The 284248-nt window shown below is 49.5% G+C and overlaps 4 protein-coding genes across 5 annotated transcripts; 2 read left to right on the forward strand and 2 right to left on the reverse strand.

The window, feature by feature from the left end:
- Positions 1-11152: 11152 nt before the first annotated feature.
- MYH10 (myosin heavy chain 10) lies at positions 11153-123730 on the forward strand. The gene is made up of 43 exons (XM_074160314.1): positions 11153-11213; positions 13855-14231; positions 28065-28221; positions 51083-51110; positions 64880-64982; positions 71927-71956; positions 75786-75878; positions 80462-80525; positions 82173-82271; positions 83196-83339; positions 83657-83752; positions 85822-85940; positions 86373-86525; positions 86924-87097; positions 89765-89938; positions 92168-92282; positions 93335-93397; positions 96368-96561; positions 97157-97278; positions 97599-97668; positions 97767-97927; positions 98522-98630; positions 98706-98837; positions 100728-100934; positions 101954-102091; positions 102627-102750; positions 105002-105173; positions 105971-106183; positions 106280-106424; positions 107845-108051; positions 109597-109701; positions 110730-110882; positions 111532-111780; positions 112336-112548; positions 113032-113244; positions 115146-115307; positions 116483-116611; positions 117813-117901; positions 118625-118748; positions 118856-119064; positions 119930-120038; positions 120394-120566; positions 121873-123730. Exons 2-43 carry the CDS (start codon positions 13887-13889, stop codon positions 122015-122017), a joined length of 6024 nt encoding a protein of 2007 aa, XP_074016415.1. The 5' UTR covers positions 11153-11213; positions 13855-13886; the 3' UTR covers positions 122018-123730.
- Positions 123731-125139: 1409 nt separating this feature from the next.
- On the reverse strand, positions 125140-156763 carry NDEL1 (nudE neurodevelopment protein 1 like 1). Of its 2 annotated transcripts, XM_074160015.1 has the most exons (10): positions 156695-156748; positions 147379-147476; positions 145770-145923; positions 144373-144521; positions 143176-143312; positions 139634-139807; positions 138721-138812; positions 136274-136425; positions 133033-133067; positions 125140-126857 (listed from the first exon to the last, which is right to left on the reverse strand). In XM_074160015.1, the coding sequence occupies exons 2-10, from the start codon at positions 147462-147464 to the stop codon at positions 126850-126852; spliced, it is 987 nt and encodes a 328-aa protein (XP_074016116.1). In that variant the 5' UTR covers positions 147465-147476; positions 156695-156748; the 3' UTR covers positions 125140-126849. The 2 variants fall into 2 exon arrangements, with proteins under 2 accessions (XP_074016116.1, XP_074016115.1); XM_074160014.1 differs by lacking the exon at positions 133033-133067 and having other exon boundaries at positions 125146-126857; positions 156695-156763.
- Positions 156764-182983: 26220 nt separating this feature from the next.
- Positions 182984-183649, forward strand: RNF222 (ring finger protein 222). The gene has a single exon (XM_074160312.1). It carries the CDS (start codon positions 182984-182986, stop codon positions 183647-183649), a length of 666 nt encoding a protein of 221 aa, XP_074016413.1.
- A 27952-nt stretch (positions 183650-211601) lies between these two features.
- PIRT (phosphoinositide interacting regulator of transient receptor potential channels) lies at positions 211602-212018 on the reverse strand. The gene has a single exon (XM_074160333.1). It carries the CDS (start codon positions 211998-212000, stop codon positions 211602-211604), a length of 399 nt encoding a protein of 132 aa, XP_074016434.1. The 5' UTR covers positions 212001-212018.
- Positions 212019-284248: the final 72230 nt, after the last annotated feature.

The following is a 284248-nucleotide window of genomic DNA, read 5'->3' on the forward strand; positions in this document are numbered from 1 at the left end:
AGGTTAACATCCAGGATAATTAACACCCTGTTTGTTTGTTTTACAAACAACCTTTTCAGATGCTCAGACCAATCTCATTCATCTTAAACAGATGAGAAAAGTCAGAAGTCCAATTAAAACCAAAATCATTGAATCATTTGCAAATCACCTTTATCATAACACTCTACCAATCATCATCGCTATGGTGCTTGGCCTCCTCTGTGTCTGGGAGCTGGAAACAACTCTTGAGGAACATGTGTTAGTCCCTGTTTTCTCCATGTCCCTGACATAGGCTGCACCCACGCCAAGGTGGGAAATGAGAATCTTGTCTGTATGGGAGCAGGGCGATGGTCATGGGAATGAGGCAATGAATGGGAATGGGGAGATGACCATAGAATCATAGAATGGTTTGGGTTGGAAGGGACCTTAAAGATCATCCAGTGCCACCCCCTGCCCTGGGCAGGGACACCTCCCACCACACCAGGTTGCTCAAAGCCCCCTCCAACCTGGCCTTGAACCCCTCCAGGGATGGGGCAGCCACAGCTTCTCTGGGCAACCTGGGCCAGGGTCTCACCACCCTCACAGCAAAGAAGTTCTTCCCCAGATCTCAGCTCAATCTCCCCTCTTTCTTTTTGAAACCGTTCCATCTTGTCCTGTGGCTCCCCTCCCTGATCCAGAGTCCCTCCCCAGCTTTCCTGGAGCCCCTTTAGGGACTGGAAGGGGCTCTAAGGTCTCCCTGGAGCCTTCTCTTCTCCAGGCTGAACCCCCCCAACTCTCTCAGCCTGTCCTCACAGCAGAGGGGCTCCAGCCATTGGAGCATCTCCGTGGGAATAGGGGTGACTATCACAGGAATGCAGAGATGACCACAGAAATAGGGCGATGGTCAGAGGAACGGGGAGATAACCATGGGAACAGGGTGATGCTCATGGGAATGGAGCGTTGACCATAACCACAGGATCACACAATCTCATGGGGTTGGAAGGGACCTCTGGAGATCATCTAGTCCAACCCCCTGCCAAAGCAGGTCCACCCAGAGCAGGTTACCTTGCTTACCACGATGCTCTGCCCTTTCAACTCCCGATGTCATGAGGTAGAAAAGGTATTTTTTTACCTCTGGGAGCCATTTCTGTGGCACCCAAGAGCTTCAAGCTCTTCGCTGTGGTTGTCTCCCACACTTCCCATGCAGTGCCCACACTTTCTGCCTGCAGAGCTCAAAGAAGTGCCATTCACAGGGTGTGACAAGTGATGGAGGTATGTTAAAAGTCACCCCATGGCTGAGTTGTCCCTGCTGGGATTGGTGATTGCCTTCAGCACCCTGCTCTAGCCCTTCACCAACACTGAGATTGCCCATGGTGTGTAGGAGAGACTGAAGCCTTCCCCACCCAGCCCAGGCACACTGCTGGGGACACCTTCACCACATCGTCACTCTGCCCCATCATCTCTGACCTGGGGACAAGCGATGCCAGCACAGCGCCTGGAGGGGACTAGACGCTGCTGGTGGGATCCCAGTGCTCAGGCCAGCACCAGTGCCACAAACGGGTGAGCAGCCTGACCCTAATGGGGATGGGCAAGCTCATTTTCTCTTTGGCATCACGGGAAGCACTGGTGCCCATCTGCCAATGGAGCTGGGCTCCGTGCTAATGTGCCGTGTGGGCTGTGCCAGGGGTTAACTGCTCCTCACCCTGCTCATCCTCACCCGCCCCAGGGAGTCGTTCACTGGGACTGAGCAGAGATCGATCCCCCCTGTCCCCCCTCCCCGGCCCAGGGAAGGGGTTGGCACATGAGTTACAAACTCAACGACCAGCTGATAGCTGAGTATTGGCTTGCTAATTAAACGAGCAGGGTTCAGTCAATCATTAAATTGGATTGAATTAAATTGAATTAGATGGTGGCTGTGGGCTAACATCCCAGGGCAAGCCTGGCAGCCAGGGCTGTGATGGGAACTCCCTGCGCAGCGTATCCTAACAGAGCCGGCATGCGGCGATACGGATGTGACAGGAGGATCACTGCTTCCCTTTGGAGGAACAGCCCCCAGGAATAATTTATCTCCCAGCCTGTATACACTGGGCTCAGCTGCTGGGTTTCCAGGGCAGAAGGTTTCTCCAGCTGGCCCTTAACCAGCATCAGGAAGTTGGTGTCCGTGAGGCCTGACCCTCCTGCTTTGAAGTCAAAGATAAATAGCCGTGGAGGAGGCTCGCAAAGACCAACTGGATCCTTTGAATGTAACATGATAAAACAAACTGCGTGTGATAATTGATAGCAGGAGGAGACCACCCTCCTCCCTTTTAGACATACTATCATGCCTCTTGCATGGAGATGAACTGGACCAGGACAGAGATCCTTCATGCCTGTGAGACCAAGAAGTGACGTATCAGCGTGGATGGAAAGGGCGAGCTGCAGCACAAGGGACATGTCCTACAGCCACCGGATCACTCGCAGCCTCTGCTGGACGCAGGAGGGTGAGAGTGGCTGGGACATGGTCCTCTGCCCCTGCCTCTGTGCTGTCCTGAGCTGGGGAGTGACCAGGACATGCCTGAGGCAGGCAGCAGGTCCAGCCTGGACCATATCTCCTGTTCCAGAAGCTGTGCTTTGCACCCTGGCAGAAACACTTGCATGTCCGTGACGAAAACCTCCAGGCAAAAAGCTCAGGGCCAACTTTACGGGACAGAAAAGCCACCAACGAGCCCCAGAGCAGTGGCTGAAACGTGGCCGTGCTGCCGGAGCTGCTGAGAGGGACAAGTGGCTCCCTGACCTGCTGGGTCACGCTCGTGCCCCGGTGTTTGGGCCCATTGATGGGCGGCCGGACAGGCTCCTGCCGGCCCCGCTGGCGAGAGCTATTTATTCAAAGACCAGAGCGGGGCTGCGGTGCCAGGCTGCTCGTGAGCAGGCGGCAGCTATAAAAAGCCCCGCAATTGCCTTCCAAGCTGGTGATTCAATAACAAAATGCAAAAGTAATATTAAAGCTGCCTGCTGTGCCAACTGCTGGCTGTCTGCAGCAATAAAAATGCCGTAAATCAGCTCCAATTAAAGACTGCACAGAGTCTAACAGGAGGCTCCTGCTGAAGCCAGGAAAATCCCCAGTACGCTGAAATTGCTGGGGCAAACGCTGCGTGCCTTTGCTTGCCGCTTGCCGGGGACTGGAGAAGGTCAGAAGGTGCAGTACAAGGGGGTTTTACAGGGCTAGGAGAGCTGGCAGTATCTGTGCCTCATGTCCAAAGACAAGTCAGGGCTCGGGAATACTTTTCCATGGTTTTCCAAGCAGGAACGAGCTCTTGGGGTCAGCTCTGAAGAAGCTGAAGTTGCTGCTAGCCCTGGAAACCACTGGCAGTCTTGGTGGAACCTGCCAGCACGCTTGGGCACATCCATGCCTGCCCCGGGTGGACCTCGAGGAGCTCACACCTCCTCACAAGGCAAGGAGACTTCCCAAATGCATTATTCATCTTTAAAAATGGGCCCTCTGCTCTTGAGGCGCCCCAGCAGCTCTCTGCTCTTGGTGGAAGGTTTCTCCCCTGTGGTCTGTTGGATGTCATCCTCAGCTCAGTTTTTGGTCATTTTCTCCTCATAGCAGGCCCTGAAGGGTTTTTCTCCTCTGTGGCATGTCAAGGTGTTCGAAAAGCCCACAAGAGTGGGTGGGAGGCAGGTGCGTGGAGCTGGCATGCAGGAGGACAGGCCTGGTTTCCAGTGCAGGTCCCATCTCCTTTCAGCAGTGCATCCTGTTGGCCTAAGCATCCCCTCAATTCCCAGCATCCCACCCACCCTGGCATGGTCCCAGCATCGCTCCCAGCCCTGCAGAGAACGGCCAGATCTGCAATGCCTTTGCTCCTTGGCCAACGGGCACAGCCAGGGCTTCCACCAAGGGTGCCAGCTATGCCCAGATGGGCACTTTTCAGCACTGTTTCTTCTTTGCTCATCCTTTAATTGCATTAAAAAATGGATGGTTTTAGTTAAATCTCTCCCAGAAAGGAATGATTGGTCCCAGATGGAGGTTCTGGCCCACGAGGGAGGATTTGGTCCCTTCGGCCTGGCCAACAACCACCGTGGGGCGGTGAGAAATGGGCCCTGGGCAGCTTCCCCCTGCCCGCTCCCCCAGCCACGACGAGAGCTCAGCTCTCCCCCCTGGGGCTTCGGTACAGTGAGCTCTGCCAGGGGCAGCCCCTCGAGGTCTGCCCAGTCTTTCCAGCGTGTGGCCAGTCCAAACCCTGGACCGTGCAGGTGCTCGTGTTCCTCAGCATCACATTTGTATATGACAAATCTCAAAAAAAAAAAAAAAATACCCTGGTGGATTTGCCCAGCTCGTTCTAGTTTAGTTCAAATTAGAAAATGTTCTGTGAGCTCCAGAGTGTGGGCAGAGGGACAGGGGAAGGACAGTGAGGGCATAAATAGGGTTTCCAGCCGGAGTAGCCAGAGCGGGTACTCTACTGTTACCGATACACAAGCCTCGCCTATGGGCAATGAAGATGAAGCGGTTGATGCACTGGAGGGCAGGGATGCCATCCAGAGGGACCTGGACAGGCTGGAGAAGTGGGCCCATGTGAACCTCATGAAGTTCAACCAGGCCAAGTGCAGGGTCCTGCACCTGGGTCAGGGCAATCCCAGGCACAAATACAGGCTGGGCGGAGAATGGACCGAGATCAGCCCTGAGGAGAAGGACTTAGGGGTGTTGGTGGATGAGAAGCTCAACATGAGCCGGCAATGCGCGCTGGCAGCCCAGAAACCACCCACATCCTGGGCTGCATCCCCAGAAGCGTGGCCAGCAGGGAAAGGGGGCGGATTCTGTCCCTCTGCTCCGCTCTGGGGAGACCCCCCCAATGCTGCCTCCAGCTCTGGGGCCACCAACATCAGAAGGACATGGACCTGTTGGAGTGGGGCCAAAGGAGGCCACGGAGATGCTGGGAGGGCTGGAGCCCCTCTGCTGTGAGGACAGGCTGAGAGAGTTGGGGGGGTTCAGCCTGGAGAAGAGAAGGCTCCGGGGAGACCTTAGAGCCCCTTCCAGTCCCTAAAGGGGCTCCAGGAGAGATGGGGAGGGACTCTGGATCAGGGAGGGGAGCCACAGGACAAGAGGGAACGGTTTCAAACTGAAAGAGGGGAGATTGAGATGAGATCTGGGGAAGAAATTCTTTGCTGTGAGGGTGGTGAGACCCTGGCCCAGGTTGCCCAGAGAAGCTGTGGCTGCCCCATCCCTGGAGGGGTTCAAGGCCAGGTTGGAGGGGGCTTTGAGCAACCTGGTCTGGTGGGAGGTGTCCCTGCCCAGGGCAGGGGGTGGCACTGGATGATCTTTAAGGTCCCTTCCAACCCAAACCATTCTGTGATTCTGAGATTCTATGAGAGAGCAGGCTACAAATAAACCCTACATCCAAAATCCGAGGAGGGGAATCTTTCCCATGGGCAGAGGTATGTGTGATGTGCTCATTCTGCTGGCATCCAACCACCTAATCTTGCAGTTGTGCTGAGTAAAGGCCAGTTCTGGACGAGGCAGAGATGCCCAGGGAAATGTGTCCTTCGCAAGTGCCTCCATGGGAATCCTCCACCATTCTCTTTATTTTTTTTTTTAAATCTACAATATCCCAGCTAGGTTGAACTAGATGATCTGAGGCCCATTCCAGCTTGAATTACCTTCTGATCCTAATATGACTGTGAAATGTTTCATCTGGCCTTTCTGCTACCTAATGGCTAAATCCTTTTCCCTTATAAAAAGTGAGAAGTGCTTCTGCAACGCGAACTGGTGTAACTGGGATGCGAAGCCGGCCCGGTGAATCGCAAGCTCCCAGATAGCCAGAAGTAAAAGGGCAGATCCCCAAAACCTGCCGCACGTGCTTTTCCCGGGGACAATTTCCGATCTCAGGGTGTGGTGAGCAAGGCGGGGGAGGACAGATCTTGCAGACAAGTTCCTGCTTCAAGGGGAAAAGGGAGGCTCAGATTTCTGTTTTTTAGCAGAGGCTTGTGAATGAGCCCTCCTTTTCCTTGAGGGAACAGAAAGGCATGCCAAGCCCTTGCGCGGAGGGTGGAAGGCACGGTTGCGAAAATCCTGCTCTGCCTTCCCGGCCTCCGCTCCTTCCCAACGGGAGGGATGGAGGAAAAGGGGAGGCAGAGAGAAAGCAAGGAGCGGGTGAGCGCCGGTCCCTGTGCGCGCCTGGGTCTCGCTGCCAGCGTGATTGCAGCAGGATGATCCGAGATAGGTCTCATCCTGGGTCCTCTGCTTCAGCCCTTCACGTTTGAAGAGGATTGAGATTTTCTGTGGAGTTTCTCAGCTTCCAGCACGTGTTCGCGAACGGCCGCGCGCTGTCGGAGGGAATGCAGATCTTCCGCTCTGTTGCTTGGATCTTGACTCACTTGCTGCAGAGGTGGCTATTTTTGCTGATCTGACATCAGGTTCGCAGCAGCCTGTCCGACCAACTATTGTGCAATCCCCTTTTGTGAGTAAGGAGCAGACTTTCCATTCCTGATTTAGCTAACTTTTTAAACTATCCAGGACTAAAATATATGGTGGGTGAGACAATGAAGCTCATATTTGGTGCTGATCCCTGCAGGGCGCCCTGGAGAACACCTCCTGTTTCAGAACGTTTCCTACTGACATATGAGATAAAATAAAGGGAGCAGTCCTGGAGGAGAGCGTGCTTCGAGAAATAAGTGTAACCTCATCTTACTGTCATTTATTACATCTCGGAAAGCTTTGAAACTCAAGCATTAAGCATGAGGCTTGAATTTCCAATTCCTTTCAAGCTTCCCCCATAGAAATGTTTACTATAAAGTAATTTTACTGTGGAATAATTTTTCTTTTATTCCTACACTTCTCTGTGTTTTGATCCCATGCAACAAAGCAGCCAGTTTTTTACATGAGCAATTCTGCTTTTTCCTCGCACCTTCCTTCTGAAGGTGTCAGAGCACATCATACATTAAACCCGATCTCACCTCTGAAATGGCAAACGGGATAATGAAGTCTCTTCCCTTCGCAAGGCGAGCGAGGGCAGGGGAGGTACCATGGCTGCCCAAAGCCACAGCCAGCCAGGATTTGAGCTGGAAACCAAATCCCCGTGGGTTTTATTCACGTGTCCCCTCCTCGCCACTAAGCACAGACCGTGTCTGTGCACATGCAACTCCTGCATTAAAACATTGAATTCTAAACCCGGGCTCGGTGTTGTTCAGTACTTGAACTTCTGGAGAAAAAAAAATTGAGCCAGAAAGATGCTGAGCCGTCCTGCTCTGCAGAGATGTGGGGCTCCTGAGGGAGGCCAGACCTGGGCCTGTAAATCCTGGAGATGCGCCCAAAACCTGCCGCAGTCAGAAAGCAGGGCAGGGAGGGAGGACACCAGTCTCGGCAGGAAGCAAAGGTGTCAAATAATCCAGGAAGGAGGATTGTTTGGTTTATTTGTGGATGCTGGTAAGGACACGGGGTAGAACAAACAGCTGTTGGATGTCGGTTGTGTCCTCCCCTTCCAGAAGTTCGTTCTGCCCAGCAATGTCCAAAGCAGACTGGGGATGGAGGCGCACATCACCCAGGATGGAAATTAGGTTTCCAGTACATGCCACCAGTAGCAAGACCTCTAAGTTACAAAAGAATGGAGCATTTTTTTGCCTAAGTTCTCCGCATTGTTTTAAGAATCTCAAGCAGTACTTTGAGCTCAAGTGGTTCTTATTTACCCGCTCGGGTTCCAGCTCTGGAAACACCCACGGGGATATGCTTCGCCTTAAGCACACGCATGCCCTCGTAGCAACGGTATCATTAGCCTTCTGTTTAAACGTAGGGAAACAACTTTAGGATTAGGGACTAGCCGAGTTTCTATTTCAAATAAAAATCCTCTATGAAAGATGGTTCTTTCTGCTCTTTCCAGTCTCCCAAGGAAGTTAAAAATATCATCTTTCCTTCCATGGGTTAAAAGCATTCAGTGGATTTGGGGAATTCCTTCCTATCACTGGCCTGGATAAAAATAATTGTGTGATAAAAATAATAACTCAGTGCTATAACCCTGACACACTCCACCTGGCATCTACGGGATCCTCAAAGATTTTCCATGGAAATCATTTTCTAAATGAAACTAAAGTCTTCAACCAGCTTGTCTCTAGAATAATGTTTTCTGTGTGATGTTTCTATTTTTCTTTTAAAAGATGCTGTACGCCTAAAAATGGAAGTTTTGTGACTGAAGCCCGAAGCAGCAGACGTGGAGGTGCTGACCTGGAGCGTGAGGGTGTCGGGGTGCAGGTGCTGCACCTTCCCGATGCCTGAGCCACCCAGAGGGGTGACCGCAGCCAGTGCCCAATGCTGCTCCTTGGGTGCGTGGTTTTTCCAAAGGAAGCAAAATACTCCTTAGGCTGCTCTGTTGCAAAGCCCTGGAGCTGCTGAGGGGCTGGCATCGCTCCGTGAACACCGCCCAAGCATCTCGTGGAGACCTGTTGGAATCATAGAATTTTCTGGGTTGGAAAGGACCTTTCAGATCATCCGAGTCCAACCATCAACCCAACACTGACAAAAACCATCACCAATCCATATGTCTAAGCACCACGTCTGCCCGGCTTTTAAATCCCTCCAGGGATGCTGACCCCACCACTTCCCTGGGCAGCCTCTTCCAATGCTTAATAACCCTTTCAGTGTAAAAATTGTTCCTAATTTCCAATCTGAACCTCCCCTGGTGCAACTTGAGGCTGTTTCCTCTTGTCCCATTGCCTGTTCCTTGGGAGAAAAGACCGACCCCCCCTGGCTACACCCTCCTTTCAGGGAGTTGGAGAGAGCGAGAAGGTCTCCCCTCAGCCTCCTTTTCTCCAGGCTGAACACCCCCAGCTCCCTCAGCCGCTCCTCACAAGACTTGTGCTCCAGACCCCTCACCAGCTCCGTTGCCCTTCTCAGGACACGCTCCAGCCCCTCAATGTCTTTTTTGTGGTGATGGGTCCAAAACTGGACCCATCCCTCGAGGTGGGGCCTCACCAGTGCCCAGTACAGGGGGACCATCACTTCCTTAGTCCTACTCACAAACAGACCTGCTGGCTGAGCAAGGAAAAATTGTAAATCCCGGGGGATGTGGCATGCTGGATGCCTGTATTTAAGCAACCCAAAGTCCACACGGTGTTGGCCTCGCTCTGCTGCCTCCGGCAGCTTGCCACGCAGCTCAGCCATCCCGGCCCCGGGAGTGGCAGTCCTTGCAAAGCAAAAAACAGCTGGGGAGTAACCAGTTCAGCCTTTCGCCTTTCATCTACCTGCGTTTGCGAGTCAACACCCTTATTTTTCGGTGAAACAGGATGTACGAGACCTCCCACTGAAATGGTAATTAAGAGGGAGACTTTCATATAAATCCAAGCGCCAGGAGTTGCGCATGAACTGATTTGTGTGCAGAGATGAGCAGAGATGACCGAATGATTTCCAGCTCCATGCCAGGAGCCTCCTTCCCCCTGGTTTGCCCTATTGCCTCCCTTTTTGAACCGAGCAACCCATCCAAAAAAGCTAAGTTGTACTGAAATGGCAGGTGCTCCTTTGAAACATTTTCATTCCTGTATGTACTCCATAGAACGTTCTGCTTCCTCAGCACAGGGGAAGTGGGAGACACCCTTAGTCCTGTCCCCAGGTGCTGTCTGACACCCCCAGCCCTTCCTGGGATCCCCTGCTGCAGCTTTGCCCCGTTCCAGGCTCGATGCTCCTTCCTGCCACTTCTCTCTGCTCCTCACCCCGCTCATCCACTTCTTCAGAAGGATCTGCTGCAAATTCCTTCCAGCCAAATAGCTCTAATTCCCGAGCCGCTCGCATTTGCATCTGGTCTGGGCGGAGGAACGAAACCCGCAGCTCCAGCGCTGGGAACCCTGGACGGTGGGAGCTCCCCGCTCGCGTGCGGGGCTGGAGCGAGCCGTGCTCGTGGCGAAGGGTTGCTCCCGTTCCCCAGAGGCTGAACGCCCCACGTGTGATCCCTGAGCGGCTCTGAGCCAGGGAGCGAAATATAGGAAAGATTTGGCAAAAAAAAACCAACCCCAGGGAAAGCCACCACGGTGTTGAAGCTCTCCATCCTGAAATGCCAGGCAGCGGCAGAGCCGGAGTGCATGGCCCAGCAGCCCCCCAACACCTTCCACCCCAAACCCACCCCACACCCACGTTCAAAGCCCCCACGAAGCCACCAGGCCCCCGGAGACGCTGCGAACGGCTGTTTTCCTCATGCTCCAGCCTCCTGCCTGATCCAGAAAAGGCGCTGGCGAACGGGCGAGGGCTCCAAAAAGCCTCAGGATTATGTTTATGGAAGGGGAAACCCAGGGATGCGAGCAGGAGCTCGGCGGGCCCGGGGCGGGGGGGGGCCGGGGCTGCTCGGAGCAGGCTTTGCTGAGGGGGGGGCGCTGCCCGGCCAGCACCGAGACACCGGCCCGGAGCCGGGGGCTGGGAGTCCACGTCAGACTCGCAGCGAGGGCTGGGTTTTTATTTTTAATAGTCGGGGTAATTACCCCCGGGAGCAATTACTGAGGGCTGCGGCGGAGTTTCTAGAACGGGAAGTTTGGAAATCGGGACGGGGACCGCCAGCCCGCCCAGGGCCTGGAGACCAGCGGCCGCCCCCTCAGGCGGGCCCCGCTGAGGGGAGCGTGAGGCGGCCCCCAGCCCCCAGCACGGCCCCGCCCGCTTCCAGCGCCCGGCGACGGGTTTCCCCGTTATCTCTCACGCCTGTGGAAGCCGGTCCGGCGGCCGGGGCTTTAAAACACCTTTTATTGACCCAAAATACCGGGACACCGCCGGTGGGGGAGCGGGGGCGGGGGGGGGGAGCGGGATGTGGGTGGGTGAGGGGCACGCGCGCGCCCGCCCCGCGCTGCAGCACCGCGCGCACCGCCCGCTGCAGCGCCGGGGCCGCGCCGCGCCCCCCGCCGGGCGTGCTGCGGCAGCGGGGCGGAGCCAGCCCCGACGGGCGTGGCGGGCGCCCAGTGAGAGGAGCGCTGTGGGCCGAGGAGCGCCAATCAGCGCGGAGGGGGCGGGGCGAAGCGGGGAGGCGGGGTTTGGAGGGTAGCGTGTGGAGGTTGCTATGGCCATGGCTGGAGAGCGGCCGTGGCGCGGACCAATGGGCGAGCGCGTCGCTGCGGACGGACGTGGCCGTCGCCCAATGGGCGGTCGGCGGTTGGCGGCGGCGGGGGCGGGGCCTGCGGCGGCGGCGAGCGGGGGGCGGAGGGCTCGGTGTGGCGCTAAAGGAGCGCGGCGGGCGGGGGGCGGAGCGGCGCGGGTGCTGAGGAGCCGGGCGGGCGGCGCGAGCTCCGGGGCACGGCGGCGGCCGGGCGCTACGCAGGTGAGGCGGCGGCGGCGGGGCCCGGCGGCGGCGGCGCCGGTATCCCCGGGGCGGGAGGGGGGGCTTCGTCGGGGGCGCGTGGCTTGGCCTGCCCGCCGTGGGGGTGGGGCGGGGGCGGCGGGCCCGGCACACAAAGACCCCCTTGTGTGGGCCGCGCCGCCCGGCCCACCCGCCCGCGCCGCCGCATCCCCCCGCCCCTCCCTCCGCCGCATCGCCGCCGCTCCCGGCTCCCTCGGTGAGGAGAAGGTGGCCATTTTCTCCCTTTCCCGCAGCCTCCGCGCGGGCGGGGCGGGGGGCGCGGGGCCGCCGGCGGGCCGAGCGGCCCCGGCTGCCTCCTTTGTCCTTCGGGGCGGTGGCGGGGCCTGCGGGCCTGCCAGGGGGGCTCCGCTCCCGCAGAGCATCAGCCCTCGGCGCCCGGGGGCGGTGCGGCTCCTCGGGCTGCCCCTGTCCTTGAAAACGCCCGGGCTGCGCTGAGGGATGTGCCGCTCCCGGTGCCCCCCGGCCCCCCTTTTGTTTGGAGCAGCAGAACGTGTGTAGGGCTTTTCTCTTTTTCTCTCTTCTCTTCTTTTTTTTTTTTTTTTTTTTGTGCTAGTCTTTTGGGAGTGCTGGATTCCTGCATGATAAATGTGCTCATTTGTGTATTTCATTTGAATGCCATTGTTAACGGAGGAGCCCTGGGTAGGCTGAGCCGCAACTTGCTTTGCTTCTGCAGAGGGGCTTTTGTGGTGGGTTCTGTGGAATTAAAAGCCAAAGTGGAAATAATGACCCTGAAACTGGCTGTGATGCCCCGACGTTATGTGCATTCCTCAGGAGCTGGTGTGAAATCAGTCCATGCATTCGTTTCAGTCTTCAGCCTTTAATTCCCCCGAGGGACGATACCGATGAATTTTGTCGTACGAGTTCTATCTGACCTCCAGGTTTCATTCCATCTCAGTGTGCAGAGCTGAGACCCAGCTCACCGTAAAGGCGTTTGTCTGTCTCGTACCTGGCCAGGGAGCTCTCAGAACCTTGACACCGAGAGGCGTTTGCACGCAAAGGCAGCAATGGTTTTCCAGGTCTTTGTTGGAACTTCAGCTGTAGGTCTAGCACGGTGTAGACAACCAGCTTTCAGAATTGGGGTTGGAGGTTTGGATATTAAATTTGTAGGCTTCTTGAGCCAAAGCTAGCATTCTTTGACTAATATCATCATTTTCCTGGCCGAGGAGTCCAGCTGTCACCTAAGGTGTCCCCTCAATGACTTCCTCTTTCTTCATTGAATTTTTCTCTTGGAGGTTCTTCTGAAATACTTCAAATGTTGAGTCATCACCTCTTGATTTGAATTAAGCCGTCTGTAGTAAACGGTCTGCTCCTCAAACCTCTGAAGGGTTCAATGACTTCATGCTTACTTTACATTAAAGTTGGACAACGTAACAAATGTCCGTGCTGTAGATGGAGACACAACTATTGTGTTTAATTACATGTTGTTCTGAGGATGGGTGTGTTGCAGAACTTCTTCCATCAGGGTGCATACCATCGGATGAAAGATGACAAATGCAGTTTGCGAAACCTTGCTTGCTTTTGAAGCTAACCTTTGGGTTACCTGCTGGAAGAGCCTACCATTAGCTAATGGTAGCTTCAGCAGAAAAAAGACCTAATGTGTGAAAAAAAACCCCAAGATATTTAATGACCTAACTACTAGGTGTCAGCCTTGACCTTGTTGCTCCTCGGGCAATTACAAATGAAACTGCGAGCTCCAGGAATCCTGCGTCTGACAGTGTTATTAACTAAAGATAGAGCGGCCTCGCTTAGATACAGGCAACCAGGTAAAATGAGTGTGCGGGAGCTCTTGTCAGCAGTTTTTTCTTTCCCTTTCATATTAGCCGTGAAGCTGTTGGAAAATCTAACATCAGTCCTTGCTGCGCCTTGAGCCTCAAGGTAAACTTGAGATCGGGAGACATTTTTTTGGAATATGGTAATGTCAGCGCTCGTGACTGAGAACAGAAGCCGGCTGTAGAAATGCAGTGTCTTCTGTTTTCGGGAAGAATATGGGCAAGGTTTAGCCAGCTTAATGGCTTGCAGAAACCCCAAGTGGCTCAAGTTCTTGTCTGTAGTTGAAAATCCACATTTTTAAAGTGTATTATCGCCGCCTTCTCGTTACTGTAGTTAGTTAGCTATCCACTGAAAATTTTTTATACTTTAATATATGTACTTATTTTTTTTTCTGTTCAGTTGATGCTGAGTTTACTGGCAAGCTTTTGTTAAATTGGCTCTTTCTCCTTATTTAAGGACAGAAGATAGATGCGTGGTTTTCCTGCTTGTAGCTCTTGCAGTTGTTGCAATGTCTCTCCATTGTTGGTGCACAATTAGAACCAGTTTATACCGAGTTTCCTGTACTGGGTCTGGGACTCTACTTGATAGATCATTTTAACTTTTGTGTGGCAGTTGGCTTATTTGGAGAGCTGCTACGTGAATAGGGGCTCTCGGTTGTATAGCAACATTTTTAGACTATGGAAGAAAATAATGATGCTCCTTCATTAAGAGAAGATACAGATTTCAGTGACAGATCATTTAATGGATGTACCAAAGCTCTATTCATTTTTATTGATAAGAATATGGTGTGTAACATGCTGTTTGCTTTTTTTTGTTCCTCTCCAATTCACAGGGAACTGATAGTGGACACCTTCACTTCCTACAATGGCACAGAGGTCCGGACTGGAAGATCCGGAGAGATACCTCTTCGTGGATAGGGCTGTAATCTACAACCCTGCCACCCAGGCTGATTGGACTGCTAAAAAGTTGGTGTGGATTCCTTCAGAGCGCCATGGGTTTGAGGCAGCCAGCATCAAGGAAGAAAAAGGGGATGAAGTTTTGGTCGAACTGGCAGAGAATGGAAAGAAAGCACTAGTCAATAAAGATGATATTCAGAAGATGAATCCTCCCAAGTTCTCTAAAGTGGAAGACATGGCAGAATTAACCTGTTTAAATGAAGCCTCTGTATTGCATAATTTAAAGGATCGGTATTACTCTGGGCTCATCTATGTAAGTACTAATTATTAGATTCATTATGGGTGCTAATTCAGCTGAACTTATCTGATTCCCATTCCTTTACTTACCTGACATGTAGCAAGCAGGTTTTGGCTCTGATTTCTATAGCCTAAATACTTTGTGTCCCCGCCATTTAGATTAGTCCAGGGTCTTTTTCCGTGCTGTGTACAGGTCAAGAACTCTGTTGTCATAAAACATAGAATAAAAAATTCTCCTACGGAAATAATTCTGCGAGCATCTTTCAAAAATAGAATGCTAAATGGCAACTCTGGGTGCTTAGCTCATGCCACTCGTTAGAGCGCTTGCCTCAGACATGCTTAACTGATACAGGGAATAGTATCAAATGGCTTGTTTGAGCTGACAAGAGATTACAAAACCTAACTTTGCTGAATTACTGTAGTTTAATTGCTCACATGAATAAGCATGTATCTTGTTTTAACTTGCATATTAAAAATGATAATAAGAGACTACGCTATTATTTAAAAGCTGAAGTTGGAGAGTGCTAGGAATGCAAAATGTCTTTTTGGAATCTAATATCAACTTAGTGGGCCAGGAAAGAATGTGTTCAAGTGCTTAAAATAAACCAATAAGATAAAGCTTTCTTTTTTCAGTGGTTTTGAAGCACTGGTTGGAACATCTGGCTTATCACTATCTTTCTATAGAGTTAGGAATCACAATGCTATTGATGCTGCTTTTGAGCCAGTTCCTTCCTTGAGCCCTGTTAAATGATGTCTGTGGCGTACGGTTGAGAGGAGCTCCTTGTCTCTTGGCAAACTGACTGCATAGTGACTCGTTGAGTCAGAGTATCGTTAAGAGCTACAAGGAGACTTTCTATCTTAAAAGAAACTGCAACATCTGCTTAAAAGCTTGGCTCATTTTAGTAAACACTTGTTCTGAAGCTTAAATCCACTTCATTTAGTTCCGCTAGTTAGTTGGCTCACATTCCCTTCCGTCTAGGTATTAATGGGCTACCTTTTTTGCTTGGCCCTTGGTAATATTTGGACTTATTAAAATTGCATACAACTTCAAAATATTCTTCGTATTTGTGCTTCTTTATCTGTTTCCTATGTGGGTTTTTGGTTTTTACCCTTCCAAGGCCTTACACCAAGATCCTTACAGCGGAGCTCAGCGAAAAACACTTCTGGAATGATTCCTGCAAGCTTATAAGTAAACTAATTGGATAATTAGTAAGGACAGGATTGAAAATTAAAAGTAAACAAGTTGATAGGTCAAAAGTTTTCAGTATATGTATCAATCATATTGCTAGTTGTTATGAAACTCATTACAACTATTATAACCATATTTCATTATGAAGGTTAAAAGCTGAAGGCCTTAAATGTCAAAGCCAGCTCTAGTCCGAGGGCTCCGTACAGTCAATGTGGCCACAAATGCTTCTGGAGGATGGCATCACATCAGAAAATTCCGCTTTGTGGCAGGCTGGCTTATCGTATACGCGGAGTTTAAGTGATATCCTATAGGTGACTTACCTTTTTTAACTCCCCCTCTCCGCTTCCCAAAAAAGCACTTTGTGTTTTCATTCCGCCTGCTGAGGCAGACTCTCAAGCCTGGTTCCTTGGCTTTGTTGGGATCCTGTTGTTGCACGGGAGGATTACTGCATCCCTGTGTTAGTGGTGACCTCCCCGCCCCCGAGCTGAGAGAATTTGGTTGGGATCAAGAAGCTAATGGATTTGTTGGCCTTAACTGGAGGTGTGAGCAACAGGAACGTTTCTGGAGGATTTACTCTTATCAAGAATAATGTTTCTATGCAGCTGTAATAATGGCTTCTTGTTTGAAATGAAAACTCGGCCCATTTTTTTGAAGGGGGAGAAAAAGCAGTTGTGACTACTAATAGAGGCTGAATGCTGGCCGGGATCAATAGGTCGTAGAGAGAAACTTCATCAAGAGCTTGAGCTGGTGGGGGTTTTAGTGAGGTTCTGGTAGACATCCCTATCAGAGATCCATGAACTTCTTGAATGTGCCATCATCACTGCTGCTGAGGGCACAGCTGGGAGCCATTGCCATCGCCTGCATATTCTGCTGGCGTTCCCCGCATGTAAAAAGAGCCCGAATTAGCTGAGCTAATGAAGTGAATGATGGTGGTTTGGTCATGACAAGAGTCAGTTCAAGGTGTGTTTTGATTGCCAGATAGTACCCTTATAGTATCCAAACTGCAATCTTGTATTTTGGTGTTGGTCTCAAGAAGCTGAGATGGTGAATCTGGTTTGGTTTCCTTTAATTCACCGTAGGCAGCGTTGCCTTTCTAGGAAGCAGAAGATGCAAGACTGTCAACGGAAAGGGATACATGTTTCCTTTCAATCCCTAGAAAGGACACAGTCGAGCGGAGGGATTTGGTGAGTGGGTCTAGTCATCAGTCTATAATCTACCTCTCCCAGATGACACTGCTGGAAGAACAGAGAGGGCTGACTAAAGCCAGCTGGTGCCAGTTGGTGTGACCTGGGCAGTGACGCTCATTTCATCAAGAAGAGTTTCAAGTACTATCTAAGTAGGGATGGCAAGGAGTTTCTGGAACTCCTAGCGTTTCTCGATGTCTGCCAAGTGGCAGGATCTCAGCCTCTTGGCTGCATTATGACTGTGCTGTGGGAGAGGAACACAGATGGAGAATCTGGAGGACCAATGGGTTGTAGAAGCATGATGTCAATGCATGGTCCTGTTGTTATTTCTGGTCTGTTCATGACAGCATGGGAGATGAAAAGTAGCAGGACGTGTACAAGAACTGCTGGGAAGAATGATTTTAACTGTAGTGATCCCAGCTTTGCTTTGGAGATGAAATAACTTCATTTCTTGCTCCGCTTCTAACATCACCTACTCCATTTCCTGCCTCAAGGTTTATTTTGGTTGTAACTGAAGAATATGTTAAAAATGTTTCCTAGAGAAGCTGTACTATCTTTGCAAATTCTTCTGAAGTATACTGACTATTCATGCCTGAGGATGGGGCAAATCTATCATTATGACTTTTTGCGCTTTTCTCCTTAACCCATCAATGATGAAGCATGATCCTGCTGAATCTCAGAGTCCCTGCAATGATCTCTGCTCGTGTTTGAGGCTGGGTTTTCATCAAGTGCAACTGTCGGTTCTGTGAAGGTGCAGCCATCTACAGCAGGCTTTTTCTCTCATCGCTTCTACCTTTGGTAGGAGTTTTTGCTCTTCCTTGTGTTTCATAGCTGAATTTTTCCAGATTCTGTACTTTTCTAGGGGTATCAGCATTTCTTATAGCAGGGATGTATCGTTTGAGTCGCTAATACTCTAAATTGGTCTCTTGTGTCTTGCTGTATTGGCAGCTTCTCGTGGGTTTTGGATACCTTAAATGCTTGTTAACTATCAATTCTTCAGCTTCATGTAAAACTTTACTATTCTGCCTGCTCAGCTTTAGAGTGACCGCCTTTAACATGAGCTTTGGACTGTATTTAGTAATATCCTTCATAGCTGTAGGTCAGAGACTGGAGGTAGTTCATTGTAACGGTGCCCAGGAGGAACACCCAAAGCCTTAAGAGGTCCTTTGAAGATTTGGAATAAACGTGATTTTGCTTGGACTGGTTTTGTGGTGTCTCTTGAATCTCTTTATACCATGATGATCAGAGATCTTTTGGGGGGCAGTGCTTTAAGGAAGGAGTCTAGTTGTCACCTTGGTCTTAGATCACCAAGGTTTGTAGCCTGAGTGAAGAAACATCTTTATTTTTACAAGACCTGTGTGTGAAATGCAAATGTGAAGCCCTAGATTTTGGGTTCTGCTTAAGTCATGTCAGAAAAATGTGGTTCTCTTAAGGGTGCGTGTGGAAATAATCTTTGAATCAGGTAATGAAATGGAGACATCCACTGGGAAGAGCAGATGTTCAGGGTCCAGCTACTAAATTCAAGACCACTGTTGTCTTGAGGCTTTGTGACAAGCTGCGATAGCCAGGATTACAGCTCCATCAATTCTCCTTGTAACTGCTTGGTGAGGTTCAGGGTTTCTCATGAACCAGCTTTCAAACTTTTCATGATCCAATATGGTATTTGAATGCAGGAAATCACTGATTTCAAATTTTGAACTGCTGTGTGTAAGGTGTAGAGGTTCAGGAGCAGCGTTGCTCATGGCTCAGAGGTTTGTGGTGTCCGTTTGCTCTTGGGTGCGTGTGAAGCCCAGCTGAAGAAGTGACTTTGGCTGGGTAAGCTGTAGCTGTCTCCTTCTGCTGGAGTCCTGGGAAAAGGGAGATACTTGGAATGGGTCTCTGGTTCTGGTGGGAAGGAATGGGAGTGGCGGGGGAGATAAACAAGGAGGAGGATTTAGTCTGAAAATGGAGTGCTAGGAGAACAGATGCTGCACTTGGCAATACGGAGGGGAGAAATACTTGGGTGCGTTGATGGAGAGCTACAAATGAGGTCTGAAAGCTGCAAAGGAGTTGCTGGTGTAGGAAGAGGCATTTTCTCCATCTTGATCTCTCTGCACTTCAATATCAGCAGTGTATTAGCTCCAGCGTCAATTCAGAAAGCGTATATATGGGCATGTCAGTTATCTTCAAAATTAGGCTTCTACTCAAAGTTTACTACCCATTTTGACTTGCATGGCTGGTCTGAAGGAAAGAACTGTCAGTATTTTATTTTTAAGTATTTGAGTTGTTTTTGAGCATTTTGTTTTCTCTGCAGTTGGAAGAGAGTGGCTAGTTAGTGTGCAGCTTGAGAGTCCTTAACTAGCAACATGATTATTCTTAACAGGTTGCCCAGAGAAGCTGTGGCTGCCCCATCCCTGGAGGGGTTCAAGGCCAGGTTGGAGGGGGCTTGGAGCAACCTGGTGTGGTGGGAGGTGTCCCTGCCCAGGGCAGGGGGTGGCACTGGATGATCTTTAAGGTCCCTTCCCACCCAGACCATTCTGTGATTCTATATTATCTTTTTTGAACCCTGACTGTAAATTTTGGTCTATGCTATACCACTTCTAGAACTGCAAAAAGCAAAGTGGTCAGGAGTGTTCCTGTTCACTCTAAATAACGCTTTGTTAGGCAGCATTCTGGGTATAACTTTGTTAGTATTTTGAATTTTTAAGTTTATTAAAAGCATTTCAATTAATCAAAATGCAGCTGGTTGCATTGATCAGGAATGTAAATACCTCATTTCTACCAACATGGAAAGCAACTTGATATTGCAGACACTGGCTGGATTGGAATGAATAAGTTAATGACCTAATACTTTGAAGTCAGGGCTAGGTGATATTTTTTCCAGCAATTTCCAGCTCTGCTTTTGGATCAGTTCTTCTTTTGATGGCAAGAAAGACCCTTCCATTTCCATTTTAAATCTTTATATGTTCCTACGTACTCCATTAATGAATATAAAACCAGAACCTTATGCTCATGGTTTAACATAAATATTTTCTTAAAGCAAAATAGGTTTCTTGCTGAGTGCACTGGCAAACACTGGTAGGATGGATCCTGTAGAGGTTTGACACACTTTACTGATTTTTCTAGAAAAGTCTGACATCTGAGTTGCAGGTGGCTGTATTTTGATGGTCTGACTAGTCTGCACTTACTAATATCTGAAAAGTTCCTGGACAAATGGCACGTTGTCCATTCAGCGGGTCTATAAATGTTCCGGTCTGGTATCTTTAACTGAAAAAAGATATTACAGGACCAAAAGTCTGTCTTGTGCAGTCACAAGTTCCCATTCCTGTACCCAGTACGGTAAGATGGGATGAAGGAATTGCTCACTCAGACACAGGGTGTAAATAACCTACAGTAAAAACTAAGATATTCCAAATCCAATGGGCTTTATAAAATCTTTTTTAAAAAAATGTTGCTGTTGCCACATCTGTTCTAGTCCCAGCTCTCCTGGAGGAAGTCCATTGCCCACAGTTGACTGTATTGTAGCTTACGGATTCCCCCATAAATCATTGCAATTACTACTTAACTGCTTCCTGACCTCATTCAGTCAGAAGGATTAAAATTAATAGAATTTCTGAAATGCTTGACTTGTATTAACCCCTGTCAGTATCCAGAGGGCCCCTTGCCTTGGTGTGACTGTGTGTGGGATGTCCCCCTGATGTTGTCTGTTGTTGGTGAGCCCGTGACCTACGTTTGGGTGCTCCGTTAGAGAGTTCCAGGTGGGGACACATGGCATGAGGTGTGTGTTTGCTGTAGGGGAAGTCAAGTTAGAGATACCTGGTTTTGCTGTTCCTTGAGGAAGGACAAAAAGATGGTGAAGCACTCTCCAGGAAGGGGTTAGGTTCAACTTCAAAGTCCTCCAAACTCTAATGAACTATGCATTATCTTCCTGCCCACTCCTCCACTTTCTTTTTTAGCAAAGACTTTTTCAAAAGGGTTGGAAGCTGTTTCTGAAAGGCTGAGAGCTCCTGGAACCTCACTGCTAATTATTACTCGCCGTGTATGTACCTGCTGTGCTTTCTTTCTACTGGTAAAGAAGAAAGCATGCTTACTATTGTGCCATTAAAAATACTTCAGCAGATTTTTTTTTTTGATAATTACAAGTGTTACCTCTGTAATTGGTCTGCAGCCCTGTGCTAATTTTTTTTTTTTTTTTAATGTACTTTACATTTTATTGGGGCAGAAGAGGGAAAGAATGAGAAATATGCTGCAGTCCCCAGTTCCAGAGCCTGCTGTGGGTGGAAGCTCTTATAAAACTGCACTGGAGGAGCTGTCTATAAGCTGTTTCTTCTCTTAAGCTGCTGCCTCCTGTGAGGCCAGAGCACAACCTAGAACAATCTGTGGTATTATATAAGCTTCTGTGTTCTAATTGCTTTGATTTTCCTGCTGGAGATTGGGAATGTTTCACATTGCTGAGTATTGAAGACTAGTATTAAGAGAACCTGTAAGAAATGGAGTTTGTTACTCAACTTCATCTTTTTCTTAACACAAACTGGATCTAGTCACGAATACATGGCAGAAGAAGTGCTGGGGTTCAAACAGTAAGGGCTGCTTTGACACAAGAACTTGTTTTTAAATAAATTCTGGTTTTTTGAAGACTCATAAATATGATCAAGTTAAGAGTTTTGTGTAGGAACATCTGAAGGATTTATGGGAAGTGAATCCTTGCCCTCAGGCAAGCAGAGGTATGAGAAAGTGCATGTTCTTGTCAAATATTTGTTTTCTATTAAAAAAATAGTAGCTTAGCAGCCTAAAAGGGTGCAGTAATTTGAGTTACGGACTCTTGTTGAAGCGCTCGGTGGAATGCACTGTGTTGCAAGACACCCCTCAAGCCGCGTGCCTGCGTCAGGAGTCACAGGTAGGTCATCGTAGGCTGGCTGTAGAGCAGTCAGGCTCCGACACGCAGGAGCCTGTGAAGGGATAGAATACTCTCTGGCCCTGCTGCAACCCAAGATCATGTTTTATGTCCCAGCAGTTGCTGTGGCCGAGGTAGTGGTGCTGTCTGAGGGGCTGTGACACTGAGCCTGTCCGGCTCGGGGAGGCAGTGAGCTGAGCAGGAGAACAACATCAACTGCTCATCTGTTGTTGGGTTTTTCCTCTCTTTAAACACACAACCTGAAGGCTGTAAATGTAAAAATACACTGCTGGTGAACCTCCTCTCTTCAGTGCTAGCTGTAGAGAACATCCTGAGAGAAGTCTTCTCAAGTTTTGGACTCTGCTTTTTCTTGAATAGGTTGTGTATGTGTTGTGCTCCTTCCCTTTCACTCTCCTTGTGCAAGGATTTTACTCTTCAGTTACCCTGAGTAACAGTCAGTGGCTCTTGTCCCCCAGCCTCTGCCGCAGCCGAGGATCCCAGTATTCCCCCGGGAACCCTTGTTGGCACCTTTGACTCCAACTCCTTGGGTGTCAACAGGACTTGGTGGATTATTTTTTTTAATCTAGCAGTTTGGGCTTGTACAGAGATGTCTGGGCTAATCTCTGGGTTTCTTGGGGTGGTGGTGCCGGGGCTGCCGTGTGGCCCCTCTGCCCCTGCCTGGAGGGGAGGTGGGTGGTGTCTGGGGATTACCTGGTGTCCAAAGCAGAGAATGTGTGTCCCACCACAGCCCACGGCCCTGCTTCCCCCCCCCCCCCCCCGAGACTGAGGAGCTGCCTGCCCTTCTTTAAGGCTTGAATTTAGGATTGGATAACTGCCTCATTTAGGGGGGAAAACGTAGTATGTGAGAAAATCCCGTCAAGCTTGGAGGACTTACTAGGGCTTGGAGTGTGAAAGGTGGGTCCATAACCTCAGGAAGTGACACCAGACAAGAAAATGCTGTCATGGTGGCATTTATTACTCCGGAGAGTGTGCTCTACTCCATTAGTATATGGGTGCCGCTTAAAACATGTCTTGCTTTCTAGGCTACAAGCTGCTGGTTTATATTTCAGGTAATAACAGGAGATGTCTGGATGCTTACTTCAGCTTAATTATTTATGTAGTAATAGAGTCAATCTGTCACTTACTGTATTTGAAGAACTGGAGATAAGTGTTGAACCTGGGTACTCAGGTGATGCAAACTGATTGTTACTAATTCCAAAAATTTACCTGCGTCTTGCTAACGCGCTCTGAAGCGATGCTTTAAAGAGGCCTTTTGATGTTGTGGCAGGAGGAACCAACCTACCATTCACAACAGCGTGTTCCTCGGTGCCAGAACTGTAAAGCTGAGCCATTAATCTACAGAATTGTACGAGGCTTTTGACGCTAACACCACCGTCTGTGTACACACGGTGAAGGGTTGATATGGTTTTAAGGGAAGACAGAACATGAAAACCTTTCTTGCTGTGGAGCCCACACTGTGAATTTAGGGCCTAAATTCCCAAGTGCTCTCACCTGGAAATAATGCACTCTATTTGCAGGTAGTTCACTTCCATGTACCTCTTTCTTGGGCTGCTGACTGTTAAGAATATAGTGTAGTTTTCAAATAGGCCAGCGCCAGGAACCTGAACTCTGCAGGCTGGGATAGCTTACCAAAATCCAAATTACTAAATGATATACTACTGGATAAAGGCTTGTAAGCATCTGGAAACATTCAAACTCCACAATTAGTGTCCTGAAGGAGAGTTTGTATAACAAACCTCTGTCAGAGCACTGCTTTACTCTTGGTCTCTGGAGCCTTGCCTAGAGAGCGAGCGTTCCAACGCTTCTTATTGCTCTTGGTTGATATTGTCTATATCCTGTTGTAAGGCAGAAACGTGTGCTTCAAGCAACTGGTTTGTTTGCAGCTGATCCCATTCCCAAGGTGAATAAGCACCTTTACTTACCTTTGAGTTTGTAATAGATGTATCTACCTCTGTCAGCTGAAAAATTAATGAAGTCTGGTTCTTCATCCAGGGTGGCTTTTTACTGGAGCTCTTCCATGTTGGATCCTAACTGTAATTCGGGTCTGAGGGTTTCGACAGAGTCCATGCACTGTAGAATTGAGAAGCGGGACAGGGCATCACTCTGCCTCTTCGGCGTGTCTGAAAGCTCTGGGCATCTTTAATGGTTATGTGCAGTATTTACTACATAAGGTGTCCATTTGTAAGGGATGTGTAATTATTCCTGTTAATTCTTTCCATGGCTGGTCACCCAGAACCTTTTCAAGGTGTGTAAAAAAAAAAAAAATCTCAGCCTACTTCTCATGTCTTCAGTTTGCATGCAGGAAGCCCATACCTCCAATCTGCTCTCTTAGACATAGCAATACACTTGTCATGTGAGACTTGCAGCTATAAAACAGCTGTATAAAATTTTACCTCCCTCCCAATTAAATGTGACTCAATAAAAGCATCCCTTCTGCGTTTATATGCCCACCAAGCCGCGAAAACAACCCACCAATATGTTCATATGTTGCTTTTCGCACTAGATGATGGTCAGGAATTTTGGGAGCGTTGTGGGAAAACTTGATTCCATCTTCCTTTCAATAAATTAAGGCTTTACAGTGTGGTGATGTTTTGAAGAAAGTGTGGCTTTTAGATTCTGCGGGAAAACGGCAGGAGGGTGAACTGAGTGACAAATGTGCAGGAAATGGAGAGGCTGGAGTTCAAGGTGCTGTACGTGAGGAGCTACATCGTGACACAGACCTAATGGTCGGGGATAGAAGCCTGTCCTTTAGATTTAGTTTCAAATAAATGAACCCCAGCACTGGTGAAACTAGAATTTTGGGATATATTACTTGAAATTTGGTCCTGTTCAATATAGAGCCTTTTAAATACCCTTTTCACTTGCCCAGGACACTTACTGGTCATCCTCTTGGTTGGGTGAGTTACATTGGCCTCTAGCTGGGCTCTGCTTACCCTGATCATTCCAGGTTCACTGATCCATCCAGTTACTGCATTGGGAGATGGTCTAGAAGGGCTTCCAGGTTGGGTATCATCGGTAGAGGTGTGAAGGATTGAGTTTACTTTTATAAATTATTAATTCTTTATGTAGCTAAAGAGTGATAACACTTGTTCCATGTCTGTGTTGGGGACATAAACACAAGATGCCAAGTGACTGAGGGGAAGAAGGAAGGATAATTTTCAAATAGTTGTTCTTATTCTAGCACTTAATTTTGTGTTGCGTGTTGGATTGGTTTGTTTTTTTACTTACTAGGTCAGATTATTCATGTCTGGGGAAGGGTAGTGATAATGGGGGAAAAAAACGAACAACTTTTCTTTCTGAACATAAATGACCAAAACAACTGATAAAAGCTTTAGGTGAATTTGCGGAGCACTAGAGGTGTTGCTCCTGAAAGAGGATGACTCTGTAATGTAGCCGGTACGTACAGCAGTAGCCTTACAGCTCAACCATCCTGTGCTGCTTTGAGAGGTCCCATCCGCAGGAAGGTAGGGAACAGCAGCCCATGGAGGGAGACTGCAAGTCTTTGAAGGTGGGCAGGTAAAAATCGGAGCAGCGCTCAGAAGTGCTGGGTAAGAGTCCAGAATCATCCTTTTCCAAGGGCTGGAGCCCCTCTGCTGTGAGGACAGGCTGAGAGAGTTGGGGGGGTTCAGCCTGGAGAAGAGAAGGCTCCGGGGAGACCTCAGAGCCCCTTCCAGTCCCTAAAGGGGCTCCAGGAAAGCTGGGGAGGGACTCCTGATCAGGGAGGGGAGCCATAGGACAAGATGGAACGGTTTCAAACTGAAAGAGGGGAGATTGAGCTGAGATGTGGGGAAGAACTTCTTTGCTGTGAGGGTGGTGAGAGCCTGGCCCAGGTTGCCCAGAGAAGCTGTGGCTGCCCCATCCCTGGAGGGGTTCAAGGCCAGGTTGGATGGGGCTTTGAGCAACCTGGTGTGGTGGGAGGTGTCCCTGCCCAGGGCAGGGGGTGGCACTGGATGGTCTTTAAGGTCCCTTCTAACCCCAACCATTCTATGAAGGGGTCTGCTGGCTTAAGCAAATGTTTCTGCCTTTACGCTGGTCAGAGGGTGTGTTGGGACAGATCTGGAAATGGACTTTGCTTGTGTGAATTCTTCTGCTGGTGACCAGCTCTCATCTGCAACCACATCCAATGAAGAAGAGACATGTTTATTGCTGACTGTAGAAGAGAAACACAGCATTGGTGCTGCTCAGTGATTCGGAGCTGGTGATGGTACGATGGGCTGGGTGGATGTGTGCCTTTCTTCTGGTTATTCTGATTTGAAGACTTGAATGGAAATGGGGCTGATGGTAATTCTCAATGCCTTCCTGTCACCCGTAGTAATTGTAGGCAGAAGTGGGTGACCCAGTTGAGCACAACGGAGAAGATGGTTGGATGGGAACGTAGATCCAGTATTTATCAGTTAATTGGCCCTTTGGCCGGTTGCACCATTGCTATTAAAATAACTGTCCTGCCTTCCCTGTCCCCTGCAGTATCACTAGTGGCCATGAAGGCATTTGATCAGGGAACTGATTCTATTCCCAACCAGTTCCTTTTGTAATTTATCCCCAGTAGTATCCAGCTGGGTCAGTTACTGGAGGGGCACTGGTGCTGGCAGGAGGGACAGTGGTAGGAATGAGGGGAGGAACTGCCCACTTGCCAACAGAGCCACGCTTACGTTGGGTTAATGACTGATAAGTTGTTCTTTATGCTTGGGTCAGTTGACCTGATAACATCTGTTTCCTTTCTCTTGAGAAATAAATACCTTATTACTTGGGGTGTTTGGCTGAGTGAGGCGCTGCAGGTGCTTATCATCCAGCAGATCTGACCTGACTATTTTCCTATGAGGACATAAGATGTCCTTATGGCAGGACATCTGGCATAAAACCAAGTTCTTTACTGATGGTGCTCCTGACTCAATTCAGAGATCACCTTTTGTCTGTCTTTCTGGAATCCCTTGTAGGTGTAGAAAGAACAGAACACTTTTTCCTCCAAATAACATCTTTTCTGTATTTAAAAAAGGCAGCTCAGGAATTTCGGCTACTTTGGTCATCAAAATGTAACAGAAATATTTTTTTAAATCGACAAATGTTCTAAGAATCCTGAGTTATCTGCTCAATACTGTAGGCCCTCAGCAGCTGTTAATGCTGCCTGCTCGCTCTCTCCGTTCTCTCTCTCCCCTCAGCCTGCAAAGGTAGGAAACAGAGTTTTCCTGACATTCAGAAAGATGCTCCCTGTTTCCATCAAAACGTTTCTCTCTTGCTCATGTTCCTGTGCTAGTAAAGATGTGAGTGATATCAACGACCAAAATGAATGCGCTTTCAAAGCATGCGATGAAACAAAGGTGAATAGAGAGATGTTTGCTTTTTAAAAACCCATCGATTCGGGTTGATTTGAAAAGGCAAGAGCCGTCCGGGTGCCTGGGTTCAGGGAACACCCTGGGTTAGCTCTGGTTTTTGTACGGTGCGAACCTGCCTGCTCTGCTCCCTCCCTGTCATCCGTCCCTCCCCGAGAACACGGTGTGAGTGCTGACTGGATACAGCTTGCTTTCGTTTATATTTCTATGACAACTTCCTTATAAACAGTTTCTATGGAGCAGGGATTGAACTGTTCGGAAGTACTGGTTGATACTTCGTTGTGGGAAACGTGGACCTGTGCGTATTGTTTGCATTGTTTGCTTTATTTTGTAAAACTCAAGGCATTTTTTTGCCTAAACAGAAATGCCTCAATGAGAGTCAATGAAATAAGCGGTGTAACATTTGTTGTTGAGTTTCTTGCTGTTGCAGCAGTGCTGGGAACGTGTGTTCGGTGTCAGCTCTAACAGCAGAGTACGGAACGTCACCTGCAGTCCATCAGCTGAGCAGGGAACGACCCCTCCAGGGGGAGACTGTTCTGGGATTGAGAAGGGCTGATGAGCGGGAAAGACGTACAAATATGAAAAAATAGTAGGATGGCAGAAATAGTGGTTTTTGGAAATGGGCTTTTTCCTTTTTCAAATTATTCACTAGAGTAATCGAGATGATCAGTTCCTTCAGAAATGAGGAAATAACTTTGGATGCACATTTTACTGAAGGAGTGAACATCAAAGATGTCCATAAATCCTGTAACTTGGCAAATGGAAGAGAGATTTAAATCATAGAATTGTCCAGGTTGGAAGGGACCTTTCAGATTGAGTCCAACCATCAACCCAACACTGCCCAAACCACCACTGACCCATGTCCCTCAGCACCACGTCTGCCCGGCTTTTAAATCCCTCCAGGGATGGGGACTCCACCACTGCCCTGGGCAGCCTCTTCCAAGGCTTGATGACCCTTTCAGGGAAGAAAATATCTGTGGGGAAAAAGATCAGATGCTCCACTTCATATTTACTCACATTTATTATCTTTAAATTCCTTTTTGTGCAGGTAATTAAAGAGCCTTTTAAGAGAACTAGGCACCGATAATTGGAACATAGCATGTACTTTGAGTTGCTCAATAAAAAGGACCTCACTTTTGTTCTAAGATAAATACTACAGAACCTGTGGAAAAAGTCTTCTGCTCTTTATGGCTCTATTTCAATACTGTTTACTAAAAGAAATGTTTCTTTTTTTTTGTGGTTTTTTTTTTTTTAGACCTATTCAGGCCTGTTCTGTGTAGTTATAAATCCTTACAAGAACCTCCCGATTTATTCAGAAAACATTATCGAGATGTACAGAGGGAAGAAGCGCCATGAGATGCCACCGCACATTTACGCAATATCGGAATCAGCCTACAGATGCATGCTGCAAGGTAAGCATGGGTTCAGTGGGACTTAAATGGACCTAAAACTCAGGAGCTTCATTATCCAGCCGATGTAGTCATTTCTGACACAACCAGAATCTTCTCTCTTACTTAAAGGGGGGAAGGAAAAAAAAAAAAAAAACGCTTTCTTATCTAGAACCGTAAACTTTGAGAAGTAGAAATAACTTGGAGATTGACTCCTGTTGGATGTCCGTGTGACTTACTGGGGCACCCAAGCAAACTAACACCCATAGGGAGTGTTCTGTGCCAGCTGGTGGCACCGAAAGTTGTGCTAGAAATACTTTCTTCTTAAAGAGATAAAATTAATGTCAGGAGACGTTAGTGCGCTGGCTTGGAATGAGGTAAGAATGAAAAAGTGTGATTGAAAAGGGAAAGCTACAGTGTGTTAATGACTCGTCTCTCTGATTTGCTGAAAATGTTGGTGTTTTGGCAGCTGACAAATAATCTGAAGTGACACTGAAACAATAGAATGTGGGAGCTCAGAAAGGGGTCAGGGAAATGCTTAACCTTGAAGGATTTTTTTTTTTTTAGATATATCTTTTTTTCTCTCCAAACTGGTCTAGGTCCTGTGTGTCGTAGAGCAGAGAGTAAGTTTATGGGGGGCACTTCCGAATTTTGGCTTTAAGGCTCTGCTGGACAGATATGAAAGCTGTGAATCTGACACTATATAAATGCGTTGAAATAAAAGTATGGTGTTAAACTTGTGAAATTGCACATCTGACATAGTATGTTGGAAACACAGCTCGTACTAGCCAATAGCGGCCCATATTTAGGTGGCTGTTTTACAGATGTGGGCACACCAGCGCATTGTATCTAGCAAAGTGTGTGTATTAGGGGCAGGTCTGAAAAATATACTCTGTTTTCTGCTCTGGACCTGGTGGAGCTGTACTGGAAGGGGGTTAAAAGCTATTTGACCTAGTTCACACCAACGAGGAAAACACTTGTTTCTGCTACCAGCTTAACCAACCATTTAAATGTAAACCTTTTTTAAAAAAAAAGCATTTCCTGTTTTGAAATAAATCGCTGTAAGTCTTTTCTTCAGTTGTGCCTTTGTCCTTAGGGCTGCTTAATCATAAACCCCAGGTTGCTGGGTTGTGAGTGCTCTTCCACAGCGATGCTGTGCTCACAGAGCAGGGTGACGTGGGGGGCAAGGGATGGAAGAGCAGTAAAGTGGGGTCACTGGGCATTGTCACACTAATCGATGGATATTTGGGGCTCTGTTTTTATTGTTTATATATATATATATAAAAAATATTTTTTTTATGAAAGAAAAACTATGGCCTCTTGACCAGAACTTCTAACAGCTCAGATCAGAGGACCCCTGAATAATAAGTGTATGTAGAAGAACACAGGGAATGTTTAGATTATTTTAAGGAGTTTATTCCTAGTGGTCTCAAGTGGTTTGTGGATAAGGGCTTCCCACTCTAAAAGCACAATATCTTTTGAAATTGTTTCAAGAACTCTTCAAAAGTTCTTGAGCCAAATGTCCTCTATTAAAGTAAGTCAATGTCAGTGGTTATCACACTCCAGGTGCTCTATATATTTCTTCATGTACCATGCTGGTACTGACTGCTATCTCTGGGGATCTTGCTACATGCACAAGTTTTACTATTTTTGGAAGATGAAATGAAAAAAAACCCACATATTTAGTCTTGGTTTTTGTGGCTTTTTTTTCCATACTGATATATGGAGATTTGTATTTTGTATCAAATCTCTGTGTCCTTCTATGTTTGCTTCCTGTTTGAGTTGGATCGTTGGAATTTCTTTCATTTGAAAGAAGGAAGCCATGGATTGGAATCAGAATAGATGAAAACTATGCAACAGGATCAAATAATTAGGGAATAACATCTCCAAGGTTCACTAAATCTGTGTTTCTAGTGCCCTTCACCTGTATGGAGCTACTCCCTGTTTATTTTAGAGAGTAATTGCAATCAGCCTTTACATCGATGGCTTCCCTTCCCAACTGCATTGCCAAGGATAAGTACAAACTCTACAAGGGGCATTGGCAGTTTTGTGCTTAGCAAATATTTTGCTAAGCAAACTGTTGTTGCCTGATTGGGTTGGGTCAGAGGAAGGGACCTCTGGAGGAGGAGAAAACCAGTGCTGCTGTCTGAATTTATACTGGCCTTACGAAGCTGCTCACAGCCGTTGCCTCCTGTAGGAGGAAGGTGCTCTACACTGCTGTTTGTATTAGTGATTTTATACAATCGCCCTGGCTTTACAGAGCCTTGTGAAACAGCAGTCGGTCACAACAAGAATGATTAGTGTTTGTGTGGAGCGGGGCGAGGGGAGAAGCACTACCACCACCCAGCGCTGGTCCCTCTCTGCGTCCCCAGCCTCCGGACGGGACCTGATGCAGAGGCACAAAGAGGCACTTCAGGGAACTCCATTTAAGTCTCCATATAAACAAAACTTGCAATTACGACGACTAAGGTTTTCTAGTCATTAGAGCATCAAATAATACTTGTCTTAACAGTTGGAGATTGTTACAACATTCAACTTATTTCTGGTTATCGCTGGCAACTCAAGGTCAGCTGCTGAGCGTGCCTAGAAATTGGTGGGGAGAGCTGGGCTTTCCCTGCCAGCCAGGGATTGAACGTAATGCACAAAATGTCCTTCATCTTCTAACTATGCCTTATCTTTTGCCAAACTTTCCATCTTTAACTAAGGAAACAGAAAATGTGTATTGGGAACTTTTTTGGCTACTAGAAATAGGTGTCTAACCAAGAACTGGCCGTACTGATCACAGCGCTTCGGATTAACTCAGCAGAGGTCCCCGCTAGCGTTGATTTGCAGCATAATCTTTGCTGATAAGTTACTAACACAAAGTTATAACTATAAAACTGTTCTTTTCCAGTTCATGTCAGTGTTAGTGCATGTAGTTACGTGTAGAGTGTGGGGTGGGGGAGGTTGGTTTTTCCAGTATTACTGCAAGTCATGCTATTGCTATTACAACATATCCATATCCAGCAAAATCTATGAATGACTCTTGTGTTCCCAGTATTTGACAACCAGAGTTTAATTATTAGGATTTAAACCTGAAATTGAAGCCATAGGAATTCAATTCCTCTGGATAACATGACCATACCCTTATAGAAATATCTCTGTTGCTAATTTAGGCTAATGGAAGTGGTTGGCTGTATTTTTCTGGCCTTTTCAGTGGTATTTTGTTCAGTATATTCGTATCTTCTTTCCTTGTAGCTAATCACAAACTCCTAATTTTCTAGGTGTTTGTGAGATGTGGTTATGCCGATTAACAGGATACCTGGACCTGAGCTGTGACTCTCAACAACCTGATTTCTTTAAAACACAATTTTTTTTTCTGGGCTGGTAATTGGGCACAAGGAGTAAACTGTTACTCGGTATCTTAGAGCTTTCATGCTTTTAATTCAGAGCATGGATGGTTAGAGACCAGCTTCAAGTTTCTGCTAATCTGAAATTTTGTATGTTTAAAATAATATCTTAAATGTTGCTGGAAACACTCAATTTTGTTTAACTGGCGCTGTAAGGGGAGCACCACGCTCAGTGTGCTCTGTTGGGAACAGGCTGGATGGAGCATTGCTGACTGTCGGTCACCAAACTGCCACTCTCTTCTTCTCCCCTCGGAGACTGTCCCATTCCAGAGGTCCTACAGCCCCACAGCTCAGCTTCATTGCGCCCTTCGGTGGGGAGGAGAAGGGGCTGGGGATCTATTTCGGCGCTTGTTACGCGTGGAGGGCAAAGGGGCTGTAAACCGGTGTGTTCAAGGAGCCCAGTTTGCTGTTTTGGAGAGGGAATAGTATTCTCCAGAGGGATGCACTGAATTAACATGAGCTGTCATAAGAAAGAGGGAGGTGCAGGATTGTTTTTAACGGCCGAGTGTCGCAGCTGAAGGGTTCGGTGGCGGGGCAGCGGTGAGGCACTAGGGATTTGAGGCGAGTTTTGCAAGGAAAAGCAAACCTCATTGATCGCTGGAGCTCGTTAAGTGTTGCCTTTTCTGCAAGATGTAGTAAAGCCTGAGTGTGAACAGTCCTATTTAAAAACAAGCAAGACTTTGGGTGCGTTCCGGTCGTGACAGTCAGGAAAACACTCGTTACCTGGTGCCTTGACCTCAGGAGATAATAACCTGCATTATCTCCTTTACGTACTGCGCTTCCCCTCTCTCTCCCCTAGTAATTATTTTTCAAAGCAGTGTGGTAGCAGGGTGGGTGTTACTGCACAGGTGACACTGTGGATTTCTCCTGTGCTTTCTCTTTTTCCTACTGTTACGTTGAAGCAGTAAGTGCCCGTAACCCAGGGGCTTCTGCGGATATTGGGATTGTCTAGCCCCAGACAGGAATGAAACGCAGGAATGCGTAGGGTTGGAGTTTACCACCCGTTTGTGAAGCTGAAGCGTGTGGAGTGAGCTTCTCACCCTGCTGGCCGGTTGACATGGGCGTAAGGAATTGGTATCCTAATCCCCGTGACAACATTGACCTTAATTCTGTTTGGTAATACAATTTGCAAGACTTGCTCGTGGTGTTCTCTACCGCTAAAAGTTACAGGCAGTGAGAAGAAAATGCTTTGACAGGGAGTAGGATTTTCTCTTAAGTCTGATAGTTGCTGTGTGACTGTATTTCAGTAGCGAGGGAGACGATGGTGTGAAGGCAGCACTAACACAAATCTTTCTCTAGTGCTTTTACCGTACTTGGCTTTCTCTTCTCCCTCCTCCCTTCCCGTTCTCCCACTGCATTTCTCGAGGAAGTACATTGTTTTATTACTCCTCTTTATTCTTCGCCTCTTAAAAGTGCTTTGGAGGAAATATTAAGGAAAACTTGTTTACTTTTTGTTGGCAAAGACCAGCTTGCCTACTAATATTACTCTTGTATAATTATGCTTGGTCTCTCCCTTTTATCCTGTTTCCCTGAGGACATCTTGATGAGCACTAAATTAGCGCTGATATTTTGGGACTGCCTTTAATCCTGTTGCAGAGAAGGTTTATCGGAAACAGCGTAATACGCAAAGTGAACACTTGTTGGAGAGTCCGGTACTGCCTACAGAGGCAATACTTACCACTTGAAAACGTCATATTGATCTGTATTTTTAGTTAATCTTGATTTAAGTCCTCCCTTTGGAGATACGGGGGGGATGGGGTGGTGTGTGTGTGTTTTTTGTTTTCCACCCCAAAGGCACGGAAGAAGAATTGGAACTAAAATGTCACCCTTTTCTTTAAGGGTCTATTAAATCTTCAAATGGAAGAGGAAAAAAATAGCTCTGAGACTAAAAAAACCTGAGAATAGGGACCAGTCTCTTCTGTCACGTGAGGAGTGTGTAGAACTTAATAGTGCTTATAAGTATCTGAAGGGTGGGTTGAAGGAGGAGGGAGCCAGACTCTTTTCAGTGGTTGCCAGTGACAGGACGAGGGGCAACGGGCACAAGCTGGAACATAGGAGGTTCCACTCAAATATGAGGAAGAACTTCTTTCCGGTGAGGGCGCCAGAGCCCTGGAACAGGCTGCCCAGGGAGGTTGTGGAGTCCCCTTCTCTGGAGATTTTCAAGCCCCACCTGGATGCAGCCCTGAGTACCATGCTCTGACGTGCTCTGGGCAATCCTGCTTCGGCAGGGAGTTGGACTGGATGATCTTTATGGTCCCTTCCAACTCTAAAAATTCAGTGAAATTCAGTGAACCTGTTATACATGCAATTAATCCTCTCGATATTTTCATTACATCTTGACTTACCAAAGGATTTCCCAAAGCTTTTGAACTAGTTAGGAAGTTGAGGATGGTCAGTCTGAGCAGAACTAGCTGCTTGGTAACTGTCATGGGAAGGGTTTACAGGTCTCTTTATTGTTACACTGTGATTTCTGTGTTTTCACTTTGTCCCATCAGGCTGCTGTGGAAGATAAATATTTAGGTGACGATAACATTAACATCAGGATTGGTTTGTGTTACACCAACAGGAATGTGCTGTACAATGGTCTTAATGGCTGAGCGGAGGGAAAGATTCTTGAAGCAAGAAATGAAGTAGAAAAGACTGAAATCCATCGTGCTGAAAGGGTCTTCCACCTCATTATTTTTGAATTTGAAGTGAAATGAGAAATGCCTCTGTCAGCTGAACCTATGGCACAGGATTTCATCTCCTTCCCCTCGCTCTTCCCTTCTGTCTCTTGGCATTAAATCTGTGTGTTTCAGGGACTGTGAAGTTATTCTCATGATTTAAATCGTTGCGCCTCATTAGGCCATTTCTGAATGAGATCAGTAGCCATTACTTATTGAACAAACTCAGCTGAATTTAGTTTCTAGAACTAGATAATAGTTTACTACCAGGTTTTTTTTTCCCCTCAACTTTTTCGTTACTTTTGGAAAAGTTCTAGTGCTTGTGACAGCAGTTCCTGACCTTTGGCTTTCTCTGTGTAAAAATGGGCTTGGATCCCTGCTCCTTATTGGTGTTCAACCCCAAGGTTACAAACTTAATTAGGCATAATGATATTTACAGTAAACAACTTTTCTTAAGCCTCAGATGCTTAGAAGTGTTACTTGAAGTGGCTGACTTGAATTTTTGTGTGTAACTTCAAGAAGTAACTTTCTCCTATTTAAAAATGAGACGGGAGTGACACTCGTTACATCGAGAATTCCTTGCTGCTTTGGTGCCTCGACTGTTTTCCTCCCGCTTCTGCAGTGTTGGAGCAATTAGCCCATTCCACGGTCTTTTCAGTTGATAATTCTGACCAAATGACGATGACGATTTTAATTTTAAAACTTGCTGTGCAAGCTGACCTCATAACTGAATTGTGACTCTGGTAGCCTACAGACAGGAATTCAAGACGAAGTGCATCCAACTTATGAAATCATTCATGAGATGAATCATTTGTGCATATTACTCAGCCAGCACCTGTTTAAATTAAACTCCATTTATTCCTAGGCAGTTGTGAAATGGAGAATTCGCTTCTGCTTGGCTTTAGCCTTCAGATGACATACATGGAGACGTTATTGCTTGTGCAACAAAGACTTAAATGTAGGCTAATCTTGACAGCACGTAGGGCTGTAACAGCGCTGCTGGGTGCTGTGTGTTTTGCACAATAACTGGTTTTTGTCGGTCATGTCTGCATTCCTCCGGGGGGCTGAACTCGGAGTTCAGCTGTGCTGGAACTGCTAGTGATAGCAATTGCAGGAGCTCCTTTTTCCTTCCTCTTCACTGAAATTTCTTTGTTATACTCTGGCACGGAAGAGACAAGAAGTAGGAGCAGCTTTTATCGCTTAGCGAGTGGAGAGACGCGGTGAGGGGCTGGTGGTGTTGGGCTTGGGCCTCCCGTATAAAACTCTCTTTATTCTAGGTTTTCTTCTGAGTGATGGTAAAGCCATCAGATGTGTAGAAGGAAAACTCAGAAGAAAAAGCAGGAATAAAATAGGACTACCTCTTTCTATTTGCATCTGCTCTGAAGTTGCTCGGGAAAGTTTGAGGGGTGACAGGTACAGGTTACTCTTGGACACAGAAGGAATATTTTTCACAAGGAGAACAATCAACCCTTGGAATAATCTCCCTGGGGGAGTTGGGGATTCCCCATCACTGGACACTCCTAAGATTCACCTGGCCAGGGTCCTGGGCCATCTTGTCTAGACCATGCCTTTGCCAGGAAAGGCTGGACAAGATGTCCCCTGAGGTCCCTTCCGACCTGGGATTCTATGAATTTCTCAGGCTGGGAACATTCCTTGGAGGAAAACACCAGGGAATCTCAAACTAAAAGGCTAGTAGAATTGTCTAGGTTGGAAGGGAACTTTTAGGTTATAGAGTCTGTGGTAAAAAGTAATATAGTAAATAGAAAACTGACGGTAGCAAACTTCTGAAGCTCCGTGATGGAATAGCTGACCAGGTAACTGTGCTGCATGGGGACGTTTGGCACAAACCGCTTGGTACCAGAGCAGCAGCATCTTCTTGAGATTCCTTTTCAGATCTGGGAACATGAAGACCAGCATGCTCATGATCGGTGCCAAACACGTGGGTAGGAACTGTTCCAAAGTATAAAACTAGCCTTTGCAGGAACATACAAATGCATATAATGATATATAAAGACTCCACGTGGCTTTTTAAGAGAGGTCACGCCTCGCTGCTGCATTGATCTGGGAATGAATCTGTCTGCACGAGGGAGGGCCGTCTGATAGGATCTGTGTGGCTTTCCAGAAGTAATTTGATAACGATCCTAACCAGAGGCTCTTCAGTAACTGGAGTACAAGGAAAGGCCTTCAGATACATAAACAACTGGTTAAAGATTGACCAATCTTGTCCATTGTTTTCTACTTCTACGATTTGGCAGATTTACTGCTGAAAACCCTGAGGAAATTGTGCTCGTGTTCGTGCTTCTCGTTTATGAACTTGTCAGGAGAAGAGATGAGGTGGTGAGGGGATGCTTGGCTGATATTGTTATGCAGGGGAGCAGAAATGAGAGCCTGGTGTGAAGAGCTGCATCTCGGGGTGTACAGGAGGTTAAAACACCGAACCAGTCGTGTTGTGGGGTGGCTCCCATGGGCTGTACTGGGGGAATGAACTTCAGTCGTGTTGGAGCTGTTACTGCTTGAGTAGGAGCTGTAGGGGATGAGAGAGATCTGTGGAAATCTAAACTCGGTGTTCAGCAATGGTTATAAATCTGGCAGGGAATGGGAGGAGTAACTGGAAAAGGGATCAAACCAGGAAAGGTTTTTTGCCATAGGCTTATAATACATTTTTATCTTCAACAGTGTCGCTCTGGCCCTCTCCCTGCTTTGGGCGTAGAGGAAATAGGACAGGAAAACAGTCAAAGAGCAACTGGAATTATCAGGACTGTATTCAGCACAGAAATGATAATCCAGGTCAGAGAGAACAGACGGCTAAATCTGAAGAGGGAGAGGGAATGGTGATCCTCCTCCCGCCCCAGCTCTTCCTTTGCGGGAACAAAGGGTCATTACTTGGAATTCACAAGTGAGATGTTCAAAAAGACAAAAAGAAGCGATTTTTTTTTTTAACAGCGTAGTTAAACCCTGGTAGTCTGCGCCTCGGGATATATTGGGTGCTGAAAGCTTATGGTGGTCCAAAAAGCAATTTGAGGAATTAATGAACTTGAAATTTGAGGATGGTGGATCAGGAAATTGCAGGAGATTTTGCTGGCTACTGGGAAAGTGTTCTGGGAAGTCATCTTTACTTGCTAATTTTGTTCCTTATGTTTCTCCTGGTGGAGTGTGTGATACCGATTTTGACTTGTGTGACAGCAGTCATTGTTCATGGTGACGCTCAGCATATCAAATGAAATAGATTTAAAAGATGAAGCTAAGTGGGTTTTTTTTTTTTTTTCTCTCCACAAAACCACAGGCAAACACTGCCTGTAGTACAGGGATGAATACAGAGTAGTTACAGGGTCAAAAATTCCTACAATGATTATCCTCTTCTTTCTCATACCCTTGTTTTCCACATCCCTTTCTTATTGAAGACTAAAGTTGGAAGAAAAGGGGTGTTAAATGCTAAAAATGAGTGGAGAAATACTGTAGTTGGTGGGGAGATGCTCCTCCTCTTCCTCTCCTGGTCCCCATAGGGAGATATTACCCCCCCTAGGGTAATATACACCATATTTTCAGATGGAAACAGTATTAAACTACATAGAAAAAAACACCAAACAAAGCCATTTGTGTCAACGATTGTTCATGACCATTTTTAATAGGGAAGGATTACTTTTGTTATCAGCAGATACAGTGAAACTATCAGATGAATGTTAGTGCTTTATATTTCCAGAATGGGTATTTGTGTCGGATCTATGTGCTCCAGGGAGAGAGAGAGAAGAGGATTTCAAGGATATCGTAAGGAATAGATGATGCTAGTGTATAGAAAAATGGCAAAGGGGAGAAGAAAATGCTTGTGTGTACACAAGTGTGTGTGAGTGAAACCTCTTTTGACCTTAAAGAAATGAAGGTCACCATCTTTCCCCCAAAGGAAAGCAGATCTTGAATATACTTGTGAATTTTTCTGTAAAAGCTGAAGGATGGGTTTATATTGTGCGATTTCAAATTGTTCTGAAATAGTTTATTGAGAAGTTAGTGGTGGGGATTTAGGGACAAGAGGGTGGGGAAAGTGTGGTGTTTGTCCTCTGAATTGTTGAACTTCTTGAAAAAAATACTCAGAATCAAACCTAAATGAAATCTGTTTAAAATCTGAGTAGCATTAACTTGGGTCCTTTGAGGAAAGGATTTTCATGTTTTAACTGCCTCACTTACCTTGACATATCCACCCCCTCATCCCCCCCAAAAAGCATCTTAATTGTAGACAAATGCTTGTCTTGCATTGAACAGTGCGTGAAGCGGGTTGTGCTGTACCTTCCCGTACTCACAAGGGAGCCTCAACAGTCTGACATGTTAAAGTGGTGGAAGCTCATGAGCTTTTGTCTCCTGAAATGTCTCCTGAGATTGTAACAGCGGCTTTTACACATTCTCTTGGGAAAGCGTTTTAGAGCCCCATACGGTGTTCAGTGCTTGGAAAAAGTAATAACTTGACTCCGCTGCTGAACAGAGTCCCAGGCTGGCATCCTGGGTTCCCAACCTCACCCTGGGCTGCATCCCCGGCAGTGGGGCCAGTGGGGCGAGGGAGGGGATTCTGCCCCTCTGCTCCGCTCTGGGGAGACCCCCCTCCCAGTGCTGCCTCCAGCTCTGGGGCCACCAACACCAGAAGGACATGGACCTGTTGGAGTGGGGCCAGAGGACGCCATGGAGATGCTCCAAAGGCTGGAGCCCCTCTGCTGTGAGGACAGGCTGAGAGAGATGGGGGGGTTCAGCCTGGAGAAGAGAAGGCTCCAGGGAGACCTTAGAGCCCCTTCCAGTCCCTAAAGGGGCTCCAGGAGAGATGGGGAGGGACTCTGGATCAGGGAGGGGAGCCATAGGACGAGGGGGAACGATTTTAAACTGAAAGAGGGGAGATTGAGCTGAGATGTGGGGAAGAACTTCTTTGCTGTGAGGGTGGTGAGAGCCTGGCCCAGGTTGCCCAGAGAAGCTGTGGCTGCCCCATCCCTGGAGGGGTTCAAGGCCAGGTTAGATGGGAACTTGGAGCAACCTGGTGTGGTGGGAGGTGTCCCTGCCCAGGGCAGGGGGTGGCACTGGATGGTCTTTAAGTTCCCTTCCAACTCAAACCATTCTGTGATTCTAAGAAGTCTATACAGCAGATCTGGGCTTAAAGTACTTTCAGATGAACTCATCAAAAGGCTTGTTTCTAGGTCTTAGAAAATACCCATCAGAAAAATGCCTGCGACTCTTTGGCCTGGCTGTTGCTGGGTGATGTGTTGAAATCCCTGGTGTGTGCAGCGAGGCTGACCTGGCTGGTGGTGGGGTGATGTGATGGTCTGTGTCTGGCCTGTGTGGGACTGAGAACAAAAAGCTAAACCCCTGCTGGTGCTGGGTTGGGGTCAGAATGCCTGTCTGGGTGCTGGTGTCACACGGGTTGTCTTTCCAAACGTGTGGAGTTCAGGCATAATGAAACAACTCGGGAAGAGCCCACTAGAGCGCGAGCTGGTTCACAGCCAGTTCCGATAAGTGGCTTGTGCTTGTTTATTTGTTTGGGAAGGAGAAGAGCAGAAGTTAAATGAGTGAGCTTAAATGGCAGATATTGCAGTTAAAGGACCTCCTTGAATCGTTTTTTCTGGTTGACAATGTAATCTTTGTCTGGATAAAACTCTACTACATGGGAAGCGGAACAGCATCTGCTGATGGAGGATGGAAACCGCTGCTATGCTGAATAGTCCACAGTCTAAGTAGACCTTTTGCATCATGTCTTTCCAGCTACTACTAATTTTGGGTTACTTCTAAGCAGCATGCAAATAAAAACTGAAAAGTAAGTATAGGGGCAGCCCGTGTAGAAGATCTATGACCTACTCATTTCTACTGGGCAAGCTCTTTGGGAGCCACAAATCCAAAATGCTGAGAACTGCTTGTCTGTGCCATCTGAAGAGCAAGAAGCATAAGGAAGTCCTTGCAGCTCTACCTGGAGTGGTTTAACAAGTTGCTGCCTTGTGGACTGTTGCTGCCCTTCAGCTCAATTGTTAGACGCTTCCGAGAACCAGTTGTTGGCTTTGAGCGTAAATCAGTCCCAGGAGCTGCTGCTCTGGCCCGGCTGGGTGGCTGGGATGGTCCATCGGGAGCTGGTTCCCTCTTTGTGTATCGGCTGTTTGTACATCGCAACAGGTACGGATTTAGAACGGATTTATAACCACGCTCGTTAGAAATCCATACCTGTTTGAATTTGTTAGGGAAGGAACGTGTTACCTATTACCTTCTGCTCACAACTGTTTTAATTTCTACGTTAGACTTACTAAAGCTTCTTTCAATGCTAGTTAATAAAGGTAGTGAAAAACTGCCAGTGAAAGCATAAACCATGTTTGAGCTCCTTCAAATTTAATGAGGACTGAAAAAAATGCTTTGAATTCTATCTGGTATGTAATGGAGAAGCTACCCACGGTCTCATCAAGTGGGCAGGATGGAGTCTGACAGCTATTTGTTTTCTCCTTTTATGCTGACTCAGCCCTGGCTCGCCACTGGGAAAACAAATGTCACAATTTTTTCTTTAGGAATTTGGATAATTTCAAGCCAATGTTGCAAATGCCGAACTCATGACTTCTAAAATAGCCTCAATTCATAGCTGGGTTTATTCTGCCAGGGTTTGACGGTGCTGTGGTGGGTTGGCCGCTTGTGCTACGCCTGGGTGCTTGTGCAGCAGCTCGAGCTGTCTGGGGTGAGCGAGTGAATAACCAGTGTGGTCGTGAACGTGCCGTAGCCGTGCGAGAAACCCTTGCATTCACTGCTGTGGTTCACCCTAAAGGAGCTGCAGGGTAAACCCTGACTCGGGTTTGACTGACCTCTGCTATGCTTCAATTAATAATAATTAACTCAAGGTACTTAGCAGTCAGTCAGCAAGCACAGCTGAGATATGGCTGCTGTGATTGATAGGATCATAGAATGGTTAGAGTTGGAAGGGACCTTAAAGATCATCGAGTTCCAACCCCCCTGCCCTGGGCAGGGACACCTCCACTAGAGCAGGTTGCTCAAAGCCCCATCCAGCCTGGCCTTAAACACTTCCAGGGATGGGGCATCCATAGCTTCCCTGGGCAACCTGTTCCAGTGCTTCACCACCCTCATAGGAAAGAATTTCTTCCTAATATCTAATGTAAATCTCCCCTCTTCCAATGTAAAACCATTACCCCTTGTCCTGTCACTACATCTCCTGACAAAGAGTCCCTCTCCGGCTCTCCTGGAGGCTCCCTTCAGATATTGGAAGGCTGCTATGAGGTCTCCCCGGAGCCTTCTCTTCTCCAGGCTGAACAACCCCAGCTCTCTCAGCCTGTCTTCATAGGGGAGGTGCTCCATCCCTCTGATCATCTTTGTGGCCCTCCGCTGGACCCGTTCCAACAGGTCCATGTCCTTCCTGTGTTGAGGACTCCAGAGCTGGACACAGTATTCCAGGTGGGGTCTCACGAGTAGAGAGTAGAGGGGTAGAATCACCTTTCTTGACCTGCTGGCCACACTTCTCTTGATGCAGCCCGGGATGTGGGGGGTTTCTGGGCTGCCGGTGCACGTTGCCAGCTCATGTTGAGCTTCTCATCCACCAAATCGCACATTTGATCTCAAATCGCACATCTTGTAGAGTAAGGGGTAGAACCACATGTTATTTTTAAAAGCTTTTGTTATTTTTAACTTCACAAATAGCAGGAGCACCTGTAGAGTGTCTCCATCCGTACCATCAACCCTCAGGGAAGGGGTGCTCTCTCAGCCCTTCACTAAAAACTCGGAGGTGTCTCGGAGTGATCAAACAAAGTCCAGGAAAGAGCGAAATATTCGGTGTCAGAAGTGGCTTGTGGCCATTCACCCCCGTGACTCTCTCAGGCTGGTTTCTAGGCAGAGGAAATGCAGTAGACACTGGCTGCCTGTGTCTTGTACCATGCTCTATGGGAAAGACTGGGTAAACGGGCAAAACTGGGAATGGATAATTGATTTCAAACAGCGCTGTTGTATTTGTCTTTGAAGCGGACGGCGCTGGGCTGAAGGGAGAGGTCTGATGTAATTCTTCATGGAGCGGTGTCTGAGCCAGCACTGGGGGCTTCCAGTGCTTTTTGTGGAAAAAGTGTCTGAGCGCTGGTGAAGCAAAACTGATAAATATTATTATTCTAAATCTTAAAATCACTAGATAGCCATGAGGAGCGGAATGCAGCTGAATTTGATCTTTCTTCTAGTATAAATCAGGGTTACATAGTTTTAGGGCAAAGAATGAGAACTTCTGGAGGTTCATTGCTTGACAGGTTCAAAGAAATAAGACTTGGATGTAAAAACCCGACTGACAGTGGGATACGCTGATGATGACAAGGCAAGGAGAAAAAGATAAATGCAGTTTCAAGGTACATCAGGAGAGATGGTTTTTCCCCTAAAGAGTGACACTGTCCTTGATCGTTTCTGACATCCAGAGGTTCCTTCTAGCTTTTAGAATGAAAGTGCAAGGATCCTGCTCGCCTTTCTTGAAGATACCTGTGATGTCTCCCTCCTTTTAGTCACCTGAAACCTCCCAAAGAGAGTAACGGGACAGCAGTATTGTCCAGCTCAGCACTTGTGTGTGCATTGCGTCAGGGGCTCTGTGTGTGTGCAGGTTCAGCTTCCTTGATTAAATTTATTGATTAAAATCAATATTGATTAAATTGTATTGATTAAATTTAAGTATTTATGGAATTATAGAATGGTTACAGCTGGAAGGGACCTTACGGACCATCCAGTGCCACCCCCTGCCCTGGGCAGGGACACCTCCCACCACACCAGGTCACTCAAAGCCCCCTCCAGCCTGGTCTTGAACCCCTCCAGGGATGGGGCAGCCACAGCTTATCTGGGCAACCTGGGCCAGGCTCTCACCACCCTCACAGCAAAGAAGTTCTTCCCCACATCTCAGCTCAATCTCCCCTCTTTCAGTGTCAAACCCTTCCCCCTCGTCCTATGGCTCCCCTCCCTGATCCAGAGTCCCTCCCCATCTCTCCTGGAGCCCCTTTAGGGACTGGAAGGGGCTCTAAGGTCTCCCCGGAGCCTTCTCTTCTCCAGGCTGAACCCCCCCAACTCTCTCAGCCTGTCCTCACAGCAGAGGGGCTCCAGCCCTCCCACCATCTCCGTGGCCTCCTCTTGAAATAACTTGAAATGTCAGCTTTTAGTGTTAGAAAAATAGATGCTTTCTGAAAAGTTCCCTTGACTCTTTAATGGGTTACTGTTGGCAAAATACTGCCTGGATTCCTGTAACTGCCCTGGTCTCTGGAAGTTGCGGGATGGCCGTTGGGGAGTGACTGACCGAGCTGGATACAGCAAAGATTATTGCACAACTGAAGGCAGAGGTGAAATGTAGGATAAACAGAAATCTCCTGGTGAGCTCCAGCGCGTGAGGGGATATTCGGTGTGCGGGGAGGCGGGTACCCAGCAAACAAACTTGTGCCTGTCAGTCTCCCTGCTCCGCTCTTGGGGATGTTTGTTGCCAGTCACTTCATGGTGTTAAGTGTTTGATGACAGTTTATGGAGTAACCAGGCAACATTTTGAAGACAAACACAAAATATAAAGGCATACATCATCTCTGTAACCAGATCTTTCCATGCTTATCAGTCCAGTAGGACTTGGTTTAAAGAAAAGAAAGGGGGGGGGGGGGAAAGAAAGTAATTCAAGGTTGGAATTGAGGAATGGCAGATTGTCAGACCCCCTGCGTGCTTTAGGAGCGCTTGTGACCCAATCCTGCAAATACTCTGGCAGCAGCAAAACCTGCACCGATGGGGAGGTCTCTTTCCTCCAGGCAGTGACCCACTTTCGCAAAACTTGTCAGGAATTCAATTTTTAAATGTCCTTGGATAGATTGATATTTGAGCCTGCTCACCTACAGTAGAGGGCAAATATACACGGATCTTCCAAGCCTGACATCCACAACAAACAAGGCTATCGACCGGGGAACCAGGCTTTTCTTGGCTTATGGGCTATGTATGGCACCTGAGTATTAAATATTGTCTAAAAATAACCCCGAACCCCCCATTCCCCCTACACCACTGCCGCTTTTTGGAAAGATGATGGTTTCTCCCATTTGAGAAGAAGTTTTCCTGCTCCCAACCCCAACAAAAACATCATTTCTTTTTTTTCAGTCGTGCTGGCTGCAGCAAGGAGCCTAACATTTCATCCCTGCTCAATAGGTATCTCATGCTCTGGAGAAATAAAAAGATGTGGAATGATCCGTCAGACTCCTGTGCTTGAGTTTTAGGAAGGATGACCCTTGATGGATCCGTAGATAAGAACCATTTCCCTCTCCGTAATTTCCTGCTGGGTGTGCAGTAGCCCATGGCTCTTCCTTCAGCCTGAGCCAGGGAAGCAGGTTGATATATCCATCCATTCTCATTGCTTTCCTAGAATTAACCTTTTTATCTTGGGGCAAACTAATTTCATGTTCTTCCCTACATTAAGGCTGCATCCGAAAGGGAAGATGCTTATAGGAAGGGGGGTGGGATTGCGGGACAGTCAATGTTTGTATGCAAATTACTGTGTTTGATGGGAATTGTAGTTGCTGCTGAAGTAACCAGAGATGTGGCAAATCTGAGAGCAGGTGATACGGCGGTGGAATTTTCATAGGTTTACGTATTTGTATTAAGCTGAAAAAATGGCTTTCTAGCTGGGCAGTTCAGCTCCAAAGCGCTTCTCCCATTCATTCCCACTGAAATCCATGAGGGTAAAGCCAGAATTTGGGCATTTGCGCTACTTAAACTCTCGGTATAGTAAAGGGCAATCGGAGCAGAGACCCGCTGAGAGGGTGGGAATTTATTTCCTCGTGAGCTCTGCTCCGTGCTAACATTGCTGCGCTTGCCGTGCTGCTGCCTCGGAGTGTCAGCAGGAAACTTGAAGACAGTCTCTTCCTTTTCCCTTTAATTATCTTTTATCAATTTATGAATGACTATAGTGTGACCGAAGCAGAACTAAGTCCTGCTTTTAAGAAAAGCTGCTTTGTTAAAATACAGTCATTCTTTTATCGACAGACTTTTATAGCTTTGAGCTACGATTTTTCAGAACGTGCTGCCTGAACCAATTATCCAAGAAAAGTATTTAATGTCCATCTGGAACCTTCCCTGGAGTTAATGGGGGGGTGGGGGAGGTGGTGTTTAGGTCTGGTCTGTTAGCTGAGGGGAGGAAATCCTTCTGTAGTTTGATGAGAGAAGGGATGTGGAGTAAAATGGTTTATATTCTGCCGGTCAAAACTTTGTGCATTTTATTATCTACACATAGTAAGGTAAATATCAGGATCTGTTCTTACTGGATTTTCAAGCAAGAAAATACGGCAAGGGGTTGGTTTGAGGAGCTGCCAGTTGCTGTCCCCAGAGCGTATTCCTCTGGGGAGATGAGAGCAAAGTAAGTTTAAGGGAGCGTAGGGAAAAATGGCTTTCAGAGCTGGAATTTTCTTGTCCTTCTTGTGTTCTGGTAACTCTCCTCGGCCTCTCCTCAAAGCCTTTTCACCGCTCAGCGTTGCAGACTGGGTTTCCCCAATGGAGCTGCTGCTTCTTGCATCGGTGAGACTGATTCGGCTCCGTGACGGTGGGTGTCAAACAGCGGCTGATTCCTGCCTGGAGCTGGGAGAGCCAGTCTTTTGGGTGGAAGCAAAAGGAGGAGAGCAAGAGTGAAAGAAATGCTTCCATGTCTGATACTACCAGGGGCTAAATATATAACTTGATACAGCATAAGCCGATCTGACGATTAGTCATGGCCAAAAGAGTAAGACCCACTCTGGTTTTTCCTTGCTTCATCTGCCTTCTGCTGGCTGCTCGCTCTTTTGTTTTGGTTTTTTTTCCTTTTTATATGTTTTGAGAGATTTTGTGGTAGCTTTAGGGCACCCAGAGCGTGGGGAGCTGGTACCAGAGGTGGTTCTCTCACTTCCCGTACGCTCACTCCGGTGTTGGTGTGGCTGTGTTCTAAATTGGATCAGGGCTCTGATCTGGTTGAAAACTCAATTTTCTCAGTTCTATCAGCAACGTGAGGCAGCATCACACGCATCTGCACGACTGGCTGCTGGTTCCAAGGGAGGAGCGGGCTGGTGAAACTGGGCAGGGGAAGTGGAGACATCAGTGGCAGCTCAGGTTGAATTCCAGCAGCGAGGGAGCTTCAGCCCAAGGCCAGTGTCGGGTTGTGTTGCCTTTGGGCTTCCAAATTCTTCGGTTCAAAGGACACGCTAGGCTATAGAAAGCAGAAAACCAAATTTTGTTTTTATTCATAGGCTCTGCATAATTTTGGAACTTTGTTTTCAGATTAGAAATATTGCAGTAACCCATTTCGTTGCAACTCGAATGTTACAGTGTGAAGTTTGAAGACCTTGGGATATGTTTAAATCTGTGTGTCTCTAAAGCGAGGTGATAGATTCCAACGGGAGTTTTGCATTGGTTTGAAACCAAAGGGGATGATCTTATGGCATAAATTGAATTAAGAGCTTGGTCCTCTTATTTCATCGCCTCCTGGCACATACTTGTCCTCATGCTTATGTTCATCTGAGTGAGTTAAATTGACTTAGTATCTTTGATGAGGGAGCCGAGGGGCTTTAACCTCTGATGAGACGAGCACCAGCGTGTGCTCGGGGGACAGAAGCCGTTGGAATGGAAGTATAAATGGGATGGACCTTTCCCTGGGGGCCTGGAGATACTGAAGTTTGGCTCAGCCAAAAAAACCTGTGTTGGATTATATGGGAGGAACTTGAAAGATATTTATGCTGATAGCAAAACTTGTGTTATCTAAGTCATCTTATAGGTGATTGTTTCCCCCAAAAGAGTCTCTTTTTGTGCTCGAAATGTGACAAGCCTGTTGTGACTTTGTCCAGAGCATCGACCACTCCAGACCAGTACAATTCTTCACCCTTTGCATGGGCTGACGGAGGCAACTGATGTCAAACGTGCTAATGCTGCTCATAAGAGTAATTTATTTGTATTTCCTTTTGCAGTTGCTCTAAAGGCTTGTTCTGCTTCTCACTGCTGCCATGTGCTTATAAATCCCAAGGGACTTGTTGGATTGGTGTAGTATTTCTATATTCCTACAGCTCTGTTTGTGGGATGTTGGAGTGCTGTTGTCTCATGAAGACTTTGCTAGAGAGATGTGGTTTTGGCCTCTTCTTAAGAGTCACAAGACTTATGTAGAAACTTGAGTGTTTTCCAAATAGTTTTAGGTTTCCATGAACAACCACCTCAAAACTCTGTGGCTTTAATAAAAAAATTGCTATTAAAAGTTTTGCACAGGATGGCAGATTATTTTTAAGACTTAAGCACATTCTTGGTTGTAAAAACTGGGTCTTGTGGGCTGCTTTCAGGTTGAAGCTGGGTCACAGAGAGTCACACGTTTTTTTCAAAGTATTCCTGAGATGTATGTCCGAAGGTGTGGAGTTTAGTGCTTCTTCCCCACCCCAGACAACAAATCTGGCAAAAGTGGGCTCAAGTCTTTCTAAAGGATGGACTACCAGAGACGTAGGGTGTGCTCTGAGGAGCCTTTAAGAAGCGGAGCAGCTGCTTGCAATCAAGACTGCAGATAAATTGGGTTATTTGGGGGAGAAGAAAATCTAAACAAACAAATAAACAAGCCATAAATAACTCTTCCACGTTAGTCATTTTCTCAGAATCTTTTTCAGAATGAGTCCGGAGAGATCAGCTCTTCTGCTTGGGACGAGAGACCTCTGGCATGTGACAGTGTGTAGCAGTGTCCCGAGCCCTCAAGCTGGGATTTTTTTTGTTCCAGTTGGTTAAGTGTTAGATGCTGGCACTGGCAATTAGCGTGAGTGAGCGATCAGAAGGCAAAACTTGAAGATTGCTCTTGTCTTACTTCCACTTCCATAGCGTGTGAGGTTCAGAGTCCAGATGGATACAGAGGAATGGATGTGGAGTAACGGACTTGAGTACCTGGTCACTTCTTCACGAGCTTTGTGTCGGTTCAGGCTCCTGCACGAGGGAAATAAAAAAACCTGTGGCACTTGCCGGAGCTTTTGGCAATGACAAGTTGTATGTCTGGACTCGTAGACTGTCTCTAAGGCTAATTAGGTAAGAAAATTCATTTATACAGCATGTCTTGCATGTTGTGGAACCCTAGATTTGCGTGGTAAATTGACAGGTAAAATATGTCATGACACAAAGCACTGACAAAGGCACGTTGCCTTCAAGTAAACGACTTCCAGTTTCAAGGCAAACGTTACCTGTGCTGTGAAGTTTTTGGAGAAGGGATAAACTGAAGAGCTGTAGTTTAGAGCTGACTGTATTTTTTTTTTTTGACGAAGCGGCCTAAGTGCGGTGACAAAGTTACAGAGGGGAGTTATTCTTGGCGAGCGAGAAAGGGGGGGGAAATCAATTTGTCGCTTTAAAAAAATGTCTCAATAAATACTAAAGCTAGGAAATGCTCACCTTCCTCTCCACTCCTGGCACCGACTTGGCGTTCGTTCAGCAATTTCTTCCAAAAGAACAAATGATTTGTGCTGTCCCGTGTTATCTCGATTTTTTTTGCTGGCGTATGGTGTTGCCTGTGAAGCGCATGAGTCACCGTTCACCCCTGGAAATGGGTCAGGGTCAGAAAGTTGCACTTTTTTCCAGTTTATGCTGACAACTGGGCAAACAGTACGTCCGACTGCTGCTGGAGTTCTGGGGTTTGTCTCCTGCTGGTACCAAAAAAAAAAAAAAGTTACTTCTGGTAGGACTTGCAAGACCAGCTGCCGTATATCAAAACCAGAAGAACATAAACATTTTTAGTGTTCTCTCAATGTGTCTGTTGTCCTTCTCCCACTGCTTTTGCCCACTCTCTGCTTTTATTTCTTGCAGTCACAGGCTTCTCCCTTCCTTTTTTTTTTTCGGTGTGTCCATCCAGGAGCTGCTCTGTGTCATGCATATATATATACACATATATACACACCACAAATCCAGGCTGGGCAGAGAATGGACTGAGAGCAGCCCTGAGGAGAAAGACTTGGGGGTGTTTGTGGATGAGAAGCTCAACAGGAGCTGGCAATGTGCGCTGGCAGCCCAGAAACCCCCCGCAGCCTGGGCTGCATCCCCAGCAGCGTGGCCAGCAGGGTGACGGGGGGGGGATTCTGTCCCTCTGCACCGCTCTGGGGAGACCCCCCCCAGTGCTGCCTCCAGCTCTTGGGGCCGCCAACACCAGAAGGACATGGAGCTGTTGGAGCAGGGCCAGAGGAGGCCATAGAGATGCTCCAAAGGCTGGAGCCCCTCTGCTGTGAGGACAGGCTGAGAGAGTTGGGGGGGTTCAGCCTGGAGAAGAGAAGGCTCCAGGGAGACCTTAGAGCCCCTTCCAGTCCCTAAAGGGGCTCCAGGAGAGATGGGGAGGGACTCTGGATCAGGGAGGGGAGCCATAGGAAGAGGGGGAAGGGTTTGACACTGAAAGAGGGGAGACTGAGATGAGATGTGGGGAAGAACTTCTTTGCTGTGAGGGTGGTGAGAGCCTGGCCCAGGTTGCCCAGAGAAGCTGTGGCTGCCCCATCCCTGGAGGGGTTCAAGGCCAGGTTGGAGGGGGCTTGGAGCAACCTGGTGTGGTGGGAGGTGTCCCTGTCCAGGGCAGGGGGTGGGACTGGATGGTCTTTAATGTCCCTTCCAACCCCAACCATTCTGTGATTCTATGAGGCTGTATATATGCACATAGATCTGTTTCAGACCTCTCGAGCATGTGGGGAAGCTGCCCCTGTGTCCGTTCATCCTGGTGGTGCTGAGCTCTGTGTCCTGGGAGGAATAACGACCATCCCGTTACCGACTGTTCTCTTTGCCATCCATCAGAGCATCCTCCTCGAGGAGAAGGGGCAGGGAGTCTAGTGAAGACCTGAGCTTTAACACTTGAACAAAAGAAAGCTTGGCTTCATTTATTATCATGTAATCCACTACAAATTACCCATCCGAACGTCTGTTTGAAGTTCTGAGCTTGCGGGAGGCAATTGTGTTCCTTTGGAGTGAGTGAAAAAGGGTTGAAGTGTAAATCCTGCGTCTTTGATGCAGATTTATGAAAAAGCTTTTTAACTCGTTGAAAGCCCTTAAAGGTGTTCTCCACCCTCCGTTTAACTGAAATGTGGGTGGGTTTTTTTGGTTTTTTTTCAGGTATATTTGAATGTTTTGATTGTATTTTTTTAATGTAGAGTGTATGATGATGAAATATATTCTGTAAAGATCCTGTAATTATGAAATACCTCTTGCAGGGTATAACTGACCTTCAGGCTTTCTTTCCAAAGGTCACGAGCCTGGCGGTGGGGTGGCACGAAAGTGCTGAGTCTCACCGCGCTGCAGAGTTTGGCTCCCTTCAGTCTTTCCCCGCCTGTCCTCTTGACGAGTCTGTAATGAATAAGCTAAATTATGGAAGCACTTTAGGCTTGCGTGTTCATTATAAAATTAAAAAGAAGCTGTAGAAGAAAACACTTGTTTGCTGGAGATACTGGTGCTATTCCCACGTGTCCGGTCAATAGTGTTGTGTCCTTGAAACTGTGGGTGTTTCTGTTTTTCTTTGCTTAATACCTAAGATTATAAATAATTGGATTATCTAGGAAAAGGTGCATACAGAACAAAAGATGTTGGGCCAGCTTTGTCTGAAAATAGGCTTAAAAATACTACTGTGGATTATTATTGAATTTAACCAAAAATGTTGGGTTTGTTATATGAAATGGAGAATTTTTAGGAATGTCTAAGCTGTTGGTTGAGGATGCGTGAACTGGAACGTTTAAGGGATATTATTAAAATTGTCTGGAAGTATCCTTAAAATTGTTAAACTGGAAAACTGATTTTTTATTTTTATTTTTATTTTTTAAAAATACTCGTTTAAAAGAAATTCTCTCGCAAATCACAGGACAGTGTAAATGAACTCTAACCGTGTTTGTTCTTGTTTTGCAGACCGTGAGGACCAATCCATTCTCTGCACGTAAGTGAACGCTTTTGATTCGGGTGGTTTTGGAAGCCGTGTCGTGGAAGGGGGGGTCTCGGGTGCAGCTGGAGCAGACAAAAACTTGGTCGTTAATCTTGCCAGGCAGTGACTAATGGTTAAGGATGTAGCATGAAGTGATATTTCATGTGGGGATCTATTCTTTTAGTACTGTAATTCACCTTATTGGAAGCTTTATAGGCACGTGCCGCTTAAGAAAATCAGTTTAAAAGTGTCAGTCGAGAGACCTGAAACAAAAGGCTTTAAAAAGAGCACGTCTGTCTGAAATGCTGTGGTGTAACTTCTCGACGTGTAGCACCCGAGGGGGACAGGAATCCAAAGCTGGTGTAGGAACCCTCTGAGCACCAGCTTCGCTTTGTGGCTGCTTCCAACGGAAGGGCTCTGAACAAGTTGACACCAAGGTTTCCTTCTGCTTTCTCTCTGCACCCGAATTAGCCCCGTCCAGCAGCAGAATTCCAGCTTCAGCGTAAATGTCTCTGGGACGTGGAGATGCAGCGGCGGGGTGCTCAGAAGAGCACGAATGCGCTGTCATGAAGTTATTGAGCTGATCTGTCTCTGGGCTGCTGTTGAAACGGGTGATCCAGTTCCCTCTCCCACGCAGGCTGGGTGTTTCTGCAGCCTCTTGTGCCATCACTGGGGGTTGGTGCCCAACGTGATACCCCAGGTCAGGGAGTGAAGATGGCGAAAACTAACATTGCCACAAAACGATGCTTTTCATCAGTTCTCAGGGTCTGTGCTCAGTGGGCTCAGAGGAGCACTGGCCTGGAGCAGGAGCTGTGAAGATGCAGGAGGGGACCTGTCCCTGTTGGTAGCAGCCTGGGGGTTAGAGTGCCCCATCCCTGGAGGGGTTCAAGGCCAGGTTGGATGGGGCTTGGAGCTACCTGGTCTGGTGGGAGGTGTCCCTGCCCAGGGCAGGGGGTGGGACTGGTTGGTCTTTAAGGTCCCTTACAACCCAAACCATTCTCTGATTCTATACGGCTCATCTGCATTGTGAAACCTCACCTTGGCTCCATTCTGAAACTGCTCACAGCCAGCAGCCTTGGGGAGAACTTCACATATTCCATTATCTGAGGGAAAGAGGGAAGATCCAGTAGCTTGCGTGCCTCTGACAGGGTTACGGGATCAGTTGACCACGCTGTGTGCCAGCGCATTCCAGCTGCATTGAGGCCATAGTTTGAGAGGGTGCCTGCTTCCTGAAATAGCTCCACGGTTAGATTAATTGCTGGAAAGAGACCTGGGTTCAGTTTCCTTCTTGACATGAAGGGATTCAAGTCTTTTATCTCCTGCTTCCTACAAAAGTGCCTTAACTATCAGACTCCGCAAGACTGAAGGTGGATCCTTTCAAGCCACGCTTTTTTGAACTCTGGATGCTGTGATACAAGATTCACGGGGCCTGGGGCCAGAGAAGCAAGTAAAGTTCTGTAGCTACAATAAAAGTTGATCCAGTTAACACAGGTCTGTGCTCCCTGCTCTTAGTGGGACTTCTGTTTTCATGTGATGACTACTTCATAAGCAACGTACAACACGGGCCTCAAAGCAGGGCTGGGATCCCGGAGCGAAAGAAATGCTTTGTTCTTGTGTGTTTGTGGATGCTCTGACGGTATGTGCTTGCCTCAGGTGAATTTTTTTGAAATAGCTTCATGTTTTGTGCCTATGCATGAACCTTGTGCTCCTTTACGTGGTCAGCCGAGACCACAGAGGTTGGAATGGCAGCGCTATGGGATTTACTGAGTGTCTGATCTGTTCATTTGCAAATTGGAAAGCCTTTAAGCTCTCTCGCCTTCAATGTTGTTATTCCCTCACCTGTAAGGTAACCGTGAGCTTTTGATCCTTCTGTACTGACTAGGCAATTGAACCCTGGTTTATATCCGGCACGGCACACTCCAGCACGGAATATCTGGATCTTGTGAGAGGTTCCATGTCTTGGCCAGGCGGTTGATGAGCTGCTCGCTGTACGCCTGTTTGCAGAGAGGAGCTGGCTTCCAGGTGGTGAGGGTGGGGAACGGAGACACTTCGTGACAGTCAGACCCCAGGAGAGTGTGACCATATGCAGTACCGAAGCCTGGAGCTGCTGGGGACTGCTCCGAGTGCAGTCCTGATATTAAGACCCTCGGAGATGGTCCTGAGGACATCTCTTTTGTTGGACATGTGAAATGTTCGGTGACAAATGTAGTACTCAATGTAAGATTTCAGGAGGTGGTACTAAGAAGCAGCGGACAATACATCTCCAAAGGACTTCAACACTATCCTGGAATCGTATCACAAAACTAAGTATTGGAACTATTGGTAACGTCACACGGGGCAAGTTTTGCTACCTTGAATTTGAGGTCTAAAGGCTACACTCAACAGAAATGTGGCAGAGTCTTAAAGCTGAGCCTCTAAACAATGGATTCCAGGCTCTGTTGGCTGTCGTGCTGCTTTAACCTGTTTCTTACTGCAGTACCTAGCAGCATAAAGAGAAGAAAAACAAGGTTAAAAAAATCAATGCCACTGAACATAAATTACAAGGAAATACATATTTCCTCAGTAATGTGGCCTCAATTCAGAACCCTAAGATATCATATGTCCAAACTGGACGCACAGCACCAAAGAGCATCCAGTCTAGGTCATATTTTTTGAGAATATGAAGACACGTGATGTGATAGATGCCAGAATCCAAGGTATTTGTGGCCTCTTGAAGCTGAATCCCAAAGTTCCACCAGAGCCCAGGAGACCTTGCCAATGCTGTATAACCATCAGCATGTATCGTTTGAACAAATGGACCATGAAGATGGCTGTCTGCTGCGGTACCACCCCTGACGTGATTTCCCCGTGGGCTTTGAGGGAGAGCTGTATCCGTTTGTCAGGTTTGCATCACAAACTCAGGACTTGACATCTGGTTGACTGAGAGGTTAAATCATCTTCATGAATGAGACAAGGCCATGGTAAACTCCCTTGTGTAGCAGGCTAAAAGGAGGTCTTCTATGTTTTGATCAAGAGCGAGCCAGTGTCTGGAACTTCTATTGCATTCCTGATTCTGTGGTGAAAAGGTCAACTGTGGGTGTTTCCCGTCCAGGCCACTGGTTTTACAAGTCTTAGGACCTTAAGGTGGAAGGAGTGTGTCTCAACTGCACCAGAGGTGGTTTCAGAAACTCCTTTGGCAGTTCATAAAAGGCTTGAGACATTTTCTCACTCCAAACTTGTCATCTCAGGACCTGGATCACCTGATTGACCCTGATATTTAGTAGGGCTGAAACTCTGATTCACGGAATTGTCAGAGTTGGAAGAGACCTCTAGAGACCATCTAGTCCAACTCCCCTGCCGAAGCAGGATTGCCCAGAGCACATCACTCAGGACTGCATCAAGGCGGGTCTTGAAGATCTCCAGAGAAGGGGACTCCACGACCTCCCTGGGCAGCCTGTTCCAGGGCTCTGGCACCCTCACCGGAAAGAAGTTTCTCCTCGTATTTAAATGGAACTTCCTATGTTCCAGCTTGTGCCTGTTGTCCCTCGTCCTATCGCTGGAAACTACTGAAAAGAGTCCGGCTCCATCATCCTTCAACCCACCCTTTAGATACTTGTAACCATAGATAAGGTCTCCCCTCAGCCTTCTCTTCTCCAGGCTAAAGAGCCCCAGCTCTCTCAGCCTTTCCTCGTAAGGGAGATGCTCCAATCCCTTAATCGTCTTTGTTGCCCTACGTTGAACTCTCTCCAGTAGTTCCCTGTCTCTCTTGAACTGGGGAGCCCAGAACTGGACACGGTATTCCAGTTGTGTCCTCACCAGTGCAGAGTAGAGGGGGAGAATGACCTCCCTCGACCTACTGGCCACACTCTTCCCTAAGCAGCCCAGGATCCCATTGGCCCTCTTGGCATCAAGGGCACGTTGCTGGCTCATGGAAAGTTTGCTATCCACCAGGACACCCAGATCCTTCTCCTCAGTAGTGCTTTCTAGAAGATACACCCCTAACCTATATTGGTGCCTGGGGTTCTTCCTCCCCAGGTGCAGGACTGTACATTTGCCCCTGTTGAACCTCATTAAGTTCTTCTCTGCCCAGCTCTCCAGCCTGTCCAGGTCACACTGGATGGTGGCACAGCCCTCTGGAGTGTCGGCCAACCCTCCCAGTTTGGTATCATCGGTGAACTTGCTGAGGATACACTCTGTCCCCTCGTCCAGGTCATTGATGAATATGTTGAATGGGACTGGGCCGAGTATTGACCCCTGGGGGACACCGCTGGTTACAGGCCTCCAACTTGACCCTGCTCCATTAATTACAACCCTCTGAGTTCTGTCACACAACCAGCTCTCAATCCACCTCACTGCCCCCTCATCTAGCCCACACTTCCTTAATTTTCTAATGAGGATGTTATGGGAGACAGTGTCAAAAGCCTTGCTGAAGTCAAGGCAGATGACATCTGCTGCTCTCCCCTCATCCAGCCATCCAGTTATAACGTCATAGAAGGCTATCAGATTGGTCAAGCATGATCTACCCTTGGTAAATCTCCTCAGAATACTTTTTCTTTTCTCCAGTGGAAGAGGTTCAAGCAAGCTAGTGAGAAAGAAAACATTCCTTGACTTGTGCGCTTCAATGGGTGGACAGTTGTGGCGTGCCCATCATTCTCCTATCTCTGACCGCCTTGGCTGTAGTTGTCTTTATGTACATCCTGGAGATCAGTCTCTCCCAGTTGAGACAAGTGAAAAGTGGCATTCCTCAGGGGTCAGTATTGGGACCGATGCTGTTTAACATCTTTCGTGACATGGACAATGGGATTGAGAGCACGCTCAGCAAGTTTGCTGATGACACCAAGCTCTGTGGAGCAGTCGACACACTGGAGGGAAGGGCTGCCATCCAGAGGGACATGGACAGGCTGGAGAGGTGGGCCCGTGTGGACCTCATGAAGCTTAACCAGAAGAATAACCCGTATTCTATTGAAATGCTGCAGATACAGGAGTTACCTAAATGCCCTGTGCAGGGTGGGACAGCCTGAGGGGTGCTTCTCCAAGCATCCTCTCATCACATCTCAGCATTTTGAAGGTAATGGGATTATTTGGAGGCTTCCAGTCTCAACTTCCATCACCTGCTGATGTTCCCTGAGGAGTTTGGGGTCTGACATGCCCCACAAGAGGAGTTTTGCATAAACTGGTGATCTTAAAGTTAGTAATGTTTTCTCAAAGTCAAACTTAATAGCAGGAGGGGGGGGAAAAAAACAACAACCAAACCCTGCTGCTGCATTCGCTGGGTGCTTGTCTCAGCAGAACATCTTGTCCTTCACCTAATGTGGAAGCTGGTTCTTCAGGAGGTGTTACTGGGATACTGCCAGCTGATGGGACTGTCCTTCAGTTCTCCAGTCCAGACTCGATGCCAGAGATGCCTTCCTGCTCTTGCTGTAGAAATTAGAGTTGTCTCCAACCATAAAACGCTGTGCTTCCTTCCTCTCTTTTTCTTGATATTCCTTCTCTTTTTCTTGATATTCCTTCTCTTTTTCTTGATATTCCTTCTCTTTTTCTTGATATTCCTCGCTCCATTTTTAAGGAGCTGAATGCAGGCAATTGCATTGTTGAGTGGTGTTAACTTTGTAACGTGCACACGGAATCACAGAATGCTGTGGGGTTGGAAGGGACCTCTGGAGATCATCCAGTCCAACCCCCTGCCAGAGCAGGGTCACCCAGAGCAGGTCCCACAGGAACGTGTCCAGGTGGGCTTTGAACGTCTCCAGAGAAGGAGACTCCACCACCTCTCTGGGCAGCCTCTTCCAGGGCTCTGCCACCCTCACAGGGAAGAAGTTCCTCTTCAGGTTTAGATGGATCTTCCTCTCTTCATGTTTGTGCCTGTTCCCTCTTGTCCTGTTCCTGGGCACCACTGAAAAAAGACTGGCCCCATCCTCCTGACACCCACCCTTTAAGTATTTATAGGAAAAATACACATGGAAATGAAAAAGTGTGCAGTGAGGTGAGTGGCGTGGTTGCAATGAGCAGCTTTGCAGGCTTTTTTTCCTTTGAGAAGCTGCAGCTGCTGCTGTTTTGCTAAGTTTTGCTGTTTCTCTTGGATCACTGGTTTGGGTGTTGAGCGGGGCTGCTGGGGGCTGCCCACCACCACGGGGAGATTCCTGCTGGGGCGGAGCAGGAACCTGAGAAATACTCAAACCCTTCCCGGCTTTGCTGCCGTTTAGCAGAAAGGTGAATTTTGGGAAGTCAAATATGAAAATGCACTGCTTTTTTTTTTTTTTTTTTTTTTAAGCTAATATATTCTCAATTGGAGACTCTTACCCCAAGCTTACGGCGTTCTCAGAGCCGGGACTGGGCTTGATAAACAGCGGTTTAGGCGATGCCTGCAGCCGCAGGAGGATATCTAATCTGAACGGGCTTCCGTGGGAGCGGTGGGGTGTGCGGGGAATAGAGGCTGCTTATTAAAGGACAACAGCAGCAAATACCCAGCATTTTTGTATCCAGCCTCTGGCTGGAGGCCAGCTGGGAACGTTCCCTGGACAACTGAGGTTGAGATGATGGGAAGCATCTAGAGAGAAATGAAGGAGCTATAAAGCAGCCTTGTAAATTGTAAAGCCAATTAGTCCAAACTATGAGTTCTACCTCTCCGTTTCAGAAAATTAGCCAAGTGATTAAGAGATCCTTTTAATTACAGGTCTTGACTGCAAGTATCTGTTAATTTGTAACTGGCAGAAGATCTGCTCAGTCGCATCTGACAATAAGTGTCTCTTCTGTTCCTTCCAACTGCTGTTGTCAGAAGGACACATGGCTGTTGTTGGGGCTCTTACTTACGCGGTTACTTTCTCCTACAAACAATTGAAGTGCAGATTTTCATGGTTTGGTGCCTTATGGCTGCTGGGTGTGAAAGGAGGAATTGCTGGCCACGGGACCTGCCAGCAGGTCAGGCTTCCTGTGGCTTGTGAAACCAGGCACTGAGAAGAACTTGCCAAGGATGCTGATGCCGCTTCTCCTTTGTAGGATCTTCCGCTTCTAGATGAATTCCTGTCCCAGGGCTTGCTGCTGATCAGGAATGACAGAAACAGACTGAAACTCTGAGGGCAGGGGAAAGGTTTGAGTGGCCCGGGCTCCCAGCGTGGGAAATACTGCCTTGTTTGGTTAGTTTTTCAGTGATTTAAATCACAGAGATGATCTGTAACGGGATAGATGGCACTAACTGCATCTGAGCATCCTAAGATATTCCAGATGCTCATCTTCACAAATGCTAGTTCGCAGCAGGGACTCTGGGCACGGGTAGCACCATGAAGAAAAGTCTGCCTTTGGATTTCAGAGCTTTCTTTGTACACGTGGTTTTGTGTCCTTCCGTCTCACGTGGCTCACGGCACCCCACTTTGGATCTCCTACATGGCTCCCAACTTGCTGGTGGAATGAATGGTTAACTGGGGCCATGCTGGGAGGGTGCCAGGGACTTCAGTAAGTGACTTTAAATTAGTTTGACTTCCCTAAAATCCAGAAACTCATTTGGAAATTCGGGAACGGGTGGTGGTGTTGCCTCATCCTGCCATCCCGAGTGCTGTAACTATCACAAGAAGATGTGTAGATGCTTCAGACCTGCTTGACGATAAGAAAAGTGACTGTTTCACTGCTGTTTTCCTTTAAAAATAGATCTTTCTCCTTAGAACCTTTCCAGGACGGGAGTCCCTCCTGTTGGCAGAGCGATCGCTGCCGTTAGCAGTGGGCTGTGGGGCAGAGCACGCTGCTCTCCGGCCAGTCAGGGGACCAGATCCTCATCCCGGTTGGTGCCCGTTTGCTTTGTGACCCGCGAGTCATCTCCTGCTCTGGTGGTTTTGCCTGTTTTCTCAATGGCAATCTGCTCAGCAGAGGAAACGCCTCTTGCTTCTGTGCAAGATTTGGGTTCAAATTGCTCAGAGGAAAAAAAAAAAAACCTGCAGCTGGTTGAGAAATCAGTCACCAGTTTTTGGTAACCAAATTGTAGCTGAGATAAATCTGCCTGAAGATATTTCCTTTATTGAAAACGACACTATAGCTTTACATGCAATGAATTTAAAACCATGTAAAAATGTAAAGTGCTCATGCTGGCTAAGCTTTTCCTATTTGAAATGTGCTTGAAGCTGCTTCAAAGCAGATTTGCTGCTCTAGGGAAAAGCGCTTTAACTCTAGATACTGCATAAATTTACCAGTGACCCTCAGATTCTCTTTGACCTGTCTCTAACGTCGCTTGTGCGGGAGAGATCCTTCAGTTGATTAATGGAATAACCTTATCCCTCCAATTGGGGGCTGTTGCCAAGACGATTTGCTCACTTGGATGGACTAGATACGGTCTCCCACAGCATCCTCCTGGAGAAACTGGCTGCCCATGGCTTGGATGGGAGGAATCTCCGCTGGGTTAAAAACTGGCTGGAGGCTGGGCCCAGAGGGTGGTGGTGAATGGAGTTAAATCCAGTTGGCAGCCGGTCACGAGTGGTGTCCCCAGGGCTGGGTATTGGGGCCGGTTCTCTTTAACATCTTTATCAATGATCTGGACGAGGGGATCGAGTGCACCCTCAGTCAGTTCGCAGATGACACCAAGTTGGGTGGGAGTGTCGACCTGCTTGAGGGCAGAAAGGCTCTACAGAGGGATCCGGACAGGCTGGATCCATGGGCCAAGGCCAATGGGATGAGGTTCAATAATGCCAAGGGCCGGGTCCTGCACTTGGGTCACACCAACCCCATGGACGCTCCAGGCTTGGGGCAGAGTGGCTGGAGCTGCCCGGCAGAAAAGGACCTGGGGGTGTTGGTCGACTGTTGGCTGAACACGAGCCATCAGTGTGCCCAGGTGGCCAAGGAGGCCAACGGCATCCTGGCCTGTATCGGGAACAGTGTGGTGAGTAGGACTCGGGAGGTGATGGTCCCCCTGTACTGGGCACTGGTGAGGCCCCACCTCAAGTGTTGTGTCCAGTTTTGGGCCCCTCACCACAAAAAAGACATTGAGGGTCTGGAGTGTGTCCAGAGAAGGGCAACGGAGCTGGTGAGGGGTCTGGAGCACAAGTCTTGTGAGGAGCGGCTGAGGGAGCTGGGGGTGTTCAGCCTGGAGAAGAGGAGGCTGAGGGGAGACCTTCTCGCTCTCTCCAACTCCCTGAAAGGAGGGTGTAGCCAGGGGGGGTCGGTCTCTTCTCCCAAGGAACAGGCGATGGGACAAGAGGGAACGGCCTCAAGTTGTGCCAGGAGAGGTTTAGGATGAAAATTAGGAGAAATGTTTACACTGAAAGGGTTATTAATCATTGGAATGGGCTGCCCAGGGCAGTGGTTGAGGCCCCATCCCTGGAGGGATTTAAAAGCCGGGTTGACATAGAGCTTAGAGACACGGGTTAGTGATGGGTTTTTATCAGAGTTGGTGGTGGTTGGACTTGATCTGAAAGGTCCCTTCCAACCCTGACAATTCTATGATTCTATTTGATGGAGCCCGTGGCATGAGTTGATGCAATATTTCAATTCAGTCTCAGAAGGCTTTGTTTCTACTAATAGTGGAATTAACTGGCTGAAATAAAGGAGGTGAAAGGATGACCCTCCTGAAGCCGCTGGCGAAGCTGCCATGGACTGAAGTAAGGCCAGGATCTCGGCCAAGGGTTTTAGTTGTTTAATTTATGGTAACATATTAATTGAGTTGTATTAAAACAAGGTTTTGAAAAAGTTAATCTTTAGCTTCGTGATACCATCTCCCGTCCATAAATATTGCACTTCGTGTTGCTAAAAGTTTACCTTTTTTGGGCAGGTTTGATAGAGGTAAAAGATTTTAATTTATTTTTATAATTCGTGGGTTTGCAATCCCAGGAAAGAACTAAAGTATGCAGATGTCATCATTTCTAGAAATGAAAGGGACTTTATCCTAAATCTTCTAATTCTTTTATTGTATATGGCACAGAGCTATCTAACACCGTATCCTGCAGGAAATACTTGGCATACTTGTAAGCTCCGGGGAGAGGAGAACCGGGATGATAACATCCATTAGCGTTCTTTGCAATGAGAACTTGCCTGAAGACTTTCTCTAAAAAAAACAAAAAACCCACCCCGCTATTAGATTTAAGGGCTTTTTTAGCAAAAGGAATGTCTTGCCAGCTTTTGACCTTCCTGCTCCGTACGAAGCTTTAGTGGTGTCTATGCCAGAAAAGCCTGTTGATTAGAAGACTCTTCTAAAACTCTGTCCTGTCCTTTAGAAAGTCGACATCTGGACTATATTTATTGGACTATTTTCTTTTCACTGGATGGTGTCAGATTAGATTTTCCTCCTTTTAAAATGTAATAAACTTTGTTTTTCTGTAATCTGACAGGGAAGACTATTTATCTAGTTTTAAAGGCACAGCTAATAATGCGTTCCCGAGCTCGGATGACAATAAGAACAAATTGTAGTGTTTTAAAATGTAAATGTATATTTTTGCTGTACTACTTTTCTTACTTCTCGTCCCTGCTGGAATAGTTTAGCATTAAGAATATTTTAATACACACCTAGAAACAGGCAGGACTGCTTTTCTTATTGCTTATAGTTGTGAATCATGTTATGTAAACACTGCAGTAAAAGGGGAAACTAGAAATAAAGGCTAATTAGGAAGCAAGAATTGGGATCTAAGTTTTTTTTTCCTGATTATCGATCTTCACATTTGGCTTGTTTGTGGTGACTCTGGGCCAGGTACAAACGGTTGGGTGTTTTGTTTTTTTTTTTCATTAAAAGTGTGTTGCTCCACTTGTAGCAGTCCCAAAGTACACCCGGGTTTTGCGTTGCATATTGATGGTATCTCGGCAAAAAGGAAACCCAGTTACCCATTAGCTAATTCTCAGAGAAATCTGTGTAACCAGCTCTTCAGGTGATCCCTCCCAGGGCTTTCCAGGCAGCAGCAAAGCCAGCGCAGTCACCCCCTCTCACGGGAACTGCCTTCTCTGGCTCGCAAAATTTGGAGTAATCGAGCCCAGTGATCTCTAATCTCTGATATTCTGTATTATTTTCCAGAGGTGTTTGTCGTCTTGGGAGGAACAATGGAACAAAAATGCTTTTAGGCAGGTTGAGGTAAATGTTCTGAGAAGCAGATGCCGTCAGTAAACCGGGATGCCCTGGTTAGTGCTCGGGTATTGCAGGCTGAGGCTGTGGTGGGTAAATACCCCGCAGCTTCTCGGCAGAATCCTTCTGCTCAGTGTGTTCAGTTAAAAGTTTCCTCCTGCAGAACCAGGGGCTGATCCTGTTCTGTCGGGTCCGACGGGCTCGTCCCCAGCTCCTGCAGGTTACTCTTGGGGGCTTTGCTGAGCTGCTGTGGGTGAGGATTTTCAGTCCATCCCTGGAGGTATTTAAGATGGCCAGAGGTCCTTTCCAACCATGATGATTCTGTGATTCTGTCCCCATCACTTATCACTCGTGCCTGGGGAGCTGCACCCACTGCCATTCCTTGCCCAGAGCTCCCCCGACTAGTGCCCTCGTCCTGCCGAGCTTCCGTAATTTAGGAGGATTGGGAGGTAAGAAGAAACGAGATTGTTTTAGAGACCATTCCCTTTGAAAACCTGGGGGAGTATCCTTTTGTATCTGCAAAGTTAGTTTCCAGTTGTCCCCTTTTTGCAGATGTGAAGTGTGAGGTGAGGGCAGGGATGCTTCGAACTGTCTGATCAAGAAGTGCATGTCTGAAGGTACTAAATACCAAACTGCAGAGTAGCTACAAACCCGGGGTGTGCGCGTGGAGGAGGAAGGTATTTACGAAAATGGCAAAAGAATGGGCTTAAATTCTCCCCTGGTAAATGAACATTTCGTAGAATCATAGAATGGTTAGAGTTGGAAGGGACCGTAAAGATCATCGAGTTCCAACCCCCCTGCCATGGGCAGGGACACCTCCACTAGACCAGGTCACTCAAAGTCCCGTCCAGCCTGTCCTTGAACACTTCCAGGGATGGGGCATCCACAGCTTCTCTGGGCAACCTGTTCCAGTGCTTCACCATCCTCAGAGGAAAGAATTTCCTCCTAATATCTAATGTAAATCTCCCCTCTTCCAATTTAAAACCATTACCCCTTGTCCTGTCACTACATCTCCTGACAAAGAGTCCCTCTCCGGCTCTCCTGTGGGCTCCCTTCAGATATCAGAAGGCTGCTGTGAGGTTTCCCCGGAGCCTTCTCTTCTCCAGGCTGAACAACCCCAGCTCTCTCAGCCTGTCTTCATAGGGGAGGTGCTCCATCCCTCTGATCATCTTCGTGGCCCTCCGCTGGACCCATTCCAACAGGTCCATGTCCTTCCTGTGTTGAGGACTCCAAAGCTGGATGCAGTATTCCAGGTGTAGAGCGCAGAGTAGAGGGGTAGAATCACCTTTCTTGACCTGCTGGCCACACTTCTCTTGATGCAGCCCAGGATGTGGGGGGTTTCTGGGCTGCCAGTGCACGTTGCCAGCTCATGTTGAGCTTCTCATCCACCAACACCCCCAAGTCCTTCTCCTCAGGGCTGCTCTCCAGCCGTTCTCCGTCCAACCTGTATTTGTGCCTGGGATTGCCACGTCCCAGGTGCAGGACCCTGCACTTGGCCTGGTTGAACTTCATGCGGTTTGCATGAGCCCATCTCAAGCCTGTCCAGGTCCCTCTGGATGGCATCCCTTCCCTCCAGCGTGTCGACCGTGCCACCGAACTTGGTGTCGTCGGCAAACTTGCTGAGGGTGCAATTTCCATGATAGATACCTTTGCTGAGAAATACACAAGCACACAAGATGTGGGCTCCCCACCCTTACAAAGTAGTTGGTTCCAAACTTTTACTTTCCGAACAACTGTTGAATGACAGAAGTGCTCTCGCTCTTTCCATGCAAATCCCCACGATAAAATCCTGTTTCGTTTCCTGCACCTCGGAGTCGCTGGTGGCGGCCGCTGTCTCGCTTCTACGGGATCTTTCCGCAGGAGGTTATTGCCGCTTCGTCGGCGTAACTTCGCCTTGGGAATCCCTTTGATGTGGGGATTTATATGAAGACCAGACCTAGGTTTTAAAAACAAAAGAAAAAAACAAAAAAAAAAAGCAGTTGTAGGAACATCATTTGTGATTGCTGGGATGTCAACTCGCTCCCATTTCCTGCCTGGAGTATCCCATATGTAAACCTTGCGGTAAATTCTGTCTGAACACGTTCTGCTTTGAATCTGCCTCTGTCTTAAAAATGAAATGTGCATTTGCTGTCTTTATGGATCTGTGTGCCGTACCACTCTGCACGAATAGGTGCATTTCTTAAGGAATTCCTGTAGCCCTGTGGCCATAAATATTTTTTTTTTTAACTAGCTGAGAGCCTGAGATGAGTGTTTGTTTAAAATGTGTTTTACTGTACATTGAAACTGGCCTCTAAAGATGCTGAACGTTTCCATCAGCTTGGGGGTAATTCTCATAACCAGCTCCTGGGATGTAAAATATATTAAAAGTATGCTAAATATAAAAGTGTATGTGTGTGTGTATATATACATATATAATTTAAAAAAAAATATATACATATCTACAGTCTGAAAAATTCTGTGTCTGGCCTCGTGATCGAGGCAAAGGACAAGTTTGTTGATACTTAAGGTGATAAAGGAATTCAGGGATATAGTCAAGAGCTTTTAATCAATTTAATGTTACACTTTGTGTCAACATCTTAAGGCTAAGGAGATCTTTAGGATGAAGAAAGTATTTTAAACAAATACCTTGTAGTTCCCTGCCAGGTCGGTGCTTTTGGTTTTAGCGAAGGTCTGTTGCCTGGTCAAAGCCATAAATGGAATGAAAAGAGGTTGCTCTGAAGGAGGGATTGATCAATCGTTGCTAATTAATGTTGAGGAAAATGTCTGAAATGTTTTGCAGAGGTGAATCTGGTGCCGGGAAGACTGAAAACACTAAGAAGGTTATTCAGTACCTTGCTCATGTTGCTTCCTCCCATAAAGGAAGAAAGGACCATAATATTCCTGTAAGTTGGGATATTTTCTCATTTGTTTATTGCTCTTTTTGAAAACTACCATCTTTGCATTAAAAAAAACCACAACTTTTTTTATTAAAGATATAAGCTGTAACGTATCCACGTAATTTTGTCTCAACCGTTATTGTCTCTTTAGTAGTGGCTGAAATGAGCAGTTCCATCAAAATTTCCACTTAATGTCAGCTGTTTAACTTCTGTTGGGAAATTAAAGGCTTTATGCAAACACTGTAACTAGAAACAGTATCAAAGCTTTCTGATGCAGCAAACCCCAGTTGCCAAAAAATTAAATTCACTTGGGCGATTCGTTGTGAATTTACTTCCCGCTGGATGCAGTTTTCAGTTCTGTGTTTGTGAAACAAGATTTCTGTTCTTTCAAAAATACGCTTGTAGATGGGGAAAGTCACGGAGCTTTAAAAGCTGCTGGGGGTTTGCTGTAGCTAGAAGTCGGCGGCTGGTAAAAAGCTCAGATTTTATGACGTTGCAAACAAGAGCGTATCCGCTTTTACGTCGGAGAACCTCAGGTTTTTGGGAACTTGTCCCTAACTCTTGATTTATGTAAAACTTTCTTCAGTTTTACTGCCAGACTTCCAAATTTGCACTGGATTTTTAGCAGTTCTTTGCTTTATAAAAAAACTGCGAATGGGTTTGAATATCGTTGCTATGAGCTCTTTGTAACGAAGTATTAATTCAAGGCAGTGGTTTGCTACGATCAATCCGGGCGTTCGCCTGCTCCTCTCCGCTTGGAAGCTTTCAAAGGACATCGTCAGCCTTAGCAGCAACAATTTGGGTAATTTCTAGTGCATGGCACTTAACGGAAAGACGTTCTTGAATATATCAAGACTCCTGAAAAACCAGGAGATGACTTTTGACCAATCTGTGAAGGAAAAATAAAGCCAGGCTTTGAAGTGGGAGAGAAGGACAGATGCTCTGCAGGGAAATGTGGTGAAGTGTATGGGGAAACTCCAATCTTTGCTTTAATCAAAAGCAAATAATGTGACCCTGTGCATTGATAATTACTCAAACTGTTGCTGGTTTATCATATAGAAAAAAGCATTTTGATCTTTTCTGAGTATTTATCGTGCAGTCTGGGGGTGCTGCAGGTCGTGTCCACGTCAGTTACAGTTACAGGGAAGTTTTTATGGCTGGAGTGGCAGCGTTAGGCGTGTGCTCATGGCATTGTGTGTGTGTTGGGAGAACACGTGGCTCCAGGGAATGCTGTCCACAATGTCACCCGTCAGAACTGGCTTTCTCTGTAGGTTTGCATTTACTAATATTTTTGGCTTTACTGCTGCGCAGCCCTGAACGAAAGCAGCATTTTTTTTCAATTTCTGTGGGAATAAAATTGCCTACAGCTCTTTGGGGAGGAGGGAATTGTGCAGGGTTTGTACCAGGTACTGCTAAATATTTCACTGACAAGTTGGAGTACCTCAGGACGAAGGACACTTCTGGAAGCCTCTGGTCCAGCCTCCTTTCATTCACGCCTTCCTTCAAAGTTAGATTACGTTGCTCAAGACCTTGTTGAGTTTTGAAAATCTCAAGGGGTGGGGATGATGCAAACTTTCTGCGAACCTGTTCCACTGCGTAACCACTTGAAGACCTATTTTTGATCGTTTAAAAAGTACTCGAGGCTTGTTCAGCCTTTTTCCTGCTGCCTTTCCCCGAGTGCCCCGTGGCAGATAAAGCTCTGCTGATAAAGCTCCAACAAGGGTCCTTCTGCCATGGGAACAGTTCCCGTGGCCACTCACTGGGCTGGGAAATCGGTGCAGGCTCAGAATAGTGTTCTTTAAAAGACTATTTGGATTTAACCTAACCAAGTTGCCTTCGTTGTGTTTATTGCACGGCTGCCTGACTGGTGTGAAGTGATGGCAGAGAAGAGAAAGGGGAGGGGGGGGGCGGAAAAGCTCAGCGAGGGGAAGGATGAGTTGCCCTTTTTAATGCAGTGGGGGCTAATTCGATTTCAATCGCTGATTGAACTGCAATGGGATGGGGGTGTTCATCTCAAAGGAGTTTAAGATGGTTGTTGTAATCAGCTGCTTCATGAACCATTGATAAATGAGACTGGAAAACATCTTTTTTTTTTTTTTTTTTTTTTTTTTTCTTCTTTGTACGACGTAGTTTAAGCACCATAAAAAGAGCAGAGTAATGGCCTGAGGGAAAGTTCAGTGCTCTGATCCTGCGCTTCATCCACTGCGGTGCCAGAGCGAGCACTGAATTGAGCAAACACTTCTGGAAGGTGTAGAATGTTTGTGCAACCAAAACCATTTTGAAAATACAAAGGAGTCTTCCTTTTCTGTGACAATTCATTGTTGTTTATATATTGCAAACCAAGAGTGACTTAACTTAGACACCTAACAGCCAGCATTGGGAAGTGTCAGAGTTCATAGAATCATAGAATGGTTAGAGTTGGAAGGGACCTTAAAGATCATCGAGTTCCAACCCCCCTGCCCTGGGCAGGGACACCTCCACTAGAGCAGGTTGTTCCAAGCCCCATCCAGCCTGGCCTTAAACACTTCCAGGGATGGGGCATCCACAGCTTCCCTGGGCAACCTGTTCCAGTGTCTCACCACCCTCACAGGAAAGAATTTCCTCCTAATATCTAATGTAAATCTCCCCTCTTCCAATTTAAAACCATTACCCCTTGTCCTGTCACTACATCTCCTGACAAAGAGTCCCTCTCCGGCTCTCCTGTGGGCTCCCTTCAGATATCGGAAGGCTGCTGTGAGGTTTCCCCAGAGCCTTCTCTTCTCCAGGCTGAACAACCCCAGCTCTCTCAGCCTGTCTTCATAGGGAAGGTGCTCCAGCCCTCTGATCATCTTCGTGGCCCTCTGCTGGACCGATTCAAACAGGTCCATGTTCTTTCTAACCCCTGAGTTGAAGTTACAGGTGTGACCCTGGTTTGTTGCTGTTTTCATGTTGGTTAGAAAACTGTGGAGGGCTGGCGGTGAGCCCTGGTACCCACCTGTGCAACCTCTGCAGTATCCTGCCCACAGAGAAGATGCTCAATGAACTGCCGGTCAGGGATTATTTTTACTCCTCCTGTTACAAACGCTTATTGGTGACACACACGTTACTGAGGCTGCTCTGAAAGCTGCATGGGTTATTTTTTAATTAAACAATTTCTGTGCTGATAAATGAATAAGTATCTTCCCAGCACTGTTCAGAAGTCCAGGGTTAACTCTCTGTCTCGCCTGACAGTGCTGTAAAAGTATTAGAAACAAATGCCACCCCCGGTTTGACACCCCAGGCCATGGCCAGGGAGCACTGATGTTCTCTAAGGTCACCAAGGACCTCCTCCAGCAGCACTGGTTGTGAAATGCTCGGCTTATGCGAGGAGCATCACGTAGGAGCTCTGCCCATCCCTGGGACATCCTCAGCGCTTTTGGCATCCAGCTGTTTCTCCCTCGGACTTTTCTTTCCCAACAGCCCTTTTTCCTAAGAGCTGGTGACTGTCCGGCCCTTGGCACGTCCTCCTCAGCCGGGGCCCCGGGGAAAATGGGGTCCATAACGTGTTGAAACCACAGCGGGTGGAATTACAGCCCTCAACAGCCTCAATACTAGCACTCCCTACATTTTGAGGGTCTGAATCTGTAGCCACGCTGTCTCACTTCCAAATTAATTGCAAAGAACGTGAAAGGGATTGTCTTGGGCACAGCGTTAGGAAGCGTGGGAAGGTGGTGATGGGAAAAATGGAGAAGAGAAGCTTTAGTAATTGTGGGACTTGGCAGAGTTGGTGAGACTAAAGCAGTCCCTTAAATTAGGAATAGAGACTGGGCTTTGTAGAGCCAAGTAACGGAGGGAGGGAGAAGTGCTTGGCCATGAGTTATAAATGTAAACTCTTCTAAAGAGTGAAGGTGGGATGAGGGTGATCCTGGATCCTCATCTGTAGTGGGCTTGGTTGAGTGTCACAAATGACACATGGACAGTCCTTGTTGGCCTGTAGCGAGGGAGAGAAGGTGGAAGATACCTCTTGTAAATAACTAAAAGCTTTAGCTTCGCATCCAACAAACCTGAGCTCTAAAGAATCTGCGGGCAGAGGGGTGGTGGTGTCAAGAACTTCACCAGTGGATTTGAATGTTTTGCCTGCACCAAGGCTATTGTGGTACGTTCAGTTGTTAACTCTGCCACACGTGGGCCGGCTCTGTAAAGGCAACCAGTGTGCTTGAGTTGGGGCGTCTCAGCCCAAAGGAGACCCGCACAGAATCCCAGACTAGCAGGAGATGGAAGGGACCTCTGGAGATCATCTAGTCCAACCTTCTGCCAGAGCAGGGTCACCCAGAGCAGGTCCCACAGGAATGCGTCCAGGCGGGTTTTGAATGTCTCCAGAGAAGGAGACTCCACCACCTCTCTGGGCAGCCTCTTCCAGGGCTCTGCCACCCCTAAAGTAAAGAATTTCCTCCTCATGTTTAGATGGATCCTCCTCTGTTCAAGTTTGTGCCTGTTCCCTCTTGTCCTGTCCCTGGGCACCACTGAAAAAAGACTGGCCCCATCCCCCTGACACCCACCCTTTAAATATTTATGAGCATTGATCAGATCCCCCCTCAGTCTTCTTGGTGTTTCTTGGTCTGGTCAGATATCCCATGCTCCTGGGCCATATGTAGGAGCCGCTCTCACCTTCCCTCCGGATTGTTCTTCTGTAGGCTCCGGAGGTGCGGAGGAGAGGATGTGTAGAATATAGGACAGTTAGAATAAAGGGTATTTGGAATAAAAGGAGAGGAAGAGAACAAGGATGGGGAAGTGGTGAGCACGAGGAGGCAGCTGATGTGTCTAGAGAAGGTTTTGGGCAGATTAAACAAGAAGGGTAGGGAGGGAAAGGAGGCTTCTTCAGCTGCCTGGCTTTGTGGCTCATCGCTCCCGTGTGCACTAAGTGAGATGGGAAAGAGAGAAAAGCCCGGAGTTGTTAACGCACGTGTTGGAGCTGCTTTCATGTGGTTAATAGCGAGTCTTCATTCTGACTCTCGAGTTCTGCTTTAGTTTACAAACTTTGTGATTTTTGGATGGGGAGGGAAGTTAATGCAAAATATAGAAATAATTTTTAAAAATAATATGAAATTGCACACATGGTTTTCCAAAAGAAGGAAAAAAGTGCTGGTTGTCACTTGCTGCCCAAGGACTGCCATGAACTTGCCCGTTGTATGGGCTGGAAGGGGCAGGGGGGCTCTCGGCGCTACTGGGGGCCTGGACATACCCGTGTTAAAGGAGGAGCAGCTCCTGGACCCTGGTGATGGTCAAATACGTGAAATCAGCCGATGTTTTCAATTGTGGCAGTATGTGAAGTAGTTAGTTCTGTAAATAACCACATCCATCCACTCCTCCAGTTTCCCCTTCCAGCCTTCCCGGTTCCAGGTACGTCTGGTTCAGATGAAGGGAATTAGACTTTTCTTCCCTTCCCCTCTCCCCGAAACCTCCCCCCCCCCCTGCCCCCCCCAAACCCCCTTCACTGGCACTAAAATTCAGCTTTCACAGCGGTGCCATTTTAAGCTTCAGAAATAGAATCATAGAATTATGTAGGATGGAAAAGACCTTTTAAGTTCATTGAGTCCAACCATAACATAATTACTGGAACTTTCAGGTTAATGATGGCTTTCAAGTGACTGCCTTTGTAGATGAAATACTAAATTGTTTAATCTGTTTTATTAATTTCAAAAGGAACATAATTGGTTTTGAAGCACAGGATCCCGGGTAGGCTCGCTGAGGTTGAAGCTCTCCTTAGCGAGGATTTCCCGGAGGAGCTTTATTTAAGTGCCCTAATTTAAACACAGAAGTTCAACGTGTGGCTGATGAAGCTCAGTTTTGTTTCGAAGCGAGGACAGAAACGGACGCCCCGAGAGAGAGGTTCGTCTCGGCTGAAGATAAGCAAACGCAATGCCTCCTCATTCCCATGGCGTTCCTGTCCCCCGGCGGTTACAGGAGCCGGAGTTTCAGACTCAAACATCTGACCTTTTCTTTTTTTTTTTTAGGTGCCCGAGCTGTTTTCCGAGCAGGTTTGAGGCAGCTCTGCAAAATTCACATAATTTCCCTAAATAAACCAGACCTTTGCCAGCTGCTTTACAGACCCCTCTCAAAAACCTGCTGTTCTGCACGAAAACAGCGCTAGTTGTTTAAAATAATAGACGTAAACAGAGGAGGGGTGCATCTGGCTTGGGATGAACATTTCTTGGTGTGTGGGTTTCACCACAGTATTTCCCCCCCCCCCCGGGCTCTCTGGCGTGAAGCTCAGAATTACTGAACCTGCAGGCTGAGCCAAGGAAAGAAGAACGGAATTGAAAATTTCTGCAAATTTGAATGTTGAGGGGGTTTTATTTCACTTTATTACATTCATGTTCCATTTACCCTTCTTCCTGGCAAAATTTCAAGGTCTTCCAGTTCCTTAAGATTTTGGTTCTTCTCCCGTGGATGGTCATTCTTGAAGGAAAGACCCAAAGCTTTTGTCTCAGTTGTCGGGTTTTTTTCTTTTCTTAAATACTCGAAGAAACGAAACCAAACCCCCAGCCTCCTTAAGTGTTGCTTTCCTCTTGGTTCTTTCATAACCTTTTTGATTTTTAGAGGAATAATTATCATCTTATCCCTAGGAAACCACCTGGCGGTGACTAAGGCTGTGGAGAAAGTTACTTTGTGCTGTGGGTTTATTTTTTGTTGCTGTTTGGCAGCACTGGGGAGGAAGCGCTGCACGACTAATTAAACTCTTGCCCTTTTTCCTCGCTGCTCCAGGTCCGTCTGTGTCTTGTGTTTTATTTGGGAATAATCCTTTGCATAAAACACAGCTTTTGGTATTTTGCCGCATGCAATGACAAAGGAATAACTTCTAAAAATTGAATTTGAACCGTTTGTGCAGAGTGGGTGTATGGTTAAATTAAAGGAACTGGGAGGAATGGTTTGGGATGCCTTGCAGCTGGAATGCTCGCTAACATCTGCGTTTGTTTGTTTGCAATGAACAGCCCGAATCACCCAAACCCGTCAAACACCAGGCAAGTGTTTTTCTTTCTGCTTTTAAAGTTTGAAGGCTGACTGATGTATATTCTTCCATTTGCTGTCCGTTTGTGTTTATAACGGGTGGGGAATCTTGTGGAGGTATTCAAACTTGTAAACTCTGTAAATACTGAGCTGGCTTTGCGAGGGTGACAGTCACCACCTCACGGGTCCCTCGGCGTTGCGAAGCGCTTCTGGTCACGTTCGAGTGGTGTCACTCTGTCCTGGAGCAAAAGTGTCCCCCTCTCTCCAGCTGACCCTCTCCGGTACCCTGTGTGATGTGCTGTGAGAGAGCTCAGAACGCTTTTTCTTAAAACTAAACCAAATACTAAATAAAAGAGAGTGAGTAATGGAAGCTACAAAATCCTTCTGATTAACCTACTGTTTTGTCTGAATATTTTTATAGCTTCTCAGGTAACGTGATGGCTTTGATCCCAAGGGTTAGAGGCTTGGCATAACCAATCGTCTCCTGAAATCCAGTGTTTCCCCTGATCTCTAGGATAAGTGCTGGGAGCGACGTGGTGTCTCCTCAGTGTTGCTGCCTGGATTAATGTTTGAGCTTCGGCTGCTCCTGGTGCCCAGGTTGGCTGGAGCTGCCGGGTAGATAACACTACCTGATTCCTGCTCCCTCGATCCCTCCCTTTCCGTAGGGGTTGGCGGGAATAGTCAGGATGCTCTGGGCCATCTTCTGCTGGAGCAGGAGCCCCAGTCCCTGCCACGGGGGACCCTGCTTGTCAGGGAGCGTAAAGAGGAGGGTTAGGTAGATGAGGGTAAGACTGAGGAATGAGATTAAAACAATTGCTGCCATGTGTTAGGCAAGATAAACGCTCCCCTTTCTAACCTGAGATGGTAAGTGATGCCTTTTTGTCATGGACACAAGCTTTTAAATAAAGAAAAAGCTTTGCACCAGCTCCGTGTGGTGTAACCAGGGCTCGGTAACCGAAGAAGCGCCCCCGAGTGAGTTTAGCTGGTTGTATTCTTCCCCTTCCATCTCTCTGAAGGCCGACTGTAGGGTGACTCAAACTGTAGTAGAAAGGAAAATAATGAAAGAAACTTGAAGTTGGGTCTGGTGTATTGGAAGCAAAAAGAAGTGCCGTGGCCGGCTGTGATGCCTTTGCTGGTGTGTGGTAACTTGTTAAACCTCTGTAACCCAATCGTGCGTCTGAGCCCACGGTCTCATTTTCAGAAGTTACAGACATTCTTAGTATTTAACCTAATCCTCCCTCCTCGCAAACCTCAGCCCATTCTAAGGGTTTTTACTAAAATATTTCTCTGTTCCAAAAATAGACGGAGCGGTGTTTAGTTTAACCCTCCTGTTGCTCAGAGTTAACGTGTCAGGGTTGAAAGAAAGCGTTTGTTGGCCAACATTTTTAAATGTGTCCGTGGAAAGGTGCTAATCCAGGAGTGTTGATATTGCCTAAGCCATAATCATTAACATTTCTGTTTCGATGTCATTTTGAACTCCAGAGGGGATCCCTGTTGTATGTGAGTAGCACGTGGTTCTCCCTGCCTCTCCCAGGCCTCGCCGCCAACCCAAGCACTGGGATGCTGGTTTTTCTGAAACTGAGACGATAACCTGTCCTTACCTTCATGTCCCCCTGCATGAAATACCGCATGACTTCACTTTCCCCCTTCCCCCCCCCAGTCCTGCCATACTGCTTTTTCCAAGGTCCGTTTCGATGCCGGGCGGGAGATGTGCCCGTTTGGCCAAATTTACACCCTTTCCAAAACACTGAACAGCCTCTAAAAAAGAGGGTTGGTTTTTGGCTGTAAAGCAGTCCCTCTGAAAAGGAAAATTACTGATTCTGAAGCCGTTGAAGGTAGCGTGAGAGAGGTTTGCTGTTTCTCAGCGATGGCTAGGACAAGTCTACTCGTGAGGACAAGCCACGGAGCCTGTTGGGGCCATGGCTCCGTTCCCACGCCTTTCACCCCCGTCCGAGGTCCCGACTGAATGTTTCCCTCCAATCCTCAGAGGCGATCGTAAAAACGAGCTACGGAGAACTTCTTGCATTCAGTTGGAGAATCTGAGTAAGATTATTTTCGGGTGCATAGCGGAAGCTCCTCTGCACAAAACCAAATGAAGGCTGTGGGACACGGAAACGCTTTAAAGCACGGGTGAAGCGAGATGCTTCAGGCAGCACAGGGACGGTCTGCGGAGGGGGCAGAGCTGGAAGTCCGAGTGCTTTTCGTTTCCAGACTAGCTAGAATTGGAGATGTAAGCTGTGACCTGCTTGCTGCGTTTAATACACTTAATGTGGCTTATTTCAAGCTGGGTACAGCCTGGCGAGCAAACTTCTGGGTTTGATAGTTGGTGTCTCGGCGGGAGCTGACGGCGTGGAGGGGAGAGGAGAAGGGAGCAAATGCTTTCCCACTCTCTGATGCCTTTACATAGGAAGCTTTTAGAATATAATTCGCAGATGTGCGTATGGTGGTTATAACAGGGATCAAGTTTTTCTCCAATTGTGGATTTTTTGGGTCAATTTAAAAGTGCTCCTGGGAAATGTAACGCTGGCAGAGCTAAGGTATAGTGCAAACACTGGGGCCTGAGCCGCGTGTGGGGTGCTCTGGCCTGAGACCCACATCTATTGCTGCTTTAGTTACTCCCGGATTCACAGACTATGTAGTCCCAAAGGGAATATATCTGGAAGGAAACAAGTTTGGAGCAGATAACTTGAGGTCGCGTTAAAGAACGAGCAGCCTTTAGTTTCCAGAAGGACTTGAAATATAATTCAATATACAAATTAAAGCCTCTTTTAGGCGTTAACTAATGAATTTTAAAAATTGCTGTGTAAGAACTGACCTCACGTGGAAGCCTTGAGGGATTTACGTTTCCCATTCTTTGATGCTCAGTCTGAGCCCTTTATTCGTCTCTGCTATAAATAATTGGAAAAAGCAGGTTTATGAACTACATTCCAGACAGCTTCGGTTTTTTTTTTTTATTTTTTTTTTAAAACCATCCTTCAGGAATACAACATCATATTTTCCTATGTCCATACATACCTCCTGGGCTCATGGAAGCAGCACAGACTGGTTTTGTTACCAGACCCTCTTCGTGGACAGCAATTCTAAAAGCTGTTGTGCAATTTCCTTAAGATAAGTGCTTCGATTTCTACATCCATTGGCTTGAAATTCAAGAAACGTTTTTAAAAAAAAAAAAAATAAAAAAAATGCATTAAACATCCTGAGCAATGTCGGCCGAGTTGAGCAATTTGAAAATGATCTTTGGCTTTGGTGTTGCTGGGTTCCCGGGATGCCGTTCCGGCACGTTTCTCAGGTGCGTTCAGGTCAGAGATGGTGCAATGGTACCAAGGTCTGGCTGAAAATCAGTATTTCACTGGTTTGAAAGTAAGTTTGAAAACATGTTTTCCAAAGTAGCCGTATCGTCAGATCCCTAAACAGGAAGCTTAAGAAGAACTTTGCAGTAAAATCTTAAAACGGTTAAATTAGTTTTTCTTCTTAAATACTCAAAGTCTGTGCCTAATTTCATTAGCCCTAAATGTGAATTTTCTTTTCTGTGTTCGATGATTTGCAACATCCGTTAAGTCCTGTTCGGTCGCTGCTCTGTTGGTGTGTGTATGTGTGCCTGTTAAAAAAACAAAACACCAAAAAAAAAACCCCAACCAACCAACCCACCCACGTTCTTCACTGGCTGGAGGAGACTATCAGCGGCTTTAGAAGAGAGGGGAAAAATGCTGAGCCCCTTCTGAAGGTGGTGCCACTGCCACAGCCTGGGTCGGATGACTGTCAGGAGAAGCAGAATGTGGGAACCCTCACTGGTGTGTGCACGGTCCTTATGGCTGCCTGTTCTTCTCTTTGTCTGGTTTTTAGGGGGAGCTGGAGCGTCAGCTTCTTCAGGCGAATCCCATTCTGGAATCCTTCGGGAACGCAAAGACAGTGAAAAATGACAACTCCTCCCGCTTCGTGAGTTACTCCTTTTCTTTAGAGTCTGTAACTGGATAACTGTTCATGGAGAAATTCCCTTTTTAGGGATTTATCTAATAAGTATGAGAAGTTTTCTTTGTTCCCTTTCCCCCATGAATTCAGGTTCTCTTATGGTGCTTTCTCCATTGTGTTGGAGTCGCCAAACACGTGTCCTCACTGGCTCTTGGCAAAGCTTGCTTTAATTTTACCCACTTTCTGACTTCAACCATCCTTGAATCCACAGTAGTGTTCACAGGATAACAAATACAATGCAACAGCGTTCGAGGCCAGGCTGGACGGGGCTTGGAGCAACCTGGTCTGGCGGGAGGTGTCCCTGCCCAGGGCAGGGGGGTTGGATACAGATGATCTTTAAGGTCCCTTCCAACCCAAACCGTTCTATGGTTCTGTGATTCTATGAAATACAACTGTGCCGGAGAGCTGAACTGTGGTGTGTGTGCCCAAATCACTGCCGAGCTGATAAAGTGGGAAGGAATTTGACATCAACATGGGATTTGGCTAAATACGGAGCCTTCTCATCAATAGCCATGACTTTAGCAATTGATTGGTTTGTCAGCTGAGTTTCTAACCGTTTTTTAAAAAGCACAAAACTTGCATATAAAAACCTCTCAAAGCTTCTGTGCCCTTCTGGTTGGCTGCTTTACTGCAGGAAAGGCAAAAGCCAGTATGGCTTATTGAAGGTGTCAGGCGCTGATGTTTTTTTTGGGTCAGTGCCTTCTGTTTCACATAGTGTTTTGGTGGGAGATAACCACGTCTGATGTGTTCCGTTGTTTTAAAAATAGTGGTGGAACTCGGGGTGAGTAGCTGTTTACCACTCCTTAAGACTTCCTTTCCTTTGAAGGAGACAAAACCCCCCCCACCATCTCCTATTTCAAGAGAAAGATGGGTTTTAGTAGAGCTGTAAAACTGTATAGGAGGTATTAAATCTTATTTTTCTTGTGAGAACAAAACTAAAATTTACAGAACAAATGAAAGATTTCTTGGCTGCCTTGACGTTTCAACAGTTGCTTGAATTTATAGTCTATGAACTTCAGCTCCAGCGATAAGGACTCTGGAAAACTGCATGACTGAATCCCGCAGCCTTTTCAGTCAAGAAGGGAGAGCAGAGGGCTGCGGAAATTCAACCTTGATAATTTTATAGCCACATTATTTACAATATTACTCGAGGCATATATATGTTGGGTGTAGGATTTATAATATCAACAGGTTTCAGTGTGCAATAATTCTACTTTGTTACACGTCTTGAATCCATCAAAGATTGTACTAATTTAATGAAGATACTTCTTTTTTTTTTTTTTTTTTTCCCCCCTAAAAGATGTCAGCATCTGGTTTGTGTTAGATCGAAGTCTGCGTTGCCATCCTGAACATAATCACTCAGATGGCTCCAGCTCTATTTTTATAAAGGAGCAAGTATAATGCACTCCAGATGGTGTCATCTCATGCAGAAAAAAAAAAAAAAAAAAAAAAAAAAATCTTTAGTAACGACCGTTTTAAAACCTGACTTAAAAAAATTATATATCCTCCCACAAAGCGAGAAGTGCTGTTGTTCAGCCTCTACAGGCGCGACAGCCTTCACCGTGGGCACGAAGATGCCAGCCTGGCCATGCTGGTACCACCAGAAAGGATGGAAATAAGGCTCGTGGCAAATCCATTTTATTTTATTTTTTCTTCTCCCAAAGGCAACGTATTCTGATGTTTCAGGAAATACAGTCTCTAGTTCGCAGTGGATGGGGGAGTGGGCTTATTGGGTTCACGTTGCAGAACTAAATGCTTCCTTCTGATGTGGTTTCTGCAAAGCCACATACAGCGCTCTGTACTGAGAGTGTAACCAGAATTCGGTTGTTAGATGCCACCACTGCAGCCACTAACCAATAAATTAAAGATTTAATAGAAAGATTTGCCAGTGCTGGCTAAAAGGATGTATTAATTAATATCTCGCTGTTAAGAAGTTGAACTAGAGAAGTGACCCCTCTGGTACGGACTTCAGCGATGACTGACCTTGGAAGCAGGGAGTGTGGGGATCATAGAGTCACAGAATGGTTCAGGTTGGAAGGGACCTTAAAGATCATCGAGTTCCAACACCTCCCACCAGACCAGGTTGCTCCCCTCTTCTCGTGTCCCAGCTCCTTTAACGGCTGTGTTTCCTCTCAGTTATTTTATTCATGGAACTGATAACTTGACAGCAGAAATTAGATAACTTTTAAGAGTGACATAGAGTAAAGTGGCTCTAAATTCTACCAGAAAAAGCCACTGGCTGATCTTAGGTATGGCTTCATGTTTGTTTGCACATGTAACATGGCAAATCCAAGCCACATCGCCCTGAGAAGGATCCGTGGTACCTGTTCTGGGTAAAAAGTTCTCAGCTGCCATTTTTGACGTGCTAGTGCTGCCGCGTGCGTGCTGCAGCTAGCCTGTTGGCTGAACTTCAGTAAAATGACAGGTCATTCCTTGTGGCAGTTATAAATACAGCTTTCTGGAGTTGTTACCGAGCAAAAAGTATAAATGCTTCGGTTACGAGCTGAGCGTAGAGTGCTGTGTTTCTTCATACTCCGAGATCTGGTCCCTGACAGGACACGTGTGACAACAAGCCTTGGTCCTTGGCAGGGTCCTTCTAGCGCCACTGGCTTTCCAGCCACGCTCAGATCCAGCAGCAGGGAGTAAACATTGATGCGGATTTAAATTATTCCACCAGTTCTCTTATAAATTGGAGAAATCTCTCTGCTTTGAGGATGTTACAGCCGCAGTCACGGAGTGGTTGCTTTGCTCTCAGACTGAGTCAAGACCAGGCTGGTGGGAAGGTTGTGCCTTTCGCTGGGTTCACTGGTGTGACTGGGAGGAGAAGGTGGGGAGGTCTCGTGCACACGAGTCTTTTTTGCACGAACGGGCTTTATCTGGAGGGGTGAGAAGGGCAGGCTTCTGGGGAGAAGGTGCAATAGCTGAAATAATCGCAGCAACTGACAATGAGCAAGCAGTGTGCTCTTGTGGCCAGGAAGGCCAACGGGATCCTGGGCTGCGTAGGGAAGAGTGTGGCCAGTAGGTCAAGGGAAGTCATTCTCCCCCTCTACTCTGCACTGGTGAGGCCACAACTGGAATACTGCATCCAGTTCTGGGCTCCCCAGTTCAAGAGGGATAGGGAACTACTGGAAAGAGTCCAGCGAAGGGCAACGAGGATGATTCAAGGATTGGAGCATCTCCCTTATGAAGAAAGGCTGAGAGAGCTGGGACTCTTTAGCCTGGAGAAGAGAAGGCTGAAGGGAGAACTTATCAATGCTTATAAGTATCTAAAGGGTGGGTTGAAGGAGGATGGAGCCAGACTCTTTTCAGTGGTTCCCAGTGACAGGACGAGGGGCAACGGGCACAAGCTGGAACATGGGAGGTTCCACTCAAATATGAGAAGAAACTTCTTTCCGGTGAGGGTGCCAGAGCCCTGGAACAGGCTGCCCAGGGAGGTCGTGGAGTCCCCTTCTCTGGAGATTTTCAAGCCCCACCTGGATGCAGCCCTGAGTACCATGCTCTGACATGCTCTGGGCAATCCTGCTTCGGCAGGGGAGTTGGACTGGATGATCTTTATGGTGCCTTCCAACTCTAAAAATTCAGTGAAATTCAGTGAAACTGGTAAGTCTGGAGCGTGGCCGTAGTCCCCCAGTACACACCAGGGCGGGCCATTGCTAGGGTACAGAGACGTTCTACGGGCTTGTAGAGCAGAATATTTAATATGAAAATCAATAGTACAGTCCCTGAGCTGAATGGAGCTGCCAAAGAGGAATTCACATTAACATACTAAAAGCATTAATCAGTCAGACTTGAGCTGAGCGAGGGTTTAGGTACTGATTGTAAGAGAGCTTTCAGGAGGCCTCCGCAAAGGATATTAGTGGGTGGCTTTGTGTAGGTACCATCTAAAGAAGCATTTAGACAGTTGCTGTGATGCTCCAGAACCTGTTCGTGTGGGGATAGAGGACTAGACTTCGGGTGGAGTGGGAATGGAGAGCCCAGTGCAGTCACTGGGGGTTCCCACCGGTGCCTTCAGGTGTTTGCGGGCAGGGGAACACCCAGCGCTTCCGTGGGCACAAACCTGAAATACAGTGATGGGGCTGATAAAAGGGGTCCAGCTGCAGAGCCCGAGCCTGGTGGCCTGTTGGGAATGTCCGTAGCCGAGTGACAAATGTGATTCAGGAGCTGATGTGGCTTAAAACTGGTGTAATATATCCACTGGCAACCACTTTCTTCCCCAAGAGCTGCTCTATGCGTGGGAAGCGCGCTCTTTATGTGGTCCTTTGAGGAGAAAAGGAGATACATGTGGAAGAAATGGGTGTATTGTCTCTCTCTTAGCCCTTTCTTTACAAGCCATATCTAGAACGCTGGGTTTTTAACCCTCGGGAAGCGTCTGTGTGCAGCGTAACGTATTGCGTTGAAAGGATGGCTGAGGACATCGAAGGGAAAAGATTGAATTTGAACTTGCGTGAAATGCTTGTTAAATGAATGCAAATAGGGTTATGTTTTTATATAGACAGTATTGCTGCCTTAATTAAAAATAAATAATTAAAAAAATCCTCTTTTCTTTGCAGGGCAAGTTCATTAGGATTAACTTTGATGTTACTGGTTATATCGTTGGGGCCAACATTGAGACGTGTATCCTTCTTAACGCCGCATCGTTGTAAAATGCAAGTTTCCTGATGTGTTTTGCTTTTAACCCTAGAATCCGTTGGAACGCGCTGGAAGGTTACCCCCCTCCTGCGTTCCTCCGACAGCGTCCACCTCGCCCTTTGTTTCAAAATAGCCGATCACGTATCAGAAAGTCAGCGTGCTTCCTCGTGCCTGGAAATCATCGGATACCCCGAAATTTAGCGCTCTCAAATCTGCTGGATTTTCAGAGTAGGCTTAAAACCAGGGTTTGTTAAATAGATGAACTATTGAAAGGCTTGCTCTAGGAATGTTAATAGAAAAAAAAAACAAAAAAACCACCTTCCTGCTGAGCTGCCGTGTGGAGCCCGAGGCTTGGTTTGCTCTCGTCAGCGCTGGAAGGAGGTGGTGCCCGTCAGAAAGTGCTGGAGCTGGGAGTGCTGGGACACCGTCTGTCTCCTTAGGTCTTCTAGATACCACCTTAAGTTCGTTAATACAAAACCTACTAGCAATTAATACCGAAGCCTAACTCAGTTTTAGCTTTAGGGTTCATTTTTATTTATGATTGAGTAAGAGCAAGTGAAAATACTTGCACCGAAAGCCTTTCTCTAAAGTTGTTTTCTTTGTACTAAAAATAATGTGTATGTTGGGGTTTTTTTTTATTTTTTTAGCCTGTTTTCTGGGGGAATAGCAATAGGGTGGTCATAAAATTACGAAATTAGAAGTCTTGGTAAACAATATCATGTGAGTATGAAACATAAACAATGCTGCAGTCAAGCTTTCATTCTCCTGCTGGGAGTTAAAGTGCTTCATTTGAAGTGCAACAAATGTTTGGAAATGTCACAAAATGTAATTTCCCAATGAGGCTGGGAAAGATCTATAGTTATTCCAAATATGCTTTAAAGATAAATGATTTTTTTTTTTTTTTTTTCATTCAGCACAGCAGAGGAATGAAGGCAGTTTTTGCTTTCCTGAAAGTTCAGATGAATTGTTTTGCCTAAAGCAAAGCTTTGGGAAATCAGGAGGACTGAACTCTTAGGGAATTCTTTTTCTTCCTCGCAAGAACTCGTCCTTGCTCGTAGCCTGTGTCGCTTCAAATCTCTCTCCCCCATCTGTTTTACACTATGGAATATGAAGAAATCAAAACTTAAATGACATTAGGGTACTTTATTAGATGGTATCTGCTGCACAAATCAAATTTGGAAGCTGTTTAAAGGCAGGGAAGTTTGTATGTAAAAATACAGTGAGAAATGACAAATGCACTTCAGATAAAGCACTTTGGAGTTCAGCAGCTGCTGGGATTTTGGTACCGAGAGGCAGCCGTGACCTTAGAAGTGATGGAAAAGGAATGGCCAGTTCCCCCCTCACGTAGACCTCAGCTGGGCCATCGCAGACCATCGTCTGCTGCACGAGGCAGGGAAATGAGTCAACGGCCAAGAAATGAGGTCGCTGGAATTAAACGTGGGCTTCTATCAGCCTGAATTTGAAATCTCTCATTTAAAGTTACTGAATGTTCATCTTGGCCCTCGTCCTGTCATTACTATTAAAGTTCTAATTTTTCGTAAAGTAATTAGACAGCCTGCTTTGAAAGTTTTGTTTGCACTGGACGTTTTTAGCCAAAAAAATAGTAGAAGATCCTTGACTGGTTATAACCAGACTTGTTGGAGAAGTCTCGCGCTGTTCGTCAGGCTAAAGATGAGCGGACGTTTCATATCTTCTACCAACTTCTTGCTGGGGCGGGAGAACACCTGAAGTGTAAGTAGAGACTCTCGTTTTCTAAACCTGTTGCTTCTGCTGCCGCGGCTGTTATTTCAGTGTTAACGCCGTCGGGTTCGAGCTATTCTTTGCTCTTGAAATGGTGAGTGTTAAAAGAAGATGGAAGCGCCAGGTGGCTTCGTCTTGCAGCAAGTTCTGTGTTTTATCAAGCGCGCTGTCGGGCGACTGCTGCGGTTCAAGGGAACGGCTCCTACACGACAGAGTCCAGTTTGGGCAGTCTCCGACTGGGAATGGCTGGGTTGAAGCTGCAGCGCTCATTAATACCAAACCCGGCCGGCAGCGACAGCCCTGGCTCTTCTGGGCCGTGCCTTCAAACTGGGAAGAAAACCAGCCATTTTAACGAAACAGAATGGCCGTGGCCTTCTTCAGCCGTTGCAGTACTACGTTGATTATCTTCCCCTTTTCCCCGCTTGGTGAGTGGGAATTTGTTAGGTTGTGATAAGTGAAACTACATGAAGGTACAGACTTGAGAGAATTGATCCCCTTTTTCTCCTCCCGTCGTAGATAAACCTGGATTTGGTGTCCTTGATGTGGTTATCATCAGTTCCTAGCTCCGGTTCTGCCTGTCTCTCTTACTTTTCAATAGATTTCTTTTCAGATATTCCAGACAGGGATTTGAGATTACGCTGGTTAGATCTGAGTCAGGTAATGTTCTGTTGACAGGCTTAATGCATTAAAGAGCTCATGCAGGTTGCTACAGATAGAGATTCTGGGAATCTGGGTTCAGCTTTTGAGGTACAGTCGTATTTTTAGAGTCTGGGAAGCCCGGATAATGGCTTGTAGGTGAGGAACTGATTTTGTAACGCGTAGTTTGTGCATTTAGTGAGAACAGAGCACGGGTGGGTGTCAACAGCATTTTTTTAGCTTAATTTTTTCTCTCTTTTCCCCTTCCCCCCGACACAGCTGACTTGCTGCTCGAAGGATTTAACAATTACAGATTTTTATCTAATGGCTACATCCCCATTCCTGGGCAACAAGACAAGGATAACTTCCAGGAGACTATGGAAGCCATGCATATCATGGGATTTTCGCATGATGAGATCTTGTGTAAGTTACTGAGCCTTTTGGATTTTTAAAGTGTACTTTTTTTCCCTCTTGTGCACACGCACACACACGTGCTACTTTAATGCCACCAAATTTAATGTTGCTTCAGCATCTTGACCGCCTGCAGCGAATGTTTGCTTATCATGAACTAGGGTTGAATTAAAGCCATTTGCCTAAAAAGTGCAGTACGAACTTGTATTTCCTTTCTGAACTCTGAATACTCGGAATTCGGAGGAAAAATAACACAAGTAACGGAAGAAGAATTCGTTAAGCTGAGCCCTCTTCAATTAAACTGTTGCACGTGTCTTTTGTTAACACAGCGATGCTGAAAGTGGTGTCTTCAGTACTACAATTCGGAAATATTTCTTTTAAGAAGGAGAGAAATACTGATCAAGCTTCTATGCCGGAGAATACTGGTAAGTTGTTCACGTTTGTGTGGCTTCCTTTACCTTGAGCTGTAGTTTTCTTCCCTCCGTTGGTTCAGTGCTGTATCTTGAGAAATCCAGAGCGTCCTCTGATCTTCCCTGATAGTGTCCTGTGCCTAAAAGGGGCCAGGTAGGAGCCAACGGGCAATTATTAAAATTCTCCTCTCCCATTCTCCTAACGGAGACAAATTTAAGTATCCATCAACAGAATTTACACTGCTTGCATTGCTTCTAAACGCCGAGCAAGTGTTTCAGTTGTCCTGTTTATTGCTCTCTACAAAGACTTAAGCACTCCGAAAAAGCGCGTGCTTAAAGCAGTTTGTTTTCTTTGGGGCTGGACAGCAGTTCTCTTGCCAACGATAAGAGCCCTGGAGGCCAAGCACAACTTCCACAGAGAAATGGCTGAACAGAAGAATGCTGCTTTTAGAAGAATGTGATTTCTGAAGTGCCATGGTGGTGTGACTGAGATTAATTTATCAGTTAGTGCCTGCGATGCAGTCAGCGTTTTGAGGGGTGTATTTCTTCACAAAAAAAATAGCTGCTGAAGCAGAGCTCATGTCTTTGATTTAGTGCTTCGGTACCAGCCTTTTAAATGCTCTCATGGAATCATAGAATCGTCTGGGTTAGAAGGGACCTTTCAGATCATCGAGTCCAACCCAACACGGACAAAAACCACCACTAACCCACCTCCCTCAGCACCACGTCTGCCCGGCTTTTAAATCCCTCCAGGGATGGTGACTCCACCACTGCCCTGGGCAGCCCATTCCAATGTTTGATAATCCTTTCTGTGAAGGAATTTTTCCTAATCTCCAATCTGAACCTCCCCTGGTGCAACTTGAGGCCGTTTCCTCTTGTCCCGTCGCCTGTTCCTTGAGAGAAGAGACCGACCCCCCCCTGGCTACACCCTCCTTTCAGGGAGTTGTAGGGAGCGAGAAGGTCTCCCCTCAGCCTCCTTTTCTCCAGATTTCTTTTCTGGTTTGCTGATGTGTATTTTTATAGCGCAGAAACGCTCCTGCGTGTAGCTACACTGAAAGGAGTGCTCCATTTGTGATGCTTCCTTAGTTTCACTGATGAAGTTGTGTGTTGATTCATGAGCCCTTTTAATGACTATATGGCCAGAGATTCGCAACATTTGACTGGTTTTTAATACCAGCCAAAAAAAAAAAAATAAAAACGCAGAGGAAGCTCTTCGTTACTGGTATTAAAATCTATTTTCTGATGCAGGTTTGTAAAAATAGCTTTCTTTCATTTTGACAGTAAAACACGAGCTGTCAGGTTACAAAGATAAGGGGTTAAAGTACCTTCTGGATTGTGTGGAGGTTCCTGCTAAAGGGCAACGCTTACCCCGACCTAAAAATACCTTTAACGTCACTTTCATTTTTAGCCATATGGAATCATAAACACCCAACCTCCTGGGAAATGTATTTAGAAAAGGGGATTGATGCAGCAGGAATATGTAACGATGCTGGGGGGGGGGGGGTAACTCCTTATTTCCAGTAATGACTGCGACACCGGGAGAGTTCACGCTGTCTAAAGCAAGCGCGCTGCTGCTTGCGTTGTTCTTCTCTAGAAAATATTACAAACCCCTGGTTTAAACAGTTTAAACAACTTATTTTGACGTAGTCTGTAATAGACACTTTACACCGGCACGGCTGCCTAAATGGGAACAGGTTTTAAGCAACCTGTGGTGTGATGGAGTTGGTGGGTGATGGCCTTTTTTTTCAGGTGATGAGAAAATGAACGTTCCCCATTCAGGTACCAAAGCGAGTGCTTGTACGTGGGCAGTGGACTGTTACGTGACCTCCCTAATTACATGAAATTTCGTGTTTTCCATGCTCCCCTAAGGCCTTTCAGTGGTGGGGTTCTGTAGAGCCTCCATCAGCTCTGGAGATGGAGGTCCTGCGTGGTGGGGAGATCTGTCCACGGGACATCGCCCCAACTGCCTTTGCAAATGGCAGGTCAATTTTTAAGCTGGCACCCTGTTGTCGGCAGCTTGTTTCACCGCTGACACTACTGCTTGTGGAGGGTTTAAGTGTTCCATTTATGACTTTGCTCCCCAGTCGCACAGAAACTCTGCCACCTACTGGGAATGAACGTGATGGAGTTCACCCGGGCCATTCTGACACCGCGCATCAAAGTCGGCAGAGACTACGTTCAGAAAGCCCAGACCAAAGAACAAGTAAGTTTTGGTGCTTTAAAGATGAAGTGCTTCATCCTGATTAGCTCTTAATAAAGATAATTGGGATTGTGTACTGCCACTGACTTTGTTTAAGTTTACTGTCTTTATTAAATGTTCTTATATGGCAAAAACCAATGGTAGAATAGAAGAAACCTTTCCCTCTCCCTGACCTTCTGATTACATCCTTTAATATCATTGTTGTACGTATCAAACACGCAGAGGGCTTTTGGTTTTTTTTATGGAACAATATAAAAACAATTTTTTCATAACATTAATCAAACTACATACTGTTGCTACTGCTTGTTTTCATTCCTCAGTGGCATTAACTCCGTTAAACCTCTTCTGTTACTTATTTATTTGTGATAACATCCGTGTCTGTGTTCTTTTGATGACTTCTCCAGGATAAATAAATCTTCTTGTTGGGATTTTCAGGCAGACTTTGCGGTGGAAGCTTTGGCAAAGGCCACCTACGAACGCCTCTTCCGCTGGCTTGTTCACCGCATTAACAAAGCTTTGGACAGGACCAAACGACAGGGAGCATCTTTTATTGGAATTCTGGATATTGCTGGATTTGAAATCTTCGAGGTACTTCAAAACATTGCTAATCAGATTTCTCTTTTCCCGCTAAATGTGTGTTCAGGACTAACTGTGGAGTCACTAAATGCATGCGTGTTCCAAGGCTGCAGGAGAGTTTTGTTCTAATTGTGGTGGCTAAATTAATTACTAAATTACAGTGGCAAAAAGTCATACTTTAGACTAAACTGTTCTTTTACATGGGATGGGTTTTCCTATTATATGTTAGTTTAATTATAAGTAACAGGGAACATAAGAGATTTGAATAATGAGTCTTCCAATTTTCTTTATGTTTGAAAGTTGCAGAGTTTTGGTGAATTTCCTTGTTTGTAAGGTCAAGTTTTTGACCTCTAGGTATGTGACACGTCCTGTCACTGAGTTATTCTTTCTTGCTAATGTTATTCTTGTAGTTGAACTCCTTTGAGCAACTCTGCATTAACTACACCAATGAGAAGCTGCAGCAGTTATTCAACCACACCATGTTTATCCTGGAGCAAGAGGAATATCAACGGGAGGGCATAGAGTGGAATTTCATTGACTTTGGACTGGATCTGCAGCCCTGCATTGACTTAATCGAGAGACCCGTAAGTTTGTGCATTAATAATCATAGAATCACAGAATGGTTTGGGTTGGAAGGGACATTAAAGACCATCCAGTGCCACCCCCTGCCCTGGGCAGGGACACCTCCCACCAGAGCAGGTTGCTCCAAGCCCCGTCCAACCTGGCCTTGAACCCCTCCAGGGATGGGGCAGCCACAGCTTCTCGGGGCAACCTGGGCCAGGCTCTCACCACCCTCACAGCAAAGAATTTCCTCCTGAGATCTCCTCTCAATCTCCCCTCTGTCAGTGTAAAACCATTCCCCCTCTTCCTATGGCTCCCCTCCCTGATCAGGAGTGCCCCCCCCCCAGCCCCATCTCCTGGAGCCCCCTTCAGGTATTAGAAGGCTGCTATAAGGTCTCCCTGGAGTCTTCTCTTCTCCAATGCTTTAAGGAGAAAAGTTAGACTTCTGAGTTTGTCCTTTACCTCCTGCAGATTGTAGGACTGTGTAGACATTTCTTGCAGAGCCCTCACAAGAAGTGAATTCACTTGAATGCTGAAGTCTAAAGTCTAAAATACTGTGTATTAGTAAAAGGATTTATCCTTACGGGATCTTGCCCTGATGTTGGTGTAGAACACTGAACTAAGGATATGAAGCTACTATTTTTATACTATTTTCCTAGTGTTAATGAAGTCTTTACTGCTGTCACTCTCCTTTTAAGCCATACCTTTGCATCACAGGAGCTTTGGAATTGTGGCTCAGTTAAATAAGCTTTTCAAGGTTCACAGGAAACTTTGTCTCATTTGAAATCAACAGCAAAATTCCTCAAACTTGATTCAGGGTAGAGTTTTCCCCATAAATCTGCCTTGCAAATAGGAAAACAGTTATCTTAAAGGTGGCTTTACTCACTGTGCTTTTTAACATTTCTTTTAGTTGCTCGATATTTGGAAGCTGGAGAGGGCTCCAAAGAGCAGGAGGAGCAGTTGGGTTGGGGGAGACCAAAGGTTCCGGAACGTTACCGTTCTTCACCCCTTAGAACTCAGCTGTCAACGTTATTTTATGACCTTTTAAATTAAACCCAGGGCATTGTGGTTACGGCTGCCTCCGCAGAAGCTGCCAATGATGCTGTGCATCCTGAGGAGCAGAAAAGCCCATAAGCCACGTTCTTGGTTTTCTTTAGAGCAGGAAAAGGGAAATCCTGTTTCAGTGCAAAGATTTGCACTTTGAGTGTGGAGCTTCAGAACGTTCTGCCTCTTTGGAAGTTAAAATTACCCCCTTTGGGCTTTTTGGCAGAGAGTGTGGATGCTTTCAGTATGGAGATGTTTTGGTGAAGATCCTAAAAATGCATCGAATTACTTGATTTATTATTTTTTTTTTATTTTTTTTTTTTCTGAAAAGCAAATGTCAGTACCTTCGTGCTTGTTCTGTGAGCGAGGTGTGTGGTGCCGTGCAGTAGGCACACGGAAACATCTCTCTTCAAATGGATAAACTTTACATTCCCCTAGAAACTTTTGAAGTGTAAATTATTATGAACTCTTTTTTTTCCACCGCTTTCCTGTGTACATCAGGCTGTCTTCCCTGAGGAAAGCGATCCTGCCAAACAGTTCTGGAGCTGTTACATAAAGACATTGCTTGATCCGAACTTCATTTTAAGGATAAGCAACCCTTCAGATGCAGTTATTGTACTCCCTCTCTTTCCGTGTGATTTATAAACCCATGCTGGCTGCTCGAGTTGAGCCTCCTGAACCTCTTTGGGTATTAGCATGGGGCTTGGCCAGGGCAGGCTCGCTGGTGGCCACAGGAGTATTGGGTGGCTGGGAGGGATAATTTTCTTCAGTTTAGCCCACGTTAAAGCGTGAAATGAGCTACTGTGGGGATGCGGATGAGCCGCCGTGTATGGATATGGTGCAGAAATGTGTGGAAGGTAACTCTGGAGGTCATCTGTTCCGGGCTCTGCCCAGAACAAGGCTCTGGGCAGCACTAGGTCAGGTCATAGAATCATCCAGGTTGGAAGGGACCTTTCAGATCATCAAGTCCAACCATCAACCCAACACTGGCAAAACAACCACTAACCCATGTCCCTCAGCACCACGTCTGCCCGGCTTTTAAATCCCTCCAGGGATGGGGCCTCCACCACTGCCCTGGGCAGCCCATTCCAATGTTTGATAACCCTTTCTGTGAAGGAATTGTTCCTAGTTTCCAATCTGAACCTCCCCTGGTGCAACTTGAGGCCGTTTCCTCTTGTCCCATTGCCTGTTCCTTGGGAGAAGAGACCGACCCCCCCTGGCTACACCCTCCTTTCAGGGAGTTGGAGAGAGCAAGAAGGTCTCCCCTCAGCCTCCTCTTCTCCAGGCTGAACACCCCCAGCTCCCTCAGCCGCTCCTCACAAGACTTGTGCTCCAGACCCCTCACCAGCTCCGTTGCCCTTCTCTGGACACGTTCCAGCAGCTCAATGTCTTTCCTGGTGTGAGGGGCCCAAAACTGGACACAGCACCATGTCTGGGTCCGTACGTTGGAATGAATTTGTTTGAACTAGTCATAACGTCTTTTATTGAACTGAACTTCCCCACAATTTGTTTTCATTTCAGTCAAATTTTAATCAGTTTAGACCACTTCTTACTGTGGCATTCAATGACGTGTTTTAAATATTATTTAAAAAAACCCACACGTATATATTAAATGTTAACACAGCTTGAATCCAACTCCGTTTCAGGCGAACCCCCCAGGTGTGTTAGCGCTACTGGATGAAGAATGCTGGTTCCCTAAAGCTACTGACAAGACCTTTGTGGAAAAACTGGTCCAAGAGCAAGGAACCCACTCCAAGTTCCAAAAGCCAAGACAGCTAAAGGACAAAGCAGATTTCTGCATCATTCACTATGCAGGGAAGGTAAGGGTTAAAGATTAAATACTTGGTTAGAAATGTTGATTTGGGGCAAGCACTAAGTGGTAAAGCCACCAAGTTTAGAACTACTTGTGCAGGAGGGGGGGCCTGTTTCGTTTTTCTTGAACATATTCAGGAGAGCTCTGAGAGAGATCTTGTTACCAGATACACAGAACTGAAAAATATAAATTAGTATTAAATTAAGCAAATATTTCATTTTCCTTTAATTTTTATTGGCAGATCTTACAGATGAGTGTTTTTCAGGACTTGTATTGAAAGGAATCTCTTCTGAATATCTGTGTTTCCAAGCTGATAGCGAGGATTGAGGTTGGGCTGTGCCAGTACCCTCTTCACTTACCTCCTCATGTCACATAAGATTTTCTGTCTCTCCCCTTTTGTAGTTCAGCTGAGATCTTCTTGGTTTTCCTGTTAGTTCAATCTCTATTCTCCTGCTGAGGGATGGAGCTCAGCTGCAAAGTGAACAGTCCATGAAATAACTACACAGTTCTTGTCAGCATTTTGTGGAACCTTCATGATCACCAGGTCTAGCCCATAGGGCCGTGCTACGCAATTAGCTTCATAACTAGTCAAAACTTAATCCTAGTACCAGTTTTTGCCCTGAAATTTAAAAGAATCTGTGCAAACTATTAAGAACCATCCTTTAATTTTCATTTAAAGTACTTGTTGTTATTTATCCTTTGATGTAAGTGGTGCCAAGTAGATAATTGTAGTGAAAACTGAAATAATGTAATGACACCTTTTATTCTATCAATACTTAAAACAGTAACTTAGAAATCGTAGAATGTGTTGGGTTGGAAAGGACCTTTAAAGGTCATGTAGTCCAACCCCCCTGCCCTGGGCAGGGACATCTTTAACTTGACCGGGTTTCTCAGAGCCCCCTCCAACCTGGCCTTGAACCCCTCCAGGGATGGGGCAGCCACAGCTTCTCTGGGCAACCTGGGCCAGGCTCTCACCACCCTCACAGCAAAGAATTTCCTCCTGAGATCTCATCTCAATCTCCCCTCTGTCAGTGTAAAACCCTTCCCCTTCCTCCTATGGCTCCCCTCCCTGATCCAGAGTCCCTCCCCATCTCTCCTGGAGCCCCTTTAGGGACTGGAAGGGGCTCTAAGGTCTCCCTGGAGCCTTCTCTTCTCCAGGCTGAACCCCCCCATCTCTCTCAGCCTGTCCTCACAGCAGAGGGGCTCCAGCCCTCGGATCCAGCCCCTCTGTTCATCCATTTCATCATAGTGAGATCATTCCTGCAGTTAATAGGAGATGGGTTATGAAACAAAAGGTTACCTTCAGGTAATCAAAATGAAGTAAAAGAGCTTGGTGCCTTGACTACTGGAAAGTAATTGTTCTGAAGAATGGTTTACTCCTGCCAAACTGGGGGGGCATTTCTGGGATACTGGTCCTGCATCACATATCTTCCCCGGATAGAAGGCATTTTTCAGTTTTCTACCAGAACGTGTGTTTTCTTCAAAACTACAATCATTTGTAAAATAGCTTTTACTGCAAGAAGCACTAAGATGATGATCTGATTTGGTTTTGGATGCTGGAAACATTTAAATGTGACTTTCCTTTGAAAGCCCTTATTTAAAAATAGAAAACTCCCAGTTTGAGGCAAACCCGTGCCAGTCTGATTCCGGGATTTCAGGGCACTCTTTTGGGTCGGGATGAAACCCATGCTGGCTAGCACTGTGTTTTCAACTGCTGAGCTATAGTTTAATTGTAAACCACAGAATTGGTTCGTTCAAGATAAGAACTTTGTTTTCTTGGTAACACGAAGCGTTTAAGTGTAACTGCTGTAGTGAAATTTAAAAAGAAAAAAAAGTCCTGTTGCAGCACATTCCTTAATTTACTCTCTAGTAATTTAGATAAAGGAATGAGGATCTATACTGGAGGTTTTTTTTACATCTTCACAGTGAAGCCTTGTTTTGGCAATAACACTGGGCTGAAAGGGATTAGCTATTAGTAAGCAAAAAGTCAGATCGCTAAATTTTTAAGAAAACTCCCATTCATTTACTCTTTCAAAAGAACAGTAACTTTTCGTGGTACTTTGACCTGTTCTGAGGAGGCACAAACAAACTCACAGGAAGCAAACATCAAGAAGAGAATAGGAGGAAAACATCAGTATAGTTATTTTGAAATGTATATATAGTTTTTTTAATGCTGGTAAATAGAGAATCGAAGCCGGCAGTTTATCTGATCACGGGCCACTGGGCTGCTCTGCAGGTGGACTACAAGGCAGATGAGTGGCTGATGAAGAATATGGACCCCCTGAACGACAACGTGGCGACGCTCTTGCACCAGTCCTCTGACAAATTTGTTGCGGAGCTTTGGAAGGATGGTAAGAGATCGTGCTCCGAGCACACAGCTTGTTAGCAATTTTACCTCGCCGGATGAGCTGGTGGGGTTTTTTGTGTGCCTGTTCCCTCCTCACCTCTACATTGTAAATATCTACAGCATTTTCTCTATTGTTTAGCCCCAAAAGTACAAGGAGGAAGCTGGGTGCACCTCTGGTCCCTTGCACATGTACCATTTCTGAGTAGCTGCTTCTCATGTTCATTATTTGAACTGATGTTCACTTACGACTTGTTACCCTGTGTCAGATTTCATCTTGTCCAAAACTCTTAGTTTGAATTGCTGGAGTTAAGTCCTGACAGTAAATAGCTGTAGTGGTACTTGCTGTTAATAAAGTGGTGTCTTATGTGAGCACCAGCGCAGTGATTTCTTGTGCAGGGGTGAGTCACATCCTGGAAACCCACATCTCCTAAAATAAAATTCATTAACAGCCAGACTAGTGCTTAGATACTGCATATTAAAATCAACATATTCCTATTTTAACTGTACACTGCTGTTTAGCTTGTCTGCCTGCACATCAGCTTAAAGTATTTATCAACGTTTTTACCAAAATACCCCAAGAAGCAGAAATAGCCAAATAAATACTCACTAAGGACTTTTCTATTCTAGTTTTTGACATCACAGTATGTTACTCAGAGTATATTTGCATGCCACAGTGTATAAATCTTGAAGTTTCTTATTCCAGGAGGAAATGAAGCTTGTGATACAGATGATGCTGTAGGTTAATACTGAGTTTCCCTCTTATCCTCAGGAACACTTACTTGGCTCAGCTACAGAGAGCAGTTTTAATGACCATATAAAGAACTTTTTGGTTGAGCATCTGCTCCTTTCCTTTTGAGTACACACACAGAAGCGAAAGTGTTTTGGTCCAAATATGCAAAGCCTGCTTCCCGAGCTAATTGAAATGTGCATGGAATATTGCTTTTGTAGCAGAGTGAAGTCTGTTTGCCATTGATAACCCTGTTCTGTCTGTACTAACTGAAGTCTCTTGTGTATCTGCTCTTCTGTCTTTCTGTTTCTGCTGTTTCTCTGCCTTAGAGATTCAGAATATTCAGAGAGCCTGTTTCTATGACAATATTACTGGTCTTCATGATCCACCAGGTGAATGGCTATCAAACCAGTAGGCCTACCAAAGGCAGGGCTGTTGTATCTACAGGAAAACCATTTTTGCTCGTAGGCTTGCATGAACTCTTCATTTCATGCTACCCTTAGGTATAACTCCCCGAGGCAAACGGGCTCGGAGTGCGTACCTCTCCCTCGCTGCTGCATACATACAGCATCTCTATTTTATGCATTGCATTTAAGCATTGCAGATAAAAAGGTTTGTTGCTTCCTAGTTCCATGTTGAGATGCAGAATTGCTTCTTAAGTGATAATTCTGGTAGCTCCAAGCATTTGAGAGAATGCCTAAGCTTTGTAACACTATCAAGCTTCTTTCTGCAGTCCAACATTGACTAAACTCTGGAACGTTTTAGAACGTGGATGTATTTTTGGGGAGGAAAGCTGAAGAGTGTATTGAGGTGTCAGGAAGAGCTCTGCAGTTGTAGTAGGGGTAGTAAGTGAAATAAACTTCTTCCAGACTTGTTGAAATGGTTCTTCTACTTAAAAACATCTTAACTTTAATATTTCCCTCTGTAGAAGCTGCACACGTTTTTTGAGATATCAAGAAATCAATAAATCCATTTCTTTGGAATGTTTTTGAAGACGCTTTAGATATTTTATCCAACTTCTTCCTTGTCCTCCCTGTGCTCCTCTCCCCAAGAGTAGAAATATGTGTGTCTGAAGGTTGTGCCTCCAGCCTTTCGCTCTTTACTTGGGTTTATCCTCCACCGCTCCCGATGGATCACGCGCTGGAGGAGGCTGGTGGTGTCTCCTGAATTAATTACTGGAGACCTGGAGTTTGAGGCTTTTGCTCTTCAGTGACTGCTCTTAACCTAGAGGAAAAGCTTACATTTAACTTCAACAGTCCTCTTTGAAATGTAACCAACCATCTTATAGTTGGAGGACAGTGGGGAGCAAAACACATAATTAACAGATATATTATTATTTATAAAAAATTTTTAAAAGTATGTGGCCCAGCAAGAGCTGAATGGTGTCCAGCTGCTGGTGGTGTGTGGTGGGTCTCTGTTTCTACTGTTTACAAGCTGTTAACGCTCCTCCTCTGTAAGGCTGGTTCCCAGGAATCTCTATCCCATTACTGGTTTAGAAATGAATTCTGCTTCAAAATAAATATTTGGGATATGAATCTTCTGAGCAACTTACCACCTGCTTATTCTTCTGACTTTAATGAGTCGCTCAGATTCTTGTGGTCAAAACTGCGGGGAGGATCTGGGCTCTGCTCTGTTCTGCACCCAAGGGTTACAAGCGATTGTTCAAAATTGTTGCCCAGTATTTTCTTGCTTTTAATTTTCCTTTTTTTATAGAACTTTGCAAACCAGTTGAGTATGAAAGAAAATATTGTCACTTATTTCTCATATATAAAATTAATTCTGGTAGGAAAGCACAATTCCCTGTGCTTTGGTTTGAATGAATTTGAGGGTATCTCCACAAAATTTAAATTGTAGCCTACATAGAGATGCTTGTTCTTGTTGGCCAGCTTGGATTTCCCGAGGAACCAATATATGTTGTGTATTTGCTCACTACTAAGAAGAGTCAACTGTAATGGTTCAGGTGTTAAGCCACCTGTGTATTTTTTTAGCAAAATCTTTAAATAATTGTTGGAATCACATTGATGTTTTTGGCCTAAAGGTTTAGTGATGGCAGTCAGTGCTGTGTCCGGTTTTGGGCCCCTTACTCCAAGAAAGACATTGAGGGGCTGGAGCGTGTCCAGAGAAGGGCAACGGAGCTGGTGAGGGGTCTGGAGCACAAGTCTTGTGAGGAGCGGCTGAGGGAGCTGGGGGTGTTCAGCCTGGAGAAAAGGAGGCTGAGGGTAGACCTTCTCGCTCTCTACAACTCCCTGAAAGGAGGGTGTAGCCAGGGGGGGTCGGTCTCTTCTCCCAAGGAACAGGCGATGGGACAAGAGGAAACGGCCTCAAGTTGTGCCAGGGGAGGTTTAGGATGGAAATTAGGAGAAATGTTTACACTGAAAGGGTTATTAAGCCTTGGGATGGGCTGCCCAGGGCAGTGGTGGAGGCCCCATCCCTGGAGGGATTTAAAAGCTGGGTTGACATAGTGCTGAGGGACATGGGTTAGTGATGGGTTTTTATCAGAGTTAGGTTGATGGTTGGACTGGATGATCTGAAAGGTCCCTTCCAACTCAGACAATTCTATGATTCTATTTTATGATGGCAGTCAGCTTTCTAATTTGGGCTTCCGAAGAAGAAACCCTAGAGATCAGTACGCAAAATGTTTAGAAATCAAAGAAAAAAAAAAATCTCTATTCTGATGCTTTATGGCAGCCTCGAAGTGCTTTTGGTGTGCAGTTTTCCTGGTTTGAAACTCATCTCTTGGCCAGGGAGGTCTGTGCAGTTGTGTATAAAACTTAGAAGAATTCTTGAAAGCAGCAGACTAGCAGAAGTCTGGCAGATACTTTTCTTTTTTTCTCTCTTGTCATTGAAATTGCATTACTTTCAACTCTTCTGTAAATAGTTATCCTTTCAAAACCCTTTGGAATATTCAACGAAACTCAGATTTAATCTATATCATTACCACAAGTGACTCTTCATGTTAAGCAAATAAGCACAGACGTCTGATTCCAAATGTTCAGCCCAGAAATATTGCGCAATTGTAAGAATTCCAATAATTGCCACTTTCCAGGCAACTTTCTATCTCTTGAAAGTTGACTTCAAGAAAATGGCTTTTACTGGTCATGTAGAACTGCAAGTAAAGAGCTGGATGTTTTAGTGCGTCCCTACTAAAGCTACACGGTTCTGCTGTATGAATTTGTGGCTTCTGGTTCCACTGCTTCTGCACAGCGTCCCCAGTCCATGCTGGCCACCTCGCCTCCTGACGGCATCTCCTGTCATTTGTGCCACAAAGCTTCTGCTGCTGCACTATTGCTCCTCTTTCTGCTTCTCTTTACACCTGACAAATATTAAAGTCCGCTTATTTAATGTCTCTTTGTCCTTCCCAGTGGATCGTATCGTGGGTCTGGATCAGGTCACTGGAATAACGGAGACGGCTTTTGGCTCTGCGTACAAGACCAAGAAGGGCATGTTCCGTACTGTTGGGCAGCTCTACAAAGAGTCTCTCACCAAGCTCATGGCAACGCTCCGAAACACTAATCCCAATTTTGTTCGCTGCATCATTCCAAATCATGAAAAGAGGGTAAGAACTACAGCGCGCTCCTCTAATTCTCTCTCTTTATTGGGGTCTGTACGTGCGTTTTAAGCTGTGCGTGCTGTCTGTGTCTTCCTTTTGACGTCAGAAGCCAGGTTTTACAAAGTCTTCACACTGGTCAAATATCTTCTCAATAATCCCTGCACATAGAATCACAGAATGGTTTGGGTTGGAAGGGACCTTAAAGACCATCCAGTGCCACCCCCTGCCCTGGGCAGGGACACCTCCCACCAGACCAGGTCACTCAAAGCCCCCTCCAGCCTGGCCTCGAACCCCTCCAGGGATGGGGCAGCCACAGCTTCTCTGGGCAACCTGGGCCAGGGTCTCACCACCCTCACAGCAAAGAATTTCTTCCCAATATCTCATCTAAATCTCCCCTCTTTCAGTTTAAAACCCTTCCCCCTTGCCCTGTCGCTCCACTACCTCATAAAGAGTCCTCTCCATCTCTCCTGGAGCCCCTTTAGGTACTGAAAGGGGGCACATCCCCTTATTTAGACAGTTGACTTTGTAGAGAGTAGCCTGAAAAACTTCAACTGCAGTTTTTTCACGAATATAAACTAAAAATTATACTTGTTTTGTCCAGGCTGGAAAATTGGATCCACATCTGGTTCTAGATCAGCTTCGTTGCAACGGTGTTTTGGAAGGAATAAGGATTTGTCGACAAGGATTTCCAAACAGGATAGTGTTCCAGGAATTCAGACAGAGGTAACAGCAGGAACCGTAGTTTGAGTTTTTATGAGATAAAAATCCTTCTAAAATAATAGTAGACGCTCCCCCCCAGCCCAACTGGAAGAAAGTCCACAACAATTTGTGAGGTCTTGAAGTGGCTTGAGCTTGAAGCAGTTAAATACCACAGGTTTATTCTAAAGACAGCAGGGAAAAGGAAAACAACCAAAAATGGACATCTGGAAAAATTTTCTGGAGAAATCCCTTAACTGTGCACTTGGGGACTATAGTTTTACAGGTTTATAATAATGCAGCATATTGCTGAATGTAACAGTTGTTTTTTTTCATTTGACTTAAAGGTATGAGATCCTTACTCCCAATGCAATTCCGAAAGGTTTTATGGATGGTAAGCAAGCCTGTGAGCGTATGGTAAGTGTTTATATCTAAATAGCATTAAAACATTGAAAATTGAAACAAAAATTGTCCTTTTCTTGATGTAAAAACAATGTGTTTGCCTGTCCATTCAGATCAGAGCCTTGGAGCTGGACCCCAACTTATACAGAATTGGACAGAGCAAGATCTTTTTCCGAGCTGGTGTCCTGGCACACTTAGAAGAAGAACGAGATCTGAAGATCACAGACATTATCATCTTCTTCCAGGCAGTCTGTAGAGGATACCTGGCCAGGAAGTATGTGTGCTTTTATGATTTCATCTTCTCCTGGTCACCGTAAGCCTCTTCGATAGGGAGCTATGCATTAAAGCCTCCATTTCAGGAGGGAGATTTTTCAAGAAAGCATGTTGCCGGGTAAATAGGTAAATTTTTACCTAAAAATAGGAGTTCACACCTTCATTCCACAGTAATAGCTGCTTTCCTTAATCTTGCCTTTGTGACACATGCAGCTGTTTAGGGTATAGTTGGTGTCTGCGAAAAACTCTCCTTCTGCTCCACTGGGTGTTTAGAGATGCTTTGGAAAGCTGCTTTTTTGAAATAGAAGAACAATTCAGCATCTAATCCATCCTGACTTTCTTAAAAAAATAAAGTCTGTTAAGCATAAGAACAAATAACGTTTGTAATTATTGTTTTGAAAATAGTGAATCCAGCTCTTGCTCTGCCTCTTCATATAAGGAATGAGTACTCAGATATCCGTGTAGTCACTGAAACTTAAAAATAAGCCTATTTATGGTCTGCAAGTATTGCAGGGTTGGGTAACCTAAAAATTAAAAACATGGAGAGATGCTCAGCTCTATTTAACGTGAAACGTTTTGCTTTTTCTGTCTTCAGGGCCTTTGCAAAGAAACAGCAGCAGCTGAGTGCCCTGAAAATCCTGCAGAGGAATTGCGCTGCGTATCTAAAGCTTAGGCACTGGCAGTGGTGGAGAGTCTTCACCAAGGTTGGTTATGTTCCGTCACGGCCTTTGTAAATAGGGAGATGCAGTTTCTCACTGGTTCATCTCAAACCTTTGCAGGTGAAGCCTCTTCTCCAGGTCACTCGTCAAGAAGAAGAACTTCAAGCCAAGGACGAGGAGCTGATGAAGGTGAAAGAAAAACAGACGAAAGTGGAGGCAGAACTTGAGGAAATGGAAAGGAAACATCAACAGGTCTGTGCTCAAGATCGGCTTTTGATACGTGAAATGTGTATTGCACTGTATCCTGTGTAAGGGAGCCACGCTGGGGAAGCGCTTGTGAGCAAAAGCGCTGTGTATCGGGAGAGCTGACTCCTTCCACACTCGGCTAAAATCTGGAATAGGGAGATACAGCATGAGCTGTTCCTCCAGGAATGGAGAAACATCACGTTAACAAAACTAAACTTTGGTTTGGTCTTTCCTAATTTGCAGGAGAACTTCAGTTGCAGCATCATTTTCCTTTTCAGATGGGTTTTTGGGGTAGGATGCTTACATGTTCTGGTTAAGAAGCAGGAAGCAATTATGGCAATTATTGGACAAAACTGAAAATGAATTTATACTGACAAGTAACATTGATATAAATTTAAAAAAACAGTTGGAAGAGTGTCCATAAAGCTAGATGTGTCTCCCTGTGGTAGCTATGAGATGTGATAGAGCTGGCGCGGTATCTAGAATGGCAAAGCATCAGTTCCTGTTGATGAAAGGGCTGTGAGGAGCATCTAAGGACACTGGGTTTGTCTTAGTTTGGAGAAAAGGAGACTGAGGGGCAACCTCATAGGTCCCTTAGAGTTTCCTGAGGACGGGAAGGGGAGAGGGAGGTGTTCCATGTATCCATTGACCGAACACGTGGGAACGGTTCAGTGCTGTGTCAGGGGAGGTTCAGGCTGGATGTGGTCAAACACTGGGACAGGCTTCCTAAAGAGGTGGTTGACGCCCCAGTCCTGGCGGGGTTTGAGGCATTTGGACAATGCGCTTAATAATACAGTTTAGCTTCTGGTCAGGCAGTTGACTAGATGATTTTTGCCACACTCAAGAAGAGTGTGGCCAGCAGGTTGAGGGAGGTCATCCTCCCCCTCTACTCTGCCCTGGTGAGGCCGCATCTGGAGTTCTGTATCCAATTCTGGGCTCCCCAGTTCAAGAAGGACAGGGAACTGCTGGAGAGGGCTACAAAGATGATGAGGGGACTAGAACATCTCTCTGATGAGGAAAGGCTGAGGGACTTGGGTCTTTTTAGTCTGGAGAAGAGAAGACTGAGGGGGGGGATCTGATCAACACCTCTAAATACTTAAAGGGTGGGTGTCAGGAGGATGGGGCCAGTCTTTTTTCCGTGGTGCCCAGTGACAGGACAAGAGGGAACGGGCACAAACCTGAATGTAAGAAGTTCCATCTAAACGTGAGGAGGAACTTCTTTGCTGTGAGGGTGGCAGAGCCCTGGAACAGGCTGCCCAGAGAGGTGGTGGAGTCTCCTCCTCTGGAGACATTCAAACACCACCTGGACACGTTCCTGTGGGACCTGCTCTGGGTGACCCTGCTCTGGCAGGGGGTGGGACTGGATGATCTCCAGAGGTCCTTTCCAACCCCATACCATTCTGTGACTCTCTGATTTTTGTAGGTCCCTTCCAACTGGAACCATTCTGTTCTCTTCTTGCATTTACACAGCAGGAAGTAATGTGTTCCAGTTCTGTTCCAGTGACTCCCAAGTGTCTGCTTCAGCCTGGCCACCCATGGCGCTGGTGGGGGAAGCCACTGGGCAGGCATGAGTGTGAGGAACAGGCCAGGAAACAGGCACTTCCTTCATCTGCTGGTAGAACAGGACACATGGGGTAGGAGCAGTGGGATCTCTTCCTTAAACTGGAAGGACAAGTGGGTGAATATTCCTGTAGCCCTTTACGAAAGCTGGTGGCTTCTGGATGCTGGTAAAGGCCTCTGCTAAAAGTCTTCGGTGTTGGATGTTGACCAGGGAGCCTAGAATTGGAGCAGAACTTGGCCTTTAAGTAACTTTGTAGTTGTCATACGTCTAATCTCTCATGAGAGACTTTGGAATGTCGTTTTTGCTACTTTACTACCTTTTCTGTGTATTTGCAGCTTCTAGAAGAGAAGAACATTCTCGCAGAGCAGCTGCAGGCCGAGACGGAGCTCTTTGCAGAAGCTGAGGAGATGAGAGCTCGCTTGGCTGCCAAAAAACAGGAATTGGAAGAAATTCTTCATGATTTGGAGTCCAGGGTTGAGGAGGAAGAGGAAAGAAACCAAATATTGCAGAATGAGAAGAAGAAAATGCAGGGCCATATTCAGGTATGCCTCTTGGTAACTGGAAATGGGGGAGTACGCAAACAGGACAGTTAAGGGTGGGAAAGATCCCTCAACATCTGCACGGCATGGAGGGGTTAGCTCCTTAGCACCAATAAATTTGAATTTTTTTTCTCTTCTCTTCCTGTGTTCGGTGAGTTTAGCTTCTTGTGGCCTCCAGGCACACGAGGGTGAGGAAAGAAGTAGTCAGACTGCCCTGTTGGTAGCCGTAGCGTGCGCAGATAGAGTATTGAAGGTAGAAAGCACTTCTGAGTGGGCAGAAACCAGGAATGGCTGCCTGGGGCTTCCCTGCCTTCTTGTAGGAACAAAGCCTGATGGGATGATGTCACTTAAAAGAGAAATGTTCCATTTTGACTGAAATCCAGTGGATATAATGAAGAATATTCCTTCTTAGACTCTTACAAAACTGGGACAGCACCATCTCCTCTGAGTTACTTGGGGTTTTTGTGAAAATCAGAGGATTTAGATGCTTCCTTTGAATACACAGGGACTTTGAAAAAGAGAATACCTGAGAACTTACCTCTCTTTCCGGATATTCAAGGTTCTTAAAGGGGAAACAAACCCCACATCTCACAGCTCTTGATGCTGTTTAATTAGCGTCCATTAATGTGTGGCTGAGAGTCTGCAGTGTGCTAGGAAGTGTTTGACACAAAGCCTGGTCTGATTCGGTTGTCATTAAGTAGATTATTTTTTTATTTATTTTATGTTCAGAATTAGGAAGGTGAAAGGCTCTGAAGTGAGTGTTTCTAGACAGCATATTTCGGCCAAAGCTGAAGTATAAAAATTGAGTATAAAAATTTCCACGTATATCACATGGCCTTTAATTTCATTACCAGATCCTTGATACTATAAACGTATCTAACAAAGCGAATGCATTTTTAGTGTTAGTTAGGGCAGGTGGCTTTTCAAAATAATACATTTTTTCACCAAGTTAAAAATAAAATAAATAATTAACACCTAGGTAACCTGGGAAATGCACAGACGGAATTGTCTTTTCTTTCCAGGACCTAGAGGAACAGCTCGATGAGGAGGAGGGAGCTCGACAGAAGTTGCAGCTTGAAAAAGTGACAGCTGAAGCCAAGATCAAGAAGATGGAGGAAGAGATCCTGCTGTTGGAGGACCAAAATTCCAAATTTTTGAAGGTGAGACCAGTGTGCGTGGTGGAGATCCTGCACCTAAGTACTAGTAGGGTCAAGTGGGAGCTCTCAAAACATTTGTGACTGTTGTGATATTTATAAAGCTTGTGTCTGAAGACTTGTGGGGTTTGAAGAGGTTGAAGCTGAGACACTTGGAGCTTCTTTTGAACTGACCTTTTGCTGTGCATTCTTTCCAGTTTCATGAGTCTTCCAAATCTAAGAGCTGGAAACAGTGTTTATTATCGCTACTGTTGTTCTTTGCAAACAAATTTCCAAAAGGATGCAGCAAATGCTGTCCTAAACCCAGGCCTCCTGTGGCTTAAATTCCAAGTCTCACTTTCTTGGAAAACAAATGTTTGTGTTTCTATACTTTTCCAATTGATCCTTAATATTGAGAGGTCAGTCACTTGAAATAAAATCTGTGTTATATATCCTGTATGGAAACTCTGTATGGATTTTATATATTCAGTTATTTGTGCTGCTTAGAGACTCTTCAAATTGTATTTTAGAATTTATTCTTTCTCCCCTTTCTCCTAACTAGGAGAAGAAGCTGATGGAGGATCGAATTGCTGAATGTACTTCTCAGCTGGCTGAAGAAGAAGAAAAGGCCAAGAACTTGGCCAAACTCAAGAATAAGCAGGAAATGATGATCACTGATTTGGAAGGTTTGTTTCTTGCTACGTCTGCCTCTTGCCAGCTTGGAGATCGTGCTAGAAAGGGATGAGTCCCTTGTCTCAGTGTGTGCGGTGTCGGGTCCAGTCTGCCCAGTGTCACCTTAGATGTAGATACCTTAGCGGCTGTTATTTTTATCTAAATCTTAAAAGAAATTTGTGTTGCTTGCAAGGCTTGTTGCATCTGGCTGCTCGGTCTTTCTCCTGTTTAACCTGTTAGGTTTTCATTTTTGAGAATCCATTTGGTTTATAGACACGCTCAGAAATTGCTGCTGTTGTGTCCATCCCTGAGTAAGGAGATCAAACATCTGTCCCTCGGGAAGCTGCTGCATTTTCTATAATAACACATTAGAACAACGTGTTTCGGGAAGAATGTTAGTAGACATTCATTAGGCTTCTAATATTTTTCGAATAAGCAAATCTGAATTGTTTTGCTTTTCTTAACGCTTTGTTTATCTAAAACGGTTCCATTTCTTTGGCCATTTATTTCCGATTGTTTTGCCTGTGTTGTCACAGGCTCAGCTAACCCTATATGTAACCTTTCCTGGTTTTATGTTTTTTTTAATGACTTATGGCTGTAAATAGCTATTGTGCAACATTAATAAACTGCCAAGACAAAGTTGCAAAATATAAGGCAAAGTTGCTCTCTGTGCCCTAATTTGGAAATAGATTTTTTTCACTTGCTCTATTACGGCCTGTTTTGCTACATATTTTAAAACTGATGTACTTATGGAAGAATACCAAAATTTAATCTTATCTGTATAGGGAGGTATTGAACTAATAGGGATAGTGGGTGATTGATTTACTTATTCTTTAAAAAACATATTTATAGACCTTAAGAGAGGGATAAGTAAGCTTTACTTACTGAAAAACAATGAGTCGTTATGTGCTTAAATCAGGACTAGTGTTTCTGAAGAGAGTTGACAGCTGTGTTTGGTTACGGTACCCTTCCGAGACTGATGGCCTTAGAAATGGAAATTAAAGCTTATATTTAAGGCATGCAGTTTCTTGGCTAGGAAAGCACAGTAAAATGATATTTACTCTTGGAGATGATTCAAGGAGCCGTTAAGGTCTCTGCTAGGGGCTTGGCACTGCTAGGCACTGAAATTTGAAAGAAAAATCAATCTAATTCAGTTTCCTGTGAACTTTCTCAATTACAAAGTTGGGTCTTACGACACTGTTCTGTCACTCACCAGAAATACAATGTCAAAAGAGAGGAGAAAAGGGCTTTTTTTTTTTGTGTGTGTGAATGAGGAACTGTCTAGAGAAAAACAGTGTTACTTTAGATTGTCTGGAAAACACCGAATCACCCCAGGTGGCTCTAAGAGGTGATTCTTGAACAGGGCTCCCTTTTCCAGATGATGCTTAGGGTGGGTGTGAGAGAAATCTCTGCGCTGAGGAGCCACAAGTATTGAACAAGTCGAATAACGCGGGTTTATGCTAATGCATTTACAATTATGCTAATGCTATGCTAAGCACCGGTGGTTTGGCAAAACCTTCCTGTGCCTTAGATATATTACATACCCGGTCATTAGCGAACCCCAAACAATGCAGCCAGTAACTATCTTAATCGGACAACAGGCGGATGAGCTGAATGTGGTTCATTGCTGTGGCACTGATAACTGCCTGCTTTTCACAAAGTACCACCTCAGGGCAGGATTTGCTCGGTGACAGCGCTCGGGGAAGCCATCGGGGCTGCAAAGTCTTGCTAAATATCCATGGGATGTGAGTTAGTGGCAAAAAAGTTAGTCGCTTGCAAAAAACTGTTTATCCAAGTTTTCTTTAGGCTATATTATTTTCCAGTAGACCATTGGAGTCTGGCCTAGCCCTTCCAAAACTATGCGAGCCATCATTTTTTCCAGTCTGTAGTTGACACTCATTTTTGAATCATGATGTCTGTGATCATTTGGCTTAGAAGCTCAAACTCTTCTTCTCTTAGATCCCATGCCTTTTTTTTTTCTCTCAAGATGAGGTTATGTTTCTATTCCATTATTTCAAACTTTTTTCTCCAGTCATTGACTTTTTTTTTTTTTTACTTTCTATCTAAATGATACAGTTCTACTTTGCTATTTCATCTTTCCCAGTCAGCTTTCCAGCTGCAGACTGGAGAAAGAACTGACACAGTAGAAATTAAACTTCACACCTTTCCTACCACCCCGTGGCCGTACCCCTAAACCTTCTGAGGTTCACAAGAAAAAAAAAATATTCTTTTTTTTCATATAAATACCATTCTTTGCTTCCTTAGAGCGCTTAAAAAAGGAGGAGAAGACTCGTCAAGAACTAGAAAAAGCTAAAAGAAAACTTGATGGTGAAACAACAGACCTACAGGACCAAATAGCTGAGCTGCAAGCCCAGATTGAAGAGCTGAAGATCCAACTGGCCAAGAAAGAGGAAGAACTCCAGGCTGCTCTTGCCAGGTCAGAGCGCGATGAGGCGTACGGCTACAGAAGGGTGGTAGAAACCTGCCTTCCCAGATGGAATTTCACTTGGCTGCAAACATATCCCAACTGGGAATGCTGAAGCAGAAGCCAGTTAATTTCTTCAGTCCATGGTTCTCATGGCCCAGAGCATCTCTAGACACCTGTGCTGTGCGTAGACATGGCAAAACATGGAATTCAGTATTTTATCAGCATCCTTGCTTTACAAAGCTGTGAAAAGAAGTTTCACCGGGGTATAATAGTGTTTGTTTCACCGGGGTATAATAGTGTTTGGGCTCTGGAAGCTTTTTTTTTTTGTCTCCCAGAGTTCAGCCTCAGGAGGGAAAAAGCGTGTAATTCTCAGTGAGAGCTCTTACTGGAGTACTAGTGACTGGGTAGGACAGGCATTATCAAATTTGTGTGGTGTCTTGCAGTTGCATACAAGCTAAAAGCACTTTTATATTTTTTGAGTAATGATCTATAACTTTGCCAGAAGAGAAAATTCTAGAGATGGTGCATTTTTGAGACAGCATTGAGATCTACAAAATTGGAATATTTGAATGTAAACTTGAAAGCACGATCATTCTGATAGTGCATCTGTAGAACCTGGGGCTCTGCGCTTGTCAGGATCTTGAGAGTAACAGTGGTTTTCTATCTATGAAGCCGTAGGAGGTCTACTTTATTCTAGTGGAAAAGTTAAGATATCGTTTATGTATGTAATTTAAATAATGCTAGACTGTTATAGAATAGACCTGAAGCTATGGAATATCACTAACTGTTGTGCCCCTGTTTAATAGGGGTGATGAAGAAGCAGTTCAGAAAAACAATGCACTGAAAGTGATAAGAGAGCTGCAGGCTCAGATTGCAGAGCTCCAGGAGGATCTTGAGTCTGAGAAGGCATCACGCAACAAGGCAGAAAAGCAGAAAAGAGATTTAAGTGAAGAGTTGGAGGCTTTAAAAACCGAACTGGAAGATACCTTGGATACCACTGCAGCACAGCAGGAGCTGAGGTAGGATCATGTGTCTGTGTAAGAAGGCAGCATTAAAATTGACTTTTAATTTACAAAAAAAATGATGATGTTGATAACACTTGATGCTTCCTCCAGAACAAAGCGTGAGCAGGAGGTGGCTGAACTGAAGAAAGCAATTGAAGAGGAAACCAAAAACCATGAAGCGCAGATCCAGGAAATCAGGCAGAGACACGCTACGGCTCTGGAAGAGCTCTCCGAGCAGCTTGAACAGGCCAAAAGGGTGAGAAGAAAACGAATTACAGAAATACACTTTTCTGTTTCGGGACTTTTTATAAGTACCATAAGTGTTTTGGGCCCTTCTGCTGGTATCTGCAGAGCTAAATTGTCCTCTGTTCATGCATGACACTTGCTATTGAATCAAATATATCCTGCTGGTTTGAATATATATATATTTGAAAATATATATATATTTTCAGTCTTGGCATCTGTTGGAAAAGTGTTCATTAGGCTTGGAAATGTCACACCTGGAGATAAATCACATAGTACCTCTGCAGGAATTCTCCACGTGCTAATCTGGTGAGAAGCAGCTCTGTGCACGAGTGGACTGCAGAACGCTTCCGAGTAACGTATTTATAATGTCAGCACTCACAAATAACCAGCTGTGGGGGCAGGTAGTGTAAAAGTTCTTCCAGCCACTCTTAGCTTCCGGCTGGTGCTGTGACCCCCAGCGCCAGGTACCTGTGGAGTATCTCACCAGTTTGCACAGCTCTATGGTGTTCTCTGGCACCCACCACCAGAGCAGGCAGGAGGAGACACACCTGGATGGCGTTGGCTCCTGCCAGTGTGGCTTGAGTGTTGTCTTCAAAAGCAGAATTATTCCAACGCTGCCGGAAAACCCCCAGTATCTTTACTTTGTGAAATTATAGTCTTGATCATTCAGGAACGTGTGTGCACGATTCATACACTGTAGGAGTATTTTTATGTGGGGAATACGTCACAAGCTTCCTTAACTTAAAATACTAAGTGAGAAACTAACTCGGTGAATATTATAGTTTATTCGCCTGCAGATCTTACCCATGTCTTCTGCTCCTTATTCGTTAAATCTTCTCAATAAGAGTATGAAAAGATGGAAAAATACCCTGCAATCCTAAACAAAGGTTCTGTGGTGAGATGATGTCAGTTCTGGTGATACAGTAAAAATGAGACTGAAACACCCCCTATGCCAATTATGACTTTTTAAAAAGGTTTTTGACAAATGTCAGTGCAGTGGTGAGAAGTGCTTTGTTAGGCACTTCCAGGCAGCGATTCCGTTTAAAATCAGGGCAGCTTTAGTTGGTGCCTTTCCTTTTATTTCTGGGAAATAAGCCGTGCTGATCTGTTAATGGGCACATTCCTTCCCGCATGCACAGTCATCCTCCAGCGCTGACATCCCAGCTCTGGCTGAATTCATAGACCTGTCTTCTGGTGCTCACTGTTACCTGTGATACTTGAGAGTGGAATAACTTGAAAAATTCAGTCTTTGGCCAACGTACACAGAATGTTCCATGGCAGCTTTCTAAACACTCCCTACTTACAACTTGCTGAGCGCTTGTTGTGTCTTTGAACTTGTAAACTTGATTTTCTGGGCTGAAAATTTTTAGCAGAAAGTCTTCAATGCTGTATAACAAAGTTTTGAATTCCTTTTCTTTTGTTTTTCCTAGTTCAAAGCAAATCTTGAAAAAAACAAGCAAGGCCTAGAGTCTGACAACAAGGAGTTAGCCTGCGAAGTGAAGGTCCTGCAGCAGGTCAAGGCCGAGTCTGAACACAAGAGGAAGAAGCTGGATGCTCAGGTGCAGGAGCTGACGGCAAAGGTCACCGAAGGAGAAAGACTGAGGGTGGAACTGGCGGAGAAAGCTAACAAGCTGCAGGTGAGGCTGCGTGGAAGTCCTATATTGCTGAAAAATATGCAGGAAAGTAAAAGTCTTAACCATAACCTTAACCGTGAGCCAGCAATGTGCCCTTGTGGCCAAGAAGGCCAATGACATCCTGAGGTGCATCAAGAAGAGCGTGGCCAGGAGGTCAAGGGAGGTCATCCTCCCCCTCTGTTCTGCCCTGGTGAGGCCACATCTTGAGTCCTCTGTCCAGTTCTGGGCTCCCAAGTTCAAGAAGGACAGGGAACTGCTGGAGAGGGTACAGCAGAGGGCTACAAAGATGATGAGGGGCCTGGAGCATCTCTCTGATGAGGAAAGGTTGAGGGACTTGGGTCTTTTTAGTCTGGAGAAGAGAAAACTGAGGGGGCATCTGATCAACGCCCACAAATACTTAAAGGGTGGGTGTCAGGAGGATGGGGCCAGACCTTTTTCAGTGGTGCCCAGGGACTGGGTGACCCTGCTGTGGCAGGGGGTTGGACTGGATGATCTCCAGAGGTCCCTTCCAACCCCATATCATTCTGTGGTTCTGTAATTCTGTGATTCTGTGATATGCAGAAACAGCTAGGAGAAGTGACTTTCAAAGATGAAGTTACAGGAACTATAGGTTTAAAGGAACTGGGTCTGTAGTTGATGTGGGAGGTGATCTCAGTCACACACTCATATTCTTGAGGAGCCTTAAAGTGGTGACGTGCCTCAGGGGGAGCTGGCTGGACATTAATCTGGAAGTTTTTGGGCTGTGTGAGAATTATAGTGGCTTTTAAGTACGTGGCTTTCCATCCTGGAGAGCAAATCCTGCAGGAGGCTCTGCTGATGGCTGGTCTCCAGGCTTCTGGTTTGGGAATGGAATTGAGTAGATTGGGCTGAGCTCGTTTGTAGGTGTGAGAGAAAATGTACTGGTTGGTGATGGCCACAAGCTTCCTTTTGTGCTTCAAAGTTGGGAGCTTGACGGATGGTGATTGCAAGTAAAGGCCTGTTCTTTTGGAACATGGAGAAAATGGGCAAAATGCAGTCAGGGATGACTTTTAAACCGTTGCAACAAGTACTTTAGGTAAATCAATCTGAAGTGCTTCAAAAAGGGAATGGCCCAGTTCTTTTCAGGGGCAGCTTTCAGGCAGCTTCTCAGTGCATATACAAATAGCACAGCCTAAAATAGCAAGAGTTGGCCCCTGGCAGTAACCTTTGTCTCTTGCAGTGGTGCTTTAAACCCACCCTGATAATCCCTGAAAAGTCCTGTGAAATATTGGGTCCTGTGATTGAAGGTAGCATTTAAGTATGAGTGCGGACATCGGAATGACATCTCCGCTAAATAGCATGTCTGACTCGTATGTTATACCCTTAAGTTCAGGATTGACACCAACTCCAGGTTTCTAACCACACTTCAGCATTTTTAGCTTGTTTTGTCTCTGTCCTGGGATCTGTCTTTGTCTTGCTGTACCTGGAATTTGTTTGGGTGTTGCGTTGTGCGGTTCCCGCTCCCGGTGGGATGTCAGCTTTGCCGTGAGCCGGCTGCGCCCTGTTACCTTTCCACCGCTTGCTTTGCAGAACGAGTTGGATAACGTCTCGAGTCTCCTGGAGGAAGCCGAGAAGAAAGGCATTAAGTTTGCCAAGGATGCGGCTAGTTTGGAATCGCAGCTTCAGGATACACAGGTGTGTGTGCAGCGAAGCTTTGTTCCTCATTGAAATGCTACCTGCAGAACAAAAAAATACATTTTCATTCCTGGTTTGGAAAGTCCCGTGGGTAGAAGCTGTATTTCCTACTGACACCTGGTGAAACACGGTGCATAATGACTGCTCAGCTACGTGTGGAGCCAGTTTTTCATTATCTAAGATTCACTGCTCAACAGACTGTAGCCTTCCAGTTTCTCTTTTATTTCGTAGTCTCTGTAGGAGATAAGTATTAAGTCAAAAAAGCCTTTCCAAGTAGAATGTTAATGTAAGGAAGACCCTTGGGGTATACGAAAGGCACGAGGGACAATACCCTGTCTTTTACTGACAGCTTAAGTTCTTAAAACTGTCAGTGTTTGGGTTTGAGTTAAATAATGCGGCTTTATGCACGTATTCGTCACTTAAACTCTTTCCCCCCACCCCGTATAAAAATCATAATGTTGACTACTTGAGTAATGTTAATCACAACTTGGGGAGGTCTGTGAGGAACAGGACGGGGAAGGGGGATGGTCTTTCCACCTTTCCTTAGTTTCCGTTGCGACAGAAGTTTCCACTGCCAAATTACAGCTATCTTTAAACTGACCTTTATACTAAGCAATGCTGCAAAACTTGGAAGCGTGCTGCCATGGCAGGATTTGCTGCTATCTATTCTTTCCAGGTGGTTTAAAATAGGGACTCTATTTTCCTTCTTTCGGACAAGCATATGCATTTTGAAGGTGACTTCTGTGCTTGTCCCTTTAAAGGTGGAAAATTGTCGTCCGTGAACCTCTAGAACAGGCAGTGGCGTGGAATTCCCTGGTCAGGAATATCCAGCATAAAGGTTTAAATGTGCCCAAAATGAATGAGCAGAATTACAGATGGCTTCATAAGCATGTCCGTGTACAAAAATGCAGTGAGAAAAACAATCAAACCTGAAACTCGGTGTAGAGTAATGGAGGGTGTTAGCCCAAGGTCACAGCTACCCCACCATGAGCCAAACTCAACTTTGAATATGCCTGTTTGTGTTCCAGGAGCTGCTTCAGGAAGAGACCCGCCAGAAACTCAACCTCAGCAGCAGGATCAGGCAGCTGGAAGAGGAGAAGAACAACCTGCAAGAGCAGCAGGAAGAGGAAGAGGAGGCCAGAAAGAACTTGGAGAAGCAGATGCTGGCCTTGCAGTCCCAGGTAAGCTCTTGGAAATGGCAGGGCTGGTGTAAGGGCTACATATTCCAGGTGAGAAGAATTGGTGTCCCAGACCTCTTGGGAGGTTTGCAAACATGTTAGACCAGATTTGGGAATAAAATTTCCCATGGTCTTTTTAGTCTGGAGAAGATTAGACAGGGGGATCTGATCAATGCCTATAAATACTTAAAGGGTGGGTGTCAGGAGGATGGGGCCAGTCTTTTTTTCAGTGGTGCCCAGTGACAAGACAAGAGTCAACGGGTACAAACTTTAACATAAGAAGTTCCATCTAAACATGAGAAGGAACTTCTTTCCTTTGGGGGTGGCAGAGCCCTGGAAGAGGCTGCCCAGAGAAGTGGTGGAGTCTCCTTCTCTGGAGACATTCAAAATCCGCTCTGGGTGACCCGGCTCTGGCAGGGGGTTGGACTAGATGATCTCCAGAGGTCCCTTCCAACCCCTACAATTCTGGGATTCTGGGCCTAGTACAGCTCACTGCCATGGGCACCGCTTTCCCTGCTTACTGTCCTGCTCGCTCACAATCTTTGTGTTACTTCACCTGCAATAACATCTGTTTCTGGTTTTGTATTTTGGACCTGATGCCTTTCTTTCCTTCTCATGATGCACTAAAGAACATGATTTTATTAAATTTCAGTTGGCTGATGCTAAGAAAAAGGTAGATGATGACTTGGGAACCATTGAAGGCTTGGAGGAAAACAAGAAGAAATTATTGAAGGACATGGAGTCCTTAAGCCAACGCCTGGAGGAGAAGGCGTTGGCTTATGACAAACTGGAAAAGACAAAGAATCGCCTGCAGCAGGAGCTGGATGACTTGATGGTAGATCTCGATCATCAGCGCCAGATTGTCTCTAACTTGGAGAAAAAGCAGAAGAAGTTTGATCAGGTAGCTCTAGTTTCCTGTCATCTTACCGCTTTCTATGGTTTTTAAATGGCATTTTGTTAATATTACAGCACAAATGAGCCTTGTTTAAAGAAGGGTCTGACTAGAGAGAGTACTTTGATTTATTGATAAATGTTTTGGCAGCAGCTTGGCCTTTTGTCAGAGTAACTTGTCACTTAAAATTTCAGAGAGCCAAATGCCAGGTTTGAGTCTTGTTAGACCAAGTAATGAGCTCTTTAGATACAGGAAGGACATTATATTGGAACAAAAACTTGAGAGTATTATTGTAATCCTTCAAGACAGAGTAAGAAAGGATGTGAAGACTGAAAGGTGAAAAGAATATAAAACTTATTTAATCTTGATTAGTAGCTTGCTTTCCTCATCTCACCCCAGAGTAGCTGTAGCTGTTTCCTTATTAGCACTTTGATCAAGACTGAGAGGCAGCTTCTCAAGGCCAATTAAACTTGGAGCATTAACCCCTTCATTGACTAAACACCTGAGGCAGGAAGGACCTAATTATAGAACTGGTGAGGTGAATTAATTATTTCTTACATACAGATGCTGGCGGAGGAAAAGAACATTTCTGCCAGATATGCAGAGGAAAGAGATCGTGCTGAAGCGGAAGCGAGGGAGAAGGAAACCAAAGCCCTGTCACTGGCTCGGGCTTTGGAAGAAGCCCTGGAAGCTAAGGAAGAATTTGAAAGACAGAACAAACAGTTGCGTGCAGATATGGAAGACTTAATGAGCTCTAAAGATGATGTGGGCAAAAATGTAAGTATGTTTCCACACATTGTTTTGTTATACACTGCACAGAGGGTAACACAGGAAAACTGTCTGGGTGGAGAAGTATATTTGACTTCTTTGAAGGTGGTTTATAACACAAAATTCTGGAGGAATTAATGCTCAGAATAAGGGGGTGGTCTTTATTAATGTCTGGCCTCTTCAAAAGGTGCAAAGACAGGGAGAACAGCAGTTGCTGGCCAAATGACTAATGGCACCTGCGCTGGATTGAAGAGCTTGTCTCACTTTTTCTCTGTGACATTGCACAGCTCATCTCTCCAGTCACCTGCACAGATGGCGTTGGGTTCTCTAATACAGCCCTAAAGGTGCTGCTCTGCCCGTTCTGTTTCATTGTCAAGGCAGAGCATCGCTAAGTGTGCTGTACTGAGTCCATCTAATGCCTTATTTTTCTTTTAATAACTGCTGATGTTGAGATACCTGAAGGGGAGGGTCTGATTGGTGTTTGTGTCTCAGGTCCATGAACTGGAGAAGTCAAAGAGAACTTTAGAGCAACAGGTTGAAGAGATGAGGACTCAGCTTGAGGAACTGGAAGATGAACTGCAGGCCACAGAAGACGCTAAGCTTCGTTTGGAGGTGAACATGCAAGCTATGAAAGCCCAGTTTGAGAGAGATCTGCAAGCCAGAGATGAACAGAATGAAGAGAAGAAGAGGATGCTGGTCAAACAGGTATGTCCATTTTGCTGTGCGTCATAGTGGGAAAGGTGTGACGAGCTTTTGCCAAAGCTCTGTGGCTTCGGTGATAAGTTGCTACCAGACAAATAAAACTCTCTGCTTAAACATGCCATCCCATAGAATCCCAAGCACTAGAGGGGGTCATCCTCTCCCTCTGCTCTGCCCTGGTGAGGGCCCATCTGGAGCACTGGGTCCAGTTCTGGGCTCCCCAGTTCAAGAAGAACAGGCAACTGCTGGAGAGGGTACAGCAGAGGGCTACAAAGGTGATGAGGGGACTAGAACATCTCTCTTACTAGGGAAGGCTGAGGGACTTGGATCTTTTTAGTCTGGAGAAGAGAAGACTGAGGGGGGATCTGATCAATGTTCATTAAATACTTAAAGGGTGGGTGTCAGGAGGATGGGGCCAGTCACACAAACCTGAACGTAAAAAGTTCCATCTAAACCTGAGGAGGAACTTCTCTCCTGTGAGAGTGGCAGAGCCCTGGAACAGGCTGCCCAGAGAGGTGGTGGAGTCTCCTTCTCTGGAGACATTCAAACCCCGCCTGGACACGTTCCTGTGGGACCTGCTCTGGGTGACCCTGCTCTGGCAGGGGGTTGGACTGGATGATCTCCAGAGGTCCCTTCCAACCCCATAGCATTCTGTGATTCTGTAATCTTTACAAACGATAGAAGAGGTCTTGTTGAGGACTGGCCACTGTCAACTGATAATGTTACTCTGCTACTAGTGGTCCTCCAATTCCACCATATCTTGCCTGAAAAGCATTCCACGTGGCAGTAGGTTTGGCTGCTGCTGTGTGGGTGTATTTCAAGCCCATCCCGGTTGGGGTACGGGACCAAATCTGTGAATGCTGACACAGACTGGAATTCAGTGCTCAGTTTCCTAAAGGAAATTTGTGGCAAAGTATTCCAGGTGTGCTTTGTGTTACTAGAATTCTCTAGAAATGCCTTTAAAATGTCATGCTTGTAAGAGAAAGATGGTTCTAAATTAATGTTTCTTTAGAAAGAAAAAAAAAAAAACACCTAATATCTCAAGATTGTATAGTATTGATTAACCTAATAATATTTTAAGAAAACAAAAACTTAAGATTACCGAGAATCACCGATATAGAGATATCTTAGTAATAAACAATCATTGGCCCAAAGGGCTTTCGAAGTTCACTGCAGCGCGCAATTGCTGTTACATTGCCCTGGGCTGGCGTGAGGGGTGAGGCTGGATTCAAAACTGAGCGTATTCTGTCATGTTGGCATTTCTGGCTCAGTTTAATTTTTGTAGGAGTTTGTGTTGGCTTACTCTGCTTTTCTGTCTTGGTGTATAAATGCTGGTAGCACGGCTGTTTCAAAGACAACGATTTCATCTGTTTCTTGAGAAGATGAGGTGACTCTACGTCTTATTTTTTCTCTTAGCGGTTCAATCAGAATTAGTGGCATTTGTGGATTTGTTTTTGATAGAATCACAGAATGGTTTGGGTTGGAAGGGACCTTAAAGATCACCCAGTGCCACCCCCTGCCCTGGGCAGGGACACCTCCCACCAGACCAGGTTGCTCCAAGCCCCCTCCAACCTGGCCTTGAACCCCTCCAGGGATGGGGCAGCCACAGCTTCTCTGGGCAACCTGGGCCAGGCTCTCACCACCCTCACAGCAAAGAGTTTCTTCTTAATATCTTATGTAAATCTCCCCTCTTTCAGTGTCAAACCCTTCCCCCTCGTCCTATGGCTCCCCTCCCTGATCAAGAGTCCCTCCCCATCTCTCCTGTAGGCCCCATTTGCCGTCTGTGGTGGTGTCCCACATACCTTGCATTCTGTAGCCTCTTCCAATCAATTCATCAACCATTTTGCTTGGATTTGGTGTTTGCTCCATTCCTGGATCTGAGCCTGTTGAACGCCTTGGTTTCGCAGGTGCGAGAGCTGGAGGCGGAGCTGGAGGATGAGCGCAAACAGAGGGCTCTTGCTGTGGCGGCCAAGAAGAAAATGGAGATGGATCTCAAAGACCTGGAAGGTCAGATAGAAGCTGCAAACAAGGCTCGAGATGAAGCGATCAAGCAGCTACGGAAGCTCCAGGTAGGCACAGCTGATCTGAGCTGCTGGTGCTCCCGGTGACAGCCTGTTCAGGGTGTTCTCATTAAATACATCTGTAGCTCCAAGGCGAGAGGGGTGTCAGACCCAGCTCTGCTGACACGTGTCACAGAGGATCTGGCCTGAACTTATTCCCTGCTCAAAACTCATCCCATCCTTTGGTCCGTAAGGCATTTAGATTGTCCCCCATGTACTCAGTCGTCATCTTTTGCCTCATTTCAACACTTGCTTCCTAGGCTGCGTTCTTAAAATCTACGGTTGTTTGTAGCTTTGAATTTACTGATTTGAGCTCAGCTCTTGCTGACTTCTGCTTCAAGTGGTTGAACTTTTTAACGTGTTTTCAACCAAAAACGCTCCAGAGAAAAAAGAGGAGTAAATCCTAGTCGCTTTTAAAAAGCTCTAAGGTGCCCATTCGTTTTAAGTTTGGCAAGAAAAAAAAAAAACAAACAGTCCTTGTGTCAAGGATTTATTTTCCGTTCCCAGAAAAATATTCAACAATTGGTACAGTTTGGTTTTGCCAAAGATTTTGAGTGCCATGGCCCGGAGCTGCAGGAGCGTGAGACCGTGGGGAGAGCATGGCAAGGATACAGCAAATCAAATTGCCTTTTTGCCCTGCTGACTTCTCTTCCTTGGCCGTCCTGCTTCAGATCCTACTTCAGATCCTACTTCAAGGGAACGAGGGCATTTCTGGGACTGAGCCCTGGATGGAGGGTGCTTCTGGGTGCACAAAACGGTGCCTTGTGTGACTCTTACGCTGAGAGTAGTTTCTTACCTTTGCTTATTTGTAATAAGTTTTGGTGGTTTTAGTCAATTTAAGTAATTTTTTTATAAGTCATTCCAAGAGCTTTACCTCTCCGTAAGTTTCATGGTAAATATAATTGAGCAGCTCTTTATTAGAGTTTTTTCCTACAAGAAATACACCAGATAAATGAGGGGAAGTCTTATAAGGTGATATTTCTGACAAGGAACTGAGTGATGGAAAGATGAGACAAGGAAGCTTTACTGTGAAAATAAGAACTGAAAATGCGTTTACTTGGAATGAAGCCCCTTTGGGAGGAAGAACTTCCCTTTTAAGGGCCAAAATGCTTCAGAGCTACTAATAAATCTTGTGATTTTCCTAATGCAGCCTGGCTTTTTCTTTCCCCTGCTTCCAACTGCAGGCTCAAATGAAAGATTACCAGCGGGAGCTGGAGGAAGCCCGTGCATCCAGAGATGAGATCTTTGCCCAGTCCAAAGAGAGCGAAAAGAAGCTCAAAGGTCTCGAAGCAGAAATACTCCAGCTCCAAGAGGTGAGGCTGAAATCCATGAGATTTTTTTTCTCGCTAGAATAAAGCGAAGATCAGAGAGCAAAAAAGGTAAAAAGTCATCTAGTGAGTTGGAGAGAGGAATGGGAGTGTGGAGAAGGTTCTCCTGCCCCTGCCCCAGGTCATTAGTGAGGTCCTTGTGCCTTTGTATGAATTGTTCCTGTAGCTGGGACGGTGTTCCTCTGCCTGGGGAGCAGGAAAGCTTTGCTGCTGCTTAAACACATCTGAGGCCTTGCTAAAACTTGCCAGGTGGCTCAAGAGTCTGTGGAAGGTGCAGTGCACAGTGTCGGTACTAAAACTGGTTATTGGAACTCTGTAAAAACCTAGCAGTCTCTCCCGTATCTCCGTTGGAGTCTGTGGAGGTTTATCGCTGCCGACTGAGGTCCTCACCCCTTTCCCTTCCCTCGTTGTTGGCAGTTCATCCAAGAGCTCCAAATCTCGCCACGTGTCGCTTCCTCCCGTTATCCCCCTGCTCGGCCACGAGGTCAAACACCCGCAGAGTCGCCTTGTGCGAGAGGCTGCCTCCTTTGTGTCCTGTGTTAGCCGCAGGCTACAATTTGAAGCAATCGTTCAGATTTCACTACACTTCTTGAGCTGTTACAGATTATCTACAACTTATTAGAGCTTCTCCGTGTCGTTCTCTTTCAGACTTCAAACTTGCTGGTCTTGCACTTGCGGTGCCTTTAATTGTCCTCCTTAGCCGAATGCCTGGGTGTTTCTATCTCTTAATACAGTTTTATAACATGGGATTCAGCGCTGTTCATGCTATTGTGCTAAAGCTTTTATTTTCTGTACTTTGTGTTCATGCTACGTACTCTGTAAGAACCTAAAAATGTGCTAATCTAGTGCCCACTTTACGGTTAATGTTTATGAACGTGACAGGGTGGTTTTCTCCTGCTGTTACTGATCTTCACAGGTTTATTAATTTTTCTCCTTAACTTTGTGCAAGGGTCACTTCAGGGCCAGGGAGAAGTAAATCCACTGTAGCCATGAGGCAGTTAAGGGGGCAGATATCGAGGTGATGTGTCCCGCTGGCTCCTACAGCTGCTGCCTCTGCTTATCCGTGGAAAGCCCTCCGGGATATCACACTTCACAGCAGCTCCCAGGAGTTATTAGAAGGCTAAAATGTTTGCAGAAGTTTTGAGGCTCCTGATGCCTTAATGAATCTTTTCCTAAACCTTCGCAGGAGTTTGCTGCGTCCGAAAGGGCCCGTCGTCACGCGGAGCAGGAGCGGGATGAGTTGGCTGATGAGATCGCAAACAGCGCGTCGGGAAAGTGAGTCACCAAATGTGATAATTGTGCGGCTGAAGAACTTCGGGCACCAGCAGCTGCAGTTCTTGGTTGTCTGCTTGCTGATTCCATAGTGACCTGTCTTCATCATAAAAATTGTGGTGTTATGAAGAGAATTGCTTACAAAGAAGCTTCTCGTGCCAATTTGCAGTGCCTGAAGTATCAGAAGCAAACCTGGGGAGGGGGGTGTCCACAAAGATGATCAGAGGGCTGGAGCACCTCCCCTATGAAGACAGGCTGAGAGAGCTGGGGTTGTTCAGCCTGGAGAAGAGAAGGCTCCGGGGAGACCTCACAGCAGCCTTCTGATATCTGAAGGGAGCCTCCAGGAGAGCCGGAGAGGGACTCTTTGTCAGGAGATGTAGTGACAGGACAAGGGGTAATGGTTTTAAATTGGAAGAGGGGAGATTTAGATTAGATATTAGGAGGAAATTCTTTGCTGTGAGGGTGGTGAAGCACTGGAACAGGTTCCTGGTGGAACAGGTTGCCCAGGGAGGTTGTGGATGCCCCATCCCTGGAAGTGTTTAAGGCTGGGCTGGATGGGGCTTTGAGCAACGTGGTCTGGTGGGAGGTGTGCCCATGGCAGGGGGGTTGGAACTCGATGATCTTTACGGTCCCTTCCAACTCTAACCATTCAATGATTCTATGAAATCGGCCAGTAGCTTTGTATCAGACCTGAACGTGTCTTGACCCAAATACCTTCCTTTCTAGGTCAGCGCTGCTGGATGAGAAGCGCCGGCTGGAAGCTCGTATTGCCCAGTTGGAGGAAGAGCTGGAGGAAGAGCAGAGCAACATGGAGCTTCTCAACGAGCGGTTCCGAAAGACCACGCTGCAGGTGAACCGGCCGTTGGCAAGCCCTACGGGGCAGTTTGGGTTTCAGTGGGCCGTTAAGCGGAGGCTCTGAATAGCACCAAACCATCTCCTGTGCTCCTCCTCTGCCAGGTTGACACGCTGAATTCGGAGCTGGCTGGGGAGCGGAGCGCTGCCCAGAAGAGCGAGAACGCACGGCAGCAGCTGGAGAGGCAGAACAAAGAGCTGAAGGCCAAGCTGCAGGAGCTGGAGGGGTCTGTGAAGTCTAAGTTCAAGGCAACGATTTCAACTCTAGAAGCCAAGATCGTGCAGTTGGAGGAGCAGCTTGAGCAGGAAGCCAAGTAAGGAAACGATGTGTTTGCCTGGGTTTGCTCTGTCAGTTGAAGGTCTGGAACCTGCGAGCCTTGAGTTTGTGTAGGGCTGAGTTGTGAGCCCACGGCACAGGAACTGGGCTTTGTTATCGAGAAACCTGCTGTTCAGGGGACACACTGTAACAAAACAGCTGTAAAGTAACTGGGATGGAAAGTTTGGGAATCTGCTTGCTCTGTAACTGAAACAGCTGAACTAAAGCTTGAACTAAAGCTTCACCAGGTGAGTGTGGTCCCAGGATCCGCAGGTGCTGCACAAGCTTCTTGAGACAAGATAAAACACTCCCTTGAGACCCCTGGTCCCTTCGGTTGGAGGGAGCAAGTGGAACAGCTCGGGTGTGATCGCTTTAGTGACCTGAGATGAATCCTGTGCTCTGCAGAAATCTTCCTGTCTGTCCTTTCCATCTCGGTCCTCCACAATTTATTATTTTTGCTAGTTCCTTCCAGAATCTGAAGGTGTTTTATCACCGTCTCCCTCCTTCTTGTGCCTGTGGCTCTGCGGGAGGAGGGTGTTACTGGTCAGCACTAACTTTAAAGCTGCTTTGCTGAATCTCGTCGGGAAGAAGCCCCTTCTGATCCTGGTCCACAGGATTCCGATTCTGATCCTGGTCCACAGACCGTACCCGCGTTGCTGCAGCGCTGAGGCTTTACGCTCTCACAGCTACAGCCCAGCATCCACCAGCGCAGCAGAACAATGTGGGTTCTGTTGCTGGTGGCAGACGCGATAAGAGGACTCGAGTATCAGTGAGACAATGAGGCCAGAGCCTTTCGGAAAGGACAGATCTTGTGTTCCTCGCCTTCAGGTACTGAGAAAAACGATGGCTTTTGGTTATTCTAGGGAAAGAGCAGCTGCTAACAAACTGGTGCGTCGTACGGAGAAGAAGTTGAAAGAAGTCTTCATGCAGGTGGAGGACGAGCGTCGACATGCAGACCAGTACAAGGAGCAGGTGAGTGGGAGGGCTTTCCTTCTGAGGCCTGTTTCTGAGAAAAGGCAAATAAACCCATTCTTTGAGCAGAAAGGGCTTGTTAAAAAAGCATTTTAATGAAAACATTTGAGGGAACCCCCATCTTGATCACTGAACCACTAGAGTAGCTCCCAGCAGTCAAAGCCTCTGGTGGGATGGTTTGTGGTGCACCCTCTGGAGCTCTGCAGTGTCCTGGAGTCCCTGCTGGAGGCTGCAGAGGGGCTGGTGGTTCATCTCCAGCGGGGGAGGAGAAGGTGTTGCTGAACCTCTTGGACCTCCCAAATCGGGGGGTTGCAGCTGCCGAGTTGGATCCTGATGAGCTGCTTTTGTATTTTAGATGGAAAAGGCAAATGCCAGAATGAAGCAGCTCAAGCGCCAGCTGGAGGAGGCTGAAGAGGAGGCCACACGCGCAAATGCTTCCCGGCGTAAACTTCAGCGGGAGCTGGACGATGCCACGGAGGCCAACGAGGGCCTGAGCCGGGAGGTCAGCACCCTGAAAAACAGGCTACGGTAAGTGGTGCTGGTGGCAACGGACCAGGGTTTATCCGAGCCCTGGTGTGCCCACGGACTGTGGGGAGCATCCTTGGGGCGCGTCCAGCTGTGGCCCTGCAGAAACAGCTGCTGATGTCAGGGGATGGGCCTGGAGCTGCTGGGAAGTGCTGGCCCAGCCTGGTGATGGTAGGGAGGAAGCTGCCGGCCCACAGGGACGATCCTGACAACGCTTGAGCCCAAACTCCTTGGAGCTTAACATTGGCAGGTTCCCAGGGGTTCCCAGTTCAATCAGCCACGAGTAAATAGGACAGAGGAGACAGCGCAGTCGTGCTGTTCCAGTGGCTGGGGCTTTTTTCCTGACCCACCCTGGGGGTGTTTCAGCGCTTCCCTTGAGAGCGGGTCTGTGAGATCAAGGGCTGCATCACAATGGGAGTTGGTGACGGTGAGGGTGGTGCAGAACAGGAACCATCTGGAGGTACAGCATGGTGGAGCTGCTGCCGGTGGGAATGGCAGGAGGGTCACGGCGCAGCGCTTCCCAACGAGCAGTTGATACGTCTTTTTAGTACTTGGTCTGCACTTGGTGCTTGTAGAGAGAAAATATTCTAAATTATTTGGGACCAGCCAAGCTAAGGTGATGGTGTAAAGGAAGCAGGAATTACCAGGGTACCAGCACGTGCTTGTGCACAGCGTGTTGACCCCGTGGACAGAGAGAGTTTCAAAACCCCGACTGTGAAATCTGCCCCGTGGGTGTCCTGGGGTTGAGTTGCTGCATTCCCCCACAGTTCAGAGATGGGCCACGGAGATGCTGGGAGGGCTGGAGCCCCTCTGCTGTGAGGACAGGCTGAGAGAGTTGGGGGGGTTCAGCCTGGAGAAGAGAAGGCTCCAGGGAGACCTTAGATTCCCTTCCAGTCCCTAAAGGGGCTCCAGGAAAGCTGGGGAGGGACTCTGGATCAGGGAGGGGAGCCACAGGAAGAGGGGGAAGGGTTTGACACTGAAAGAGGGGAGATTGAGATGAGATCTCAGGAAGAACTTCTTTGCTGTGAGGGTGGTGAGAGCCTGGCCCAGGTTGCCCAGAGAAGCTGTGGCTGCCCCATCCCTGGAGGGGTTCAAGGCCAGGTTGGATGGGGCTCTGAGCAACCTGGTCTGGTGGGAGGTGTCCCTGCCCAGGGCAGGGGGTGGGACTGGGTGGTCTTTAAGGTCCCTTCCAACCCAAACCATTCTGTGATTCCATGATAGGAGAGGTCTTTCAGGGGTGGCCACCAGCATGGGGACTGTGGCTGCACGGTGGCCCGTCAGCAATCCGGTGTTTGCTTGTCCTTGGCAGGAGGGGGGGCCCCATCACCTTCTCCTCCAGCCGATCTGGGAGGCGCCAACTGCACATCGAAGGGGCCTCTCTGGAGCTCTCGGACGACGACGCGGAGAGCAAAGGCAGCGACGTGAACGAAGCGCAGCCGGCGCCTGCCGAGTAGAGCCCCGTCCCAGCGAGTGCATGCAGAGACCTCTGACACGGTCGCCGGCAGGAGGAGGAGGACTTTCCTGACCACCGAACTGCCTTGTGGCCCTCAACCTGCCTTACCCGACACCGGCACGCTACAAGGTTACTTATCATAGGTCAACTATGTCTTAAGGCTCTCCAGCCTCACCATTCTGTACCCTGCTTCAGATATAGGTACAACTGCTTTTTTTTTTTATATATAGTAAACGAAACTGGATCGTCTCTGTTCAGTGCATCTATTTTCCAGATACTCATTGTAAAGCCATTTTATAAACCATCATGTGAAGGATGAACCTTTTTTTTTTTTCTTTTTTTCTTTTTTTTTTTTTTTTCTTTTATATCAGTACAGAAACTTCATTCCCAGAGGGCAGGTGGTTGGGACAGCCCCGGTGTCAGGACTGTGCATGCTTTGTTGTACCGCCAACACCCTCCCATTTCTCCCGTGGGTAACGGCCCTCGGCTGTTACAGAGTCTGTTGGATCATTGAAGACCAAACTGCACCCCTCCCTCTCCCTCCCTCTCCCTCCCTCCCTCATCTCCCTCTCCCTCTCTCCCTCCCTCCCTCTCCCTCTCTCTCCATCTCTCTCTTTTCTCCTAATTGTCGTGATCCGCACACAATCAGCGAGCCAACTGTGAAAAGGCCTCGGGAAGTGTTAGAGGGAAGCGTTAGGGATGAATGAGTAGTGTCCATTTTTAACCCGCGGTATCATTTTGAAGTGTTCTCAGCACCCGCTTCCTCAGTTTTGGTGTTCCTGCAGTACAGGCACGGGGAACCGGCGTCACCGTTCCTCACCTGTACAGTCCTCCTGCCTCCGCCGAGACCCGCCATGGCCCCGCCCAACACACCTCTGTATATATTAAGGCTTAGAATAATGTGAACACCAGTGGAAAATAAAACATACAACACAGGCAAAATTAATTTATTAATTTATGGCTGAGCGAGTTTAAGGCTTCAGGAGGTGGAGCCGAGCGGCCGCGCTGCGGGAGGAGGCTCCGGTGCCACCGGAGCAGCCAAACTGGTTGTTCCCGAGGGAGCGGGGCCGGCGCGGAGCCTGTGGTGCCCGGGCTGAGCGCGGGGGGTTGCCTGCCGAGGAGTTAACATGCCAGTGGATGTGAATCCTTTATTTTTTTTTTGTTGTTGTTGTTGTTTTTTTTTTTTATTTTGAACAGTATTACAGGGAGTAGTTAGCATTTTTTGTTGAAATAGCTGAAAAACTGACATTACAGAAAGTGCCTTAGACACTACAGTACTAAGACAATGTTACATATATAATTTGCCTCTATAACGATGATTTAATGTATTAATTTTGACTGTGCTTCATATCATGTACCTCTCTAGTCCAAGTGGTATTATTGATATTAGTGACAATGAATCAGTGTTAATTAGGAAACTTCCTCTGCCACACGCTCAGAAAAACATGGATTTCCTTTTTTTTGGTTAAAAGCTTTAACATCTGTCGCAAAGGTTTTGTTGTGTGTGTTTGGATATTTTTAATCAAACTGGCTGTTGACCACCAGGCATCTGACTGCAAATATCTTGTTTTCTTGTATACCCATATTTCTAGACAATGATTTTTGTAAGACAATAAATTTATTCATTCTAGATGCAGCCGCCTGCTCTGTTTACTTACAGGAAGAGCTGTCTCCTGAGGCTGGCATAGACCTTAATAAACGAGAGTATGACTGGAAGCTGCCTTTTCCCTTCGTGCTGTTGTGTTTGCTGGGGGGTTCTTTTCTTGTATTTTGACCTAAATAGAACATAAATGGCCTGGCCCAGGGCTGAGCCTTTGGACTCTAATGGCCACACGGAGCTGGAGCACGGAGGGCGCTCTGCCCCAGCCCCGGTTCTGCCTTCAACAGGGTCTGGTGCAATGTCCTGTGCCGGGGGTCCTGCTCCATCTTGGAGTAGGGCTCCAGCAGCAGGAGGCGAGTGTCGGATGAGGCCGAGGGCAGGGGCAGCTGCAGGCACGGATGGCTGGGGCTGATCCCTGAAGGTGGGTGGCTGTGGCTGCAGCAGAAAGCGGGGACCTACGTCCCCCCGGGAGAGGAGTGAGGAAGATGAAGGGCAGCATCCAGACTCCACTGCATGGGGCAGCAGGGAAGGGGCGAGGTGGGAGCTGGGCTGGCGCTTACTGGAAGCCTCCCAGCACCGAGGGGCTGCTGGGGCCCCCGGCTGGTCCCAGCTCCTGGAGCCCTGGTGGTGTCCCAGGCATCTTTCCCCCAGGTGCCTCCTTCGAGGCTGTGGCTGCTGCTCCTCCTGGAGCTGGGAGAAGCGCAGGGGGTGAGGAGGGGCTTTTCCCACCCTCACAGGGCCTGCCCTGTCCCTGCAACCTGCAGGAGGGCCCAGGGTCTGGGCAAGAACAGCTTCCACTGACCTTAAAGGGGGTGGGGGGGAAGGAGGGTTGGCTGCGATGAGGGTGACCCTGCACCCCCAGGAGGGAGCTGGCAGCAGGTGGGGAGTGTGGCCTCCCCCTGCAGGGGACAGGGACACCAGAAGGAGCTGGGAGCGGGTGTATTCCCAGCAGGGAGAGGGCGTGCTGCCGGGTGTCCGTCCATCACGGGGCAGGGTCAGCAGCAGCACCCAGGGGTGGCCGTGGGGGGGACAGTGGGTGCTGGAGCCCCAGGGTGGGCTCCAGTGCGGTGTCTCAGCAGTGGCTGGGCAGTGGCCACGGACAGACTGCACCCCCTGTGGATCGGGCAAAGTGTCACTGGTGTCACAGCTGCGGGTGCTGCCACAGCCCCATCAGCCCAAGGGAGGCGGCACCCTGGGGAACAGCCCCAGCCCCGGGGTTCTGCAGAGGAAACACCTTCCAGCGGCGCTAAGGAGGCAAAATTCCCTGGCAGCCGGCGCTGCCAACCCTGCCCCAGGCTCTTCCCAAAAATCAAACCTCAGCCGAGCCGCCGGGACCCTCAGTGCCGGGAGTGGAGGCTGCAGCGAGGAAGGGGGTTTGCTCAGCCCCGGTTCCAGCAGCAAACGGAACTGTGGAGCAACGCTCCGAGGGCTGAGGAGCAGGAGCAGCGGTGCCCCCTCCCAGTGCTGGCGCTCGGCAGAAACCAACCCCCACCCCCAAGAAAATACAGCCACTGCCAACGTTTCTGCAAAATCCACTGATTCCACATTAAAAGAACTTTATTTTCGGAAGATCACTCTCAGTTGGTTTTTGTCATTTATAACCCACATCATGATGTGTGTCACCGCGGGGGGATGGGTCACTGTCCTATTGAAACATGCCATAGAGAGGCTGAATAAATAAAGCTACAAAGCCCAAGTTATGTACAAAGATCTTAGGCAAAGATATTATGTTTACAAACCTATGTACAATAAAACAAATGTAAACAGTCAAATGCAGCAGAGGATGCACAGGAAAGGAGGGCCACAGGAGCCCAAACAGCAAAAGGGGGGGGGGGGGTAGGGACACATCATCCGTCCCCCCCTCCCTCCTGCTGGGGCCAAGGTGATTTTTTTTTTTTTTCTCAGCGCTTGTAAATAAACCAACTGGGAGCTGCGGAGCCAAGTGAAGGTGATGGACCTGACCAGGAACGAAGGTTTCTAAACCCACAGATCAAACCCCAGCCGGGTTTGCTGGTTCACGTTTAAAAATCCACCGACTCTGAGGCACATAGACAGAGAAATCGCACAAATACGTTGCTTGAAAGACCCACAAGGTACACGGTCGCCCAAAACTGTCACAGAAGCCCGTAGTGACGCTGTAAAATCCAGTCCTACGTTACACAGATCGGAACACGGGTGTGATGGTTACAGGGTGCTGGGAGGGGGGTTCTACGGGCAGCGCGGGCGGTTGCATGAGTGGCTTCTTAACGCTTCCAGCGGGTCCCTGGGGTGGAGGCACAGGGGGGGGGGGGGCGGAGCTGGGCCGAGAAGCTGAGCTCCAGCCCCCAGGACCCCCTGAGCACACCCCAGCAGCTCCACGCGTCACTGCCCTGCAGCGGCGAGGGTGCAGGAGCACCGAGGGAGGACACGCCAGCCCCGCCAGCTCACGCTAAGGCATGTGATGTTGTGACTGAGGCGTGAGGGTCACCTCCAGCGTGCTGCCACCAGCAGCTCCAGCTCTCCCTGGTCCCCGAGGAGCTCAGCACCGATGTGCCACGGTCCCCTCTGCCCGCGGGAGCTGGGGCTGTAGAGGCAGGGCCGGGGGACACACGCATCCTCCCCTGCCCGCACCAGCAGCGACAGCCGGGCCTCTGCCCAGCAGCACCTTCTGAGGCTGCAGGAACAGAGTCACTCACCTGGACCCGATTCCAGGCACAAGCGTCCAAATGGCATCGCCCAGCCTCACCCAAGACCCCTTTCTGGAGGTCGGAGCCTTCTTGGGAGGAGAGCAGCCACACAGCCGCAGCAGCTGGAGCAGGCAGGGAGAAGAGGAGCAGCCAGTGTCTGTGTCATCCCAAACCCAAATGAGGGATAAAGGGGACGAGGCCCACCCGGCCAAGGTTTGGCAGGACTCCTGCATCCCCTGGCACAGAGCGCTGCGTCTCGGCCTGTGCCGCACAGGGCAGGGGGCCGAGTCAGAGAAGGTTGACTACAGCAAGAGGAGAAAACAAGCTGTATTAACAGGACATGAAGGGCCGTGAGCGCAGGGTCTCCTCGGGCAGCACAGTGCGGGTCGTGTTCCAGCGGGGTGGGAACCGGGAGGAATCGGGAGCAGTTCTTCTCTTGGTGGGCTGAGAAAAGCATCCGCAAGTCCGAACACGACCTCCTGCGGGCTCATATGCTGAGGGGGAGCATGCCAGGCGCTGAGGATGGTCGAGAGGCTCCCAGTCCAGGGGGACCTTGATCAAAGCCGTTTACTGCCCTGAGAAGAAACAAGAGACAGGCTGTTAAGTGACAAGCATCCCCAGGAGATGGCACCGCTCACCTGTCCCCACCACCAGCAGCTGGAAGATAGACCAGACCCCTCTCTCTCCTCGCTGCATCCCTCACCTTGACTGTACGGTGGCCAACCTACAACCCCGCCAGAGCTCCCCCCTCCAGCTGAGAGACTCAGGGCTCACCCCCAGCCAGGGACAGGCACAGGTGGGTGATCATCCCATTGCCCAGGGCAGGCATGTGCTGGCCGAGGTGACCAGCCTAGGAGGAAAAAAGGTTCCTGCGCAGACCCTGAGACCGTGGGGGCTACACAATGGGGTCTGTGCAGCTGAAGGTGCCAGGCACAGCAGCGCTGCCAGCCTGGTCCCCACCATCAGCTCCCTTCCTGCTAAACCACAGAACGGTTTGGGTTGGAAGGGACCTTAAAGACCATCCAGTGCCACCCCCTGCCCTGGGCAGGGACACCTCCCACCAGACCAGGTTGCTCCAAGCCCCCTCCAACCTGGCCTTGAACCCCTCCAGGGATGGGGCAGCCACAGCTTCTCTGGGCAACCTGGGCCAGGGTCTCACCACCCTCACAGCAAAGAAGTTCTTCCCAATATCTCATCTCAATCTCCCCTCTTTCAGTTTAAAACCCTTCCCCCTCATCCTATGGCTCCCCTCCCTGACCAAGAGTCCCTCCCTAGCTTTTCCTGGAGCTCCTTTAGGGACTGGAAGGCTGATGTAAGGTCTCCCCAAAGCCTTCTCTTCACCTGCATCTCCAGGTCCATTACAGCTGTCTCTACACAAGCTCTGCCCAGTAACTGGGATGGACACACACACAGAGCAGTGGCACACAGACTCTGTGACAGCAGGCGCATGGTAAAGCTCAGCAGAGCTGCTCGATGCTACACTACCCCCGGCTGAGGTGCAGCGGGGGCTCCGGGTGCCTCCACACCCCCAGCATCCATGGGTTCCCTTCTTCCCAAGGCTGTTGGGAGAGGTGAAGGCATGGAGAACCTGGCTTCCCAGTGGGTTGGGAGAGGAGCACGTGGGTCTAACAGCTTTTCCATCTCTGCTGTTTTATGGCTTTGACAGCTCTTCTGTAATTAGGCTCAACACAGAGCGTTTGCCCTGGCTCACCATCTGGTGGTCACCATCACCCTAGCCTTGACAACCAGAAGCAATAGCATCCCTGTATCAGCACAGCACATCCACCCCCACTGCTGTGCCAGCCCCCTGCCCTCACGGCTGGGTCTGTAATCCTGAAGGTGGGGGGAGACAAGCCCCCCAACCCCTGCAAGACAGGGCAGGTCCCCGCCTCCACATCTGCCTGATCCCAAGAAGTGCCACCAGCTCGTCCTGAACCACCAGCTCCCCAGGACCCGCCATTCACATCTCTCCTGGCAGAAGGGACACACCAGGAGATGGCCTTTGCTGCTCAGAGCAGAGAGGTGCAGGGAGCAAAGGCAAGAAGGGCGAGGGCTCTGCTGATGAGGAAAAAGCCACCCCAGGAGCTGGTAGCTCTGGGTGCCAGGCTGTGCTCGGAGGCGCACGTCCCACTCGCTGCCGTCACCGCCTGAGGGACCATGGTGCCAGCAGCTCAGGTGGGTGGTTGCCGGTGGCGTCCCCAGGACGGAGCGGTGCTGTCTCCGTGGCACATCGTTCCTGCCTACGTTCACTGCTGACCCTGCAGCTCCCGCATCAGGGATGCAAACACCCTTCCAGCAAACGCAGGTGGCTGCTGCCGTTGCTCCAGGCAGTCACAAAACACTCCAGAAGAGCGGATGAAGAGCTAAAACCTCAACGCTTACTCGCAAGGACGGATTCCCATGGTAAGGCAGCTCAATTCCATAGGGAGCCGGTTGTTTCCTCCCCCTCTGTGGCTGTTAAACATCCTCACTAGCACAGCCCGGGGCAGGGCAGGGAGAAACCACCTTTCCCACCTCCTCCCATTAAGCTGGAAACTTAAACTCCCATCTGAGCGTGCCCCCCCGGCTGCACGCAATAAAAAGCTGCTGGAAGGGGCTTAAAGGCAGATATATTTCGCTATTTGTGTTCAGAGGAAGGGGCACGAAGCCAACCTGATCCTGACATGACTCTGCACATGAGTTACCAGCTACAAAGCACCGCTGCCAAGTAGGACAGGGGGGAAAAAAAAAAAAACAACAACCAAACAAAAAGACCAAACAGGATTAAAACGTGGTGGTTTGCTCCCTTTTGAAAAGGTCAGAGAAAAGCGACACTCAACACCAGCCGCCTGGAAGCGCTCGTGTTTGATGAGTCACGTTAAAGCCAAGCTGTATGGATTCGTCACGTTTCCTGCACTACATTCAGAGCTGCTCTTTGTGACAGACACCGTGGGACAGCACCAGCCCCTGCGGGACGTGGCCTGGCTAACGGCAGTGTCACAGGCCAGCTCTGTGGCTCGGCTGAACCAGCACCGGTCCCCACTGGGACCTCCTGGCAGTGCCACCTCCGGCTCAGCACGGCAGGACGGGCAGGTTGGGGAGGACAACTGGTCCCTTTTGAGCCCGTAGCAAGTGCCATCGCTCCTCATGCAGCCCATCCTTACAAGCCCATGGCTCTAAATGAGGCTGGGCAGAAGCAGCCACCCTCAAACCTTGGCACATCATTCCCCTCTGAATCGAGCCACTGCTCCCCCCCCCGCCACCAGGCACCCCCGCGCCGCCCCCTCTCCATCCCCCTGACGTGAGGTATTTGAATCAAAACCCAACACGTGGCCTTCGCATACGGTGCTACACCAGGCACGGGCCAAATCGAGCAGTACAAAACTTCTCAAATATTGCTATTTCTGGGGCACCAACTGCTCGCAAACAGGGTTTTCAGCACCCAGTGGGGAGGACGCCCCCCCCTGCAGCCTCCACCATCCGACGGACCCGCCTCTGCTGGAGTTTCTTCTTTTAAATGAAGCACCACACGCTTAACCCTCCTCAGCTCCTGCTCAGAGGTGCATTTAGCACTTGAGTGCCCTTTTCCATCTCCCAGAGGTACAGGAAACGCGTCAGGAAGCCACACAGCTCAGCGCAGATGCCACAGGGACATGACAGGACTCTGCCTAAATTCCCCGGTGTTGGAAATCATCCAGCGAAGCCCAGGACAAGAAGGGAGACCGAGAAGATGAGTGCTCCAAGCGTGAAGGGTTATACGTGTTAACCAGCCCCAGCCGGGGAGCGCTGACAGCACTACAATGCACAAGGGAGACACCAGTCGGCTTTCTGCTGAAGATGGAAAAGATAAAAACCCCATTTAGAAGCTTTTTGAGGTTTCCCCATTGTTTGCTAATTAAAAAAAAAAAAAAAAAAAAGAAGAGAGCAGGAAGGCAGCGCAGAGCAGCTCCTCCCAGGATCTGCTCCTGCAGTCGGTTCCTTGCGACTGGGGGGATACCAAAAGCTGGCACCATGGCTGAGCTTACTGAGATCTTACCCAGCCATGGATTTCTGTTAGTAACAGGAAAATGCACAAAAAAAGGGTAAGAAATCAGCATTACTGCAGTTCGAGACAGAGCTAAAGGAAAATAAAATATGTTAAGCCAAGCAACTGTAAAAAAAACAACAAAGAAAATGTGCTGGACGACTCCTGCCTAACCTCCCAGGAGCCAGCTGGGAGAGAAGTCCTTGTGCCGAGTCCCCAAGGTCTCAGACGGTGCCGGGAGGAGCAGACACATCGCGCCGGCCGCGGCCCGCTCTGCCCAGGCCTGGCACAGGCACGGGGCCGCGGCAGGGAGCCCAACAGCCCGGAAACCTGCCCACAGGGATGAACCCTGGCCGGATCACTTGCCTCCTGCTTCTGCCTCGTTTTCCCATCCCTCGGACCCGATGTGCTCCGTGGGGCCTGCGCTGTGCCCTTGGCTCTGGGCTTCCTGAGAAACTGGGCTCCAAAGGGAGCCAAAAGCACCAGTCCCTGCTGGAAACGTCCCCTGCAGTGGTTTCTGATGGGTCTTTCTCCCTGCCTGTTCCTGTGGTGGCGTGGACTTCGTGCCCATTTCCAACTGCTCTCTCTGCCCTGTGATTGCTAAAGATAGGCTTTTTATTCTACTTTTACTCATTAATCTTTATTTCAAGCTGTATTTTGTACTTAACACCTTATCTCCAAGACTCTCTCAACTCTGTGTGTCCAACAGAACCTCAGAAGATTGTCCTGCAGCTGAACAGCCCAACCTGAAGATGTGGTTAAAGCCCCGCAAGAAAACAGGGGAAGTGAGTTTCCAGGCAGGTCAGTGCTTTAAAACACAGCACTTATCTCCCAAGCAGCAGCGATGGCACAAGGAGGTAGAGGAAGACCCAGCATGGAGATGTAGAGGAGAATGGGGACATGGCTGTGGCAGATCTGGCTGGTAGGGACCTGCACTTTTCGACAGTGTGGGGAAACCTCCCCGCTCCCTTGAGAGGCAGATCAACGAGAGGAGTCAGAGAGTCATAGAATTGTCTGGGTTGGAAGGGACCTTTCAGATCATCCAGTCCACCCATCAACCTAACTCTGATAAAAACCCATCACTAACCCATGTCCCTCAGCACTATGTCACCCATCCAGGGATGGTGCCTCCACCACTGCCCTGGGCAGCCCATGCCAAGGCTTAATAACCCTTTCAGTGTAAACATTTCTCCTAATTTCCATCCTAAACCTCCCCTGGCGCAACTTGAAGGACATTTCCTCTTGTCCCATCACTTGTTCCTTGGGAGAAGAGACCAACCCCCCCTGGCTACACCCTCCTTTCAGGGAGTTGGAGAGAGCGAGAAGGTCTCCCCTCAGCCTCCTTTTCTCCAGGCTGAACACCCCCAGCTCCCTCAGCCGCTCCTCACAAGACTTGTGCTCCAGACCCCTCACCAGCTCCGTCGCCCTTCTCTGGACCCGCTCCAGCCCCTCAATGTCTTTTTTTGTGGTGAGGGGCCCAAAACTGGACACAACACTTGAGGTGGGGCCTCACCAGTGCCCAGTACAGGGGAATGGTCACTGCCCCAGATCTGCTGGCCACACTGGTCCCGATACAGGCCAGGATGCTGTTGGCCTCCTTGGCCACCTGGGCACACTGATGGCTCATGTTCAGCCAACAGTCGACCAACACCCCCAGGTCCTTTTCTTCCAGGCAGCTCCAGCCACTCTGCCCCAAGCCTGGAGCGTCCATGGGGTTGGTGTGACCCAAGTGCAGGACCCAGCCCTTGGCATTATTGAACCTCATCCCATTGGCCTTGGCTCATCCATCCAGCCTGTCCGGATCCCTCTGTAGAGCCTTTCTGCCCTCAAGCAGGTTGACACTCCCACCCAACTTGGTGTTGTCTGTGAACTTACTGAGGGTGCACTTGCTCCCCTCATCCAGATCATTGATAAAGATGTTAAAGAGAACCGGCCTCAATACCGAGCCCTGGGGACACCACTCGTGACCAGCCTCCACCTGGATTTATCTCCATTCACCACCACCCTCTGGGCCCAGCCTCCAGCCAGTTTTTTAACCCAGTGAAGAGACCTCCTGTCCTCGCCATGGGCAGCCAGTTTCTCCAGGAGAACGTCTTGAGTCTGACCCTTAGTGACTGTGGGCTGTTGCCGGCACTGAGCCCCAGTGCCACAGGATCCCCTCCCGCAGAGCCCAAGGCTCCGGTGCCTGCGCAGCCCTGCTGGGACCACCGTGCCACCACCAGGGACGGTGACACCAAGCAGAAGGACCACTGCCTCCAGCCATGTGCTTCAGACCACCCCCTGCTCTGTCACCCTGGCCTGCCCCCAGCACATCTATGCCTTTGGTCGCTTTCCCATTAGCCAGAACCATGGCAACCAAGCACCAGCAAGGGATAGCCAAAAAAACACTGAGGGAAAAACACCACCAAAGGGCAAACCAACTTTCAAAATTAACTAAATTAACAGCAGCGATACTTCACCCCGTATCTCTGATGTGACAGATTCAATCAGAAACATGCATGTTTTTGAAGAACTACTAATTAGACCAAGAAAGGAAGCAGCTTATGGTTGCAACAGGTCACAGCACCAGAGAAGTTTATCTAAAGTAAGGAGGAAGAGAGAGATTACAGCCTCAGGCTTTGATCATGGACTATTAGTTTGTAAGGCTAAGAGAACTACCTCATGCAGTTAGCACAACCATCAGCTCTGCACCTCCAAGCACCACGTTAAAACACATGCAGCTTATCATTGCAAATGAATTCATTTACCCATGACCAAGGTGGGGAATATGACCTTTTCACGCCTAGTGGAGAAAAATTGAAACAGGTTACGCACACAATACAGACATCCTTGGGCATAACCCTGGATGCAAGAAATGGGGCAAAGCAAAGGCGTTAAACTAAACCTTGCCAGACCTCTGCATAACGAGCCCTCTGCATAACGAGCCCTCTGCATAACGAGCCCTCTGCCTGGCCGGGCCAGGGCAGGACTCCTGTTTCAGTGACAACCAGCGCTCCCAGCACACTCCACTGCTGCAAGCACACGACCCAGAGAGAAGCCCAGAGCGTTGCAAAGCACGTTGCAGGACATGGGATTACTCACCTGCATCTGAGTTACCCACAGTTCCCTCTTTTCCAGGGAAACTTTTTGATAAGTTGGATTAGGGGACAGAAAGCAGACCCTGATTTCCCAGGCATCAGCCTGGGTTCTGATCGGGGTTGTGGATAACGGTGTCCACGGTGTAAAAACACTACATGCTTCACAGGACTGCTACAAGTGTGCAAGCAGAGGCACTTCTCACATTTGAACTTTAGCTTTTTTTTATTAAAACAAAGCCCAACAGATCCACAAAAAAAATAATCTAAGAATAAACATCAACTACAAGGACTTTGACATTGAAGGGTGAAGGAAGGGGAGCAGTGAAGGCGTTAATGCCCCAAGAAGCAGACACCCAGCACTGGCTCCCAGTGCCAGGCCTCTGCAGAGCCCAGCAAGGTCAGAGCCATTTTGTTCCCCAACTGGATCGAAGTTAATAACCAATTAAGAACATTTACAACAGCAAGAGACAAGCATCCATCTGAGAACATCCTCAGGTGCTGTTCTGTCATGCCCTGGCATCTGGACAGAAACAGCATGTTCCTGAAGGAACAAGTCTGCAGGGAACTAATCTTATAGAGACTTTGTTGAGCTTTAAAAAGAGGAAAAAAAAAAAAAAAAAAAAAGAGAAGTAGCTAAGTCCTGCTCTTCCAATCCTCCAGCAAAGCTCCAGTGCAAGCCCAGCTGCCCCTAACGCGATGCTCCCCTGTGCCAGCTCCTGCCTGTCACTGCCTTCAGCTGCCTGCTCAGCTCCGCTCCGTGAGCAAGGAGCAGCTGTTTGAAGGGAGATGGAGATTCATCAAACATTTTAACAAAATGGCAGAGGAAGGAAAGTAAATGGAACTGTAAGGATGTGGCTGAGTTACCTCTGTCCCCGTCTCACCACCCAACAACCAGGCTGTTCTTTAGGCAGCAGCTACAGAGGGGATGGGATCTACAATCACATGGGGGTGTTTCAGGCTCCAGCAACAACCTGGGGCAGAGAGGAAAGTACAGGGGCTGGAGAGAGAGGAGGAGGAGGAGAAGGAGGAGAGGGAAGAAGAAAGGGCAAGCTTCAGCTCAGCCCCTCATGCCCAGTCTCTGGATCCGATGCCGGCCAATGTGTGCCAGCTCGGCTGGGAGCACAGCTGCTCACGATGGGGCTGACCTCGTTTTAGGTAACAGCTCAGTTTAGCTTCTGTGTGTGAACAAAATTATACAGGTTTTACACAGCAGCCGTGGAGACGTGTACACAACAGAGACCATGCCGTCACCCCCAGCGTCCACAGACCTCAACAGGGGCAGTGAGGCAGAGGGGGGGCCACATAAGGGGAGAGGTGAGCAGCATTTTTGGGTGCAGAGGAGAGGGACAGGACAGCAGGGCTATGCAGGGATCTCTAACAACTTGCAGATAAGCGCATCAGCCATTCCCACCCCCTTTTCTAGCCCACTAACATCCTCCAAGTCTGCTGCAGAAGTTATCTTTCAGGAGTCCGGGTTTCTGAGCCTTTTCCAGCTACAACCTGCTCCTAACTCCAGGCAGCCAGCCCAGATAACAAGTGTGATGACAATCTGGATAATTAAAAGTGACCCCCACATAGCAATCAGCTTACTTGTCACACCACAACTCAATATAGACCTGCTGCCTCCTAAGATCGGCTCTAATCCCTTCCTAGCAACTGCCCTGACAGCTTGTACCTGAAACACGGCCTGTGCCCTGCGAGTGTGACCACGCTGTGGTGCTGCACAGACCCCAGCCAGCCCCGCAGTGCAGAGACAACCCCACCTGCACATGGCACTGACTTCGTTAAGCCTCTCCCAACTCTTCCTTTCCAAAAGCAGCAAACAAGAACGGCTCTAAAAAACCCCGAATGCCAGTTTCTAAGATGCAACTTGCCCAGCTACCCACGCAGCAACACGATTCAGCTCAAACGAGGATGACTGTAGGAAGCTCAGTTTGTCTGCTCTCTGTATGGTGCTCTTTAGGTTGGTAACAGCTCATTTATTTCTCTAAAATAAATTCTGTAGAGGATACGCTGAATATTAGCATTAAATTCACTGGCTTGAGGTTTAGCACGGAAGACTACTGCCGTGCAGAGAGCACGGAGGGTGTTTTGCCCAGTGACACAAAGCATAGCTCATAATACCACTGCTGACACTGGCAGAGCGCTGTGCTCTACACCCTGCTCCTCAGGGCTTCTCGGACAACCACAGGGCCCTGCGCTTCCGGGGACTGCGGGGAAAATCCTCCTGCTGAACCACTTCCCAGTACCCGAGAGGAAGCTCTGACCATGGGCGAGTCACAGGAAACACATGGGGCAGTTTTTCCTGTGAAAGCAGTTTCTGGGTTCAGGGCTGACGCATGGCACAGCCAGCACGGAGGCAGCTGCCCCCTCAATCAGCCAGAATTACACCATTAATGATGTTTTCTCTTCCCCTTATAGAGGAGGAAGTAGAGCAAACAGGGCACCACCCTCCAAGTGAGCATTTGCTGCCTGCCCTCAGTTGTTCTCACCAAGGGAATCTCCAGATTTGCAGTTAATGCACTTCCCCACGCACGAGCGCACCGGTAGCCATGGCAACTCCATCACTACTCACTTGAGATCCTTTCAAAAGGGCACGTTCACTTCACTCCCGGGTTTGCTGCCTGGGGTTTGTGCATTCCCGAGCTGCAGCCACCGAGAGATCAGGCAGCAGAGAGCCAGAACGGGCACCGACACCCTACCGGCTAAGGGAGCAACACGCTCTCTTTTCTCTTTGCTTTACAGAAATCACTGTCAACTTTCCCCATCCCCTTGAGACTTTGCCTCCACAAACTATTTTTCCTATCGGATGAAAGCTGGGGTGGGCTAAAGACAAGCCAAGAAAGACTTCTCCTCCAAGTAGCATCCTGAAACGCATTCCCCTTTAGGGCAAAAATATATCCTTACTTACCCTTTGTCAAAGAAAGAAGTATGGGCCGGATGAGGGTACTTTGTGCCATTGCTGTTCATTATCCCGCTGTTAACGTTCCCTGAAATGTAGGATTTCCGTGATGCCTGGTCCTTTGCAAAATTTCTGCAAGCAGCTAATTTGGATTCTAAGGCCTGTGAAAGGGGGAATTAAAAAAAAAAAAAAGGTCAAAAAAGTAATACCATTAAGAGAAAGCATGCTCGAGTCAGGCTTTGTCATGACCGCAAGATTATGATCATGACTCCAGTGTGATCACCTTTGGCAAAAACGGAGCTAACTGGGAACAAAGCTGTCCATTTTCTCTGTTACCCAACCACAAAAGAAAGTCACACAACGACATGCTGATGCAGACTGTCAGGCGCGACTCGGTTCCATTAGCGCTTAAATTTTAGACCATATCAGCTCTCAACTAATTACCTAAAATAAGGAAGCCAACACCTAGCAGAAGTTATCAAAACTTCTTGCTTCAGCAGCTGCAGTAAGGCCATCAAAAGCTAATCAGAAGATTAAGACAGAGCCTAAAGCAGAATCCTCAAGTTTAGGGAGGGGCTGTGTATTTGGAAAGCTGATTAATTTTTTTTCCCCCAGGACAATGCCTTCCAGCATTTCTTTCTTAATCTTGGCCTGCAAAACAAAGCCAGTTTCTTAAGCCTCACTGATATGCTTCAGAACAAGAGGTGCTACAGCCACAGCATCAGGAGGAGGAATCAAAGGCAGTAGCTAAGCCCACCTCACCTCCACTACTGCCAAGCAAGCCTGGCGAGATCTTTTCCCCCTACACAAGGTGACAGTCTTTGCCTCATCCACTGACTGCTGGCAGGAGGGACACCAAAATCCCGATTCTCTCTTTCACTTCAGAACATCACCCCTGCCCTTTCTGCCATCGGTCACAAACCGAAGCGGAACTTGAATATTTGTCTCATCGAGCAGAAAGTCCCTGCAGCTATTTGTTGCATCCTTCCCATGCATGGGGGCACTTGTGAATGCATGCACTGGAGACAAAAACTCATCTCCCCAGACATGGAGTTTGGTCCCATTCCACGTAGAAAAATATTCCATTAATAAGGCACTGACACACTACCACAAGGAAGTGAACACTGTGCAGTCGTCTTCTGGAAATCCACGTAAGCTACGTACTGACTATACAGGCAGATACAGATAATTACCTCCCTCTTGGTCTCAAAGCACCATTCAGCTGGACACAGCCCGTGGGATCTGAGCCAAGTGACTCCGCAAGCAAGAAAGCTGAGGGGAAACTTCTTGCAGAGAAAGGGAGTCTAAAGCTTGGGATGAGGCATCCTACGAGTAGCCCAAGCCAAAGAAATCCTGAACATCCTATAATTGTTACTAAACAAAACCGTGAGCTGGAATTTTGTACCAGTGGCAGAGCGAGTGGCTAAGAGCAGGCTGGGAGGGAAGCACGCTTATTTGGCATTTCCTGTCCTTGCAGAGTAATCACACAGGATTGTGATTAAGCTCCCTAAATCCCCTGCAGACTCTTAATCACAATGATCCCATTTCAAACATGTCACTCCGTAACCCCGAGTCATCCTGCTGCCCTTTCAAACAAACTACGAGCTCACTGGCTCCAAATGCGACCAACGAGGTAATTTTGAATTTCAAACTTTGCTAAAACAACTGTCTCTACTGCAGCTCTCGCCAGTCTCAGTGTTAGCCACCAGAGATGGAGGAAAGCCAGCACCAGAGGCAAGACACCAAGGTTATCCATGCTTCCACTCAGAACACTAACCACTGAGGCATGTCAACAAGCTTCTCAGAACTCAAAAGTCTTGTCTTCATCCAGCTGGAAAGCCCGGCATCCCAAACAACACTGTGACAGATGCTTAAACCACTTCTTCCCTGCTTATGGTGGTAATCCCTTTAAAGACTCACGCATTTCACTTCCCCATTAACAACTACAGATGGGAACATTTGGCTTTCTCCCGCTTTATCTTCTCACTTTCTGATCAAAGGTTTCTAGACATATTTTCCACCCCCCCTCTCATTTTCAGCACCTGTTGCAGATCTCCTCAGGCAACACGAGGAGACGCTGGCAGTGTCCCCTCCCGTGACACACAGTAACTGTGCACACCCCGAGGCCCAGTTCTGCGTCTCGGTCTCATTCCAGAGGAGGCCACGGGCCCCATCCGAAGTCAGAACACGTGGCCGACGGTGTCTAACCCCAAATACCAAACTGCTTGAGAAACTTTTTCCTCCAAATATGAATTTCATCACCCAAAGCTGGCAGCAGAACCTTAGTGACATGCTTTACAAATCAAGATAATTAAACAAAAAGTACATCGTGGCACACTGAACACTGACTGTGCGCGCGCTCAGGACGGGCCGAGGCCTCGCTGTAACTGCCCACAGGGATGAAGGCTCGGTGAGAGCTGCACGGAGCAAGGAACATGTCAGCTCAGAGCACTCACCCCCACTTTCCGTAAGAGATCTCCCACGATGTTGAGCGCAGATATTCGGGCTGAAGGAGTAAGGGGGCTGGTACCGAATCCATTTGGTATAGCTGCAAACACAGACACTTGGTATTACACGCTCCACTCCTCCTCAGTCCTTTTTTTTTTTTTTTTTAATTTAAATATATCAGCTTCTACATAAAAAGGTAAATCTAAAATCCTGCTACAGACTATTCATACGATGACCCCACAATAACACACAGACTTAGACAATCACTAACCATAGGAAAATGAAAAAGCTTAATTCCTGCCCACTGCCCTCTTTCCCACCAGACCCACACGCAGAGTTCACGCACTCTCCATCTGCAAGGCTACTGCCTGCAATCCATCTAATCCAACCAGAGCCTCCTCTGGAATCTACTCTTCCTAATTTGAAAAATAATGTATTAATCCTTGTGATTGTCCAGAGCCTTCCAGATGGAGAAGGGGACCTCACTAACATTCTGCTGCCTCACAGAGAAAACAGGGCCCCTGGAAAGCACGTGTGGTAACAGAAATGGTCTAGATGGTTGGAATTACTGCCCACCCTTTACCCACCACTATTTTTCTCTCTATTTAAGCAGAAGTATCTGTCACTGCAATTCCAAATGTCTTCAGTGCAGGTATCTACCGCAGAGTGCAAATCCCCACTCCCCTAAAAGCAGTATCTAAGCTTCACTCTCCCTCTTTTCTATGCCATTTAAGTACTCATTATAGTACTTAAATGCACCTGATGCTGCCCCAGGATTTAGAGACACCTTAAGCAACGCATGTGGGATCCACAACTACCCACATTTACTTCAAGTTCACTAACGAGCACCTGGTCTGAAGTTGTTTGTGAAGAAGCTGAACACACTGCTAAAGAACCAGACACGGTTTCTCTGAATTGTACCTTTGGGGGAAGGAAAACTATTTTCTGATCCTTTTCCAACGGGCGTAGCTGGCAACGAGAGTGATGCCTGGACAGCCGAATCCATCTTCTCACAGTCCAGAGTTGGAGAACTGGGCGCCGACTTTCGGGTCACTTCTTGTTGCCTCTCCCGTACCGCTAGCTCTTGCCGTAAGTCTGAGGGTTGAAAGAAGAAAAAAACACACATATTGGTGACCATTTTCTCAAACAAACACACTATTTACAGAATCACAGAATGATATGGAGTTGGAAGGGACCTCTGGAGATCATCCAGTCCAACCCCCTGCCAGAGCAGGGTCACCCAGAGCAGGTCCCACAGGAATGTGTCCAGGTGGGGTGTGAATGTCTCCAGAGATGGAGACTCCACCACCTCTCTGGGCAGCCTCTTCCAGGGCTCTGCCACCCTCACAGCAAAGAAGTTCCTCCTCATGTTTAGATGGAGCTTCTTATGTACAAGTTCGTGCCCGTTTCCTCTTGTCCTGTCACCGGGCACCACTGAAAAAAAGACTGGGCCCATCCTCCTGACACCCACCCTTGAAGTATTTATAGGTGTTGATCAGATCCTCCCTCAGTCTTCTCTTCCCCAGACTAAAAAGACTCAGGTCCCTCAGCCTTTCCTTGTGAGAGAGATGCTCCAGGCCCCTCATCATCTTTGTGGTCCTCTGCTGTACCCTCTCCAGCAGTTCCCATTTATTTGGAAAGGAGCAGGAGGAGATGCTTTGGCACAACCCTATTAATTGCCCGCTGCTGGCTCTCTCCAGCAGCGAGGACCCCCACCTCAGAGCGGTCACAGTCCAACACCAGCACCTCCCGTTACAGCGGGGGGCAGAGAGGCAGCAAACAGAGCCCCCCCGGTCCAGAGCACTGCGTGGCCCCAGCGAGGACGATGACTTACAGCACAGATGGGGTAAAAATAGTGAGGCTGAGCCCCACAGAAAGCATGTTACAAAACCCACAGCTGGACACAAGGGCCTGCTAAACCACCTTCATGTCCTGTTCAAATAGAGGTTGGAAAAAGAGAGGAATAACCCATTCTCATCTTTCCAATTCCCCACATTATTCTTCCAGTTAATAATCTACAGGACTCCACGCCAGCCAAAGGCAGTTTCTTGATGTCTCCACAAGTGAAGAGCAGAGTGGAGAGGCCAGGGAGTCCCAGCCACAGGGAAAGAGACTTGAGATTAGGAAACTCGTGTTTTATTCCCACCTCCTCTCCAGACTGCATTTACCCCTCCCATTTCCACACACGCTTGCTAAAAAGGACATCCGGCACAGTTCAGCAATAAAGCTATAAAATCCTTAGAAAGAACTAGATGCAAAGAAACAATACATTACAAGCGGGTTGTTCTTTTTTGGCTAGAGCAACTTAATCTTTTACAGACCTCTTATTCCTTGTCTCAATCTGGTATAATGTGCAAGAGAAAATTACTTGTACATTATGGCTTTTAAGTTATCGTAAATATTTAGAACTGAACTCGCCAGGGGAGGTTCAGGTTGGCACCAGGGGAGGTTCAAACTGGATATTAGGAAGAATTTTTACACCGAAAGGGTTATTAAGCATTGGAATAGGCTGCCCAGGGAAGTGGTTGAGGCACCATCCCTGGAGGTGTTCAAAAGACGGGTTGACATGGTGCTGGGGGACATGGTTTAGTGATGGGGGGGGGGGGGCTGTTTTGTTTTGGTTTTTTTTGTCAGAGTTAGGTTGATGGTTGGACTAGATGATCATGAAGGTCCCCTCCAACCTAGATGATTTTATGATTTTAAGCGAAACAGCACAGCTGAAATGACAATCTATTCGGGCTCCTAGAAGAGGAATTGCGGCTGTTCAATCAGAAATGTTATATTTGAGTTGACACTCTATCAGTCCTTTTAGGGGCTAGTGTTCGTGCTTGCTGTCAGGGGGAGTAATATGAGCTTTGCTACCCTAACAAATGCTAAAAATTTCCAAGTGATTCATCCAAGAAACAAGATGTCTTTTTTACCGATTATTCCAGTGTTTTTAAGAACAGTCCCTAGGTTTTGCTGTTTTTTCCAGTATCATTGCCCTAACCCCAAATTACAATACATATATTTCCTCAGAAAATACTTAATCTCCCTTTCCACATTCATTATGAAAACTCCGTGCTTCCAATTGAGGCCTTCAATTTGTGGGGCAAAAACTTGGTTCAAAAGAGGTTCACAAGAACAACAGAAAATCTCAGCTTGCTGTCAAGTGTCTTACACTCAGATCTGGGCCTCAACTGAGGAATTATTTTAGAAAGCTTCACTTGGGAGACAAAGTTGACACCCACTAATCTCTAAACTACATTAATGGCAGGCATGGGCTTAGGAGCAGATCATCCCCCCTATTAGAGAAACCAGTTTCCACCAACCATTAAAAAAAAGCTTCCATGGCATCCTCAATGTGAAATACATTAGAGAACTCCCAACTTCTAATCATATCACAGAATGATATGGGGTTGGAAGGGACCTCTGGAGACCATTGAGTCCAACCCCCTGCCAGAGCAGGGTCACCCAGAGCAGGTCCCACAGAAACGTGTCCAGGCGGGGTCTGAATGTCTCCAGAGACTCCACCACCTCTCTGGGCAGCCTCTTCCAGGGCTCTGCCACCCTCACAGCAAAGAAGTTCCTCCTCATGTTTAGATGGAACTTCCTCTGTCCAAGTTTGTGCCCGTTCCCTCTTGTCCTGTCCCTGGGCACCACTGAGAAAAGACTGGCTCCATCCTCCTGACACCCTCCCTTTAAGTATTTATAGGTGTTGATCAGATCCCCCCCTCAGTCTTCTCTTCTCCAGACTAAAAAGACCCAAATCCCTCAGCCTTCCCTAGTAAGAGAGATGTTCCAATCCGCTCATCAACTTTGTAGCCCTCTGCTGTACCCTCTCCAGCAGTTGCCTGTCCTTCTTGAACTGGGGAGCCCAGAACTGGACACAGGACTCCAGATGCAGCCTCACCAGGGCAGAGCAGAGGGGAAGGATGATCTCCTCTGACCTGCTGGTCACTCTTCTTGATGCTCCCCAACACATCCCAGAACACTATCCCAGACTTCTCTGATCCCACAGGTCTAACCACAGACTTTATTGGAATATCTTCTAGGCAGTTTCCAAGAGGTTTAGAAGGAACACAGGAAACAGGATTTTTTGTTCTTTAACCATTTATCACCTAATCCCTTATCATTTCTTGTGCTTTCCCTTCCTATAAAGGGCACAAATCCAGAGCAAGTGGTAACTTTTGAATTTTCTTCAACTATATTATGTCTGCCAAAGACAGTATATTTTGCACTCACCTGGGTTAAATATCCTGAATTAACCTGACATTACTTTTGCCCTACATGAGGAAATTTTTCCTCTTAGCTACACTGGCCATACAAAGAATAGAGAACATACTGTTAGTAATACCTAACGCTTCCATTACACATCCAGTTCAAGTCTCATTGTGTGTATAAACATGAGCTTTGGTTGCTACACGTCTCTGTTAACAAGCCAACAACGTACCCAGACACAGAGCTAATCGAGCAAGCCTTACCTCTCGCTTCATCCTTTAATCTCTGTACAGAAACTAGCAATGACTCCTTGTCATCCAGTTCACTTTCTAAAAAGGCATTTCTCTCAATAGCCTGGTTCAGCCTTTGTTCAAAGTCTTCCAATGAAACTATTGTTGCCCTAGAAACAAAATCCAGAATATTAGGTTCTTCAGCTCAGCCAACATAAAAGCGCATTCAAAAACATAAGAGGAAAAATGTTAGCAAGGCCTATATTCATTTGAAAGCTATGGAAATGCATCTTAGAAACGACTAACAGACTCCAAAGAAACAGGGGACTAAGATGAAAAGAACATGATAGCATCTGGCTCTCGGAGATGTACCAAAGAGCTGGGAAAGGGCCAATCCAGCGCACCCATCTCCGTTCTTCCCAAGCTATGCTCCAAAGCCATGTATTTAACCACTGGGTTGGCTCAGGTGGTGCTGTACCCCCCAGAGAAGCCCAGTGAGGCAGAAAGCAGGGCACTGGGATATTACCTAAGACCCAATTTGTTCCATGATTTCACTGGGATAATTCATGTGTGTCAAAAGTTAGTCATGGGGTTAAGAGCCGTGTGGAAACAGGGCCTCAGCTCTCAGATCTCTCCGCCAGATAGCCAGGGGCTCATTCCTGCTCCCGCTGAATCAACGGCAGGATTCCCATTCAGCAAAACGGAAGCATGACCTACTCCTAAACCAGGCGTTTCTAACAGCAGCCTGTTCATTTTATGTACTTATACAGGACACATTCATTCCCTACAGTCATTAAGCTGTTATGCAAGGGAAGAAGAGACTCCTTTGGCCTGTTTTATTTAAAAGGAACTTTGTAAAGCATTAGCTTCTTACTTCAAAGGGGCTTTGAGCCACAAGGATCCCAAATACAAGAGTCACCGAGCTGGTAGTATCAGAAGCAGCGCTCTGGCCTAGCTCGCTCTGAGCCTGCCCGCACAGCTTCTCTCTCACAGGAACACGACGCCCTTCGTCCCCCTGCCTTTCTTGCTGTAACGTGTCACTAACAGCTAACGGAGGTGAACTCCAAGAGTAAACTGCGTGGTTTAAAGAACCAAGGGTCTTGGGGTTTGTTTGGGTTTCTTTCAGTAAGAATTATCTTCCCTTTTAAAGAACAATAAAATGACTGATCTGAGTAGCAAAGAAAAGATGAAGTGAAAACTTGAAGGAAAGAAGAGGTCTGCAGCCTTCACCTCTTTGCGCGTTCCAAGTCATCGTTGGCCTGCTCCAGCTCCCTCACGTACTTATGTAGCTGATCTTTAACGGCCCGTGTCTGGCTCAGGTCATCCTCTAACAGCGACACTTGCTTGTAACTTTGTGCATACTGGTGCTCCAGTTTCTCCTGAAAGAAAGAAGTAGTGAGATAAATATCAAGTCGTGTACACTGTCCAAGTCATCAGTGGTAAAACAGGACAAAGAAAGTAGTAAGATACTGGCTGCAGTCTGCTGTGGGATTGCTGGTACTAAAGAGCAAAAACTGGAGAAGTAGAAGCAACAGGCGCTGGACACAGTATAAAATCACAAACGTTGCATTGTGTGCAGACATCTCGCCATGGCACAGCTGGCTGCTCAGAGATGCATCCCTGCATCTGTTCCCGACAGCTGCTCTGAAGCCTCAAACACTGAGGAAGCCAGAGAGAAATCCTGCATAACCTCCCCATCAGTGCCTCTACCTCCACAATAGCCACGCTGTTCCCAGAACTCGTCCCACATCTCCATTAGCAAAAATGAGAGCCACCGAAGTCTGTTACAAAACCTCCGGGTTCACAAGCTCATCTTGGAAAGACTGGAAGAATTCACTCCCGAACACACTCTCAGCAGCTCTGAGGGTACAGACGGGGCTTATGGAAAAACCACTGACCTTATAAAACATGTCCTGAACTTACAGATACAGCTGGCACTGGATACATGAACAAGTAATTCCATAAACTCTATTTCCACTTGAGTAAGTTTCCAACCTTTGCCTTCACTAAAATAACCTAAAAGTACCAAAAATTACGCTTTTCCAAGATTCCAAAAGAGGCAAGAACTTATTAACACAGACTCATCAATTAAAAGCCACCTTCTGCACATGCAGAATGAATTGCATTCCTTATGCAATTCCTGTCTCCACAGATACAGCTGTTAAAGAAGAATCAAGAGATTCTCTCTGAAAGACGCGCACAAATCTTCAGCTTTAAGGTCTCGTAAAACCAAGGAGACCTTCTAAGCAAAAAAAGTGGTATGCAAAGAAAGATGGTAACAGAGTGTTCTGGAAAAACACACTGATGTTGTCCACCCTGTTGCTATGCTGGTGTTGCCTGCATAACTAATAAACCTACTACTTGGCAAAGCCCAGAGAATTCAGACAAACGAGCACAAACTCCATGACAAGAGCTTCATGATGTGAACAAGAAAAATTCTGCCAGAAATTTCCATGGGAAGTTGCTGGCCTTATTTGGAGCACATGCCATACTCAAGTCCGGATCTTAAACAGACAACTCCTTTACTTCGTTTGGATATTCAGTGACCAAGAACAGACCAGACAATGTAAAACGAGATCCAAGACACATCTGTAAGGACAGGCGATGCTATTACAGAAAAGACCTACCTTTAATGTCTCCACTTCATACTTCAGTCTTTGGTTATCTGCCTGCAAATCTCTGTTCCTCTGCTCAGCTTGCACTAGCTGTGCCTCCAACTCAGCTTCTAATTCCCTGCTTCCCTCCTGAAATTCAGCCAGCTCTTCACGAGCTTCCTGGAAGCTGTAAGGAAAAGATTTAATCAGTTGAAAATTCAGCATCTCCCAAGTTAAAAACAAAATCCACAGCTCTTTTAAAGTAATAAGCTGGAAAAACAAGAGTTTTGGAGTGCTTAAATTTCATCACAGACCTCTAAGGGGAAAAAAGAAAATGGGGAACTAGAGAAATTACATCATTAAGCTTAGCTATAAAAGGAAATGAATTCTCTTACATCAAACAGCTACACTAAACGCATGTGTGAATACAAACTTGTATCAAAGCTATTTACAGGATTCATGGGAGTCTGACAACCACTTTGTACTCCATTAGATTTCACTGCTAGGAGCAAAGAGTCAATGAATTAAATAAACATTTAACCTGGTTTTGGGCAAAAAACGGTAAGAGAGAACAACAGCGTCTGGATCTCTGCACTAGCTGGAAATTTAAGGTCTTCAAAAAGCGTGAACGTGTGAATGTTTGGGTTATTGAGCACTGCGGCAGGAAGCCAGCACATACCTACCTTATATTACTGCAAGTTATTAAATACCAGAAGCAGCCACTCCACATACTTTGTTTATTAAATTTGCATCTTTACCATAGGTAATAGCTCAGCTCTCAGCAAGCAGCAGAGAAAACTAACAAGGTTTTAGGAAACAATATATCCACTGGTGTTCAAGAATCAGAATCTTCTGACACCCCAAACCATCTTAGTTTTCTCCCTGTGAACAGGCCCCTCCACAAGCCCAATCCCCCCCCAAGAAAAACACCAAAACCAACTGAAGAAGCGACTTGCACCTTGGGCTCTTTTGTCTTGAAAGTGCTTTATATTTCTTCATTTCAATTGCATGTGATTAATACTGAATGCAAGGAAAGCTTTCCCAAGAAAATAAACTGTGACCCTTCACTACCCTCCACTCCAGAAAACCCCAAGCAAACCCCACCCCACGAAGCACAGCATTACTCAAGAAAACAAACTCTCTTGTCATTTTTGGTAACCAAAAGCCCTGTGCCCCATAAAAGATGCGAACCACTGGTACAGGCTGGACTATGAGGTACAACACACTTCAATAAATTGCAGCAGACATCAAATCAGCCACTTTTCATACCAGTAATTCAACTACAAGGAGCTCGAGGGAAGAGTACCGATACCAGGCAAGCCCAAAGGCGCCTTCTTATGATAAAACGTCAAGATACTACTTAAGGCAGCACTTTAATTATACAAAGATGCACATGATCGCAAAAGGGCTCTGCTCTTGCTCAGACATGCTTGAAACATAGCCTGGAGTTCGTGGCATGGTAACGCTGTGCAAGAAACACTCCGCTCCCACAAGGCTGGAAGTTTTAAAGCTCGATTTAAAGCTGGAAATGCAAAGATTCTAAAATATCTAATACCCATCTTGGCATAGCCTTGCAGAGAAACAGATTAAACAACAATTCTGGTCATTAAGAACAAAACACAGCCTGCAATCTACACTGTACCTTTGTTTGTATTTCAAGGAAAGCTCTTTCCAATACGCAGTTTCCTCCTTTGGACTGGAAAAAGTTGGGATTTCTTCACTGTCCATGATCAATACGACCTGCGGGATACAAACATAAGAATATACTCAGGATAAACAGACAGGTAGATGCCCCCGAAACTGCTGCCGAGTACTGGGCTTCACAGGCACAGCCTTCCTGACAGCAGCATCCAGACTTGGCACCCGCACGCAGGACGTTAACGATCCCTAACAAGCATCATTCAGCACGGAGACCTGCCGCAACAAGCAACGTAATTTTATCCAGCTTCTGGAAAGGCTCATGCAGCCGCCTGAAATGAGACAAGAAATGTTGCCTGTATTTTGTACCTGCCACTGAAACAGTAGTTAATGCCACAAAGCCCCGTTAGGATCATAGTTAGTATAAGATATTAAAATCTACAGCTATCACAGTTTCCACTTTCCTTTGTAAAAATGTTCTTAAAGAGATTTTGCCTCCTGTCACCAACACAGCGAGGTACAATACGACTCCTACTAGAGCTGCAAAGGCACGTAACGAACAAGGACAAACACTCCGAGGTCAACCACTAACACGCTGTGCTGCAGGGATTAAAATTCAATTTACTCTTCCTGTGTTGAATCCTAGCTAATTCCTGCATTCGTGTCAAACATGCAGGTACCAGAAGTTACCCATGTAGTTTTGCTCCCTCTGTCCTCTCAAAGAGGCACAAGATCAGCCTCTCATAAAATCGCATGGTCACGCCATACAGCAGTGCTTCCAGCCTGGAGGTGTTCAGAAGACTAGCTTCCAATGCCAAGCGGGACCATGCTCTCCGGATGAGGACCTCCTTTCTTCAGCCACATGGACCACTGGATGCCACCTGCATCGCTGCTTGGCTCGTAGCCAGTGCAAGGAACGCAACCCAACATGTACTTTTTATACTGCTGCTCAGTAATAGAGGAATACACAGTCCGGGGGACACGTGACATCTGAGGCCTCAACACACACCAGGTGTCTGAAGCTGATGAAGATGAAGGGGTGGTTGTGGTCCTGCAGGACCAAGAGCAGTGTTCAGATGGCCACAGTTCCCAACCACAGCCAGGGATGCACTGGGTACCATTTCCAAGCTCTCTCCAAGCAATGCCCCAATTCCCTTACTCACAGGCATTTTTTTTTTCCTTCTCAAAAGCCAAGACTCAAATTCTGTTATTAACATCCAGAAAAGAATAAGCTGAAACCACCCTCTTCTGTTTAAAGCAGAGGTTTTAAAAAATGCTTGCATCAAGCTCATCAATCAGTAATAGCTGACCTAGAAGTCCTGACTTTCACACTCTAACAGGCATCAACAGCCAACACTGTCCCTTCAGGCCTAAAATTGTCACGCTAATACGTCCTGCATCTCAGTGACCCACATTTTAGACACCTAAAAGTAGGACAAAACAATCCCATGCTTTCATCAGAGGGCAGACAGGCGCATTTCAGAGATTGGCACTTATCTCACAAATAAAGTGAGGCAGATCGGGCACATTTGTTCTTTCAGCTGAGACTTGCAGCTGCCACAGTCCAAGGGTACGAGATCAAATCTATCCAGAGGGTGCTCAAAACCACCCCAATTCTTGCATTGCGTTTATTTAACTTTACAGCTTTATTGGAGAAGCAAATTTATCCTGGATCAGGTCTCCACGCTGCCCAAGAGAACAGCTGGTGTTTCATTTTCTGCCTTACCCTGTACCGAGAAAATAAAACATACAAGCGGAGCCATTATAATTCCCCCAGCACATATTTTTTCGGTCCTGCTGTACCTCTCCAGATAAAAATTTCTTTGAGTGTACTTGCTTCAGTAGTTGCGCCTGTTACCAAGGCTGCTTAATCACAACTTGGGGACAAATCCTAAATCCTATGCAAAAGACTGTTTACAGCAGAGGTAGAGCCTATGAATCACCTCCCAAACTGCTGTGGTTTGGCAGGCGGGTGCCTGAAGGCGAGGAGACATCTGCTGTGGCTCGGGCACGCGTCAGCCAGCTCCTGAGCCACCAGCCAAATTGCCAGGAGGAGGAAGAGGTGACCAGCTTGGCTCGGCTGTCACTGTGTGCTGTTGGTAACATCAGTCCCACACTGACCTCACTGAAACCACTGCCGGAAAAGCCTTCCGACCTTTCCCTCTAAGGCACTCGGCTCTAAACCAACATGCTCCGAGAGGCTCCGATCAGCAAGAAGCACGTTTTTCCCCCAAATAAGTGAGGTGTAGCACAGAACAGGGTCAGGTCCCACAGCTCCAGAGGAGCTGACGGCAAAAGGTAAACAGCCAGGAAGCCTCCCGTCAGCAAAATTCAGGATGCATTTAGAGAAAGCTTTGTACAGGGAGGCACATTACATCATTTCCTAGAAGCAGCCGAGATAACGTCTGGGCCCACAACTCCTTCCTGTCTGCTCTCCCGGGGAACAGCCTGGGAAACCAACACCCCCGGAACCCCTGCACACACAGCAGTCCGTGTGAGGACTGCCTGGGACCACAAGTACTTACAGAGTCACCAACTGCCCACGCAGGACATTTTTTTCTTTTTTTCCCCCCAACTCCCTTGTCAAAAGACCCTTTCCTTCGAGGCACCAGCCTGAGGAGAAGCAGCCCTGTGGTACTTCAGGCCCCTCAGCAGCAACTCTCCCTTCCCAAAGCCGCCCTGCGGTACCAAACTGACCTTTCCCAGTCTACCATCCCTTTCCTGCCTTGGTTAAGCAGGTGATTATCCATCATGGATATCAGCATGGATTTTTGACCTGCTAACTGCACTGCATAAACAACTCCATCAGATATTGATACCAGCGTGCAATACTAAGCTCCAACATCCATATCCCAGTTCCTGTACACAGTTACATCACTTGTCTTCCCTCGCACACATGGGGGACAAGAGGAAGAGACAATAGCACATATACACACTCTGCAAACAAGGTGGTTCAGGGCCAAAATCCTGGTCCGAGAGCTGGGAGATGCAATCAGCTCCCAAACCTGCCACCAGCACAAACGTGGCCTCGACTAAATCACTCGACTTCTGCCAGCCTTTGCCCATTCCCTCTAGTTATGGCGTAGAAACAGAGACCTGTCTAAGCATGTGTATATGCCTGGAAGAAACCAACTCCTAGGCATTATCGGAACATAACTTGACAATTTTAAACATCTCACTTGTGGGAGAGTGGATGCCCACGGAATACCAAGAGTTTAATAAAAACTGCTTTTCTTCAGGCTGTTGTCCCGGCTCCGGGCATTACGTGAGGAGCTGAGAACCAGCACAGCGAGGCCTTCCTATTCACCGGCTTCTTTGCATACGTGGCACTTGGAGAATCAAGCCTTTGAGAAACAACACTGGGGCTTTCAGAATACAGACAAGACAATGCAGCAGCGTCTTCCAGGGAAAATGAGAGCAGGCTTATGCTGCTGCCCACTCGGAATTCATTACAACACAGCTTAGCATTCACACGGCGCCCTGGGAAAAACTCAGCTCCGCGGGCATAACTCCAGGATCCGAAGCAGCTGTCAAACAAGAACGACGTTCAAAACGCGGTGCCTCCTTTCAAGCCCCCCCTTACACAAGTCAGCGGGACAGAGTAACCCTCCACTGTTAAAATGGAACAGCTTTTCCACGCTTTGATCACTAAAAAAACTGCAGCTTGTAAGTTAAGAACTTCTCCAGATCCATGGGGTTTTGTACAGGTTTCCCACCTCCAAAAGCATCCTTACAAGTGAGATGCTCAGTATCCTCCAGAGATGACAAGAGCCAAGGGCTGAATCCACCATGCCGCAGAAGTAACTAAACTAACATGCAGACAGTATTTTTCCAGTACCTTAAAGAACCTTGCATTCAAGGCCAAACCAATATCTTTATGGAGCCTCCTTTCAGCTAAGTCACGAAAACACAAACACAGCTTGAAGCGTAACACAGTACCTTAAAAAAAGCTTCCTGGGCTTCCCATGTGACTGGAGGCTGCTGTGAGGGTTTAGATCAAATATCAGACCAAAACACTAAGCTTGAAATATAACACGGTGCTCCAGCTCCTTCCCACAGTCAGGAATCTGCTTCTCCCCACTCTCAAAGTCAACTCTATTCACTGACGCATCGCAGGAAGGATGAGCTACACACGTCCAAAATGATTCCGAGTCCTGCTCGGAGGCAGCTGCAATTCACCCAGGACGTACCTGCAGCATCTCAAGTAGCTGCATAAACCATTCTTCCTGATATTAATCAACCCGCATTCTCCCCATTTAAAACTAGCTTATAAATATTTGCCCTATGAAGCGAACAAATACAGTTTTGTGTTCATGAAGCAGGTCATTTTCCTGCACGCTGGCCACCGGCTTTCTTCCTCACGGTCCTGTTTGCCCAGTATTTTTAGGTAGCAAACATAAAGACTTAAGCAGAGGCAAAGCAAGGCCACTGGAGTGTGACAAGGCACAGAGCTAAGACTCCCCCATCCACACTCTGCTGCCCCCCCCCCCCGAAGGTAATGCAAACATCCACTGACCTTTAGAATTAAACAAGCAACCACCTAAAATAGGACTTGATAGAGAAATTCTGCCAACAAGCTGACATCTGGCCTGCAGTTCTCAAGATAACAAGCCATTCTGGCTATCAGAGGCCCCAAAACTGCCAAGTGCCACGTAATTGCCGCAGTCACCCCCTTCTCGCAGGGAATGACTCTGTCACTGAGTGCTGGCACCAGCCAGAGCTGCCACAAAGAGCAGGAAGGACCATCAGCAACCAGGTCTTCTTCCTCTTCCTGTTTTATGCTGATTCACAGACAGAAAAGCAGAAGGAACCTTGTTTCCACCATTCTTCATCTTCTCAAACCACAAGAACCAACAGGTAACCCCCCCCCAAGCCCCTGAAGCTCTGGATTTTTTCCCAAAACCCAATCAAGATTCAATGCAAAGGAACCCAAGTGCTCCAGTCAATAACCAAAGCAAATTTGCATTGTCTTTCACTTATTAGAATATGGAAAGCAAACAAACAAACAAAAGCCATGGATTAGATTTCACCAATCAATTTGTGCTTGTTTTTCTCATCCTGAAATAGGAGCTGGAGGCATTTTCATATGCGTTTTGGAAGGCTGCCTGCATCCATCGCTGCATCAGAAAGTGAACCTCTGTCTTTTCCTGCAATACTATTTTTGAACTGAATGTTCTCTGGCGAACCACAACAAATGACCCCTTGCCTCTTACAACAGCAGCATGTGAGCTTTCAGGAAAAAAAGAAAGTCACAGAGCACAGCGTCAGCACAACACGCCTTCCTCTGCCGTAATAATAAATCCTGCATTTCCAATTTGGAGAGGACAGGAGGCAGGACATAACCAAAGCAGGTTCAGACTAAAAGCCTTTAAGATAACCGAACACCATACAGTAAAACCTTGTTATCTCAACAGCCTCCTGTGCCTCGTGAGCCTTATTAATCAAATAAAACAGGTAGGCTTCACACCACACGGCCAAGACTTCCACACCTTATGAATACATGATATCCAGTGGGGCAAAAACCCCCTTGATGCCAGCGCTGGGATGCAAGCCGTGAAACAAGAAGGAAGGTACCGATGGCAAGAAGCTTCTTTTCAGAAATCAAACTACAACTTCCAAAGGCATCAGAATTTAGTATTAAAAAACATTTATCCCTTTACAGACACAGGAAGTTTAAGATATCTGGCCTCTATTTTGTTCCTAAGTAACACCACTGAAGCACCTTACAAAGGAAAATCTGAAGAGGTTGGTGCTCCTAATGCAGGTTCAGTATCTGCAGAGATGAAGGAGAGGCCCCTGAAGACGTGCATGTCCCAGAACAACCTGGGCCTGACCATGAGAACAATTTGCTCCCAGCTCCATACTCAGGAATCCCAGAGGGACGAATCCCCGCAGAGCAGAAGGGTGTGGAGGAAACAGCAAACCAAGAAGGAAACCAAGGCTGTGAAAACGATATGCTTCTCCCTGCCTCAGCCTCCGCTCTCTGCAAAGCCACCTCTGTGGTAAGTCAGTGAGAAATGACGAGCTCCAGGAACACCGATCCTGACTCTACCCCCAAGGGTGACAGCAGGCATCAGCCGCCGTGTGCCTGCAAACCCCCACCCACCTCAGAAGTTTTCCACCCAACTTGCACCTTCTCCAACTCCCAGTTGCCCGGTGTCTCTTTAAACCTTGAAAAATTACAGAGCATCCTACCCAGAAGCAACCACTTTACCTGAGAGTTTATGACACGCACAGCAAAAACCTTGCAACAAATGACAGCACACAGGTCCCTTGGGCCTCCCTATTAACTCAGCAATTTAAACCATCCCGATGATGACATTCCCTGGAAAGGCGGTGGCCAGAGGGCTAAGATGCTTCTGGACACTGCAGAATGACAAGCAACCAAGAAACTTAAAGGGAAAAGCACTTGGCCCAGGTTTCTTCCAAGAGGAGTGAATTCTGCTGCTTTTTGCATCTCTAAAGTTCTACCAGTGCCAGGGAGGGGAAATGTTTTTCAAAAACACTACCCAAAAGCTAGTCACAGTCCAGCCACTGACAGAGAGGGCCTGAGGACTCTTCAGTAAGCACTTAACAAGATGAGAGTTAAAAATAAATCCCCAAGCTCTACGTTGATCAGGAGAGCAAAGAAGCATAATCTGCTACTGAGCTGTATTGACAGAGGAGCCCTCCAGGGACACAAGAAAATCAAGGAAAATATGCTTTGATGGGTATGTCTCATTTTGCCCATGGAGGAGTGCAGGGCAGTAGTGAAAAGACAGTTAAGTTTCCTTGAACACACTTCACGGTTTATCTTGATTATGTTTGTGCTGTCACAGACATCAAGGGCTGTAAAAAGGCCATTTCCTTTCTGTACTCTGACTTCCCCTGCTTCTCAAACATAACTGGAATAGATGAGGAAATAAATAGTAGAGAGTCAGAGGAAAAAAAATGAGGGCTTTACCCCAAAGAGGGGGGAAGGAAATTAAATCACTCTGCCTTTTAACACATACCTTCACCTTTGTAGCTCCCCATGACATGCAGCATCAAATCTTTGCAAGTGCAAACGGAAAGGAGAATGCCTGAGCTCTGGCTCCACGTATACAACATAAATACACAGCCCAGCCAGGTCTAGGTCTGAAAGCAAGACAGAGGATCTCTGCCAGGGCAAACCTAACACTATTAATCCAAAAAATGCACTACTTACCCACACTTGCCACATCCCAAACAACCGCGGTTAACTGGCACCATCCCCCAGCACGCTTGTGCAGTCAAATTGCTGACACATCAAATTTAAATATTAAGTAAAAAAAAAATAAATCTAAAAGCCTCCTAGTCATTTTTCTGCCCCGGGACAGCTCCTTCCTCTTAGTTGCTAATACCTCTAACAAAAACTGACCTTGACAAGGCCACCTACCCTCTGCGGGGTCCAGGAATTGTTTCTGGGAGGGGAAAAAATACCACCAAAAAAACTCACACACAAACAAAATTTGCTTAAGTATCCAAAGAACTCTTCTTTTGTGATTTCACATATTTAACCACCTCTCAGGGTAATAAATGCCCCCCAAAGTGCCCTCTGCCTCTTCTCCGCACTCATGACCAAGTCAAGATCATTTCACAGGGAACAGAGCAGCCCTGAGTCATCGAATACTCCCAGCGTAAACTGGTTGAGAGCGGTGGAGCTGGGCTGCAGGTGGGTGAGGACGGCTCTCCTCACTAGGAAGAAGAGAGAGATGCGTTAATGGGAAGTCATTTAACTGGAAGTCTAACTCTAGCACTGTATTTCCTGGTCTGTTGGAAGTGTTCATCTTTTACAGTATGTCTGCTGCAATTTGGGTCAAACTCATCAAACTGGGAGTACGAGGCAGGGACTGTTCGAGTTTGGTCATGTTTATACGAAATACAACAGGATTTGCTAAGCTGAGGAAGGCAATAAAAAAAACCAGAGATAAAACCTCACAGAATTACTGAAAAATATTCAATAGAGATGTACACCAGGCATCTGATCTACCAAGGATTTCACGAGAATGGAGGCAAATCGTATGTCCAGCTTCCTGTCACTGCCTGGGGATGGATGACAGAAAAAATAAACATCTTCTGGGACAAAGCCACCTACAAAGGAGGCGCAGTGACTGGAAAGGGAGCAGCCGTGCTCCCCGGTGACAGCCCGGCAAGTCACCGAACTTACTCTGCCGCATGTTTCTGCACACGCACAGGGCTACGTCCCTTCGCGTCTGGGAATCGCTCTGAGGAAGGAGTGAAGTCAAAACCAATTTGCCATCACACCCATCCCGGCTGCCCTCCTCCCCGGGGCAGCGTGGGGACGGACAGGGAGCACAGCCCACCGCGTTTCAGCGGAAAGCAAGGAGGACACGCGTCCTCTCCGTCAGGCATCACATGAGGGAGGGATTGCCACAGCCCGGGGAAGGCGAGACCCGGGGGTGAGTCACCTCGTGGGCCTGCAGACCGGAGAGCGAGCCAGGAATAGCTGAGGAGCTGGATGGGCTCCACAGGCTGGGCAGTTTGGGCTTAACCCATCCGAATTCTGCAATTTCCCTCTGACCTTTACCCCAGGGGCGCACTGTTGGGCCCCCAGCCGCCTTCCCTCCCCGCCGGCCGCCCTGACCCGGGCTTCCCACAGCCCGCCGTGTTTGCAGGCCCCAGGTCCATCTCCGCAGCCAGGAGAAGCGAGACGCGATGGGGCCGTAACAAAACACATTCCCTTCCAACGGGCCCGGCAATGGCAGGCACCGCCAGCACCCAGGGGGGAGCGGGCAGCTCAGGGCACACACCCCGGGGTGCGAGGGCCGGGCCCACCGGCGGGAGGGCGGCCCCAGGCCGGACACGACTCCTTCCCTCACGCTCGACTGAAAATACCTTTGAAAACGGGGCTTTTCTCCCTCAGGCCGCGGCTTCGGGGCAGGCACGGCCGGCACCGGCGGGAAGGGCTTCCCGGACACCGCGGACCCCGGCCCGGGCTCCCGCCGGCCCCTCAGGAGGCGGCGGAGGATGGGGGGGGGGGAGGGGGCACACACACCGGCTCGCGCAGGGCGGCGGCCGGGCGGGCAGGGCCCAGCCGGGCCGGCCAGTGACAGCCACTGGCCTTGACCAATGGGAGGCGGCGGCGCTGCGCTGCCGGCCAACGGCGGGCGGGGGAGGGCGGGACCTGCCCCGTTGTCAGTTTGCAGCCAATCGGCGGAGGGGTGCGGGGCCCGCAGCCCCCGGCACGGCCAGGGGCGACCCCCCCCCTCAGCCCCGTTCCCCTCCCGTCCTCCCCACGGCCCCCCGCCAGCACCGGAGATCCCGGGCCGCCGCGGGGATCCCGGGCCGCCGCCACTCACCGGGGCGCATCCTCTGCCACAGCCGCAGCACCGCCCGCCGGCACCAGAGCTGCCTCATCCGGGTACGCCGGGGGGGCGGGGCCTCGCCGCTGATGCAACAGCAGGGTGGGGCGGGGCCATCGGGGCGGGGAGATGGGCGGGACGATGGGCGGGGCCATCGGCGGGGCCATCGGGGCGGGGCGGGTCCGTGGTCCGGTACCGTGGTACCGTGCCGGTGCCGGAGCCGGAGCCGGAGCCGGAGCAGGGGCCGGAGCCCGGGCCGGTGTGGGGCAGCCCCAGCCTCTCGTCCCCATCCCACCGCCGCTGCCCCAGTTGGGAGCTGCCCCCTTCCCTCTTCCCCGCAGCTCCGTCCCTCCGGTGCCCCCGAGAGGGGCCGATCCAGGCACCGGCACCGCGGACCGTCCCCAGGGGCGAGCGGTGGAGCGGGCCGGCACTGCATCCGTCCTTGCACCCGCTGCCTTGTCCCCTGCACGGCGTTTCTGTCCCAACGGAGCCCGTAGAGCGGGGACACTCACCGTGGGCCGGGGCTTTTGGACCCCCCCCCCCAAGGGACCCCGCTGGCCCTGAGCCAAGCTTGGGGACGGCCGGTGGCCTCCGAGACCGTCCCTATCCATCCCGCTCTCTCCGTTCTCTGCTTCTCCGGCGCAGCCTTTGCCCCCACTTGCCGCCCCGCGTTGCTGCTCATGGCGCCCTCCGCATGTGCCCCCACAGCCCTCCGGGGCCGCGGGACGGGCCCTGCCCCGCAGGCGACCTCCCGGCTGCCTCGCACCGACCTAATACTTCACCTTTGTTTGCATGCTTCATTTCCTGCCCTCTGTAATTAGCTGGCTGGCCTGTCATTAGCGGCAGGCGGTGCTGTTGGAGTGCCCCCGTGCTTGAGCCGGTGCTGCTGGCAGCGTGGCGAGGCGGTGGCCGAAACCGTGGCCGTGCCGGCTGCCCTCACTAGGACAGCCCACATGTCACCAAGGCCACCTCCGTCCCTGCATCCGTCCCCATGGCCTCTCCTCTGCCCACCCATACCTGGGATTACCCAAGGCTGATGCTCCGGGGCTTTTTCACCTTTTCCCGGGGCAGATGGAAGGGGTGGTTGTAGACAGACCTAAGGATGGAGAGCACACACCGCTCGCTGCTCAGCCAGGGGTCCTGCCAGCCCCATGGATGGCCCGATGCCTGCGCAGGACTTCCCGGGTCACCCTGCGTGACCTGGGTGTTGCACAAGGCCACGAATGCTGCTGGGCAGCATCAGCACCAAGCCCGGGACGTGCGGCAGAGCACAGCTCCCAGCTGCAGGCTTCACCTGAATTAGAGGCTGTGAGAGGTGGGGAAGCCACAGCGTCCTGTGAGAAGTCATCCCGGTGGCAGGTTACCCTTGGAGCTGTCTCATCCCTCCTGGAAACGGAGCCTTTTCCCAGTGTGTATTTGTGCACCTTCCACTGTATTCCCTGTGCCCAGCTGCACCCAGCTGATGCAGGTGATGTTCACACACCAGGTCCACCCCATCCATCTCTCACCTTCTTGCTTTAACTCACCCCCTTCTTGGCCCTCTCTGGAGGGCAGAGCTGGAGATCGAGGTGGCTGGGAAGAGGCTGGAGGCCTGGCTGGGAGAACATCTCCTTTCCCAGCATCCATCCCCATGCTGCTCTGAGCCAGCAGCAGCCAGAGCTGGTGGTGCAGCACAGGTGCACAGCCCAGCTCTCATCGGGTGCCCACCATCATGTTCTGGAGCAGACTGGGTGCCCATCACACTCTGAAGTGGGCTGGGTGATCACTCTTGTGCCCTGGAGCAGGTTGGGTGCCCATTCTTGTGCTCTGGAGCAGGTTGGGTGCCCATCATTAGGTTCTGGATCAGGTTGGGTGCCCATCCTTGTCCTCTGGAGCAGGTTGAGTGACCGTCACACTCTGAAGCAGGTCAGATGATCATCCTTGTGTTTTGGAGCAGGCTGGATGCCCACCATCATGGTCTGGAACAGGCTGGGTACCCATCACTCTCTGAAGCAGATCACATGCTCATCCTTGTGCTCTGGCGAAGGCTGTGTGTCCACCATCATGCTCTGGAGCACGCTGGGTGCCAACCATGCTCTGGAGTGGACTGGGTGCCCATTCTTGTGCTCTGGAGCAAGTTGGGTGCCCGGTTTCCTCACCAAACTTCAGAAGCCGTGAGGAAGAGCCATGCACGGTTCACATCGTGCATCACACGTGGTCTGGGTGCATTTTCTCCCCCAGCCTTCAACTACGGAGCGGCCCCGCGAAGGGGATGAAGGTGCAGTACCATCATCTGTACTGCAGATGGAGCAGGTGGAGATGGTGGAGGCTCTCCACCAGATCGGGCAGCTTGGCCACCTGAAGGAGGAGGTGGCCCGGACGGAAGCCACCAAGTCGGACCACAGCGAGCTGGAGAAACTGCGCCTGCTCTTGCTGGAGGGAGATGGGAGCCCGGGGGTGGCTGGCGGGGGGCTGTTTGGCGTGGGGACACCCAGGGTCTGGGGCTCATGCTCAGAGCCTGGACCTGAGGGTGAGACCACCTCTCTGACAGCGTGTCCCCTTGGACTGTGTCCCTCTAGATGAGGAGAGCATCAACCTCCAGGGTTGCGTGTCCTCCCTGTGAGGCCGGGCCGGGGACCTGCAGGCTGAGAAGGGGAAGGTGAGCCGGTGGCAGTCCCCGAGGGGGCTGCAGGGATGCCAGGGGGCTTTAGGCGGGGGGGGGGGGCATGCCAAGGACCCCCCTGCTGGGACGACACTGGGGGTTGTGCCCTGGCTCTGCCACCACTGCCGTTCCCAGACCAGGCAGCTGGAGGATGCCCTTGGAAAGCCGGGGGTGCCTGGAGGTGACCAGAAAGTGGATGGCAGCACCCAGATCCCCCTGCAGCCGGGGGAAAGGACAGGAGGGGGTTTCCCACCCCTGGGGGGCTGCAGCGGAGCCTGGGGGGCTGGGACCATCCCAGTCTGGGGGGCAAAGGACAACCCCACGTGGCGCTATGGGGGCTAATCCTGCCTGTGCCCCCGTCTCGCTGGCCAGGTCCGTGCTGCAGGAGGTAAAGCAGGAGCTGAAGGAGCTGGGGCTGCAGCAGAGGACTGAGGTGGCACTGGAGCAGTTGGTGACCCAACGTCCCTGTGGGGCAGCCAGGCATGGGGGGCTGGGGTTAGAAAATAGATATTTTTAAAAAAGCTTTTAAATTCATAGCACTAATTAATTACTTAAATTGATTATTCTTATTGATAAAAAAACCCCAAACCCTTCAAACTCCTTTTTGCTGGTTTTGTTTCATTTTTTAAGCAAGATTGGTTTGAAAACAGAACACCACCACCCCCTGCTCCCCCCTTCCCAGGGAGGGGTGGTCACAGGGCTGGGGGGGCATCACCTTGATAAATCACAGCCACCAGTTCCACACCCCCCCCAGCCCTGGGGAGGGCAGAGGGAAAGAGGATGGGAGGAGGGGGGGCTGAGGGGGTCTGTGCAAGAACCCGGGATGAGTTTGGGAAGCCAGAGGAGAGGGGCTCATTGCTCTGGGTACAAGTGTCTGGCAAATGCAGAGGCGGGGGGTCCCAGTGGCTCCGTGCCCCCGTGGCCGTGATCCGGGGTGCCGACAGCCCCCTCCATCCGTTAATTCGTCATTATTCCTCCCCTTCCCTCTCCTGCCCTGCTGCAGGGATGCTGACATGGCTGGGGAGGGCACAGGGAAAGCCCAGACCTGGCAGCATCTTTGTGATGCTGCTTCTTCCTGGATTTATAGACATTAGATATATTAATGTATTTTTACATTTATATTGTAGTTCTATATTAAAAAAAATAGAGAGAGAGACACACCAGCGAGAGGCGCTCACGGGCTGGTGCCCTCCCTGGCACCATGTGTCCCCCCCTTAAATTAACAATAAAAATTTCAATGTGTTTCTGGTTGAGCCCCTGCTCCCAATGCCATGGCCTGTGCCGCTCTCAAACCCCCAAACTACAACCACCCCTTACCCCCCCATTTCCTGCAGGATCTGGGTTTATTTGACGTCACTGTGACTTGTGGAACACACAAAAGTTGCAGAATTTGACACCAAGAGCTGTAACATCTCGCTCCTCTTCTGTCGGGGCAGATGTTCAACTTCCCACCCCCAAGAGCCCGAAGGCTTCCGCACGGCTCAGACGTAAATCTCGGAGGGGGGGAACAGTCTCCTGGGTTCATCCGGTTCTGGGGTGTTATTCTCTGAAGCCTCTCGACAGGCACAGAGAATATTGCCCGTCTGCAGCATTTCCAAGCAAATCATGAGCATTTTAAGAAGTCTGTCCACAGGTTTGGTGAGATTTCCCTTTCTTCTCTTGCCACACTTCTCCAGTCTTTGCAGGTGCAAAGGTTTTTAACCAATCCCTAAGGGAATCACCTGAAAACACCCGTGCCCCCAAGCCGGGGGTCGCCCGGCACCCCCCTGGAGGGGCGTTTTTAGAGTCTCTTGAGGGCTCCGTGTTTTCCAGGGCTCTGGGACAAGGCACGGACTCTGCCCCGTGGGGAGAAGGGACATCTCTCCTTTCTCAGTGCACACTCGGCAGGGCACGAACGGGCTTATTCCGGGTGGAGGAGATCCGAGAATTCCGTGACGGTGAGCGGGAAGCGGTTCGCTGCGCCATTACACGCTTCCCGGGCCGACAGAAGACGCTCTGCTCGGGCCCGTCGCGTTCTCTGGGACCGTTTGTGTGGAGAACAGGACCGGGAAGAAGACTCCTCCCCGCAGGGGAAGCGAGGTGCCCGAGGGCGGCGGCCCTGCCCCGTCCCGCGGCCGAGCGCCGCAGGGATGCCCGTCTCGGCCTCCTGCAGCTCCCGCCGGCCCGGCCCGGCCCCTGCCGACTCCCCGCTTCTCCCTCGGCCCCAGCACCCGAGTCCCCGCCGCTCGGAGCAGCCCCTCGGCGCCCGCGGGGAGCGGCTCCGGAGCCGGCCCGGCCCCGGCGCCGCGGGGGCCTCTCCTCCGGCGGGGAAAGGCCGGGGCCGCGCACAGACCGCCCGGGCGGCGCTGAGGGGGCAGGGGGGGCCCCGGCGCCGACACCCCCCGGGGCCAAGGGCGGCGCTGCCGAGGGCGGGAAACAGCACGCGCCTGACAGGGCGGGGCGGGGCGGGTCGCGCGGGGAGGGCGCGGTCCCCGCCCGTTCCCGGTCCGGATCCGTCGGTGCAGCCGCCGCGGGAGCAGCTCGGGCGGGGCCGCCCCGGCGGGAGCCCGGTGGGGCGCTCCCGGGCGGCGGGAGGGAGGCGGCGGCCCGGCCAGCGCTCCCGCCGCCCCCACCACCGCCCCGCGCCGCAACAAGCGTCCGGGAAATACGGAGGCGGGGGGGACCCCAGCGGCTCCGTGCCCCCGTGGCCGTGATCCGGGGTGCCGACAGCCCCCTCCATCCATTTGTTTGTCGTTATTTCCCCCTTTCCCTCTCCCGCTCCCCGGCCTCCCCAGAACAAGATGTTCAATGAGTTTCCTCGGCGGCCAGTGTCCCTGCCCTCGTCGGTCGCACCCCCCTGGAGTCGGGGGCGCCCTGTTCCCGGTGGGGGGTGAAGGGGCCGGAGCCGAGATCCTGCAAAACCGCCCGAGGGCCGAGTGTCTGAGGGGCGCTGCTCCACACGCCCGGCTGAAAACCCGAGTTCCCAAGAAGCACGAGCTTTCTCAGGAAGACGGTGCCATTCCAGAATGAACTGGGGAAAAAAAAAAAAAAAAAAAAAAAAGAAAAGTTTAATGTGAATAAAGCCTGTGGGATTCCACTAGCCCCCATCCGCCCTGCTCCCTCCTCACCCGGCCCGGCCTGCTGGGGGCCGTGGGGCCGCCATCCCCCCGGTCGTTGTGTCCCAGCAGGGTCTGAGGCCAGCGGGTCCCCAAGCCCCGCTGTGTCCCACAGGCTCTCCCCAGCCCATCCCACCACCCGCTGCAGGGCCCAGTCTCCCTTCGGCCTCCCCGAGGGGCTGCATGGCGCCGGGCTGCCGGGCCGGGCCTGCGGGGCCTTGTGGGCAGCAATGGAGGTGGTACATACGCTGGTGTCCGGTGCCATCACCGCCTGATTGCATTGCTTGTTAGGGGAGGAATAGTCACAACGACAATAGAACATCTCTCTGATGAGGAAAGGCTGAGGGACTTGGGTCTTTTTAGTCTGGAGAAGAGAAGACTGAGGGGGGATCTGATCAACGCCTATAAATACTTCAAGGGTCGGTGTCAGGAGGATGGACCCAGTCTTTTTTCAGTGGTGCCCAGGGACAGGACAAGAGGGAATGGACACAGACTTGTACATAAGAAGTTCCATCTAAACCTGAGGAGGAACTTCTTTGCTGTGAGGGTGGCAGAGCCCTGGAACAGGCTGCCCAGAGAGGTGGTGGGGTCTCCATCTCTGGAGACGTTCACATCCCGCCTGGACACGTTCCTGTGGGACCTGCTCTGAATGACCCTGCTCTGGCAGGGGGTTTCACTGAATTTCACTGAATTTCACTGAATTTTTAGAGTTGGAAGGCACCATAAAGATCATCTAGTCCAACTCCCTGCCGAAGCAGGATTGCCCAGAGCACGTCAGAGCATGTTACTCAGGACTGCATCCAGGCGGGTCTTGAAAATCTCCAAAGAAGGGGACTCCACGACCTCCCTGGGCAGCCTGTTCCAGGGCTCTGGCACCCTCACCGTAAAGAAGTTTCTTCTCATATTTGAGTGGAACCTCCTATGTTCCAGCTTGTGCCCGTTGCCCCTCGTCCTATCCCTGGAAACCACTGAAAAGAGTCTGGCTCCCTCCTCCTTCAACCCACCCTTTAGATACTTATAAGCATTGATAAGTTCTCCCTTCAGCCTTCTCTTCTCCAGGCTAAAGAGTCCCAGCTCTCTCAGCCTTTCTTCATAAGGGAGATGCTCCAATCCTTGAATCATCCTCGTTGCCCTTCGCTGGACTCTTTCCAGTAGTTCCCTGTCTCTCTTGAACTGGGGAGCCCAGAACTGGATGCAGTATTCCAGTTGTGGCCTCACCAGTGCAGAGTAGAGGGGGAGAATGACTTCCCTCGACCTACTAGCCACACTCTTCCCTACGCAGCCCAGGATCCCGTTGGCCTTCCTGGCCACAAGAGCACATTGCTTGCTCATTGTCATTTTGCTGTCTACCAGGACCCCCAGATCTTTCTCTTCAGAACTTATCTCCAGCAGGTCCACACCTAACCTGTATTGGTGCCTAACATTGTTCTTCCCCAGGTGCAGGACCCTACACTTTTCCCTGTTGAACCTCATGAGGTTCTTCCTTGCCCAGCTCTCCAGCCTGTCCAGGTCTCGCTGGATGGCAGCACGGCCCTCCAGGGTGTCAGCCACCCCTCCCAGTTTGGTATCATCAGCAAACTTGCTGAGGATACACTCTGTCCCCTCGTCCAGGTCACTGATGAATACGTTGAACAGGACTGGACCAAGTATTGACCCCTGGGGGACACCACTGGTTACAGGCCTCCAGCTTAAACCTGCTCCATTAATCATTACCCTTTGGGTCCTGTCACACAGCCAGTTCTCAATCCACCTCACTGTCCCCTCATCTAGCCCACACTTCCTTAGTTTCCCAATGAGGATGTTATGGGAGACTGTGTCAAAAGCCTTGCTGAAGTCAAGGTAGATGACATCTGCTGCCCTGTCCAACCTGCTGTTGGACTGGATGATCTCCAGAGGTCCCTTCCAAACCCATATCATTCTGTGATTCTGTGATCCTTGTCTGCCTGGCCCTGCTGTGTCCCTCAGACCATCAGAGTTGGCCCTCCTGAAATCCAGAGTTTTAGTCGTGGAGTTCTGTGGTTTAGTTCCTCTTAATTCAATGATATCCCCAGCAGCGTGGCCAGCAGGGTGAGGGGGGGGGATCCTGCTCCTCTGGGGCCACCAACATCAGAAGGACGTGGACCCGTTGGAGTGTGGCCAGAGGAGTCCACGGAGATGCTGCAAGGGCTGGAGCCCCTCTGCTGTGAGGACAGGCTGAGAGAGTTGGGGGGGTTCAGCCTGGAGAAGAGAAGGCTCCAGGGAGACCTTACTGCGGCCTTTTAGTACTTAAAGGGGGCCTACATGAAAGGTGGAGATAAACTTTTTAGTAGGGCTTGTTGCGAAAGGACAAGGGGGGAATGGTTTTAAACTAAAGGAGGGTAGATTGAGACTAGACAGAAGGAAGACATTTTTTACTCTGAGAGTGGTGAGACCCTGGCCCAGGTTGCCCAGAGAAGTGGAAGATGCCCCAATCCTGGAAACATTCCAGGCCAGGGTGGACAGGGCTCTGAGCAACGTGCTCTCATTGAAGATGTCCCTGCCCAGGGCAGGGTGTTGGTCTAGATGGCCTTTAAAGGTCCCTTCCCACCCAAACCAGGCTGTGGTTCTATGATTCAGCCAAATGGGGCTCTCAAAGTGGCTCTCAAAGTCATTGACAGAACTGCTGGTAACCCCCAAGGTTCTGCTGTCACTGAACGCTCTCAGAGCGCTTTGGACTGAATGCCCATTGGTAAGGTCCCCGCGGTGCCTGTGTCAGCTTCTACCAGACCAGAGGTAGCACTCTCTCAGCAGTGTAACGCACAGCTAATGCCGCTGCCTCTCATCGGGACTGAAGTGTCTCTCCCTGCTCCATCTGGAAAAAGAACAGGGCCAGCATGACGGATTCACGGGGCACCCCCGATTTGCCACACAGGGGTTGTGCCCAGGAGCAGCAGTTTGCTGGGGTTTGATCATAAAGCACCACACAATTTAAACGTGATCCCACCCGACACGTTGCCGATGTCGGTGGCGCTGGCGGGCACAGCACTGCATGTGACATCGTTACAGTGATGTGACATCTGCGTCACGGCTCCTAATGGCAGAAACATCGTCACCGTCCCAGGGAAGCCCAGGGCAGAACCCCCCCGCAGATGGGGACAGGCACCCACTGCCCAGTGCCTGCTGTATTCCCCACTGGGCTCTTGAGGGGGGAGGCGGGGCGGGGAAGCGGAACTGGGAGCTGGGATTTATGAAGGTGATGACCCTCCCATGCCACTGACCACCGTTCATGGCCCTTCCCCAGGAAAGCAGGGGAGCTGGAGGGGCTTTTTAGTTTTCGAATCAACCTTGCTTAAAAAAAAGCCCCCCCAAAAGGGAAAAAAAACCCAGCAAAACCAGCTTGAAGTGGGTTTTTTTTTCTTTATTAAATAGTAATAATTAATATAAGTAATTAAATAAAAACAATAAATTTAACAATAACTGCCCAGCTGCCCGGGTGCTGGATCCATCCCGCGGCCACCCTTACAGCTCCTCCAGCTCCTGCTTTATCTCCTGCAGGACCAGGTCCTTCAGCTCCATTAGCTCCTGTTTTACCCTTTGCAGCGTGGATCTGGCCATGGGGCAGGGGCTGGGGTGGCGATGGGGAGAGGGGCAGGAGGGGGCGAGGGCCCAGCACCCTCCCCGGGCACCGGCGGCAGCTCACCAAGCCCAGCGCCTCCTGCGCTATGTGGATTCCCTCTGCCATGTGGGACTGCGCCACCTTCATTGCCCTGATCTCCTCGAGGAGCTCCTGGGAGAGAGCCATGTCCTGCAAAACGGGGGTGCTGGGGTGAGCCTCAGGGCAGTGTGACTGAGGACCAGGACCTTTACCCCTGCTGGGGTCTTTCCTTGAACCCGAGCTCGTTTCTCCCCACGGGGGATGCTCGGGCAAAGCACGGCCACCAGCGGCTCAGCCCCGTGCAGGATGAGGCCCCTCTCGGTCCTTACCAGGGCTGGCTTTAGCCCCTGGGCCAGCCAAGGGGATTTGCGGTGGGAGATGAGGCCCATGAGGTGCTGATGGAGCCTCTCAGCTGTCCCGGGAGTGGAGCCAGTACCAGCTGTAGGTCAGGAGTGGGGAAGGGAGGAATGGAGAAGGTGGTGGGGCCGGACCTCCAAGGTGCTGAGCCTCCAGCTGGTGGAGCTAAGGGTACCGGGGGCTGTATCGGACCCACCAGGACACACCGATGGCACCATGGGGAGGATCCAGAGCAGCCAGAGCAGCATTTCAGCCCCAGCTTTCCTCCCCAAAACTCCAGCCCTTTCCGGCACCAAAGCCACTCGTGCTGCCATGAGCTCAGAGTTAAACCAGACCCTGGTGTAAGGGGACACAACAGCGGCGTGGACGCCGGAGGAGGGGGTGTCTCACGGGGCAGCACCCAGGGGATGGCAAAAGCCTTGACCTGGCAGATGCTGCTCTTGATTTCTTTGATTTTCTCCCTCATCCACCTCATGTCGAAGGCCTCGGGGGCAAGCTGGGGGCTGCTGGTGGTCTCCTGAGCGGCTCCCCCAGCTCCTGGGGCTTCTGCCCCGTGCCCTGGACCCTGTCCCCCTTCTTCTACAGGACAGGGGGTGCCTTGGCAGGCTGCTCCCTCTCCAGGAGGGGGGCCAGGCTGTGCTCCCCATTCTGGAGAGGAAGGTCCTGCAGGCCCAGCATGGCCTGCACCAGGCTGCGCAGCGCCGTGAGGCCGATGGCCCCGGCCTCGTTCATCCCGATGGCGACATCCAGCAGCTGGGACAGGCTGAGCTGGGCCATCGCTGCTGCCCTGCCCGAAACCACGGGGGGACCTGGGAGGGACAGGAGCCTTTCTGCCTGGGGGGCGCTGGGATGGGTGGGAGGAGCGGGCAGTCGAAGCCTTCCTCTTCCTTCTCCTCCTCCTCCTCTGTTGCCTCCTCGCAGCAGAGTGGTCACACCGGCGGTGGGACGTGTGACAAGGGACAAGGCAGCATCCCCCGTTGCTCGGTGACACCCTGCCCCACTGCCGGCCCGTCCTTGGGATGCCGTTATCCTCAGGGATGGGAAAGGCCGAGGGTCCCGGCTGCCTTTCCCACCTCCATCCCTAAAGCGCAGCTGATCTCTGGCCACAGCCCGGGCAGAGGCAGCTCCTCGCAGGGCCCTGTCCCTGCCCCGGGGGAGAGACGGAGACACAGCTCGCTCCAGTGGCGTGTCCCGCAGGGGACCAGGCCCCGATCAGAACCACTGTGATTATTATGGGTTTTTTTGAGGCCACAAAGGGCTGGTGAAGGGGGGGAATCAGAGGTGTCCAGGCCAGGGTGTTGGGAGCAGGGGCTCCTCCAGAAACCCACTGGAATCATTGTCTAGGTTTTGTTATTATTTTTGAGGTGGAGACACTCTTCTGGGGAGGGCACCAGCCCATGACAAACTCTGGCTGTTCTTTTCTCCCCCGATTTTATTTTTTTAAATATATAGCTATAATATAGGATTATGTCTAATATGTGCCCTTGTGGCCAAGAAGGCCAATGGCATCCTGGGGTGCATCAGGAATAGTGTGACCAGCAGGTCAAGGGAGGTCATCCTCCCCCTCTGCTCTGCCCTGGGGAGGCCACATGTGGAGCACTGGGTCCTGTTCTGGGCTCCCCCGTTGAAGGACAGGGAACTGCTGGAGAGGGTACAGCAGAGGGCTGCAAAGATGATGAGGGGCCTAGAACATATCTCTGATGAGGAAAGGCTGAGGGACTTGGGTCTTTTTAGTCTGGAGAAGAGCAGACTGAGGGGGATCTGATCAATGCTTGTAAATACTGAAAGGGTGGGTGTCAGGAGGATGGGACCAAGTCTTTTTTCAGTGGTGCCCCGTGACAGGACAAGAGGCAATGGGCACAAACTTGGACAGAGGAAGTTCCATCTAAACATGAGGAGGAACTTATTTCCTGTGAGGGTGGCAGAGCCCTGGAACAGGCTGCCCAGAGAGGTGGTGGAGTCTCTCTCTCTGTCGATATTCAGACCCCGCCTGGACATGTTCCTGTGTGACCTGCCCTGGCAGGGGGTTGGACTGGATGATCTCCAGAGGTCCCTTCCAACCCCATATCATCCTGTGATTCTGTGATATATATCCAGAGAGAAGAAAGCGGCAGCACAGAGGTGCTGATGGGCGTGTGGGTGTTCTCTACCACCCCACTTCCCTCTCCCCCAGCATCCCTGCAGCAGGGCAGAAGAGGGAAGAGGAGAAATAATGAAAAATAAATGGATGGAGGGGGCTGTCGGCACCCTGGATCATGGCCATGGGGGCACGGAGCTGCTGGGACTCCCCCCTCCCCCGGCTCTCAATTGCCTAGACACTTCTTGTGTTGCCCAGAGCAATGAGCCCCTCTCTCTGGCTTCCCAAACTCATCCCGGGTTCTTGCACAGACCCCCTCAGCCCCCCCTCCTCCCATCCTCCTTCCCTCTGCCCTCCCCAGGGCTGGGGGGGGTGTGGAACTGGTGGCTGTGATTTATCAAGGTGATGCCCCCCCAGCCCTGTGACCACCCCTCCCTGGGAAGGGGGGAGCAGGGGGTGGTGGTGTTCTGTTTTCAAACCAATCTTGCTTAAAAAATGAAACAAAACCAGCAAAAAGGAGTTTGAAGGGTTTGGGGTTTTTTATCAATAAGAATAATCAATTTAAGTAATTAATTAGTGCTATGAATTTAAAAGCTTTTTTAAAAAAATCTATTTTCTAACCCCAGCGCCCCATGCCTGGCTGCCCCACAGGGACGTTGGGTCACCAACTGCTCCAGTGCCACCTCAGTCCTCTGCTGCAGCCCCAGCTCCTTCAGCTCCTGCTTTACCTCCTGCAGCACGGACCTGGCCAGCGAGACGGGGGCACAGGCAGGATTAGCCCCCCTAGCGCCACGTGGGGTTGTCCTTTGCCCCCCAAACTGGGATGGGCCCAGCCCCCCAGGCTCCGCTGCAGCCCCCCAGGGGTGGGAAACCCCCTCCTGTCCTTTCCCCCGGCTGCAGGGGGATCTGGGCGCTGCCATCCACTTTCTGGTCACCTCCAGGCACTCCCGGCTTTCCAAGGGCATCCTCCAGCTGCCTGGTCTGGGAACGGCAGTGGTGGCAGAGCCAGGGCACAACCCCCAGTGTCGTCCCAGCAGGGGGGTCCTTGGCATGCCCCCCCCCCCGCCTAAAGCCCCCTGGCATCCCTGCAGCCCCCTCGGGGACTGCCACCGGCTCACCTTTCCCTTCTCAGCCTGCAGGTCCCCGGCCCGGCCTCACAGGGAGGACACGCAACCCTGGAGGTTGATGCTCTCCTCATCTGGAGGGACACAGGTCAATGGGACACGCTTTCAGTGAGGTGGTCTCACCCTCAGGTCCAGGCTCTGAGCATGAGCCCCAGACCCTGGGTGTCCCCACGCCAAACAGCCCCCCGCCAGCCACCTCCGGGCTCCCACCTCCCTCCAGCAAGAGCAGGTGCAGCTTCTCCAGCTCGCTGTGGTCCGACTTGGTGGCTTCCAGCTGGGGGCCGCTGGTGGTCTCCTGCAGCCCCTCCCTCAGCTCTTGGGGCTGCTGCCCTGGGCCCTGTCCCCCTTCTTCTGCAGGACAGGGGGTACCTTGGCAAGTTGGTCACTCCCCAGGAGGGGGGCCAGGCTGTGCTCCCCATTCTGGAGAGGAAGGTCCTGCAGGCCCAGCATGGCCTGCACCAGGCTGCGCAGCGCCGTGAGGCCGATGGCCCCGGCCTCGTTCATCCCGATGGCGACATCCAGCAGCTGGGACAGGCTGAGCTGAGCCATCGCTGCTGCCCTGCCCGAAACCACGGGGGGACCTGGGCGGGACAGGAGCCTTTCTGCCTGGGGGGCGCTGGGATGGGTGGGAGGAGCGGGCAGTCGAAGCCTTCCTCTTCCTTCTCCTCCTCCTCCTCTGTTGCTTCCTCGCAGCAGAGTGGTCACACCGGCGGTGGGACGGGTGACAAGGGACAACGCAGCGTCCCCCGTTGCTCGGTGACACCCTGCCCCGCTGCCGGCCCGTCCTTGGGATGCCGTTATCCTCAGGGATGGGAAAGGCCGAGGGTCCCGGCTGCCTTTCCCACCTCCATCCCTAAAGCGCAGCTGATCTCTGGCCACAGCCCGGGCAGAGGCAGCTCCTCGCAGGGCCCTGTCCCTGCCCCGGGGGAGAGACGGGGACACAGCTCGCTCCAGTGGCGTGTCCCGCAGGGGACCAGGCCCCGATTGGAACCACCGTGATTATTTTTATTTTTTAGGTAACAAAGAGCAAGACAGATTTTTTTCCCTTTCCACCTGCCGCCCCCTCGAAAAGCTGTGGCCACTATACCTGGCCAGAGATAAGGCTGGGTTGGCTGAGGAGGAGGAGGCGGTCGGAGGGGTCCAGGCCAGGGTGTGTGGACTGGGGGGCTCCCCCAGGAATGCACTGGAATCATTGTCTAGGTGCTATTATTATTTTTGAGGAGGAGATATGCTTCTGGGAAGGGCACCAGCCCATGACAGCCTCTCGGTCTTCTCTCCACACATTTTTTTTTCCAAAAGGTAACTGTAATATCTATCTTAATGTCTATAAACCCAGAGAGCAGGAAGCAGCAGCAGGGAGGCGCTGTGGGTGGGAGGGTGGTTCCCTACCACTGCCCTCCCCCCCCAGCATCCCTGAGGCAGGGCAGGAGGGAAGGGGGGGGAATAACGAAAAATAGTCTCAGAGTGACTCGCTGGCACCCCATCCCTCCAACCTTGGCGTGTTCTCCCACAGCTTGTCACGGGCAACCCCGATATTGTCCCCCTCTCCCTTCAAGCCTTGTCTAAAGCTCCATCAATGAGCCCCACCGGCTGGTGAGCAAAGGCCCTCTTCCCCCTCGGAGAAAGGCGAATCCCGCCTGACGCCATCCCTTTATCCCAATGCCGCCAGACTGGACCCTCTGTTCCCCTCAGAAGGGAAGCACCCACAACTACAGCCCCTCTCCTCTTCCTCGTGAAGAGGGTCCTGATACTTGGGGTGGGCCTTTCTGACCGAGCCAGCCCCCCCTCAGCCCGGCGGGGGTGGGAGAGGATACAGCAGCCCCTCCACCCTGGGCTGTTCCTTTCTGGGGAGGGCAGAGCCCGGTTCCAGCAGCCTGTCTCGGCCTCAGGGTGCTCCTCAGCCCTTCTCCTGCCCCAGGAGCAGAGCGTTCCCCGGTGCCCCCTCACGCCGCTGGTCTCTGGGTTGCCCCCCCCCTCACAGGGACGGGCCCGGGCCCCCTCTGCAGCCCCAGCGCGGGGCGGTGGGGGGGCGGCGGGAGCGCTGGCCGGGCCGCCGCCTCCCTCCCGCCGCCCGGGAGCGCCCCACCGGGCTCCCGCCGGGGCGGCCCCGCCCGAGCTGCTCCCGCGGCGGCGGCACCGACGGATCCGGACCGGGAACGGGCGGGGACCGCGCCCTCCCCGCGCGACCCGCCCCGCCCCGCCCCGTCAGGCGCGTGCTGTTTCCCGCCCTCGGCAGCGCCGCCCTTGGCCCCGGGGGGTGTCGGCGCCGGGGCCCCCCCTGCCCCCTCAGCGCCGCCCGGGCGGTCTGTGCGCGGCCCCGGCCTTTCCCCGCCGGAGGAGAGGCCCCCGCGGCGCCGGGACCGGGCCGGCTCCGGAGCCGCTCCCCGCGGGCGCTGAGGGGCTGCTCCGAGCGGCGGGGACTCGGGTGCTGGGGCCGAGGGAGAAGCGGGCAGTCGGCAGGGGCCGGGCCGGGCCGGCGGGAGCTGCAGGAGGCCGAGACGGGCATCCCTGCGGCGCTCGGCCGCGGGACGGGGCAGGGCCGCCGCCCTCGGGCACCTCGCTTCCCCTGCGGGGAGGAGTCTTCTTCCCGGTCCTGTTCTCCACACAAACGGTCCCAGAGAACGCGACGGGCCCGAGCAGAGCGTCTTCTGTCGGCCCGGGAAGCGTGTAATGGCGCAGCGAACCGCTTCCCGCTCACCGTCACGGAATTCTGGGATCTTCACCTGTTTGTGCCCTGCCGAATGTGCACGGGCTTGTGCTCCTGTTCTCTCCATGGATCCTCCTTTGCCGTGGTTCCTTGTGACCCCGGGTGTGAGCTGGGAGAACACAAAGCCCCAGGAGAAGAGTCTGTCACTCGAGCTGGCCTTGCCTCCTCTCAAAGCTGGTCACCACCAGTTCTGGCTCTTGGGGTGGGGGGTTTTGGCTACTCAGGGCCAGGCACTCATGTTGAGGGGACGGTGGCAGGACAGGCCGTGGACATGGGTCAGCAGCTCCTTCGTCAGTGTCCCCACAGTTTGCTGGTCAATGGGTCCCGTGCCAGGGCACCACATGGGCACCAGCTGGGACAGCCAGAGGGTTCGGGGCGAGCGTTGTGCCCAAAGCCACCACTGTCCCCTTGGCACTCACTCCTTAATCCCAGCTCCATCATCAGCCTCTGTCTGCGGTGCTTGCTCCTGGAGCTGCTCCAGGATCCTCATGCTCTGCTCCTTCAGCTGCTGCCGGAAAGCCCCCAGCTCCAGGCAGTCCAGCTGTGGGTCGGGGTACACCCTCAGCCAGCCACCCCGGGATGGGACATCGCAGTCCATGGGAGGGACAGCTGGGAGGGAAGACCCTTGGAGGGATCCTGCCTTAGGCTGACAGGCCCCAAAGGTGACAGGTTTGGATGCCCGGGACGAGCCACCCCTCACCTTGGAGGCCATCTCTGTTGAACTGAACTGGACCTGCTCCTGGCCCGTCACCCGGTTCATCATCTCCTCGATGGTGTCATTCAGCCACTTCATGCTGGCGTCAAACTGGGTGTGAGTGACATTGCTGGCCAGGGCGGTGTCCTCTGCTCTCTAGCGAGAGGGAAAGGCAGGAGAGCGGTGGGAGAGGATGGAGGTAGGATGGGCAGGGCCAGCTGGTGTCGGGAGGAAAGGGAGAAGGGGTTACCTGGCCCTATCGTGGCAGCAACCCCTCTGCAATGTCGTCCCTCCAGGAGCCAGGGCTTGGAGGAAAAACCCAAGCTGCAGCACAACCCGGCAGCCAAAACCACAGAGGACATCCTATTTTGGTAAAGGCCCCAGATCCCCAACCCCAGCAGCCCTTTCTCCTGACGTTGCAAGGATTCTGTGCCGTATCTCCCGGAGTAAGGCTCGAGGGAGCTGCCTGGTGAAAAGGCAGCCGGAGGGGATGGCATAAAAGAGTCGGGCAGTACCCTCTGCTCCAGGGGACGCTGGTGATGAAACATCCCTGGGGTGGTGTAGCTCATGGTGCAGCAGAGACAGGTCACGGTGACTGAGATGGGTCTACAGCAGGTTTGTGTGTTTCCCCCAAGGGGCTGGTGTGGGCGATGGGGCAGGGGGGACAAGCCAGGGGACAATCTGCTGTTGTTTGTCCATGTTTAATGCTACCATTAAATTTGACTGTGGATCCCTCCTGGGTTTTGATCTGCTGCTCCCTGTCCACAGCCTGGCCCCAGGAAGGGTCTGCTGAGAGAGACGGCCTGTGAATGCCCTGAGGAGGGGGGAAGGCCCCCCAGGCCCGCAATGGGACACCAGAAACACTCACAGGGAAGTAAATAATGCAGGCCTGACGTTCAAAGAACTGATAAGACTCACAGGTCCTGGAAAAACAGTGGGAGGACTGTCTCGTGGAGACAAGACAGTTCTGCCCCTCGTGTGGTGAGTTTGCTAGTTCTCTGTTCTCAAGGCCATTGTGTCCAGTAAGTGACCTTTGCTTCATTATCCACAACGTGCATGTGAAAGCGCATACCCTGCATGTGCTAATGAAGATTATAGAGATCATGCTACACATATATGACAATGGCATTCATTTCTCCACCCAAATCATGCTACGTGTCACCTGAGAGAATGGGGAAACCTGAGACGAGGCAGTCCTTGGCGAGTGGGGCTGGACCGTGCTAATTCAGCAAACCTAAACGGGGAAAATAAGTGCCCCTTGGGGGAACAAAGAAGAAGAAGTTTGTGCCTGGGAAGATCTTTCCCGAGAAAGGAGACCGTACCTGGGAAGATTTTTACAAAGAAAGAAGAAGGTTATGCCTGGGAAGATTTCCTGAAAAAGACACTGCAACGAGGACGGGTGATCCCTTGATCTCTGTCTTCTCTATCTTTTCCTTTCTCTATCCCTCAGTTTCTCTTTTAGAGTTGTTAAGTAAGGGTTAGAGTTGGTAAGTAACAACCCTAAGTACCCCTTGCCCCAAGTTGTTGTATAGGTGACATGCCCAGCAACACAATCCATACCTCACCGCTTGCCATAATTTGTTATGTACCGAACCAGTTACCACGGACTTGTTAAGACCTATATTAATAATAATTTTGGGGAAATTAATAAATGTTTGTATACGCACCTTGAGATTTATCTCGCCCTAGTCCACGCTGTTGGGGATTTACAAATCCGAAGTCACTTACCCTCCCTTTTATCCTGAGAGTGGGACGTGAGACCGCCGGGCTGGCAGGACCCCCGACGTGAGCCTTGGGAGAGCATGGGGGTCTGCGCAGGCAAGTGGGCGGCTGCCCCCCCTGTCTGCCACCGCTGAATAGATGCCGCCTTCTCCCCCAAGCATCTACACTCTCGCTTCAAAGCTGTATTGTTTCTCTATTGCACACACGATGCCGTGTTTTACCACTGCGGCAACTCCCCCCTGCTGTCAACCAGCATCCCGGAGGGGCCGGGGTGGGACCGGGGCCAGGGAGATGTGGAGGCATGTGGGGAGGCAGCCCTGGGCCAGGGAAGGGGGACGTGGGTCACCCCACCACATCCAGGGGGTTTGTGCAGCCCTGCTCTTGCTCATCTCAGGCGACTGCATTTGGGCTGCCCCCAGACTCACCCGAGGCAGCTCCTGCGGTGGGCTGACACCCTGCTTGGTGGAGGGGGGAAATAAGTTGAAGGAGCCCCTAGAGATGGCAGTTGCCCTCCCAGGTGTGGGAAACCCCTGTGCACCATGGGGCTGTGTGGGTCTGAATGGACTGGATGGGACAAATCCCCCAATTTTGGTGTCAGAATAAGGCTCCGAGGGCTGACACCAGGCTCGGGGTCCTTCCCAGGGGAGTTTGTTGCCGGCAGCAGGGAGGCCGGGGCAGGTGGGAGCTGTGATGCCCAGGTCCCTTCGCAAAGCCTGCAGCATCTGGTGGGAAAACAGATGTTGGAGAGGTGTTTGGGGATGTCCCCAGTTGTTCCTCGGTGTTTGATAAGCATTTGTCACGTCAAATGACTCGTCCTAAATTGTCGGGAGGATAGACAGATCCCATCCATCCTGGTGGGGAACAGGCAGCATCTCAGCTGGTGGGGACCACCAGCTCCACACCTTGGCACCCCTGGAGGGGAAAGGCTCAGGGATTTCTTTTCGGTGCACCCTGGTGTGTTTTTTGAGGGTGGCCAAAGCAGATCCGAGAGCACCACCTCCTGGGCACGGGAAAAAGCACTGAGGAGAAAGCTGAAGAGCTTCTGCTAGGTGTTTTGGGCCAACTTGGCTAAATCAGCATCTTGATGGTGGGGCTCTATCCTGCCAAGTGCCTGACAGGCTGGATGGAGACATGTAGAAGGAAAAAATACTGATTTTCCCACTCCAAATTCAAGCAAAGCAAATATGGGAAAAGGTGGATGAGCCCCTTAAAGAGTTTGGGTCCATCTTTTCCATCCGTGTGAGTTTATTTTCACAGCGTGGGAATGGATATAACTAAGACAGGGGCCAGGACCCTTGGACCCTCCACCCGTCGGATTTACTTCCCCCTGCTTCCCTTCACCTTGCTCCCACCAATTCCCACTATTCACCATGTTTGAGCTGGGAAGTGGTGAGAGGAGAACGGGCTGAGCAGAAACTTCTATAAAGCCTCAGATTTACAGGTTGAGTATTGCAAAGGAAAACCCTGGGGGAGTTTGGAAGGGCTGGCCGTGCCCTGGGAGGGATGGGGCGGGCATGCTGGCCCCAAGATAATGGAGAAAAGGTGGAAATCGTGTAACGAGGCCAGCAGGGAAAACAGCTGGAGGAGAGGCAGGAGGCGCAGCGTCCCTACCGCATCGTAGCCAGACCTGCCCTGTGGCTTCACTGTCCCACATGACATCCTGGTCTCAAAATTGGAAGGTCATGGATTTGTTGGATGGACCACTCAGTGGATAAGGAACTGGCTGGATGGCCGCACTCACAGGGTTGCGGTCAATGGCTCAATGTCCAAGTGGAAGCCAGTGATGAGGGGAGCTCCTCAGGGGTCGGTACGGGGACCAGTGCTGTTTTAACGTCTTTGTCGGAGACATGGACAGTGGGATTGAGTGCACCCTCAGCAAGTTTGTTGATGACACCAAGCTGTGTGGTGCAGTTGACACACTAGAGGAAAGGGCTGCCATGCAGAGGGACCTGGACAGGCTTGAGAAGTGAGCCTGTGAGAACCTCATGAAGTTCAACCAAGCCAAGTGCAAGATCCTGCATGTGAGTCAGGGCAATCCCAGGCACAAATCCAGGCTGGGCAGAGAATGGATTGAGAGCAGCTCTGAGGAGAAGGACTTAGGGGTGTTGGTGGATGAGAAGCTCGACATGAGCCAGCAACGTGCGCTGGCAGCCCAGAAACCCCCCGCACCCTGGGCTGCATCAAAAGAAGCGTGGCCAGCAGGGAAAGGGAGGGATTCTACCCCTCTGCCCTGGTGACACCCCACCTGGAGTCCTGTGTCCAGCTTTGGAGTTGTCAATACAAGAAGGACTGGAACAGGTCCAGTGGAGGCCACAAAGATACTGGGGGGGCTGGAGCCCCTCTGCTGTGAGGACAGGCTGAGAGAGATGGGGGTGTTCAGCCTGGAGAAGAGAAGGCTCCAGGGAGACTTTAAAGCCCCTTCCAGTACCTGAAGGGGGCCTACAGGAAAGCTGGGGAAGGACTCTTGATCAGGGAGGGGAGCCATAGGATAAGAGGGAACAGGTTTAAACTGAAAGAGGGGAGATTGAGATGAGATCTCAGAAAGAACTTCTTTGCTGTGAGGGTGATGAGAGCCTGGCCCAGGTTGCCCAGAGAAGCTGTGGCTGCCCCATCCCTGGAGGGGTTCAAGGCCAGGTTGGATGAGGCTTTGAGCAACCTGGTTTAGTGGGAGGTGTCCCTGCCCAGGGCAGGGGGTGGGACTGGGTGATCTTTAAGGTCCCTTCCAACCGAAACCATTCTATGATTCACCACGGCCACTCCAAGGCCACTGGGCAGGGGCACCGGATCAGTCATGACACTGAGAGAGGAGAATATAGACATGGGCACAGTGACCCCTCCTGCAGCTTTTGGCAATAGATTGTTACAGACTTCCCAAGCCAGAGATTTCACCCAGCCCATCCTTCCCAGCAGCCACCAGACACGTGGATGGGTTGTGGCTGCATGGCAAAGCTCCACATATGCATCTTGCCATCAAGAATAAATCTGGGTTTTTTCTCACCAGGATCCTCACCCCACCTGAGCAAAGGAATGGAGACCACGTCTCTGCTCATTGGGAATGTCCCTGCTTCATCTGTTATGACTTGGAGAAGTGCAGTATAGATCTGATATGGAAATATGGAGACCTATAGTGAATATTTGCCTGGCACCAGGCTCACGTATAGTTCAGTCTTCTGACTTTAAATGTGCTTTGAAAATAAGCGCTTTCACATAACTATGTCTAATTTCCTCCCTCCCCACCTGGTCACTGACAGTGGAAAGTTTGGGTGAAGCTGTGGAAGACAAGGGCTGTCTCTGCAGCATCCTCTTGTCCTTAAGGCTGCAAAGCTCTGCCCAGAAGCCATGGCAGTTGCAGGGAAGGGACCCCAGCCACCCCTGCCCTGCAGGGAGGGCCGTGTCCCCTTCTGGGTCAGAAATGTCCCTTTTCACTGAAAGCCACCAACCCCACAGCTCAGAAGGTCTCAGCTGTGGTCCCTGGAGAGGAGATGAGCCTGGTGATCCTCTCTAGCTTGGAGAAAAGGATTCTGGAGCCCTTGGCCTGGCATTGGGTTTGAGGAGGCTGAAAGCCTGGAGAAGAGAAGGCTCCAGGGAGACCTTAGAGCCCCTTCCAGTCCCTAAAGGGGCTACAGGAGAGATGGGGAGGGACTCTTGATCAGGGAGGGGAACGGTTTTAAACTGACAGAGGGGAGATTGAGATGAGATCTCAGGAGGAAATTCTTTGCTGTGAGGGTGGTGAGACCCTGGCCCAGGTTGCCCAGAGAAGCTGTGGCTGCCCCATCCCTGGAGGGGTTCAAGGCCAGGTTGGAGGGGGCTTGGAGCAACCTGGTCTGGTGGGAGGTGTCCCTGCCCAGGGCAGGGGGTGGCACTGGGTGGTCTTTAAGGTCCCTTCCAACCGAAACCATTCTATGGTTCTGTGATGAAACACTGGCTGTGAGCTGCACTGCATAAAGCCTGAGAAACCAATACAGGCGGCATTTAGGGACTTGCTTTGCCCCTGAACTGAGTGTCTTCTTCAGGCACCAGCAGACACAATCCTGTCACTCAGGAAAGATGCTGCCACGTGTGAAAGTGGGGCAAAGGCACCGAGAAAAGCCATGCCCAGGAAAGAATGAAACTGCTGACAGAGCCAGGGCTGTGATATGCCCAAATCCCTTTGATTTTGGCGTGGTCAAAGCAGTAAAGGGAGGCAGACTTGTTTTTCCAGTGCCTATGTATAGACCCGTGAGCTCATAGTTTCCGACTGCGGAGAGCATTCAAAGTATGGGAAACAGGAATTTCCACCCCGCCTCGGTGCCAGCAGGGAGCAAACTGAAGCTGGGGAGATGCTCGGCGGCCCCAAATCCGCTCTCGCTGGCCCAGATCACTCGTTCAGCAATGGAGATCTCGGTGGGTGCAGGCAGCCCTGGTATCTCCAGCAGCTTCAGGGAGGGGCCAGGGGATGGAGATGCCTACCCCAGGGGTGACTGTGCAACCTCAGCCACGGCTCAGTCTGTCTGGGGAGGTTTCAGCCTCCATTTCTGGATCATCCCAAGAAAACTGGGATAACGAGTGGAGTGGCTTGGCCCCTGATCCTAAGCAGGGGTGTGGAAAGTGTTGACATGCTCTGGGTCTCCTTCCAGCGAGGGACAGGGCTTCACAGCTCAAGACGTCCCCCCTTGGGCACAAGTCTCCCACCGTGGGTGCTCTCTGTGAGGGGCAGATGCGTTTTGGCAGCTGCCCCGGAGCATGGGACGGCCTGGTGGCACCTCCCCTTCTCCTTCCAGAAACCAGCCCCGTGTTGTAACCGCTGCGCCCACGAGAGACTGATACTGCTGCCCACGCCTGCAGCCCTGCCGTGACACCACCCCTCCTGCCCACAGAGGCACTCCAGGGCCCATCTCACGGGCGTTTGGGTGCCGGGGGTGCATCTTCTTCTCCTGTCTGCCCCACAGACCCTGCAGAGCCCTGGGCATCTTCTTGAGGCTGGAGGAGCATGGGGCTGGGAATGCTTGTGGGAAGCACCTCTCTGCCCCAAGGCAAGGCTCCCCACTATGTCCCAGTTTCTCCTGAAGGCTTTCCATCATGGAGACTCCAGGTTCTCCAGGTCACTGGGGCCCCTTGACAGTGCAAACCCAGGTCCCGTGGCTGCACCACCACAGCCAGAGGCAGAGAGGGCCTTGGGGTCATCATGCCTGTGCTCTGGGAATCTCCTCTGAATGCAGCCAGTGGCTCTCAGACCCCTCTGGAGCCACTCAGCAAGCCTGAGTGTGGGCTGGCAGCCCCGTGGCCACTGGCCGGGTTGAGGGGTGGCAGGGGTGGCTGGAAGGAGTCGAGATTGTGGCAGGAGCCATCCACCCTGTGGCAGTTTTTTCAGGGCTTTGCAGGGGAGATGCCTCTCAGCTTCTTGCCTGGGGGTCGGGTGAGGGATGGGCAGCAGCCTGGGACGTGCGTAACGCCACAAGGAACCTTCTCTAGGTGTGTTTCCAGCCTGCACGTGGCCAAACAGTGACTCACGAACCACCTGCAGCTGCTGAGATGGCCAAGCTTGGGGCTCCTGCCTGCCCTGAGCCCGCAGGGCTCCTGCCCCTGCCTGGACCACGGTTCCCAGAGGTGCTGGAAACCCCCCTAGGGCCAGTGCAAGGCAGCAGTGGCCCTCGAGCCTTCTCGAGTGTGTTTGTCGGGCTATACACTGCCACACCAGGGCTCGGGTGAGCGCCTGATGGTGTAGGACAGGGAGTGCAGGGCTGGAGTGATGAGTGTTTGGGGGATGAGGAGGGGAGGGGGCACAGGGAGGAAGACGTGGCCAGGGCGAGGGGTGGGAAGCTGTGGCGGGTGGAGGTGAGAGGTGTTTGGCAGGAGCTCAGCCCCGGTGCAAGGAGTTATTTAGTGTAGTTACTTAGAATCACAGAATCATGGAATCGTCCAGGTTGGAAGGGACCTTTCAGATCATCGAGTCCAACCATCAACCCAACACCGATAAAAACCATCACTAAACCATATCGCTAAATACTACTTTTACCCATCTTTTAAATCCCTCCAGGGATAGTGACTCCACCACTGCCCCGGGCAGCCTCTTCCAGGGCTTGACAACCCTTTCAGAGTAAAAATTTTTCCTAATATCCATCCTAAACCTCCCCCGGTGCAACCCTGTTTCATTTTTGTCCTATTGCCTGTTCCTTGGGAGAAGAGACCGACCCCCACCTCTCTACAACCTGAAAAAAATTTGCACAGAAACCCGAAATCCTTTCCACAGCCCAAAGGGATGGGAAAATCCCAAAGCAAAAAGAAACACAGAATGAAAGATGTGCAGACTGAAGCTGTGGGGAAATACACAGGATTTTACGGAGCAGGTGAGTTTGTGCGAGGCAGAGCAGGCTCCACCAGCTCGCACCCGTGCAGCTCCAGAGTCCCGGCACTAGAACCACCGTGAGAGAGGAGCACATCACTCAGCTTTGCAGCAACACAGGGGTTTGGGGTCCCAACATCCCCTTTAGTGATTGTTTCACCACGGGGTGAGCCCAGCTGCAGGTTCCCATTACACCAGGGAAAGCAGGCAGGACCGTGCCTCCTGTCCCTGCCCTCCGACGCCTGACGCCGGCTCCTCGCCCACTCCCTGGCCAAACAGGCAACTATCGGGCCTTTAAAACGGGGAACGAGTTCCTCCGCATTCACTCCCCGGGAGCTGCCCCTGTCCCTGCCCCAGCTTCTGCGCAGGGAGCCCGCATGACACGCGCAGCCGACACCTCCGTGTTACGCAGGTGTCCCCGTCCTCTTCCCAGCTGGCGCTCGCTGCTGGGGCACGGCCAGCCCCGCTTCTGGGGACAGCGGGGGAGTGCATGGAGGGGCTCCTGCCCTGGTGCCCTGCAGCAGGTAAGTGGGCTTTGGAGCACGGAGGAAGCTGGTGCACAGGCATGGGGTCTCCTTCTGCAGCACTTTGGGGGACCAAGTCCTTGATCCCTCCTAAAGCAGAGCAGGAGCCCGCATCTTTCCCCATCTCTTGCATGGGGAGGGGATGGTTCTTTATGTTCTTGTGACTGTCCCGGTGCAGGCGGTGGCTCCCATGCAAGAGGAGGGCAGCTTAGGAGGGGATGGAAAAACCTCCAGAAACAGCCGTGAGAATGCTCATGGGCACAGTCACGCGTGAGGAAAGGGCTACAGATTGGGTCGGGTCTGAAAATGCTACAAGGTCTGGAAAAACCTGCATGTTTTATGGAGCTTCAGTTCCCGAACTTGTCTAAGAGAAAGAGGATGGGCTGAGCATCCCTCCTTCCCTCTCTTCTCTCCCCTTTCCCTTCTCCTCTCTTACTTCCCCCTTCCCCTTCTTCCTCTCCCTCTCCCCTCTTCCCTCTCCCCTCTGCCTTCTCTGAAGCCGCCACGTGAATGCTCCCTGCCCCAGGCGACACTCGGCAGAGCTTCAGACCCAGCCCCGACGCAGGTCTGGGGATCACAGCGGCCCCGCGCTCCCCTCTTGCACCCTGGGCCAGGGCGGGGGCCAGGCGAGCCGGCTGGGCTCTGCCCTGCCCGCTCTGACTAACAGGAGACGCCGTTCTCCGGGGCTTGCTGACCGCACCGTGCTCTGGCATGAGTGAGGAGCACAGCCTGGAGATGGCTGTAGCCTGGCCACCAGCCTGGGACATCCTCCAGCAGCCTGGAAGGAGCCTGGCATGGGTGCTTGCTGTCTGCCCTGGGTGCAGCACACTCCCTCTCCATCCCCGGGGGGTCCTGTGCTCCCCCAACCTGCCCCACTGACCTGGCCTCCCCCTGCTCCTGCTGGCCCCTCTGCATCCCCTGGGACGGGAGCATCTCCCTTGCCTTGGCAGGTTTCTTTGTGGGATGGGAGTTCCCGCCTCCCGTGCGCCTGGAGTTGGCAGGAGAGCATGGAGGCACTCGTGATGCAAGCTGAACCTGCTTTATCTGTACCACGTGCTGGGCAGGTAGACACAGCTCCATCCAGGGGTTCGTGCCTTTGTCTGTGTGATTTTGCAGCCAGGGACTGTTGCCCCTGGTGGCTCTGGAGCTGAGGTCCTCCCATCATCTCTCTCTTGCCCCAAGGGCCACGCTGAGAGGCTTAACGCTCCTAAAAAAAGGTCTGCTTTGTTGGGACCATGCCTAGTAGCTGTCAGTTGCATCTGTTGGGGGCAAGAGGGTAAGGGCAAGAGGGCGGGGAGGAGGAGGAGAGATGGAGAGGTGGATCATGCTGATTGTTTCAACCAAGACCCTTATTAACCCATCGCGCCTCTTCCTCGCAGCTGGGGAGCGCCCGTGTCCGACAGAGCAGGGATGTCTGAGACCTCGTCCAGCAAGGAAGGTCCCCCGGCCGAGTGCCCAGTGTGCTACGAGAAGTTCCACCCGCTGGAGGCCATGCACCGCAAGCTCAGCTGCGGGCACACCTTCTGCCATGACTGCCTGGTGAAGTGCTTGCTCTCTGCCAAGCTCGACGGCCAGGTCCAGAGCAGCATCATCTGCCCCATCTGCCGCTATGTGACTTTCCTCAGCAAGAAGAAGGCTCTATGGCCACCCAAGGCAGGCACCAATCCCTGGACACCGGAGATGCCTCTGTCACCTTCCTCCTTGTCCCATCTGACCAAACTGGAGGCCAGCAACACCTTGGTGGTGCCCAGCCATTTTGTGATGCCGGTGCAGAGCTTTGACCGGTGCTGCAGCACGGGAAACGGCCCCACGGACTCGCAGGGGGTCCCAGGAGAGCTGGCTCGGGAAGCCCACATCTTTGTCATCAGTGACCATGGGATGCCACTGGTGGATGTGGACTGTGGCTCCCTGGGGAGGAGAAGCAGAGCAGAAACACGGAGCTCGGTGTCATCCAGCTCAGCCCTGGGGGTGAAGTGCTGCCAGTCTCCCATCGCCCTCGCCGTCCTGCTCATCCTGACTGTGGCCATGCTGGCGGCTGTGCTCCCTTGGCTGCTGTTTGTGAAGAGAGAGTCGTAGCAGGGATGGGATCAGCTCAGGTGCTGGAGGTGTCACTGATGCTGGGACAGAGTTGGGGCTGGGACCTCTCTTGAAAGATCTCATGAGAAAGTCCAGAAGCAACTCCAGGTGAAGCTTTCTCATCTGGCCAGAGACTGAACGGACTTTCAGACCTTTCTGCAGATCTTCAGGTGCTCACAGTGTCGTTGGTGGTGTTTTCTGCCTCTTTTGGTTAAAATGCAGCTGGTCAAACTCTGCTAGTGGGTTCCTCTGGTGTCTTCGCAGACACGATGTTTCTCCTTCCGCATCCTGTGGCAGCATGTGCAGGGGGCGAGGGGGCCGTGCTGGTCCCTCCCCTCCATGCCAGCTCCTGGGGGGCTGTGACCGTGGCATCCAGGGACCCAGAGCCTGGGGACAGCCAAGGGCTCTGTGCACTGGAGGGTCCTGCTGCCAGGACGTGGGACTTTTGGAGGACGCCAGGCTTCTTGTTGACCATCAGGGTCATCAGGGTACATGGTGCAGCCACTCTGGAGCAGGAACTCATGACTTTCCATCCCAAAGGTGTGAGCCTCGAGCGACCAGGCAACAAGGGCAGCAGAACCAGAGGATGGCAAGTGTGATCCTGGCCTCCCTGAACTCATGTTCCCCTCCGTCAGCCAGCGCTACCTTTCCTGCCGAGCCATGGGGTGGGAAGGGATGCCAGCTCATCCCCCAGGCAGTCCCAGCCTTGCCCTCCCTCACCTCTCTCCCTCTTTCTGTCCCCGGGGTCATGGCCATCCCCCTGCTGTCACAGCCATCCCTCCTGCCCTGGGGACCAGGGACAGGCAGCAGGGAGCTAAACCAAAGGTCTGGAGAGTATAAGGAGACAGATTTGGGATCCCACCCTGCTCTCCTTGCTAGAGGAGATGGTAGAGTGATGTTTCCTCCTCCCTATATCCAGCTCCTGAGGGTTAACACCCGGCAGCTCTTTTCCACCCCTGCCAAATAGGTCAGGCACCGCTCAGCCCCACACACCTCCTGGCTCTGCCCTCTTTGGGACCAGTCCCACCCAGGGGCCCTGGTTTGGGAGGGCAGTGGACATCTGAGAGGCACAGCTGAGATTTGGGACCTCCTGTGCCTACTCTCAGGGTGGGGGGAGTGGGGGCTGCTGGTCACCCCCATTCCAGAGCTCCCTATGGGTGCTGGGGCCCTTCATGGTGTTTTTTTCCCCAGCTGTGCACCCCAAGGCAGCATCTGCACCCCTGCTGCCACCTTTGTCCTCCTGACCCAGTCCCTGACCCTGCGAGTGCTGCTCTCGGCCCAGTCACTCAGGAATGTGCCCTGAGGGCCATGGCGCTTTCACGGGCACCCCAACCTGTCCGGGAGCAGGAGCAGGATGTCCCTCACCAGCGCCCGTGGGAGGGGACAACAGGGTGGAGGGCTGGTGGACCATTCCCATGCCCTCGAAGCCAGGTTCCTGCTGCGTGCCTGGGCATCAGGTAGGACAGAAGCAGACAGCGGTGCCACCAAGGCAGAACGGGGACGAGCCGGAACATTTCTGGGGAGCAGATAAGAACTGCGTGGGGCTGGTGAGGAGTCTGGGGCAGAGGAGCTGGTGGCTCAGCCAGGTTGGCAGCTCATCCAGGGCACCATGCCCTTGGTGACAACAAGGGCATGGTGCCCTGGATGGGCTGCTGACCGCCTGGCTTCTCCCGTTGATGCTCTTACCGCATTCCCCCACCCCGTGCCTCAGTTTCCCCAGCCACACCCGGGGTGCAATGACACTGACCCCTGTGTGAAGCACTGGGAGATCGCCAGGGGAAAAGTGCTTGAGACACCGCACTGGAATGGAAATCCTATTTCATAAGAGATGATTGCCTGATAATGAGGTGTCCATGCCTCGTTATTTAATAATAAGCCTTATTATTAGTCTGGGTGTCTGGGGAATTAGTGTAGGGTGCCAGGGAACCAGCCCCTTGGCAGAGGGCTGCTGGGAGGTGGGAGTGTGCCCCCCGCCACTTGTCTGCACCCCGGGGGTCTCCTTGGGGGTAGAGCTGGAGGAACCTACTTTTGGCTGCTGTTGCTGGAGCCCTGGAGATATTTGGCCAAGGCAACGGGGACAGGAAAGAGCTTCCAAGGCAGCGCTGGGATGAGATGGGATGTCTTGTGCTGTGGGGGCGTCATGGGACCAACAGGACCAGGGGAGAGGGGAGACCACGTCTGGGGGTGTTATCAGCAGGGGCAACCAGTGCCATGGACCTGGAGGTCGGGGGTAGGGGTCCATGGACATCACCCCTTCCCGAGGCAAGGAGGGCATTTGCCACAGGGTGGCACTGCTTGGCCAAGGACGGCTGTCGGGGTTGGCACAGTGGCAGGGCAAGCCTTGGGGAATGTCACGCTGGGCCCCCAGCCCCTGCCTTTGGTGGGTGAGGGTCAGGCAGCAAGAGGCTGGTGATTCCCTGGGAAATGCTGTGCTGGGCATCCCCGAGTGCCACTGGGGCTGGCACGTGTGGGCACAAGCCAGGGCTCCTTTGCATTGGCACCTGCTGCACCAGCCTGCAGTCACAGCTGGTCGCCCACCATACCCACGTCCTCACCAGAGCCACCTCGTCTCCAGCTCAGTCTTGAGTAACTCGGTTCTTTGGTTCATCCTGGTGACCCGATGATAACTCATGGCTGCAGCTCTGGGACGTGTGTTCTCTGCAAACGTCCCTGCAGGGTGAGGACACTCACAAATCCCTGCTTTGACACCCCCACGTCCACCAGCAGAGGTTGCAGCATGGGGCCGTGGGCAGCTGGTCGCTCGGTCACAGCCAAATTTTCTGGTGATCAGCCCCGTGCAGCACCTTACACACTCACCCTTAGCTGTAGGCTCCCGGCACACGGCTGGTGCTTGTGATTTAAGCTGGGAGCTGTCGGCCATTGCTGGTGGTGCCCTGAGTGCCTGGGCTCCATCGTTACTGGCATTGCAGCCCAAATGTCCCCCCTGACACACACCACCCCCCTGGCCACCCTGTGGCTCACATCAGCATCCCCTCCATGCCACCAACCTGGCCCAGCCCTGCTCCCCTCTGCTCTTCCCATCGCAGGAGAGGTCTGGCGTCTCCCACCCCCTGTCCCACAGGAGGTCCCGATGATGCTGGAGCCACATTCCCCCGGGTTCACCAGCTGCCCCAGGCCCCCCAGGGCAGTAACCTGTGGGGTGCACGGGCCAGGTGGCCAGTGGAGCCCATTGGGGCAATTATTGCCTAATGCGAGGGTGGGGAGGAAACTGATGGCTCTCTTCTGCAGATGAGGAAGGCCGGCGTGCATGCACACAAAATGAAGGATCAGCTAATGACACCGGCACAGCTGAAGGGCCACAGACATCCTCCAGGCAACTCTGGAGGAGGGGACGCGTCCCTGGTGGACAGGGACTTTGTAGGACCCAGTGATGAGGACAAAGGGTTCTCAGCGATGGAGCAAGATGCAAGGACCCCAGGCCCCGGGGTGTGAGAGGTGTTTTCTCCTTTGCTGTGGTAGGAGAGGTCTCCAGGCCATTTTGCTTCCCAGGAGCACTGCTGTTTGGCCACAGGCTAGATGAGCACAGACACGTGGCCCCTGACTCAGCTGCCAGGGTGGGCAGGTCACCACTCTCCAGTGGCCAGTCGCCAGTCTTCTCTGACACCCGTTGTGCTACTGACTCCAGCCCTCAACCCACTTGGGGAGGGCACCATCTCCTGCTGTGGAGATCTCCTCTCCCTCCATGCTGGAGACATTGTGGTGTGTCCCTGAAAGCAGCCTTTCCCACTCACCCCCTGACGGGTCCCAGGGCTCCTGGGCAACGGGATCCACCGTGATATGTGATCCCAAACCAGTGACCAGCCTCCCTGCTCTTGGGCATCGCATGCTGCAGACAGAACACTCCAGTGTGTGTTGGTGGGCATCACCACAGCTCAGCCAGGCAGACTAGTGTGGGGACCTTCCCTGGGTGCCAGTGGGCTGGAAAAGGGGTCAAGATGTCTCTGCCAGCTTTGGAGCAAGCTTCTATCACCTGCTATAGGTTTTGGGAGCCTGTTGAGGGATGGCATGGCAGCTCTCTGCCCATGCAGAGCCTTCTGAGGATGATTCTCCGCTCACAAGAAGGAGGTACAGATCCTTCTCATCAATAGGTCCTCTGCCCTCCTGAAAGAGAGGTCTCCTGCACTCCTGTAGCCCCTCATCAGTCCACACCATGAACACAAGCATTTAATACTCTCTTTTTAGGAGACAACAGCAGAACCACCCCAGGTTTGAACCATTTCTCCCAAGTACTCAGAGATGAGTATTCACTGGGCGGAGCGCTGGTCTGAGCTAGAATAGTTGGGTGATGAGTGCATGGGGATGAACAGATGGGTGGCCAGACGGAGTGTCAGGTCAGTATGACAATGGGTGTTAGATGGAGGTATGTCTGTGCAAGGATAAAAGGCTGTGGGAATGAAAGGACAGATGGGTGGACTTCCACACCTCTCCAGGTGGGATGGAGAGTAGATAAAGTGGGCATGAGGATGACACACAGGTCTGTGCAAGGTGACCTGAGCCTTGCCATGATACTGTGGCCCTCATGAACCCCCTCTTTGGTTATGTGTCATCTTGAGCTGTGCCTACACCAGGGTTGTGTTCCCAGCCCTGCACAGCTGCTATGGGGTAGAAACATGGACACGAGTGGGTGAAAGTCCCAGGAAACCTTGGCCAGCGCTGCAAAGGGACAGAACCAGAGCAGCCGAGAGCCTGGCAGGGTTCCTGATACAGCATTTAACGTGTTCTCCTGCACAGCCTCCAAGCAGTAACATTGCCTTTCCTGAGTCATCTTCCACCACTGCGTCCACCCATCCTTTGTCATCGTTGGCCTCTGCAGGTGGAGATGTCCTGCAGGTGATCAGCACATCATGCTGACTGGTCTGCAGCACCCGGGGTGACAGCTGATGCTGCCCCAAGTGTCCTCTGTCATCTCCTTCCCTTCCTCTGCCTTAAAGAGCTGGGGTGGGATGGCTGCAGGCCATGCTGTGCTCTAGCTACGCCTGTTGCCTTGCTGGTACCTCTTCTCCACCCTGTGCAAGCTGATCTCAGGTGGACTGTCCATCTCTCAGTCAGCCTCCAGCGTGGGCAGCACCCCTGGCAGATCCCAGCACGTGTGATTTCCCTGGCTGGGGGAGAACAAGCTGCCCTTGCCTCCCTCAGCTCAAGATCTTTGCATGATGGCAGCAGGGCTGTGAGCCCTGGGTAATGGCTGCATAATGCATCATTAGCAGGAAAAGGTGGCATTTTTATGGCATGGAGATGGGAGAAGTGGGAATTGCACAGGGCCCAGGAGTGCTTACTGGCCAGACACGTCAGCAGGCTCCATTAGGAACCAGCCTCTGAAAGCCCCAGCTCCATCAGCTGAGATGTCACCATGAATAATTGAGAAGGAGGCTCCTCCGAGCTCCCTCCCCTCCCCTGCACCCAGCCAGGGCTCCTGGAGAGCCACGGTCAGTCGGAGACCGGAGTGGGGCTGGCCCGGTTTGTCCAATGTGGCCAGTGTGGGAGATGGACAGGAGGTGACGCTGACCCCGCTGACTGTCTCTGTGCCTGGGTCTCTCCAGCCAAGACCCTTTTGGCTCCATCTCCAGCACACAGAAGACGCCTTTATACATTGTCCACCTGTGCCAGCACATGGGGCACAGCCCTTGGCTGGACTCCTCTGCTAGGGCTGTGCAGAAGAGTGGGGTTTTCCGAGCCTACAATGGGGCTGGAGGTTTGGTGGTGCATGAGCCACATAGCTATTGTCCTCACTGTGAGGGTTCCCAAGCCCTCAGCTGAAGGATCATGGAGCCGGGCTGGAGCCAGTGCCTTGGTGAGGATCTGATTTATTCTCCCGTGATGGCTGTTTGCAGCAGAGGACAGCAGAGACGTGGGGCGGACGAGTGTGGGGCTGGCCCTGCATGGCCTGGCAGTGGCACCCTGGGACACAGCCTGCTCAGCTGGCTGGGGAGGTTACCCTTCCCTTACAGACCCTTTTTGTCAAAAACTCAGCAACTTACCATGAAAAAAATCCCTTGGAATATCATCAAAGGTCTGCACTTTCTTTCCAGCAACTGCTGGCAAAGACCTGCAAATGTATTTTTCTAACAAAAGCTTCTTTTTGCGGGTTTTGCTTTAAATGATGTCCTGTTTTGCAACAGCAAACTGAGTTGGGAAAACCACTTTCCTTGTCTCAAGTGTGACTTCTCTGCGGGTTGATGGCCAGTGCTGCCCATGGTCTCCGGTGGCAGACTTGTGCCTGATGCTCCCAGTCCTGGGTGCAGGCGGGGACCAGTGATGCTGAGCTGGGGGGTGTCCAGGGGGGCTGCAGGGCCAGTGCCGGGCTCCTGGCTCACTGTGCACGGACAGAGCCTGGCACACGTGTACGGGAGCCCAAACATCTCCTCTCTGCAGCAGAGCTGAAGATGGGCAGGGTTTGTGATCCACCACGGAGTACCTGAATGCAGGAAGGTCAGGGGTTTAGTGAGAAGCTGCATGCTGAGAAACATTTATGTGTGATAGCCTAAGGTTACTTTATTTAACTTTATTTATTATAAGGTGTGGATCCTCCTAGAAAACCCGTCCTGCCTGCTCAGATGCCTGAGGGGTTGGAGCTGCCAGACACTGATACAATCCAGGACTGCAGGTGGCTGCTGTGATACCAGGGATCTCCAGGATCATGTGTGGGAGCACATCCTTGGGGAGAGCTGATGGTTGTGTCTGCTGGAGCGAGATCTCATGCCTCACCAGCCCTGGGGATGTCCCACTGCCCTGGTGGAAGGGTTTGTTCCCAAGGTTTTCATTCCCTGGGAACTGATTGATGGAGAGTGGGTGGAGAGGGGCCATGAAGCACTGCTGGGCATCAGTAATGGCAGTCACAATGGTGGCCACTCAATGAAAGCACTAGCCATGAGGCACAGCTTAATGGCAGAGCCTCCCAGCTGTGGCTCATGCTTCATCATTTGGTTTGCTCCCAGCCAGACCCTGGAGCAGCAGCCAGTCCCGGGGATGCACAGGGACACCGGTGCTGTGTCACCAGGAGCTGCTCTTCAGCTTTGCATCCATCCAGCAGGAACAGCAGAGCCTCTGGGCAGGCTCCTCGTGTCACCAGGAGCTGCTCTTCAGCTTCACATCCATCCAGCAGGAACAGCAGAGCCTCTGGGCAAGCGCCTTTGGCTGCTGGTGACACCAGCGCTTCTTCTCACCACTCTCGCTAATGACTTCAGGGCTCCCAGTTACCTTTCAAATGAGCAGCAATTAGCTTCTGGCCAGCACTCCTGGGCTGGTCCATTTGGAGCCCAGCCAGGGCTAAGACAGTCATTAACGGAGCCCGGTTCGTTAATGGAGGTTGGGCAGAGCGGTGGGGCCGGGCTGTGGGATGGAAGAGGTGGCAAGACCCTGGGGGACTGCCCATCCCTCCCCTTTCCCGGCGGCTCCTGAGGCTGTAGGGATGTGTCTCTGCTTCTGCTGGCGGGCTGGAGGCAGGTGCCCTTGCCCTTCCTCATGAAAAACAAGCAGCGTCGTGCTTTTCCTCCACAAACAGCTCTGTGGCGTGAATGGCAGCTGCTGGGTGGGTTTTTGCAACAGGCAGCTCAGGGACAAGGTTCTGCCTCTTCCCGAGAGAGGAGAAGAGGTCTGGGCTCAGCTCTCTGGCTCCTGGTGGGGATGTGAAGGTAGCTGGAGATTAGGAGAAACGCCTACACTTGTCTTCCCTTTTGCCCTGAATCTGAGAAAAGGTCCATATGGCCTCAGCTGAATCCGTGGGTTGGATCTAGAAGCTCTTCAATAGGTCAGTCTTTGTCAGAGGCTCTGCATGGGACATGGTGGGGTCTCTCCCACCCCAACAGTCCTTCAGGTCTACGGAGTTCCAGTCACTTGGAGGAAGGCTGTGAGAGGACATGGATGAGGTCACCATCCATGCCGTGGGGAGGGGGAACAGCAGGCAGCTGAGTGACTAGGAGTGAGGAAGAACAGGAGGTCCAACACCTCCTGGAACACCCTCCTGGTGTGATTTGTGCATAACAAAGCCAGTCCAGGATGCTCTGCACCGTCCCCTGTGCCCTAAGCCTCCTCCAAGCTGTTCTTTGTGCTGAGGAGATCTTGCACCAACAGGACACTGCACTGGGGCTGCAGCTCAGGACACTGGAGGACTTGTGGAGCTGGGAGAAAGTTCTCTGGTGCAGCCTCTCTGGTGTGCTGCAGAAATTTCTGCTTTTACGTGGCTTTCAAAAGTGTTAAGCTTAACATATAGCCTAATGCAGGTCAGAAGGGATCTGTGAAATCTCTGCTGCGCTCTCTGCTAAAAACAGGATCAACCTCATAGTCAGAAGAATTTGCTCAGGACCTTGTACAGTCAAGTTTGGAAATGCTCTAAGGATGGAGGTTCCCCTCCACCCAGCTCTCTACAATCCTTTCCTGGTCTGTGTCCACTCTCATTGTAATTCTTTTAACCTTACATCCCACTGGAATTTCCCTCCGTGCATCTCACGCCCGTTGTGTCACCTTTTAGCTGCGCATCTCCAGAATCTGTCTCCATCTTTTCTCTACCCCATCAGTAAGTCCTGTTGCATCACTGAGATTGGGGTTGCCCCCCGCGACTTCCCACAGTACCGTGAGAGCGAGGAGAGCCATGGGTCTGAACTGCCCTTCGGGGCTGTTTCTCATTTCCAGGGGTCTGCACCCCAGATCCAGCAGTGGCTCTGTTTCAACCCAGTCAAAATATGGGGGCTCCCATGGCCAAGCTCCCTAGCAGAGCTGGACCTTGGTTTGTCTCCACAAAGGCAGATGACACAGTGAGAGACCGGCCTCCAGCCGCTTGTGCCATGGCCTCTGTCTGCAGCAGACAGGGGTGGACACTCCTGGGTGACACTGCAAGGCAGTGTGCCATGGTCCTTCACCCCGGTGACAGCGGGGGAACAAGGGGAGCTCCTGCTGCAGCGGACCCTGGAGCTGGTCTCTCCAGGATTCCCCATGTGAGATGGCATTTCCCTCCTGGCGAGGGACTGGTCATGTCTAATGGGCTCTAATGGGCATCGCTCCGCTGGAAGAGCAGGAGGATGGGTCAGGCAGCGGGATGCTCTGGCTGCGCTGTGTCTGCAGGAGCCACGCGCCCCGAGCCCGGCCGATACCAGCAGCTGAACGGCAGCAGCACTGCGTGGGGACGGAAAAATGAGCCTGCAAGTAGCAAGGCAGCGCCCGGAGAACATAAGGAAACGGTGTAAGGGTGATGTCAGCGTTGTCCGGGTGTGTGGATGGTGGAGGAGCTGCTCAGCCTGCTCCATCCCACCCCATCCATCAGCCCTGGGCACCTCCACGGCTGGGCAGTAGCAGCTGTGAGGGCTGGTGAGGGTTAAATCCCAGTTCAGAGCCCACTCCCTCCAGCTTACCAGCTGTGCTGGAACCTGCGCTGCTGTGGCCATGGCTGGGACTGCCCGGGACCAGACATCCTGCTCCGTCCAGACCATGAGCTGCGGGAGGGTGGATGCAGCCATGCAGGGAGAGGTCAGGGTTGCTGCAGGAGGGTTTGTGCAGTCTGGGAGAACCAGTTACTCCAGGATGTTCAGACCCTTCTTGTTATTCCTCCCCCAGCACATGGGTACAAGGTGCTGTGCAGGTCCAAATGTGCAGGAGGAGTTTGTGGTCTCTGGCCCAGGTCCCCTGTCAGGTCAACAAGTCCTGGTCCCTTTTCAAACCCTACCGCTTGCAAGGCTGGCTCTGCCCCTGGATCAAGTGTGAAGGTGCCACCTGTAAGCAGTGGGGTCAGCTCAGAATTTCCCCAGACCCCTAGTTTGATAAAATTCCTGGCTACAGGTTGGCTCCTTCCTTGGTCAGCCATGGATGGATATCTGGCATCACGCTGGCAGGCGGCCCTGGAGAAGTTCGGCTTCTGCTGGGGGAAGAGGGCAGTCATTTGCAGAGACAGTGCCCTCGCTTACCTCAGGGTTACGGCCAGTGATCTCCTGATAACTGCTCCTTCCTGGAAGTCCCTCCTTCTAGAGCCAGGGGAATTTGCAAAAATCTCAGAGATCCTCTTAACATCATTTTATCTTTGAAGGAAAAAGAATTAATTAATGACCTCTGGAGAGCCCACTGTTGCACTGACTGCAAATGCAGAAGAGCCAACAGTGTCTGTTTTTTTAAGATCTTTTTTTAGCAAAAGCTTCATTGCACAGGAGGGGGTCTCTCCATGCTGCCAGAGAAGGGTTAATGATGACATTTGCCACTGATGTTCTGACTCTGTGATTTATCCAACACATGCTGTCATGTTTTCCAGCTCTCATTCTCCCTTGTGTAAGAGCTGCTCTTCAACAGAGCTGCTGCAACCAGAGGTTCCCGCTTTACCCCACCACCTGCTGTGAGTGAAAAAACAGCTTTGAAAAGGAGGGTAGCAACTTTATTTAAAAAGTCCCAGAAAGGTGACACCAAAACAGTTCCTCCAGAATGAAACCGAACGCTGCAAAACAGCCCGGCACAGGCTCTGCTCCGCTTCACACCCCCAGAAGACAGCCTTGTACCCTGCTCAACATGCTTCCGCCCTACACAAGTGTCTTTATTGTCAGCTGAACACTGCATCAGGAACACAGGAGGATGGAGATGTGGGTCTCTTGGTCTCCTGTCACCTGGGATTTGCATTTTGAGTCAGCCAGGAAGTTTGCTTCCACGTGGAGCCTCCATCGGTTTGACAGCTGGAGCAGGAAATCCGTTCCTGGCCTTTGCAACTGTCCACGGCTCCAGTAGTTCTCTGAACCAAGATCTTCTGAGTTTTTCATTAAGTGCCACATAGAAAGTGCCTGGGACCTTGGTGAGATTAGGTCAAACGTACCTAAGACCTCTCTCTATCCAGCCAGCAGCTGGGTTTTGCTTAGGAAATCCTCTGTCCTGTCCGATGATGTCTCCTTCTCCTGTTGAGTGCCTCAATAAGTAGAGAAGGTCCCCACGCTGGGGAGTCAGCAACACCTCAGGCAATCTCTCCAGCTGGGAGCCCTGTTGAACCAGTCCTTCCCATCCATTCGGTGAGGTCTGCAGAACTGGTCCAGCCTGTCAGCTGGATCCTGCCCATGGGCACCGGCTGCAGCCAGGAGAGCTTGCAGTGGCCCCGTCGCTACCAGGTGGCTTGTGTTGGGCCCCGTGAGACAACGGCAGCGGGTAGGAGTGTGATGTGCTTAGAGAAGATGTGAAAAGGTTGTCCACCGTTCAAGTGGTTGTGCCCAGAGAGGTAACAACGTGCCCAACAGATCAGTAGAGGGCAGCTCTCTGTATTTTCAGTGATGGGTTTGCAAGAGTAGCACAACAAAGTCCTTTCTTGGTGCTTCTCCTCTTCACATCCTTGCTCCTTAGATTCACACTCTGGTCCTTTTCTGTTTCCCTGCAAACAGAGTGAAAAGAGATGTGTGGCTGCTTTAACAGACCTCGATGATATCTAAGAAATTCAAGCTCTCTCCAAAAAAGAAAACACTGGGTCTCAGGGGACCACTGACCACCAGCCAGATCCAACACAGAAGCACCAGCAGACTTCTGTCTGGGTGGCACACAGGATGACCACGACGCCCATGTGTGCAGCCATGTCAGCTGAGTTGGACATTGTGGGCTGCCAAGTGACATTCAGGATCAGCCTAGATCAGGGTAGGAGTAAGGCTGCTAATATTTGGTCACAAGAGAAGGATTTTTTCCCCCTTGAAGATCTAGACAGATGAGCAAACACTGGACATCGCTGGGGTGGATACTCTCCCGGTGCCTCCCCCGGTGCCCAGTGGGGGCTGCCGTGGCTGTGGAGCTGTGCAGGGTAAGGGAGACCAGACTCCTGAGAACATGCACGAGGCATGAAAGAGGACTCTGGAGATGAACTTCCACGGCATTTTGAGGTTAAACTATCAGGGCAGGAAGAACTGGAGGGTGCTGTTTTTCAGCGACGAGCCACTGAGGTCAGTGGGGTGACTTGTGGAGGACAGACTGGTCAGGGAGTGGAGGAGGGCTGCTGGTCCCCAGTGCCCTGCACACACGGGCACGGTGCCGTAGCCACCGGGCTATGCCATGGCCATGGCTGTAAAACACCCCCCGCAGCCCAGAGTAAACAGGCTGAGTACAAAACCACAAAAACCCAACGGTGAAAGATAAGCTCTTGGGTCAATAATGAGCTGGGCTTGGGCCAGCTCTCCCAGTGCGTCCCAGGACTGAGTCTCCAAGGGACAGGGACTCACAGATGCTTCAGTCATGGTTATGCTGCCATGGGTGAGACTGGCTCTGGCAGGGATGGACTCTGCTCCAGCCAGTGTGGTTTGGAGACAGCAGATGAAGGAAGGACCTATGTCCCCAGGGTGGAAAGGGATATTAGAGACCATCAGAGCTGGTGCTCTGGAGGTGCTGAGGTGTGCAGACAGATGCCCACAGTGCATGGTGGATGCCCACCATGGGAGAAGGTGGGAGAAGGAGGAAAGAGAAATCCTATGGTCCCCTTCCACGGGCACACACCAGAAGTGAGAGGTTTTCCCACTGGTAGCTGGGCCTGGCTGATTGCTTCTGCCTGTGCACAGGGGAGATTGAAGCCACCATGTCCTGCCTGTGCCCATGACCCTCCGTGCCGGCTGCCTGGAGGAGGTGAAGGATGCTGAAGGCACCTTGCAGTACAGTGCTTGGACTGAGCCAGCACGTGGTGGGGTGCATTGGAGGCCTCTGCTCCTCCATGGAGCTGGAGATGGCCTCATCAGTGCATGCCAGGAGGTCTGGGCACAAGGCTGATAGCACTTCCTGGGTGGGGGGAGCATCACCCTCCACCCCTCATCACCCCAAAGCTTTCTCCTGGCCACGTGCTGGAGATGTGCACTGGCTCATCCAACGTCAGGTGCTGAAAGGGACTTTGCTCCCCATCAGGCATCATTCAGGAATGGTCTGTCCCACCCCCAGGGCACGGGAGGGACAAGAGGTGGCAGGGACCTTGCACCCATTTCCTGCTGGGCTCCCTGGGTGATGGCACCAGCTCGCTGGGTGTTGTCCCCGAGCGACGCACCCAGGCGTGCACCCAGCAAGGGACAGACATTGAACGGTGACAAAGCCCTCAGCCAAGCTTTACAGGCCAGATTGGACAGGTTTAGCATAAGCAATTAAAAATCCCAGAGCAAATAAAGGAGGGTGTTGTTTACTGCTGCCCTTCCTTATATATAGCTGCAGTATCCAACTGGTGCTTGTTACTGGCTCTTATCTGGAGGCGCATCAAGGAAATTCTTGGAGGAGGTAGTCCTAAGGGCACATGGAAGCAAAAGCACCTGAGACCTGGTGGTGGAGGGTAAAGCTGAACTCCTGGTCTGGGTGTCTTGGTAAGTGTAGGGCTGTAAAACACTGTGACTCGCAGTGCAGCTTCCACGGTCCCAGGAGAGCTGAGAAAACCTCCTGTCTGCCTCTCGCGGTCGCTGCCAACGAGACAAGAAATAAAGAAAAATCAGTAAATAATAATAATAAAGAAGTTTCTCACTGGTTGTGAGAGGCTTTATAAAAAAAACTGTGCAAGGAAATCTCTCTCAAGTGACTTGTGGGTGGTGATCGTGTCATTTGGCAACTTTCCTGCGTTATGCACCGAGAGGTACATGCCAGGGGGCACTGACCTGGCTGAGACGCCAAAACTGAAGAGAGATGAGAGTGATCTCAGCTCTGATACTCACCCACGGGTCAGGGAGGGGACATCTCTGCCGTCTCTGCCTTCTTTTCTTCGCACGTACTGTTATAAAACCGTTAGCTCCTTGGGGCGAGGGTTGGCTCTTGGTACGTGGGTGCATGGTTGGCTCCTGGCTGGGGCATCCTCCTACTGTCATCATCCTTTTGTCACGTACCATACAGCTCCAAGCACTGTGGGGCTGCTTGTTAATCAACTCAGGGTAATTGGCTCCACCAGCCTTGCCAGCGCACTGACGGGGAGGAACATCCCCTTGGGATGTTGGGAAGGAGGCAGGACGTGGTCTGTGCAGTGGTGCTCTCCCGACAAATGGACATTTCTGCCTCCTTTGAGCTTTGCAATGGTGGTGCTGCTCATAGGCGAGGCCAAACCCGAGCCCTCTGCAGCAGCTCTTGGCTGACCTGGATGTTTCCATGTCCCCACCAGCCTCTCCATGCAATGCAGAGGCTGATGCTCAATGTGCGGGTCCCTCCTGCTGTAGGACCAGGCTGCAGAGCCCAGCCAAGGTCCAGGCTGATCTTTCCCCCCATTGGGTGACTGCCAAACAAACCAGGCATGTTCTAAACCAGCCTGAGATTAAGAGAGCATAATCGCAAAGCTAGTATTCAAACATGGCACTTTGTACCTCATTTTTGTGTATTCAGCATTTGTCACCAGGCTGTGCACAGGGCATCATACCGGTGCCTTGGTGACACAACCTTCGCTTATTTTTCACTCTTCCCCATTACTTTGCTGGAAACACGTTCCCCGCTGGCAAAACCTTCCCAACCTGGGCAGCCCAGTAGCGCACACCGGTGTGATGGGGGCACGCCAACGAGCAGTCAGGGTTGCTCACTCACACGCCATTTACACAGAGGTTTTGGAGCTACGCGACAGCCTGGATCTGAATTACTCTTATTGACTTCCTCTATCTGCCCAGGCTGTATCGTGGAGAGGTGGCTCGCACTCCCTGTCCCTCTGCTACCAAAAGCTGTCACGAGAGAGCAGCATCATCTGATGGGAAGAACTGAGGAAATAAACCCCAGGCGCTAGCTACCTCCAATTTCCACCAAAATCCCCCTCCCCAGGTTCATTCAGACAGGCCAATCTCATCAAAACCAAGTTCCTGTCCATCATTAATCCATTTGAGAGCATTTTAAAGTCTAATGTTACTGCTGAAGAGTGGCTGTCACCATCAGGAAGGTCTGGCTGCTCTGCCAAGACCTCCACATTCCCCAACACTTGCAAAGCATCCCTGTGCATGCTGAGCTGTAGGTACCTTTCCCCTGAAGGTCCATCTGTCTGGTAGATGCTGTGGGGGCCAGCAGGCCCATCCCTTTGGTCTTTTTGGATGCTCTTCACCAACTGGATAATGCTTTGGAGCTTCCTGGCATGTGACATTCCTCCTCCAACTGCAAGTTTCCATTTTGGCTTTGCTGGAGCTGCGGGTTAGTTAAAACCTAGCTCCCTGACTGGGACCTCGATGTTGAATGTGTACCAGAAGACCCAGAAGACGAGGCTGAAGGCGATTATCAGAGCTCCCAAGTAAACGAAGAAGTCCCAGGAGCTTAGCGGAGCAAAAATTCCCAGGAGAAGGATGATCAGCCCGACCACATCGCACAGCACAGCCAGGAGGAGTATCAAAGCACAGCGGCCGATGAGCTTGAGGAAGGCCATGGTGGAGCCCCCCAGCAGAGACCCTCAGGGCAGGGGCAGAGTGGCCAGCAGCATCCCGCAGTCTCTCCCTGGCCGCCTCTGCTCGCTGCCTGCCAGGAGGAAGTACAAATGTCACAACACACCTTGCAGAACAATTGGGAGGGAGCACACGATACTGCTTTAACCATTTCATGGCCCTGCCATGGGCCCTGCCCCTGCCTCTCCTGGAGTGGATCCCAGGGGTGTGTTTCTCTGCACAGCCTGTGTGAGCTCCCCAGGGAAGGGACCTGCCACCAGGATAACCTGTGACCAGCCTGGGTGTAGGCACATCACATCCAGCCTCCCTAAAAGGTGCAAGTCTGGTCCTGACCCACCCCACAGAAGGGCTACACTCCTTCGATTTGAGAACTGGGGGGCATCTTATGTCACTTTTGGGCAGCATCTGCCTTGCAAGGATCCCAGCAAAGTCTGCAGGACACCGGCTCTGGCATCCCAGTGACAGCCTGGAAACATTGCATTGCTCCCTTCCTCACTTTATAGGTAAACTGAGGCATGGGAATTTCTCCAGAGTATCAAAAATACATCACCCTTGCAACACCCCCAAAAAGCACGCTTTGCTGGAAAGCCACAAATCAGGCAACCTGTGCCACCGCCCATTCCCCAAACGGGAACAAAGCAAGTCAGTGATGAATCACCAAAAAAAGGCAAAACTTCCCAGAGCACCGGGCTCGTCTCTGAGCAGCCAGTATCTCCTGCTTTGTAGGAGCCAGGACTGTCGCCTTCTGCTCCCAGGTTGCTGTGTGGCACCGGGCACATCTTTCCTCTCCTGCCTCTCTGGTCTGTGTGTGCTTGGCAAACAGAGAAAGCCTGGAGGAGGTGGAGCATCCAGGGAGCCCTTGGCTCCGGGAAAGCCATCCCAAGACAGGAGCGCTGCATGGCCTGTGGGCTGGCAGCTGCCTGCCCCTTCTCTTGGCCATGCAGAGGATGCCAAAGCTTGAGACAGGACCTTTGGGGACAAGGTCAGCGTCAGGGACGGGAGCAGTGCCCCGATGGAAGCACCTGCTGGAGACGGCCTTGGCTCCAGTGGGTGCCATGGGTCATGCCAGGAGTGTCCTCCTCAATCTCCTTGCCAAACCCAGGGCACCCAGAGCCCGTCTGCCACCTGGGCAGACCCACCACCGCTCTGCCATGAGTGAGGTGATGGCTGGAGGGAATGGGGGACATGACCTACCTTGCCTGAGAGTTTCCTCTGCTGCCCAGGGAATCCCAGGTGCTAAAAGTCACCATGCTCCCACCTGCCACCCTCAGAGCGCGTCTCACAAACAAGCACAGGGCAGAGGAGGCTGCCCGGAACAGCCCCGTGGTCCTCTCTCCTAACCTTGTCCATCCCGTCGCTTGCAAACACACGGTGCTGTGCAAACCTCTGTTCCAGTGCGTGCTGTTCTCTCCCGATGGTGAGGGTCTGCCTCTTCCAGGAGATGTTTTTTCCCCCTTCATCTGAACAATGAAGGCTTTTTAAATACGCAAATAAATAACTAATCTCTTCTTTGTGCATTATCACCCTCTGGAGCCTTGGGGAGAATCTGTTTTTTGCCAGCTCGGGATCAGCCCTGGATTAATTACCAGAGGGCTGGTGGGAAGTGCCACCAGGACCCAATCATCTTGTTTGCAGGAAACATGCTCTAAAATCTGGCTTCATGGGTGCTCAGCCAAAAAAAAATCTCTTGCTCCTAAGGGAGCCTTCAGTTCATAGTGGTCTTCTCAGCACCTGCAGCCTCCTGGGGAGTCACCCAGGGTTCAGGGGCCAGAGCTTCCCCAGCCCCTGAACAGGGTTCAAGCTGGGCTTGCTTGCACACTGGTGGCTTTCCCTTACCCCTGCCCTGCCGCAGGTGACACGAGGCTCAGAGCTGTGCCCAATGCCTGGCTTGCTGTTGGGCAGCCCCTTGGGTGGATACCTCTTCCTTTAGTCTTCTTTCAGTGGACTGAGCTGATTGTGGAGCTGGACAGACGATGGAGAAGGAGATTTGCAGCTCTTTGCTCCCCAATTCAGCTGCATTTTTATGAACCCACCTGAGGTTTACCGTTGATGATGATGGAGCTGCTCTGGCCAGTTTTCTGATGAGCCTGAGCCCTGTCACCCTCTGAAGGGAGGGACCTTTTCTGTGTCCCGTCTTTCTCCCACAGCTGTATCCAGTTCATGTCTCTTTTGGGTTTTTTTCTGAGTCTTTGTCTTCCGTTCACTGAATTTCAGGGAGTTCTTCCAGGTGATTAGACAGTCACTTTTTATTGTAGTGGGAGAGCTCCGGAAGATGCCTTCAGACTTTTCTGTCCTTTCTAGCCTGTCTCTGATCCTGACAGACATTAGCCACCTGGGGCAGAGTGGATATCACCCCAGGAGCCCCCCTCAGACCTATAACACCCTCCAAAGGCAAACACTTTGAAGGAAGATGGGTCTGATGCAAGGACCTCAGGTCAATCCAGACCTGTTTAGCCCCACACTGCAAAACCCTTGTGCCACCTTGATCTTGCCAGATCAGATGAGGAAGTCTTCTCCTGGCCTGCATCTCATGCCTGGGGCAGCCCAGGAATGAAAAAGACAGCAAGGAAACTTGTGGAGGTTGTTGCAACGCAGAACCTGGGAATCTCTGACCCCACTCCAGGTGGTGGAATAGCTGTGTCCACTCCTGTCCCTCTAGAGGAGACACTGTGTGGTGGGATGGCCTGTCCCATTCCTCTGGTGTTCCTCCAGGAGAGTTCTGGGACTGAGGCAGTGTTTACCACTGCAGACAAGTCTTCCTTCAGGCTTCCTTCCTCTGCAGCCTCTGGCTTTCATAAGCCAGATGTTGCAAGGGTCATCCTGTACTGCCCTTCAGGAGGGTATCAGCAGCCCAGCTTGGATTTGCTCTGTAGGAGGCAGGGTTTTCATCTGGATGCATTTCGGTGATGCTGAGCCCTGCCAAGAAGTGTGTGAGAGCAGTGATTTGCCCATGACAGCACAAAAGGAAAGGCGACACACTAAACAAAGATGCTCCCTGGGTATGAAAGGAACCCAAAGGTTTCCAGAAGTTCATTCACCTTTAATGAATGGCTCAGAAAACTACAAGCAGTTGCATTTTGCTCCAAAGATACTTAACAGAGAGCAGAAAAATCTTCCTACCTCTTCTGCCTTTTTCTGGCCCGGTTCTGCTGTAGCTGGAAAGATGATGTTAGCAGAAAACACTTGTTCCTGGAGCCGGCCCAGAACAGGTTTGCAGAAGTATGTGGCAAGAGCGAACCAGTTCTTCACAGGGAACAATGAACGTTGCTTCCCCGAGTTACATATTAGTTGGGAGCAGCACGAATGGAAGTGGTCTGACAAAATCTTTGGCCAGCGGCAGTCAGTCAATATTTATTTAACTGCAACATGTGGAGACAAACCCAAGAAGGAGCCTTCAAAAAGTTTCTCCTGTAGTGAAACCCAGGTAACTCCCTGTAGCACGGGCTGAGCTTTTATGAAGTATCTGCCTGAGGATGAGGAGAAAATGGATAGGCAGCACAGGGATGCTTGACCAAGCAGCCCAGGGACGGTTCATGCGTGGCTGATCTCCAGCCACAGGTCTACGGCTCAGGGCTGGCTGTGTCCATGGTGGTGAATGTCTCAAGCTGCTGAAAATGCAGGGGCTGCAAATGAGCTCAGCTTTGCCAGGGGGGTGCAAACTCCCTTCTGTGGCTCAGGGGGACTGGTTTCCTTCAAGGGCCAGCAGCTCCATGCAGGATCAAAGCATTTGGCGTTGGGTCTCAGCTGTGGGACTCATGGCTGCAGGAGCAAAGCTGCTCTCCAAGTGCTCTCCTCCCATCTCTGGGTGTAGGAAGAGCTTCCTTGACAGAATGAAAGCTCAGAGCAGTTTATATTGAACTCTCAGAACACCTCCCTGGGGAGGAATGGTAAAAACAGCTCACCCTTCCCCCGCCATTACCTGAAAGACATTGATAGACACTGAGTGATTGTGCCTCTTCATGTCTGGGAAAGGAGCCCAGGCGTGGCTGGACAGGAGTAACACTGATTTAGGAAAGGCTCCTTCCCCCAGCGCTCCTTCCTTGCTGAGCCCTGGCTGGTGATGCTGATTCCCTGGAAAGCATCCCAAAGAGGACAACAATTCACAGCATCCCAGCACGTGGCGGGTTAGCACACGTTCCCGCTGCTGAAACAGACTCCCGCACTTTGCAGGGACCTTCACATCCCTGTCCAGGGGGAGTGAGCCCACCCAGACCACGGTGCCGGGGGAATCCAGCATCCTGGGCTGCATCAAAAGAAGGGTGGCCAGCAGGGCGAGAGAGGTGATTCTCCCCCTCTACTTTGCTCGTAAGACTTAAACTGGGAACCATGAGGGCCCATCACTGGTCCAATGCCTTGGTCCCTCAGGCTGAGATGCCACGGAGCCTTGCCGTAGCACACCCAGTGCCTTTCACAGGGCAAGCCTGGTGACCTGCTTCTCGTTCACCCACAGCGCCCGGCTCGGCAGTAATCACTGATCTTCCCAGCAGAGCGGAGGAAGCCATCAATTATGCACCACCCGGGATTTATGGCTCCTGCTGCCCTTGGAGTCGGTAAAAGCATGCAGGGAGCCCAGCCTGCGACCCCCGCCACGTGCCAGCATCAGCTCTGGGGCTGTTGGTCGCTCTTGATGTCAGCCACATATCAAGAGCCCACAACCGTGGAGAGCTTCCTACCAGGTGCTTTCCCTGGAGATCCTGTCCCCAAAATACCAGCCAACCCGTGGGGACATGCATACACAGACATGTGGGATGCCCTTCTGAGTCCTTTGGCCCCTCCTGGGTCCCAAATCGGGCAGGACATACTTCAGAGCGGCACCTTTCTTAAAATCTCCCAGCTTAATGCTTCCAGCGTGTAACCATGGGTGGATCCCATCCCAGATCCCATCTCCCTCCCTTCCTCCTTGTTTTGCACCTTGTCCAGGGACAGTCTTGGGGGCTTGAACCACCGTTTTTGCTGCCTGCGTCCAGCAGGGACTTTCTGAGCTACTTTCAGCTCTGCAAACAGTTTGTCCTTCCCATACCTGTGCTCAGCCTAATACTTTGCCAGGACAAAGGACATGAAAGAACTTTCCAATGAAATAATTCCTTCCACGAAGAGAAGACACAGGCAGCAGGCTGGGCAGGAGCCAAGCCTGGCTGAGACCTCCTCCAAGGGCTTTGCAGGCCCTTGGAGGATGCAGGCAGATTATCTGCAGGAGGTGAAAAGGGAAGAGCAGGGGAGGGAAAAGTCCCTTTCCCTCCTCTGGCATGAGCCAAACTGCTCTCCATCCACAGGGAGAGGAAGAACCATGTCCCAGCGGTGGGCGATGCTGCAGGGAGCTGCAGTACGTGCCTCCGGGGCTGGCACGGGCTGCAACCACACAGCACCCACCAGCATCAGGCTGCCTTAACTCTTCAGGGATTAAAATCCACTTTTGTCTGTGTGGGGAGGTATGTCGATAGGTAGGTAGGGAGGTACGTGGATGGATAGATAGATAGATAGATAGATGGATGACAGATGAAGGACACAGCTTCCCCTGACAGCTCTTAACAGACTATGCTGCTGCTCCACCTCTGCCAACCCATAGCCACTCACACTGATTGAATCACAGAATCATAGAACCATAAAATGGTTCAGGTTGGAAGGGACCTTAAAGACCATCCAGTCCCACCCCCTGCCCTGGGCAGGGACACCTCCCACCACACCAGGTTGCTCAAAGCCCCCTCCAACCTGCCCTTGAACCCCTCCAGGGATGGGGCAGCCACAGCTTCTCTGGGCAACCTGGGCCAGGCTCTCACCACCCTCACAGCAAAGAATTTCTTGCTGAGATCTCATCTCAATCTCCCCTCTTTCAGTTTAAAACCCTTCCCCCTCGTCCTATGGCTCCCCTCCCTGATCAAGAGTCCCTCCCCATCTCTCCTGGACCCCCTTCAGGGACTGGAAGGGGCTCTAAGGTCTCCCTGGAGCCTTCTCTTCTCCAGGCTGAACCCCCCCAACTCTCTCAGCCTGTCCTCACAGCAGAGGGGCTCCAGCCCTCCCAGCATCTCCATGGCCTCCTCTGGCCCCGCTCCAACAGCTCCATACCCTGAGAAGGCCTCTCCAAGCAGTACCTCAGGTTTTCATCAGAAAATAGTTTAATATTACCCCCCAACAATTCCAGTCCTTCATCACACGTGTGTGCTTGGAGGATGACAGCTGAATCTGCTGGTCAGAACAAGTCTTCCCAGGCCCCGAACCTGGGGAAGGAGAAGCACTGCAAATGGGACTGGTCAAGTATAAAAAGTTATAAAACCTAACACACACATAGCTATCTATGAGAGCTGCCCAGGAGGTTCTGGTTGACAGTGCAGTATCATGGAGAGGTCCCTTCTGAGGGCGCCATGGGAGGTACAGGCACTGGTGGCCCATGTTTGAGCTGCAGAGGGATGTCAGGTACCAAGGCTTGTCAGGGCAAAGCGGCAGAAGGCATCTCCCCCCACAGACTCTCTCCAGGGCTCTGCTCCTTCCCAGCCATCACCAGGAGGGACGCACCAGCGCATCACCCCCTGGTACAACACCCCAGCATCGACACGGGTCACCCAGAGTGTGGTTGCCCCGGCTGCCCTTGCCAGGGCGGTTTCAGACTGTGTCCCACCCCAACCCACGGATGGGGACCTGAGCCCCCACTCCAGCCTTGCCCCCCCAGCCTCTTCTCCCGTCCCCCCAGGGTGCTCCAGCATGGAAAGGGATGGAAAGTTTTATAATCCCTAACAGAGCCCTACCTGCTCTCAAAACCAAGAAAACTGGGGCCGGAGGGACATATTCAGCAGCTTCTCGATGGTGACCTGGGAGCCTCCTTCACCCCAGCAGTTCAGGGGTTTACCGCAGGGCTGGGGGTTCGGGCTGGGGGTTCGGGCTGGGTTGAAACCAGGCTGCACCAGACAGCTTGGGAGCAGGCTGGATTCATGTATTTTCCTTCCCAGGGATGCTGACAGGAGAGGCTGGGAAGGAGATCAATGTCTCTGAAGCCCCTGAACCTTCGGTGTTCATGGTGGGCTGGATCCACAAACCCTGTAACATCGGGAACAGGAGTTTTCCCATCCCCGACACTGCTGCGTGCCGAGGAGCAGAGCTTTAAACACCCTGGGTCACTGGAAGTAAACAGTTTCCTTTTTGGTGTTGACTTTTATTGCAACTTGATATTCTGGTTGAGGAAAAAAAAAGAAGAAGAAAAAACACAACTACTTTTGTTGGTGCTACACCCAGCTCTGGCAGGGAACTCCCAGCCCTGGGGCTGCACACACGTGCCCAGGCAGCTCGGAGCGACGGCTCGGCTGCAGGCATTTCCTCCCCTGGACTCACCCAGGTCACAGCAGCACCGAGTCTGAGTGAGAAATAACCAGATTTAGCGTCCCTGATGCTGTCGCTTGGGTGAAAGCCCCGGTTCAGCATCCCCTCCCGTCCCTGGGCAAGGGGCAGGGGCAAAGCTGGGGCATGTTTGCTCACACCGGCCTCCCCAGCTTTCCCGTGCCCTTCGCAGCGATGCCACACTGCGAGTCCGAGCTGGTTCCACAGCTTCGTGTGCCTGACACAGCGTGGGAAAATAGGAAGGATAGGGGTTTTTTTGGTTCTGGGTTTTTTTTTTTTTTATTTTTGGTAGGGTTTCAAACTTGCTGCTAGCATTGAGAGTGGGGTCCCTCCCCACGGCAGGGGCTTGGAACTAGATGATCTTTAAGGTCCCTTCCAACCCAAACCATTCTGTGATGCTATGAGAGTCCTCTGAAAGTTATTACTCTCATTAGTGCTCATTAAGGACAGGGAAGGGCTGCTGCTGGCATTGAGGAAAGGACGAGCGATTGTGGTTCATCCCGGTGGGATGCCATCTGCTCCTTAGGGTGCAAGGAAGCACCAGCAGCATTTCGGGGTGTCTGGATAATACCCAGACACAGTCTAGAAGCTGACAGCCCAGCGGAGACTCGGGGTATCGGCCCCCCAAGCCCGTTGTGGTATTTCCAGGAAGGGGTGGTGGGAGTGCTCAGGGGAATATATAAAATCATAGAATGGGTTGGGTTGGAAGGGACCTTAAAGATCATCGAGTTCTAACCCCCCTGCACTTACAGACACCGGTGGTCACCTGCTTCCTTCCACAGTTAAATCATTTATGCCCCAGAAGGGGGGGGGGGGGGGGGCGGTGTTAGTGCAATTCCCAGCAGCAGCTTCAGGAACTCTCAGATTAAAGCAGGGGTGAATCCAGCCAAGGCGAAGTGGGATAAACCACGATTTAATGTCCTCAGAGGAAGGTGTGTGATGGGAGTGTGTGTGCAGTGTCTTTGGGGAGGTTTAACTTTTGTTTTAAAGCCCAGGAATGGAGAAGGTGTTGCAGGCGCCTGTAGCAGGGCGTCATCCGGCGGCAGAGCCTGCTCGGCGGGTTTGCTGGGGGGGGTCTGACCTTTGAGATGCGGGAGAGACATTTCCTCTTTGAACTGCTCTGCAGAGATAATGAATTTTGTAATGGATTTCCTGTTCTTTTTATAGAACAGGGGAAGCTGGCAGATCACATCTAAGCTTGCTTTAGTAAGAGCTGGACATAATTATATTTGCTGGATAACACAATATTTTCTTAAAACATAGGTTTCTTTGGTTTGATCCAGCTTTCCCTTCAGTTTCCCTCTTCAGTTAACATTCCTCTCCCTTTACCTCACTGTAGCCCTATAGATCTGGGTGGTGAATGGTAAGATCTACCTGATAATCATAGAATCATAGAATGGTTTGGGTTGGAAAGGACCTTAAGGATCATCCAGTGCCACCCCCTGCCCTGGGCAGGGACACCTCCCACTAAACCAGGTTGCTCAAAGCCCCATCCAACCTGGCCTTGAACCCCTCCAGGGATGGGGCAGCCACAGCTTCTCTGGGCAACCTGGGCCAGGGTCTCACCACCCTCATAGCAAAGAATTTCTTCCCCAGATCTCATCTCAATCTCCCCTCTTTCAGTTTAAAACCATTACCCCTACATGCCCTTGTCCTTCCCCATCTCTCCTGTAGCCCACTTCAGATACTGTAAGGCCATTATAAGGTCTCCCCGGAGCCTTCTCTTCTCCAGGCTGAATCCCCCCAACTCTCTCAGCCTGTCCTCACAGCAGAGGGGCTCCAGCCCTTGGAGCATTTTGTGGCCTCCTCTGGATTGCTCCAACAGGTCCATGTCCTTCTTGGACTGAAGACTCCAAAGCTGGATGCAGTACTCCAGGTGGGAGTCCCCACTTCCAGGAGGGAATTCCCCCTCCTCCTCTCGGTGAGCTTTGCTGATCCCTGGGCTATTGCCTTTACCCTCCCCCAGGCAGGCTCCATCCTCCTGCCAGGCACTTTCCGGTGCCACCCATGTGCTCCTCACACCTCAACAGAGGTGTACACTGAGCGTATCGTCAGACCTGAGACCCTCAGCCAGGGCATATGGCCAGCACCCAAACAAGCCTGCAGCTCCAGCCCCACTCTTCCTCCTCCTGACGTCCTGAGTGAGTTCCCTCTGCGGTGGCCCCTGGATGCCACACCATCATCCAACCCAAAGACTTCTCCTCTCTACCAGCAGGCACAAAACAACACTTGTGAGACCAGAGCGGCAAGATTAAAGCCCATTTGGAAGTTTTTGCTTTAATTAAACCTAATACTCTTGTTATAAGTCACCAGTCTGGCATCCCATTAGATTCTTGGTCTCGGTGGCTTCTTATCGTATTAACATTTCGCTGACTGTCTCATTTTTCTTGGTCATGAGACATGGAGAGCAGGACCCTGCTCCCTCTCTCTGAGCTGTTTTATGCATTGAGTCCTCCTGTCACATCCCTTTGGACAGTGAGCCCTCTCTTGCCACAACAGAGCTGTTTCCAGCAGGGACCGTTGCCAGGTGCCTCCTCCAGACTGTGACCAGACCTGCAGGCTGGAGACAGCTGGGATCTGGTGATGCTCTTCAGATCGCTTCGTGATTTCCCCCTCATGAGTCCTGACGTTTGTCTGCTCTTCTGACTGCAGCAGGAGTTTTAGGTGAGTGTCCGCTGCCCACAGCCGCTAAATCAATACAGACTGGTGCCCGGTGCCAAGTCAGGACTGCAAAAACAAGCAAAGCCTTGTGTGGCACCACGAATGGCCGAGGAACAAAGGGAGCTTTACTGGGTCCGGTGCCAGATCATACGCCTTGTACACTCCATTCACAAGCCTGGCAGCAGCTGGCCAGGGGCAAACATCTGTGCCACCCAAGAAATAAAACTCAGGAAATAAATAAAACTCTGGGCCAGGCTGAGCCTGGGACAAAGGAAAGTGCGTGGCTCGTAATCCAGCTGTGCCAGCTGCCCGGCTGGGAGCCACCTCCTCAAGCTCTCCCAGCACTGGTGGAGGGGATGTCCAGGCGCATGGCACTGGCCAGCCCTGGTCACGTACTGGTGGGAGCCTGGCAGCGGTGGCACGGTCAGCCCGAGCCCCCTGGTTAATCACATTAGCCAGACCGTGGTAGCACAAATGCTTCCACTTGAAGGCTTTGGGCCATGAGCACATTGGACCATATTTGCAGGTAAAAATGCTGATATGGGACCGATTTCAGATAAAAGGGAGTTCAGCCAGAGATGACCCAGAGGACCTTAAATATTTTCTTCCCACAGGGAATCAGCTCTTGGCCCCGAGCACAGTTCCCATGTCTACAGCTTCACCATCCTTCACTTTGGCGAATGCTCCCTTCTAGCTGACCTGCTGGGCGCCTGCCAGCCTGGGGCAGCAGGATCTGCTCCCCTCTGCTCTCGCTGGGTCTCCTGATGCTCTGCAGAGCTTCCAGTGGGTCTGGCAAATTAGAGGGCTTGAAGGAATTTTGCGGCTCCAGGATATTGCATAACAAATATCACAAAGAAAAGTGATACACACTGTGCAAAGTGATTCTTTGCACAAAGAAAGTGCAAACTGATTTGAAAAAGTGGGTAAAACAGGAGGAGCTGGGCATGTTGGCTTTATCAGTGGCCATTGAACAGCGGTCTGGAGCAACCTCTGGCTTGGCTCTGAGCTGCTGTGACTGGGAGGTGTGCGTAAACCAGGAGAATTATTGTCTTCATTCCCCATTCCTTGTGCTTCTCTCCAGCTTCCCCTGGGAGCCATTGTGAGACATGGGATACTGGGTTAGAGAAACCTGAGGGCTTGTATGACCTTCCTCCCATCAGCAGCTGATGGGGGTTATCACTCCCTGTCTGTTTGAAACCCAAGAGTGAACACGTTGCAGATTCTCTCAGCGCACCCCCCGCCAGCCTCTCTTCCTCCCACGGCATTTGGAAGAGCAATGGGGCTGCCTCGGCTTCCCCACAGAGGGGCAGGCTACGAAGAGGAGCTTGGTGGGGTCTCTTCTTCCATGTTCCTCTTCTGCTTCTGAGCAGCACCAGCTACATCCTTGCCCCGCAGCGGGTGTCGGGGTCTCTGGGCCAGCGCTTGCTCTGCTGGGGAGTCACACCGGGCTGATGAAGGGCTGCTGTGGGATCCAGTCTGGACCAGCACCCCTGAAAAATTGGACTCTCATCGGTTCCTGAACCCAAAATTAGAAGCTCGCCATTATGGGCATATTTATATCAACCTAAATCTTGCTGTCCAGAATGAGACCAGTTCTTCAGACTGGGAATTTGTGTTTGGAATTTGTCTTTTAAAGTAAATCAGGCCTACTGAAAATATAAAATTAAGGCAAAAACCATGCAGAAAGGTGCCGTTTCTTTCTTGGTGAATTGCCTCAGGGCACGCATTTATTAAGGGCAGAAATACAGAGTGGTGGAGATATCAAACCTGTCTCACTTGCCTGTGGTCCAGTTCTGGTCACGTGAATAGGCTGATGGTTTTGGCTTATGGGTGTCTCTGGCAGACATCAGTGCAGATGCAGAGATGCTGAAAAACACCTTTGCCTCTGGAGGAACAGTCCTTCTTAAACGCCCTCTGCCAGGGGGAGCAAAAAAAATGCTGCTTGTGATGCTGCTCCTTGCCTTGACCCTTTTGAGCAATAAATAAAGCTTGGGAATGCTCCACCTGAGCAAGGAGCGAGCTCCAGTGCGCAGCCATGTCTCAGACAGCCATCGTAATTGCCCAGTGACAGGAATGTCCTGACCGTGGGCATCACATCTGGTCCTCCTGAGCTTTGGTGATGTGTGTTGCCTGTTCTGGTGGCCTCCTCTGATACAAAACAGTCTGGAAGTACGTTGTCCTGCTTTTCCACTCCGCTGACTCTGCTGAACCATCTCTGGCCTCCCGGTTTCTGCCTCTGAGCTGCGGTTTGCAGTCAGCAATGTTCACACCTGGCTTTGCTCACGCTCTGTAGTCAGTTGGCTCCTCTCTGCTGATGTATCTTGCAGAACCTACTGGGTGGAAGTCAGGCTACTTGGGAGCTTTGCTTTTCCCAGTGTGTGACGTTGGGTTGCTCATTGGACAGGAGGGTGATGCAGAGAGCTCAGACCTGCCTCAGCTGCAAAATCTTGCTCTTTTTTTCTGGGATTACTTGGATGAAGTACAGAGTTCATTTTCATGTTGGAGACAGGTACAGTGTGTTTCACCTGTAGGGAAGAGACTTACTGGGATGAAATCCTCTAGGAGAGTACAAGAACATGTGTGTTTTTATGGCTGACCAACACAGGCAGGTAGAGGGGAGGGGAGCCTCCCGGGAAGGTCCTGGGCTGCCCTCAGCGGTTAAAGAAGAAGGACCTGAGGGTCTGCAGAAACTGTGACTTCTGTCTCTGCTTCTGCTTCTTCCGGATGATGGGGATCCAGACAAGGCCACAAACAAGGAGCATCAGTCCCAAGGACAGGAAAGCCGGGCCACACATTTTGTAAACATTTTTGTTCTTGGTTTGGATGCAAGACAGGCTGGTGATGACTATCCCGAAGAGGAAGACGGCTGCTCCGACAGACACAACAATGACAGGCTTGTGGTATATGTCCCACTTGCTTCTGGATGCGCTGGTCCAGACGGACTCGCTCCGGGAGCTGATGCAGAGAGTGCTGGCCGTGTTACTGGTCAGCAGCTCCTTGGATGGAGGAGACTTCTCACTCCCATCAGGGCTCTTGGGGGGAATTTCCATGGTGACGGGATCTGCGGAGGAGACCTGAGATGGACAAAAGAGAAAGAGCAGAGCAGGGCTAGTGATGGAGGATGGATTGGGTGCTTCCCATTTGGTCATTAATCAGTGCCATGTCAAATGAAGATGGGTAACTGCAGGGAGAAGAACGTCACAGCTATGAGAGCAATGAAATGTAGGAATAGGCAAGAGGCTCCTGCCGGCTGGACTGAGGGTGCCTATGGAGTCCCACTGCCCAACAATGGACACTGGGACTCCCACAGTCCCTGTGCCTGTCCTGAGACCTTCCAGCTCACCAACTTCCAGCTCCCACAGGGATTCAGGGGTGGGATGACTAGATGTCCATCGGTATTCAGTACCCTGAGCCTCCCAGGGCTCTTGGCTGCTTTCATGGCAGTATCATGGTCCTGCAAGCAGGGCTGGTGGTGCTGCCTGTGGGGAAGAACTCTGTATCCCCAGACCCACTTTCCTTCCCAGATCCCAAATTACGCCTCAGCACCCTGTGGCATGATCACGTCTCCCTCTTACAGGTGGGGAAACTGAGGCACAGCTCTGCCATGGTAGGACTGCTCATCAGGAGAGCAGAAAGCCCCCTCCCATGGGCTGAGTTCTTCCTTCAGCCCCCAGGGCTGGGTGATCCTCACCGCCACACTCAGCCTGGAAATGTCAGCCTTACAGTAGCCACAGCACAGGAGCTTCTCATTTCCTATTGAAATGCACAGGTGGGAGACAGGGAAATTCTTGTCACACAGAAAACAGGCCTGAGGAGATAAGGCTCCAGGAAGACCTTAGAGCCCCTTCCAGTCCCTAAAGGGGCTCCAGGAGAGATGGGGAGGGACTCTTGATCAGGGAGGGGAGCCATAGGATGAGGGGGAATGGTTTTAAACTGAAAGAGGGGAGATTTAGATAAGATATTAAGAAGAAATTCTTTGCTGTGAGGGTGGTGAGAGCCTGGCCCAGGTTGCCCAGAGAAGCTGTGGCTGCCCCATCCCTGGAGGGGTTCAAGGCCAGGTTGGACGGAACTTGGAGCAGCCTGGTGTGGTGGGAGGTGTCCCTGCCCAGGGCAGGGGGGTTGGATGCAGATGATCTTTAAGGTCCCTTCCAATCCAAACCATTCTGTGATTCTCTGATATTTCTCCAGCTGTCAGCTGGGGCAGGTGCTGCGGGAGGGCTCTTGATCTTGGTAGCAGGAGCACACCAAGATGCTCTGCCTTATGACAGCTGGGTCATCCGTGTGGCTTTTTGAGGCATTATTTTTTCACCAACTCAAGGAGGAAATACATTTTCCCAGAAACAAAGTGCCTTTAGCGCGGAGAAACCATTATGGTAAATGGGAAGGGCCGAGCATTACGTTAACCGCTATTTCCTCAGGGCTCTGCTGAGGAGACGAGGGCAGGAGGCTGGATCCAGGAGTGCTCCTGGTGCATGCTCTGAGCTGCTGCTGGGAAGCCCAGCAGAGATGAACCCATACAAGTACCAGGGCTGAGGAAGGCAAGACTGGGGAGATGGATGCTTTGCAGCCAGGAATCAGATGGGTTTTTTTTTGGCAAAACAAACTGCTGCCTGAGCTGCCAGGTTTTCTCCCAGGGGCTCAGTGGTGTCAGGAAGGCTGGGACTGACTGTCCTCTGCCAGGTGTTGGAATGGGGCCAGAGGAGGCCACGGAGATGCTGTGAGAGCTGGAGCCCCTCTGCTGTGAGGACAGGCTGAGAGAGTTGGGGGGGTTCAGCCTGGAGAAGAGAAGGCTCCAGGGAGACCTCAGAGCCCCTTCCAGTCCCTAAAGGGGCTCCAGGAGAGATGGGGAGGGACTCTTGATCAGGGAGGGGAGCCATAGGACGAGGGATAATGGTTTTAAACTGAAAGAGGGGAGATTGAGATTCTTTGCTGTGAGGGTGGTGAGAGCCTGGCCCAGGTTGCCCAGAGAAGCTGTGGCTGCCGCATCCCTGGAGGGGTTCAAGGCCAGGTTGGAGGGGGCTTGGAGCAACCTGGTCTGATGGGAGGTGTCCCTGCCCAGGGGGACAAGATAATCTTTAAGGTCCCTTCCAACCCAAACCATTCTATGATTCTATGCTAAGCCACAGCCATGCTGGCCTTGGCACAAGCCCTCAGGCAGATGGGCAGTGCCACCAGGGCTCTGTGCCCACTCCACTTGAGCTTAAGTGGGCTTTGATCCAGAACAGCTCATTTAAAGCCCTGCTGTGGCCCCCATTGGGCTCACAAAGTCCCGTGTTTCCTCTGCTTGGCTCTGGCTGCACCCAAACCCACTGCTGGCCCTGGGGTGGCTCACCAGGAGGTGTCCACCATGGGTGATAGCAGGTTGGATTTGCATGCTGTGTATGCTATGGGGAGGACTGCTACTGCGGTGGGCAGCAACGAGATCTGGATGAGATGAACACAAAGCTCAGCGGCCCCAGCTCGTTTCCCGTTGCTGCTAATCAATGTGAGAGCATGTGCCACGTAAGTGGAGCCACACAGAGGCTGCAAAGCTGGCACAGCTCCAGAGGCACCCGCTTAAGGAAACCTGCCTGTATCTGGGCCACACTGGGCCCACTGCCCACCTAGGGATGCTGATGGATGCCTGCCAGCGAGCACCTCCCTTATTCTTTCACCTGTATCCCCTGCCAAGGTTTGTGGTTTATTCTGAAGAGAGACAGATGTAATTTTTCAATTTAGTTCCCCCCGACACGGACACCGTTGCAGAAATTCAGATCTGGTGGTATCGACGTGTTTTGTGATGTTTTGGGTTTGCCAAACTTGGACCAACGAGTAAAAAGCAAAAGGCATAAGCAATGGGCATGATTTACATCTCTCCCATCTGCAGCTTTCACCCCACTCTGGACAGCTGGGGACATTTCTGACATCCTGATACATCTTCTAAAGGACTTGATGGGGGATGATTAAGCACTTGACAAAGCAGATAAGCTTGGTCAGAGCAGCTTGCTTTAATTTCTCTGCTTCTCCTCCTTTTGAGTTGCTAACTGTGTCCCTGCAAGCTGGACTGACTGCAGCAGAACATGCTGACCTTTTGGCTTTGCAGAAGCACCAGCTGCCATGAGATGTTATTTTGATGGCCACAGCCATGTTAGACACACAGGTTTTCATGTCCAACCTCCCCTGCTGCCAGCTGCTGCCCTGTGTCTCACCTCCCTGCTCCTATACGTTGTGGCTCCAAGCAGCCATGGGCTCCTGGGACAAAACCCTGATGCTGACAGCAACCTCCAGGGTTCTGGGGGGACAGTGAGGCCGGCTCCATGTGAGGCAAACCCTTTGTTCTGCTTCCACCTGTAAAACTTGCCCAGGAGTCAGCCCAGTCCTCCAAAAAAAACTGCACCAGTTCTGTGGAGATGTGCCCAGGTCCTGGATAACTTCTTGTGTGCAGCCTGTCCAGCTGCCTCACTCATGGCGTTGCTGGGCTGTGACACCCCCTCTTCCAGCCCAAACCTTTTGCAAAGGCTCTTCCTGAGATCTCATCCCAGGTAGTCGTGGCATTTTTGGCTTTCTCCTTGTAACATCCATTGTGGAGAGGCTTTATGACCAAGCTACTGTATAATTTTAATTTGGCTTTGTGGTTGGAAATTTGATTTCTCCTCTGGAATAACGCCCAGATCTCATATCTCAGCAGCCTAATGCAGTCTGCCCTGCCCCATCTTCCAGGCACCCTGCTCCCTGCTTGCCCGTCTGCTGCCGCCCTGCCTCCCTTTCCAGGGGTACTCTGCGCTCTGCAAAGCACCTTCCTCTTCATTTTGCAGAGCATTAATGTCAGGCTCCTGCAGAAACCATCGTCTTCCTGTCAGGTTTGTGTATACACTGGAGTGGATTTCCTCCCCCCTTTTATTTTCTGGCGTAATCATCCCTCTCACCACAATTCCCAGACACTGATAATTCTTCTGGTGCTTCCTGACAGAACGTGCTTTTCTGGTCACATTTTTCTCCACTTTTGGTCATCTTCCTCTAATTTATATACTCTGCTTTGTATTTCTCTCTGTGCTTTCGCATGAGTCCCTGTGTGTTTTCCCCACTGTTGGCTAGTGAAGGATCTCACTCCCTGCAAGCAGCCGGGCATGTCTTTGCAAGCACCACATGTATCTGCAGCTCTTGGGAGAGCTAATGCAATTTCAGCTCCTGCTCTGCCCGTGCTCCATCCCTAATTCATCACAGATGTGCTCATATCTGAAGATGTGATGGTTGTACTGAGCAGCCTGGCAGGATGACGCTCTCAGATTTCTCCCATTTTTTTTTAAATCATTATTGTTGTAAGGAGAGCATCAGCAGATGACCATTTGCTGGCTTGAAAATGCCTCCAGAGCACGTCTTGGATTTCATGTCTGGTGTTGTGCTGCTGCTGTCTCTGAAATCTTGGGCAGTTGCTGTTGAAGGAGCTGACACCAGGGTCTTTCTTTTCCCCCTCCACAAGGAAGAGCCTCATGTGAGTCTATTTCTCTTCTGTTTGCTCTTCCAGTGCTTTGTGTGGTGATGTTTGGTTTCTGAGCTGAGAGATCCACCTATTGGGGACCCCCGTGGCAAAGCAGCACAGCACACACTTGGGTACCTCCTGGACCTTGGGGACATTACATGGTGGTGCTGAGGAGAGGGCTTTGGACTGAGCATAGCACCTAAGGGCTCTGCCCTGGGTCCCTCAGCCCATCCCGGCTGTGGATGGGGTTCCTCACCCACCAGCCCCCTGCAGCAGCAGCTCTCAGGATGGGCATCCCAGCCCAGGAGCTGAGATGCTGCAAATAACCTGCAAATGTGGCCAGTGTTGTGCTAAAAGTGGGGCAACAGCCCGATCTGAAGACCTTGCTCCTAAGCACAGGCCTGTGTCCTCCCAGCCGTGCAAGGTCTGGATTTACTCTCCCAGTCCAGTCCTCAGCCTGCCCATCTCCTTTTTATTTGGGGAGGCAGCCCTGATTCTTACAGGTTCCTTTTAAGTCCTCACTGCAAGCAGTTTCTGCCACTTCTTCCTCCCACTTTTCATGGCCAGGGCCACTGGAGTTTCCCCAGCTCACAGCCTCACCCCAGGGTGAGGTGTCCATCTCCATCTGGCTCTTCCTCATGAAGACCTCTCTCAGCATCCCAAAGTGGAGCTGGTCTTTGTCCTGCGACTAAGGGGGTGCCATCCCATGGGAGCACCCGTGGTGCTGGCAAGGGTGGACCTGCCCTGGGCACAGAGCTGTAGGTGGTGGTGGTGGTGCTGCCGTGTGCAGGGTGGTGCAGAGGGGCTGCAGCACCTGGGGTCTCTGCCCTGTGTTTTACCACAAAAATCAGTGGGGAAAAAGCTAAGGATTCTGCAAACCAAAGGCCAAATGCTGAGGAAATCCAGGCCAAGTTTATATATTTTGCCCTTCTCTCTGCTGTCAAGCTACCTCCCTGAAGAAAGCTTCTCACCTCACCAGGGGTGAGACAGGCAGCAACAGAAGCTTCTTTTCTCCTAAGCCAGGTTCATCACCAGCCCCACGTACCTCTGGGAATCAACCATCACGGAAAAGAAAGTTTTGAGGAAAAGGCAAAGTGAGCCCTGCACTCTGCGGATGTGGCTTGTTCCGATTTACGCTGGGGAGAAGCTAAAAGACCAGCCTGGCTTGAGGGTCAGCCCTGGATGGGCTTTTCCTGAGGACTCAGACCCTGCCAACCATCCCCAAGCAGACAAAGCGCGTGAGCGCCCTGCCACCAGTACGACCTCTGAATGGATGAACGGCAGCTCCAGTGCTATGGAGCACCTTGGGAAGGTCACCTGAACATGGTACCTGCTTCTCATACCAGTCCCCGACACGGCCATCTCAGATCTAGGTACTGCACTGCCCCACCAAAGCCCCAGGCTGTCCCACAGAGGGGAACCCCCACACCCTCCCCACTGGCCCATGGTTCTCTGGGGTTTCCAGTGGCCTCCAGATGGCTTGGGATGGTCCCCTGGCAAACGGCAGCATCAGGTGCTTTGCAAAGTCTTGGGGAAGACTCAAAAGGTTCTTCAGCCAGAAGATGTGTCCTGCCTGCCACCCCAATGGGTGGGCAGTGAAGTTCTCACTGGTGGGTCCCAGTGAGTGGGAATGGAGGAAAACTGGGAAGTGCTTTTTTGGGCATTGCTTTTCCTGCTGCTCTGGAGCATCCAGCTGTTCAATCAGTTCTGATGCTTAATGTCAGTATAGGACGCCCCCAGATGACAGCTGTGGGTCCACGTTTGCTGGTAGAAGGGATTAGCTGCTCTAGAGGACTCGTGTGTGACCGCGGGATGGGTGGGAAAGGAGCTGCTGCACTGAGGACATGTGCATGCGTGCACTTTGCAGAAACTTTCTGTTTGACTCTTAGCACTGGCCAGTTTTAATGAAAAATGGCAATCAATCAGGTACACAGCGAATAGGAGTGGGATGTACGTCCAGTGAGCCACCCTGCCTGAGGTCTCCAAGAAACCGAATAATCTGGGGACAGGGGGATGCTTCCCAGTGGAGGTGAGGACCTGCCCTGCGCGCAGATATCCCATGAAGAGCTCCAGCCCCGTGGCCACACGCCTGCCCTGGGGGACCTGCACCAAGGAGCACCCCCCCTTCCTCGTGGGGGTGTCAGGGCACAGGAATCCCCTGGGGAGGGACCGAGCACTGAGAGCCCACTCACCATGCCGTGCCTCTGTCGTCCCTGCTGTCACCGGCGGGTGGTGGCTTGCTGCGGGAGGTGAGGTGGCCGCTTGCACTAAACATCCCCTGAGCACGCCGTGGAGGAACCCGGCCGGCGGCTCCTGCGGGCACAGGAGGAGTGGCTCCAAGTATCCAGCTTTCTGTCCCTGCGTGTCAGCCCCGAGAGGGATGGATCCTGCTGGGCTGAGCGGGCTCTGCTCTGGGAGAAGACCGGGAGAGTTGTGTCGGTGCTAAAGCTCCATCTTCTCTGCTCCCACGCCCCAGCTCACCCTAGAGCGAGGAGGGGGATGGCAGTGACTACGTGGGCAACCGTCCCTGCAGACTGGCTAGCTCTGCTCTGGGACCAGGGGTGGAGAAATAAGGCAGTGTGTCAGGGGATTTCTCATCACCTACAAGCCCTGCCAGATCTTGGATGTAAATTGAGATGGAGGCAGTGTCCATTTGCTGATGTAGTGGAGCCGGGCTGGGCCCTGCAACCTGCATCCCTGGGGAGCAGCTTTCCAGCATTGCCCAGAGTTTAGACCATCCGAGCAACACCCTCAGGGTCTTGCTGAGCAAAGAACATCCGCAAGCCCCTGTTTGGGACTCAGCAATGGGATGACGCCCAGCCTGGCCATGCTTTATCCCCTCTCCCTTTCCACCACCCCAGAGCCAAAGCCATGGAAATCCATCCTACTTACCTGGGGAGTGGTGAGGGATGGCTGCCCACCCCACCGGCGGTGGGATAGGCTGCAGCAGAAGGTCCCGCTCTCCTGAGCTGGGCTCACCCTGAGCCCCACATCCCTCTGGATGTTGCCTACTGGGCTCTGTTAAGACTCTAATAAACAATGGAGCATATGCCAGCCCTGATGAGCTCACCAGCCTATCGGTATATTGTTTAACTCTTTGTTTCCCTGCCTCGGGCCCCTGCAGAGCTGACTTCTGGGCAGCTTGCCTGGGATGGTTTTAAAACAAGCCACAGTTTGGGAGGCAGCACGGTGGTGTGGCAGGAGAAGCAGGATGGATCGGTGCTTGGAGCAGGGATCCAAGACGGGGGGTTGTTGCTGATCCAGACTTGGATCATCTGCAAGTTCCTAAAACATCTCTGGGCTGCAATTTCTGCACTCTCAAAGAAGGGGATCGTAGCCAGTGTCTGCAAAGCACTCTGAGGGTCCTTGTTGAGTCATTAGAGGGACGCAAGACATTAGCAATTAGCTATTAATTAACATCCTGAGTCCATTACAAGGAGGGGGATGGAAGAGGGAGGTGGCTCTGGCATCCTGCCTCCTTTCACAAGCTCACAGCCAAACTTCAATACTCTCTTACATCAGCGTGACTCCACTTGCTGCAGGGAAGGGATCCAGTCTGATTATTGGTGGCCAGGGCCCAGTTCCAGCACTGGTGGGGCTGCCTCCGTCCCCGAGGGCTCTTTGTTGGTTTGGTGCAGTAAGTAACGGTACCTAAACTGTGCCACAGACCTGGCCAGGGAGCAGGATGGGGTAAGATGGGTAAGCAGTGTTGGAGCTCTCATGGGGATGGGCATGCCCCACAAGGATGGTGGGCTGGGGGCAGAGCATCCCAGGGCAGCACATGGGGCTGGAAGGGGAGGAGGAGGAGGGTCCAGAGTGAGGAGAAACCAGCTCATCCAGGTGTGGAGAGCTCAGGCAGGAAGACCAAGGGCTGTTTGTCAAGATGAGGTCCTTCAACTCAGCTTTGTGTAGAGCTCAGGCCAGCAATAGGTGGACATGGGCAGGTTATGGAACTCTTCAGTAAGGGGCAACTGGGGCAGTGGGCGTGCAGGCTGGAGCAGGGGCAGAGTGGGATGAACTCAGCATTGTAGTCTGTGGTCTGTCCTCACCTCTTGATGAGAGGTGGATATGTTTGCTGAGCACAACAGTCAAACCCTGGGGTAACAATGGGCTCCATTGCCCATTGATCTGGGAACCAACAGCCAAAGGACCAGGTGTTTTGGGGTTGTTCAGGAAGCATTTATTTGAACAGATGAAAAGATTCTCTAGAATTGGGAGAGTTGAGTGGATTTGGGTTCCCTAGTGCAGGTTCAAGGGGGTAAATTATTTGGCTTAAAGGAGCAGTTTGGTAAAAAAAAAGAAAAGAAAAGAAAACATGTGGGAAGGCTTCATTTCAGCACCTGCAGCAGGATGAATTTCACTTCTGCACCATCTCCAGGCTGAACTGAGTTTCTAAGAATCATGGAATCATAGAATTGTCCAGGTTGGAAGGGACCTTTCAGATCATGTAGTCCAATGGTCAACCTAACACTGACAAAAACCATCACTAAACCATATCTCTAAGCTCTTTGTCTGCCCGTCTTTTAAATGCCTCCAGGGATGGTGACTCAACCACTTCCCTGGGCAGCCTTTCTCTTCTGCCCTGTTGGGGAGCATCCAGCCCTGTGCTTCAGCAAGCTAACCCCTCACATGGCCCTATTCATTTCAGCCCCACTCCAACTTGCCCTGTGCTCCTTGCAGGGCCCGTGACATCTCCTTCCTGCCCAAAGGACCAAGCTGTGGTGGCAGAGAGCAGGCAGGAGCCAGGTCACAGGCTCTGGGTAGAGTCACAGGCAAGAGTGCCTTTTGAAGATGGAGCCCCCTTTATGGCATGGTGACCTGAACAAGGCACTGGGGGCTGAACATGTACCGGGAATGGCCCCTGCCCCTCCAGGGTTGAGGTCCACCCCTCCAGGCCTGGGGTATGTCCCATGTGCCGGAGACTGCCCCATGAGCTGGACGTTCCAAGTCAATGGGGAGTCCCTCCCAGCCTGTCCCAGATGCTAAGGGTGCATGCGCGCTCCTAGCCGGGTCTCCCCCTCCCCGTACCCCACTCTCCATGACAGCCTGAGCTGCTGGCTCCTCAGCTCGCAGCCTCCCAGACTCTCCTCTTCCTCCGTGGACATTTGCTGCCACCTTGTGGGGCCGTGGGATGGGGACCGCAACGCTGCCAGCAGCCCTGGGGTCTCCCTGGGGACACTGCACAGGCAGGGACAAGCCGTCAGGCCATCCCTGAGCCCACCAGGAACAGGGCATCCACCACCAGAGCTCCCCATGGGCAAACGCCTGCACATGGTGCAGCCCTACAGCCGGAGCTGGAGGTGTTACACCACTCACCCCCATAAAAGGGAACCCCGAGCACATTAGCAGCATTAATGGTGGAAAACCCACAGTGACTTGGCCTGCAGAGATGTCTTTGCACAGTGATGGGTGATGTGGCTGCCAGTAGATAACCGTGCGGGGCTGTGTCAGCTGGGGAACATCCCTCTCCGGGGAACTGTGTGCCCTGCATTGCTCATCATGGCTTGGTCACCAGCTCCCTGGCAAGTTCAAAAGGTGAATAGGGATTTCATTTTACTGCCAAACCCTTTGGACAGTGAGCTATGGTCACCACCCTACACAGGGACAGCAAATGAAAGCATGACCCTTAACTCAGTCCCCTTCCTTCTCACCCCTCCCTCCAAACTTGCTCCCTAGGGCAGGTCCACCGGTTAGGGCTGACCAGGCCTACCACAGACCACTGACTTTTTCATAGCTGGGATGGAGATGATAAAACCATGATAACAAAACATGAGCAGCTCAGACAATTTCAGAGATATCTACGGTCATCTACATTGCTCTGGGCTGGCTGGCTCAGCTAGGGTATAAGCTAGGACAGGATAGGATAGGATAGGATAGGATAGGATAGGATAGGGTGTAAGGCAGGGTAGAGTAGGCAGGAGGTGGCCAAGGAAAGGAACCCAGCACTGGAGCAACTGAGGTGCCACAGAACAGAGTTACAAGAGGATCACAGAGGCAGCAGAGCCTCCTGGGTCATGGAGGTGCCATGGGCATGATGGTGTGAGCTCCTGACATAAGCTGACTGAGCAGCTCAGCTTTGATGGATGGGCGGGCTCATCCAGCACTTTCCAGCTTGAGGTTTGACTTTTATTTTCCAGCTCATGCATGTTGGCGGCTTGTCCATCATCCTTGTGCTGCTGCTCATCAGAGCTCCACATCCTGCCTGGGTTTGCTCCTCGTGTCCTCACAGAGGCCACGTCCACCTCCGCAGCAGTGTGCCCTGGCGATGGAAGGTCTCCCTGTCCCAGCGCCCACTGCCCTCCTCTGTCCATTCCCGTGTTGACATGGTCTCTCTCAAAGGTGGATGGGTGGATGGGTGCTGGGCTCCTGTGGCCTCTAATTGCTTAAAAAGTGGAACAGGTGTGTTTATTCACATAGTGAACAAGATGGGTCCCAGGTCTGCTCCTTGGGGCACTCCTCCCTCCAGGCAGGTCCCTCCTGGGTGGTCTCTGCCTTTTCCATCTCTCCTTAAGTTTTTCCATGCTGGTCTCATGACTGGGGAAGATCTGCATTCTCCAGTTGAACTGGTGATTTCCCAGGTGGCCCAAATGGCTTGTGCAGGAGCAGGAGAGCCCCTCTACCTCTGCTGTTGAAGGTGAGGGACTCATTCAGGGTCAGGCTGCATGGTCCTGCTGTATTCATCCTGTTCACCCCTTCATGCTGAGGGGAGCTCTTTTGTGCATCCTGCAATGTTCAGGCCCATGTCCATTCTTCTTCCTCACCCAGTGCCCACCCATGCCCAGGATTAAGAGGGAGAGGGTGTTGGAGGTAGGTGGTTAAACTCTTTTCCAAGCAACACCATTTCACTACAGCAAGAAGGGGAAAAAAGCAGATTGCTTTTGGCTGTGGTAGTGTCACAGAGCTCCCAGCGAGCTCAAGCTCCCGTGGGCTCCTAGTTGAGATCTCAGGCCCTGGACAGACATCCCTGGGCTGTCCCAAGGCACAAGGACAACAAGATGCAGGCATTCAAAGGGGGCAGTGAAAGAAAATTGTGAACAGAACTGATCCCTTCATCTTCTGCAGGGCCAGAGTGAGGTGTGTGTGACAGGAGACCAAACCTTCTGCCCAGGCTCAGGGATGTGTGTGGGCATGAGGGGGCCTGTCCACAGACAGCCCTGACTCAAAGCAGCTTTGAGCGATGCTCGTGTGCTCCACGGGCCCCAACAAGCTCACCCTGGGCTTTGTAAAACTGACAGAGACAGGCAGGAGGGACTTGGGATCTGGGCTGGGCATTTTCCTGTTCAAATCCTAGCTCTGCCCTAAACGACATGAGAAAGTTCCGTAATCTGGGTTAAATAAATAAAACTGAGAGTTTTTCTCCCTGTCACTCCATGGAAGACAGCAGGGACCTGCTTGGGAGGTGCCTGGGTAGGGAGGAAAGGAAAGCTGCTCGTTGCCCATGCTGTCTGGGGTGGAAGATGGGGTACCCCCACCACTCTCCCCATAGCTCTGTCCTCAACGGGAGCATATTTATGCTGCTACAAGAGCATCTGCCCCACCACAGCCCTTGCTGGTGGGAGAGGAGACCACTTTCCCATGGATGCGGAGTTGTTCCAGGGTATGGCCAGGACAAGGAATGGTGGATGGAGCTGTGCTCAGTGAAACAGTGCTGCTGGGGACCAGCGGGCAGCAGATCTGCACAGCATTTCTGGTTCTTGCAGCAGTAGATGGTGCTGTTGCCCTGCCAGGATGGTGCTGGCGTGTCCGGCTGAGCAGAGGCAGGGGAAAATCAAATGGGCATCTCAGGAGCGCTGGGTCAGTCCCAGGCCTCTGAAAAGCCTTTTCCAGACCCTCTCCCCCATAGTGCCACTCTCAGAACCTGCGTCTCAGCCGACAGGCAGTGCTTTTACAGGGTCTGCTGCGTGGGCTGAGCCCTGTGCTGCACCAGCATCCCCGTGTCTCGTGTCCCAGGACACAGCATCCCTCTCCCAGGTGTTTGTCTCACAGAAAATCAAGTTTGCTTAATCTGCCAGTTTTAATCTGTGTTTTAACAAACAGTTGGTGCTGGGGGCCCCCTAAATGTTATTTGCCATTATGGATTTGAAGACAAAAATAGGAACAATTGGGCTTTTCTGCTGTCATTCCTCCTGTGCTGTGGTTTTATGTGTGCTGTGCCCTGAAAACCTGTAAAATGAGGGAAAAGAAGATAGAAGTGAAAACAGCTGGGCAACATACTGGCCTGCAGTCTCCCTGGAGCCCCCGCCACTGAAAAGGAATGTCCAAGGGTTCTGATTAATCTCCTGCAAACCAGCAAAATGAGGCTGAGCCCATTTTTCTGCTCCTTTCCCTGCTCTCAGTGGCCTGCCATGGCTTCAGCCTTGATCCCCAGCCTTTGCACTGACAAAGATCAGTTTTCCTGAAAATCCGGGGTGGGAAGCATTGGGGTTGAAGGGATCTTCAAACGGTGCAAGCGGCAGCCACAATGCACCTTTATGGAAGTTTTGCGAGAGCCACTGTCCTCCACAGCAAGGCGGTGGAGATGCAGGTAGATGCTCAGGTTTTCACAGCTGAACCAGCTGCAGGGTCTTGATCAGAGTGAAGAGGGAGCATTCACACTTCAAATATCTTTGGCTTTGCCCATGGAGGCAGGGAAGGTCTCAGCACCCCTCAAACCCTGCTGGCTGCTGGGATTTTGCCCCAGCATGGACTACGCTGGCCTGGCTCTGGCTGCTCTGTGCTGGCACCGGCCAGAGCTCAGCAGCAAGTGGAACTGGCAGTGTCTGGCTGCAGAGATGGGGCAGGAGCAGGAAGGTGAAGGCTTTCAGCCCTCAAACCCCAGGATAAAGGAGATGGCAGCAAAATTTGGATGAATTTTGGGCTCCATTGTAAAGCATTCGCAGAGCACCGAGGGGACCTGAAGCATCCTCCAGCATTGCCCCCAGCACAACAGGAGCTTTCCTAGGCCTTCAGGACAGAGTCATCTCCAGCCAACGGACCATGTGGGAGCTGAGCAGAGGGATGGAGAGAGCTGTGTCAAACCAGGCTGTGCAGGGCACGGGGGAATCCAGCCAGAAAATCTGACAGGGGGAGACAGCAGGAGAAATGTCAGGCAGGAGCAGCCCAGAGTTGTTGCAGGAAGGTCTTGGAGGTCCGTGGGATGAGTCTACCACCGGTGGCAGGTTGTGCCTGTCCTTATGGCATCAAAAGCAGTAGGGGTTGCAAAGCGAGACAAGATGCAGGTATCATTAGCCTGGACATGATGGAGGGAGACAACATGTCAGGAAGGGGATATGAGCCCCAACCCTCAGCTCACGGGAGAACTGGGGACAGGTCAAGGCTGTGCCCTCAGCTTTGGTTTAACTGAGCGCATCGTGTGTGTGAGGGTGACCCGACGCTGAGCTGTGGCAGGATGCTCTATTTTCCAGGTTCAGCATTTGAGATGTGCACTATGGTCCCTTACCAGCCCACGGGAAATTGTTCTTTATGTTTGAATTACTACAGGGGGATAGATAACAACTCCGTAATTAGGTTTGCACCTTTGAAATCTTTTATTTCTTTTGCAGCTTGAATATTTATGCAATCACAGAGCTTAGCGTGTCCCAGTTCTCCATGTTATTTATTTATTTATGTTCAACAACGCCTGTAGTTGTTAAATCGCGTTTTCACTAAAAAAAAAAAAACGTAAAAGGAAGAAAAAACCCACCTCAAACCCAGAAATGTTTTTTCCTCCTCTCCCACAAGCCTCAAGCCCTTACCTTGCATCCTTTCTAGTTAGAAGCCCTGGGGATCTGTTAGCTCCACATTCATCATGTGTTGTACAAATTAATAGCATTTGTTTTTCTAAAGGAGAAAAAGACTTGGCCAAAATGGGAACTGAAGATTTCTTGCTGAGGAGTTTCAAACCCAGATTCCTGTCGTGACAGATTCCAGCCCTGGACAGACAGAGTGCCCCCGTCCAGGGGCAGGGTTGGGATCCTTGGTGCATCGCTGGGAAAGCTCTGTCACACCGGGCCAGCAGGAGATCAAGTCCCACCTCCCACAGAGACACCAGTAACGCCAGTATAACAAATTCCAGCAACACCTGTTACCACCATGGAGCTGGATATCAGACCTGGGGCTGTGAAGATGATGGCCCCGATCCACGTCTACAGGGTGACAGCATAAATATGGCAGGATGACAGAGTGGTGAGAGCTGAGATGGTGCTCACACCTGGGAGGACACGGGGTTTCCGGGGCTCCTCCTCGCTGTTGGATGATGTGGCTCCCACGAGAACAGGAGCGGCAATAGGCTGCAGGGATCCCTCGCAGGGTATGGTGGACACTCAGTGCAGGAAGACTGTAGTCAAGGAGAAGCAAAGCTAGAGGAGGATCAGAGACCAAGACAGATATAGTCAGGGATGAGGAATGGCCTTGCTTGGTCCTTCAACTCCAGCAGATGTACCTCCAACCAGGCCTGAATAGGGCTACTCCACGGAGAAGGACACAGCTGCCTTTTTCACAATAAGAAATCTTCAGCCATAGTGCTGTGATGTCTCCGCAGCTTCCCAAAGAGACTTGTCCTTCAAGATTCCTCGATTCCCTACCCATTCTATGCCCCACGGCAGGAGGCTCACATGGTCTCACTTGTTGGCCATGACCTCTCTTACCCCGCTCATCCCTGACTATCATTTGTACAGGGCACGGAGAAAGCAGCCAGTGAAAATTGAGAACATTAGTGTTTGGGATGATTTCTGTTTGGGAATGCTTTGTACATGGATTAGGGATTAAAAGAAATTTATGAGACAATTACCCACTTCAATTAGATGAGGACATTAAAACATATTTACCCATTGCTTGCTCTCAGCTGCTAAGTGGGCTGCAGAAGGACACGGCTTCTTTAAAGTGTCTCATGTATTTATCTTTTTAATCGCTTTTTTAAGCATACATGGTTTATTGCTTTATTGATTGAACAGAGCTTTGAATAATCAATACGGCTTTAAGAATTCACTGGGAATGACAGAATTGCAATTAAGTAGAGTATGTGGAGAGAGTGTTAACCCATCTCATTAATTAATGAGGTCACTTTTTCAACTGTTTCATGGGAGTCTTTGGGAAGAATGTGGCAATTTATTGTAATCCTCGGAGATGCTTTTTCTCTTTCTTCCTGCAAAATTATCTGACTCCCTGCCCTGTGATGGTGACCTTCAAGTGTCCTCCTACAGCTACTGCGTGCAGCGCAGGACAGGACTGGACTTGGCAGGAGTTGCAGCTTGTCCAGGTGTTGGGGACTTTTCCTTTGTGCCAGCTAAGTCCCCGGCCCTGGGTACCACCCCACGGGGCAGCACTGATGGAGTCGACCCTTCCTCCTCTCACCCCATCCCAGGGAGATGCCTTCTAAGGCCAGGGAGAGGCAGTGGCTGCTGGCACCTCTACAAGGTGAGTCATGATCTCAAAAGGGCTCATACATTTCATGGAAGTTTATTCATCCGATTGTTTGAAAAAACAAACAAACAAAAAAAATAGGTGCCTGGCCAGCTCTGGATCCCACAGAGAAAGGCAGGGATTATGTGGGGCAAAATCTGGTATGGGAAGAGAAAGGATGCCATTTTTCCCAGCTGGGTGGTCTGAAGGGTCACACAGCAGTCCTCAGGGCTTGGCATCTGGCTGGGGACCAGGTCAAGAACAAGCTATGGAGGACCATTTCTCACAAACTGTTAAGAACAACACACCGCGGCTGTTCACAAATCCTTTGCAGACGGAAACCCAGGCATCTGAGTACATCTGAGGGCTTCTTGAGCCAGTTGAGCATTTAAGGGAAAAGTGATTCATGCTTATATTTGGAAATAAAAACATGTCTTTTCTTGCACTTTGCAGTCTGTGCATTGCTCAGGTAGGAAGAAAACTGCTGATAGCTCACAGAGTTTGCCAGACCATGAGCTTTTCACAGTGCTTGCTTGTCCAAATATCCTTACCAGAGCCTCATTATTCATCTTTCCCTTATACAAAACTTTAGTCGCCTCCTTCTAATAAGGAGCAAAAAAGTACTATTTTAGGCATTCTCAGTGAATTGCTTATGATTAAAGAGATCAGTTGGGAATATTCTAAGATGTTGAGAAGTCTCTGTATGAAATATTGAGCAGTACTTAAGAAAGTCTACTGTACTGAGGTATTTGTGCCACAGAAATGGGACTGGTCGAAGAATGACAATTAAAAGGCAATTGAGAAAGCAGCAGCATCTGATGACTCATGAGGATAAAATGGTTTCAGCTGGGTCAGCATGAGATGGATAAAGTGTCTGGGTCAAGTTGGGCAATCATCTCCATCTGCTTCATGATGAATTCCCCCCTGCTATGGGGCCAAGAGCATTGTGCCATGTGAGTTCCAGAGCACTGAGTTGATGGAGACACACACTTCACCTACAGTCCTGTATAGGACCACATGCACATAGGGCAGATTTTGGTCTGTACTTGAAGACCTACTTTATGCCATGTTCTTGTACTAGAAAAAATCATCTCTGTGAGTTTAACCTGATATCTAATTTGGCTTTGGCAAACACGGGACCTTGTGAGTCCTGGCCCAGCTGTGCATCGGGGGCTGCCATCCAAGTGTCCTGTGGTCCTTGCACAAGGTTTGAGGTGGTCCTCTGGAGAAGACAGACCCACCACACATTGCACAGTGTGTATGGCATTCTCACTGCCAGGGACAGAAGACCCAGCCCAGGTCCTACTTCGTTTTGGAACCGTGGGCCAGCTCATGGGAACAAGCGCTTGTAGGACACAGTTACGTCGAAGCAATGATAACTCATTTTCCTCTGATGTATTTCCCTCCCCAGACAGTGGGACTGATGTAACCAGCACAATTTCTACTGTTTTGGCAGACTGACATAATTAAAACAAGAGAGCTGCTGCGGGTTGACACACTTTTAAACAGGAAAGGCTGGAGAGAATCTGAACAACAATAAAAAAATATTTATGTAAATATTTTATTTATTAAAATTCTTCCTGACTTCCAAGTCCCTGATATTTATTGATGGCCATCAGAGGATTAACTAAATGCAATGGAGATTTTTGCATATATATTGTGCAGGCACACACTTCTTCCATTTGAGTGACAAGATGGGTGATAAATAGCATGTATTAAATCTATAGTGGTTGCAGAGAATCAATCCATCTCCTCTGGGAAATTAGCTGTGTCAAGGAAGGCAGCACTGAGGGAAAGGCAAGCAACAGGCACGGCTGGGGGAAGACAAGGGCTCCAGCCCTATTGATCGGTGGAGAAGGCTGTTTGTGGCCAGGAGAGGGGCAGCCTGGCCCAGCGTGAGAGCTGGAGCTGCTGGAGGGTCTTGACTGGGAAGGTGATTCCCAAGGAGGGAGAGCAATGAACATCCTCTGCTGGGAAGTGCTGCTTAGAGTCACGGGATAATTCAGGTCAGGGGGGAGCACCGGGGGCTGGTCGGTATTTGTCTCAGTCCTCCTTTTTGATGCTGCCTCTATCTTTACCCTTTTCTAGAACATTACTTACCAGTTTCATTTTTCCCATGTTTTTACACCATTTTATCATCTTGGATTTCCACTTCTCCCTATTTATTTCCTATATTTCTAGCACGCATCAGTGAGAACCACGTGGAAACGAAAAGCAGGTCAGTGGGACAAATTAATTCTCTCTGTCCTCTGTGCTAAGACTTTATGACAAGTGGCTAATCATCTTTGATTCCTCTGGTACTCCTGGTAATAACATTAGCCACGATCAACTCATTTAGCTCATCTATGGATTTAATATCTAATTCAGCAGCACATGAGAAGAGAACAGGCAGCGATATTCAGGGAGCAGTAACCCCTTTTTCACATGCTTGCAATTTTTTAAGCAGTTCAGAATGACCTTTTGAAATTAATTTCAGTTGTGAGAGTCTGTGAGACCTTGGTCATCAGGTTTTTGCCTCAGGGTCCCTACTGATGAGTAATAGCAACTCCTGCTTTCCAGTAAAGGGCACGGCAAAGTAACCTTTCTTGCTGCCCTAGAAATGTCTGGGTGGGTTCAAGCAACCTCTTCCCCTGGTTCATCATGTGGGGAGCAGGATGAGACCTGGTATCTGCCCGTCACTACCAGCTACCAAGCCTCCCACAGGCTGTAAAGCCTCCAACTGCTTGTGTTGGTCCACCACCAACACCTATCATGAGCGGGCTGTGTCCCGTGGACGGGGTGGTGCTGTGCCCATCTTCCACTTTGTCCGAGGAGGCACATGGTGGGGCTGAAATCTGCAGTCTGCACCAGGCACCCCATGACAGAGGATAACGTTAAGCCTATTTCTGCTCCAAATGGCTCCATTGTATCTGGTTTACATAAGGAGCTATAAATACGCATCCCTGCTCTCCCGTTAGCTTGCATGCTGTTTTCCTTCTTTGCATTTTTAATTGTTGTGGCAGCTGCGGCATTTTTAAATTCAATGGTGAGATCTATGTGACTGGAACGTGCTGGGAGGATATCTGACACATGTCCCTTCAAGCTGGGGAGACAGCTCCCAAGGTGGTCAGGTCCAGGCCATGGCCCCTTGGGCTTCAAAAAGAGAAGGATTTGCAAAGACAGAAGGAATGGCATCATTCATCATCATCCTTTGATATACAACTGTCCCTGTCCGGACAGACCCCCACTATGGTATCTTTTCTTCCGTTTTAGCATAAGGAACGGCCTGAGGCACCTTCCTGAGCTTGCTTCAGACCCAGGGACCTTTTCATGCTGGTCTTTAAAGGTCTTTTCTTTGCCAGGCAGGTTCAAGTCAGCAGCAGGAGCACCCTGCCCCTGGTACTGGGAACTTGACCTTTATGCGGTTTTATTTTGGGGTTGGGGAATGCTGCAGAAGACCATATTCTGCAGAGGACTTGTCTTTGTAACAGGTACTGATGAGTGAGGACATCTGCCCCACATTGCCCAAAGCAATTAATGGATACCAGGGCATCGAGACAATGGGCAGAAGTCGGATTCAGGGTGGATTTGCAGCTGAGCTGAAGAGCAGGGGGGTTCTGGCTGTTGGACCCTCTGTCTTTGCCAACACCCACAGGGATGCCCCTGTTTTCCTTTCTCTGCAGCCCTATGGGTGAATTCAGTACCAGCCAAGAGAGGTTAGGTCAGTTCTGGAAAGGATGAAAAGAAAGCTACTCATACAGCAGCAGCTAAAGCTTTTGAGGCCACTCTGAGTGGCATTTTCCCTAAAACCGCCCCTAGACCTGGGCACTGAGCTGCAAAGCAGGAGGGAACAGCCCCATGTACGTGAAACATCTCCTCCCTGGATGCTTCCAGCTGAACATTGCCCAACCACTGCAAGGTCCCCCATCCCTCTGCTGCAGAGACACCCGTGCCAGAACTTGGAGCTCTGGGGGGCCAGAAAGCAAAGTAGATCAGTCCCTGCTGACCCCCTCCCCACTGCTGGCACTTTCTCCTTGGCAATAGCCCAGGGAGGTTACTCGGGTGCATCAATGGCAGAGAACAGCCAACTGGAAGACACATTTATCCATAATCTGGGGCTTGTACTGAGCTTGTGAATCCGATCTGCTCTTGTGAATCTCCGGCAGAGAACGGGAGCTGGTCAGATGTCCCTTCCTGTGCAGAAAATTTCTATGAAAAAAATCTTCAGTTTAAACAAAAGTTGAAAAATCCCCCAGTGTTTTCACTGTGAGGAGCTGCTTCAGGAGTCCCTGGGAGGTTGTACTGGAAATGGGGTGTTGCTATTCTCTTTTCTGGACCCACCTTTCTGCGTGTCTCCAATGACGAACTGTGATCTGCCCTCTTGGGGACGGAGAGCAGGGCACAGTGGCACTTGTGTGGTCGTGACGACTATGGGAAGAGGAGGCTGAAAGGAAGCCCAGTTCACAGAAAACATGGTGCCTGTGCTCCAGTGTCCAAGAAGCACCGCTGTGGCCTTGCAGAGTCCAGATATCCCACTATTCCGACTTTTTCTTCCCCCTCTTTCTTCATAAGTGCATTGTCCTCATTTTTCTGAATTGAGGCCATCCCATTCTGTTCTTCAAAAAACAGGACATGAGGAACATTCCTTACAACAAAATCACAATTGCCTGGAAGGAAAGCTTCTTCAGGAATGTTCTACTCCTCAGAAATGTGTGGGCTGGGGCATGGAGCTGGCAGGGGTCTTTGTTCCCTGTCTTCTGGCCAGTCTTGCTTTGGATACCCACACAGAGCAGATGGCATCCAGACAGTTGTGTGCAGAGCAGGGCTCTGGGGCATCCATGGAGAGCCCCCTCCTTAAGACTTTGTGCAGTCTTTGACTTAAGCCTCCTGCTCAGAGTGTTGGGTCAGAGTATAGGCAGCCTGGGATCTCCCATCCCTTTTGGGAGGGGATGTCTATTTTTAAGGTCAGTAGAAGAGGCTCGAAGGTCAGGTATTTCCTTAGAAAGACTTGTCACAGGCCAGGTGGGAGTTAGCAGAGGAAGGCTGGGAGGTCAGTGCTGCCTGGGAGAAATGAGTGGGTCAAGGCAACAAGGGCCATGCAGGTTCCCTATGAGACATGATCTCTAGTAGAAGAGATGGAGAGAGACTCTTTTAAGGTTAATCTGTCTATATCTCCTTTATGCCCATGTCTCTGATCTGGGCAATGTTCAAGTGTGAGCTGGGCACCCAGGGCCCCATCTCTGGGGAACCAGGGTGGAAGTGAAAGGCAAAGCTCGAGGTAATGGGCAAGAGTCAGAAGCCAAGCAAGGAAGGGTTCCTGGACTCCTACTGCCTGCTGGGCTTCTTGGGGTTTCAAAGGCCCTGAAGAGGAACAGAATCTTTAGATGTGACTCCTTGAGTGCTGAGTCCCCTTTTGATCCCCGAGATGCTTTATTAATCCTTTGGTGTTTGTAATAAAGCAGGTGTGTGCCTGGGCACATCGTTAATGAATATTCTCCTGTGACCCCTTGATAATTGGTGTGTTTAATTTGGTTTCAGCTGATGCTGAAGCTGGATGTACAGGAGTGGGGCTCTGTTCTAGACAGATTGTTCTTACAGTGTGTCCTCAATCTACCCCTCTCTTACAAGCCCATAACTCAGATCCCCAGGACCTGCCTCTACTCATCAAGACCACCTTTAGGTCATCCTTGACCAGGTGGAGCCACACAAGATATCCCTCTCAATGACGCATATCATTGACAGAATCCTTCGTCACACCAAATGCTATCAAGTACCTTTGGGAGGTGGCCTCACATTTACACATGCCTTTGCATTAGCAAACAGTAATGCAAACGATTATTTAGGCTGGCCTCAAGGGCCCAAAAGTGATGCTTGTGCCTTCTTTCTCCTTCAGCGGTCTAGTGACAAGTAAGCATCATTGGTTTTCAAGTGACCAGCTTCAGTCCCAGTTCAGACAGACCCCCCTGAAGGTCTATCATCACAATCCTAGCCACCCCACCACCATTTCTCTATTAAAGCTCTAAGCTGGTCTCTGACAGAAGCGGAGCTGTGAATGGCTTCTATAACTGTACTGACTCTTATGGAGAATTGTGGGACAGAGGGTTGGGAGCTGGCAGGAACCTTGATTTATTTGTTCTTGGATCTGATGTGGGCTTGTACAGAACCTTCTGCACACTCAAGTACTGTATAAGGGGAAGGCTGGACTTTATCCCGTGATTAACAAAAGATACCCTGGTCTTGGCTCTGCCCTAGTCCTCCACGTAGACTTGCTCAAGCTGCTCCTGTGCAGCTCTGGCTCAGGAGATCATGGTCATGGTCAGGAGTTGTCTTCGAGGGGAAGGGGCTGCCCTGGGGACTGGCAGCGAGAGCCCCCACGTCACAGCAGAGGCGGTGAGAATGGTGTTCATAGCGATATCTTTCATAATTAAGACATCAATTAAACTCTTGAAAATTAGGCAGAAATATCAAATAGGGCATTAACTGGAAAATTTCCAACCAATGTAATCCTGTGGCCTTGTGATGGGTGGGTTAATTATCCCTCATTAAATAGAGCTGAAATCAATCTCAATCTCAATCTCTCTATTATTTCAGTTTGGCAAAGGCGGTGAGAGTTTATTGTTTTCCCAAATTTTCTGCCTGCTGTACCCGAGGTGGGAGGGAAAGGCTCCTCGTCATGAACCCCACGCTGTGCCCAGTGTCCCACTCTCTCCCCCCCTGCCAGCACTGCCCTGCACTGAGCTCTCCATCCCTTCCCAGAGGGAGAAGGGAAAAGACTTGACGTCCCGTCACACTCGAGGGAAGACCAGACCTGGAGAAATGGGGCTAGTAGCCCAATTCCCACATGCCCATGAGTTAGTCACAGACAGCACTGAGGTCTGCATCCACATCTCTCTCCTGTATCTGCATGTCTCCTGGCTTTATCCCTTTGCAGTATCACAGAATCACAGAATCACAGAATGATATGGGGTTGGAAGGGACCTCTGGAGATCATCTAGTCCAACCCCCTTCCAAAGCAGGTCCTCCTAAGAAGTCCCTGTAAATCACACTCTTGTTCAGGCTTCATCTGGAAGGGACCCTGCGGGTCACCAAATCAGTCCCTTTCTTTGAAGTGACCACCCCAAGTGATGTGTTGCTGGAAGAGCGATGCAGGAAAGCTGCAGCACCCTGGGCAGGAGCTGGAGGCTCGCTCTCCTCTCTCCAGCCTGGCTGTCCCTCTGCCAGCCGAACCGGGAGTCTCTGTTAATCAGCACTCGGCTTGTAGTAATTACATTATTTATTGCAATATGAAAACAGAATAATAATGATAATCACAAAAAAGGAATTAGCCTGGCCAGAATGAGGCTGTTAATTTTGCTGTCTCAGGTTTGATGGAATCACTTTCTGGAGCATTTTTCTTGGAATGATTCTGCCTCTGCTAAACTCGCTTATTAAAAGCTGGCTGCGCTGCCCCTGCTAAGCCACCGTCTCAAGGTCAACACCGAGCACCGCTCTATGGGGAGTGCAGTAATGCAGGGCCTGAGGTCAACAGATGAATAAACACACCTTTCCCTTTTTATAAATCTCCTTTATCCCATGTGCTCTGAAAGCAGCCACCTTCCTTTGGCTCCAATTTGCAATTTATATGCCAGTGTTTTCACTGCTGGAAGAATCAATACACCTGGACAAGACTTGAAATCAGCAGGATCCAGCAGTAGCCAAAGGAGAATGCTGGAATTTATTTGGAAGGTGAACTCCCAAGCTTTATCTTCAAATTAAAATCATGTGGAAGACCTCGGGGGGGGCAACCCCCCACACTGCTGTCTGGGCCATGGACACTCATCACCAGGTCCAGCGGAGTACTGGCTCCCATCCCATCCACCTTTACCATTTCTCTTGTGGGTCCCCAAAACAAATTTTCCCAGGGCTCAAACCCTCCCCAATTAGCCTGAGGTTGCAGCGCCTTTGCTAAAAGTCTTTATGAGTTACCGAGTTAGGAAAAAATAAAATCACCTGTGTCTGGAGGGAGGAAAGACTGGGAAACATAAAGCTTTCTGTGTCCTTTCAGGCAGCGGTCCAATAGTTGTGGCTTCCACCTGGGGCAGTTTTCAAGCTCTGATGAAATTGTCCTCTCCCTCTGAGCAGAAGGCATTAAAAACAAGCAACTAAATCTTAGAAATCTTGAGGAAAGCTTGATTATTTTTTTAGCATTTCCAGGGCTGTCACCTCTGGTGATTTTAATTCCAAGTTCTGAGATGCTGGGACTTTCTTTCAGCCCTGGGATCAGGCTTTGTTTTGTTTTTGAGAAGTAGGCGTGGAAAATGCTATCTGTGAATGCTCTGAAACCAGAACAACCACCCAGAGTGGGCTAAAGAGCAGTTTCTTCCCATATGTTGATTTCAAAACTGTGGAATACTCAGATTTCTGCAGTTTCCTGACATCCATGTTTTAAGATGAAATTTTTCAGCCAATTATTTCAGTTTTGAGTTAAAGGCTTTTTTTTTTTTTTAACACACTTATAGTATTGAGTTTTCTAATGTGAACTAAATGCTTGGAGGACAGCAGGGGTTGCAAAAGATCATAGCATGTCATGGTTCAGCCCTTACCCTGGCACATGCTTGTCTCTGTTCTCAGCTCTCCCAGTCTGTATTTATTTTTTTCCAATTGAAACCTATTGCTTTGTGTCCTGTCCATGATCGACTTGATGAACCAACTGGTCTGTTCTTCTTTTCAGTTGTACCTGGAGACATACTCTTTGCATTGTCTTCTCTACATGAAATTAATCCAACTCGTACAGTTGTCTTATTTTCTTGCCTTATTCTCTTGCATTGTCTTGAGCTCTCCAGTTGCTTCACATCTTTCCTCTGCCACAAAGTTGTCCTGCTGCTCCGATGCTAAAGAGGGAGGCAGGGTTATCATAGAGTCATAGAATCATAGAGTGGTTTGGGTTGGAAGGGACCTTAAAGACCACCCAGTCCCACCCCCTGCCCTGGGCAGGGACACCTCCCACCAGACCAGGTTGCTCCAAGCCCCTTCCAACTTGGCCTTGAACCCCTCCAGGGATGGGGCAGCCACAGCTTCTCTGGGCAACCTGGGCCAGGGTCTCACCACCCTCACAGCAAAGAATTTCTTCCTGAGATCTCATCTCAATCTCCTCTCAGTTTAAAACTGTTCTCTCTCCTCCTATGGCTCCCCTCCCTGATCCAGAGTCCCTCCCCATCTCTCCTGTATCCCCTTTAAGGGACTGGAAGGGGCTCTAAGGTCTCCCTGGAGCCTTCTCTTCTCCATGCTGAACCCCCCCAACTCTCTCAGCCTGTCTTCATAGGACTTTTTTTTCTTTATGCTACTTTATTTTGTATGTGGGAACAGAGTTTGCTTCCCTATACATGAGAGAACTGACCACTTTTGGGCCACTGTCTTGACCCCCAGGGCAGGAGAGTTACTCTTCATGCACACATAATTTGTTTGTGTTGGCTTGGACCTCCCCCAGGACAAGCCTGTTCTGAGGATCATGGGTTGTCCTCGCTTGCCTCTTGCTTGAGACCTTCTGTTGTATGCTCCAGGAACAACTAACCCTGACGCTGGAGAACCTCTCACCCACCAAAGGGCATGTGGAAATCAGGTACAAAAGTCTCTCCCGATCCACATCCTTTTTATCCTCTGTCTCTCTCCCAGTTCACAGCGTGTGATGAAGTCAGTGTTTAGTCGAAAGGATCTGCATAAGGAGCTACCAACCTTCAAGCAATGACAATTTATCTCTTAAATCAAAAGAAGCCACATCATAAATCAACTGCAGCAGGTCCTTTCTTCGAGGTTAGTTGTGCAGACTGAAGTGCAGCTGGCCTTCATCAGGAAATAGTCTTTCCCTGAATCCAGGCTGAAAAGGAGTTGGCTTCCAAGTGATTGGTTTTGCAGCTTTCCCAGTTATGCTCCACCAGTTTAGCTCAGCAGTGGTGGGTCCCAGGCATCCCCTGACTAAGCTGCCGGATCATTAGGATGGTGCTTCACTACCTGGGTAAGTAGTCACCTTCTACACATGCACAGTGATTTTTTACTTCTTTAATGCAGGGGGCAGCTCCAGCTCTCCCAGTCTTAGGCCACGACTGGGACTAGGTTTAGTCTTTACTCTGCAGCATTTCCAGAGGACCCAGCAGAGCTTGTATTTAATCACGACTTGCATAAACCTGTAAAGTGGCAGGTAGCCATGGTAGGGACACTTTGTTTCACACCATGGCATCTGTGGTGGATGTGACAAGCTGGGGAAGAATCCAAATCAGTCTTAACCTGTCACCTCTGTGAGAATTTTAACTGAGCCATGACCCGTGCTGTCACTGTCACTGGGGTGTTTCTGTGGCGCTGAGGATCTCATGTCAGGCTTGAAGCACATCTCAGATTCTTTGCTCCTGATGTCCCAGCCACACCTCACAGCTTGCAAGCAAGGTTTGCATGGAAGTTGTCACTCCTGCAAAGGGACAGACAGGTCACCTCTTCCAGGGAGGACCATAACCCAGACAGCCCAGCCCAGACCTCTCCTGTGGGCAGGAACCACCAAGCCAAAGGTCTGCCCATGGGACAGTGGGCTGCAAATGGGACAGTGGGGCCAAGTTAACCCTCCTTTACAAAGTCCAACATGCCGTTCCTAGCTCGGCTGGATGATTTAGCAAAGTAGAACTGTTTGCGCAAAGCTGCCATGCGACGGTTCAAGGTGGAGGAGTCGTGGGGGGTGAGCTCGTAGCAAAGCCTGATGTCTCCACAGGGGTTTTGAGGCACATCTATCTGTGCTCGCCTTCCCGACTGTGCATGCGGAGTGAGAGCTTTTTCAGTTAAACAAAACCAAAATAATTTGCGCCCAACTGCCATTTGGGGGGTAGTTAATGAATCATACTTCAGCCCAAATGAATTTTATCTTCCCACACAGTAAACAGGAGCACACATTATCCTTGCAGTGATGAGTCCTAGGCAGACCACAACAAAATTGATTTTTCTTGAACCGAGCTTCGCTTGCAGTAAGGAAAGTTACGGTACATAGATCTTGCTATTGGCAAAGTGGGAGCCAACGTTCAGCTCTTCTATTTGCAATACCTCGCTGGCATCACAAAGCAAAGTCTGAAGCAGGTCGGAGGACTCTGGCAGAGTTATTGACAAGACAGATAGACCGCTGGGAGAGCACGGCAGGGTGACTGGATAAGGACCCATTTTATGGATTTTATGGATGTTGCCGACTCTCTAAGAAAACAATTTTCCCTCTTATTCCCTGATTTGAGTATTCACAAGTCAAGTCACATTCTTACCCCAGCCTCCTCCATTTTTGTCTCAATCTAGTTGTCCATCCCTGTGTAATGAGAAGTGGTAAGAAAGTATTGTCAAAATATGGGCAATGACTTCAGAACCAGTCCCATCAGCAGCTTCACAACCATTTCTCTATGTCAGTGTTCATCACAGGAAAGGTAAAATGTGCCTGAAGCAAGGCACTGACCCAACTTTGGAAATGTGCTCTCCAAAAACATGATCCATGAGATCTCTCTGCCTCCCTGGTAGTCTGGGGCCACTGAAAGGGAATCAGGATCTATTTTATCGTGTAATGAAATTTCACAGCCAAAGTTTAGAGCTGATAGTGGAGCAGAGCGTTTTTAGCTGAAGTCCTGAAAAAATGTGGAGATGGCAGTAAAAGTATAATTAATATTTATTTTTATGAAATGAAAGAAAAGTGTTTTCTGAAATTTAAAATATGCAAAGGTGCACTGTCGTCTTGGAAGAAGTAATAGGTTTGATGCATTTTAGTTGTGGTCAATTCCATTTAACTGATTGGCCAAGCTGTTATATTTTGGAGAAAACTTTTACCTAGGTTTCAGACATTCTTTTGAGAAGCTGTGTGTCTCCCAAGAAAATTTGTTCCAGTTTTCCAGATCCTTTCCTTCACATACAGGAAAACCATAGAGTGCAGTTGTCTCTAATGTATCTAGTGGTAACAGTCGCTGTAAGGACGTGGAGACCTGGGCTGAGGTATGTGTTAGGTGCCCAGCTGGGTGTCTTGTGTCCTGGACCGATGTGAAAGGGATGAAATGCAGATATTACCCACTGTCAACCTTGTTGTTCCTCATACCTACTGGATTGTTGCTCAGTCTGTGTGGAGGTTTCATGCCTCCTGATTGCAGGGTGGATGTAGCCCTAATGCCTGTAGCTCAATTATTTCTAAGATGGAGATCTGCTACCCTAAATTGATCCATGCTGCCTGCACTGTGAGGCACCACTATTTGAACACAGTGGGCTGGAAACAGTGGAAAAACTGCTGGGTTATTAGTACGTTTATCTCTTAAAGAGAAGGAGGAAGCAAAAGGGTCAGCTTGTTTTAAAGAGAAAGGAAATCACTTGTTCTGGGGTTACATCTGAGGAGGGAAAATAAAACATCAGTTCTCTTGGGCAAAGAAAAAGCTTCAAGCCTCAAGGGAGCCTGCAAAGAAGTGCTATCAGCAGTGTCATCTTTTAGATAAGATGAAGCTTTGATAGAATGAGGCATCTCAGCCTGGCCCATGTTGGGAAGTACCTGACTGGACCTATATCAGCCCAAGTCTGAACATGAGGATGTGTTTGTAGCACTGGAGGTATGTAAACTCCAGGTACCTCTCTGGAGGTGCATGGCCTCCAGCTTTGAAATGTCCCCCTGCTGTGGTCATTTCTGAGAACCACTTTTTGGTTTTCAGCTACCCTCTACATAGTTACCACAATGTGATCACCTGCAAAGCCAGCTCCTTCATCAAGAAGGCTTTCTTTGCTTTTTTCTGTCTGTTTTTTTTTCCTTTTTTTTTTTTTTTTTTTTGTCTTTTTGCTTTTTTGCTTTTTTCTTTGCGTATGTTGTTCGTGGCTGGGTGAAGAGAGAGCAGGGCAGAGCTGGGGAGTCTGGTCACACACTCCTGTGAGCTCAGCAGGATGTATTAAGAAATAACCCTGAGTTTCACAGTGGTTGGGGGGAAGACATGATGTTTCTAATAAGGTGCACATCACCTGTTTCAGATGAAACAGAAAGGTCCCCTAGGGATTTAATTGTATGCAAACCGCAAAAGAATGGCCATTAATTTTCTCCCACTTACTAACATACAATTTTCCACTAATATGAAAGCTTTAATAAGACTACCCATAACCTTTATGTATTTGGTAGCAGTCCAGGAAATTACAATTACCTTGTGCTTGCAACAGAATGGGTAATCCCATCAACAGGAAAAATGTCGTCTCGTGAAAAGGTTTCCAGCCAAAAGCCATCATTACTGTATCATGTAATTTGTCGGGTTGTAGTTAATACAGAGCCATGATCACCTTGGGTAAGGGTCAGGACTTTGAAAGGGGAGTTTTAATGCTCTCCTAATGGAGCTTTGCCACATGGAGGTTGATAGAATCCTGTGTGTTATCCCTCTTTGTAGAGATCGTGTCTCTCGCCATCATAGTGGCCAAGGCTCCCCATGGGTCCCTGGATCAGGGATGCTGTTGGGCTGAACATCCTGTGATTCCTCTGCAAGAGGCAGAGTGGCTGCTGCTCACGGCATCCATAGGATGCTGAGATTGTTGCCAGAACAGGTATTCGGACAGCACTGACTTAAACTTGCCATTTAATTGAAGAACATTTTCCTCACCTTCTGCCTGGCTTTCCCAGGAAGACTGCAGAGCAGCAAGCTGTCCTGTCGCTCCGTTTCACTAGGTGGAGATCTTTAGTTGTCCACTAGCAGTGGGCCCTTGTTTTTCAGCCTGTGCAATGGAGATCTGCTGAGAAACTTGGCTGATGGATTTTCAGATGCTCTTTCAGATCTTTAATTTTCCTCTGGGACATACAGCTCCCGGTGCCGAGAACATATGGGCTGACAGGAAATAGGTCTTTTTGTGGTTCCACTTTTAGAACGTTCCGTGTCTGATTTTTATCATTTATTGACTGATGAGAATGAAAACACTTGAAAGAAGATTTGCCTAACAAACTAATGAAAAGTAAATGAGAGCATAAACAATGAGTGTGAACAGCTCTCTTCTACCAACTTCACACAGCGAAGAGATCCTGATCTCAGCAGCCCTCCCAGAGAGGTGCTCCAGGCACACCCCGACCTAAGTAGGACTAAACCTCAGCCCAGGTCCTCTTAAACTGAGCTGTGACAGAGTTTTACCATGTCATCTTGAGCAGAAATGTTGTTACTAAAGATACAGCATTCTCTGAGAGCCCTCAGCAAGCAAAGCAGTGCAGGCACTCATATTTCTTTATCGGGAGATGTGGAGCTAAGATTGGCAGGGCCAGCAAGATTAAGCACCACTGTTCCAAATTTCTAGCTAGCGATAGCAAAGAAAAATGAGCTCCCATGGGTAGAAGGTCGGTGTTTCTCCACAATAATTCTCTCCGCTGCAGCCAGTAACTAATTAGGAGGGTAGCTGAACCCTGAGCGTTGTCAGAAGATGAATATTAAATTGGCAAAACTTGGATGCACACAACTAGGTGCCTTCAATTTGACAATAACATCTCTGGTAAAACAAAATAGTAAGTGATAAAAAGGTCAAAAGGCTGGGGCAGACACACAGGGCAGGTTTCTGAAATTCTGTTTAGGGATTCCCATGGAAATTTGGATGAAAAATGAAGATTAATTGAAAAAAAAGTTTAAATTTTTGCCACAAGGAGGCATTGAAAAGTTCCTGGATCTTCGCTTGAAAACAGGGATGTTCGGCTGGAAATTGATATTTTTGTCAAAAATATTTTAGAAATATTTCAGCTCAAGGGCAAATCTGTTCATCTGATTGCTGAAAGCTCTTCAAGCCATTCTTTCAAAGACAGACTGAAAAATGTCTTGCAGAGGGATATTTTTCAGATAAGTGTTACCAAAATGCTTCTGAGTGGGTTGTTAAACCTGCTTTCACTTAGCAACTTGTATTGTGAGTTTCTGTTTCATCTCTTCTCCCCACCTGAAGACTCTGCTCAATAGTTGGCTGCATTTTTTACTTGGTAAGACTAAAATATCAGTAGCTAAGAAAGAAAAACACCAGCAGAGCTATGAGCTGGGGGGCACAAGGGAATGTGGCAGGTTCATCCTAGGGTTGTGGTGGGAGGAGATGGTAGGTCTTCAATTGGCCTGGCAGCTGGAGGAGAGGGACTTGGATGCAGGAATGCTGAAAGGCAGGAATGCAGAGAAAAGGAGGTCAAGGGAAGAAAGGGGGCAGAACAAAGCAGAAAATGAGAGGAGGTGAAAATGAGAAGAGAGTGGCAGGGAGCTGGGTCTGGGCACGGCTCTGATCTGTGATGAGGCTGCCTGTTGGATCTCAGGGTGGCAAACTGTACTTTGAATACTTCTCTGCATGGGTGAGAGTGTATACTCTTCAAAGAAAGCAATATTTGCTTGGGAAAATTTTCTTCTTCGCAGGGAATCACTACAAGCTACAAAGACGTATTTCTTTTTCCCTTTTTTTCCTTTGCCTTTGCAATTGCATTTTTGTCTTTGTCTTCTTTTATTTTCTTTGTTTTGTCCTTTTCCTTCCGTACTTGCTTCCTTCCTTCCTTGCACACTGTCTCGTGGAGTCAGCTGTGACGGTTGCATGGAAATACCCAGACAAGGCAAATGCACCGATACTCTTTGCAGTCATTGCTGTCAGAAAGACTGATGGACATTTGCAAATGAGGAAAGATTGAGAAATTACTTTGACTCTGTGCCACATATTTCCTAAGGAACTGAGCTGCAAAGATTCTGGCCTCTGGAAATAAAGGGTGGACTATGGACAGAAGGGTGATGTACTTAGGTATGTAATTCAAAGCAATAAGAAGATAGGGAAATGTAACACCTTATTGTGGGGACAAAAACAATCAGAGTTCTCCATTTCCTTGTGATGGGTTTGATTCATGCAGCTAAACACGGGGAAGAGATTAGACTCCCCAGAAATCACACTTCCATCTACACTTATGTGGACAGCCATATGGCCTCTGGGGAGAGAGTCAGCTCCTTCTGAAGGGTCCTTCCTTCATGTATCTTCAGCAAAGAAAACCTTTGTAGGGTCAAATTTTCTCCCTGGAGGTGCCCATCTTTCTCCAGTGACTACAGGGGGAGCCTTGACACCAAGATTAGGCTGGACAGCTAACTTCCAGACTGGGTAAAAGAAATTGCCCATTCTGTCGGAAATATATGAATCAAACGCCAAATGGGGGACTTGTAAGTCCAAGAGTAGTCATTAGTCAAATGGCTGGTACTTGGCTACTCATAGAGGAGTATGTCTACCAAGACAAAGCAAGTCACGTCTTTTAGCTTGCTCTGAAAACAAACTAATAGCTGCCTCAGAGCACCTTCCATTAAGCTCAGCATAAGTTGCCGGGCTTTAGGGGGGAAAAAAAAAGCAACAGGCCACCTGGTATGCCAGAGCCCACAGCCAGAGACCCCATGTAGGAGGGACATCTGATGGGACACACAGGAGGAGCAACCCACTTCCAGGTTTACTGATTCCTAAGCAGTATCCGTCACCTTGGTATCAGTTTCTTGAGCTACTCTGCGAAGATGATATTTCTTTGTTACTCGTCTGGTTTCCTGCTGCTGGTAGGACCTACAGAGACATATCCTAATAGATGGGAGTCCGGACTGAAGCTCCAAGAACGAACAAACCCAGCTTGTGTTTAAGATCCCGGCTGGTTTCCACCAACAGAGAGCAGTTCATTCATTGTGAGTTGAAGGATACAGAAAAAGAAAGCAAAGCTGCAGAATGACTCTTGGTCAGTTTGGTTTCAGAATAGAGCTGTACTTTAATGAAGAAACAAATTCAGTTCTGGAAAACACAAAGTGAGAAAATTTCTTTTAAAAGCCTTCATGTGGAGAAGCTTCCGTGCTCTTCAGACCACTTCTTTCTTGTAGAGGAAAAAAAAAAAAGACAATTAGAAATAAGGCATCAGCTTTAGTATGCTTTTAAGTGCTGGATCTGCCACCCAGTGGAAGTGGTGGAGTCCTCACCTTCTGCTTCCTCGAACCTTTACTGTGTACTTCTTTGGTAATGCCAGTTTAGTCAAGATAAAGTTGGTGATTTCAGTCCTGAATAAGTGTGAAAAATTCTGCTGCATAGTTCACATAGGAGGCCAGAGAAGAGGTTTCTTGCTGATCTTTGAATACCTGCTTGGCTACTGCAGCAATCAGGATACAATCACTTTACTGGAGAAATGTATCTCACATGATTCTGGGGCTCAAAACAGGTTTAGAGCCAAGAAACAGTTAAGAGGAGACCTCACTGTACAGAGTCACGGATTCCTTCAGAGTGGGACCTCCTAGATCAAGTCATCAGTGGAGATATATTAGGATTTGAAAATGGGAGCCTGAGATCTTCCTGTCTTCTCTGGAGCAAAGTAGGAGCAGAGCAATCTTGAAGAATCCCTTAATTTCCTTATAGCCAAGCTGGTGAGATACAGACTGCATTAAGATGATAATTTGGGTAGAAAATTGGCTGGAGCACTGGGCTCAAGGGATTGTAATTGGTCTTACAAAGTACAAGTGGTGACTGGTTACTTGCAGCATCCCTTGGGCTGGTACTGAGGTCAGTACTGTTCAATGTCTTTGTTACAGCCTGGATGATGGGACGGAGAGCATTCTCAGCAAGTGTGTGGATGAAAGTACCCTGGGAAGGGCAAGGCTGCTCTTCAGATGAACTTCAGGAGCTTCAACAAAGGCAAATGCCAAGTTCAGTGCCTGGGATGCAATAACTCCATGTGGCAGGACTGGCAGGTGGGCAATAGGCTAAAAAGCAGTTTAGCAGAAAATGACTTGGAGATCCTGGTGGACCACACATCAAGCACGTATCAGGAGCATGCTGTAGTAGAGTTGATGACCAAAACCATATTGGGTTGTTGCAGCAAGGTTGTAGTAAGCAGGGCAATGGAAGTGATGATTCACCTCTATTGCTGATGTGGGATACCACACCTGGAAGCTGTGTCCAGCTTTGGGCTCCCTGAGGAAAGACATTGACATACTGGTGCAAGTCCAGTGGAGGCATCCAAGATGATTAGAGGACTGGAACATATGGTGTATGGAGACAGGCTGCAAGGATGGTGCTTGTTTAATCTTGGGAAGAGAAGGCTAATGGGGGAGAGAGATGTTATTGCTGTCTTCAACTCCAGTGGGAAGATGTAGGGAAGACAACCCCTGACTTTTCTTGGAGATGCATGAAGTTTGGCTATAAGACAACAGTAAATAACTGCAATGCAGGAAACACTGATTAAAAATCAGGAAAAATATTTAAAGTCTGAGGGTGCTCAGACACTAAAACAAGAGCCCAGTATGGCTGTGGGATCTTCATTTCTAAAGATATTCAAAGCTCAACTGCAGAAGGCCATGAGCAATCTGCTCTAATTGGGAAATCTGCTCAATCTACATAATCTTATGTTTTATGATTCTCATCTTGCAAGCACCTAGCAGAACGCAAACATGAGAAGCAATAAGAGAAGGGGTTTATGTTTGGATGCAAGAACAGGCTGTTTATCAGTCAGGCTGGGGTATTCTGTCCTTCAGAAGCTCCACAAATATGCCATTCAAAGTAGATATGTTTAGTAAAATTTGCAGGGAAGAAGATGGACCCGACACACCAAGGTGAGTCTTTGAATGACTTATCGTCATGGATTGGCAGATGCAGAACAGGGTGAGCAGTGCCTCTTCAAGGCAATATATTTTAACTGAAAATGGTTTTGGATGAAAAACAGCTGTTAATCATGTGGAAGAGTTAGGCTCAATAAAAAAATTGTACTTTTCTGGAAAGAAAACACCCTTAGAAATCCTTGGCAAAAACACTCGCTGATCTCTGAACTCCTGGAGATGCACCAAATCCCTGTGTCCAACAAATGGCACATTTTTCTTCTTCTCAGCTGACCTAAACATGGGCTGCAGGGAGATGGGAGAGGTTTCTGTTCTACTCCCCACAGCAGGACAGGATGTCTGCTGGAAGGATGTAAAGCCCACCATGTCCTGCTGCTCAGTATCCCACAGGGATACCCCTTAAGGATCTGAACTAAATACTAATCTGTCTCTTACTGAGGTTATGCCTTTCTTTTACCCTCAAACCGAGCAGGCTGCATTCATGTAGTGGGCCAAGTCCTGAAGTCCTACTTCAGTGCCTCTAGAAAAGGTCTGCAGGAACTCCTGGTGCTCTGTCCTTCACCCTTAAATCCTCATTCTACTCTTGTGTCCCCAGTCCGTTAGTGGCTAGGGACTTGGACCGAGATTTCTCCATTGTGCTGTACTCATGCAGCTCTGAGAGCACCGTCTGTCTTCATGTAGGATGGTGCTGTCTTAAAAAAGGACATTTTTGTTATGTGCTGGGCTGGGAGGTGGCTGTATCCTTGCAGCAGGACACACAGTGGTGACTCGTAGCAGGATGGATGTTCAGACCCAGAATGGGCACCCTTCATATGAGGAGGTGTGCAGCGGGGAGGCAATTCCTCTGCCTGTGAGGGGACACTGTAGGCCCCTTGGGATTTGTGTCCTTCAACTTGCTCAGTAAAAGCAATGTTACTGTGGTTCATGTGCAACCACAAGATGTCCCATGCAATTAATCCACTGTCATTCTTTTACCATGTCTGACAACTGAATATGGGAGTCATGGAGCTGGCCCATTTGCCCAGGAGACTTCTCCAGTTGGCTTCCATGGCTCTCCCAAGGTGTATTTTTCTGAGGCTGAACTAGGAAATTCCTCTCCAGTCTGCTTTGCATGAACACAACCTCCCAGAGTCACAGCAGAGCAGACCCTCACCTCCCTGGTGCCTGCCAGCAACTGGGGTCCAAAGGTTTGCCCAGCCCAGAAACAGCCCAGGTGACAGAACAGGAGAAAAGACCTGAGGTCCCAGGAGCCAGAACTCCACAGACCTGGAGATGTGTCCCTTCCAGGGCCGGTTGAGTTCACCCCTCTGAGTTGAGGTCTCAGCCTGCTTTCTGCCTGTAAGGTGGCTGTTTTAGCAATTATTCTGCCACAGATTCCCAGTGTCACCATGATTGTGCTGCTTAGCTCTCTCCAGCTGTGCTCAGCTGGTGCTGGAGCTGGGAGAATGCAGAGAACAGGATGTTCCCACCTCTAGGACATCAGTGAACATCTCTGCACAGTGCTGGATGTCAGCCAGACCAGTTCCTTCAGAGTTGGCATTAGCACAGAGACCTTTGCAGGGACCTGCACTGTACAGTGAAGAAATGTCCTTAACCTTCTGCATCTTGTAGATGTGAAACAAGCATCTCTCACCTCTCTGACACTGAGAGATACCAGAGTGCAAGGAGTCTGGGACCTGGCCTGTGTAAGAGAAGATGAAACAGCAAAGGAAAGGGAAAGGGATGTTACTCTCTTCCTTGTGTCACCTCTCACTCTTCAGTCCTAATTCTTCCTCTGTCCTTGAGGCTGAGGAGCGTCACCTCGCTACTGCAGCACTGAGACAGCAGCAGAGTGGTGGCTGAAATGCACTTTCCTTCCCTTATATGTCCCAATGAGGTGATGCAGCTTGTCTCTGCTACTTTTTTTTTTACCTCGGAAAGATCCTGTCTGAATAACAGTGTCAGCTTACCCCAGGAACAAAGAGTGTGGGGCAGTGTGATTCTTATTCACAAGGTGGAAATTCAGCCCTGGGGTGGAGCACCAGTTTTCCAAATGCACCAGCAACAGCATCTGTCTTGGCTGGAACCTGCTGCTACAAGTTTCAGAGACTGGCAAAGCCCAGTGACCTGCCACAACCCTGTAAAGACCATGCAAACATCAGGCAATGATGGTGCCTGATGGAGCTAGGTCCACTTCTCTAAATTGGCCACCCCTGCCAAAAATCCCTGTCACTGAGGAATGGCCTGATGTCTTCAGACACTGATATTCCTGCCAAGATTAATTTTGTAGTTGGCAGAGAAGGCCAATGACAAAAGCTTTTACCAGGACCAGTGGAAAGTAATTTCTAGGGTGGTCGATCTACTGTTCTATCACTGTTCAAGCCAGCACCATTGTCATAGGTGGTGCAATTATACTGCAAACACAACAAGGTAGACTAAGAGACTCAGATCCTAGCAGCCAGACCAGGAAGGGACAGAGCTGGCTTGCATGGCCAGGATGACTACATCTTGCTTCTTCACTCTGCAGCACAATAAAACTCAGCCCAAGTTGGTGCAGGTTCCCGTGTGCTCTAGGAATTCAGCAGCTCCCATGGCCTGCAGGAGTTTGCAATTATGCACAGGACTGGGTCTAGAAGGACTTGTTTTTTCCATGCACAATCCTTCTGTTTCCTAGTGCTTTATAAAGGAACTACTGCTGCTGTCAAAGGTAGCCCAATGTAGCTGGAGGTCTCTGCATGCAGGTGGCTCCACTAAGTTTCTTCCAACTGGAGAGGAGCAGGTGAGGGCTGGATGTTGTGTAGGAGTAGAGATATCAGAGTTCAGTCTGCAGTACTGGGATGCAATCTGCAGGCACGGGTCTTTCACAAAAGCCCATGTGGTTCTTTTCAGTCCATTATATGCACATGCACAGTAGCTCTGTCCATATACCCGAGTACATCCCCGGGATAGGTGTCAGTGGATCCTGCAGAGGGTGACAACTTTGCTCCCAACAGGGATCCCCGACTAGCTCAACAGATAAAGGAGACTTTCCTTCCTGATGGATGAAAGACCAAGCAAGGACCCCATTTGAATTCATCCTTGCTGGGAGCCAAATACCTAGAAATTTTCTGGGCATGACATGTAACCAGGTAACCATTAACAGAAGCTCTCCTGCTCTGTGCCCCACCTGCAAAGCTTGCTATAAATCTGAATCCAGGACTTAGTGAAGCCTGTGATCCATCTGAAGCATAGGGGATCGTGCCCTCTTTCAATCCAATATTTGACCTTGCTCCTTCGTCTTCTCCCATCCCTTGTCCCTGCCACTCAGAAGCCTGCTCAGGCTCCCTGTGGTCTTGTGACCCAAATGCTGAGGCCACTGGGCTCCTTTTTCCTTTCTTCTTGCTATCCAGTTAGATATTAGCTCCTGGCCAAGGACAAAACAAGGCAGCTTCCTTGGCTAACCTTAGAGACTAAGACACGTCTACAGGATAACTTCTCTGGGACACCCAAAACCTCCAAGAAACAGCATTTGACCTGATCTCCTCTCTGCTCTCTCCGTATTTGCCATCAGGACATTTCTGCCCATTGCTGCTTTCCCCCCTTTATTCATGAGCAAACCAGGGTCTTAAATAATTCCATATTAGGGGCAGCATGACTAATATTAGCTCTTGGTGGACAAGATGAACATGAGTTGTCAGCATGTCCGACATCTATGAAGAACAACTGCCTACCGGGCTGTGTTAGCAAGAGTGTAGTGAGCAGGTTGAGGCTGGTGGTTATTCCCTTCTGTTTAGCACTTGTGAGATGCATCTGCAGTGCTGTATCCAGTTTAGGGGCTGGAGAACGTGATGGCTGTGTTGAGACACAGGGAAAGGCTGAGAGAGTTGAACCTGTTTGGTGTTGAGGCGGCTGAGAGAGATGTTACCGCTGTTGCCAGCTGCCTAAGGGAGGTTATAGAAAAGATGGAGCCTGACTTGTGAGGGAGATGCATTGCAAAAAGACAATAAGTAACAGACACAACAATGAGGAGTCTCACTACATGTAACAAAAATTTCAAAAGGAGGGACACCCAGCCCTGGATCATAGAGAAATATGTTATCTCCATTCTTCAAAGCTCGACTGCATGAGGCCCTGAGCAACCTCCTCTGACTTTGATGCTATCCCTTCTCTGAGCAGGGGTTGGACTGAAGACCTCTGACAGTCCATTCTGACATGAATTATTCTATGAAACTGTGATTTTTCAGACTGTGTGGGGAGAAGAATGATGCTGAAGACCTGATCCCATCAGGGGTGAGTTCACTCAGGTGTTAACCAGAGAGGAATTGCTTTCTCGGTGTACTATCCCAGCATCTTCGCTGCAGGAGATGGGAAAATAACTGATTCATTCATAGAGGAAATTCAATTAGGCAGCAGACCCAGCCTCGTGAATATTTAAAGGGCTGGAGATGTGCTGTGAAGGGCATCGGTTGGCCAGCTGTGCAGAAAATCCCTTGTAAGTCTTTCATACAACTTTATGAGGCAAGGAGCAGCACAGCACTGAAGCGTTAGACCTGTTTTTCTCCAGAAAAGGGAGCAGAGCCTGTGGGCTACTCTGGGGCTGGCATGGGGAGAACATGGGGTCCCAGCCTGGGCACTAGCTGAGCTGGACCATGCGCTTAATGTGATCATGGGTGCTACAGCAGGACTTCCAGCAGGAAAATTCCCCTGCAGTGGCTTTAGCTGCCGAGGCAGCTCCACTGCATCGTAGCTCTCGCCTGTTGAGAGCAGACCTCATGCAGTTCCCAGCTGCTGCTCCCCGGTCAGCCCTGGATTTTGTGTATTTTCATGCTATAATTGGTGTCACACCTTGTGGTGTGTAGGATCAGGGGACAGGAGGGAGTCCAGATTTGAGGTCAGTAACATTTGAGCTTCTCAGCAGGTCCACATCAGCAGAGCCATAGAAAACACCTCACCCAGCTGCAACCAGATGGATTTTAACCCCCACCTCTCCTCAACTGGGCTGCACATGCGTGGGCAGTGCTCGGCACAGCTTGTCCCCTCGTAAGCAAAGCAAGGTGAGATGCCAGCACAAGGGTTCACCTGCCTCTGAAGATCTTCTGGTCCCATTGGAGCAAAGTGCCTGATGCAAACTAGAGAGCAGCCCCCATCTCCCCAGGCAGGGCAGACCCTTATGGTAGCTCTCTCTCACCTCTCCTTCACCTGTTCCTTGGAAATTGCAATTTAGGGCTTTTCCTGAGCTTCTTTATCTGTCTTGCAGGCTCAGGTGGGAAGAAACTCTCCAGTAAAGGGGAAAATGGCAGCTCTCCAGGACAATGCAGCAGGATCCCCACTGCAGCTGCTCCTGCCACATCCGGCTCCTCTGTCCTCCCCCTGCCACAAGCACATTGACGTGGCGAAGAACTGTCCCTGCCAAGGAGAGCCCCCCATTGCTGATGCAGCATAGCTGGGACACATCCAGAGCTTGGTGATCTGTACTGTCAGACCCAATGTGAGGCTTCTTGTTCAGACAGGAGGGATTTGAGAAGAGAAACCCCCTGCTTTAGTAGTTGCTATCAGTGACACATCCAGAAGCATCATCATCATCACATGTTTGTGATCAGCCTAGGATCATGGCTCCCTCAAGGGACAATCACCATGGTGGCACTGGTGGCACCACCATGGGCAGTAGTAGTTGCTTCGTTCCTGTGCGGACACAAAACACTTAGCACTAATCAGTCATAATTTAAGTCTTATTCAGTAGCTCTTAGAAGACATATTTCAAGCTGCTGAGGTGACTTCACTCATGGGCAAGCATGATTTAAAGGTCAAAATGTTCTGCTGCAAGTAGGAAGCAGCTGGCAAAGCATTCCCTTGGGCTTCTCTTTAGGCATCTGGGGTGCAGGTACAAGAAGGCAGTACCACAGTACCCAAATGATTTTTCCACTGTCTCTGTCATCTGTTGACAGCAGTTTTCAGCCCTGCTGCACTTCGGATTTCAGAGGAGGCCTGTGCACTAGTCCCTGTGACTAATGCTTGCTGCACGTGATTTTTGTTGTTGTTCATGATTCTCCAAAAGGAATGCCCTGCAAAGCAGTATTTGTGCTCGTAGCTATGTCCATGCTGATCCACAGCTGTAGAAGATGATCACACAAGCAGGTGTCAGTTTTGGGTGAGACCAGTGACCCACTCAGCCCAGCATGCTGTCCCTGAGAGACCTCTGCAGGGAGCATCCAGGTTATAAGACTCCCCAGTTCAAGAAGGACAGGGAACTGCTGGAGAGGGTACAGCAGAGGGCTACAAAGATGTTGAGGGGCCTGGAGCATCTCTCTGATGAGGAAAGGCTGAGGGATCTGGGTCTTCTTAGTCTAGAGAAGAGAAGGCTGAGGGGGGATCTGATCAATGTTTATAAATACTTAAAAGGTGGGTGTCAGGAGGATGGGGCCAGTCTTTTTTCAGTGGTGCCCAGTGACAGGACAACAGGTAACGGGCAAAAACTTGAACATAAGAAGTTCCATCTAAACCTGAGGAGAAACTTCTTTCCTGTGAGGGTGGCAGAGCCCTGGAAGAGGCTGCCCAGAGAGGCGGTGGAGTCTCTGTCTCTGGAGATACTCAAACCCCGCCTGGACATGTTCCTGTGGGACCTGCTCTGGGTGACCCTGCTCTGGCAGGGGGTTGGACTGGATGATCTCCAGAGGTCCCTTCCAACCCCGTATCATTCTGTGATTCTGTGATAAGGACAGGACCGGCATGTGGTCATACTTTCCCACAGCACTCTCCCAGCCTCCTGAGTTGAGAGGGTTCGTTCCAGTCTGGACTTCTAGGACAGCCGCGTTTCTTGCACAAATGAGATTTGCTGTCAGTGAACAAGATTCCATCATGCTAAAAGAGCAGACCTGTCTGCTCAAATCCTCAATCCAGCAATCTGTGTGAGATTTAGTATTAGATATGACAAAGTTCAAATTAGCTGTCATGTTCCTTCCTAGAAATGCCACAGTGCATGAAGTCCTGCCTATGTTGCTCATCCAGATCCACCTGTAGATCTTTCTGTCAAAGCCTAGCTTTTGAGAAGAATCCTTTGGGATTTAAGGTGCTGAATAATATCATTATTATGTCTCCACTTCTGAAATTAAAATCAGGAGCTCCAGTGCTTTGGAGAATTTTGCTGTATTGGTCTTTAAAGAATAGTCTCCAGGGTAAATCCTTCTCCAATTGAATTCTAGGATGAACGCACAAATTCTGCCCTTAGCTAGAGAAGTGAATGTCTAGGAAAAGGACCTTGAAGAAACAAAATAAGTAAATACAGCAGTTTTTCCTGGTGTGCAGCTGCTGAAGCAGTGAAAGACAGAGAAATATGAAGGACAGGCTACTGTAACATATGAGCTCTGTCAACAAAAGAAATGTCATGTCAGCCTTGGATGAACACACTCAAATCAACAATGGACATTGGATTGACTCAGCTGGTGTCAGGATGTCCTATTAAGAGATGGATGACTTCAGAGGGAGAATTTCTCAATCCATTTATACAAAGGATTCGCTTCTAAATTCAGAAGGAGGGTCACAGCAGAATTGCTTTAAAATTTATAACCCAGCATCTGTATCTCTTTTATTTCCCCAGCGTAGCAAGAGGCAGTAAGGTGAAATATTCCCAAAGAGTGTCTGGACCTCACACCATTCCTCAGACCCTCCACGCTCAGCAGCCCTCCTACTGCTGGGACCCATAATTCTTGTCTCTTCCTGTCCCTGGCACTTGCTCTGGTTGAGCCAATATAATCCAGGGCTAGATCATTATTTCTGTTATGGGCTTGGACTCCAGACAACTATGCCAGGGTCATATGCCAGGGCTTTGAGAGCTGCAATTATCTTTTGTCTAGGATGGCTTTCCTGTCCTGGAAGCTAAAGTCAGGAGAAAAACATTTGCATTGGCAGTGTGGGGACGGAGGATGGGGAGCTGCCACCTATATCCGATCCACTGGGTTTTCCCATGTGCTCTTTCTTCTTTTCCAAGATCCCAGGCCATCAGACTCAGTTTTCCACTCTTCCACTGGTGTAAATCAGCATTGATGTGCTAAAGACAACTGGCTGAGTTCACACGGCACTTAGACATCTAAACTTAGGCGTCAGTGACATTCTTCCAACCTCATTTACACCCCTTGAAAGCTGGGCTTGGAGTCATCCCAGAGATGCCCAAGTCTGTGCTGCAATATGTCTCATTACAAAAAAGACATTGAGGGGCTGGAGTGTGTCCTGAGAAGGGCAACGGAGCTGGTGAGGGGTCTGGAGCACAAGTCTTGTGAGGAGCGGCTGAGGGAGCTGGGGGTGTTCAGCCTGGAGAAAAGGAGGCTGAGGGGAGACCTTCTCGGTCTCTCCAACTCCCTGAAAGGAGGGTGTAGCCGGGGGGGGGTGTCGGTCTCTTCTCTCAAGGAACAGGCGATGAGACAAGAGGAAACAGCCTCAAGTAGCACCAGGGGAGGTTTAGGTTAGATATTAGGAGAAGTGTTTACACTGAAAGGGTTATTAAGCCTTGGAATGGGCTGCCCAGGGCAGTGGTGGAGTCGCCATCCCTGGAGGTATTTAAATGCCAGGCAAACACAGTGCTTAGAGACATGGTTTAGTGATGGTTTTCGTCGTCAGTGTTAGGCTGATGGTTGGACTAGATGATCTGAAAGGTCCCTTCCAACCTAGACAATTCTATGATTCTATGATTCAATGTGTGCATGGTGAGAAAAGCCCTGGTAACAGGCAGAGCTGCTAGAAGCCTCATTCCTGTCTTATCCCACTGGTACTTACACCTTTCACCCAAACAGGATAGCCACCAAATGGGATCACAGGAGTGGTGGCAGTCACTAAAGTTTTCATCTGAAGTGAATGAGACCTTGGTTCATGTCCTTTTTAGAGTCTAACCTTGAGATGGTCTGGGGTAGTTGCGTTCTCATGCCATCCATTTCCATGGGATAATTACTGCTTACTGGGCCAGAGGGAAGGTCCTCCGCGTGCTATCAGAATGCCGTCTGAGAGTGATGGAGAGGAGAGGCGAGGCACACCTGGGCTTTTGACCTTGCCCAATGAATTTACTCAGTGCTTGTGAGTGGAACTGCTCCAAAAGGCCAACCCACCCTCTTGTTTGACTAAGCTGCTTTTCTAGCGGGCGATCCTGGACCATTCATTTCCACCCCCTTATTTACCAGCTGCAATCTCAGCACAAGCTGGCGTGATATCAGCAGGCCCTTGTCTTCTGGCCACATCCAGTTTTCCTGACTTTTCTTGTTTTGTGAGGGATCACATGACATATACTGACCCATGGGGATCTTACAGTGCGGGTCTTTTTGCAGCAAATGATGGGCACTGACCTCTGCTATTTCTACTGGTTGTATTTTATGTGTTAGCCTGACCTGGTGTCTCTGACCTCACTGGGAGAGGGTCTGGTGTTTCCACCAGGATAAGCTTTTCATCCAAGGATGGCTTTAAATAGGGCTGGTCAAAATCACTCTCAGAATCAGTAATGGTTTGTGAATCGATCAGATTCACAGGTTCTTAAAATCCTCTTAGGGTTTCATTTAAACCAGTCTTAAGTCAGATTCAAAAGAGGTGAACAAAGCTCACTCATCTGCATAAGCTCTGGCTTGCTCTTCCTCTGGTAAAAGCTGAAAACCTCCCCTCTGTTGTCAGTACTGTCATAGCTGTTAGTTTTCCTCTGAGTGAACTGTTGTAAAGAAGATATGGACCACTGCAGTTATTATCAATTATTACCCTATTAAAGATAGAAGGAAATGCTAAATGGACATCTTGATGGTCTGATTCGGGTTTGGTTTAGCAGTATTTGTGTTCCAGATGTGGGTTATGGAACAGAGAGGACACTTGTACATCTGCAGGCTAAATCAGGTGGGGAGGGTTGCAGGATGTTGGAGCGAGGGATCAGGATTTCACAGGTTCATAACAACATGGAAAGGTTGACAAAGAATGGGCTGCTTTTCTGTACAAAATGATCTGAGGCTTCAGAGCTAACAGGAATGTCACACTGTTGAGGAAGGAGCACAGACAGGCTCCATCTTGTCCCTCAACCTGCACCAGGGCAGTGCAGTCCATTGCTGTGGGTGAAAGATGTACCCAGCACCCTCGTGTCGTGTCTGGCCTCCAACCATGAACAATGCTCTGACCCTCACTTGGCTGTTGGATAGGCATGTTCACTTTAGGTGTCTGCTGATCTGGGGAAACAGAAAGAGTGACAGGTTGGCCACAGGCAGAGATGATCACCTGTGTGACATGGGACCTGGGTATCTGCAGGAGAGCAGCTTCCTCAGCGGTGAGTCTCCAGAAATTCATGGTCGTGGCAGAAACAAGAAGCCACACAGGTCTCTGGAGATACCTCTTATAGCTCCTTCCTATCTGTGTTGTTTAGAGTTGGCTGCAAATGTGGAGCTTTATGTTTTGTTTCCAGGAAAAAAAATTCATCCTGTTTTAAATGCTTGTATAGAAAACATTCATTCCTCTTTCCCCCTGCTCCTTGGGCTCCCCTTTATCTCTCACCAGTATCTCATGTCAAGATCATAGGAAAAGGGAACCTGTTCTTTCTGAAACCCCATAAGCCAAGCTGCACTCTCAGCTGAGACTAGGCAGTTGTGTGACTCGATGTGCCCCAGAAACAACTTGTGTCCTCAGCCAGATTTTCTTCACAATGTGGCATTTCTAAGTCTTGTTTTGATGCTCAGAATGAAGGCAGCCACTCCCAGGAGCTTCCAGATCTGGAAAAGGTCATGGCCACGGTTCTTCATCCCACTTGTGCCTCACTGCTCAGTAGAGACTTTACGGGCAGTCTGAGGGGGAGCGACAACATCCCACACAGTGGTTGTTGCCACCTCTTAGGAAGGCATCTGGAGGCACAGCCGGCAGCCAGGTCTGTAGCTTTCTTCCCACCACCCAGGAGGCTCTGTTGTCCCTTCATCTACACAACAAGAAGATGTTAATAATGACTGGGTTCTTTCCATATCTCATGGCCTGTTGCTGCTGTTGGTTTACATCCGCACAGGTCATACACAGGTATCCTCTCTTGACCTGTGCTCACTGGTGGTAGATGCTGTGAAGGTCTCAGCTTCAGTGCTATCACTCAATGGCTGGGCACAGGGCTTTGGCTTGCCCAGGTCAGGGGATGGTCCTGGGGATGGGGAGAGCTGTCACCCAGAGCATTAGCCACCCCTAAAAAGCTCACCTATTGCCTTGAAGGCTGTTTTGGGGATGTAAGTCCTGTGGGGAAGCAGAGGGGGTGGCAGTGGCTGTGCTAACCCTTTTGTGCAGGGTGTTGGGGTCCCTGGGTGTATGTTGTCCCTGTGTCTCGTACATTGCCTTTGATTCCTCTCCTGCACCAGACATGTTCTTGGGGTCTGTTTCCACGCGACAGTAAGAAACTAGAGCTGACCCACTTCGGATCAGAGGATGGGGGTTTATTACTCTACAGTTGCTACTTGTGTTGGTGGATAAACATCCAGGGAGTGCCAGGAGATCCCTGTGCAGAAGACATGGAGTGGAGGCTGGGCCACTCTGTCTGGCCTCTCTCATTTTCACTCTTCTTCCCCAAGGGACTGGCTGTGGAGTGCAGAAAGGAAGCGCAAACAGCAGCTACACAGGAAAAAAAAAATTTAAAAAAATAATAATAAAGCCATAGAAATGCTGATGGCAATTAAGGTATGTTAGAAGTTATGAACTGAAGATAACTGTCAAGCTGAAGCACCTGGGAAAATCTGTGGTTGGCACAACAAAGGGATAATAAAGCATAAATTTTGAAGTATATAAAGAAATAAATCTGTTCTGAATTTGGGAAGAAGCGGGGTGAATAGTACATGAGGATGATGAACTATTTTCCGGTACCTTGACGGCTGAGGATGATGTTAAGCAGTATTTGTCATCAGTGAAAATATTTTTATCAGCAAGCTTACAAAAGCTGTGCTGAAGAGTCCCGAAAGAGGCGGTTCTCTTGGCCAAGACTCTGAACTGCCAATAGGCCTGGAAATGCTGGGGGATTGCTGAAGGTCAGAAGAGGGCTAATGGTCTGCCAAATTGCAGCTGGGCAAGTGCCTGTAGGCTCGAGAAACTGACCCCAATCTTATAAACACTGCAAAAGCCGAGGTGAGATTCTGTCAGGAAAGACTGGGAATGTAACAGTAGTCAACAACCTTAGAGAAAGTAGGTCTCCTCTGCCTAACCTGATATCATTTTTTAAATGATACACAAGTTTGATTGCTAATGATATCTACAGAGGTGTGGTAAATATGTTTCATAACACTGAGATGGAAAAACAGCTCCCCCTGAATGAATACATCCCAGGCCAAGTGGATGAGGGATCCAGCACTTTCTGGAGAAGGATGTTGAGGAAAAAATCTCACCACAAGGAGATATTTCTCATGGGATTCCAAAGGAGACTGGATTTACCTGGTATCCCAAGGACTTTTTTTCAAATTATATGGTAAGGGACATAGCTGTAAGATTTAAAAGACTGGTCAAAGAAACAGGTCTCTGGTTCCCTTCCCACATGATTTTTTGAAACACTGAGGAAGCAATGTTGATTTGATCTTTTTTAGTTTTGCCACCTGTATGGCAGAAATATGGCTGAATAGGAAAGGGGAAGATTAACATTCATGTGTCCCTGGCCTGGAGCAGAATATGGCCCATGGCCTGGAAAATGAAAGTAGAGTCATCCACATCCATTCCTGCTGGATGAAAGTGCACCCCGGTCCAACCTGCGAGCGGCAGTGATGTTCAGTCCCACTTTTTCATGAACTAGAGTGCTGGAAATCAGTGGCAGAGATCAATTCCAGCAGGAATTGTTTTATTCTCCTGGAAACCAGGACCCTGACCTTGTCTTGAGGGTCATCAAAGAGCAGTGCTAGCCCAAGGCTGTTTCAACAGGGCTCAACCATCTGTGGTCAACTTCCTTAACTGTTGGTCTACAGACAGGACCCTCGATCTGTGCGAGAGCTTGACTTTATGTATTGTGTACCCCATGTAGCATTATTTTTCCCTATTCCTTCTACTGAAGACACTGAAGATGGTGCTTGTAGGTGTGCCCTGCTTTAGGACTGGCCTCCTTTGGGTAGGAGTATGCAGTAACTTTAAGCAAGTGCCTTTTCTGCTTCCACTTTGACACTTTATTTGTTACTGTCTCGGGGTTGCAAAAACTTCAGCTCAAGTGACCTTTTAACATAGAATATTTTCTTCTCTACTTTTCCATAGCACTCCCAAGAGCACACCATACCTCCGTAGCTGCCATCAGTGTTTGTGCAACCTGGTAGGCTCATTGTACGTGTGTACACCAAATGATGTATTTAGCAATCAAATTCCCTAAGAATTCCAATTCTCACTATTGGGAATAGCAACACGCCTTTGTTTTTTCTTCGCATAACCAAGTAATTGGGCTAACCACAAAGCTGATTCTTTCAGAGCTGATTTACCTGCCTAGTATCACAGTTTGGAGTTAGTTCTACCTTTGCTTTCTGCCTGGTTTGTAGCAGTATCAAAAAATGTTTTGCATTCCTTTTGTAGCATTTGTCTCATTCCCAGGATTTCAACTTCTCCTTTATCATGATAATATTATCCTTAGTTCTGCTTTTCCTTTATCTCCCTGTTTTCTTTCTTGCTTTGTGAATTTATGTCCTTAGCAGCATAAATTCTATCTGAGAGACCCAGGGCAGGATTCATCCAACAGATTTAGATGTTTCAATGCAAATATTTACTTCTGAGCTAGTCCAGATTCCCTTTATAGTTGACAGCAGCTCTAGGTATTTTAATGTACATTCATCTCATCCTTAGGTAGGCGTCTATGTTGGGGCAGATGAATCATGCTCCAGAAGTGTCTGTTTTCTCCCTGGTTGTCAAGGGAGTTGAAGGTGACTAGCTCAGATGTTGTTTTCTACAACGAGGTGACATGAATCCCACTCTGTGTAAAGGAAACATTCTCAGCCCTGAAATGACTATTCTCCTTCCCAAAACAATTGCCAAATTATCCTCATGAAGTTTGGTTTTACATTCTCAGTCAGATCATAGAGTCCAACCGTAGGAATGATCTTCCCCTTGTCTGATCTGATTTTTACATCTTTTCGGTCTGACTAGGCTTTCTTATCCATGGTTTTTGCATTTTCAGTTGCAGTGGGAAGCAATAAACCACTGGCCAGTACTGAAATAAAAAATAAAGATTTAACGCCTGTTCAGCACGATGGCCTGACCACTGTATCCAGTTGTAGCTTGAAAGGTTTCTGCATATAATTTTGTTCCTTCCTTCATCCCTTGTGCTTTCTTTCTGCCTTGGTGTTGTCATTTCTTCAGTTGTAAAACAACTGTGGGTTTTTTTGCAGGTATTATGCCTTTGTCCAAAAGCTGGCACTGTTCATATTGTTGGCTTTATTTTTTAAAAAGTATGTAAAATCCTTTCTTCAGCTTCTCACAGACTTCTCTAATTGTTTGTTGCTGTCCTGTCCTTGAAATGCGCTCATTTGATTTTCCTCTGCACACTCCTTGCACTTTGATAACTCAGTCACCTGCAGCTTCATCATCTTTCCCTCCCAAAGTCCTTAGGATCATCTGACAACCGAAAACATGTTCCAGTTTTGCTCAAGTTAAGCAAGGATTCATTTTCCCAGGGTTGGATTCCCATTGCAATTGTCTCAGATTCAGAACTCCACAAAACTGGGACTCGCTCTAGAGTCTGCCCTTTGCAATCTTTCCAGTTGCTCACTTGACACTTATCTTTTGTACTGCTCTTTCTGAACTAACATAATTGTGTTTTGTTCATTTTTCAAATATCTCCATTAATCTTCATGAAAAGACAAACACTTACTTGAACTTCTTCCAATTATCTGACACATTACTGGAGAGAATTAGCTGCACTTGTACCCTTCACTTCTCCACTGTGCTTCTCTCACCATTTTTTCCTCTATTGTGTTTCTTTTCTGTGAGCTTTTCTACTATGACCTCTTTCCTGTGCCACGCTGGGGTCTGAGGTGAAGGTTTAGAAGATGAGGCCAACAGGAGAAGGAGGAATTTGTGAGGGAAGGAGAAATTTCTCATGAATGGAAGATGCCCAGATGAAACAGCATCCTAGTGAGCCAGCTGCCTCTATGCAGCAGAGATGAAGAAAATAATTTGCAGTGAGAAGGGTTTGAGGTCATTGCCTTCAAGAATAATAATTATATTTTCCTCCCTCAAAGTCAATAACTTCTAGGGTACTTTAATAAATACCATCATGCAGTCTTGCACTTCATACTACTACCAAGAATGAGATATCTTCTTTATGTGTATTTGTTTAAGCAGTTATATAGCTTAACATACATTTACTAGGGTTTTTAGTTTGTAAATTTTATTAACATTAAATTATGCGTCTTTAATTGATGGTTTGTTTCAAACTCTCTTGAATGCAAATTAAAATTCAACCAAAATACGTTAAACTAGTATAGTTAAATGGACTTTAACTGGATACAGGCAAAAATCTATCTAAACTTGGTCTTTTTGTTTCTAACCCTACCTAGGAGATTCTCCTTCCTCCACCTGCACTAGGATAGCTCTCACTGACTCCTCAGGTCCTTGGCTGCAAAGATTTATTGTGAATTTTATAAATATTTTTAATTTACTAAATTATAATATAATTAATCCTTAGGGATATGTGTCTTATTTGTTTTTATTTTAACAGCCTAAAAAAGTTTGTTTTAAAAAATGTTTCATACATGCAACATAGAGTGAGTGAGGTCTATTCACCAAATTTTAGCACTTGAAAAGACAGAGATCAAAGCCTAAGTCTACTGTTCAGGAGTCCACTGTGGCCACTGGGAGAAGGCAGATTCCTCTTGGGGTGGTGTGTCCCATCATAGCTACGGCAGATGTTGGAGATAGATGAGGTGGGTCACCCCCACTGGCTGATAAGACAGCTTAGGCCTGGGTGGACCACCCGGGGGTTTTGTTGGGTCCAGCATGGGCCAGGAGCTGGGAGACAAGTGGTGAGGCAGGAGGAGAAGTGGGCTCCTGAGGGGAGAGGACATCCTTGCTGGGTGGACACTGGGTGGCTTTGGGGTGCCACAGCAGGTGGGAGCTGGGGGGCTGGACTCTGCCTGCTCCCTCAGCTGGGCTCAGAGCCTGCTCTGCTGTGGCAGGTTGCAGGAGACACCTTGGCGTTGGCACCAAAGAGCTGCTAATGCAACTGTTATGAAGCTCTCTCCTGGGGCTGGGCCATGATATTGCGACCTGGTTCACCCCTGCTGACTCTGTCCCAATGGACCCGAGTCCCTGGCAGCCCCGTGAGTTCGGCTGGTTGGTTGAGTGTGCAAAAAGTTCATGCCATGAAAATTGTTTCAGGAGGTTTCTTTTTTTTGATGCCAGACTGGCCCCCCTACCGGCTGCTGCTGGTTGTCCAGGAACTGGGCTGAAGGCTCTGCACCCCTCAGAGACGATCTTGTACAAGAGTCCTTTCATGCCAATGAGTGAAGTATGTCAGGGCAGGCGTTGGCATTGGGCTGCCTACGGAACAGTGGACTGAGCTTTTTTAATTACGTTATAAACCGACAGCAGTTGTTAGCTTGCAGACCTGGGGATACTTGGTCAAATATAAAAATCTGTCCAGCATCATCTTTCCTATAAACCAGCCACGGCAACCCTTTAGAAAGCACCTGCTGAAGTGGAAAAGACTCTTTTGCACATGACAGACCCTGCAAGAGTTATGTTTTAGAAAGTATCCCCCCTTGCAAGAGGTGGGAGGAAATGAAGTAATTGGTTCAGAATTACTGAACTCTTTGAGCAAAATTTCCTTCACACAAATATCCCAACACTTTCATCCAAACCTCTCGTGAAGGACTGCAGAATTTGTCTTAAGAGGATTTATTTTTTGGTAACACCTTGCAAATGTTCAAAATGTTCAACATGCAATGTTCAAAAAAGAACATTTTTCATGTTCTTTGGGAATTAAAAGGAAGAAAATGTCTTGCGGGAGATACCAAGTAATTCTATTGGATAATTTTGGTGCTTAATTAGATGATAATGTCTTTTCCTCAGTGTGGCAACCTATGTTCTTTATCAAATAAGATGTCTCTTAAAGAGGTTAATTTGGGAATATTTTGTAATAAAGATGAATATTTGTATAATAAAATCAGTATATCTGTGTCCTGTGAGAGAGATACTTAATATATGAGTTTTGCAAGGTCAGTTAATGTTGCAATTGCTTACTAAAATAAGGAGCCACCTATGTGTAAACGTTAGTTATATTAATTGGGGAATTACTTAGTTATCTGACAGGGCTTAAGCAATTTTCTTACCAAACTCAGAAAGACCAGAGAAACCTCTGCAAAGATAATTAAGATGAGACAATGTCTCCTTTAATGATCATTCACAACTTAGACTTTCTTTAATAATTAATTATGCTTGAAAAGATTATTGTGAGAGCTGGTGGACTTTGCACATAACACAAGGGCATAATTTAATGCAGAACTCCAACTGTCTGTTAAGATCGGAGAAGAATAAAGGCAGATCTCAGAAATTAGCATGAATATGGAAGAAACCCCATTTTAAAGGTGTTCCTAGGAGACCGCCCCAGAAAATGTGCTGAGGCAATGAAAATGGTGGCAGGAGGCCTTTCTAACATCTGCCTTGGAGATGTGTCCTCAGTGAGCTTATGAAGAAGGAGAATGAAACTCTGTGACGCTGCATACAGCAAACTCCTGAGCATCCCTCTGCCTGCGAGGAGGCGGGATGCCGGCAGGAGGCAACTTCATCTCCTGAACTTTCCAGCTCCTACATCAGAGCCAGGGGCTAGAGGTGACAGCTGGGGAATTTGTGCCATTTTGTTTGTAGTGGGGGATTTTGTAGTTCATGGGGATGTCATGATTTGGGTGCTACAGCTCCCCTTCAGCAGCAAATTGCTCAGACAGGGAGGGAGCTGGGCTCCCATTGGTGAAGAGGAGGTGAGGGGACATCTAACAGTGGTACCACACTGCTCAACCTGTGGCTATAATGAGGACAAAACCAGCGCGGCACGAGGAAGGGACAGGAGATGGTAGTTACAGGTTGCAGCCAGGAAATGTCTTCACCATGACTGTGGCTAAGGGTGGGAAGGCTTTTGCCAGAGAAGCAGTGTAATCCCTCTCCATCCCTGGGAGTTTTCCACATCATCGAATCATAGAATGGTTCGTGTTGGAAGGGAACTTAAACCCCATCCAGTCCCACCCCCTGCCCTGGGCAGGGACACCTCCCACCAGACCAGGTTGCTCAAAGCCCCCTCCAACCTGGCCTTGAACCCCTCCAGGGATGGGGCAGCCACAGCTTCTCTGGGCAACCTGGGCCAGGCTCTCAACACCCTCACAGCAAAGAATTTCTTCCCCAGATCTCGTCTAAATCTCCTCTTTTCCAGTTTAAAAATGTTACCCTTCATCCTCTGGCTCCCCTCCCTGATCAAGAGTCCCTCCCCATCTTTCCTGGAGCCCCTTTAGGGACTGGAAGGGGCTCTAAGGTCTCCCCGGAGCCTTCTCTTCTCCAGGTTGAACACCACCAAGTTGAACAAACCCAATCCATGACTGACCTGACCTAACCCTGCTCAGAGAGCGATGCTGGACTGGAGGCCTCCAGCGGTCCCTGCACACCAACACTTCCATGTTTCTATAATCCTTTCACAACCATTGAAATAATCTGTGCTTACCCATCAGAGCATCCTTTCCAAGCTGGAAAGCTGTGCTCACCAGACTGCACTTGTAAACCAGTGACAGCACAGACTGACCACAGACGTTTTGGTCAAATCTTCACACCTCTGGGGAGAGAGGGAAAAATTTCTGCTTCTCTTTAACACACAGAAGGACTGAGGCAAAAAAAGATGAAGGGATTCCAAAAAGTGATTAAGCCAGGGATCCAAACTAGGTGTCCTACCTTCCCTGGGAGACAAGACTCTGCTGGCAAAAGAAACAGGATCCAGATGTCCTGTCTTTTGAAGGATGCACCATAATCTGCATTTTCTATAGCAAATTTCACATCACAAGCATTTTAATTAGAATTAATTTAGTCCAGCAACTTTACGGCAATCACTTCATGAAATCACTAACAATACAACCTGGGCCAAACCTTTGCTTGAAGGTCCCAGTGACTGTCCACAGTGGCTCTGCACCTTCCTTCATTATGCTGCGGAGCTCCTGGATGTTGGAAAGGCCGAGAACAGTCTGGCTTCCAAGGTGATGTTTCAAAGTGATGAGGCAGAAAAGATCCCTCAAGGAGGAGCAGCCTTGGCTGGCCCTGGGGGAGCCATGGGGGTCGCAGCTCCCGTCTCCCATCTGGGGATGGATGCTGTGGGTCCCGCTGTGGGTAGGCAGCCAGGCTGGAGGCAGAGCACCCCTTCACCGAGGCCAAGCAGAGCAGAATGGTGCAGGCATGTTCTCTAATAAGGAGGCAGTTTGTGGTGTCTGATAAGAACTACTTTACAACAGAACATAATCTACTGTAACACTTTATTATGCCTAATGCAATGGGAGAGTAAACAGGGCTGACGAGAATTAAAATCAATTGCATTCTCTTCTCAATAGCGATATCAGTTTGTCGGTAATTACTTGTTTGTTGTCTTCATTGTGAATCTGAACAATTCCAAGGTTGTTAATGCTCCGAGAGAGAAAATGAAATTACATATTCAATTTATTCTGCGCAGAAACAAATTACCAAGAAGAAAAGAAGGGATTTATTTGCATTCCTGCGGTGGAGCTGGTGACATTCTCTCTGATGGAGCTGCCTTCCCGCTGGGTCCCTGGGGACCTGACAGTCCTCTACCAGCCGTGGTGGGCTCTTGCCCAGGCAGGGGCATTGGTTGGGGTCTTCCCTGGTCCCCGGCCTGGCAGAGCCGTCTGGGGCTGGGATCCACACCCTGTGCCCTGTCTCTGCAGGGAGGGGAGGCTGTTTGAGGAGTGGGGGGTCCCTGCAAACTCAGTGCTGGCCTCTGACACAGTGCGGTGAAACTGGGCAATGCTGAAGTCACGGGGTGACATCCAAAAAGACACAGCTGGGACTTTGACCCAGATGTGGTTTGTGATGTCCAGAGCAGCCCAAACCCACTCTCCATCACACTGGTGTCGTGACTTCAGAAGCACTACCTATTTTCCTATGGGAGTAAATATGTGGGGATACAGGGATAAAAGATAGTGTTTCTGCAATAGAGTATTTGAATTAGTTTAAGCTCTTTACTGCAGGAAATAGTTATCTTTATCCAGTTAATTTCTACAATGCTTAAATTTATCTTTCTGCAAATCTGACTTAAATATTAATGATGCTTTGCATTTCTAGTGCCTTTCATCTGATGATCTTAAATGTACCTCTGGAAGAAAAAGTGGTTGGGGGGGGAGATTTCTTTTAACATCTTACAGTTGATAAAATACAACTCATCATTAGCCTGCTTCAACTCAAAAACACGGAGGCTGCGTTTCACCCTCTTGATGTCAAGGTCCAGCCTGTCTTACAGTTCGATGAGCAATGCAGAACAGGACATCTCTGCCGAGGAGGACACAGAGCTTTAATAGCACCTCTTATAATTAAATATGGATGTTACTCGAGTTGAGATGTAATTGAGTGAGACACCCAGTGAAAACGTGTCCGTTCCAGGCAGAAGGTCATTTATTTGGTGGCCAGCAACAGAGAATTGGTCTGTAATGAGACTCAGGACAGTTTGGGACCTGTTTGGCAGGAAAAGTCAGCCTACAGAGCAGGAAGAAGGGAGAGAGATATGTATTTCTCTGGGAGGGAGAAAAGGTGTTAATGTGTCATAGGGAAGGAGCTGGACACTAGCACAGATGAGGCAGAGGGATGGGGAGTACATTCATTAGAGGCAGTGTCGAGGAATGAACTCATAACACTTACCATCTACGGATGGGATGGGATGGGATGGGACGGGATGGGAGGAAGGTGACATGGTGCATTATTAAGAAAGGAGACGTCATTTCCATGCTGGCAGAAAGACCGTTCCTCTAGCCAAGGCTATCAGAGCTGGAGGGATGTGGCTATATGGAGGGGTGATGCTGGGCAAGACGTGGGACTTGGAGATTTGCATCTCCCCAGATGCTGCAGCTGAGGCTGGACTGGGACTTGGCTACAGTGAAGTGGTGCCAAGATGTAGCTGTGCTGGCCAAACTACTCCCAGCAGAGAGAAAAGCTGAGCCTGGCCCCCACATGGGTGGCAGATGTGTGCCCAACGAATGCTAAATCACGCTAAATCACACTAAATCACAGCTCCAGCCCCTTTGCAGTGGTCTGGGTCCTGGACCAGTAATGCCCGTGCTCTTGGGACCTCCAGGCAGGTGTGGTTGCTCTTTGTACCCTCTCAGGATGCAATGACTGGTGGTGGCTGATGATCCATGAACTAACAGTGAACCACTGATGGCCTGAGCCTTGTCAGGGGCTAGCATTGATTCAGGAACAATGAGCAGCACAACCCCGAGGTTCAAGTGGCTGTAAAAGCAAAGCAGCTGCAAAGCATTGAGTCCAGGCCCAGGAAAAATGACAAAAAGGGAACGTTTGCCAGAAAAGAATGCAGAACTAAGTGGGGAAAATACATTTTAATGAAATGCAAATATGTTGCCCAGAGTCTAGGAGAGAATTAAAAGTATAAATAAATGAAAACTGACACCAGACTTGAAACTGTTCAAAGGGGCAGCCCCAGCCCACGCTGCCTGGGCAGTCCCCTGCCTGTCCTCCTGCTACTGCACTTCACAGGGCACGGGACAAAAGGAGCAATCATGGCTACTGACTTCCCAGTTCTCAGTTCCTTAGATCTGTTGGCAGCACCACCTTTCTGAGGGCTCTTTCTATCTCAAGTACATCTTGCAGAGCCCAGCTGGCAGAGGAAAAGCTGATGCAGGTTATCCCTCCCTGAGTTCACACAGACATAGGTGCTTCCAACACTGTTGCAGGTGTGACACGAGCCCTGCTCTGCACTGTCCCAGTATGTCATTTGCAGGGATCCCCACCTACCTGCTGCTCCCAGAAGATCTTCTCAGGCCCCACAGATGAATCCATTTGTCCCCTTGGCCTTTTTATGTGTATTTAACCTCTTTCTCTCCCTGCACAGAAGGCCTGCTCATGCACTGCCCATGTCTCCAGGCTAATCTGTAACCCATCCCCTGCAGGGAGGGATGCAGGATGCTCCTCTCCCCACCAGTGTCTCCCTGCCCTGTCTGGCCAGCAGCCTGGCTGCCCTGGGGGGAGGCAAGGCAGGGGCTGGTGGGGATAGAAGTCCTCTCCTACAGCCTGCCAGGGGCTGCAAGCCAGAAGTGCTTCTTTCTCCGCGTAGCTCCTGTGCAAATGTTTTGCCTCTTCTGCCCTGATTCAGCACTTCGGCAAACCCCATGAGGTGCCTCGTTGGAACTTTAGGCCCAAATAACTTTGCAAGTGTTATTTTCCTGAGCAACATTATTCTCATTTAAGACTACCCTGTGAGCATAAAAATCTCTCATAATGATTCCCCGTCAGCTGTTTCTTTTCAAGACCTTTTTCTCCTTCCTAGAAATGCATGACACACTACGGAAATTATGTAAAGCTCCTGCTCTCTGTGCCTATGAATAGTGGTTTCTATTCTGTGTTGGTTTATATTTGGGTTTTATAATCATACTCATATTTTAAGTTTAACCAAGGCACAATTTCTCTAACAAGGGCAGCAAACAAAGGGAAGGAGTTTAAGCTGAGCAAACGAATGTAGTAGTGTATCCTTCACTTTCTTAATGCTTTCCTGCTTCAAATTATTCCCTGCGCGTTCCATTTAGGCGACGTATACAAATGATTTGTAGGAGTTATTCACCCTCAAAACATAAGAGCGCAGCACGGCTGTGCTGCTCGCAGCTCTGTTCCTGCTCGTTCCAGAGCAGCTCTGTGCTTTTGTGCGGAACTCTTCCCCATTTGCTCTTTATTAAAAAGAAAATTAGCATGAAACGCAGCTCTCCGCTTAATAGTCTCCAAAGCTGCCTGGCAAATACTTTTGTTAAACCAATACAAATCTCTGCTGTAATTCTGCTTTCCCAAATGGAAGAGGCGCATGGTGTAAATTTAAATCTTGACCGTGACCAGGGAGAAAACAAGGTGCCTGTGCTCAGTGTCGGTGTGTTGTTAGTGCGAAGCGGGACACGGCTCTGAGCTAAGGGGAGCAGGAGGGAAGCGAGGGCTGGGGCTAGAAAACAACATCTTCCAGAGCCTGCCCTTTCTAGTGAGGTTGCTGGGATTTTATGTGTGGGCAGCAAGTGTTTCGTGGCACTTCAGGAGGTTTTTTTGCCAGGTCTGCCTCAAAAATGACCACCATTCTCCAGCAAATCAGCCTGCGTACTGGTTAAGTCCATCCCTAGATATCAATGAGTCTGGGCTAAAGGTTCATTGCACCATGTGTCACCAGAAAAGGAAAACTTCAGTCTTTCTGCAAAAGCAAAGACTGGCCAGGGAGAACAGAGCATCAGTTTTTGAGTGAAAACTACTCAGCTGCACCAAGGATGCCAGATTTCCTGATTTTATTTATTTATTTATTTATTTGTATATGGAAAATGGCTTGTGATGCTCCTGAAAGCCAGTGGGCTGTGGGCCTTGCATGCCCATAGGATCTTCAAGGCTCAGGTTTGCCCTAGCCACTGAGGGAATAGAAACGCTCGTTATTTCTTGAATCCCAAATAAAAGTCTTCTACACAAAGCTTGAAGGACAGAGAACAAGTGTCCACTTCAAAGAGTTTGAACATTTTTGCTGGTTCCATAAGGAGCTGGTTTGTGAAAGAAAAATTATTTTAATTTAAAACTACTTTCATCAAGTTTTTGTTTTTCTATGTTTGCCATAAGAAAATTCAAATCTGAAAAAGAGCTTTGTGTTTTTTTCTGATGGTTTTGGTCAGAAAGTGACAAGCCACCTTCTTCATTAAAAGTGAAATTTTCAGCTGGGTCTTGGGAAGACTCACTCATTTTAATGATACTTTTAAAAGGATGCATCTCTCAGAACCTCGTTCTGCATATTAATGCTGACAGAAGACAAAGCACTTTGGAGCATTTAACCTGCCTCTCCTGCTTTATGCTTGGATTTTCTGCCGTGGCGTATTCAGATAAATCCCGTTGTAAGTCAGTGCCCAGACAGGTTGTCTGTCTCCATCTTCCCTTGACACAAAGTCGACAGAGGATCTTTGAAAACCCATTTTGGAAAGTCAGGTGAACCTATTCCTCTTTTCTCTTCCCTGGTGTAAGGGCAACCCTCACCCTGAGATGAGATCCTGCAGGTCAAGTGTTGTCCTGACCTCTGTCCTCTCCTGATGCCTTTGCCATCTCCTGGACTCAGGATGTTGACCTTGCCTCTGCCAAATGCTAAGATCTGAAAGTGTCACTCAATGCAGAGACTGTACCTGCTGGATTCGGTGCAGGGAAGTGGGAGCTCATGGAGGGAGGGCAAGGGCCAAGGTGATTAGCTAAGGAGGATTAACTAAGAGAAGGAGCTCCTCCTCATGCATGGCTCACACTCAGCTCAGCTTCTGCTTCTCCTCTGGAGACTTGTCCTAGTGGCAGGTTTGACATGCAGAAACAACCAGATGACGTGTGAGGGTGCAGTGGTGAGGACGAGAACTGTTTAGGCAGGGACGTGTCATCTCCTCTCCCCACTGTCAGTATGCATGGGGCTGAGGTTCCCTGACTGCTGCTGGTCCTGCAGTTGCCCCTGGGCCCTGAGATCCACCTGTGTGGGGGTCTTGTAGGTGAATGGGGCAGAGTGTGTCTGTCCCTCGAGAGCCATAGAGCACATTTTTTCAGGAGGTACATCATAACTCAGCAGATAAAAAGAACCAGTAGTTGCCTCAATGGTTGTGTTAATTACATGAATGTCACCATTCCCTATCAAAGGCACCTAATCAGGGGAGAATGCTGACTACACGTTTTTAGGTGCCTCATTATTGCAGAGAGCCGGGAGCACTTTAATGAGCAGGTTTATTAGACAGAGAGAGCCAGCACATCCTGCAAGTCCCAGGTGTGCCCAGGACAGTCAGATAGTGATGGGGGAAACACCAAGCTCTGTCAAGGCAACTTCTCTGTTCCAGACCCTCCTTTGTGGAGCAGCTCAGCTACTGCAGATGTGGCAGGAGCATGGAGAGAGACAGATGGACAATGTCACGGCAGGTGGTGGGGTCTTGCATTTCCCTTTGGGCTGAACTTTTCTAGTTGCTTCTTTCTGTCTGAATACACATGATACATCACAGGCAAAATCCCCACAGCAGCTTCAGCCCTGGTACTGCATCTGACATGTCAGGCAAGAAGGACCCTTTTGGGGCCATGGAAATCTTCAGCCTTGAGGATCCAGCAGGTAAATCAAGTGGTATTGCATGCAGGAAGGCACTGTCCTAGGAAATACAGGGACATGAACATTTATTGCTACCTTTACTCTGCTGGCTCTGAGCACTGCAGCCTTGGCTGAGATTTCCTGAGATCAGGAAAAGGTCTCTGCTTGAGTTTCAGCCACCTCCCACTTCCCCAATATGTCCCACAAAGCCTCTGAGGGCAGCCCATCCAACATCAGAGAGATGCAGGCCTTTCCAATGCACATGAAGATCCCATCTGCCCTTGTATGTGCTGCAGGTCTCAGGGGCACCCCACCTGCACACGTGCGACCTGTGGCTCTGCTTCAGCCCTGACTGTTACCAGATGCTCAAGCCGGGCAAACTTTCAGTAACCTGCCTATTTCTCAGTATTTACTGACTCCAAGCCACAGGGGCAGAAAAAGTTCCCTATATTCTTCCACAACAGGCAGGGGAGCTCCCAGAGATGGCTGCTATCAAGGGAGTGAAGAATGTGATCACTGAACACATTTCCGCTCATTATTTCTGTGCTTTTTGTACTGTGGCAGATGGATCTTCATTATGTTGAATGCAAGTTTTAGAGTGAAGCTGCTTTCATTGTTAAAACAACTCTTCCAGTAACCCTGGCTGTTTTATTGAGCTTTACAGGAAAATGACTGAGAAATAAAATGGCAAAATAAAGATGCTTTTAACCAGACAATAGGAATGGACTTCCTGCTCTTGAAGGGCCATACACAGCAAGTGGGAAGTGGATAACAAGTGGGTCTGGATTATGTTTAAGAACTGGGTGAGGAGAGTAAATCACAGTTGGACAGGTACTTCCAGAATGAGCCCAAAATCCTCCCTAGAAAATTGCATTTACTGGGCTTTGTCTCAGGGTAGAAACCACCAGGATGCCAGGCTGTTTGCTGAGGGTGCGTGGCTAGTGGCCAGGAGGGGCAGGCAGTTTGTAGAGGACTTCTCAGGCATTCAGATATGAGCTGGAGAATGTCCATAGAAAGTCACATGTAAGAGTGGCTGGGCAGAGGGTGGGAGAGCTGCTCCCCACCACGCACAGCGTTCCATGAATCACCTGGACACATCTTTGAAGAGGCTTGATGTCTCCTGAGTGAAGATGGTTGGGCTAGGAGCAGCCTGAGACATATGTGATGAAAGATGCCTGAAGGCTGGGAATCCAAGAACAGCCCAGGCTTGGGACTGATGCCCGAGGACAGCCAGCTTTGGAGCCTCATGCCTCAGCCTGGATGGCCTTTCTGGTCCAGGCCAACTGGTTTGAAAACAACCCTTCCTTGGCACTTGAGAAGGAAGAGGGTGATGCCAGGGATTCCCTTGCCCACATGAGGGCAGAAAGGAGGGTAACTGCAGGGTGACCCTGACAGCCACAGCTCTCCTGGTCCCAGTACTGTCACTTTCTCCTGGAAGTTTTACTATTTGCAGGAGCACAGGCTGAGATGATGCCCCTTGCAGCCTGGCCACAGCAGAGGACCCAAATGCTACTTCCCTGTTGATGCAAGGGAAGCTAATAGGACAAGACATAAAATCATAGAATCATATAGTTTAGGTTGGAAGGGGCCTTTAAAGGCCATCTAGTCCAACCCCCTGCCATGACCAGGCATATTTTCAACTAGATCATGTTACTGAAAACCCTGTCCAACCTGACCTGGAATGTTTCCAGGGATGAGGCATCTCCCACCTCTCTGGACAACCTGGGCCAGGGTCTCATCACCCTCAGGGTAAAAAATTTCTTCCTTATACCTAGTTTAAACATGAACTAGTCTCCTTGCTTTCTCCAGGAGGACTGACTAGTAAAGACACTGAACAGTCCCCTGCTCAGGACATTATGTTTTTAAAAGCCACCAAGTTGCACTCCCGGGGTGGCAGAGCAGAGACACTCGCCCCTTCAGCAAGTGGTGGAGACGGGACGGCCCCTCCATAGAGGAAGATGTCTTTGCAGCCTCCGTCACACTAATTGCCAGACAGCCCAGCCGCATGGCCTCCTGGTGTGTTTTCAATCCACTCACTGAGCTGCCGTGGGTTTTGTTTCTGTTCAGGATCCTTTGGCAGCCCTGTTATTTTATGCTCTGCATGTGTCACTCTTTATAAGCTGGAAGTGCTCAGTGTTGAGATAGAGGCTGATAAATACTGTAATCACATGTGAGTGACTGAGGAAAGAGATTTGGAACCACTTTTTTCCCTTCTTTTTTTCTTTAAGTGTCACATCTTGTACTGTTTTAGCTCTCCCTTCCGCAGCCTTATTCCCTCTCTGGAAACACCTGCTGTGGTGAAAAGGAAGGGGAACGAGAATGATTTTCAAGTCACATACAGCTCTGAGGACAGAGAACATGACAGAGTAGATGCCTCTTCTACAATAAACTGTGTCCTGTGGTTAGGAAATCCTCACCCTGAAGATCCTCCCTGGGGTTTGGAAAGTTGGGACTCACTGGCACTGGTTACCAGAAGAGATTTCCCAGGGCAAGGCTTTCCAGCTGTGTTAGCAGTGAGGAACGTGCTTGTCATGCTCTGGACGCTTCCACAAGGGTGGCCTGTCAATTGCTCAGCTCTTGAGCATGTTGGTCTCGGGTCCACCTGCATCCAAGGATTCACTCCAGGCAGAGCCCAGCTGTGACACAAACACCTTCAAACTCATCCCCGCCTCACTGAGAGATGAAGACAGAAACATCAATGCCCAGTCTCCTGTAGTGTCAGCTGATTTGCTTCTGCTCATCTATGCAGTAAGCTTCCCCATTGGAGCCATTACCCAGAACAGTGATGCAGTCAGGCACACGGAGTGGGAAACAAAGGAGAGGAAAACATGGCAGAGGGCTCTTATCTGCCCTTTCTGATGCCTTTTCATCTCTACTCCCTGCACTGGACCTGAAGAGACCAGGTCATATCCTCTATCCATTCCGTCTACTTTCTCTCACGTGATATTGTGACCTGCTTCATTTGTACCTCTCCTTGACTGCCATATTCCTCTCAAGGCACAGTGGTAAAACCTTACAGACCATGAAAAACAATCATTTGAAATCACCTTATTAGGCATGTAATGTTCATTCTAATCGGAAATACACCTGCAGCCGAAGCGTGATGTACCCCAGTGGTGACATTGGGAAGAGTTGCTTAGTGGGGGAGCACTTTGTGGTCAACAAGCTTAGTCTAATGAGAATCCTTCTGGGGATCTTCTCATAGGTTTAACAGATCTTTTTAAGCTAGCTGTTATTTTTATGCCTTTCCGTAATCCCAGTAAAGCTTCTCCACTGGAGGGATGAAGATTTCTGGCAGCAGGCAATTTTTATTCCTACTTATCGAGCTCAGCATCTTTCTGCATCTGTAGGGAACCTCCCTGTTTTCCACCCATCCTTCAAATTCAGCTTTCACTTCTCTCTGGAATTTAAATCTCCTTAGCACTTCCACACCAATGGGTGTCAACTCACACACAATGGTTGCCACCATGATTTAGTCACCTCTTTGGGATCTGTTTCTTTTCTTATTAATTGTTGTCACATTTTAGTTGCTCGTTTATCCCCAGCTCAGTAAGAAAGGAAAGCCTTTGAACTGGGTGCTGACTAAATACTTCTGGATCTTGTACCTTTGCCTGCTTTGTTTTGATCCCATTGCAAGAAAGGATCAAAAGGGAACAAGTTTAATCATGGAAGATGACAGCAAGAGTGCTGAAAGTGCTGGGAATGTTACCGCAGAGGCACAACCTCACTCGGGAAGCTGTAAACATCCCTTTCAACTCCTAAAATAATGAAGGTGCCTGCCACCGTCTTGTCCTCTTTGATCTTTGGCAGCAGTTTCAACTCTGTGTGTGACGGTGCTGAGGAGATGTGACTTGTCAGAAGAGTGAAACAGGGAGCAGCACAGGAGAAGGTGAAGAGCCAGTGTCTGGTTTTGGGCTCCCCCTCTCCCCACCACACTGGAGAGGGACCATCCCCACAGAGCAGGGACTTTCCTAGTGAAAAAACCTCTGACCATCAGCCCTGAAGATCTGGGCTCACCCCAGATGATAACACATCCCAGGCAAAGAAAAAGAGCATTAAAGGCCATCGCCATGTCCTAAGTCCCTGCACCATCAGGGTCACCTGTAAGGCAAAAAGGAAAGTGGAAAATGCTTGTTCCTCCCTCATCAGAGAAAGACGAAAAATGAAAACCAGACCCACAGCAGCTGCCAAGTGGCTCAGCTGGGTGGCCGAGGGCTGGACTGGAGCTGAGTTACCCACACCCGAGGTGGGAGCAGGGGCAGCCTGGGCTGGGGGCAAGATATCTCTGTCCCAGGACACCTGGAGAGGGAAACATCAACCCATGCAGAGAGTGATGCTCTGAGCAGCTCCACATTGCTCCCTGAAACAAAACAGGCAGTGAACTAATTTTCGGAAGCCTATAGACTACTGCTGGGTAAAACCAGGGCAGATTTGGCAGCAGTGGAAAGTGCTGGTTGTTGGTGATGATGGTTATTAACAACCGGCTATTCACCTACAGGTGGAAAATTCTTTCTGCAGTATCCTGGCAATAAAACATGCTGCTGATCTGAAGGAAAACCTCCCCCCGGGGGTTCTTCAAGCACCCAGGCAAGCCCTGACTCTGCTCACCCTTCCTTGCGGCACTCTGAGAGGAGGGAGCTGGAATTTCGGCACTGCAGACTCATCCTGAGACAGAACACTCTTTTTTTGTTAAAAGGGAACAACTCTCATCTTCACTGAGCAGGATTCAGCCCTGTGTGCCTCCAGGTGAGACAACTGTGAGCTCATTAGCAAAGCCCTGAAGTTTAGCTAATAAGTGCTGCTTGCTGTTCCAGCATGGGAAATCAGGCTGCCTTTCTAGGCAGATACCTTTATTAAATCAAGCTGTGACCTTCGGGACACTTAGACAGACACAAGCTTCCCTGCCCTGCGCACAGCAGAAGTGGGTGTCTGCTAATTGCTTCCCCCGCGGATCCACACATCAAGGGTTATCATTTTTCCCTCCACTTAACAGTAGTTAGAGAGCAGCCGAGCTGCGAACTCCTGGGCTGCCGCTTCGCACCCTGCCCGGAGCGCCAAACGGGAAAACGTCCTTGCTCTCCCTCTCGGATATTTCTGACAAAGCTAACAGCTCTGCTATGCCTGCAATAGTGCTGGTGATTGGAGCGATGCTCAGCCAGCAGGTCAGGGCTTGTTCCATCTCACATGAGTCCTCATCCTGGAACAAACCCTCCCTGGCATCCAGGGCATGGTTTGCGTTTTCTTGAATGTGGCCTCAGTGGCTGAAGAGCTCGACTGGTGCCGGAGTGTTGCAGTCAGGCAGATCAAGGGCAGGTGGGTTTTTAAGGGTTGGCATGTAGGGAACAGGGCAGAGTAGTTGGATAATTCTGGAGTAGCTGCTCCCGTGAGTGGGAAAGGATGTGGGAGGGTTTCTGCAAGGGTGACCCTGCAGGGCAGCCCCAAGGAGCTGAACATCAAGGTGGGAGACACTGACATGGCTCGTGACAACTGCGAAAAAGCCCGGTGTTACCAAACATCCGTGATTAACAGAGAGATTTCACCCCCTCTGTATCTAGAAAATGTCTGTTTCAATCCTCTGGCTGGTTTGATTGAAGATGGTAACCCTTGAAGCCGTGGCTCTCTGCCAGCTCTGTCTTTCAGAGAGTTGCTCCTGATGCATGGTGGCTGCGGGGTAAGAGATGGTGTCACTTCCCATTACTTCAGCCATTCACCAACAAATGATATTAGGCATGTCCTGCATGGCTGCCTCTCTCTAGTCATCCTCCCATTTAGCAATAAAAGCCTGCCTTTGACTGCAGAGGACCTGGAGTTATTCCTCACCTTGTTGCTGGCTTGAGCTTATCACAGCTCAAGTGACTCAGTTTCCCCATTGTAGATTAAACTCACTTCCTTTGCTAGGAAAAAAATATGTCTGCCACAGAAAAGTGCTACATATGGGCCAGGGGTTGTCATTCTGCCACAGAGATTAAGAGTACTGGTCAAAAATTAGTAATTGCTAGGGAAAACCTGGAATCCTAGAAACCTTCATCCCTGAAGGGGTGCAAGGCCAGGTTGGACGGGGCTTTGAGCAACCTGGTCTGGTGGGAGGTGTCCCTGCCCAGGGCAGGGGGTGGCACTCGATGGTCTTTAAGGGCCCTTCCAACCCAAACCATTCTATGATTTTATGAAAAGCAATCCAGTGTGTTTCTCTTTCACAAAGTTCAGATTCTTCAAATTTCCCATGGGAGGATATTTTTTGGGGGAAAGCTTTTTTACATTTTTTTATTTTAAGTACCAATAAATGCTTGGTTTTTTCCCTTTTTGCAATTTTTCTTTCCAGTGTTCTATTTTTCTACAAAACTTAGCCAGCACTGGAAGACTGGCAGGTTTATGCAGTTTCAAAGCTCTCTTGTCACTCTGGCACTGCACAGCAGTGACAATTTGGAAAAGGAAAAAGAGGGAAAAAGTAGGGAACCACTTTCCACTAACGGAGTAAATGGGTGAGGAAAAGATATTAAAAACGTAGCTTCAAAGAGGTGTAGAATTAAAAATAAATATAACAACCATGCTAATTTTTCAGAAGTTTTCCATTGAAAACTATGAATAACCAGTCTCAAGAACAAGATCCTCCAGCAGATCACAGCCCCCCTCAGCTCAGAAAAGGTCCTTTGCAGCTGGGTTCGTTTGTGTTCTTGAAAGAAGTAAAAAATATTTACTTGAGAAAGCTTCTTGTCTTGGTGTGCAAATCGTGTCTGCAATGTGACTGTCTGCAGGTGCAAATACCATCCTCTAGAACAGCCCTGGCAAGAAATAGCTCCATCTACAATGAACAGCTTTTGGTTGTTGGTTGTTTGATGGTGGGTTTTTTTGTTTTGTTTTGTTTTGTTTTGTTTTTTTTCTTTTTTCCTCTATAATTATGCCTTTTTAGGAACTTTTACTCTGGGGGCTGATATCTCTTATTTTGGGGAAGAAAGTGCATTCAGCAAATACGAACAATGTTGCCTCCAAAATGATTCAGGACATCAAGCAGGAGCAAAACCGTGCTGTTTTAAGCCCTCAGGGTTACAGCTCTGGAGACAAAATCCTGCTCTTTGTCCCCACTTTGTTTGAGTCTTTCCTGCTGGGGGCTGAGGAGAGGGGGCTCATCCCTGGGTGACACCCCTGCCATGGAGAGGCGACACAGTCCCTTTGTGCAGGGATCCCCATGTGTGTTTCAGGCTGTGGCAGTTTGCAGATGACTCATTTGAACCAGCGAAGCCTGAATTGTACGTGAGGAGACATCATTCACAGTATTTTGCCTACGGAGCTTGAAGGAGTCACCAGTTCCCTTTGGCCATGGTTCACTGAGAAAACAGGAGGCATACCAGAAGCTCCCCACTATAACAACTCACTGTGCTGGTCAGACTCCAAAGAGCAAGCTGAAAATCATAGAATCATAGAATGTTTTGAGTTAGAAGGGACCTTAGAGATCATGCAGTGCCACCCCCTGCCCTGGGCAGGGACACCTCCCACCAGACCAGGTTGCTCAAAGCCCCCTCCAACCTGGCCTTGAACACCTCCAGGGATGGGGCAGCCACAGCTTCTCTGGGCAACCTGGGCCAGGCTCTCACCACCCTCACAGCAAAGAATTTCTTCCCCAGATCTCATCTCAATCTCCCCTCTTTCAGTTTAAAACCCTTCCCCCTCCTCCTATGGCTCCCCTCCCTGATCACGAGTCCCTCCCCATTTCTCCTGGAGCCCCTTTAGGGACTGGAAGGGGCTCTAAGGTCTCCCTGGAGCCTTCTCTTCTCCAGGCTGAACCCCCCCAACTCTCTCAGCCTGTCCTCACAGCAGAGGGGCTCCAGCCCTCCCAGCATCTTCGTGGCCTCCTCTGGACCCGCTCCAACAGGTCCATGTCCTTCCTGTGCTGAGGACTCCAGAGCTGGACACAGTGCTCCAGGTGGGGTGTCATAAGAGCAGAGTAGAAGGGTAGAATCACCTCCCTTGCCGGGCTGGCCACACTGTATTTGATGCAGCCCAGGATGCTGTTGGCAAGACGATGTCCTCACGACTTAAGAAACACCGAGGTCCCACTGAGTGCAAGCAAGTGCTGCAGGCAGGTATGTGTTCTCTGAAATGCCCAGGGCAGTGGTACCACCAGTGCCTTTACAAGGACAGGAGAGCTTGGATGGTCCATCTATCACTGTTGTCCCCCAGAGGGGTGACCAGGTACATGGCTTATCCTGCTGCCTGCTGCCTTCCTGCTATTCTCAACCGTTTTCCTCTTTCTCTCCCTCTGAGCAAGGGCTGTCTCATCCCTGGCTCAGTGGACCTGAAGAGCAGTCAGTGCTACAACTTTGGGGCTCCAGAAAACAACACCTCCTCTGCCCCTGTCCCCAGGCCTGATGGTGAGCTTTTGCTGTGGGGATGGCTATGAATTTGCGTAGCTTCTGCTGGCCACCCCTCCTTGTCTGACCTGTGGGTGCCAGGGGTCCTGACAGGCTGTGAGAGCCCTTGCCTTTCCCAGCTCCTCTCACACTCGGGGCTGGATGATATACCCTTCCATGCTCAGCTCAAGTCTGCTGCCACCACCACCCAATAAAGTACACAACACTTCAGCCCTGGGGTTGTTGTTGCACCTCAGGCTGCTGCTTCTTCAGAGCCCTATTTGATGTAGAACATCCCCCTGTTCACCCAGCCCCTGGAGAACAGGCTGCAGGAGGAAATGAGAGCTGTGACTCCGAGACAGGAGTAACCGCCTGACTGTATCACATCATGCTCCTTTAGCAATGAGTTCCCTCATATTTTATTTTAAATTAAAACAATGCTTAACCTTGATAAATTGTGATTTAGGCTTACGAGAAAATAGACTCGGGAATAAACAGCTTGCTCCAGCGTGAAATTGAATAAATCTGAGTTGAATCACAGAGTGTTTCTTACAGAATAACAGCAAATGATGTGTGTGGTTTATTGTTAAACAAGAGCAGAGCTCTGGAAATGAGGTTAAAAGGAAAGCTGTCAAGGGTGCATTTTGCAGCTGTTTCCCAGGCAAAAAAAGAAAACTCTGTTAAAGAAGAATTAAGAGGGAAGCATTTATCAATTATTGACTGGAAATAAGCCTTAGTAAGGCAAAACTAGCAATATCAAGAAGGAGACAAGGGGCAGGACCAGGTTAAAAAAAAAAGAAAAGACAAGTCTGAAAAATCAGAGAAATTCCAGCTTCTTAGAATATTTGCAAAACTTAAGATTTAAGGGACCTCTCTCTGTCTTTTCTGGTGTTTCACGTCCCCGTGAGGACCAAATATTCTGAAGCTCTTAGCACTAGGGAGCCACCAGCGCAGAGTGACAGGGACAAGAAGCGCTTTTGGGAACTGAGGAGGGTATGGCCAGCCTCTTGGGAAGTGACACGGGGACAGCTGGCACCCTGTGCCTTTCACTGCAGCACCTGAAATGCAGTCAGGCTGCTGGACCCTGCCCTCACCCTGCTCTCTCTGTGCGGATTGGGTATGAGAAAGGAGGTCTCCCTGCTCTCCCTGGCAGCCTGCCTGCTGGCTCTTGGCGATGCCTGATCAATAAATCAGCTCTGAAGTTTCTAGGCCATGCAGCATTTGGGATGTGAGTAACTGAAAAGGTCTTCTGTGAGTTTTCCAATAGTATTTTACAGATTTTCTTCCACCTGAGGAGCAGGCTAATGTCAGCCCTGCTGGCCAGGGCTGGAGGGGAGGGATTTCTTCTCTGCACACAGATGTTCATCTGGTAGGGAAGTTACAGCAAAGTTTGGACCGCAGTGTCACTACTGCCAGGGAGCAGCTGAGAGAGGTGGGAGAGCAGTTCCCTGCAGTGCCAGCAATGTCCTGCAGCCCACGCTGACAGGAGACCACATTGAGAGTCATGGGGGAACCTCCTCCTGATAAAGTCTACAGATACAGTCAGAGCTCCCACTGTGGGAGCCTGGCACATACCTGCACGCGAGCACAGGCAAGGAGAGGTCTGCTCTGGAGAGAACACCTTTGGGAATCTGCCCCTCACCAGGGCAGGGGTTATGGACAGGACGGGGAGAGCTATCGGAGGCTGCACTGTCACCCACTGGGGCAGCACAGTCACAGAGTCACAGACTGGTAGGGGTTGGAAGGGACCTCTGGAGATCATCCAGTCCAACCCCCTGCCAGAGCAGGGTCACCCAGAGCAGGTTGCACAGGAACGTGTCCAGGTGGGTTTTGAATATCTCCAGAGAAGGAAATATTCCTTCTCCTCCAGAGAAGGAGATACTCCACACCATCTCTGGGCAGCCTCTTCCAGGGCTCTGCCACCCTCTAAGTAAAGAAGTTTTTCCTTGTGTTCAGACTGAATTTCCTGTGTTCCAGCTTGTGCCCATTTTGTGTCCACTTCAGTCTCAACACAGTTGAGCACATGAAATTTAAACTTGGAGGGGGGAAAGGAGTGGGTACTGGAGGTCCTGTATGTCAGTACTGGAATCCTGTAACTCAGCTTTAATTCCTGGAAAAATAATTAAGGAGAGTAGTACCTGGAGGTGAGTAATAGTCAGCCTTGATTGTCAAAAACAAATCACATCAAACCCATTTAATTTCCTTCTGTAAGAGGGTAACCAATCTTTTGGACAATGCAAAGGCAGTAGATATTGTCTGCTCTGACACAGTGGCACTTTTAGGTCTCTCAGTCATTAAATTCCCATAAACAAGCTAAAGAAATATGTGTGAGATGAATCTACCAGGTGGGGATACAGAACTGGGCAGCCCACCAGGATTAGAGAGCAGCTACCAATAACTTTTTTCAGCCTGGGGCAGCTTATCCATGAGGCCTTCCTAGGACCTTGGGCTATTCAACATCCTCATCCATGAGCTGTACTACAGACCAGAAGATGCTCATGTTCCTTGCATTTGCAAATGGCCTCAGATGGCAAAGGACTGAAAGGGACTTTAAATGACCTTGAGACTAAGGAAACAGCCAAAAAAAAGCTCTAGTCTAGAATTCAGTAAGTATGATGTAAAACTCTCACTTTGGGTGGGAACAGACTGGGGATGGAGGAGGGGATCACACACGGGTGTGACACAGCAGTGTCCCCCCACCACAGAGGGTACATGCCATCCTGGCTGCGTGCAGGCAGGGCTAAGGACACCAGGATCCTCTACCAGGGAAAGGTCCAGCTGGGACACCATGCCCAGTCTGGAGTGCTGTACAGTGTGACAACTTGAGTAACCCAGAAGAGTCCAAAATGTTGAGGGCAATCAGTAACCTAAAACCCTGCTGTGATCTGATGAATTGGGGTTGTTCAATTTTGGGAAAGAGAAAGCAATTCCATACTCAGGCTTGGAAGACACCACCTTGTGTCATCTCCTTGGTGGCCAAGATATATTCATCTAATGGTATGACCATAATAGCACTGGATAAATTGCATGGGGAAGATCTGAACCCATCACCAAAGTCTTCAGGAGGAAGCGAGACGAGGTAGGGCGGATTTTCTCTTGGGAACGGGATGGTACAGGTGGGTAAGGTCTGTGGGATCCTTTGCAACCTTGTAGGTCTATTCCCTCGTATAAAATGCCAAGGTACTGGAGCTGACCCAGTGTCTGTCCCGAGGTGCAGGCAAAAGAGCTGGAGAGCAACATGGGACATATCCTAGACTATTGCTCCTCTATTGAGTCAACCACCCATGTGTCACTGTTTGCATGTCCCCAGGGTTGTATCAGGTCCCTCAGCTGTATTCACTGAAAGCCAAGAGAACAAACGTTCACTTGCCAACTAGGGCAAGCTCAGATCATGTTCTGTGATAAGTTATTAAGAGAGCAAGTGACCCTACACCTCGGCATCTGCTGCTGCTGGCAGTGTCCCTCCTTGTTGGCTGCTGGGAGGATAGTATAGGAACAACCTTTGGTGGTGGTGCCTTTTGCCAGGCACCCTGCAAACATCAAGTGCCCTGATGTCCCATCCACGACTGTGGCACCCCCTCTACTGCAGTGAAGGGGGACAAATCCTTGAGTCCCCCCAGGAGATGCTGCCAGGGCAGAACAGCCCAACAGTGAGCTATCTGACCCAATTAGGAGCTGCAGAGTGGAGATGTTACCCCTGCCACCGGATGGGCTCCTTTCTAAGGGCTGAGTCCCCACAACCTGCCAGGGAAGTCTCACCAAGCACTCACGCCTTCCCAGCTCCAGCTCTTAGAGAAGGGAATTATAAGGCTCGTGGTATTTTCTACTCTTTCAGTCACAATCCAGGCTGGACACCTGCTATGCAGAGTCATCTCTGAGCTATTTGCAATTACTTTGCCATGTTGGGCACTGACCCATAAAACTGGTGGCATTTACTTGCTGTGCAGTCAATGCTTGGCCACACACTGCTTCAAGTGTGGCTGAAAGCACTACTTTCCTCTCCGTCCCCACTTGTGCTCATCTGCCATTCACACTGTCAGAGCTCACTGAGGTGTTGCCAATGGGGTTATTTAAAATTTGTGTAAATCTTGCTTTCCTGCCCTGCCTAATCCCCCTGCGATGGCAGTGTGTTCCCTGCGTGCCAGCTTTACTCTTTCAAGTACTGTCCCCTGTAATTCTTTCCTTTTACTCCTTGGTTATACACGTAACCAATTTGCCTGCTCACATTGCCTTTAGGTTAAAACTGTGCTGCAGGCAATAGTGTAAGCCTGGAAATTGTTTAAGGGGCCACAGATGTGGCTGCCCAGGTTGGCTTCTGTGAAATACAGCTGGTGGCTATCTGCAGGGGAAGAGAACCATTTTCTTACCCCATTCCCTC

Source organism: Numenius arquata, chromosome 17 (genome assembly GCF_964106895.1).
Source record: "Numenius arquata chromosome 17, bNumArq3.hap1.1, whole genome shotgun sequence".
In the NCBI taxonomy this organism is placed as follows: domain Eukaryota; kingdom Metazoa; phylum Chordata; class Aves; order Charadriiformes; family Scolopacidae; genus Numenius; species Numenius arquata.

Bases quoted from the DNA above. Each gene is read 5' to 3' on its own strand.
- NDEL1 (XM_074160014.1), bottom strand. From the start codon at position 147,464: ATGGACAGTGAAGAAATCCCAACTTTTTCCAGTCCAAAGGAGGAAACT. The intron at 145,924-147,378 runs GTACAGTGTAGA...TTTTCCTTACAG, and splicing joins TCCTTGAAATACAAACAAAG to CTTCCAGGAAGCTCGTGAAG. The intron at 136,426-138,720 runs GTGAGTGCTCTG...CCCCTTTCACAG, and splicing joins ATCTCTTACGGAAAGTGGGG to GCCTTAGAATCCAAATTAGC.
- MYH10 (XM_074160314.1), top strand. From the start codon at position 13,887: ATGGCACAGAGGTCCGGACTGGAAGATCCGGAGAGATACCTCTTCGTG. The intron at 14,232-28,064 runs GTAAGTACTAAT...TTTTTTTTTTAG, and splicing joins ATTACTCTGGGCTCATCTAT to ACCTATTCAGGCCTGTTCTG. The intron at 116,612-117,812 runs GTGAGGCTGAAA...AAACCTTCGCAG, and splicing joins AAATACTCCAGCTCCAAGAG to GAGTTTGCTGCGTCCGAAAG.
- RNF222 (XM_074160312.1), top strand. From the start codon at position 182,984: ATGTCTGAGACCTCGTCCAGCAAGGAAGGTCCCCCGGCCGAGTGCCCA.
- PIRT (XM_074160333.1), bottom strand. From the start codon at position 212,000: ATGGAAATTCCCCCCAAGAGCCCTGATGGGAGTGAGAAGTCTCCTCCA.